General features: G+C 43.7%; 1 protein-coding gene across 1 annotated transcript; it reads left to right on the top strand.

Annotated features, from left to right (window-relative positions):
• The first annotated feature begins 163,296 nt into the window (after positions 1-163,296).
• On the top strand, positions 163,297-288,049 carry LOC128300786 (discoidin domain-containing receptor tyrosine kinase B). Its single transcript, XM_053036978.1, has 17 exons — positions 163,297-163,862; positions 190,231-190,336; positions 216,229-216,460; positions 218,621-218,768; positions 227,721-227,900; positions 241,013-241,152; positions 246,876-247,083; positions 253,940-254,080; positions 255,942-256,159; positions 257,121-257,259; positions 263,077-263,458; positions 265,900-266,145; positions 268,292-268,384; positions 279,584-279,743; positions 279,812-279,961; positions 285,466-285,596; positions 286,913-288,049. The coding sequence occupies exons 1-17, from the start codon at positions 163,748-163,750 to the stop codon at positions 286,935-286,937; spliced, it is 2,814 nt and encodes a 937-aa protein (XP_052892938.1). The 5' UTR covers positions 163,297-163,747; the 3' UTR covers positions 286,938-288,049.
• Positions 288,050-288,358: the final 309 nt, after the last annotated feature.

The raw sequence follows: 288,358 nt of genomic DNA, 5'->3' as shown, positions 1-288,358 counted from the left end.
TCGATATGGTGGAGAGATGTTGTTGTATGTTATGAAACGTGGCCCAATAAAGCTTTGGGCTGTAAAAAGTATTAAATTATGCAATTTAGTGTTATGCAATATTTAGCTTAAATTTCCAGATAGATAGATAAATAACTTACTTGAGGTACCACAATTCTTTTCGAATACTTCAAATATGAGTAACATGGCCGCAGGTTTTCTCTTGGTTTATAAGACAATATTGTTTCACTATATTTCATTTATTGTGACCATAAAACGTACCATATTTCATGAATGCGCATCGAAATCAATCGATTCAAATAAAAGACCATCATATTCAATCGTACCCAAGTATGGATACTGATTACATGGAACTTATATTACATCTTTTATAGCAACACTTCGACCGAACTCCGAAAGGTTATTATGCGGCGTAAAAACATCTGCGACTGTTGAAGGTCATGATAATAAAACAAGCGATTGCTTGCTTTGCCAATCGAGTGTGCTTTTTATGTACAGCGTTTTAAAGCTCAAATTAGGTATGTAGCGCGTTGTAATGAACGATCTTGTTTTTGCAGGTGGTTTTATACCTGACATTTCTTACCTTCGTTGACTGGAGGATTGAAAGAAATTTGATATAGATCCTTTCGCTTAAGGCAGTAACTCTGAACAATAAGTGTTGTGATCGTCAGTTATCGTTCTGCTATATAATATTCGGAGTTTATAGAAGTTTTTAGACTCGACAGTTATATTTTCCATGTAGCTATTCTGTACATTATTTTGGTATGATTCTACTGCATAAATAGAGGGAAATTGCTGGCCTGATAACATATTAGTTAGAAATCCCAACAGACAGATAAAGCACATACCAGATGTATAAAAGCATGTTAATGGTTTTCTGTAGTAAAATATGTTGCTACTGAATGTAAAGAGATATAGAAATGTACATCGACTTTCCTAGAATCAGGTGCTGCATTAATCAAGCGAAATGGAAATTGTTAGACATCAGAGATAGAGCGAGTTTTCCTACATGCGTACGTTGTGGTGAGTGCGGTTGTATGATAATCCTCACAAAGGACGTAAAAGGATGAAAAGCATCACAGCTCCATCGAGGTGTGAAGGAATATGCACACGATGTTTTGTTTTCCGAACAAACTGATAATGGGTGTGTGGAATTTGAAGAAATAAATGAATTCCTGTTGTACAATACGGTTAGCATACCAATTTACATCAAAGCTAAAACATTTTCAAAAGCTTATGTACTGTTGATAATGTGCCAACACCATATCAAACGATCTTTTCGCAAAGAGATTAAGTTTACTCTTTGTTTGTAATTAAATTTAATCAGAAATTACGCGTGGGTCTTATCGTACGGGCGAGTGATTCTATAAAATTCTACAATTTAATTCAGTATGATCTCCGAAGAGTAAAATTTATATGAACCAAAAAAGGTTGCTTTGGAGACCCCTAAATATGAATGAATGAAGTATCCTAAAAGGCTATTAAGAATGGATTTGAAAATATTTATCAACTAAACAACGAAGAGTTTTTGAGGGTCCTTATTTAAAAGTCAAGCTACTTTTATTTATTTAGAAACCTTGTGCACTAATTGTACACACGAATATTATGGAATTGTGTCTGGTTTAAACCATGCCACCTCGGTACACAACATTTGCACGTTCCTTATTGTGGACATATTATTTGCTGTGCATTCTTTTCCGCCCTTCCGGTCGGCCCTGTTTCCGATTCCACTTTCGCTTTTTCACGTCGTAAGATGTTTTGCTTTCCGGGAAATAAAATCATCATCTTCCTGTCGCTGCGAGCCCCACGCTGCAGTACCGGCGCGGGTGGTGACGTTTAAACAATAGTACGATCGTGGGCAAAAAGGACGGGACGGAGCCCGCCCGGTAAGATGGCATTTCAAAATTGTATAAATTAAACATGTGAATGGCATTGGTTTTGACAAGTGTCGGATTCTATTTGCCCGAGCTATCTGCCGCTCATCCGCCATCACACGCAAACGCTCGCTCTCAGCAGCATACAAAACCACAAGCGTCTTGCGACTTGGGGACGGTTAAGCGACACAGGCGCTATGCGTCGGCAAAACTCCTTGAGGACATCCTTCTTCTACCTTTTGCGTTCAGGGTCGGAACTCCGCCGTCGGGTGGGAAAAGGAATGGGCAGAGCGGAATTGGGTAATTTATGAAAAGTTGGCCGTATGTCCTTTGCTGTAAAACGTACTTGCCTTCAACGTTGACGATGGCATCGAGAATGACGATGGAGCGATGGTTGTGTGTTTCCTTTTTTTCCACTTTCGTTTTTTTCTCCTCTCTTTAACATTCCACCAACTAAGACAAAGGACATCATCACCGTCATCATCGTTTGGATTATTTTGGTGTATGGATGTGTATGTGGGGAGCAGGGTGGGTTTTCTTGAGCGTTTTGTTGGCCCCAGCTCTCCCCCGCACCAAGGGCGCGACGTGTCGTTTGTCGCGGGCGCGTAAAAACCATTCTTATGCAAATACGCTCGCACACAGCGACTAATAAGACGCGCCGTGTGCCGTGATTTCGGGCAGCGTTTGTTTTGAATAATTTTTCCGGTGCACATTTCATACCCGGGGCGCGCATGTTTGTGATACGCGCCCGGCAATTGGTGGTGGTTGGTCGCGTCGACAACAGGTTCCACTATGGGTTCGTTCGGTACGGTTGCATGGAATGGAGACAATTTTGGTTTGTTAAACATTTTTATTGCTTACATGTATTTTCTGTACATGAAGTATTTTTTTTATAAATTTATCAGAAATGTTAGAATGGAATATTAATCTATCTGAGAGATCTGTTCCTAAAGCTTGGTAATCATTTTCGTCTGCTACAGGTATCCTACTCACGCTCGAGCAACGTCGACACTCGATTAGTTTTTCGTACTAACTGTCGAATGCTTTGATTGCCATCGTTTTTCTGGCTACTGAGATCCTGCATCATCCCTTCAGTACAACTAAATTTATAAGCGGTTGTCAAAAGATAGCAAGAAAATGATTTGTGTTGTCCATCAAAGTTGGCCAACCTAAGTTGGCTCAAAAAGATGTGCCATCTCTGCTCGGATACACCAACACATGCAAGAGGGAAAGATTTACAGAGGGTGAAAAATCGAGCAGCAATTGTATCGTGTGAACGTACAGCGTCACATTGCAGCGATTCTATTATTTTCCCACACATTAATCAGTATAGTTTATAAAAACCCCAAAAGAAAAGGGTTTTACAGGCGTCTACGACAACTACACCATCGCAATCGTCTTCCGCTTAATAGTCTAGATAAATTTCTAAAGTAAAAAAAAAATTACGAGGTTTCTAATTCAATTATTATGTAATACTGAATATTTATTATACTATACTTCCTAGTCTTGTTTTACGATAAACTATGGACTGTCAGACGGAATCGTTTTTGGTACCTCGGTCCTTTCGTGTCGTTAAGCCGTATTTATTGCGTTTTAATTGCGTAGTACACGAAGAAGAATAGAACAGAATTTGATTAATAATAATAATATTTTAGTGTTTCTAAAAGGTTCTGTAGCACATTGGCAGTATTCATTAGAAAATTTTATTGTTGGAATACAATTTCATGTTGATTTGTGCCTAATTAGTAGATATTAGCAAATTAACATTTAACAAGATAATTTCGTTCAATAAATTGTTACATTCAGACTTTTTCAGAGTTATTAATATAGTCCATAATGTTTCTTTGAAAACCCCTTTCTAATCCTCTTAACTTTCATAAATTCTTTTTAAGAAGGGTGATTCGGTTGCACACCTGTGCAAGTTAAGCATATTTCCCACTCTATGTCCTTCCCATCCCTGATAATGTAGCTTGGTGCGCTGTAACGTAGCTATTAGTAATATTTATTTTAATAAATAAATTTTACACCATGCAGACAGGCGCAAAACGCACCACAAAAAACCTATCCGTGTCCGTGAAGTGTTGTCGAAAGACGGCACCACGCACAACGCCACCATCCCCATTGACTTGTGTTTTAGCGCGGAAGTTCGCGATGTGAATGGATTTAAAATGAATGCGTGAAGAAACGGTCGGCGGTACATTCCATCCTTTTGCTGCAAACTCAGCCCCTGTTCGCCCCGTACACGCTGCATCCCTGTTTGGGGGGGAAAGAAATTCGCTGCAAGCGAAGGGTAAGCGCCAGCTCGCTGGTTATCGGTGAAGCTGCTGGTGGCACAGACGGAGAATGTACATTCAATTAAAATGCAGAACCGACGCTCTGCTGCCGACACTCACCGGCACTGCAGCACCTGAAAGAATGCTATCGGATGGAGATTGCAGATTTATGAGCAGAATTCCCAATGTCGCGGTGTGTTCTTCTTCCCGCCCATCGTTTGGCGGGAACGTGTCGGGAGAAATCTTTCCTGCATGGGAAGGAAGTGGTGTGAATAGAATGTGCGAAAGTTTTAAAAAAACCCTTGTTCGAGGCGGAAATGATCGCCGGGGCTGCCTGCGACGGGGAGGGAACCGTGCATTCGAGCCCGAGCCCGTTAATTGGGATGATTTGTGGCACAGCAGTCAGACTGGAACGTGTGTCGGAGTAAGTTTTTGGTGTTTTAATTTAATTCGCACGCTCAAATGGATTAGCAAAAGTTCACGACATCTGCAAAAGTCTGTAATAACAAGCGGAGAACTTGCGTGCTTGCGTGCGTTACTTCCTACTCGCTCTCAACATTGTCCGGTTTCGGTACTGATGATTTGGGATGCAAAATATGTTTTGAAAGCGTGGAGTAGTAATAATCCCCAGAAGAGCAGATAAATATTTTCGATAATTAAAATTCAATCATGGAATCATGGTACTGGAAACCAACTAACAAAACACCCATTCAAAACCACCCAAATGTTGTGCGAATGATAAAATTCCATTGTGCTATAGTCAAAGGGCATAGGTGAATGCTAGGGAAAAATTCTTTCCCTGAATAGCCTGCTTTAATTAAATACAGTACTCTTCTATTCCGGAGAATTTGGTAGCACGTACATTTTATAGGTCTGACGGTTGATTAATAATCTGTGCCTACTGGACTGGGTTCGGTTTGGTTGTTTTTCCTATAAAAATTCCTGTATCGGACGGGTTTGCTCGAAAAAGGATGCGTGATGGTTAATATAACGAAGGTTGTTGATAAATATATCATTTAAACTTTGATTTGTAACAGGTAATATTTAGTTTACAATAATGCAGATAAAGAAAACAAGGAAACATAATTTAATAAGGCATTTAAAATAAGGGATGATAATGCTTTTCCTCAAATTTAAATTGTTTTAAAATTTAGTTCAATTTTTATTATTATTTTTGATCGAACATCGATCAATATTGTGATCAAAAATAAATATTAAATTTAATCACAAACATAAATTATGTTCATTCTAATTGCCATAATGGCCATGTTCTTGTTCGTAAAAATAATCGCTTGAATAATTGATTTAGATCAGTTTGTTTAGATCAGATCGTTGTACTTGTTTACTTTTAGGAAACATCCTTTTCTAATCACAAATTTAACTATCTAATTTAACTTAAGGTTTAACCTGAGGCTCTAACCTCAGTTAAAATAATGAGATAAAGTTTTCAACTGTTCTATTTATTATATCGTTCTACTCCTGTTTATTAGATAGTTATGAATAATTTCGTATAATCATTAAGTTATCCTTTATTATTTCATATTATTTCATCGTTCACTTTATTCGTTAAGTTGATTTTGATCTTTATGTTGTTTTTTCGGAACATAATTCCGATCTTCATCCATTTGTTGACTTCTGCTTATTTTCACCTTTTTAATGATTTTTTTTATAGTTTGTTGATACTTAATATTATTAGATTATGATTATGAATGATTAGCTAAACACATTCGTATGTTTACCGCGTTTAATGTGAAGGTCCTGAAATAATTCCAATCGAATGTAAATTATGTGAAATAAATTAAAATTCCGTAGCATATTGCGTCGAGACAATTATCAACACGTCTTAAACATTTTAATAAAAATGCATATTTTTGTGGTACCATCCTTTTACCCAGTGAAGATGATGAAGATTAATTTAAAATTAATTACCATTGTTGGAAGTATCAGAAACAAAAAAAAACGACCCAAACACAACACCAAACCAACCTTACGCTACGATCCACGGTGGCGCACACGTGTGCTAGCTATGCAAAGGTGGAATCGAGGAGGAAAAAACCAAAGGGGATAAAGGCGTTTACCAATTTTGGGAGTTTAAAAATAAATCCTTCCAAACTGTCACTGGAAAACGGGAAAACCCGCGTCAACACGCACGCACGAAAATCTTCCACCGCGCGTCTCACGCCCACTTTCCGCTCACGGCACACATGTTTACACAGCATAATTTAGTGGCTCATTTGAAGGGAAGCGAAGAAGCTCCATCCCGGGTTTTTCGACACGGCGTGGAGAGCTAAGAAGGAAACATAATTATTCTAATTAATTACACTTATCGTGTTCATTTGTCTCCTCGGGTTGTCTTCGAGATTTCTTAAAACCGTTCGACACGTTCGCGCGCTCGTGCGGAGCAGTTAGCTTTACCAGTTCGGTTGTGCACTGTGGTCATGATCGCCCCGGTTACAAGCACACCTTCTCCGGTACCGATCCCGGTACCGAAAGTCAGTCAGCGAGAAAATGGTTTGTTTTTCCGGTTTTCCGGAGAAAGTTCGGTAAACACACTGCGGCACAGCGAATAGAGATTAAGGATGGATAATTTTTCTTCTGGTTAACTGGTATGGATGGCAGCGGTGCGATGGGTTTGGGGGTACATGGGAATGGAAAATGATGCAGATAATTTACTGCTGCGGCCGGTGGTGGTGTGTTATTCATACTTGGTGTTTAGAGCACCAGAGCGGTTGTTTGAATGGTACGACACATTTGAAAACATAACAACACTGTGGGTATGGTTTGAGTTGAAAATGTTGCATTTGTAGTTAAGTAAAAGAATTTTTATTGTATTCGCTTTTTGATGGTGATAAAAATTCTAGTATAACAATGAAAGTACTACAATAATTTTAATATAGCTTATTTTGAGGGATTTCTATGAATTTGTCAATAAAAATAATCAAATAGTACCATATTTATATATTTGAGAAATGTTAAGGAGATAAAAACTTTGTTTTGGAAGTTTATTAAACCTTTTTTTTCTTATGTTTGTGTCCTCAAATTTATAATTAAAGTTTATTAAAAGATAAATGTATTTTATTTGGCATTAATTTGTAACATACTTGCATTAGTATCCCTTATTACTACTACTGCTTATATAATGAACTTATTTGAACCTAATAATTAAGGGCCTTAAACCAACCAACTAAACAAAGTTTTCCCATCCACTGTACCAGCACTGGGCGTGTGCTGCAATCTAATCCACTGAGATATCGAGACACAGTGTTCTAAGGCCACACAGTGTGTTGCTACACATCAGCCCGTCACCCGACAACTTACTAAACTGAAAACGATCCCCGACACGCTGCCACCAGTGTTCATTTGCTCGGGATTAGTGTAAACTGTCAATAATTTACAGCAAATGGTCGTTGACGGTGGACGGTGACGATGCAGAGCGTTAAAGGCCCTCGATGGCGCTCAGAAACCTGCCAACATCCGCTTAAGATTATGGAGCGTACAACAGTTGGAGATGTATGGTGGAACATGCGGTTGGAGGGCGATCCAATGTTTTGTCACTTTCTGAATTTTCAAAGACAAAGTTGTATGTTTTACCATTCACGCGTGGTTTGAACGTGACGTTTGGTATTCATAACAACAACGGGTCGTGAAACGGGAGTGTTGCAGGCTCACGGGAAATCAAAACAAATTTTAATTTCTTCCAACCTGTCTGCAGTCGAACGATCGGCGGATGTGGTGTGAGCAAAGGAGTAAAACGGAATATTAACTGAAAAAAGGGGAGGAACTTTGAAAATGTTTATTAAAACCGTTGCGAAGTCGCTGGCAAAAGGGCAATCTCAAAATATTGTCCATCCTTATCCATTACCGGTTTCTTAATGTTTTCTTTTGGGTAGAAATTTTCCACCACCGCTTTGTATTACATTTTCATTAGAATGCCCGAGAAATATCGCGTCACGCGTCAAGAAGGAATCTCTTCAGGGAAACTCATCAGCTGCGGCGGAAAACATGGGCCGGTGTTGCGTTTCGCCCACATTACCCGCAGCCCGTACCCACAGCGGTGTAATCTTCCACAAATTAGGAAATCATTTATTACACACCATCCAAGCAACCAACCAACCAAGCAAGCTAAGAGAAAAAAAATACAACCCCCGTCCCACCGGTTTTGGTGCTCACCTCGCAGTGATCAATTTCCCACGAAGGTCTAATGTCCTCCCGAAACTGTCTGTCGATTGCCGCTGCAGCAAGTAATGTTACGCCAGTATTCCTTCCACTTCATTTGTGGAAAACACGCGCCGAAACACACTCACAGACGAGGGGCGACAATTCGAGCATTAACCGTGCCCTTCCCCGTTCACCAGTCCCCGGTGACCACCGAATCGTGAAGGCGAACTTGTGTATTTTCCCTCCTTTTTAACAAAAAAAAAATGCTGGAAATAAAACTGGGAAAACACTCCCGCGCGCAATTACAGTCATTTTTTCTCGTTACATGAATCTTCACCTCGATCGGTGTCGGTGTCAAGGGAGACATATGCACGTGTAGCAAAGGGGAACCCCCGGAATAAGAAAACAACCTTACCGAACCAACCAACGGAAGCTTACGCGCATTCCTGTGGGAGAAAAAGAATCTCGTTTTGGGAAAAGGAAACCAACACCGCTAAAACCAGCAGCAGCAGCAAAAAAAAAAAAAAAACTACGAACCTATCATCCGTAAAATGCCATCGGTTTGCAGTATCGTGCTGACGACAGTATCGCGGAATGCACGACATTATTATGGAAATAATCCCAAAATTATTAAATACGAGGCAACTTCGGGTGTGTTTTGGGCCGGCAAAAGAGCGTACTTACTTACACTTCCTTTTCGGTGAAATTGAAAGTGCGAAATAAAAATGGGCCGGTCCAAATGTGAATGTGCAAATAAAAATTTGTCCAAACAATATTCGCGGTCGTTTCGGCCCTGCTCGGTGTGTTTCATCGTTCTTGTTTTGCACAATTTTTTGATGGCTTTTTTTCTCGCTTTTTTCGCCCTGCCCGATAGGGACAGGACGTAAGCCAAACTGTTGGCGGATGCGCAAAGATGAAAAGTATCATGTTTTGAGTGGCTAAAATGTGTACGATTTTTGTAATATTTTTGCCAAACGAAATGGGAGTGTATTGATTTATTGAAGCAAAGTTACAATTTGAACTTGATAATTACATTGTACTCCTTGTTCTTATTTATATTTAAGAAAGGGACGGAAATAAAGTTGAATTACTTATTTTGGATTTTACTTTAAAGTTGCTTGAAACCGCTTTACTTGTTGTGATGATTTTTGGATTATTCCATAATTTCTCAATATGTCACCTTTTATTATCTTTTATTTGATTAGTTTATCTTCTATTATTTTTTACATTTCTTTAAACTTTATATTATATTTTTATTTCAAGTGCTTTTGTTATATAACAATTTGTTAATAAATTATTTATATTTATGTTTTCTTTCTTTAGATTGTTAACCAGTGCTGTGAAAAACGAAAACAAAGGAGATTTTTTACAGGTATTTTTTTTTTTGGTTATTTGTGACTTTATTTTAAATAATTAACTTTACATTAAATCCACCTTACAAATCATATAATGCATTGGTTTTCGGTTTCTAATAAATATTTATAAGTCAAGTGTGATTTTTTATCATACATTTAAAGATTTGAAGTAAACCTTAGTAAAATGTACCGTTTTTTGCTCTCTTCTTTTAGGTAGTGGTAGCATCTTTCATTCTCTTTAATTTTACTCTTTTTTATTGTACATGTTTTGATTTCATTGTGGTTTTTTTAGATATAGAAATGATATGTTTCTTTACTGTTAGATGTTAGATGGTAGATGTTAGATCTATTTTCATTTTTTTTTGTTTTTTACTGTAGTTATTTTGTGAAAATTTTGCATATTCTTATTCGTTAAAATGAAGCTAGAAAACACTCTGAAAGAAACGCGCTATTTTATGCGCTATGGTGGATACGATCGTGTAAGCTATTAGCACTAGAAAGCTTTTGGGGCTGTCACCTAAAAAAAAAACACACACAATTCCACTAAAGTGAACCCAGAAAAGCAAACGTTTGAAGAATTTGCTCCAAAACCTTGCTTGCGTAAGTGCACCAACAAAAAAGTGGCACAAAATAAGAACTCACCTCAAGTCCATTTCGCGAAGACATTTCGAAATTGTTTTTGCCCTTCGTGGTACAGATATATATATATTACTATTTGCGCCGGGAATGAAGTTGCTCAATTTTCACTTTCACTTTTATGCGCATTCCCTTCGCAATGCCTTCGCTTAGAGACACATTATTGGCGGCAAATGCGTTGCGAAGGGAGTGGGGTGGAGTTTTTTTTTTTGGTGCGATAGTCGCGCCATAAGGCTGCGTTCGGGTATTTTTTGTTTGGTTTTGCGTGTCCCAGCGGACCCAGCCTCGGCAATGATTCGTATAAGAGCGAATGGTGCACAAAAAAAAAACAACGGAAAATCCTAGCCATAGTTTATTGGTGAACCGACGTAATAATCTTACGGCCGTGAATGTTTCGCACGGGCCTGGTGGGTTGGCAAAGGGAAGGACGGTTTGCCCTTGGGAGATACGCGATCGTCCGCAGTCGGCGCCCTACGCATCCCAGTGATGGTAGGAATGGGCCTCTTGCTAGCAACCACTGTGGTGGGAACCCGGTGTAAATCAGGACCGAACTAGGACCAACCGTTCGCAACCGTCCTACGTCAGCGGATGTAGTTGTTGGGCATTTTTTCTTCATTTATTTACACTTTCCCCCGCTGTCTTCCTGGGGCAATCGGTTGCAGCTGAGCACTCGGATTGTGCAGCACGCTTGTTTTTCTTCAAGAAGAACCCCGAACCGCTGATTGTTGCTGCTGGCTGGAAGAAGGATGTTACACCGTGTAAAGCAAACGGGCTGTCCGCGGTAGTACACACTTGCGCGGGCATGATAACTCTATTCCAGCGAATATTTATTGCTTAAATTGCACTATCGGGATTTGCGCCGAAAATGAACCGGTGGGCCGTGGGGGGGAAAAACGGTGGCGTTATGCTTCAAATTGAATTTTGTGCAAATTGCGGAAGGCCAAATTGAGTTCTGCTGGTTGTCGGTGGTCGGGTAGGCAAGGGAAAGCGCCTGTGGTAGGAACCTTTAGCCAGACACCTTATGCCGCTACGCTGGGAAAGAAGGAAAGAATATCATTCAACACCGAAGGGCACACGCAGTGTACGTGTGGGAACGTGTCGTTCCATTCATCCCAGCGCCGTGCTGGGAACGATGCAGCAGTTTGGTTCATAAATATATCTCTATATATGCACGTGTACAATCCTCGCGCACGGTACGTGAAGATCCAGCTTTTGGTCGGGAGGGAGTGTGCAAAAAATGGAAAAAAACAGACCACCGGAAGCTGCCGTAACGCCGCTTCTTAGCGGCACGTTGTACGAAGAAAACGAGGTTACTGGAACCTCGGAGCTGTAACTCGATTATGTGTGCGGAAAACTGCACTACACGGACACGCGAGGCGTACAAGATTGTGGCGCGTACGCACCGAACGTGCAATATCATCCGTGCTGGTGGAATGTAGTTGCAGCCGGAATGTGGCAATGATTGAAATTAAAATGCATTCAGCAACGGATCAGAGACATGAGATTTTTTCCTTTCGCCTGTACGGGAATGGTTTCGTGTGTATCGCTATCAAAGCGATAGGAAGATAATATTTAGAGATGGTTTGATTGCGCAATTTGCAAAAAATAACGTGAAAAAATAGGAAAATTATGCTTTGCAAGAGAAAACAGGGTTGGGATTTTAGAGATTTGCAGCAATTTGAGCTTATTTGTCTCTTATTGTAGAAATGACTTCAAGTTATACATTAGAAAAATAACATCGATTTAATTTAATTTTAAATATATAAAATTAATGAAAAATATGAGTAATGGTTATACACACCAAACAAGTAAACAGAGTGGACAGCTGGTCATGGAAAATATGATGAAGTATTTATTTAATGATCTGTAAACCAATGTTATCTACTACCTTTAAATTCCTTGGCTCTGGATTTGATAAATAAGTAACCTCATTCGAAAGTGGTATAATCTGAATTGGTTTGTGCAACGAAGCTCTGTAAATATCAATCCGAAAAAAATGAAATTGAGGACTTTTATTTGATTTAACTCTCCTTTGAAAGTTACTTTACAAATGATTGATTCGTGCATGATGAGCTGTGTTTTATGATTTAAACTGCTAAACGTCAGAACTTTGATTGCTGACGCTGTTCGATGGTGTATTGGTAGTGGCGCCAGTCTTTACATGACAGGATCCAGTCAAAATCCCATCCGGACCATACCCTCGTAACAAGTCCACCTGCGGGTAAATAGAGTCAAAAAATGGAAAACGATTGAAAAATATGAAACGAATGGAATGTGAAGAATAACACAAAACAGCAAAACACGAGAAACAAAACAGAAGTAGGATTAAAGAGGAATGAAAATCAACAAAAAAGAACGAAAAAGAACGAAAACATGAAAGGAACAAAAGAAAAGAAACAAACGAAATGGAAAAGGAACGAAAAGGAATGAAAATAACGAAAATAACGAAAATAACGATAATATCGAAAGTAACGAAAGGAAACAAAGGACAAAAATAATGGAAGGAACGAAAGGATCTAATGGAACGACTAACCGAAAAGTGTCCATTTGGCCCAGCTGAAAAAGCTTCTAGTATAGTTAAGGAACTACAGACCATATATTTATATATATTTGATATTCTGTTGAAATCCAAGTAAACGTAGGTCATTAAACCAAGCATTTGCAACCTCCAATTCGAAGGCTTGTATATAACATTTGTTTCGTTTCTTCATCTGGATGTGAAGTTATGTGAATTTTCAAAGCAACAATGAACCAATCCTACTTTGCCGAAATGAGGCAATTTGAAGGACGGTGTATGTTATGAAAATATTTTGAATGATTTTGCTCTGGTAATAACAGGTGGGCTGATAATTGTTTGGCCTAACACATTTATCGCGCTAGAAGATTTTTATCCATATCATATTTCGTTTGTACCAACCCTCAAACGAATTCTGTCCAAATTTGACAGCACTCGGGCCACAACCTAATGAGCTAGAGCATTTTATATGACGCAACTTTTGTGTTTTGAGTAATCATGGAAAAGAAGGAATTTCGCGTGATGATAAAATTTTAGTTTTAGAAGGAGAAACATATAGTTAAAGCCAAAAATTGGTTTGATGAAGAGTCTTTGGACACTGCTCTACCAAAATCAACCATCAGATATTGGTATGCTAAATTTAAAAGTGGTAAAATGAGCCCTAAGGACGGTGAACACAGTGGACGCCCAAAAGAGGTGGTTACAGAAGAAAACATTAAAAAAAATCACAAAATTATTAAGAACACCCATAATGTGAAGCTGATCGAGATAGCTGACACTCTAGAGATGTCTAAGGAACGTATTGGACATATCGTTCACGAGTATTTGGATATGCGATAGCTCTGTGCAAAATGGCTGCCGCGCGAGCTCACATTTGACCAAAAGCAACAACAAGTTGATGATTCGGAGCAGAGTTTGGAGCTGTTTAAGAGAAATAAATCCGAGTTTTTGCGTCAGTATGTTACTGTGGATGAGTCTTGGCTTCTCCACTTCACTCCAAAGTCCAATAGACAGTCATTCGAGTGGACTGGACGCGATGAACTTGCTCCAAAGCGGGGGAAAACGCAACAATCAGCTGGCAAGGTTATGGCGTCAATTTTTTTGGGATTTGCGAGGAATAATTTTCATCGACTATCTTGAGAAAGACAAAATCATTAACAGCGACTACCACATCAAGTTATTGTAGCGTTTGAAAGACGAAATCGCCAAAAAACGGCCGCATTTGAAGAAAAAAAAGTTTTGTTTCGTCAAGACATCGCACCGTGCCACAAATCAGTGAAAACAATGGCAAAAATTCATGAATTAGGCCACGAAATTCTTCGCCACCCACCGTACTTTGTAGATCTGGCTCCCAGTGACTAATTCCATTTCTCAGATCCCAAAACGATGTCCTCTGAGAAGAAATTTTCGTCGGATAAAGAGGTGATCGCTGAAACAAAGACGTTTTTTGAGGTAAGGTGCAAATATTACTATAAAAATGGTTTCGAAAAATTGAAAGGCCGCTATGATTGGTGAATCACCCTTGAAGGGACGTATGATGAATACAAAAAAAAAATTTGGCCAAAAAAAAGTGTTTTACTGTCATAGGCCAAACAATTATCAGCCCACCTGTTAGTTATGAATTGGTACGAATTATTACTCTACTTGCAATATTTATGAAGGTTTACCTAACGAATGCACGTTCTACTTATTCTTCAACTCATAACTCATCCAAGCGGTGAGTGTAATTGCACCGCACCATCTTAATTATTCGACCATGACAATCTTTTCGTTATTTCGCAGCATACCCCAAGAGAGACTCTCGTCCTCCTCGGTGTCGGCAACGAGATCTACACGTGCGCACGTAGCTGCAACTGCAACCCGTGCGTTGTAATTTAGCGTTGGCTGACGTTGGCTGCAGGATCTTTTGCGTTGGGCGAATGCGAACATGTACGCGGCATTGGATTACAACCGGGCACCAGGCGGCCGTCGAAACGACACGACCAAAGACGATACAGCGATGGCGATGGCGCGTTTCCGCGCACGAAGCACCGGCAGTTGGCAGGTATTGTGTACGCCGGCTAACCGAAAGTTGGTTGCGTTCGGTCCGCTGGAAAGATCATGCATGGTACGTAATATAACACATTACCCTAATCCTATTACGCGACGGACCGGGCCAAACGTAATGGGTGAGGCATGGGTGTTCGTCCTGGCATACATGCCCTGCCGGTGGATGGCACGCTGATGAGTGTGTATTGAGTGACAGGATATTCTGCACTGAAAAATGTCCATCTCCACTCCCTGTGGGTGCGTTAAGACCTTCCGTTGTTTTGTGGTTGTCTGACGGCAAAAGGTAACGGTGACGACCGTCGGGAGTGTCTTTTTGTGTGTTGTGTTTTTCCTTCATTGCCTTTTTTTGTGCGATTGCGACATGCAATCTAAATACAATCCATCATTTTAGAGGGTTACTTTCCTATGTTTCAGTGATATTACTTGAGCTGTGAAGTAGAAAGGAACTACTGCGGACTATGCAATAGCTATACGATAGAAATAGTAAATTTTAAATACAAAATTCCAAGCTCCAAGGAGAAAATTCTCAACCCAACCACATACAATCAGGTTAAGAGTACTTCAATCATGATTGATTCCACAATGTACAAGAACGGAACTGTAAATGCGTGATTGAAACTCGCTTTACCAACAGCTCTGCGTGATGCAGATACTTGATTTGTAAGCTCGTTACAGGACTTGGGAACCGAGGGAACCGTACACCGGCCCATAAATAACGATCATGAAGGTATGAAATGATTTAATTAATTTTACGTCCAGTTCGGACAAGGCCGAACTCATTTTTCACTCCCACTTGCCAGTTTTGCGTCTGGTGACAATTGGTCAGACAACGGACTGCCGCTGCTGGTCGGTGAAGTTCCAGTGCCGGTGCCAAAGTTTCGTACGGAGTGTGTGTTCCTGCAGCATGGACTTTCCTTTCCGTGGTGCTACACATTGCAAAGAACTGGTGTATTCTTTCCCTGGCACTGGATACTTTCAGCGGTTGTGTAGTGGATCATGGTGTAGTTGTACGAAGAAGGACCCTCCCAGTGGACAAGAATGTTTCCCAATTAGCCAGGGCCATTGAGGGTGGTGCGGGCAACAGATCAGTCGTACCCGTATGGGAACATCAGCACTGGGGTGCTAATTTTATTAGTACCGTTCTCCATACACAAGGCTCCATATACAGCTCCATCGTTGCGGGCGTTCATTTCATTACAATTTTTGATGTTGTGACCACCATTGTGGGATGGAGCAGCCATCCTTTTGTCTATTGTTTCTAAGAAATATTTTATGCAGTCCCTGTTTTTGAGTTGGGTCTGTCTAGAATTTACAAACCCAATTTTCTTCATATTTCTACACTGTTGTGCAATAAATCATGAAGAATGCTCGATAAAATTCGACCGGGAGCATCATCGAACCCCCGCATTGGGGAATGATCGATATCCCTATCCATCGCATCCGGGGGGGTTTTTTTGGGAGACAAAACCGGGCAGAGTTCATTTATTGCTCACCAGGTTAGCTTTAATATTCTTTCCGCCCTCCCCGCGGCACAACTTCAATAAAACATAAAATATGTCAATTTTTACACAAAACACATGTCCGGCACTACTGTTACCCACCGGCATAACATCCCACCGAACATTACAGCACGTACACGCGTGGCCTGTCCCCCATTGAGTAAGGGCTGGAAAATGCTTCGCCATTTTGCAGCGCATCCTTACAAAATAAAAGGATTTAATTTATTGCCCTGTGAAAATTGAAAGCAAACCCGGCTGGATCGTGCCGAAACGGTGATTTAAATCAAGCCATCGATCCAAATTTGTTTTCCGTTTTCCGACCCCCCAACCCAACGGCACGCACACACGCACCCGTGTGTAAGCAAACAATCACGCAACCCGGTGGGTTATTGCTGAGCTGAGTAGTACTCTCAGCCCAAAATGGATCCCCTTCCCCATTCATCCGGCAGTAGTCGTGTGGAGTGACAGGAGGGGAAGCTCGGAAGAGTACATTTGGACACATATTTGAAAGCCATTAGAAATTCTTGTCTCGTAGCATTTGTGAAGCCGCATCGTTTGTGTTTGCGACGCTTGGTGGCAGAAAAGCTGTGTTTGAAGAAAAGCTAACTGTACGAAGGAGGAGGCGAGCGCGTAAGAACGGGGTGAGAATTTCCGCTGAATGAAGCCAATAATTTTTGCTGACTTTTCGTTTTTCATGCCTTGCCTGCTGGAACGGGGGATCGAATCCACTTGTTGTGCCGACTTTAACATACGCACCCGGCGCTCTTCGGCGTTTCCCCTGATGGGATGGGATCTGAGAAATGTTTGGGTAGGCGGAAGTACACCATTTACACTGTCCAATCTCGTCTTCTTGTCGTTGTTTGCATGGTTGACCGGCATGGACGGAGGAGAGCCGTGTGGCCGGGGCCGACGGATTGGCTGGAAGCTGATTGAAAACCACACCGAGGCTATTAGAAACCGGTCCGGTTGGATGGACCAACCGGGGATGGGATAGTTCGGTACCAGGACCGTAAAACAGCTTTGGCTAACTCCGGTGCACTCGCTGTGTTCTTTCTTCGACTAGGTCAACTTCATTTGGCTAGTGGTGGGCTAGTGGTCTTCCTGGGAGTCCCGGGTGCGATCATCAATTTCAAACCGAGGCTCCCTTGCTGGCCTTGGGAAAGTGAATAGACTGAACTGAATGGATGTCTTTTCGCTGAATTTGGTGGGTTTTGCTCGTTGCTAAGGGATGTTGCTACGAGTGTACCAGATAGTAGAGAAGCTATACGAGAGCGAGCTGTAAGTGAAGGTTCACGATGATACTGGTAAAGTTTCTCCGAGCTATAAGGAAATGGTTGCTTTCCTCTACAACACCAACAGTTGAGTGCAAAACAACTGCGTGCGATGGGTTTCAGCTTTTTTATATTAAGAAGGATTTTATGTTGAGTGTTTGAAAAAGTCTAATACTTTAATGTTTGCTCTAACACTAATAAAGTCTACTCCAAGAACTGGACATATAAACTCTTCTTTACCGACCATTCGTATTACAGGGTTTTCAGCGTTATCGTAAACCCACTAATTGAAATGTCGTCGTCAACAGTCACTTTGTCGCCGTAAACCCAACAATGGCGTTGAAAACTTTGAATCAGTCCCCGTAAATACCGTATTTGAATTTAATTTCGTTTACTTTTGATAAATACATGCTGTGAATTTACGATGACTGATCGGTTGGGTAAACCCTGTAACAAAGATGGAATACCCGAGTGCAACATAGTGAGCAAATCTGGCTTTGTTCTTTATTTCAATGAAGCATAAAAAATACAATTAAGAAATAGTTCGTTTTACTCAAAACTCATGTCAGTTTTTACTCTTAAATTGAAGAATTAGGTCTATACCTGTCAGGAATTCTATCACGGGTTAGACATCCCTGTTTCGGCTTCATTGTGATTGTGTTTCGGAGCATTAAGTTCTACTCTTAATTAGTGATACAAAAAATCACTTTTTATATTCTCAAATGTCTGAAATTATATTTTGTTTTGAATCAATATTAAATGTACCAAACTTTCTTCTTTATGGGCACAACAACTTTCAGAAGTGTAGGATTACGGTACGGTCTCCGGAGGGGTTTTTGTACCAGTCCTCTCTTGTGAAGGCCGTAACGCCGTCACCAATACACCGCCGGGTCACCCGAGTGGATGCTTGACTTTATGAACATAAAAATGGTTAATCGGAAAAAATAACCAACTCGCAAAATACTGAATTACTTCAAATTTCCCACACCGAATTGTCAACAAAACGTACTCCGGGCAAAACCACTTCATATGCAAAAGGGCTTTTTAAAAAACGCATCGAAAGCATCTTTTGCGCTCCCTTCCGATTTAATGTTATCGTTTGTTCGATATTTAAATGCTGCCTCCTGCATGGACTGCCGACCCCGTACATGGCATAAATAATTCAAGCACTACTACGTATATGTTTCTCGTGTCCTTTTTTGTACACCACACTGTATCCGCCGGTGGCGACTACCACACGAAGCGGTACGAAACTTGTCCCCAGCCACGCCATCCGTCCATCCGTGGAGTATAAAGCTTTACCAGGGAATTTATAGCACCACTCAGTCTATACCCAGTTGGCATTCGGTATTGAACGGTGTGAGGTTAAGGGTGATGGAAAAAGGCGAGTAAAGAACACACTCGGCATAAAGCAAAAGAAAACGAGCTAAAGTGAAGGGAAATTCCTGGCCAAAACCGACACTTCAAGCAACGATTTCAACGCCTGGAAGGGCCACACACACACACACCCAAAGAGACCTCGTGGGTGGACGGTATCAACCTTCCAGCACGTTCACACGACACCCGCCATCTTCACCCTTCAGGCAGTGTTTTGTATCTGTTTAGTTACTTTTTAGGACTGAAGTGAAATTAAAATAGCTTTCAACGCTGTGACCAGAATGCGAAATTAGAACATTTATCACAGTTAATGCACACACGCAACGTGAATGCTACACACGATCACGGGCACACGATGTGAAGGGGTTTTCTTTTTGTATTTTCTTCCTTCGCCGGGTGGGAGTTGGTCCTTAAAGGAAGCAGTTGCATGGTGGACAAGATACAAACGCAAAAAGCGCTTACTCCATCGCACCGTGAGTTGGCAAAGCTTTTCCTTCGTGGTTCAACGAAAACGGGCGATCCGTCGAAGCGTCCCACTTTAGCGTCGTGCAACTGACGGTTTAGAGGTCCTTTGGCGATTGGCGAAATAAGCGTAATCGAGTGCCGTATTTCGCTGTGGCGGAATTCACGGGGGGGTGCGCCCCAAATGTTTGTTTGTGTTTGCGCCGGTGGCATAAGCAATTTCGGGGGAGCGCACTGTTTGCAATCGACAGGAAATGGCCACCGGGAACAGGCTGTGTCGAAGCAAGCCGGAATGAAACAAGAAAGAGGAAAAGCTGATTTTTCAAAAATACACCCACCGCCCGTGCTACAGCGCCTGCTACGATAGGGAAACTCCCGATTATCCGGCATATGTTGGATGCGAGAAGCTCGGACACGAATCGGACAGAGGGGGGGGGGGGGGGGGGGGGCGCCAATGGGCGAAAAATGCGAACGAAAGTTTTCAAATAAATATTAAATTTATGTTTTAAGTTTAATACTTTTGGCACCGTTTTCCCATAGGTAGGTTGCGGGGCGGGTTGGGGTTTAATGTGGTCATGCTTTTGGGGCGCGTGTCGAGGGAGTTTGTTTTATCCCCGGTATCGTTTCCGGGTGGATCGGTGTTCCGGGAATAGTAACTTGTTTTTCGGGCTATAGTTTTCAAGTGGAAGTTTTCGCACGGGAAGCGTCCCGTGTGTCTGTGGAGTGCATTCTGTGGAGTAAGAGTTTTGTTTGCTTATCATATTTACAGGATAGTGCGTTTATGGTTCCAAAACTGACCCATATTTGTATGAAAATGTATTTAAAAAGTAGCCTAATCTTCGTTCGTTCGTAAAATCGTTCGTTTCACCTTAAAGTGGGATTGTTTCGAGGAGGGGGGATTTAGAAATAGATTACATTTACTCTTTCAACGGTAACATCTAATCCTGCTGGGGAATGTTTCATGCTGGACGACTCCTGCACAGTGCAACAGAACTCGTACGGCGAAAGCATCCATGCCGAACGAAAGGTGTACAACAATTTATTGAGACGCTTTTTGGAACGTGTTGTTCGGAGCTTTTTTTTTTATTATCCCCGTGCGACTATTTGTCTATCGCCACAGTTTGAGCTTTTCGATGTGCTACTTTATCTCACCTGTGCTGGGAAACGGTGTGTACCTAATCTTTCACCATATGTCGTAAGTATGATTCAATGTAACCAAGCATTTTCATCATCCGTACAACAACCCAGAGTGTGGAGTACCTGCAGACACCTCGCCCTCTGTGCCGTCGATTCACACTAGGGTCAGATCGGATGTGGCAGAGGTGCGGTTGAACTTGACTACAGCGATAGTTTCGAGCATTCGATCGTCAAAATGGACGCCAAAGTTGGTGCGTCGGTACACGCATACACAGGCCCGAAACATACGACAAACGTTCCGTTCGTGCAGAATTGCAGAGCCGAACTTCTCCTGGCTGGGATGGGATCGGAAGATAAGAAGATTGAAAACTTATTTCAGGTATTTACGGATTCCGCCGTAGGAATTATTATTTCCGGATCCCGAACCACCGGCACCGGGCATCGGCCAACAGTGGCGGCGGTACGGTGAATGTCTACCGTCTACTTACGATGGTACTTTCCCCGAAAACTACGTCGGTGTGGGTGCGATCTGTCCACCGACAAGGTACCGAACTTTATTTGGCAGTTTACGCTCAAGGGATGCATTTTCCGACACCCGGGCCCCGGACCACCGTGTAGCAAAACCACACCCTTGCCGTCTGGTATTTTGTTCGGTATGCCAGACTGTTTGAACACGATGCCAAAATTGCTTGGCAGGAAGCTACCCAACCCCACGAACGAATCGAACCGTTGGAGTGCATTTCGTCAACCGACCGTGGGGTTAGATACGGGGTTTGGATACACGCTGGAGAGTTGTCGAAAAGAAGCAAAAAAAAAAATTCTTCCTCTCATTCGTCTTTTCGAGCAGAGAGTGGTCGAGGACCCGATCGAGGGTGGGGGTTGCATATTTCCGAGGCTCTGTGCTCAGGCTCGTGTAAATGGTTGCGATTGCGAAAGGGACTAAATTTAAATTAAAACAGTGCAAATTCCTGTAAGTGATTGCAATCGCCCACCCAATTTCGGGCGAAATTCATTCGGTCATGAATAATGCGCCGGAATGAGTTTTGATTTTGTACACGGTATTGTGGTATGTTGGTACACGTGGAGAGAGAGAGAGAGGACTGTTATGGAACTGAAATGTCGTTTAAAAATTCCCAACCATACAAGGGCATTCATGGGTTTCAATTTATTTGGGTCGTTTTTAACGACTAATTCTGTTGGTACTTCATAGAACTCTTAGGATTTATGGCAATATAGCATAACTTAACTTAATTCACGCCCTAAATGATTGTTTATGTAACCGCTGTTCACTTTATCCTTATTACCACCACGACCCCCTTAACGACTGATACACCAAGATTTATCTAAACCTAAAACCTTTTGCTAGCGCTGACTTCTATGTGCAATTTCCATCAATTTATGTACCGAAATGGCCAACAAGACCCCAACTGGCCATAACTTGTCAGCCAAATCGAATGATGTGTGTATTACTGTGTGTTTTCGTGCGCTATGCTATGCTGAACCGTATCCGCTCATACGTGCCCCGGGTCCCGTAAGCGATACACCCGCTGGAGTCATTTTTCAGGTTCCATGTCAATTTAAAAATTCGTAGAATTCCTTCACCCCGTTCCCGTAGTGGGGCACCGGTCGTGGTGCGCGTTCGTTTGCGCGAAAGTGAATCGAACGCCAATGTGCAGACAGCCAGAAAGCATCACAAACCGCGACGCCGATGACCTCCGGGGGTGCTCATCTGGTTGCAGTTTTTCCGGAGCGAAGCGCATTCTTCGCGTTCGTGCTATTTGCGATCGATGATGCTGTTCGGACCGGGCTGAGTGTGGTTCTCTTCGCGGGATCGTGCCGGAATAAATAATGTCCATCTTTTGTGCGACGAATGGGGCGAAGGTATCGGAAGGCGAATCGTAAAATTTGGCGCATGGGAACAGCGCCAACAGCCAACAAGAAGACACGTCAACGGCCGCAACACGATTGACCTCGTCGCCTGCATCAGAACCGCGCCACCGAGAAGCGGAACATTTATGAAGCATAAAATCAGCGCCCTGAAGCATCGATCCGTCCCGGGGTTCACGCCGGTGTCGTCCGGTTTGTTTGACGACGGCCATGGGCCCGGCGCCAGGCCAGAGATTTCGTTTAAGATCGTAGCTGTGTGATCGTGATTTCGTTAAAACATTGTTTGTATGCATGCACGTTTTGTGTGTGCATTCGCTTCGGTGTTGACCTCCCGTGGGGGCCCCCGGGATAGGTCGTTCATGTTGACGGTTTTAGCGTGCTTTTCTTTTACGCCCCACTCGGTCCCACTCAAGGAAGCACCCATTTCGGGTGACCCCGTTGATCTCGGCCGCGTCCGTGAGTTGCATCATCGTGCGGTTCGTCTGTGGCCAGGGCATCACAATCAGTACCCTGATACTGTTACGGCGTTAGCGAATCGCTGGCAATGCACGGTCTAGCAATGGCATGCTTTGTGACAATAGAGGCCAAATCTGCATGCGCAGGGTTGGGGAAGTTACCCATCGCTCGCTACCTTTCTTCACTCGCATCCACCATCCATCCGCATTGTGTTCGGTACCGAGGCAATAAGTTATGAAATTAGTCAATTGGAATTTTATTGCCTATTGTTGGTGTAGTTGTCCAATTCCGATGCGCCGCACCGCATTTCGTCGGATACAATGTCCGTTTGGTGTACGCTGTAATTTATGGTCTTCCCCAAGAATTGGTTCACTTTGCTGCGGAACTGTGGTCCAGAGAAGTGCAGTTTCTTCTGCACGGCAAGGATTTGCGCTCCAGACACGGTCGGAAAACAATTGGAGGTCAATTGAAGGTGATTTTAAGAGGACGGGAGAAGCTTTTACCAATACTTCGAATCGGTAACGAGTCGGTTTCGGAGAGGATAGCATAGGGATGGGTAGAGTTTGATTTATTGGCTCGACTCTAAGCTATGTTCCAGATGGCAATATTGAATCCGTACAACGAAAAAGAACTTAGTGATTGTTTTATACAAATATTCTTGGGGAGTTACTACTCAACTTTTACAAATGTTGCTTTATCATTTTACGATGCTGTTTCATCTCAAGAAGGTTTTTTTTATTATTCCTAGTTTATTTGACCATCCATTCAGTCGAGCCTGACATATTCGACTGAGTTCATCCCTAGATATCTGTTGATTAAATAAACTTCTGGCAAGATCTCCCAGTACATTAGATTTCATATTAACATCAGATAAGATAATTGCATAATTTGAAGAAGAAATCTGAATAAATATCTGTTGATTAAGATATAGATATCTGTTGATATCTGTTGATTAAGTAAACTTCTGGCAAGATCTCCCAGTACATTAGATTTCATATTAACATCAGATAAGATTATTGCATAATTTGAAGAAGACCACTAATCAGATAAGATTATTGCATAATTTGAAGAAGAAATCAGAAGAAAATTGAAGGATCATTAGCTAGCACTGCCACCAATTCCACTGCGTTTAAGGGCATTTGATGTATCCTTAAAAAACTCTAATTTAGATTTGCTTGATTATGAGCTAAATATTTTAATTGTTACGACTAACAATTGCTTGGAGATCGCAATATTCTGAGGATAATATTGGCTTGCTTATCCACACGAAACTACGAAGCATTTCCACCCTTTATTGTTAACGGGAAGGGAATCATTAAGAGGTACCCACCTAGAAGGCCTAATCGCGGCTAGACACCGTTCTTCGAGATGGGTTTCGGGGGGTTCATCATGACGCTTGATCCGTGAAGCAGATCAACATTTCCTTTGCAAGGTTGTCCGTCGTCAAGCGGGCGTAGCTTTGCTGCTGCATCTCGTGTTGTGCTCGGGCGAACCGTGGACAGTGGAACATCACGTGGTCGACATCTTCCACGTCCTGCTCACACACAGACCAGTTAGGCGAGCCGTCCAGCATACCTTTGTTGACGAAGTAGCTCCGAAGGAGCCCATGTCCCGTCAGGACTTGGGAAAAAATAGAAATTTATTTCCCCGTGCTTTTCAACCCATGAATTAATGTCCGGGATCAGCCTCCTTGTCTTCAAACCTCGGGACTTTAATTGCGTCGGTTGCGTTTATCTACTTGTCTGTTTTTTAAGTAAAAGATGAGCGTTTTTTATACACATTTTATTAAAGCTTAAAATATTAGATAATACAATTAGTAATTGTAATTGTTATTTGATGTTGTTGATAATGGCAATTAATAGCATTAATTCATAAAACATTTCATCCTTTCTAGATTGTTGTTGACCTTCTAGAAGCTAAGTCAATGATGGACGGATTCTTTTTCTGACTATCAAAGAAAATAGATCGATGATAAAATTATCTACATGCTGTCAATCTAAATATTATTGCAACAATGCTGCAACACTTCAATTCAAAGTATGCGTGTCATGGAACGTCCCGGCCGTCTCCCGTTCCAGCTGATCCGCGGAAATATCGAAAAACAATTGAGCACGTATGGTGCGGTTAGACGAAGTCATCGGTTGCCATGCTGGCCAATCAATACATCAATGCATGCACAAAATTCAATAACATGCTGCACGGGTTTCGGGCCCCCCACACGAATGCGATATTGCCCGGTATGATGTTTGTTTCTTCCGGTGGTACTTCGCGCCATAAAAAGTATGCCGGCGAGCGTGTGGAAAGCGTGCAGAGCGCGTATATTTATCATATTGGTCCAATTTTCAAAAACTCCAATCCAAGGAACCCCACGATCCTTGCTCGTTGCTGTGGTGAAATCCTCCCGGGATTCAACTCACTTAAAAGGGAAAATGGGTGGGGCCGGCTGTATCATACACCAAAACACCCCAGCCAACTGTGATGATGGGGATGGGTACCGAAACACACATATCGAAAATCCTGAAACTAATACTCCCTAATTCAAGTTTGATTGCATTCCATTACGGTACGGCTAATGGTTTTCCTTAAAAAATGTATTCGTTTCGCTTTGCTACGGGATTTTTTTTTTCACTCACTTCTAGCCTTCCCTCTGCTGCACGATCTGTCGGATTAGCATGACGGATGGCGCTGGAAGATGGTAGTCGCGGATCGACTTTCTACGCTGCGCTATAGGGTCGCGCACATGAACTTTTGTACCGTTTTGCTGATGGAGTTTGCCGGGACGTTTTCGCATACGTAAACAAATAAATTTAAATTCATGTCAAAATAATTGTTCCCAAGCGGCTTGGGAATGCTATCCTGGGGTGAATGGCGAAAAACGGTGGAAAACCTGTACCGAAATAGTCCTCGCTCGTCGGGGAACCGGAACGGCAGTCGTCATCCTGTCGTCGTGAACGGAGGGCGGAGGGAGGGGCAAGAAAATATTCCTTTCCAAACGCTTCGGCCAGGACTTTCTCAAGCCATCCGACGCTTTTGCAGCCCGGCGTTGTGTGTTGAATTGAGGGTGTTTTTTTTTATAAACGTTTATTTATGCTTTTTTCAATCATTTCACAATTGAAACTGTCCACTTGGTTTGCGCCGAGACAGTGTCACTTTATCTTTAGCCGAAAAAAAAAATGAACCCAACCCCACACACAGTGGTGGGTGGGAAAAACAAAAAACTTCCCGTCTCAATTTGCTGCATAAGCAACCACTACCACCGGGAAGGTTTGGCGACTGACAGGTCAGAATAAGTAGCGAATGAAAAAAACAAACAAACAAACAAACAAAAAACCGAGCAAAAAAAAATGCTGACCATCAACTGTCAATTTGCCCACTTGGCTTGGCGTATGTCTTGTTTGTCTCGTTCGCTATAAGCGTACCATTTTGTGTGTGTGTGTGCCTTCGCTCGTTGGAGAATTTTTCAACTCTCATCGTGATAGAATTCGAGCAGTGCTTGTCGCATCCTAATTAAGAAAGATCCGTAAAGCACGGCCGGCACGGAATGGGACGGAGACCCCCGTCCCATCACTGACCCATCGCTGCTGGACCCAAATGGAATTTCCATGTCCATTTTGTCGGTCCGATCCGGAGCGGCAATATCCGAGAGCATAAGTTATTCACTAGTAAAATTTTATAATCTCCAATCACAGCATGGGAAATGGAACTTTGATGCTGCACGTTGGATTTGGTTTGTGTGTTTTTTTTTAAATTCTCCTCTACTCCTCTGCTGTGCCATTGCTGTGGCGATTCCAAGAAGAGATCAGAAGCTGTTTGCGTGTGTGTGTGTGCTTCCTCCCCCCCCTCCCCCCCTCAGGCTTAGATGATCAATTATGTTGTAACGCAAAAGTCTCCGTGTGCAGTCGGTGGTCGTAAGCGGATTTAGTCAATTGCATTGCTTTTTTAACGATTGTCCTTAGCAAGCTTTGGTAGTTCAAGTCTGAAGCTGTGTATGACTGTTGTATGTTTCATGTGATTGTTTTATTGCTTTGTCGTGGCCTCGATTTGCAAGTTAATTTAATTTTGTTTCGTAGAATAAAAGATTTAGAGCATATGCCAGAGAGTTAGAAAAAAGATCGTATAGAATATAGACATGTGAGTTGTTTAGAATTTTTTTAGCAGTTATGTTTTTGTTTTATAAGAGCTCAATGCGATCTCAAATCGATCGATGTATCATGTGACATAAAAAGATCCATATTGCACCGAAGTAAGTTGCAACAATAGTGTGTGTAGATTATGCCATGTTTTATGGGCAATTTACCAAAAACAATTGTAATAAAATGAAATAAACTTCATTGAAAAGATGAGGATCATTTGAAGTAATTGTTATTAAATAAAAATAGGGAAATTTAAATAATTATACACAGATAGTACGAAAATTTACAGAGGTAATGAATAAACCAGAAACGACATAAAATCCTTTTTTTAACTAAGGGATATTAACTGTTGTTAATGTATGTTTTACTAATATGAATAGCCTCAAAAGCCGTCATGAAATAGCAGACAGAATCTTTCTACATTTAAATAATAACTTAATGCTTGAATAATATGCCAATCAAAACACGGCACTACCCCCAAACATTTAGTGTGCCCCTAATAGCTTTACACCGAAGTAAACATATTTGCCCAAATCAAATATCCTCGTATGAAGCATGGCATAAAGAAAACAAAAAAGCATAAATGATTCTCTGTATCAGAAAGAACGGCCAAGTAAATTTCGTTTTTACTTTCTCATATGTTTGTATAAATTCTCATACGATGCCAGTACCCTAACAGGACTTTATCTCCTTCTCGGTGCACGTTCCGGCAGTAGCCACACACACACACACACACCAAACCAAAAACATAAAAAAAAACACACTCATCGCTCCAATCCGTACGAGTTCTAACGATGGTAAGAAATGGCTAGATGGCGTCGCTCCGCGTGCTTCAACCCGGCCCCCCTCAAGGATGGAGCCTTACTACACCCTAACGCGGAGTCCACCGGCAACTCGGCCACATCGACCAAGAAGCCCGGTTTTGTGCAAAGTTGCTGGCAAAGTCACGTTTTATGGAAAGAAATTTCATAGGTGTGTGCGCTCCGGTTGTAATATAATTTAATAACTTCAAATCTTTGCTAAACAGATAAAATCTTAAAACAGTTACGATGCTGTTGCCGTTTGCTGCTTCAGCTGCATCTGTTACACGCTGCTCTTGGTGTTCGTGAGGGGGGGAGGCGAGAGATCCGTTTTCTTTTCGTTGCTCCACCTAGGTCCCTGTTGCCATTTGTTTCGCTGGCGGAAAGGTGAAGGTTTCCTTCCTGCACAAGTTTTGCTGGTGTTTGTGGAGGTCAGGGCAGATAAGGGTGATTAAATTGCTGCTCATTGGAAGGTAGAAATATGCTAAAGAAATGGCCATCATCGCAGGTGAGATGCAATAAGATGTTTGAGGTTCTAACTCTTTAAAGTTACAAAAATGTGAAACAATTAATTTGTGATAAGAAAATATCACAATTAGTTAAATTATTCGTTTAACTTCTTTATTATAAGATAGCAGTAATACCTTCCAACAGTTTCTCGGTCTTACCACTGGCACCATCTTAGGATTTTGCCTTCATCACAGAGCCACCTTTATTAAATTAACATAATTTGTTGGTAATTAACGACCGATAATCGGCCAACGTGTGTTGCGTACAAGTCGTCCGTTGGAACGTATCGCTCGGCACGGTCAAAGGGTTCGCTAGTTCACGCGTACCAACCGACGATAAATCCGATGCCTAATGCATCCCGAACGTTGTCGCTTAAGGTGAACGGATTCCGGATAAGCCTCTCACTTCTCACACGAGCAGCAGCGATGGCCAACATGTGTCGGGAAATCGGTCTTCACCGCGTGGCCTTAGCTGGCGATATAGTAGCAGCCAAAGGATATCTCGACCCATATCATGGATGGCGGCTTACGGGACAGCGTGTGTCGCTTAAAAGTGGGCTTTCCTTATCCTCAATCGTACCGGCGGATCGTCCCTTTTGCAGTGACTGCAGCAGCGTAGCATCCGCCGGTGCGGAACGGTGAACCACTTACGCAGAGAGTTGGAAAACATATAAATAATTTTTAATTAAAAGCGATAAACCCGGAACCCCGGATTGGTCGAGGTTTGCGAATTGCGATGTAGATAAAAAGTTAATATTAATAAATTTAATTGAATCAACTTTACGCTTGCCGCGTGGACGGAGGGCTTTGGCGTGACAGGAGTGTGGTTCGCTTTCCGTCCGGGCCGGCACCCGGTTGTGTGACCGTTCCGTGGCGCTTTATCTGAAGCTCGCGTTGCACGCGATTCTGGCCCGCTTCTTAAACAGCTTCCACCCGGTTTAGCGTCAACATGCGGAGAGGCTGTTGCGCGAATTGGGTGCAAATGATATCGCTTCGATTCGATTTGATATCGTAATTGAATGAAAGTGGATTGGATTTTTATTCGCACAATTCAATCTTGAATCAAGCAGCCGGGCCGGGTCCGGGGCCGGACCGATGATCGATGTTTTATTCGCATTTTGTACTTCATCTTTCGCACGCAGGGCGTTGGGATATTTATGGCAGAAAATGGAAATGCAAAGCGGATATGCGTTGTTTTCATTGCCATAAATCGTTGCCACAGTGTAAGATAAACAACTGTTCGGCGAAGTTTTTTGTTGCAATTTCAGGAATTAGAGTATTTAAACCGGGAAGGCTGCAAGAAAGGGCTTACTGGATAACTTTAAAATATTATATAAATGTCATTATGTTTTCTAAATTTCTTAATGAATTTTTACGACAACTTGTAGTTATCAAAATCTTACTCATACTTATTAATCAAGTGCTACAACCACAACGCGGGCTTAAGTTGTTGCAGGAGTCTTCTAACCCAGTGGTTCAAACGGTCGAGTGCCATCATCTGCCAATTCCTTATCCTGCCATTTTTGGCAGCCGGCAACGCGATTACTCCATTTCAAACTGAGGCTCCTTCTATATCCATATGGCTCTCCTATGTCCATGTGGGTCCAGACTTTATGGGCTGGGTCGTCCGGTGTCATTCTCATGGCATGAGCAACACTGTAACACCGCAGCACCGGGGGCTAGCGAACTTAACTCTCGCTGTACGACAGTAAGCTCAATAATACATCTTCTCCTGCCACACGCTACTTCTACTAGAACGCGGCTAAGAAAGCTTTCGTCAGTTTTAAACTGAGCAATAGCAAAGTTTTGCAAAATCCTTGGGGCATTGATAGGGAGTTCAATATAGAAGCAATCCAACGATATTATTTTGAAGTTAGAGAAGTTAATTTCTCAATAAGTTCTCACTTTTCCGTTAATTCCTAATTAAAGGAGTGCCTCAGATTTGCGCTTTTTTTTAAACCTCAAACTTTCAGAAATTTGTTCATCTAACTTTACAAAATAAACTTAAATATAACTCATGTCTTCAGCAAGGGAATTTGTGAAAGAATTCTGATTAGAAAACAATTTAATTGTGCTGATCATAAAGCTCGTCTCGTTTTATAAATAAAATTAAATACTTGCTTGCTTGCTTGTAATACAATTCGTTTAAAAAACAATCTTGAGGATGGAGTTAAAATGTTCGTCCTCCCAAGAAAAGGTCACAAGTGGAATAAATATCCTTAAAAAAGTGGTAAAGAAATCATACGGAAAACAACTTAAACATAAAAGGCACCCACGTCTTAAGCACAAAGCCCGCCACAGAATGACAAATTCTTCAACTCCCTTTTTTTGTTGCAGCTACCTTCCGCGGTTAGCAAACGGCCAATCAGCCACAGATGTCTACTGGGTGCACCGGTGCGCCAAACCGAAAGGAAAACCTTCCGGGAGTTATAAATGACCAGCGTAAATTTCGTCCATTACGCTTGTCGTCGTCGTTGCTGTGTTGCTGGGGCTGGAGTTCCTTTTTTTTCCTCCCCCGGTGGGACATTTCAATGGCTGGGTGGGAAAACAAAAAAGGAACGTAAGAAAAAAAAACTAAAACCGAAACTTCCTGTCCCCCGGTATCGTACAGTGGATGATCTGCAAAGGACAAACCGTCCATCCGTTCGTGCGGAAAGTGGTCATCGGGTTTCGTTTCCGAGATGCACCAGAGCGTCTCCCGAGGGTAGCGAGCGCTACATGGGATGGAAGGAATGGTCGAAGGACACCGGGGCTGGGTCGATACGGTGGTCGGAGCGTGTAACGTATCCGGGACAACCGTCTGGAAGTGCTGGGGCCGGCGAAACCGCACCGTCGGCACTGCTTCATTTACCTTGGAAGCAATAAATAAATAATTTTTCATTAATATTATTGCATCGGACAGCAGCACGGCTCCAACCACGACTGTCCGGAGGGGGGCTTTACAAAAAAAAAAAAAAAAAATGGTGGCTTTTTTGTTGCTATTGCAGGTTGGCCCCGGTTGCTTGGGCGGGCACTCGGTTTTTCGCTGTCTGTCCATCTTGCTAAAAGCTTCCGGTCCCGATGGATGGAATTAGTCAGGAGCAGGTAGGAGCTGTAATTCAATTTAGATCCTTCTACCCACCCACCGGAACCGGCGACGGTAAAACATGGTGGGCGGCCGTGTATGGGTAGTTTTGGTAGTAAATTTTGCCCCTCGGTTCGGCCACCGAGCGCCAGGACAGCCGGTGTCGATGATCATCACGCCGTGTGTTGTGCTGCGGTTAGTGGCTGCTCCGTAATGGAGCATTTGGGGAACATGAGCGTTACGCTGCCGATGGGGCGATGCCACCGATGGTGATTCTTTCATTTCACGGTGTAAATGAGGGCACGGTTCGATGGTGAGCGAACGTGAAAAACGATACATTTTCGAGGGAAATTATCACCGGCGCTTATGAGCTGTAGTTTTCCGGAAAATTGGTTGCAGTCCACTTTCATCGTAACGTTTGATGGGCTTTTCTTTCTGTCTCAAAGTAGGTACCAAACAATACAGTGAATACGCTGAATAAAATGTCTTCTCTCTTTTTACAGTGCTCTCGCTTTATAGCACCCGATGGTTTTTCTTGACGCAAGAACCGAATCAATAAAACCAAGGATTTTTGTTATTGTTGTTGTTATCCAATAACTCATACATCCGGCTGGCCAACATTTGACGGAAGGCGATTTTCCATCGAGACAGTAATATTTGCCAAAAATATATTGCCCTGCACGGAAATCATTCGGTCGTGCTTCGGGCAGGAAGGAAAATTCCTTCGTCTGTTACGCATGGTTTGGCTTTTGCACGGACCGGAAGATCGGATGTCACGTGCAATGGTATGCAAAAAAGGATCGAATGGAGAAAAAAAAATTGTAGATGATGGCAAAAATGTGTTTTGCCAATTCCTTTACGCTTGATAGTGCACTACAAAGAAGGCATGCTGCTGTTTATTGATAAAATATATTTTAAAACATATACTGACGTTTCGTTACGTGACGTCACGGTGGTTAATGCTATTGTTAGACAATCTTACAAAGGATTGACTAATTTTTTATGTTTTCTATCGATTGGTTTGACAGATATTGTAGAGTTCGGCAAAATTATTTTGTACAATTAAATCAAATATCAACTTCACGATATTGTGGCGTACATTGTGATAAACGTCGTGGTTGGTGAGATAATGAGACAACTGTCAAAAAAAGCTCTACAATTAGCGCTATTATAAAGCTGCAAACAAAGCAACCGAATGTTTTGAAATCACCATGGAGAAATTTATCGCTATTGCTATTTAATGATTTTATATTTATCATTAATTTTTATTGCATTAAATATTGTTTGTTTAATTGAAAGTTTAAGTTACTTGCTCTCCGTATGTAGAATTACCCATTAGAGAGTTCAGTGCTAGTTACAATGACACCGTCCAGCCCAAAGTAGCTTTCAGACTTGACATTGTTTGTGGGAATTATAACTATTTTTGTTAAATTTACTGTTTCATAAATTAGATTATTAAAATCCTTACCAGTGTAACGCTTTCGTTGAGGGTCATCAATCATGTCTTAAATCTGCAAAACCCCGTCATACAAGGCTCCACTAGCGGGTGTGTGTGTGTGTGTGTACTTTCCTTTAGTCATCCACTCTATGTCAGCTCGGCTAGTAAAAATATGATGATCAAACGAACGTAGCAGCAGCAGCAATCCTTCGAATATGCCGTACCGTGCGTATCGGATACGCTGGCCCGGAAGAAAAGGACCAAAAGCGCATAGAGAGTATCGGATAGTAGACAACTGACTAAAGCTCAGGCAATTGAAGCAATATTGGCTCACTTGAAACAGACGGTATGAGGATGCAGACGAGTTTTTATTCATTTCTTGTTCCCCGCCGTTTTTTTCCCTGCCCCCCGACGTCCGGGGACAGTTCCGGGTGGTAAGGAAATCAGTGTATGTGCGGTAGAATATTGATTAAAAATCAATGCCTAGACTGCTGCTGCCGGTGTATATCGGGTGCGTGGTACTACGGCTGCCATGCATGAAGGATGGGTACTGTTTACGCTTTATCCATGCCAACATCGTCCCCAGGCATGGAGCATTCTCAGCATCAAGTTTGCTTACGCTTATGCTCTTTGATATGGAATGAAACAAACAACAACAGCAGCACTAAAAAAAAGAAGGTGACGCCTTCCTTCCGCAGTGCCACCCGGTCCTACATCTCGCCGGTACGTTTAAGTGGTACAAGAGACCCGGTACAGTAGAATCGTCTGAACAGACGATGGCGATGAGTGCAGGAATTGACTGTTTGTCATGGAAATCGGATATAAGTGCCATATTATGTTGATGTTTAAATTATGCACTTTGACGTTTTGCTGTTAGCTTGCGTCGTTCGTTCGCGCACGACCGCTCAACCGGAACCGGAGCTTTTCGAATGGCGGTGTGGCAGGTTATGAACGGCAGCAGGATCGAGCAGCACATGCACAGAAGGAAGCTACCAAATCAACGTTCCTTGGCGAACGCTTCCAGCAGCGAGTGAGTGTCTCTTTTTATTCGATTCCCCGTTTTTATTGCTATGTGTTTCTTTCCAGGGGAAATTCAATCGAACGGGGAAGAACGTTCCTGGTCGTGAGCTTGGATATGTCAACAAGTTTGTGTAATATTGAGAAGCAGAAAAAAAAACGGAACTAAACGAAAGCTTTAACTATCACTTCCGCTCCAGAGTAATCCGTGTTTAAGGAAATTCTTTTACATTTCCAATCAATTGAAGACACTCACCCCGTATGGCCGTGTGGTTCGTTATGAATGCTTCGTGTCACGTCTCATGCATGACACTCGTTAATAATTTCTGAAACACATTTTATCATCCATGCATCGTGCTGCCAATGTCACTCAGTAGCATGCCAGCAATCTACCGGCAAGTGCTACAAAATGCATCAAATGCATTACTACATGCATGAGCTGGCACGGTTGACCGTTGCAACATATGGGAATAGCAGGAATGGGTAGGGTGGGACAATCAGCCTCAACTGTTGAACTAGCTGACGTTAGGAAGCGTGAAGCAGAAGGAGTGAGCTCGGAAGCGTAACGCGGGGCTTGCTCCAAGATGCTATGAATATTAAGTTGGCACACTTTGATCCGAGCGGTCAGCAGGTCCCCGGGGCGTCATATCGGTGTTATTGTGATGGGTATTATACACGTCTGAAGCTGTAGAAGGATTAAGTTAATTAAGTAATTTTCATATTGAGAGGTAACGTTGTAACAGAAAATCGTTGCATTGTTTGTAGTATATTCCCATAACGATCGTAATCATTTATCGTACAAAGTTGCAACTATTTCGATTAATCCTTAGCAAGCCGTGAAAATATCTTTCATAAATACAAACTATTTTAATGGTAAAAAAAAAAATATAGTTTGCAGTATCTTACTTAAACATTTAAAATTAACGTATGAAAATATTGAACAACAATATTTCTCTTCAGGAATAAATATAATTTAAGTATGAATAGATCAGCTATGACTTCAAAAATATGCTGGAACTCTTCATGTTACAATCTAAAGTTTTAGAGTAATAAAAGTAAAGTTAAAAATAGAGACTGATTAAGCAAACAAAACAAACATTAATGATATGCTGATAAAAATCAACATATAAATAAAACAAATAATAAAACAAGTAGAAATACAAGAATAGAGAACTCAAACATTGAGTTGATTTATGAAAGTATCAAAAACCAATAAGCCCTCAAGGGCTCAATAAGTTTAATTGGGAAAAAATGGGGCGAAATGCTCAAAGTAGCCTATGAGCTGTTGGGAAGTCTCTTTTCTACATGATGGCGAATGAAAAAGATGCATAGACTGAAACACGCAGGTGAATCATTCTATATATGATCGGACTATAGAAAAAATTAAGTAAAAGTTTTTGAAACGTCCGAAAGTTACATAGAACGGGAAGGAAATGCAACTAACTGCAATGTATTTGATATGAGTTTCGAGTATCCCAATCGGGAGCTTCTAAAAACCTCAGACAGAAACCAGGTGGTCTTCCTTAGCTTTATACGGATAGTGACGTTGATCAAGTGGAAAGGATAATATTAAAATACAAAATTACATGCACACTTTATTCATTACTAGCAATTACCACTATCGTCTCCACTTTGTTCTTTACCAACAAAATTTATCCAGGATCTCTATCACCGATGTAAACATTTGCAATGTTTAATCTGTCTCTTTTTTTTTTGTACAAAAATTCCTTCACTTTTCAAATAGTTTTACCTCTGCCCTTCTCGACGATAAGCTCACCTGGTACAAGATTTCTTTGCCTCCTCTCTTACAAAAAAAAAAAAAATAAATAAATAAACCTACGCAATCTCTTTCACCGCCATAACGCGCACGGAACCAAGTATTCCAACTATTCACCGGAGCAGTTATTTATTCCGGTGTCCGAAAATGGAGGAAATTTTTCGTGTTTTGTGGTCGCCAACGGTTTTTAGACTTTCCACCGGCCCTGGTGAAACGCGCTTTTGACCACATTCCGCGACCAGACAGACACACAGGCACAAACGCTTGGCATGAGTTTTGTTGTTGCTGTTTTTTTTTTAATACACTGCACACAAAGAAGCCAAAAGCTCTTCAAAGGGAAGTAAAGTTGGTGGGTCTTTTGGGCCTTTGTGGTGTTGTGCAGGTTCGCTCGATGCGCGTCCGAACGTGAACTCCTTTCCATCAACATCCCGTCGCATAACGTCGTTTAATGTTCTTTGTCACAATGCTGGCATTTTTTTTATTATGTTTTCTCGGGCGGCTTTTATTTTTTTTTTGGCTGTCGCTTTAGATTCAATCCATCTTTCCTTTTTTTCGGGAGATTGCCACTAGCTCATCTGTCGTGTGCTGTGAAAAGGGTTTGACGTAAAAAGATCCGCTGTAGCGAATAGTAAAGAGAAAAACCTTCAACGCACTCGGTCCTGCCGTGGTGGAATACACAACAAGTACACCCAACTACAATGAACCTTATAACAACCGCCGTATACTAGCTGGGTGGCGCATAGTGCGCAAAAAAGGAAAGAAAGTAGGCACACACAAGTCAACCCGTACGCGACAGCGCCGCTCGGTATTGGGAAAGGCGATGTAAAGCAATAGAAAGGAAAGGAGGAAAAAAAAACAACTCCCACTCCTACAGAACATTAAAAGCTAGTCCGGAAAATTCTCGTCCAGATTGGGTCGGTGGCGTAACGCGGGACGCCAGAACCTAACGAAGATGTTCCGCTGTAGTTGCGGCCCTGTTGGATCGGTTGGTTGTGTGTGTTTTTTTCCCCCTGGTTGCTTTGCCTTTTTCCCAACCACAAGAGCAGTAGTGGAAAAATGGCGCAACTTGTGATAGAGTTTTTCCTTGCGGTCAACACCGGTGTACGCTGCTTGGCTGCTTCACGGGGCATGGTGACAACTATTGGATTTGCCAACCGTTTCGTGCGGCTGCCAACAGCATAATGTTTGTTTACTTTAGATAGTTTTCCTGAGTGGGAGGAGGAGTGCAAAAAAAAAAACACGAAACAAAAGCGAAACGAAAGACAAAAACCACATGCTTACAAACTGGTACTCGTTTGAGGTTGTAAAGACCTTGGTGTGCTGTGGTGAGAGTGGATTGTAAAAAATTATGAACATTTTAATCAGTGCGTTCTTGCTTTTTTCTCTCAGCTCTGTTTGGGAAGTAGATTGTGCCGTTGATTATGAACGATCATCAGTTGTTTGTTTGTGTAGATGGAGCAAAGCGGAACATTTTCTATTGTTTATTTTTTCTAACAAATTTTCCAACTATTCGGTATTAATTTTACTACCATATTTTACCTTACAACTTTACTTTATGCTAGAGAAGTTCTCCGTGAAGTGTCCAAAAAACAGATAACATAACATTCAATTCTTGCTATTCGACAAAATATGTGACTAGTTTTAAGCTGCATTGACTCAAGCATAAAGAAAGCAATTAAAGATTATATCGCATTAGGTAGTTAATTTTATTTCTGTTCGAAAAAGTAGTAAACTCCCCCCTTTCAAGGACACGTCGATGAGACCACGGTCCCCGCTCCGCGGTTCGCATGCTTTTGCTGCGTAAAACTGTCCACCCTGTTGTTGTCGGAAGCGGTGTACACTTTTAGCGCTTTTGCAGTTTAAGTTGCTTTCTTTATTGCGACATTTTGCAGAATTTCATCTGCTGCGAGGCAAAAAGCCGATGGCGCTCACTGTGGTAAGCCACGCGAGAACCCGGGGCCTGCTCTCGCATAACCGAACTGGGTTAATGGTAGGCTCGTTAGGGTTAAAAGAAAAGTTTTATCGCATAAAGCTGACAAATGCCCCCCCCCTCGCTCCCCCCCTCCGGTAGGATAGTGTGGGCTTCGGGGGGTTTTGGGTGACCCGGGGCCAAAGATTGGACGTGAAGGGTTCACATTTCCTGCTATTCATTCCCATACAGTCAGACGAACAAAACTTTTAAGCTTATCAAGTGTATATCAGCAGTTGGGAAATGAAATTTTCCATTTTCCAAATAGTATGCCCTGCCGGGCCCCCCACATCGTTTGATTCGGGATAATGAAATCATCCAATTCCAGGCTGACTGTTAAGAAAACGCATTGTACGGTGCTGAGCGCAGAAGTGTGCAACGATGGTACTTCCACTGAGTTGTGCTGATTTGTGACCTAATTTTCCCAACTCAATCTTACACCTTTCACCTTTTACGTCATAGATTGGGTTGGGGGGTCATAGGCGAAGAAAAAATCATACACACAGACACCCATCTCGGTCAATCGAGAACCTTTCTTAATTAAATAACGAACTCCGTTTTGACACCATCAAGATGGCTTCTGCGCCTGGAACTGGACTGGCAGCAGTGCTCCACCATCCGGTTCCTTGGCCGTGGCTAACAATTCAACTAGTAAAGCTGTCAGACGTCAAAAGAAGCGTTCGAAGGCAATAATTGCCCACCTCCGAACGACTCCCCTGCCCGGACTGAAGCTGCCGAAAACCAATTTAACGTTTCAATGGTCACCACCCCGGGCACGATTTACGGGCGTTGAAAGTGATATTATGGCGGATTATTAGAACCAGTGGTGGATGAGCAGTGGAGATGGGGAGAAAAAGAAAATGCAAACTGTACTATTTGAGATCAGTAAACTTTTTGATGTGTTTACAGAACTATTATCTACGGTGGTAGCTCGTAAACTGCATCAATTTCGCTCTGAAGTCTTTGTTATTCTGGTCTGTTTTAATATCTTGCATTTTCAACTATTCGTTTTAGTGGTCATTATCATTTTTTTTGGTTTTCTCTTTAAGTTTTAGTAGTTAACTGAAGAATCACCTTATTTTCTAGTTTTTTTTTCAGCTAATATATTACTTAATATTTGGTTTGACATTATATCAGGAATGGAGCTTAATATCAAACATTTGTAATGTCTGCTTGGACATTGAGTTTAAGTAGTGGAGCGGTTGGTGGTTGAACCTAAAGGTCATGCCTGTTGTAAAGATGTTTGTTGCAGAAGTGTTCTCATCTTAAAAATGTTCTTTAAACCCTTGTTGTCTAATCAATTTGTTCCGAATGCATGAACAAAACTTGGATTTTACCCCTAAAAAATAGTTGACCAACATCCGAGAAGTTGCCGGTGGCAATGTGTCAAAGAAACAAAACGATCTATATTTCATACCCCATCAAACCGTAAAGTATCCCTCCGAAACGTCATCAGCCGCGGACGTAGATAAAGTGATTCACTGAGCACATCGTTGCGAATGGAGAGCGTTCCATACTGGCTGCCAAAACGGTACAAACCAGCATTTTTATGTACTGGCAAAGTTTACTTCCCTCAGCACGCTCATCAAACTTCGCAAAGTATGTAGTGCCGGGTTTGCTTGGGCTTAGTTGTTCCCGGACGCCCGCGAATGGCGCACTTCTCGCAACGGCGCACCGCAAGACAAGTGACAGACCAGCGCAAGTCATCCTTTACCGAACATTTCCCCAAACTCTGGGGAAATTGGTGCCGTACACAGGTACCCGTGGGCTGTAGAACGGGATGGAATTTATCCATGCCCAGTTGAAACCACCCAATGCCCGCCCCACCGACACCCGTTAACCATCCGAAGGCAGAGAACCGATGGTGGAAAGTTTTTCTCTAAATTTAAATGATAAATAACGCAGGAATGTTGCTTTTACAGGATAGCAAACGAGCTGTTTACTTATTCAACTTTGTACCCATTGTAGCGAGTTTCCTGCTACAAAAGAGCATTCCCTTTCATTGACTCCCCCTCCTTGGCACCGGGACATAAATCTTACAACCAAGAATGTGTGTCCCGACGGAATGGAGCTTCTGTTTTGGTTTTGTGGAATGCGATGCCCGTTCGACAGCCGGCAGTTTGCAGTTTGCCGTGCCAAAACACGGCCATTTTATTAGTGGGCTACCCGTTTCCGCAGTCTTTCATCTTGATAAAGGCGCCTCGGCTCATCCCGGTGTCCTAAACAAACAAATTCGCCATTCCTTAACAATGGTTTCGGCCCACGTGCCGGCCAGTTCGGCCCCCTCCCCAACTAGTAGCCGGCCCTAAACATTCGCTCAAGAAGCGGGTTTTGTTATACCAACACACTCAGCGAACGATTGTGCTGTGAGCTGAAAATTTCAAAAGAAAACCCTTCCCGGGGCCCGGGCCAGTGTTAAGGATGGGCGCATCGGGAAGAGGATTGTTGTTGCAGAGTGCGTCGGTGCGTCCAAACAGCGGTACAAGGGTTTGCTGATCGAGGCGCCTAATTATGCTGGTTAATGTGTGCCCGAAGCGAAAACCGAGACCTTGTATAAGGTGAAGTTGCAAAAATAAAAAAAAAATACACTCCTTTCATACGCACAAAGCAAAGAGAAGATTATTTGGTAATTGAAGGCACAGCAGACAGTGGCCAACAAAAACCGAGAGGGGGAGAAATTTGTTTAACTTTTAAATGAACACTGTTTTACGGTAGCTTCCCTTCTACCCGAGTTTAAATAGCGTTAGAATTTTTGGATCGGATTAGCACGTGGAAGAGGCTACTGTTCCAAAACACCACACAAGGTAAGCATTATGGCAGCGATCATATAATGCGCAATGCAACTGACGGCAACGGTTTTTGCGAAAATTGATTTTAAACCCGCTCCTGTAATTGTTTCACTTTGATGGATGAATTGCTGACGGTAAATCCATCGGACAGTGGTTAAACATTTCAATCAAACTGAGGGGTTTTTTTTTGTTCTACAATATCATTTCACCTTTTGGCAGATACCAAGCGGCAATGTGTGGAAGGGTTTGGCTATTTTTCTTTTTTTTGGGTGAAAAATGGCTAAAATTGTCGAAAACGGTGTGTGTTCACCCTCGAAACGGTACGGTAAATTTGCAGTAACGCACAGCACAAGCAGGCGGCAGACCTGATGTCTGCCAAACATTCTCATTTCCGGTGTGGGCAAAGTATTGGATGATTCCTGGGGTGTTCAATTCCATCTTTCATAAATATGATTTGCCTCGTGGCGGGTTTGCATGTGTTCTGTTTCTTTTTTTTTTTTTGATGCGTAATTCAACGATTAAAACGCGTTCCACGTGAGGGAAACAGCATATTTCATAACTCTTTTTGGCTGTGACTGTCACTGCGGAGACTTCTGTTTTGGATTTGGAGGAATAATAATTTTTAGACAGGTTGTATGCCATCATTTCGATTGTACAGTTGAGATGGAAAATACGAGGGTGATTTTTTGAAATGATTTCATTTTCGAAATAAAATTTTGAATCGAATCATGTCACTCTTGAAGAGACCTGTATTGGATACAGGTATATCCCTGCACACTATGTTCCGCACTAACGAGATCCCACAACGAAGGAATGGTTCCACCCTATTTGATTCTATATAATTGGATCGGATCTAGTGTGCAGGTGCGTACTGAGTAAGAATGAGTTAAAAAATCTCACCTTAAAGAACGATTATACCCATTCCACTGTCCATCAAGTCCATTGACTTGACCGCTTAGCAAGTCTACTACATATAAACTGCTCTCGTTAAGCAGTTATGAAATTATGATATGTTGGACAACTCTTTATGGCGACTATGAACTCCTCGTAACTGTCAGTGAGTTGTAACGCTCGTGCGTGAGTCGCTGCAAAGAGTTATAACTCATTCATGAGTGAGTAGCCTAACGATACTAACTCACCCATACCAGGATGCGTAAAGTAGAGTTAATATTTTTTTACACCCAAGAATATATCTTCAAAGAGTCGGTTTAATAGTTAGGTCTGCAATAAAACTCATTCATTTGGTACCAATTCTTGTAGTAAGTTGTATTTCTCATTATTTTCTTTCTCAACGAAGCAACAAAAGCTTCTCATTCAACTTCTCATCACTAGCATAGTACAAATCCTAGAATTCACCTATTTTCTTTCTGGATAATCTAATTGAAGCTTCTACGCAATTTATTCTCAAACGACAGTTGGTAGACAGCCTTGAGACAATTTAGAGTCCTAGTCTCCTAAAAGTAATACATGTAGCTCAGAAAAAAATATTTGAATTACCCTTATGACCCTTATTAGCATATGAGACAGACCCTGTTTAAAGTTATTCACAATAAATTCTGTTAAAGTACAACAAACACCTTCGTAAGCAACTTCCTTGTAACTTTTCCTTATCGGACAAAACCACAAATGATTCACGAAACAAGCGCAACATTTACAACAAACATGAGGTTTCAGCGTTTTTTTTTTGTTGACGCGCTTTTTCCCGACACACCATCCATCGGTGGCCGTGGTTAGACAAACGCTATCTCGTTACTAGGAAAAACTGATCATTTTTCAATCTCCATTCACCACCACCACGCCAAACTAGCCACAATCATTGCGGGGTTTTGTTCCGCTAGTGCTGCTGTCGAGCGCGAGTTTCGTTTCGCATTGTGAAGGCGCTTTTCTTTTATTCTTTCCCGTCGGCTATACGGCTCCTGTTCCCCGTTCACGTGCTTTTTGATATTCCGCCGGTCGATGATTATGGGCCTTGCTTCAGGGGTTGAAAGTCGATTCTTGCCCTGCTGCTGCGATCTCTCTTTCATCTCTTTTGTGCTAAAAACTGGTTAATGATTGTTGATATTGGAAATTGAATTTGACAGCCTAGAGGAAAGTGTACCTTCTTTTACCCGCGGTTGCTGTTTTCCTGTGGAAGGAAAATTGTCGCTATCGGTTTTCCGACCGGTATAATTTAACTTATCATTTTGTGTGGAATAATATTGATTTTTATGTAACGGTGAGTAGCTTGCGAGTTGATTGAAATTTGAATAGAACTATGGAACGCCTGTTGTATGCTGTTAAGTAGATAGAACTCCTTCCAATCATACTCTAATTATTTTAAAATACAATTTAAGTAACTTATGGTCAAGAAGTTACAAGTTATAGCAAGAATACTTGAAAAGCTATTAAGCTATTTACAAAAGTTACAGCAAATACAGAAAATACAGATCAAAACAAACAATTAAAAAAGCACACAAGGTAAAGGTAACCCGGTGCACGTTAAAAAAAAACTCTTCCATTTTCCAACCACTGTGAACGAAAAGCAGCAGCACGAGATGGAAAAGAAACACCCAGAAGAAAGAACTTATCATCCGATACCAACCAGTGTCCTTTTGTCGCAAAACGATCTGCCACCTTCGAGAGCAGCTTCGTCGCCCGGCTGTGCCGTTCGATGGACCGCAGGGATATCGCTTTGGCAACAACAACAACAACAACAAAAACAACCCCATTGGGGGTTGGGGGCCAAATTTACTTTTCCCCGTGCCCCGGACGCTTTTGTTTGTGGGCGAGAAAAAGGATACTAATTGAAAATAAAAGTAAAGCAAATAATGCGTCATGACCGTCGGTTTTTCGGTTGCGGAGCATTATCTGATGAGCCGGAATTGGGGCTCCTTGGGTGCGCATCGAGCTAAGGGATGGTGGAAGTCAGGCGGGTTTTTTTATTCTCTCGTCCCGGAGAGTTTGAGTCGTGCTGCTGCTGCTGCTCCAACAAGAAACTTCTGTCAACTTTACCAAACAGTTCATGGTTTTTGTTTTGTTTTGCTTTTGATTGTACTACTACGAACAGTGTACTACTCTCCGTTTTTTAGCTGTTGGTCTTCTTTCGCAATAAGGGCCGAGGTTTAGGGGTGTTCTTCCTTCCCAATGATGTTCCAGGGAGGGATGTGCTCTATTCACTTCGCTTTTCCACACCACTGTAAGTGCTTCACGGATTGTACCAGCGTGCCTTTGTTACGGTCACCGATAGCCGGGTTACAAAACAATAGAACCGGGGGGAAAAACGGTAGTGCTTCCATAACGTGACAAACCCAAACCCCATTGACGGGAGTTCAACACCACTAGCACAACAGAGCATCTTGCTAATGAGCGTCGTAGTCGTCGGTTTGCTTCTGTTCAGTGGAAGTGAAGTCTTTGAGCTCCGTTTTTGACGTTAGGGTCTCACACCCAGAACGGGACTGTGTGGGGACAAAAAAAAAAGAAGGTCCTTGAAAAGTGAGTAAAACCTCTTCTACGCTGCTGTAATTGAGTAATGCTCCGTACGCTGGAACCCTGTCCCGTTCACAGATTCAGCAGATGCAATGTCCCAATCTTCTAACGCCAGTTTGTGGTCGGATCGTACCGGAGATGGTGGGCTTAGTGATACGACTTTTTAATTAAACTTTGCCGCATTATCTTCGTAGCAAGAAAAGTAGCAAGCCAGCTTATTGCCCGGTCGACACGAAACGGAACTGGCAGTGTAAAGTGCTTTCGTTCAATAGGTTTTGTGATGAGGATTGTTTTGTGTGTGGCCTAAGCCTATTGATTTTTATAATCATTACTATTGCCGATTTAGAGTTTAGATTACAGTTGGAGTCATTTTTTTTCGTAAATAGTTTATGTTATTTAATCTTTTGTGATAGTTTATTTTGTGGTTTATTGTAAATTCCTCCAAATTACTTAATTATTTGACATCTACAGATCTTGCATTCCACTAATTTTATAGTTTATTTTATTTGAACCGTATTTTAAGTAAAGTTGAGAATTTATTCAATATCAAATTTATTTATTCAACTTTAACTTCATTTAACAATTTTCTTCTCCATTTAACCTTATTTATATAAATTTGTAATGTTTTTTTTTCGATAAAATAGTTTACATTACAAATCACAGCACGTTGATTCAAAAGTTTGTAAAACGATCAGATTGTTATCCTGTTTTTTTTTTTAAATTGAAACAAACATTAAGTGGTCTGCATTCTAGAACAACATTGAATCTAATTATATCGTTCACGTGTACACCCCCGTGGTAAAGGTATCATCGGTGTGCGAGTGTCCCCCGTTTTTAGAGAACTCCAGCCCGCTAGGTCGAGATGAACTTTGCCAACACGATTGTACACGATAACCACTTATCTTCGATCATAACTTGGCCAAACTAAGCAAACTCCGACTCAATCATCATTTCTGTTTGTAGTCAGCCTCCCTTTGCACCGCATCACTCCTGCTGTACCATTATGGACGGCAGAAGCGTTCTGCTTCGCATAATAATCATACAGAGCCTTAGTGATACATACTTTTTGCATTTTCCACGAACTTGGTTGGAAAAACACTCCGCTTTGTGCCTTACCTTTTTCGTGCTACGTTCCACTGCCTGTCCCCTTGGCGCCATCAGTCGGTGCGGCGAAACAACAGGAGCGCAAGGTTGTCCCGGTTCTGGAAATGAACCACTTTGTTCTCACCTCATCATGAGATAACTTTCCATCGGCAAAGTTTCATCGGTTATCACTATCGCTAACTTGTGCCCGACAGCAGGACGACGGTAGATTACGATCCCTGCGAGTGGTTTTGCTATTCCACCACCGCTCCATCCATACTCCACCCCACCCCGGGGGTTTTCCTTGAGATTATTCTGGGCCCGGGAGTGTCCCAACCATCCCTCCCGACTCTGACCAAAGTGATCTTTCAACAAGGTGTCGGAAAGGGATATCGGGGTGGTAGGGAATCAAACAAAAAAAAAGGTAAGCAGTGCTGGAAGGCAGTTCTGTGTAAAGGGAGAGCAAAATGGGGATGGCTGTGGACCCCTTCGGCCAAGGGATTGAATTAAAGTATCTCCCATGGTGACAGGAAGATCTCCTTCCCATCATCGGACCGGGCCGTTTTATCCCGGCGCTCCATCAACCCGGGAGTTCGGGAACCGGGTATGAGCGACCGCTCCTCAACTGTTACAGCCTCGGTTCCCGATAACACCTCCCGCCACCCCCACCCTTTTGTCATCCCCGTCCCCATCTTAAGAGGGATCTTTTCCACCTTCGGGCCAGTAAGTAAGTACCGTACGAACTTTCTCGTGTTTCGATAAATGCAAAGTTTGTCGATACCACCATTATCGACCTTCCGAAAGCCTTTCCGTCCATCATCAACGCTGGACGCAACGCGCAAAGCTCCTCCTCTGAGGTTGGCTGAAGTTACTTTAGCTTTTTGAAAAGTGGACCAAAAATTTAGAAGGTACGAAAGTTTCACCAAGTTTCTGGTATCGAAAAAGTTGACTTGTACCGGTGGCCGATCGGGGAAGCAGAAGTTTTTGAGGTTCATTTAGTCAACAAATAAAATGCACCCATGCTGTGTGGCGCTCTTTTGCGTGGTGGTATGAAGGAAAGGGTGAGAACGATAGAGCCCGGAGCAGTGCATACTTGATGCACCTGATCTTCTAGGTGCTTGAATAAGTATTATGAAAGACGAACCGGTGAGTGAAGGAGTTTTCTGTCAGTGCATAAAAACATAATAATGCATTTGATTTGTTACAGAACTATGTTTGAATAATATTTATTTGCTACTTGTTAAGTTGGCACTTTCGTCGCTGGGGAGTAGCTAATATTATATTGGGGTATTAGCGATAAATATAAGAAATTTTTTATTAAAAAGTGTACAAGCATATTTTGTTAGAACGAGTTATTCTCATAGATCACCTTCGCTCCCACCAATGCAAAAGTTCATCTCCCGGAATCAAATCTCTTACCGAAAAAGGGAAAGGAACGAAGAATTGATGAAAATAAATTGTTAATCAAAAGTATTACTGTCACTGTCATTTTTTTTTTGCTACACCGTGTTACATTACACCGGTGGAGCGTTCGATGACATTTGCCTCGCTACGGTTGCGTTCACAGCACACCGTGTCTGCCGTTATTTGGGGACAATGTTTATTTTCGCGACAAATACTGCAGGATCAAGAACGAAACGAAACGAATGGTAAAATGTGATACAAACAACAACAACAAAAAAAAAGAAGACAAATGAAAGAATAGATTTCTTTTCTCCCCCCACACGTGTGCGCTAAATCCCTTTAGACGGGAAAGATTATTTTTATGCACGCGCTTTTATGCACGACTCCCGGGTGCCCAGTAATGGCATTTGCGTGTACTGGCAACACCGTCGGTATGATGTGTGCAGAAGTTTCATTGACAGCACAAGTTGGTACAACGTATGGAGGAGAGGTTTTTTTTTGTGTCTATTACTTCGTAAATATAGAATAAAAAATGTGAAGTTCAAAGTTCATTCATGTCGCTGCATTCATTAAAAACTCCATACATTTCCATCAGTGGTAATTGGCAGTTCGTTAACTTTCGAGGATTGGTTTTCTTTTTAATTCACCTCACGGATCTGTAATTCTCCAATGAACTCGCGTTATGACATTTATTGTGAATAAATTGGCTGTTGGAGGAGTTATGAGTGCGTAATGGCATAATTACAGACTGTCTCTAAACATATGAATAATAATTTTAAACATCTTTACAGTTTGAAATTAATTAGTTAAATAATTAGCTGGGATGAAATAATATAGTCTGATGAATATTTTCACAATTTTCAATATTACTCTAACTTTTTGACTTTCGAGAGTACTTGAGGATTTCTTCCTCCATCATTTAGAACTCTCCGTTTATATTTATCTTACTCATCCACGCTCATTTCGGGTATATTTACAGCATTAATGAAATTACTATTTACAATGTAAAGTAAAGATCATTCTCAGAAACACGCACAGCACAAAAAACACAACAAAACCTCAACAATAATGGCGTTGTTGATGATGACACGCACGAAATCTCGCTCGTATCTCCGTTCAATCGATGTATATGCCAACTGCCTCGGTTGCCAAATGCAATCCGTGCCATTCTCCCCCAAAACAAAACAAAAAATGCTGCCGAAAACCTGACAACATTCCGTGACCTTTTTTCGCAATCAGCGAAAACTGTGAAACGATCACGGGCAGGGACTAGCAGTAGGGAAAGGCAAAGCAAGCGACCCGCTGAAGGCAGGCTCGCGCATACATTATATGTGTCCCAAAAAACCAAAAATAAAAAAAAGGTAAACAGTGCTCCACGGATGGCACGATCCGTCGCGTTCCTCATTATAAAGTGAGCCCCGTAAATTCGCACACCAATTTGGCATGACCCGCGCACACACGGTGTGGCAAAGATTCATACGATAATCACGACACTTTTCCACGCCATTCTGGAAAACCGGGCCCGGGTTGTTGAGTTTGGAGTGCGTTCGCCCGGGGACACCGCGGACACGGTGCCAGGGACAGTTAGAAATGCCAAATTAGGACCACTTGGAAGCCGGGGGCCGCATGGCAGCAAAGAGGAAAAACCGTTCGATCGTCGTCACCGTCGTCGTCGTCGTCGTCCTGGTTTTACCTTCGGTGTGATTAAGCATTCGAATGGCGTATTCCATTTACACATTACCGATTTCTGGTTTTCGGTATGTCCCAGGGAAAACGAGTCCGTGGGAATGGTACCGAAAAGGGAGTAAAATCAATAATGTCCAGCTTTTACAGGCGAACGTTACCCTAACACACATGCATTCCTTTGCCATTTTTGCTCCGTTTTTTTATTTGTGTGTGGGCGACAATATTGTCGATCGAACGTGGTACATGGTCCTGGAACGTTGTACGAATGTGCGGACGAGCGATACGATTCCTATTCCCAACTGGACGGAGGAGGAGGACCCCCTTTGTTAGACCATACCGCTATTGCCCATTTCTCTCGATCGCACTGCATGAATGTAGTATTTTTATCAACACAACGTACTTATGTTTGTTCATGTTCGTTCGTCAATGTACCTCATGTTTCCGCTTGTACCATGCCGCCAGTAGACCGTTTCGCACCACGCTGGACACTCATCCGTTGGCACCTTTCGATCATTCATCAATATGCAAGCCCCTTGGTTCGGGTGGAGAAGTCAGTTACACGTCTGTTCAGTCGATTTGCGTGCGAGTTCATGGCAAGTCCTGTTGAGATCGTTCCGTTGACAAAAGTGGTACCATGCCAAGAGCGTGTCCGTTGGTTGGGTGGTTTTGCAAAAGGGTTCGGTCAATGAGGGTGAGGTGCGGTAACAATTTAAATTTCACAATTCAACTTGCACATGCAGGTTGGAAATCATTTTCTATTGGGATTTATAAATTATTTCACGTCAAAAGTAATAAGAAATAGTTGCTACAGGACTTTTTTTATTGCTTCTTTATTTGAGATGGAAGGTTTATTTTATATGTACCATTTATAATGATAATGTTATATAACTGTAAATATTTTATTTGTTTTAGATACTTGATTTCCACGCTATAATATTATTTATCTAATAATTAATTACTCGAATAGGAGCTTCTTAAGGTTACTGCTCAGTTTAGGAGATGTACATCTCATTAAAGCCAACTTTGGTCTGCATTTTCTAAGCTTCTTCCCATGTTATTTTAAGAATGATAAGTGAAAAAGTATTGTGATAAAAAAGTTATTGTTTAAATTTAATGAAGTTGAAAATGGAACTAAAAAGTGTAGTTAATAAAATACCAAACATTTTGACCCAATTAGATGCATTTCCGTTGATAGTCATCAAAAAACTTTTAAGAGTAACTCTACGAAATAATATTGAATTTATTAAAAGTGCTTCAAAATTTATTTGAATATTGTGCATAAGATGATGTCGAAATGCGAGTGAAACAACATGAAATTAAAAATGCAATTATTACGATAAAACACGTATTAAGTTATTATTTACAATTACCAAGAACATCGTTTTTATTCATCCCTTTAGCTTTTTCCTAAAATTCCAATTCGCATTGCCGTCTGATAATTAACTTTCAAATGGGTTTTTATCACATTTATTAAATTATAGTGCTATTTTACTGAAATTACTTAAACAAAAATCCTCTTTATCGGCAAATAATCAGAAGATAAATGTTTGATAGTTTTGAACGCTATTAAACAGCCATACAGCAGCATTCTGCTTTGTTGCATGTATTTCAGCAATCCACCTACCATAAGCAAGCTCCAAGAGATCTAATTTGTATTCTCATTGTAATTTTAATGGGTAAACTACATTTTCCTTCACAACAATGCATACATGCCCTGTCGAAACGGTGGATGGTTGATGTGCAGTGTGCATCAACCGGCCGTCTATGCAACCGAACAACGGCACGATGATTCGTATTCAATCGATGTGGTTCGTGTTTTCGTGACAACATTTTGCCACTATGCCAGCCTTTTTTTGTTACCTTTGTTTGCATGTTCCGTTTTTCCCTTTGACTTCACTTCCTCCCTTTCTTTTGTGCTTGTGTGGAGGAGTACAAGTCGGGTTCGTCTAGCAGCGACAGCAGGGATCATGTTTAATTATTATGCAAACGTTATTTCATAAACATTAAGCCCGGTAGTGCACCAATCAGCGGATCAGCGGGGTAGAGGGCGACATGAAATAGAGACAATTGCCAAGCAACATCGGTAATGATATGATGCGGCCGTAATCATCGGAATCATCATCATTGGCCATCGATCGGTGAACGTTTTCATTCGTTTCAGAATTATCCTTTTCCGATTGATGGCTCCTAACGGAAGCATTCGTGACGCAAGATGTCGTGCACCCGTATGTTCTGTGCTTTTAATGTGCCTTCAATGAGTGGGAAAATGCTGGATTTGGTTTAGTTGAATTTGATTGGAAAAGTAGAATAAAGTTTTATGTTTTTATTATCTTAATGCTCAGTTTATTGGAATGTTTATCGAAAGTAGTAAAACAATTTTTATAAGGCAAGTAAATATTTAAGAAGCTTACAACACCCTTTTGACTTATTACTTATGGTAATAAGTAGAAAAAAAAGAGCGTTTTAAAGAAAATTGATAAAACAAAGCAAATGAAATCAACTAACGACTAAAAATACGATTTTCCTCATGGTACTGATGTAAAATAATTCTTTCTTTCATGATGTTTCGATTGCCAATCAATCGAACGCAGAACACAATTGGAAAACCCAACCGGAGGCCAGTGATGATTTGACAGCAGGGCTTCATCATCGTGATCATCATCAATAACATTATCGCAATCATCATCGCGCGTGTGTGCTACCGTTTGTTGACGTACAATTTGGCTGCTGATGATGCCGAATGACCCGATGTATATCGTGTATGTTAGCATGGCGTTCCATCACCGACCCCCCCCATCGGAAGCAGCCCAAACCGGATTGCGTGGTTTTCTGCTGACGCGTACAACCCAGCACCAAACCGTCAAAGGTCCATCGCGTTTGACCATTACGGTTGCAATGGCCGCTATTGCTCCACAAGCTTGCACCACTTGCGCCACACACGCTGCGTTATTGGTGGAAACGCTGGTGGAGAAAAAAGAAAGCATCACCACGAACGATTCGTAACAGCACCCAACATGACCAGCAACACGAGCTGCACCTCGTTGGATGCATTTGAAAATGCATCTTCCAGCACACGTCATGGTCCCGTGTGGCGCCACTCCTCGGTTGTAGCAAGCGTAACTTTTTAGCTGCTCCGTTTTACAACGTCGATATTTGACCTGGCCGCAGGAGTGGCAGGAGTGGAGCGAGAACAATGTCGATACAAATTAGTAACAATGGTGCGGAGGGTCAACAGCGCAGGATTATTATGCTGAGCAATGGTGGTGGGCACCAGTGGAACCGGTACGGCACCGAAATTTGAATTCCTAAGTGCACAATTGGGCACGTGGGTCGCATTTCAGATGCAGGTTGGTGCAGTTCCTAAATGCAGGCGCGTACATACCAGGTTACAAGCTGGACAAGGGAGGAGTCCGAGTGATGCCTAGAATTGTGGTCCTTTTCGCGAACATCCTGCACAAACGAGGATGGATGGATGGATGTGTAGGAATTTCCCCGGCACTGCATGGTCAGAATAATGCGGCAGCTTTGGAAGAATTTTTCACTCATTCAACAGAGGAATTATCAGGCTGCGAATCAATACGGCAGTACCGCTTTTTGGCCGATGCTACTATTTAAGTTAATTAACAACCTTAAACTAAGCAAACAAATCGTATAATCTTATTGTAAGCTTAAGCGTTATATCTCATTCCGACGCTAGCGTGAGGAACTCACTCTTGTGGTATATTGAAATGCTCGGTATGACGCCTTATTTAAACAATTCCCCGAAGAAATCTTCACTGATTCACATTTTAATGATGCAAGATGTAGTCCGCGCTTCCAATCTCGTTACGGGTAATAGGTCATTTTTTAAGGCGGCCAAAACAAACTTTACCCACCCTGAAGGCAACGACCACGCGAAGCTAACAAACTCCCCGCCGCAAACCGTGCCACTTGATTATGCTAGCCACCGCCTACCACTCGACCACGTCAGGCTGCGACTCCAGGACGAAAGCTGCGATTTTTCATCAACAAAGTAGGGGGGGGTACCGTTTTGCGCTCAAAAAAAAAACACCGTTCAGGAAACTGCAGCAACAGCACCGTGGCCAGGCGGACGCGGATCACCCAATGGACAATGTTAATTTCGTGAAAGATTAATTCCATTCCATCGCGGAAGTCGGGGGGAGGGTGGTTGGCATCAACCGGGTGGTAAGGCGGTTGTTCTAATTTCTTTTCGCTGCAAATCTTCGCAACAATCTCCATGATGCGGCCCATGGTGCTCGGCAGCATGAAGGATATTTTTACCTAATGCCATCAGCTGCACCTGTGTAGTCCGCTTCGTTAGTTGGGCGGAATCGTTCCCTTTTTTGCTGGCCGGCAAAAGTCTTAATCTTATCGTGTAATCTCACTCGTCCGACCGGTGCGACCGCTTCCGGTGCACGTGGGCGCGAGGACGATCTACGGAAATCTACGTCAAACTGACTGTCGAATCGCGAAGTTTATCAATATTTAACTAACCCCAAACGAGACTAATCTCATTTCTGCTGCGAGAGAAGTTAAGTGCGCTACTGGCCGGGAGGGAAAGTTTGTTCGTGTGCTTCGCTTTATTTTTTCCTTCGTGCTCTTCTTCCTCCTCAGGATGACCTCCTGAGCCACGGAAGCTGAGATGGGGGGGGGGTTTAGTTGTGTATTTTTGTTTCCTCTCTTACGTTCAGCATATTTCGATCTGTTTTCTTAGCATTTTTCCTAACACGAGCCTGGCCGGCCGCTTCGCTCGATACTTTCTCCCATTTGTGATGAGCCGTCTTTTCGTTTTCGTTGGCCATTTTGTGTGGTTTTGCAGGTTCATTTCGTTGCTTGATGTTGAGAACGAAGTGTTGTTTTTCTTTTCGCTTTATGGGTGAGAAATTGTGCCGGCTCGTTTAAGATTGTTAAGCAAGAGTTTATTAATTTGGTTTAGCTGTTTTCGTGCTCGCATCAACGGGGTGGTTGTGCGAAAAAAGGCTAAAAATAATATGATCTATATTTTACAAAATCTGCACCTGTTACTAAAGCAACCAAAAGAAACACAGTATATTAAACATATTAAACTCGCTATTTTGATAACTGATGAACCTTCCGTTTTTTCGTCCTGAAAATTATTTTCGTTTTGTAAAGAAAACCAAAGCTAAACGCAATTTTTGTATTCGTATTTGTATTTACACCCTTATCATCATCATTGTGAACGACTCGATTATACGTTACGTTAACTTGTTTGGTTGACAACAACCTCAGGTTGTTGGCCTCAGGCGCTTACTTTGTGCGTTTTTTTCTCTCTTCCTAGTAGCTGAACGGCTACTAGACCAGCTAATGAACTCGTTAATAAGTAATTTGGCCTGGTTTCTTGCGCGAATAATTAAACATATTCTAATGTAATTTTGGTGCTGGTTAAACTTTGCGTTGGAAGTCGAGAAGAAAGCTTTTTGAATTAAGGCGGAGATGGATTAAGGCTTTGGGAAGCTATTCAAAACTTGTTTAGAAGGGATTAATTAGTCTAATGTTGGGCATTACTATATTATCGAATGTTTTTTGTTCTGTTGGAATGTCTGGGGTTGCTAGAACACTTTGTGAATTAGTACAACTTGCATGAATTTGTATTTCTTGTTGAATGATCTTTAAATTGATTTTTAAACGGGATTACAGGGTTTTCGCCCATCTTCTGTGTATTTCAATCAGTCTGAACACTGAACAAGTCAATTATAAGCCCGAACAAAACAACATCTTACTGACTTTGTCAATACAATTCCCGAAAACACCCTGTTGGGGACTTTCAATTCCATTTCCAGGTGTTATTACTGTACGGATTTGCGGATTTTGGATTATTTTCTTTCATAATCTTTACCGGACTTGCAGTTGATGTAGCGTAGAAAAAGTGAGTGATTTATTTCGTTGCACCCGTATTTATAATAACTGTTTTTGAGTGCCCCTAGCACTCACCTTCCGACAGTTGACGAAACTTAACGAAACCGATCGTCAACTGTCAACTTCCTGCCTGCCGTGTTGTTGTGCGTGAACATACTTACGCATGACAGAATGTCATAACAAAACAAACTAAAGTTGTTAGCACGTGTTTGTTCGGGTCCGTGGCTGCTGGTTAAATGCAAATTTTAGTGATCGGACGTGTGATGGCAGTTTTTAGTTTCACTACTTGTGTGAGTTGGTCCTTGTTCGGACGAATGACGATGATGCGTGCGAGGGGCCATCGGGTTGTTGGTAAGGATTCATCCATCAGGATGACTAATCGGCCAGGTAGTATGTTGTTGGTACGGTGATGCTTCATGTTGTCTTTTTACAATTCTTGCAGATACTCCGTTGTGCAATGCTTCCAGAAACGTTGGACCATCAATTGCCACCTTTGGAGTTCATCTTCCTTGGAGTGTACGTCTTCAATCCAGTGTAATCGGGAGTAGGAACCGCACGCTTGGATGTACCGCTAAGGAAATGCGCTGAGGTAAGTGCTGCCAAATCTTTCGGGTATTCTAACGTGGGCAACAAGGGTCGGGAGTTCATTGCTGCTTCTATTTGCTGAAGGATGGTGCTGTAGCCTTCGTAGGACAGCCTGGTGCTGCCTAGATGTCTGTATAGATGTCGCTTGGCCGTCTTCACCGCTGCTTCCCACAATCCGCCGAAATGTGGATCCTTGGGAGTTGACGAAACCGATCGTCAACTGGCAACTTCCTGCCTGCGGCGTTGTTGTACGTGTACAATTACCATAAAGTATATTTTTTTAATGGCACCATCAGTTCTATTACAAGTAATAAAGCTTCAAAAGAAGTTGCTCCCCGATTGTCGCTAATTTGATTGATATGCATGACATTATAATTCTCCATAACAAAAAATAGTTGACACTCCAAAAAAAAAAAACAGTAACGTTGCAACTGTGATGTCAATGCATTATGCAACTCTGTCGCCGCATCCCATCATCGCGAGAACAGACGGCAATAGTATTGTAACAGCCCTTTTGGTATGAAATACCCATTACTGCACGTGGGGAGATATTATGGAAATTACGTTTTTGTTTTGCCACCATTAGATAATTCGAAACACATTCGTAGCATCGATTTCTCATTAGAGAATGATGAATTAATTTTGATCACACCACTCGAAAACGGTGTCAGCTGTCCATCATCATGGTCGCGTTGTCTCAAATGGACACCGAGACGAATTCTCCGAATGCACAGGGTGGCATTTGCTAATGCGGCTTATGCAAATGTTATCAACGGCCAGTGGATCATATTCAACAGTGGAGGGAAGAAAGACATGAGAGGACGTTTTTTTTCTTTAAATCAACCCAGTTCGATTCCGGAGTTGTGTTACGCTTTCGTACGGCTTTCGCTTATAAGCGGTCCCGATGGCTTTAATGTGACACAAAACCATAACGAAAGATATATGGATTTGGAAGCTTTAACGGTGATCGATGGCGAATAGCCGGCGGGTGATGATATACGACACTTTCTCATTACCCGTGTACAGCTATGGACGGGTTAGCTTACCAGCGTTCGATAAGACTTTAAGACGATCCGATCAAGCTCTGCTGAATGTTTTCCGTTACGATTTTCCAGTATTTTTAGTTCTTGAAAAGAAAGGATAAGCTCAGTTCCGATGCAGCACTTAATTTCCAACCATTATGATTTAATTACTACCGAAGTCTATAAATTATGCATGATTTGTGTTTGGCCCAGCGGTTTTTCGGGATATTGAATTATGATGATGCGAAGATTTAAGTCTGCGGGTTAAGATCCCGCAAGTTTTGGAACAGATTAGAACGGAATTATGAGCTTTCACTGGCTCTGTAAATAATTTGTCGATTTGAAGTTTTCTTGAGATATTTCATTTTTTTCTATTTAGTATCTAAACAAGTTCTACTACATCTAAATTTGTTTTCTATCCCCTAAAAACGTATGTTGCTTTAAATATAAATTTCAGACCATAAACTTTTAACAAATAATCACATGATAAGTTAAGATATATATCAAATATTCTTCATTACAATTTGAATAATTTGTCAAAAACTGTTTTCGGAATCTTGACAACCCTTATTAGAAATATCCTGAAATTAAATGTAGCATAAGGTACAAAAATTGTAAGAGCTGAAAACAATAATTGAAAATGGTGCAATCATAGAATTATGAAACAAATAAACACGCGTGCACGCTTGCGTTCGTTTGAAGCATGCATGCAAACCTTCTGTTTTCTGCACCATGCACCGGAAACGAATCATTAGGCGGAACATAAAGTGACGGGAAGGGCTCGAACACCGCCACGGGAAACGGCGGGAAGAGTGGAAAAATCAGTTGACGGAAACAATGAAAAGTTTCCGAACCGAAGCGCCAACCGCCAGCACCGGAAGCACCACCGGGTATTGGTGCCTGCAACACAACGCGTAAGGGCCAACCGTGTCTGGCCCGTTCGCTTGCTTGCCTGCTTCCCTTTCATGACCTTCACGGCCCGGAAAGGATTGTGAGTTGTGAGAATTTTTTGGCGAGCAGCACAAGTTTGCCGCTTTTCCGCCTAGCCGGTCCGGTTGGGCGCCGCGAGTGGATGTGATGTTTATGGTTGCACAAAAGTGCAACAATCCGATGGGGAATTTGGTGGATTTCGATGGACACATTTCGGGTGCCCCGGCCGTCGTCGTCGTCGTCGTCGGTGGCTATTGGTCGCGGGAACTCGCAAACAGATGTCATTAAAATTACCCTTATTTCATTTTCAATTAAACACATTATCCACTACTCACTCGTTGCCAAAAGCGTATTCACACGTGTACGAAGGTTTGCTGCGGCACCGTAGCAAAGGGGGGAGGCCATCATGCAAACGGGGTTTACCCGGTGGCCGGATTGTTTCTATTTCCGGTTCGATTCGTTCCGTTTGCACGGTTACGGTATGGTGATTCTCGGAGGATTTTCGCTCCACACTTTGCGCCCCCGGAAGCGCTGGCAAGGATACGTCCGATTTGGGCAATTTTATTGATTGTTGGAACGTAATGGCCTACAACTCGACTCGTAGTTTGGGACTGTTTTCGCAGATTTAGAGAGTTATTGAACGAATATTGTAGACGAAGAGAATATGTCAATGAGAGATAAAAAATGAAATTATTAGAATTATTTACTTATACACCTCTGGAATGACGGCTATCTTTCCCACTTGGGCTGAAGTTACTGAGGGCTGCTCACAGGCATCACATTTTATCCTTATATTTTACCTTCTTACTGGCATCATTTCATGAATGGAGATCGAATTCGGAAATTCAGAAGCAATAATTCCGAGCTAATTTTTGTAATTTTATACATCGAAATATTCGAGGGCTTTCAATAAATTTTCAATAGAATTCTATGAGTGTTCAGAATATGTCTCTGTGATCTTTAATTTCCCTGCAAGGAACGTGTTTAATTTGCAAATTATTTATCAAAGAAAGGCCTGCAAATCTTAACACTCATGGGCATTTTAAGTAAATTGAAATTCTTAAGACTTCCATAATGACTCTGAAAGCTCGTCTTCATTTGCATAAAGTTGATGAAATTGTTTATAAACAGAAAAAAAAGATTAACTAAGACAACATTGAAACTGTTTAATCTACTTGCCTTTGCATACACAAGCAAACCAGCGGAACAGTAACGAAAACGTAAGATTTCTCGTCGGGAAAAACTGCCGCGGTGCACTTCAAAGAACCTCCGCAAAGGTATCGTTCATCACCAGGAAAAATGCACTTCGCTGCAACTGGCCCCCACCCCCATCCAATGGCTTCCTACCAACTCGACCACCGGTGTTAGGTGTGAAATGCAAACTCTCCCCCGATGACGACCAGTTTTCACACCGCCTGTAACCCAAAACAACGCCCTTGGACGCCCCCTGCGTCCTTGAGGCTTGGAAAATGTTGTGCATTTATGCACACCTCCTGCATGATGCACATTGCACTCTTGTCAAATGTCTCGCGGCACGGAACCAAACTGGCAGGCGTCGTGAGTCGGTGACAGATGTTGTCGATCGGAGGGTTGGCGTTTGCCTTTGGGTCGGGTCATTTGAGTAGGTGTTGTCGCTTTGGAGAGAACCCGGAACAGCAGCTTTTTGTTTTGTTTACATGTTTATTTTTTTAATATCGGTTTGAAAACGGTGCGTTTAATTAGTTTTTCTATCATGCTTGACGCATGACACGGTTTTAATTGAATTTCAATGCAGCAATGGAAATGAAGGCAGCATTTTAAATATAAAATGTTTAGAAACCCTAAAATAGAATTAGTTCAAAAAGGAAACATTACATCTGAAAAAAGGTTTAAGTGTGTGGTAATCTTAAAAAAAAAGAAAAAAAGTTTCTTCAAAGGGTTTTTGTTTTTGTAGTGCGTGTGTGATGCGGTTTGCGTGCAACAAGTATCTGTTTCCAAAGATGAAACCCTGACATGATAAACGGAAAGGCTCAACGAGACACAAACAACTTCGATGCCCGAAACGACTTATAAACAATCAATAACTTAAACAATACAAGATGCGCAAGGGAAAAAATAACACGATACCCCGATATCTTGGCCCGCCTGGACGAAAGGAACCATTTCTTCGAATAAGGTCTTTAGGTTAGGCCGTCTGTTGGGCCTCCCTCGTACGGGTTATGTTTTACGAGCACTGCCAGCCTATGTTCGAAAATGCCATACGGTCACCGGCGGGATGGGATGAACCATTTGGATGGGGTTTTATTTTTTTTTCTACGTTGGTTATAGAAGCGAAAGCAACCAACAAAGTTATTGAACGTAACAGTGAAACAGGGATGAGGATAACAAGCGCTCTGCACAAAGAGCTTAAGCGTTGAACAGCTATACAAACATTGGAAAGATTGGGCTGAAGAGTGGCTGGCTGCTGCCTTTGTGAATAAACACAATGATGTTAAGGGTTGGAATGATCATCCCGAACAGCAGAACGCATCGATGTTCGCAAAAAAAAAAGAAACAGATAAACGAAAGAGGAAAATGATAACAAGCAAAGATAACAAAACTAAAAGCAACAAAAACTTGTCGACACTAATGTACAGCATGTTCCAGTTTCGATGCTATATCAAACCCTAAATCTAAATCGTTACGATATTTTTAGAAGAACAGTTCGTGAAACGGCGGCCAAAGCTAACATCATAAATCATGCTGTATAGAAAAGAGGGGAAATTTTTTTTTCGGGCAAAGAATTGTTTCAACTACATTCCCGTCAACCAGGTTAATTTGCTGCTGTTTTACGAACCCCAAAAAAATAATTAAAAAATAAACAAATCGAAGGCGAGCGCAATCAATCTCCATTGGTTTTTCATCGCGAATGACAGCGTGCAAAACTGCATTGCTGTTGCAGGCGTGTGCAATTTGCATGTTATGTTTAGTGAGTTTATTAACAATGAAGACAGATGGTGCGAGTTGGTGTGCTTGTCATCTGTATTTTATGATTAGTTATTTTATTTTCTGGCGCTAATGGAAAGGAGTGAATATTGCCGATTTACGTTCGGTTACATCAGGATTTTCACAATAGAGATAAGCGTTGACGACTCCCTCAAAATGTCTGTCTGTCTCAAAATGTCCCTTTCTTACCCCGGGAAGCATCACATAATAGAGTGTGTGATTTTTATAATCACCGGACCTCACACATCATGCCTCGAAATCATAGAAGAAGATAGATTATTGAAAGATTACAGTTTAACCGAAGACGTTCGACTCTTCCAAAGGTCCTCAAATCTTCCATGTGGTCAAAGTTCAAGCAGTGGACCACTTTAAAGGGCAAAAGTGTTAGTTGGTCACCAAGATTTCGAAATGCTCCATAACATGTAAGATTAAGTTTCTTGTGGTCTTTGCATAAACATCTGATAGGCTAGTGTATCGTTGCATTTAACACACTACAGCCTTTTTTACTGAAGGATTCATGAAGGAGTAAAATCCATTAGCCTTTTATTCGTCTCCTAATTATGTGAAAACAATGATCGTATTTTAGCATTTTCTTCTTAAGCAGCTTAATTGGTTAGGATTGTACATAAAATATGCTCATGATTGCTAAACCATGCTAATTCGTAGTAAACATTGATGAAGATCTCGAATAATGCAGCAAATGATTCGCGATTAACCAACCAATCACATAAAAACCAATCTCACGTTCGGTGGCATTCGACGAAAAGAAGATGCAACAGGTTCCGATTCCGCACCGGCTCCTAATCAACAACGTTCGTTATGAGTTCCATAAAATCGATCGGCACAGTATGGAGAAGGTTCGAACACATTCCACAACCACCGCACACGGACGGATGGATTGGGACGAGCTAAAAACGCATCCTCTGCACCATGAGAATCGCGGCCCGGCAAAACCGTTTCCTCCTTTGGTAAACCTGGCGTCATAAATATTAAAATTATATGCACAGCGCGGTGAATCAGCACCCGTTGCGCTAGCGCTGCTAATCTTTCAGCTCCAGAGCACTTCAAACGCTAGAGTAGACGCCGACACAAGAGCCGTGGACAAGATCACGGCATCGGATTGCTTTCCGATCTTGATCTTGATCAGAAACAAATATATTTACCTCTGTTTCAAGAGGCTTTAACGCGTATTCGTGTATACCATCCGCTCGATCGGGACCGGTAACCGGTTTTGCAGCAAATTTCAACCACCGAAGCGCACCCGCTTGATGTGAACGCTCGACGACAGCCCGCTTTACCACCGGGAGGTTCCGAACTTTGAAGAGCAATAAATTTCGTGTTGAGTTAAATTATGTCCAAATAATGGGAGAATATAATAATTCACCGGGCACAGTTGGAATCGCCTCTGGGACACCGGGCAACGCGGGACAAAAATGTCACAAAAGAAGCACAGCATGTAAACCCCCCATTTCGGTAGTCGCTGGGCTCGGTTGGTTTATGTGTTTTTATTTTCTTCCTATCGATGAAATATCGAAACACTATTACGATGGTGCTGCAAACACAAAAAGAAGGGAACAGAACTGGAATGCGTTATCCAGTGGCCACGGATCGATGCGTTCCTTTCGGTGACGATCTGTTCCGTTTACCGGTGTAGTTATTTATGGCATGAGTAGATTAAGTGAGTGAAAGGAATGAGTGGTTGAAATGCTGTTGACCACCGGCAAACGCTTCGATCTGGGAGGGCCATTCGACCAAACGTATCACATATCATCCTCTGCATGGATCTGTGCTATGTGGTGTAGCCCAGGTAGTGAGACCAAATGTAACAATTTCTTTAAAAAATGTATATGATCAATTATTTTCATCTAATTATATCTATAATATAATTACAAATCTATATTTTAACGAAAAATTTATATTTAGAAATTCAGTGAAACGTTTCAGTACCCCTGCGAAGCGTTAGTCGCCGGATTGTTAAACAATGCTTAAACTACAAAATTTTGCAGCTTTTATTAATATGTTTTTAACTTTTTACGCATATATTTTATATGCCTTCCTAAAAGAAAGAAAGCAAAAAAAGAAACAGTTTCCTTCGATTTACTGTTTACTTTGATATAGTGATGAGAAATTGAAGATGGATCGATTCGATCCTGAATGATTCGGGATCACCGTTGCATGGACCGCTAATATATTTGCGTGGCAGTTGGTTGGAAGATGGTTTTGGTGCGCAGAGCAAACCGCGCAGCGAGGACGCGCAGCCGTAGGCCACCACACCACAGATGCGTAATTCATCACCGAACGTGCTAAGGAACAATAGAGCGCCTTAGTACAGACCGGATCTTCTTCCGGCTAATCGGCTAACTTCTTCAGCAGGCCAATTAGCTGGTTGCCCTTAGTGGAAGCTCAACTTAGCATCGAGGAGCACTCCAAGGTACCTGACACAGTTTTAGCGCACAAGGGAACTGCATAACAACGCATGTAAGCTCGAACGATAAATGCTCCGTACGGAATTCCCGTGACGTCAGAGAGTGAGAGCATGCGATCAACACTCCTCCACCGGGAGAGCATATATTGTTCTGTTAACAGCACACCTGTCACAGCAGGGTCACACGCTCGGGTTCAAGCCAGGTATCGGTAAGCACCGCTTCGTCGCAGTTGGATTCCGACACTGCTAGTCGTAGTTCGTCAGTCTTCGTGCGTAGTCCTCGTACAAGTAGCAGCATTGTGCAGCAGCGGCAGGGCTTAAACGGGTCGCGACGTTCCACGTCGATCGAAAGATCGGTTAAACGCGAAAAAAGTGATCAAGTGTAGTGTCTTAGTGCAGTTTTAGAGTGACAATAGACTGTTGTTTAGTGGCGGGCCCTCGACAAGCCCTCGAATTAACAAAATCGGTAGTTTCATGCACCACGCGGTCGCATTGTGTGGAAGCGGGTTCAGGCTCAACGCGAGCAGGTGTGCGTGCCGTAAGATGGCGGCCAGTGATAACAGGTGCGAATGTCATGGAGCGGCATGCAGTGGCGGTGGTAAGTAGTGCGTGTGCCGTAAAGCGGTGGCCGGTAGTGTTTAGTGTGCGTGTGGAGATGGAGCGATGACCGGTAGTGATTGGTGATGATGATGATTGCGCAAACGGGATGGAAAGAACTCACGAACACCAACGCCGACAGGGCAGGCGGATTCAGTGATTACTTTCTCCCGAAGGATCGCAGGGATTATCACTGTTAAAGATCACCAGCGCATGGTATCTACACAGGCTCCTATAAGCAGTGACCGCATCGGTGGTTAACCGGCGCTTCACCGATCACAATTTTAGAATCATTTTGTCATCACTTCTTTGGAATCCACAAATTTTGAAACACTTCTGGCGAGCAATTTCCTATCGCCACATCACTCATTCCCCCGAAGGTCATCTGCTGCACCAGACTTCACACCGGAAAATGTCGCCATTGGGTGTGAGCGTACACGTTCCGCGCGAAGAACAGCCCGTAACGAAACGGTACGATACAACAAATGACAAGTGGCGTCTGTGTTTACCCTCTGCGTACGGAAGCTGAGAAGCGAAATGGAAAGTGATACAGGCCAAAGATTGTGTTTTCTTTCCCGTCGCGTCCCCTAACCATTCCCTTGCCACGGGCTACCACGGGTGAGCCATAGCATAGCGACGATGCATAACACAAATCCCGCAACAGCATAGAAGCATAGAACCAGCTGTAGAGACCCCAGCGAACGAGACAGAGAGAGAGAGAGAGAGAACGAGTGAGTGTTGCATGAGCCAAAGCAGACGGGATTGTTGGCCGGTGGAAGAAAATAGCTACCGTAAACAAAACAAACGAGCAGCTTAACGCAACGGCAATCGTCAAGTGAAGGTTTCCTTTTCTTTTTTACTGATAGTGACTCGACGCTCGCTCGACAGGAATCTTTTTGATGCATGTGTGCACGCAGAGCAATGTTAGTGAATTTTCACACCTAACAACATAACGATAGTGCGATAGTGCGGCTGGCCCAGCGGAAATGCATCGTTGATGATTAAACCGTTTATATTACAGGAGTAATTAGGAGGTGTGCACTAGGTTAAAACGCGTCTTCTATCATCCCAATTGGCCTCATTATCTGTGAAACAGGCGCCAACATAAATGTCTTCTTGTTGTAAACAGTAAATAATTTTGAAAATTCGTTTCATATCCTTGCCTCTTTTAACAAATTATTCAATTTGGTGCTGATCGTATTTCTAATGTCAATATTTTCTATTTGTTTATAGTGTTTTAATCAATATGATATGTAATGCAATCCACGCACATGTTTCCAATAAGTGCTGGCCGCGATTTGAACGAAACAGTCAAATGTTGCTCTCTATTCATACAAAGTTGGGGCGAATTCGCTCCAAATTCATTTCATTTCAGTAAAGTGAACATCAGTGAGCGTAGCATAAAATTTATGCTGCGAGCGAAACATTTATGCTACACCGCTCGGAGCAATGAATGGAGTGTTCATTTCGGGTTTCGTCCGTGAGCATCAGCTGCAGTGCTACAGTGCTAAGCAAAAATGATCGACACTTTATGATAAGGAAAGAGTTTTTGGTACGCCTTGATGAATGGTAAGTGTTTGATAAATGTTTAGACACTTAAGTATTATTATTTCAGCTTGATTGCAGATTGTTAAACACGAATAGGTAATGAATATATGCTACAAAACTTTTGCCTTTAAATGTATGCTTGCTGCTATTAGTGATGAGAAGTTGGAGTGGAATCGGTTGATCCTATTCCATCTCGGTCTGATCTGAATCCATCCATGAAAAAATATGATCCAATCCTTTCATATGGGATTAAATGATCTGATATCAACGTTGTTTACGTGTTGATAGCGATAGTGGCTTTTGCTGCTAACAATAAACTTGTTTTTATTAAACGTTCATGTTTTGAAAGTTGAAATTGAACCGCAATAATTTTTGTAGTAATTTTTCGTTAATTTATATTTTATTTACCCGAACTTTGCTCCTGTTTAACAGCACATCCAATGAGTCTTTTTGAATGTGTAATTTTATCCAATTTCAATCGAATCCACCTCATTGTGTTCGGTTCATCGACACCATTCACGTCCGCAGCATACAATTCCGACATTGCGTGAGCGAGCCCGTGCGTTGTTCACTGGCTCTCTCTCTCTCTCTCACTCGTTCAGTTTCTCTCTGCGATTTCGCATAGGCTGCAGTTCTCGGGCGAAATGCAACACGAAACTGCATCCGCGCCCGAGAGAACAATCGTATTTGTTTGCGTGTGTTTTTTTTGCTTTTGCATTTCGGAATGAATTATGTTGTTAATAACCGTTAAATTAATGCTTTTATTGACTGTAATTAGGCGCAAGCCAGTGCTTACAGTATGATGTAAATATTCTAACTTACAAAGTTTCATATATTTTATTGGAAAATAATTGAGTACTATTGTAATTCCAGTATCTACATGGAAAAATGTTTATTAAAAAGACCAATAGGTCTTTTTCATTCTTTTGTTTAATATTTATTATTTTTAATATTTTTTAAAATTATTTTCCCAAAGTCCGTATCCAAATAGCACAACTATAGATTACTTTAGACCGGCTATCACCTAATAATTCGCACATTTTTTGTATAACCCACAGTGTTTTGTAAACCAACTGGCAACATTCCTAACCACATTCATGCGTGCGATGTGATTCGTGGTCCCGCGCGGATGAACAGCCAGAACCAACGGTCGGGCGCGAACCAAACGCGAACCATCCCGTAGAACAGAACGCGGAGAGAGCATGCGTACGGCGTGGCGGTCCCTGTCCGGTTCATGCATCGTGTGCTAGCGGGTACGAGTGCCGCTCGATCGTGCCTCAGTTTCGGCTTATGCTTCGCGCGGTCCACATGTGGTACGCGGTGATTCGCTCTCCTGGCCCAACGGTACGCGTGTGTTTCAGTGCATTCTTACGGGGGATTCTTGGTTGGGAAGCAGCAGCAGCAGCGCGTTTTGTGACCCTTTCTTCCACCGAGGATCACTAGCCAATGAAACAAGGTGCGTGTGAGTTCCGCAGTGCAAAATTCTCTACCGTATCACCGCCGTTTGTGTCCTTTTATTTAAATGCATCGCTCAAGTGCGAACAACTGGACTAATCGTCGTTCCTTGTTGCCGGAGCCATGAATTTGGAAGGTGTCCACATCGTGAAGAAGTGCATCGGGGGGGTGATGGTGGTGGTTGTTGTTATAAATCATGTGTCGTGATGGTTCCACCGTCAAGAAAAGGACCGTACAGCCGACTAATCACAAAGTCCTCGCCTGCGCCTGCGGTAACAATTCAAAACATGTCCCAACACGTCGTCTAGCTGAAGGAAGTTCTTGACGATGCGTGTATGTGTGTTGGTGCAACCGTTGTGCAAGTTTGAACATGCAATTCCCAAACCTCAACCTGGTGCTGGGGCGAGAAGAATAGGCGGAAACAAGAAATGAAAACAACCGAAAACCAAAACAAAGTCGTTGAGAGTGCCAAAAGTCGACGGTGTGGTCCTTCCCAGTGTTTGTGTACGCCTTGTGGGCAGACCGAATCGGTCTTTGCCGTTGGTTGATTATTATTTTTTAATTTGCATAAATTAAAACACCCGCGCACAAGAAACGGAATGTGGTGAAACAATCTGCAAATGAGGCACAGAACAGTGCGAGAAAAGAAATCGTGCCCCACCGGAACCCCAAGCCAGAGGGAGGGGGAACCAAGGTTTTTCACGGTTCCTTGTACCTAGTCTTAAAGGTCCTTCCTGCTATACAAGCACATTTTCCTTTTTCATGCCATTTTCACGCTAGACCGGAAGTGTTGCCGTCGGTGGAAGGAATTTTTGTGCTACCAACACACCCCATTGGTGGAGTTGCTTGGTGGCGGGAACAGGAACAGAAGAACCAGCAGCATTGTTTTATGGGCCCATCACACGCCAAACGCCCAGGAAGCCGGTGCGGCAGACAAACCCCTTCTCCAAGCAATCAGCAGGGCAACATTCCTTTTGGACTCCTTGTGCGCTATGTAACGCAGCATGCGTTGCCTTTGTTGGGAGTTGCTGTGTGTGTGTGTGTGTGTGTGTGAGTGGTGTATGTGTACGAATTATAGTGGTGTGTTAGTGCTCCAATACTAAGCGCGGCGGAAGGTGTTTGAAATGTTTCACGTTACACCGTGGCTACTTTGATGATGATGACGACACACAGCAAAAGCTTGCGCGAAAAAAAAAGGGAAAACTTTCGGCCTAACATGTCCTTGGAGGTCACACAGCCCCACGGCTAATGCTCAGTAATCGATACGCGGTTGGTGGATGGGTGGCAGAATATGAGTTTATGGAGGAGTTGGATTTTTTCTTCTTTCTGCCATGAAACTCAAAATATCGATTGCAGCAACTTTGGACTTTTATTTTTGGTGACGAACGAGCTTGTTGGTCGTTCGGGTGGGGAATGGTGTGGTGTAATAGGGGGGGCATGCCGAACATGTCACTCAAATGATTGAACGGATTTGATTAAATTTCGCCCAAAACAGATAATGAAGTGGCCAAAGACTGCAAAAGAGACTTTTAGTGAGTGAAAGGATTGTGTTTGTGTGTGTGTGTGTGTGTTGGTCTGTTTGCTGATGTCACTAATAATCAGTTCAAATTACCATAATTACTCCCCCAGGACATCGATGGGGGACGAGGTGGTGGTGGACGAGATCGTTCCGGAAAGGTCCTTCGATTTCCGATGTGTGCTAGTGTCCTCCCGCACAAGCAACACATTCACCGAAGGACGAGCGGAATGTGAGATGGCTGGAAGGGGGCCAGGGGGGGGAGGGGAGGGGGAGGAATTTGAAAAGCGGTAAAGCGCTGGACACATTTTCGCGCGCGACCACGAAACCTTCCGCACGTTTGATGGATTGGCAGCTTGATTGGTTAGTGTCGGGTTTGTGTGTTGTGCCCGCGTGCCCGGTATCTCCCACTGGGAGGACACCCGGTTTTTGGCGCACGGTGAGATTGCGTGCGGTTTATGCAAATGATTTGCGGTTAACCGGACCAATCTCCGGGTTTGGCTGGGGGGGGGGGGGGGGGGGACAAGATGGGGAGGAAGTGAACCGGAACGACTTAAAGTGTAGCTATAAGGTAAAGCCACAGCCGCCCCGTACGTTCGCGACCACAACCTATCGGAACTAAATTGGCACTTGAATTTCCTCCTGCAGAGTTCGCTCAATCGGTAGCAATCGGTTGCATATCAAAGCAATCCGGGATAGCTGACACTTCATTTCTTGACTTGGTGTTTGCGAAGGGCGCGTGAGACCGAGAGGAGGGGGTGGTGTGTGTGTGTGTGTTTAGTGGTTACAACGAATTAATTGTGGTAATTCCAATGTTTTTTTCTTGATGCGTGTATGTTTACAGGTTGAATTCGGGAATTGTTTAATTCCAGTGCACTAGTGATGATCGTGTGAGTTAACCCACCCACCCGTGTGGTGAAGAATGTGTATCGAGTGTTGCACCCAAAGAGCCATACGTTGGGTGGAAAGGTGCGCAAGCTTTCGATGACGCACAGTGTGTGAAAATAGTTTGCAGTGTGTTTGAATCTGAAATTTAACAACACAGTGGAAGGCAAAAGAAATTGGCCGAAAGAGTGTTTCTAGTGATTAATTGGATAAATTTGCGGAGTATACGTGCTGTGGTCACATTTAAAAAGGTGTAAAAATACTTCATTAATTGTGTGCAAAAAGGAATTGCGTGTGTGTGTGTGTGTTCTAGTGATTACAAGAAAACGAAATTGATAAGGAAAGTGTCCAGCAACTTAAAACAACAAAATTTGGAAGACGTATATCAACAAGTGCATCAAAGGTGCATCGGAGCGGAATTGTTCCAGAATTGATTATTAAAAGCCGAATGCTTCAAGGAGCTGCAGCTCTACACTACAACACTTAAAGGTAAGTTGATGTTTAATTAAAAGTTCCTTAAAAACTCGATTTCCCAAAATCTGATTAGTTAGCTTCCGAGGCTGCTAATGGAGACGAATTAGGGACATAATTTATTTCCCTGTGAAAATGACGCTGCTCATAACGTGGCATAAATACAAAGGAAGATATACAAGATAAATACGTCCCCTTTCTGGAGGATGTGCAGATGGTCGGTGCCACAAGTTGTTTTTCCGCCCAGTAACTTTCTATCCGCTTTCTGCTTTCTGGGGGTCGATGATGTAAGCGGGTCACATTTATCATCGAATCCACCACCATTTGAAGCTGGTTGAACGAGTTGGAGCAAATGTTAGTGTTTTCGGGCTTGTCTCGCGACAGACTGCGGAAACATCCAACCCCGTTGTACTATCGCATCCAGTTCCCACGATAGAGATTGAAAAAAAAAAACCTGCCGTCAAACCGTAGTTGAAGTGGACAGAAATGTGCCGGCAAAGGTAAAGCGGTAGAGGTGCATAATACATAGAACATAATTTGTCAGCCCGCGCTACTTTGATGAACGGGTTTTGTACGATTATGCTCATGTTGTGCAGCAAAAGCACGAGCGAGCATAAATGTCATCTCGAGCTGGTTCTGGGTTCTAATGCGTTTTTAAAAGCCACCAAAGGGCGAAGGAAAGCAGACACACGAAACGTTCCTGCACGCGGAACCTTCGTCATCGCAATCGTCTATCTCGATCGCGGAGGATCACTTTTACAACGTTTGTCTCTTCCAGCTCTTGTGGCGACCTTGGTACCCCGTGGCCGGGGTTTGGAGTGGTCCATTCTTCACGATTGATTGATTAAGATTTCCCGCTCCTAATGATGACAATCGAGCGAATGCCAGGAACGGCAACGGCGTTTATTCTTTACCGTGGGCTTCTGCCGTTCCTTCAGAAAAAACTATCGCCCGCACTGGAGAACGCAACGAGCGGAAGATCTCAAGAGCAACTATATTTTTTTTCTTCCTCCCCGCGAGCGTCTCGGGCGTCATGATAGAGTCATGGCAGTTATTGGTTTCTGACATTCCCCGGGACGTGGTGGAATTATGATTGAATGTTTATTTGATTTCAAACGCACCCGTCCGTGCGGCTGTGGCGCGGGAATATCTTGACGAATTGAGACAGACATCATCGGCGCGGGCACAAACATTTGCAGCTGATTCGTATCGGCCGCCGTCCGTTCGAGAGGGCGGGCATCCGTCGTACCGGTTGAAGGTGAACGACGGCCACGTACTTTCCTGCATCCTCCTCGTCTGCGCGAGTTTTAAATATTTGTGCGGATGGATTTCTTTCGTTGACTAAAAAGGAACAGGAAAAACGACATACTCACAGTGTGACAGTGTGGAGCGAATGCATTAAAAGGGAAGGAAAACAACCATCGATAAGCGGGGTTCAATGGTGGAACCTTCCTCAACTTGAAATTTGAATATCGATTCGATCGAGGAAGGAACAAACTCCCTCCATCGTCTGGGGGTGCTGGGGAGTTATCAAAACATGCGCCAGCTAAGTAAACCTGCTGCAGCTGCAACGCGGTTTGTTGGAGCTCGCCGCACAGTTCTGCCTTCAGCTGAGTCATTTGGATATGTGCTGTGCGGGTTGTATGTTTAGGATGGCATTTGTAGGTCATCGGTTTTTTTTTTAGTTATTTATTTCGACGCGCTATGTCAATAAGTCTCCTGTGCGGGATCACCCAAACGAGGATTGTGAATGGTGTAGGATATGTTTGAAGCAGAATTGATAGATTGATAAGAACATGTTTGTAAGATGTATCTGTTGGGATCTCACAGCGTTGGCGGGAATTTTCATTTCATTTTATTTAATGTTGTATGTATGTATGTATGTTGTATGTATGTAAACCTTTTCATTAATGTTTTATAAATTTAGGAATTCATTAATTAATTATGCAGCCCGTATTACCTCGTCGGAAGGACACAACAAATCAATATGGAAAAGGCTTTATATTATTAACAAAAAGTCTAACTGATAGAGTTATTGAAGCAATACTTTTATGCTCTTGAGCAACTTTTTGAGCCTTTAAGAACCGACCGGATATTCTGCTTGCTTAAGTAACACCACAACTCCTATATTTGCTTTCCCTCCGATACATGCCAGTTGATCAATTTCTCATAAAAATAGGTGCAGCTGATGGTGCGATAAGAAGGCCGCGCTGCTTTTGCGATAAAGATGCATTCCTTTATCAACGTGTCGCTACAGTTGCCTGTGACTTTGCTGTTTGCCTGTTCCAAAAGCGGCCATATTTGCGGCTTGTCTACCGTTCAAATCCCTGCAGTCGTCGTCATCGCCAGCGACCAGTTCCTGTTTGTTCATATTCCATTTGAGGGCAAAACAAATTTGCTTATCAAACGCACCGAACAACTCGGGCTCGGAGTGTTGGGCTGGGAAATGACGCTGCGGTTTAACGGTGGGACACGCTAACGCGCGACTAGAAATGTTGATTTAACTTCGCGCTTGAAGTGCGCGGGAGGCTTAAGCGTTGTGTATGTGAAAACCCATTTAAAGACTCGTATGGGTGTGAAGAAGACTGCTTTACCAACATGCAAAAAAAAAAGAAAAGAACGACGACGTAATCCAAGAAGGCACGGTAAGGGTGCCAAAGATCGCGACCAGCTGTCGCCATGGGGGTGATGGTTCGCGAAGGCGCTAAGAGGGTCAAAAAAGGCACACGGCAGAGCAGCAGCGCTGCGTACAGATAAAAAAAAAGGCATAAAAAGGGCTCGCGTACGGTGTCTCGAGGTCATGAATTAGGCCCATTGTTGTCCTTTTACGGGAATCTTCCTTTCTTTCGGACGAAAGCGGCCGAGATTACTGGTCGGGTAGGTCTGGCACAGTTTGACCCGCGTCGTCGTTCCATCCCAAAGCATCATCACGATCGCCATCGACAGCACGCGGAAGAGGGGATGCCAAAACCCCCCATGTCGTCATGCAGTGTCGATGGATGTACGCGAGCTAATTAGTAAAGCAAACATCGGTCCGCGTCCGTGAGCCATTAAAGTTATGCTTTCTTTTCCACTTGCGACGGGGTTGACTTGGAAAATCGATATCTTATAGCCTTTCCACACCGTACAGCGCGCGCCATACAACACTTTCTTTCGTGGCGTACAATGGCTGTTCGGTTTTGCTGTTGGTGGTTCTGGTTCCATCGCCTCATGGTAATGAACTCATCGAAACGCATCGCTCGCGTCCCCCCCCATCTCGTGCACACCCGTGACGAAGTAAATTAGCGATCGCGATGGGTGGTGGTGTCAAGCGGGTCGTTTGTTGCCATTGATGTTGAGTGCCAGAGCCAGAGAAGGAAGGAAAAAGGCGGGATAAGAAACACAAGACGCAAGATTCGAATCGAATGCAAAACATATTTTTCTTATGAGCGCCTTTGGGCGGCGAGTCGAATGTGTCGAGAAGGAGTACGAGTTGTTTGTTCTTTCTGTAAGTATTTTGCAGCGCAAGAATGGATGCGGTGTTACACACCAACGTTCTCGATATCGAACCTCGAAGTGGTGCTCCGCCAAAGCCCTGCACACACGCACACACAGAGAGAGACTCCTCCCGCACCTAATCAGGCGGATGCGTGCGCGTTGATAATTAGAAACAGAAGTGCATATGGATGCAGCTGCATGTGCGCCGTTGCACTCGGTCTGCATGGCGAGACAGTTTTCTGCCCTTATGGGCCCCCTATGGGATTTTTGTTTGCCCTGCGGCTTCATCATCACCGGCCCGAAAGATGGTGACGACGCCCGGCACCGGTTGGTTGGCTGTATTTACATTTGCTTTAAAAATGGATATGGAAACATGATCTCATCACGACGGGGAGGGAGACCCATTCGATACGCGTGGAGGTGGCTCCCGTAACGGGCTGGAGCACTCATCGCAACCGCGTGTACGGATGTGTACCTTTGCCCTGCGCGCGAGATCTTAATTGTGCTGCCTGTACCGTGGAGTTGTTTGTTTGCCAGTTTAGTGGTAGGCATGACATTCGTGTCATGCTGTGGAATGTTTGCCGGTATGTAAGCATTTAACCCCACGGAAATTTGGGGGAAACTTGTATGAATGAGTGCGCGCCATCGGACGGTAATTGTCGTGATGTTGGGATTAAGTGATCGTATTAGCTGCGATTGAAATCTGATGTTTGGATAAAAACTGGGAGAAAATGATGTGACCCTTTTCCGCTGTAGATGTTTAGATCGACTTTAACTACTTTAGACAAAGTAAGAGTCAATAGCCTTTCTAAAAAAAAAATACTTTGATATTTCCATTTTTTTGTATATCAATTTCGATAACTAATGTTTAAGATAAGGCTGTATTACAACGATCTCTTTGGGATGATCTTAGAACGAACTTTTATGCATTAATGAATTAATAAACACATTAAAATTATTGATATAATTCTAAAATATCAAACCCTTGATTAATTATTGATAAAAGTTCTAAGTAAGTAGTATTGATCAGGTGTTTTTTTCCAGTTGCATAGGGTTGTGTTTGTTTATTTATCAAACCCAGTTGCATAATACCAGCAGTAACCAGAAAACGTTCACTAACAATTAATAATGAGCTCATAATGAAGCATCAGCCCGGTGGACTGTATCTCTCTTCCCGGAACCCATTTATTGAACATCAGGGGGGGCTTTTTTGTTTGACGTCGAAAAGCCGAAAATCACGCCCAACACCACAGCCCCCCCCCCCCCCCAATGCCATGTTGTCGTTTGAGCCATGTGTTCCGAAAACGTAGGGGATGTTGCTTGTTGCTGCTTATTTGGCGCCTGCAACCAAACAAAAATCAAACAACCCATCCGGCTTTCCGGTATTTGTGCGTGTGTGCGTGTGTGTGTGTGCTTTTATCAAAGCGCAACGCCTGCGGTGGTGATAGTGGTGATAATTTATGCTGCACTCTTCTCAGGGGTGGTTGTTTCGTTTCATCTTTTGCCGATCGAGCGCTGTTTGGTTTTCGAGCGTTGTGGGAAGAGTAGGGAGCAGTGGGCCTGCGATCTGCGATAAAGCGTGGAAAATTGTGCCCATTCCAGCACGCTTGCCGGAAAATTAATTTATTTTTAGTGTCATAAAATTACAGCAACAAAATTGCTCACTATGCAACACATCAAAGATATATCAATATTTTTATGAAATTGAATTTCATCCAAGGTAATGCATTTTCCCGGCTAAAAATCCATTATCGATCACTCATGTGGTTTGAATTTATTATTGTTCTAACCTTCTGCGTCGTTCATCGAGCGGAAGAGAATTTGTTGCATACAGTTGTTAATTATGTGGTTCCAGTCATCATCATCATTCATCGGCGAATTTTATTCTCGTCAGGCACAATCGTAACGCCACGCGTTAAAACAGCTCAATAGAAGTGTCGTAAAAGCTGCAGCGTCTTGCAGGCTTCTTCTAGACTATTCTCCAGATGTTGAACTCCAGGACTCACCCTTCTCGTGTAGCACCGAGTTCTTATCATGACGAATCACGAAAGAACCATTGCATTGTGGCTGTCGCCATAATCGGCCAAGCGTAAGCCCTCATGTAAGCCAGCCGTCTAATTGCTCGTTCGGTGCAATCTTGAACACTTTTTCACTCGGTCCTAACAGTTTATGGTGCGAGCATTAGAAGGATTTTGCGGTTTTATTGTTTTACAACGGCTGCAAAACAAGGCGCAAGCTCGATTGGTTCAAGTTCAAGCGTTTCCCCATGAAGCGATTTACTGCGCCGCACGATCGGATTCAGAACTCCCCAGCAACTGTGTGGATGGATCGTAAATTTGATCATATTTATGTGTGTTTTACTTCCTTTCGTACCAGCGTTGTGTTTTGTTTTTTTGTTTTGTTTTGGAGTCTTCGAAACATATCCCGTACACGGGTTCGTACTCGCGGGCGTTTCGCGGGGGCATGTTGGGGGGCTCCAAGACGCACGCATTCGGACGTACTCATCTCGGCCGTGCGTTCGTGACATTTTTGTGCTCCAAACTTTGGCATACGGGCATGAATCATGTGTGCCTTTGCCCATTGTGTACTTCCGCTCGCGCCGAACACATTCCCAGCCGATTGTGGCCGAAACGGGGCAGAAACGTGTGTCGCGCCAAGTGAATATTAACCAACGAGCTATTTCCGATTTTCGTTCCGGATTTTGTCTGCGTCGTTTGCGTGTGTGTGTTTGTGTGTGTGTGTGGGATGATGTTTTCTTTTCCTCCGGTTTTTTTTTTGTTTGGGTTCGTCAACTGGCTGTCTTTCTCCAGCGCTTTGTTTTACTCCACACAATTGAATTTATCATCCCTTAGCCTTGGTTCCGTATCCAAAATATGAATGATAAAGGAACGGAAGTAGGAACTGATGGTGCGAGAGTTAGTTTGTCCCGGGGTTGACAATTTTTATTATCCGAAATCAATTTTTGGAACTCGCGACAACCAGCAGTTCGCACGATAAAACATGTGTTCGACAACATGGTAGCATAAAAATGGAAATTCAATAAAATTTTAACAATACCGTTTGCTGCAGCCGACAGAATATACAAGTTACCGATCAGTTTTTGATCAGTTTTTGGTATTCATTTACAGTTTTCTGAACGGGCGTACGAGTTTGCTTTACGATCGGGAGTTGTGTGCTTTGTGTTTTGTGCTTTGTTGCTCGTACGTGATGGGGTTGCTTTATCAATCAGCGATTGGTTTTGTTTGTTTTCGGAAGTTAATGGAATTATGAGCTAGTGTTTTTTTTTGTTCCACAGTAATGCATTTTATTAGTTGGTTTTTATTGATATTTGGTGGCTTGCATGCCACCCGGTTTATTATGCGGTTTAAATGCAATGGAATTTTCATATACCTTTTCATTTTCTGCGTTGCTCTAATAATCATTTGGATAAATACTAGCTAATCGGCCCGGTTACAGGGCTTTGCAACAGATTTCCGAAGCGTACGTAAACTGTAAGATGTTTAAAAAGAGGTTTTCTTCCCAATTGGTGGAAGTTGTTAATTTTAATTTGTATAGTTTAATAAATCATCAAATTTCTCACCTCGGGCCACTTTGGCTCTCATAAAAAAACTATTTGGCAAAGCATATTCCAAGAGCTATTGTTGTTGTTTTAGGCTTTAACAGACGTTGTGCCTTAGCGGCTTCGTTCGTCTCTTAGTCTGATACAACCATTCCTCTGACGTGGACATCTAGCGGCGTGTTTTAGATATTTGATCATTGTAGTTGATAAGACCCGAACCTGGGTCAGTTATCACGGATGAAATGTATCGTAAAAATATACGACACGTCCTGTTTGCGTTCAGCTCCCGCCTAGACTGTGATGCTCATATGCGGCGTCATATCATTTTAACATGAGTACTCCAAATTACACTTAAGTAGTTCTTAACAATCTTGCGTCAGATTATACCCTATGTTGCTTACTATGCATTCGTGCTTTTTGTGGGCACGACACATAATATTGTCGAAAGTCGACGTCCTCAGATATGATTCAATTGAGCTTTTCATTCAACAGATATGTTCCTGAAGTTTATGGCGATTCACATTTCTGTTAATAAAAAAACATGAAAAATTGCAGCGAATCAAGCAGTATAACAGCTTTTTAAATACCTTTATTAGCTGCTGTAAAACATGGTATCCTTTTCTATGCTGCTATCTTCGTGGATTCAATGACCATTTCTGGTCTTCCTTGATTTATATTAATCAGGATATCGAGTCCAGTCTTCTTGGCACTTGGAAGCGTTGAGGCGGCTTGATGGACGCCGGTCGTCACAGGAACGGACCGGGACTAAAATGGACCCCGTATTTTGGACTGAATATTCAGCTGCGATAACTGCGATTCAGCAGCCAGAAATGGCAGGCCCATACCTCTTAAGGTTGTTGTTTCGATAGAAGAAGAAGGAGTGAGTGCTGCGTACGGGGGCACGGTTCGGATAGGACTTTGTACCAGTTTTGTCGTTTAAAAACCCGTTCACACTGTATCACCGACCAAAATTAAAATCTTTTTGAATATCTTGTAAAGATTCCGAATGAAAACGGCTAGAAAACGCGCGACTACCAGGGAACAACATTCAAAACCAGGGAACATTTTCAAAATGCGCGTCTGTGAACGTCGATACGTGTAAAAACCATTTGGTAAAACCATAATATACATGGAAAAATAAATAGTTGGCGAGAGGATCATAGAAGGCATAGCGAAAGAAAGGAGTTTAAAGAAGAGATGTGAATTCAAAAATGCTCCACACAAAAAAATGATCCATAATCCCATAATAATAATCCATAAACCATAATAAAAAATAATGTTACCATGGAAACGTTATGCGTTATGCCTCCAACTAAAATTTGTACAACGATGAAAGTGAGAGACACCTCTTTTATATTTAATTAAAACGGTTCAATGTTTAAAAGGTCTGGAAAATATTTCACATTTTACTATCGTCCCTCTCAAAACTTACTGCCCAACGCCCGTTACGCAATCCGAATGCTTACTTTAATTTGCTTAAGTGACAAACCGGAAGTCTCGGCACCAAGAATTTCCCGGCACCATCAACGCCACCAGTGCATTAGCGTACGGTTCTGAAGTGTTTGAACCGTGTTTGAACTCGAAAATGCCATCCAGTGCGCGGTGTGAATGATGCTTTTGGTTGGATGCCGGTATTCTGTGGACGAGTTTTTTGAATGATTAAAAAAAGCAATTCTGGTGAAAAATGATTGATTTCGGGTAGCACCTTCCTGTTCTGGGCATGATGAGGATGGCGTTTGAGTTCCAGGCCCATATTTTGTGTGTGTGTGTGTACCGTGTGCGTTGTACTGTAACAGCGAGAAGACGAGAAAGGTGAACGTATCAATTTCTACTAATGGAAACACTCGAGGTGTAAGTCACACACACACACATACTGTTTGCTGGCCAGTAAAGTAAAAACAACCCCGGGACGGCATCCGCACAAGGATACGTTACCTGCAGTAAAGTACCGATCCGATGTGAGGGTCCACACAAAAAACACACACACCCAGGGCCAACCTTAGGAAAAGGTGTGGAAAAACGACTTGCTTCCGGTTTGGGGGTGGGTGGGAAGGGGACGAACGTGTGTGTGTGTGTGTGTGTGTGTGTGTGTGTGTAACAGAAACCTTCCCGGACAGGTTGGTGGAAAGTGGCAGCTTTTGGGTGGGAAAAAAGCAGGATTTGATTGATCGAGGGCCCGTCTCTCCTGCTCCTTCTCCTTCTAGTGTGAGAGAATGCTTTTAGCATAATGACGAAAGATTTCGTCGTCGGATGGATGTGGTACGTGTACCGGGAGGGGGGGGGGGGGGGGGTAACTTTTGAGGTTGTTTAAACCCAGCCCGGACCCGGACGGAACGCTTCCCGCACCGGGGAAAGTTCCTGGACACCGGATAAGATATACGGTACGTTTTTGAAGTGTGTGCAGTGTGTATGTTAACATATGTAGATCCTGCTCGTTTCGGTGAAGAATGTAATCTTTTGCTGGTGGAGAGTGCTGCAAACAGTGCTCGTCTTGAGTGAGCAGTGGTGGAGTACATTGTCTTCCTGATGTTGGGAAAATTGAAAACTACACTCTCATAACTATTGAGACGAGGTTTTTTTTGTTCCTGGTGGTGTGTATTAAAATCACTACGTACGTGTACCGTATCGTCGGTGTGTTTGGTGAGAAAATGTTTGGCAACAACCGTAAATGCTATTACCGTCCACGGAAAGCCTTCATCTTCTGGTTGCCCTTTTTTTTTGTCTCACTTCCATCACATCATACACATGCCGTGGATAAAAGGGGGGGGGGGGGGGGGCGACTCTTGGGTCTTTATGTACTCGAGGCAGCATCATGAGTCGTGAATGCCACACTAACAAGATAACCTGTCCTAATACGATTAGGGCAATCGAATTCTGCTAGTCACTGTCAAAGATCGGCTACTGGGTGGACTGAGCTGAGCGCATTGGGTGAGGGCCGCAGTGAGAGCACAGCATAAAAGCGAATGCCGGAAAATAAGTTGCCTGGTTGCACCACCATCCCACAACAGCATTGTTTTTTTCGTTGTGTTGCTTTGCTTTCGTTTGCCCCGGCAGCGAGATGAACAAATCATAAATTAATTGAATAATTTTATTTGAACGTGCACGACTCGGCGAATTGTCTGTCGGCCCCGCGGGTCGGATACGGATCGGCGGGGGAGGACACAGTGCGTCAAATATTTGTCAGAGCCATTGCAATTGAGCATTACGACGCGCATTACGGTGAGTGGCCGACGTATCTCGTGTATGAAGTGAGCGAGTAAATAATTTGTTTTTGGATGATGATAAGTGAAGTTACACAACTTGTGTAAAATATTTTATAAAATGCGGGGATTTAAATGTTAAAACAATTTTTTGAAGTAAATATTCAATTGCTTTCTCCAATTTCAAACAAATTTCAGAAGGCCCTGTAGAAGGGATAATTCCAATGTCATGCCCACTGTATTGACTCGGGCAGTCTAATTCCCCCGTTGACGGAATGATTCGTCATCTTTCGGGGTTAAACATAATCCCCAAACCGCGAAGAGTCACCGGCTTCCAGCTTCTTGTGTAGGAGGAGGGCCATGTAGGAGGCAGGTTTGCGGGGTGCGGTTTTGCTTTATGATGCTTTATTGTTTTCGGTCGTTTCGGTTTGCCGGGCTGCCGGTAGCCCCTCCGGAATGGGCAGCACCAAACCAGAAGCATGTTTTCTGTTGGGGCTGTAGTGGCACGGGACAGCCATGTACAGCCGGGTCACAAACCAACACAAGCAGTGTCGGTCCGGAGTGTTGCCCTTGCCTTGGCAGCATTTGGGATATGCTGTGTGGCACGGCCAGAGCCACCAATCGATGCTCCCTCTTGCACATTCCGTGTGTTTGTGCGTCGTTAAAAAGTCAAGCGCGCGGCTTAAGTGTCGGTGGAAGATTATTATTTATGTGTCGGGTCGGACGGGATTGTTTCGCTCCCGGGAGGATTGATTGTTCTGTGTGGAATGTCATGTGGAAAGTGTGTGTGTGTGTGTGTGTGGCACAGGGTGGGGGGGACCCTCATCTCATCGTGTTTGTTCGATCGAGTTGTTATCTTCATTAAAGTTTAAAGCTCGTAAAAGGTGTAAGAGGATGCCAATGGAGTTTGGACATACTTCCATCGAAGCAGTGCTTTGGTTTTATGTTTACCACAACCAAGATTGATGTTTGAGGATATGTGAAGATTTACACTTGCCACAAATGTGATAATCATTTTAACAATCCAAACAAGTAAAACTATCGATCTACATGAGTAATGGTGAACGATCAGCCGGGCGTGCGAGAAATAATTACAAGTGCAACAACCATTATGCTTTGTGATGCATTTTTCCATTGTTTTTGTTGTTGTTGTTTGTTTCAACCCCCAAAACACTTGAAACGTATGAAATATTTCATTTGCGATTTTCATGAATTTCAAGTGGCACATTAACGTGGCGGGTAACGCGGAAGGAAACACCAACCATAAGAGTAATGATTGTGGAACACGAGCAACAAATAAGCATCCCGTGCAGAGCGGTGCAGCGAAACGTCTCTCGGCCAGGGACAGGGAGGAGCAGGGTTTTTTTGTGAAATAATGACATTCATTCATTTATTCATTTATGGTTATGCAGCCTTAAACACTCATCTCGCTGTGACATATGCACGCTGTTGTGGGTGAGAGGAAGGGCTCTGAATGCATTTTTTCCAGCATGGTTTTCCATTTTTCTCCGTATGTTTGGAACTTTCTTCATCGTTTTGCAGTGCCCTCTTTTTTGCGCTCCATGCAAAGCACTGCTTCACTTCTTCGCTGCAACTAACGCCACTAGTCCAAGGACCTGTGGTGGAAAAAGGGGGGCTGTATATGGGTGTTTTTTTCCACCACATTGTGTTTTGTTTTCATGAATCGTTATTCATTTTAATTTCATCATGACCACCACCATTCTGACGGGCTGTTGCGTGCCTCGATGCAATATTCTACGCGAAGGAACGGTTCTTTTGACGGTGATTTTACGGTCGCTTTACGAACGTGCAGCTACTTTTGCGTATGGTTTCATTTTCTGCTTTCTGTGGATTATTGTTTTAATTGAAAGAACATTCTTATGGTAATGGTGGTTCATAAGTGGTTCATAGCTGATGTAACGTAATGTTCAACAATGAATTGGTGTTTTTTTTAATTTATTGTTAGTAAAAATAATTAGATTTAGTGATAAAAAGAATGGAATTAGCATGTTGGCAGTTTTTTTTTCTTATGAAGAATTCTATATTTTAATAATTCTATCTATTTACTCTTAATATCACAATGTCGGCGGACTATCTCGTTGATTTATCATTATTACTGGCCTTTTCATTTGCTCTTGCTGTTATTCATTATGAAATAAATCCCGCCTGAAGGATAATCAATTTTTTTCCATTAAATTTTGACATTTGTTAAATTGTTAGTATGTTAATTGTTAGTCATGTTAAAAATCGTTTAAAGTATAAAACAACAAATGAAAATTGAGGTGCCTCAGAACTGATTAAGATTATGAACAAATTTTAATATAGCTCTTGGTGTCGCAATTATCCATTTATTACAAGTAAGCTATGTGTATCCACCTGAAGGAAAAATATTTTGTATACAACTTTTTTAAAATAATTAAAAATTCATCATTCAATTACTACTTTTTATAACATTGTTGTTGCCTATCCCGTCGACTCTTTCTATTATTAAAAAGGCGAATTATCTTACGCTTTCACTTATTGGCCTTTTGCAAAAATGCCAGGAATAACATATATAGGAATACAAAGTAGATAAACTCTGTGCAGAGTGTTGCACTAAGAATTCCCCACTGTACTAGTCTGTCCGAATAGCTGCATCAAGTTCCTCGCGTTTTGCTCACTGTCTGGAAATTCTACACACTTTCAGACACCGCCCCTGTGCGAACCTAATGTTGCCATGCGTTTCGTGCCATTATCGACACTGCTGCGTCCAATGTTGTCCAAGTGTTTGCTTTGGGCGTACATTTTTGTCCCCCCTCACCCGAAACGGGAGTGGTTTGCCCTTTCGGTTCAAACCGGGACGATGATTCGACGCCAATACGACAATTGTCGGTGCAGGGTAATTGGAGAAAATGGAAATATTTTCATCCACCGACCACCGGTCCCATGCCGCCACTACGGGATCAAATCAGGAGGAAAAACAATGCAATGAAAGGTGAAATGTAAATAGCAATGATTCTCCGGCACCGGCACCACCACCACAACCACCCAGCCCTGGTTGCGCCATGTTCATGACGACGGGAATTAACACTTCAAAGCGAAATGTGATCAAGCGAAGTGCGAGTGACAGAACGGCGATGGCGATGGCGGGATCCGGTCGGCAATTCGTGTCCCCGTGCCCCGTGCGAGATGCCCCGGTGGGATGGGTGGACAATGTTGGTTGCAACGACTGGTTTGGGGCATGTTTCCGACACGCCGTTGTTTCGACGTTGTTGCTTGCTGATTATTGCTGGTTGCCGTGTAGCTCTCGCACACGTCATCCTGCGGCGGCCGACCCAGACTGTTATGCTTTATTGGCACATTTCTTCGTTGGTTTTTTTCTGTATCCGCGCGCTCTTCATCCGCTGTCATCATAAAATTAGTTCCATTGGGGGTTATTATGCTGTATGCGCCATACTCGATCCCGACGGGAGGTCTAGTCCAGTCTCATATTGTATTCTTTATTATTTTTTGTTTTGCTTTTGCTCTTTCTCTCTCTCTCTCTCTTTCTCTCGTACCTTATCTCGTACCGGTGACCGTACTATGTTAGAAGGGGATGATGTTGTAAGGCGAGCGTGCTTTAATGGTATGCAAATTAGTTTGAAAATGTATTTTTCCTTCAAAAAGGAATTTTATTTCTGTTTGATATGCTTTGTGTTTTCACTCTCTCTCTCTCTCTCTGTGTGTGTTTGAAGTGCATGGAAGTGGAAAATTTAATAAGATTTCGTTAAAGTACAGCGAGTAGTAGGGGTAGAATCCCTGTTGCTTGTTGTGCCGAAACTTCCGCAGTAAAGTGAATTTATGTTTTATTAATACAGTTGATTTGTCATATTTTATTAAAATGGAAGCAATAAAAAAAAATGCATCCAGTAATGTTTGTGCTAAAATGGAAAAGTGCTTTATTCAATTATTCATGTTAGAGAGAGAGAGAGAGAAAAAGAAAATCATACCGAACTCAACTTTGAACCTCATCGCAAAACTTTTGAGCACATGTTCTAATGATTTTGACCACCCCACGTACACTGCCAAATGAGGGGAAATAGAATTACAACACCATCAAAAGTCGTAAAGCCAATAACTTACACTTTCGATTCAGTTTGTGTTCCGCACAATTGCCTTGGAACCCATTGCCCCCAGCCTCTGCTTCCCTTACATCGGACAACTATTCTCTCTCTGTGTGTTACCTCCGTACTCGCCAAGGTGAGCAAGTGCAATTTTTTCCCTTTTTTATTTTCAATTTCCCTGATTGCTCACTTCACCAAAGGGGGCCACATGTGTGGACACTGCAGCTCGACTCGCAGCTTCTATCGTCGCACATTATGGCATTGCGGTGTTGCGGCATATACACCGAACAAAAAGAAAAACACGGACAAAAACACAAGATATTCTTACGTTCTCAGGAGAGTTTTGGTGCAAATCGTATCGGAACGAGGGTGCCAAGGACAAATTTAAGTGTGCTTTGCTCACTTTTGCTTGACTTGTCCCCGTTATTTTGTTCGTTCATAGTTGGGATGGAATTTTCCTGCCGTGGAAGAACGCCATCGCAGTTGTTCACGCAGAAGCAAAAGAAACGTAAAAACCTTCACCGCGCGCGGTTGGTCATCGTGCCTTTTTCTCTCACCACCACCACCAACGGGCGGAAAATTGCACGGAAGAAAACGCTATAGTGTCACATTGAACAACGGTTTCCGGGTGGGTAGGAATTGGAAGTGCGAGCGGGTTTGCTTGTGTTCTCATTCATTATTCATAATGATCTACCACGGTGAACATCTGGTTCACATTTTGCTCTGGTAAGCTCTTTGGACACCCCGTTCTGTTCCAATTGGGTCCCGAGGTTTCGGCGCTGCTTCGGCGATGGTTTTTCCATCCGTTGTTCACTCGGTGTTTCCTACCGGTACCGTTGCGTGGGCAGGATTTGCGTCCGGGCCGGAGTTTTAAGAGCCCCGAAGCTCATCGGTCTATATCAAGTTTGGTTTAATGGTGACAGTAAAATATACCGACGAAAAAAAAACGTCGCCCAAACAGTGTCCTTGCGGATGGGAAAAGGCGTTTTGCCACGGTGACTCCATCAACCTTGAGTCTATTTATCTTTGTGTGTTGTAAGGTTTGCCAATGGGGGATGGTCAACTTAGTAGAGCCCTGTCACTGAGGGCATTAAACTCTCTGCTAGACTTTTACACAACCGCACCGAAAAGAGCCTCCTCCCGAAAGGCTGTTCCGTCCGACCTCTCAAACCATGCCTAGTTCTCGTCTACTTCGCTTGCGTATTGATGAGCTAAAGAATGGCACAACGGAAGTGAAAAGTTGGCGAAGCAGTCAGAGAGAGGTGTGACGACGTGGTGGGCTTTGCACTGCGGATTGATGGAAATGAGCGTGGGCTAAGGGTGAAGCAGAAAAGGTCAAGTAACGATCCATCGAATGTCGCATCCGTTACGGTCACGGTCAACGATTTGTTACAGAGTTCTTCCTCTCGGTGGCTTCCAGTTTTCGGCACCTCTACGATGTCCGGGATGTCGGACTGTGCAAGGTGGATACGGATTTTAGGGGTTGTTTTGGTACGGAGAGTTGGACATCTTTTTGGTACGGTTTTGGAAGGATTTGGATGTACCCAACGACCGGTTGATTGAACGAACCGGGATTACCGACGAAGCAGGAGCAGCAGCAGCAGCAGCAGCAGCCGTGTACTACCCGTATTTACTTCTGGGAAGTTGCTTTCGTTTACTACTTTCGTTAGATCTATCGCTTTCTTTTGTGGCGTGTTGTGCTTTTGACACGGTGGACTTCTTCATGCTCCCAATCACAACTCCCCCCTTCAGATCTGGAGTCATTTAGAGAGCGGGTTTTGTTGGGGGTCGGTATTTGTAAATAAACTCCAGCAAATCCACCTTACCACGGAGGAGATGCGGATCTATACATTCTATGCCAGATTGTTCGTAACCGGAAAAATGCTTGTAACGCTGAGCTGCTTCTTTTGAACGGCTACGGTGTGTGCTTGTAATTATTTAAATAAAGCTTGAAATTTAACTACACACCGTCGTCAGCTGCTGTTGGAGATGGGTAGCATGGAAAGCAAGCAAGCATCCTGATAAGGCAGAATATCTTGTCTTTCCCTTGGATGGAGGTTCGCGTCTAGGAAGTTTCTGCACCGGAAGACACACGATGGTTCTTCATGGGGGCGGTTTTTTTTTTTCTTTGAGGAAGTTGTTTGAGACAGCTGCTTCGTCGTTATTTATCTCTCATCCGTGATAGGCAGCTGACGTGGACCATTACGCTTGGGACACATTTGCCTGGCGCTTTAATTCGCCTAATTGGAGTCACCAAGCTTCCGGTACTTGACTTGAAGGGTAAAGACGTTACAAAATGGAAGTGACTTTTGTTTTGGGGATAAGAAGTAAGAAAAGATATCTTTATTCTGTTATAGTCTATACTCTTAGTTGTCTATTTTTTGAAGTTTCCCGGAGAATTCACCTCTTACGCGGGATGTTTTTGAAGATTTTTTTTTAAAGTTAAATAGCTTTATATAAAGTATTATCATGAAATTATCTTTCCTTTTACTTGGGCTGTTACTCAAACTCGAAGCAAATCCTTTAAATATTTATAAACAAATGAAATTGCCCCTAATTGACCAGTTGGAATGTCTGAAGTACTCTTTAATCTGGAACCACTCGAACCATCGATCAATCACCGCTTACCACCGTTACGCCGTTAACTGCTCCAGCTCTGTCCCAAAATGTCTAGGCATTCATTTACACGCAGGATTAGTGCCCTACGTGCATACGGCCCTACGAATCACGACATCCGATCGATGACCTGCTAGAATTGCTATCTTTTCTTGGACACTAATCGGTCCGGACGTCCTCTAATCGCCCAATAGTGGGGGAAAGGGAAAAAGGGAACCCGGGTCCCAGTTGACTTGGCATGTTCCGGTCGGAAAAACATGGAAAACCATTTCTCAACACACACCCCCCCATGCTGTGTGTTGTTGCTGTTATGTCCATTTTCATCCAATGCTTTTTTCCGTTGTCGCGACCCGCTTCGTAAACTGGAAATCCGAAAAGCAAACAGAACCAACGTCCGATTTTCGACCGGAGAATGGTGGCTTCATCATGGAATTGGCTGCACATTGTACGACGAGTGCTTTCGATACATTCGTGTGTTTGTTTTTTTTTGTTGTTGGTTGTATGTTTTGTTCGTTCCGTTCCGTCTTTACGTCTAATCGTGTTAAGGACCACTTTTCCGTTATTTGTATGCTTTTCGTAGTCTTTTCCATGCGCCTTTCCCTGCCTTTTGCCGGAGTGAGCTAGTTAGTTCTTTTTGACGGCCTGTTGTCAGCCTGTGGTTTGTGTCGTTTTTCCACGCCATTTCCACACCGAATGTTCCGCTCGATCAATGGTGGTCAATCTATTTGGTTATGCTTTCGTACAGCAAATATGGTTGGTTTGCGCCCGTCCTGTTGCGTCTCGGTGGTGACGACGGGCAGGTCTTCTAGGTGGACTGGTAATTTCGAATGAAAAAAACCCGAATCACCGCTTGTTTCATTCGTTGTTTGCATTTGCGCGCACAGTGATAAGATAACACACCGTTGTCAGTGATTGACATCGAGCAATAAATTATCGATATGCGGCTTACGAGGGAAGCAAATAGACGTACGCACTTTTCCCCACTCGGGCCATTGGGCTTTGCGAGAAAGCGCGAGCGATCGAGCGAGGAGTGGAGTTTGTGAGTTGAGTTATGTTCTTTTTTTTTTCTTTCTGTTTGTCTGTTGCCTACGCCTTAATCACGGAGGCACACGCAAACCGAGATATGGGGTAAGGGAACGATACAAATCAAACAAGCATCAGTTCGAGTGTGATAAGATTAAGATGAGACACACACACTGCACGCTATCTTGCTTGCGCGTCATGCAACGAGGAGAACCCGAAAGGGGGTAATGTCGGTCAGATTTGTTTTTTTTCGTTTGCTTCGTTGTCGGTGTTGTTGTCTTCCTAAATTGCTCACAACATATTCCAGACACAGCCCCGACCACTGCAAGTGTGGTAAGTTATGGGGCGGCAGATTGGGAGATTCTTTCCGCATACGATCAGTCGTCAGTCTTCGAGTTCTGTTGCTTGTACCAATGGCGGCACCTTTCAACCTGCTGTTTCCGATCAGATACAGGGTAGTATAATATGACCGTTTGTTGACTGCACCATGACTAACCTCTGTCACCAGTGTCAGTACAGTGCAGTCCGAAAAACCCCGCTATCGACGACCAAGTTGCACCCTCAACCCACAAACACATAGGGTGCAGCGAACTACACCGTCGTGCCACCACGCCGCGAGCGATAGTAATGGAAAACATCTGCCAGTTCCTGCACCGTTTATGATCCGTACCGAATGGCGATCGAACGGCGTAGTTTTCACGGGTTCAAGATTTGGCACGGACCGATAGTTAGATTGTTTGATTGTGCAATTGATTTGTTTCGCTGCTCGAATATTGATGGCGAGGCGAAAAAAATTGGTGATCATAAATGGGAATGGCAATTAAATGGCATAAAATGCTTTTATTTTATTGTGTTTCGTGTACGGCATGCTCTGTGCAGTTGGAACCAATCAATTTATAAGTGTTCTAATTATTTACATTTATTAGATTGGAATAGTAGAAATGCCATATGTGGACAGAGACGTTGAACAATATATTTTCTTCTTCGTTATCGGCACAACAACCTCAAGAGGTTAAGAGGTCTGTCATTTATGACTTTCTGTGTAGAGTTGAGAATAATCACTCTTTTCAATGATTTGAATCAGAATCAAAGAGTGGGTTTAATGATTTGAAACCTTTACTCACTCTCTTGAGATTCATTAAAAAGCATTGCAGTGCACTAATGTTTTTACCACTCTTTTAAGTGTATACTAACTCTCACTCTCTGTGCCGAGTAGAAACTTACTCAGGAGTGAGTAAAACTGTTTTATCACTCTTTGGATTATAATCACTCTGTAAGAGTGAGTAAAAGAGTATTATCACTCTTTTGAGATTGTGAGAACACTAATGATGAGTGAGCCATCGTGGTTTGTCACTCTCTTTAGATTTTACTGCCCGAGTGATTACAGAGTGATTATAATCCAAAGAGTGATAAAACAGTTTTACTCACTCCTGAGTGAGTGTCTAGTCGGCACAGAGAGTGAGAGTGAGTATAAACGCAAAATAGTGGTTAAAGGAGTGCTAAAAACTCTTCGTGCCGATTTATACTCATTCACTCTCTCGAAGGTTTCAACTCACTCACTCACTCTTACTCAGCGTGCACATCTCTATTTCTGTGGCTTTATTTACCCTCCGTGGGATGATCAGTCCTGCGTAGGGGGATTGGTCCGAATGGGATTTTGGACTGGTCCTGTCGTGTGAAAACCGCCACTTAACAATATGTAAAACAATGATATTGAGCATAATTAATTCATATTACTAAATAAATAGTAATAAACTTTATACTAAAGATAAAAGATAGCTATTTAGGATAGTAATAATTGGGACATTTTATATAAATTTTAAAAGAATGGCTTCACAAATCTCAATTACCACAACATGCAGTTTTCACGGTCCCAAATTAGTGTATTTATCATTCTGCGCACAACTATCACAAATTAGATTTAAAAGATCCCATCCTTAAAGTAAATTGCTTAACCGCTGCACTCGTGTTCGGCGTTGTAAGCTTCATGCACTGGCAAAATGTTATTTATTGTCAAGTTATTTATTCTTTACCCACACATCGGGCAAAACTTCGGTCGGTGCACAATGGTTGCACCCGTGCCGGGAGTAGTAAGCTGTCAAATAAGGACACCGGCATCATGGTTGGTACCGACAAACAGTACGGCCACCGTTCGACCGTCACAATGTAACATCTTCTGCGCGCGTCCCGTACACGTCGATGTTGTTGAGCGTCGTAACGAGACGTTTCCGTAGCCATTTCTCAACCGTCGGCTTTTGGCCGCGCCCCGTACAAGTCACACGAAATCATCATTCCTCGACGAAGGATGGTCGTGCCGTTGTGCGGCGAGGAGCACGGGCAAAGAAACTTGCCACAGCTACAACCGTATGTTTCGTATATATTCATCACCGAAAAGTTTATCCTCCGTTGAGTCCTCCGTTACACGACGCTTGTTTCGAAAGGCCACACAAAAGGACACGGTTTCACCGGGTAGGAAGGATGAGTTTTTCACAGCCACGAGCGCAGCACCCGTGGCACCAGCAGTAGTGAGTGGCGTGCTCTGCTCAGCACATCGCAACCAGGATCTGGCCTTTGCGTTTAACCTCACAATGTGTTTTCCCTTAATGAGTTTATGATTGCACCCTCCCCCCCCCCCTAGGGTTGGGGCCGCCGGGTGGTGGCAATATAGTTATTTTTCAAGCCCGCTTGCGTGTGTGTGCGCCGGAGAATGGCTGCGGGTATGAATTATGCTCGGTGATTCTGTTAGTTTGGTCTGGTGGTTCCTGTTTCCGTGCCGTGTTCATCCCGTTTGGGTTCCGTTCTGATTGATCTTCGGGAAATACGATACTTTTCATCGCAGACACAAAAGGCTGCGATTCTGCGTGCTCTGCTGCTTGAGATGTCTCGCGCCGTGCTGAAGATGATGATGATGATGGAAGGGCCCTCGTGGCAGTACGCCCCCGGTCTTGTTGTGTGACGGTGGTGACGTGGCTGCTGCCGGGTTTTTCGGTATTAATTACAGCCGGGGTTTTTTTGGCCGCTGGCTGGGTGCGCTGATTCGTATGCGTAGTAAATCATCACGCAGGAGGAATGATCGCGCATTCCAGATGGGATCTGTTTGTTTGGACGAGACGGATGACTTACTGGTGGTGTAACGGAAGTTTTTGTATTTATTTAAATGGTTTAAACTGTGTTGTGCAAGAAGCGTAAGGGTTTTAGTGTTTTTTTTAGTTAAAAATGGGAAAATTTATGCGAAAATGTGATATTTGGTTATTATGCATAAATGGTAGACATATTCGTTTGTTTCCACCAATACTTCTCCCATCGATAGTTTTGGGAACTTTAAGTGAAACTTCAGTATTAAGTGACACTTTAACATGACATAAGCCATATTTCTAAATATCTTAGGTGTATTATTTTAATTCTCTCTGTATTGTGTCATAGCATAGTACATCAACATTTGGTCTAAACATATTTTACACTTATAGCAGCAAGCTAATCTTCCACTGCCATATGGTTATAATTTATGCCCCCCTTCCCATAGTTTAAGCTCTTGCTGTGTTTGCTAATCGGATAAAACAATGTTTTTTTTGCTTGTTTTCTTCTTGCAGGTAACGTATCGGAAACAAATTAGCTCGTTCACATTCGAGGAAGTCCTTCCTAACTCCGGTTTTCGGCAGCTGATACGCAGGAAGTGTTCAGGAAAAAGCCGTCCGACCACCCATAGTCAATGCTACAAATGTGACCCAAAATTATGCAATCATATTCAGCGTGCCGGTAATTGAATTCGCGATCAAACTCCGCTTGGTAGAAATCCTTTTAACGCCACGGCTGGGTTTGTTACCGCCGGGATGGATGAAATAAGCCAACGCGCCTTTGGTGTGTTTCCTTGTCCCAGTTGGATTTTGATAAATGAATAAGGATGAATGGGAAAATATTTCGAAATTACTCAAACAGCAACCAGGAGGGTATGGGATTGGCTGAAGAAAAAAAAAAGGAGTATGGTATGATGGGCAAAAAAAAACCCAACACCCTTTTCCGAAACAACACGAACCTTCGTGGACGCGCAAAACGCAAACTTAACTAATAATCATGAATACGGTTGTCTAATCATCGCAAATAATTTATTCAATATGCACCCCTTTTGAAACGCGTTTCCTCGCGCGGTCCATTTGGCATCATCGAGAGTGTGTGTGTGTGTTTTGGGCCGGCTTTGGTAAAAAACGGGGTGGTGGCGCGTTTTTCCATCCTTCCCCGTGGTGATGGTGTTTCCAATGCGTTTCGGTCCCGTTTACCGAAAATTTTCCCTAATGTTAGGCTCATTTATGGTTTATTTTGTGTGCGTGTGTGCGTGTGTTTGTTCGCCATTCTTATAAGCCCATTTCCCCGGACTTTTGTTCCTTTTGCTGTGCCTTTTCTGCTTTCAAGTGGCAGTCCCTTTCATGGACAGACCGAAATCCTTTACCTCACGTGCGCAATAAATCGCAAAACTCTGCTTTCTATTTATCAACCTGGTCGCGCGGGGTTCGTACGCTTCCGGAAAGCCCCCATTTTTTTTATAAATAAGGTAAGATACACGTCATAAGCGCATCATCATCAGCAACAGCATCGTCACCATGGGGGTTGATCCAATTTTTCTAGATCAAACTCGACGCAGAAAGGGATGCTTTCGGGATTTTTTTTTTTTTTTTTTGGGAGAAATTACGCACACTGTCCTGTTGCGTAAACCAATTTTGTGAACCTGCTTTGGGGATGCTTTTTCTCTCATCGTTGTTGCTATTGTTAGCATCGCCCTGCAAAATTGTACAAAAATTCCTATAAAACCCATCAAAGCGTATTCACTACACTCCGAGCGCCTATGGCGGAGGATTCTTTTATTTGGTCCCTTTCAGAAGTGGCCCACCTGTCGCGTGGCCCAACTTTAGTTTGACAGCCGTGTTGGGGTGTTTCGAAATAATATTTACAACAAAAAAAAAAACACTGGGCCAAATCTCCCACTCAAAACTTTTTAAAGGATGTTGTTTTTTCTTGCTGCATTTACCTTTTTTAACAACACACCTTTCGCAGAAGGATGGTGAAGATTTGTGGATTACACGAAGGCAGACAACGAAGGAGTTGATCTTCACATATCCTTGATTGTTTGTAGCTGGACGGAAAAGAACCTCCAAGGGTAATTTATCGGAGAAGTTTAGCAGAAATAATAACGCACGAAGACGATCTTGATATTGTTCAAAGCAAATTGTGTGCTTAGTAAATCTTTTGAGTCGTTTGAATCGCCAATATGACTCTTTGAAGTCGAGAGGTAAAAATAGAATTTAGGCAAGCCTGGACTATGGATGGATGAGCATAGTGTAGCCAGCCATGTAAGGAGTCGAATGCTACTCGAATAGAATTGAAGAATAGAAGAAGAGTTGAATAAAGCTTCCATGAGAGGAGATTCAAATCGAGAGTCAACTCCTCATAAATCCTCATAGATTCATGATCTTGTCGTTGCTATATTTAGTTGAATTATTTCAATAATTACCAATATTATTAATGATTCTTAAGAGATTCTTTGAGGATTCGGAATAGATAATCAGAGTTATTCGTTCTGGATTGTTTTATTACAGAAAGAGTGATCCACCATACACCATTCAAGAAGTAATTGTTTGTTTATTTTGTTATAATAATAGAACAGCCTTTCCAATCAGCTTTCGATCGTTTAACTTCGGCTTTAAAGAGTTTAGAAAAACTCCTGTTTTTAGAAAAACCCTGTGCTAAATGTTGCATCGAGTTAACAAAATCGCTCGCGCCCCATTCACAACCTCGCGCTGCCTTAAACATTCTTAACACACCCATTTACTCGCATTACCAAACATTCAAGCAAGAAGGGAGATGGACCTAAAGGCTATCACTACCAGCTCCTCCAGCAACTCCACCGTGGCCGAGTAATTAATCACTCAATTTTGCGTGGTTTCTCTCGATTTTCACTCCACCACCCTTGGTCTGGTCTGGTTTTGGGTGATTCTTTTGCATGAAAAATGGAAGAAAATGGTCTGCCACGGTCTAGCTTCTCTCCAGGAAAGGGTTATTTATCAAACCGCTTTTTCATGCTGGTTTGCCTGTTGGAACTGACTAGAATGCGAACGTACAAATACTTTGTTTCTTTGCCAATCGCCCTCTCTCTCTCTCTCTCGCTCTCTTTCTCGTTTAGTCTGGAACCGGAAATGGGACTTTTTAGTGTTTTTTGAACCAGCTTTTCATTCACGCTCGGTATCTCCTGTTGCGCATACTGGTGGTGCCATGGTGCATAAACCATTTCCTGGCCGCTGGTTTGGGTTTGGTTCCCGAAAACGTGTGTAAGCCCTTTTCCGGTCTGCCAAGAAGGAAAGAAAAATTGCACAAATATTTTAATATTAAGTTTCAACGAACTAGATTCCTTTCGGCCAGTATTTGTGGAGTGTGTGTGTGTGTACGGTGTCCGGAGCATTCGGCAAACCCGAAGGCACAATCGTAACGCTGGCCCGCAAGGACAGAACGAAACGCAAACATTCGGTGGAAAGCGTAACAAAAAAGATCCGTCCGCCCGGAACGGAGATTTGATGGCGCTGAAGATAGGGTGTTGTTAAAACAAATACGAATACAAAAGCAGAAATAGAGCACACACACACACAGAAGAAAAAAGTTCATCAGCCAACGCAACGCGCATATTAAGCGAATATGAAAATTTAATTAAAAAATTCCTCCATTTCCGATTTTGGTTCGCCATTCCCCTGGGGGCCTCTGTGGAGGTTTGTTTTTGTGTTTTGCTTTTTTTTATGCAAAATTCTTTAGTTAGCAAAAAATCATGGGAAATGGTTTGCACTTTTCATTGGGTTTTTCGAGGGGGGAATAAACTTGCCAACTAAAAACCGGACCAAACACTGTTCTAATCTCTTCCTGTGGAGTTTTGTTTTTCACCCACTGGACACTGGGAAATGGGACTGTTGTAATGGGTAAAAAGGTGTGACTAGAGGGATACAGGGTACCAGAGGATCGGATTCCAGGGAAAGAGGACCATACTGTCCATGGGAGGTTTCAAGTGATGATGATGCTGTTTTCATCTAACAGATTCTAAAATTGTTTATTTATCTTATGAATCACACTGGACTAGAATATATTTACCAATGCGTCGTAAGCGTTGTTGTTGAACTATACTGCAGAGGGTGAATAAATGATTTCGCCATTAAAGTTTTGCGGTAATGCTGTTAGTTTGTGTAAAATCTTCAACGGCTATTGATAAGTCTTTTTCTCCCCCCTCGTATCTTTGCAATTCGATTCCATTCAGTTCATTAATAATGTCCGTCCCCGTGGTGATGGTGTAAGAAATTAAAGGCTTCCCTTCGGCAAGCGGACATTTTTGGAATGTTTGACGCAGTTTCCCTTGCAGCGTGATGCGTATCAAAAGCAACACAACATGACATCCATTTTCGCTTATAACGTCACCCTCTCGCCCCGGATCGGGTCACTTTAAATGGGAGGCGGCGAGCACGAGTAGAGCGGGTGATGATTTTCAATTTTTCCAGTTTTACATTTTAGCCTCCTGGTGCCAGTGCTGGCCTTGTCCCTAGCCGCTGGCCAACCCTGTGTTTTGTAAATTGTTATGAATAAAAACAACAATAATCATGATTTATTAAATAAATTTATCGCGCCTCGCAAACACAACAGGGTGTGAGAGTGTGTGCACACGGTGTGCCGCGCCGGCCGAATGCCGTGGGTCCGTTTATGTGTGTATTTATGCTACTCCGCACCGGAAAGGACACACCGACCGCGATGGGCGGTGAGTGAATCGGGCTCTTCATATCAAAAGTAATAATAATAAATCAAACTGGGGAAATTAAATTTTTATTCCCACCCTTGAAATGTGTGTGTTGCGGCCATTTTAGGTCCAGGGGAAAATCTTCGGTTGGTGGTTTCGGATGGGTGTGGGCCGGCAAATGGTGACGTATGTGCGCCTACCAATTGAATTGCTGCTTTCCCTATGATTCCGCAGGTTCTCTCTCAGGTTGCCCACAGAAAAGCGTTTCGGGTGTTTGTGTGAGCCCTTTATTTTCGACGCCAAGCAGCTGGACTTTCTTCCTAGCAGCCACACATGGGCTCGTTCCCATCGGGCAGAGAAGAATGGGCTCGGGCTTTCGGCTGGGTGGTGTGCTACTATGCCCTTAGTCCAATTTTTCCCTCAAAAACCCTACCCCTGATGGGGAAGCGGGAAGGCAGAAAGGATAAAATCGATCCTTGAGCACGTCGGACCTTTTTGCTGCTGCTGGAGAGGAATATTCCACATTAATCAACGCCATCCAGCCACTGCCCTGCTGCTCTGGCGTACTTATACTTCGGTTTATTTAAATGGTTTAAATCATTTGCTGGATAGCTGTGTTCCAACGAACTCCGAACGTCCGAAAGACGCCACAATGTCTGAGGTGCACTAGGTTTGGCTAAAGTGAGGAATTTTGGCATTGAGCCAGCAATTGCTGTTAGGCGTGCCCTTAACACGGTGATAACACGAGAGTATTAAGCGCAGTGTCGTGGCCCACAGCGGCCAGCTTCAATATGGTTCTGGCAATGGAAACCGAAGCGTGCCACGGGTGGGGTATTTAGTTCATGGTAACTAGCAGCAAGGTTAATCCCTGTATTTGTCGACCTGGATAGAAATGATCTTTTATTGTTTATGAGCTTATCGGAATGTTTATTGTATTAGTTTTCATAAATAGTCATTAAACCTCAACTGAAACAGGCGTTGATTTATTTTCCTAGGGTCCAAACAGTTAAATTTCACACACTTAATTCTGCTTCGTGTTTGACGCTTTTTTGCAGATTAAATTAAGTTTTTGGCATTAAATTTTATCTTCAGTTAATAAGTCTTAATGTTGGAAATTTTTCGAGTAGATTATTGTAGGTTATTCCTCTATTCCGGGTAACCAGATCTTGCCTACCATTTCAGTCCTGCGGACGGATGATTTTGCCGAGTAAGACTGGCAAATACACCTCCAGGCCGCTGGGCTTATAGTAAATTATTTTTCACAATTTTGTACACTAAAATGGGCCTTCGCCAAGAAGTTATCGTAGGTTGTTGATGCTTCACTCTAGCGCTAGCTTAGCCATCTGATATCAGTAGTTGACACTTCGGGAACTATTTTCCAGAGGCTGACATGTGCTGGTGACATAGACATAATTACGTCTCTGCTACGCAACAGATTCTTACCAGAGCATCAAGCAGGATCCTGTTGATGAATAACGATCCTGTTGATGCGATCCTGTTGATGAATAACGATTTGCTTGAGAGTTGATGAACATATAGGTACAATAGGTCTTGAAGTTGTACAAAATTTCTTGTAACTTGTGTCAAAGCATCACTAACATTGACACATGTTTAGATCCGCGTTAAGGAGATGACAGCAACAGTCCAACTATAGTCTGAGGGAGTTTCCTCAGACCTAGTCGCGAGATTTACTATAGAAGGACATTTGACCACTGCATAGAAGTTCTATGATGGATCTGTGGAGGACGAACTCTGTACGACGTATCTTAAGTATGACACCGGATGACCCAAGTTGTAAAGTGTTTATAGGGTATCCACGACTCCACAGGAAGCTTAGTAGACTCCATTTAAGGTGGCGTTGCAGAGTCCATCAAAACAGCCTGGGGTAATGGGTTGGCAGAAGACATTTGCCCAATAGTGGACTCCTGCAATAGTCCAAGATCGAGACTGTCATTCCGATCAGGATATCATAATGTTTTCTGTAATACTTTTGCTTCGGAACTGAGTCTGATGTATTAATAAGACTGTACCGAGGTTTAATTATTCATGACAATGATCGAACAAGCTCCAATAATGGATTTTTCCTTCGTTTGCAAATCGGGGCTGGGGAAAGATTGCTAATGAAACATTCATCATCACCATGCGGCACCTCCGTAGGGTGCCAAAACTATCACCATTTTATTTGATTAAAATCAAATGATGTGTTCTGATTGCTTTAGGCTGGATTGGCGTCCGCTTCACTGTTGTTTGAAAACGCATTAAATTGATTAAATCGATCGTTTTAGATCGCTTGCTTCCCCCTTTTTTTTGTTGTTCACCGGTGATTAACACACCCACCGGCCGGCTGTTTCTGAAGTGCTGTTGCCACCGAAAAACCCCCGAACCAAACGATTATGATAAATTGCTACTTCAATCTCCGGGCAGCTACGCGACATGATTACAGGATGGGTCGCAGGTGTAGCCGCTTGACGTAGCGTTTGATGGGAGCCATGTTTGTTTGCTAGAGATGAAATTAACGGTTTGCCTTAAAACCATTTCTTTGTCCTCTCGGCTGGAAACCTGTCATGTGCACAAGAAAGGACACACACACAAACCCACATGCCCACAAGGACACGCGGCGCAAAGTGGCAGGAAGTGATCCGTTTTAATTTATACCCTATCACCGGCAGACTACTAGCCTACCGAAAACCGCCCGTCTGATGAGGGAATCATCAGCGATGATTTTCGCTTATTGGCTAACCCTTGGCTTGGGCGACTGACCCAAACCCTGGGAAGACGCGCAAGGGTTAGGGCGGGGAGGGGTCGGAGCGGTGGTGGGAGAAACAACAACACAGCACATTAATTCGAGTTCGGTGTGTGTTCCGGTACGGATCGGGACAAAATCCTAAACCCCACCTGAAGGGCCTCCCTGCTGGGGGTCTACAGTTTTGGCGACCGTTACCACCTTGCCGTAGCCCGGACCGATTCGTTTGCGAAATAATTTCAAAACTTCTCCCACTTTTGGCCCCCCCGTACGCGAGACCCTTTTTGACCGTGGGGTGAAGGGTTGACCGTTTTTTGCTGGGTTGGCCCAGGGCGTTCGTGTACGACGGTGGGCGTGTGCAGACGATTGAATTATTAGCTAATTTCATCCTAACACACACGCACGTACCATGGTTGATTGCGGAAGGATACGCTTTCGAAGGCTCTTGATTTAATTCAAGTGCTTCGAGGGCTAATGGGTGGCCAGAAGGTGAGGTTTATTTGTGTGTGAGTGTGAGTATGTGTGACAGGGTTTCGACATTCAACCCGTTAGGGGGCCAAGTGACCTTAGGTGGTCCCTCCGCCCCGTTGAGACCTCTAAAGTGTTACTGTTTTTCACAGCTCTCAAGGCTCGTGTGGATAAGCGAGTGCAGTGTGACACGTCCGGGATGTTCCATGCAATACACGAGGGAATTCATTTCGATTATTCACCGTGTCCTTATACGGTCGATTATTGCCCTGACCTCAGTTCAGTGCCGGCAGAAGGGAGAAGGGATTAGCTTCACAGCTTCGCGTCACTATAGCAACGACGCAACCCGTCGTCTGTCCCTTCGCACCCATCGCAAAACCAACTCCAACCGACGAAAGCTTGACGCGGGCCTGTGTTGTGTTGTTTGTGGCCGTACCGTTGAAGTGGTTCCGCTTCGGTGTTTCTTTTTGGAAGCGAAAGGGTGCAAGGGTTCCGGTGGATTAGCTGTATAAACGGTAGCTTAAATTAAGTTTTCAATTTGAAGGAAAAACAGGATCGACACTAGCGCGTCGCCAAACTCCGTGCTGGTTTCATCCCCTTTGCAGTCGCTTCGTAGGGTTCGATCGTTCACAGGAGAGGAGATCCACGAATTCCACGTGGACCGTGACACACTCTTGCTTTCGACTCTTGCGGCATCCCTAAACGTAGCCCAGCAACGGTAAAAGGACACACAAATCTTTCGTGCACTCCGTTGAATGCTTTACGGGCAGTGATTTTTTGTTGTTGTTATTGGTGCCCTTCGTGTAGAAAAAAAGGGGTGCCGTTTTGGTCATGAGACCCCGAGCACACCTAATTATCCCCTTTCGTGAGGTCGCTTTTGTTAGGAGAGAGTTTGGTTTTTTCTTTCTTTCGTTTTTGGCCTGCTCAAAAGGGATGAATCGAATTTCATCCATGAATGAGGTACTTAAATAAACGCCTGACGCATCGCAATTAAAACGTTTGCGTTGTTTAATTAATTTCCATGCAGAGTGGGTTTTTTTTTTTTGGCGTTTTGTCGCTTGTAACAGGCAATATTTCAACGACATTTTGCTTATTTTGGATATTTTTATTTTGATCCAAAATTTATTTAGTTTTTTGTTACGTTTACATATTCCTGTCAATATCAGTTTAGTTATTTTAATTACTTCAATATTCAAAATGTTTAGTATAAAGGCTTTTTATTTTCTCAGGAACTCGCTTAAGTAAGCATCAAGCTAGACCCTTGAGTTACTATGTTATATATGTTTAGAATATGTTTAATATGTTTAAAATAAATTGTGGATTCTACTTTGGTATTAAAATTAGACTGCTCAAATTCTTAAGCTACCCAAGGTGGTCGCATCTTTTAATGGAAGTTTTAACACTTTCATAACTCAGTGACTGGTTTTAATAATTCTCGCTTTTTATATTTAATATTATATAAATTCTTAATATTATTATATTACGCTTTAAAACAAACAAACTTAGTCTTGTAATTTGAATAATAACAAAAAGACAAATTAAACAATGCAGAAACAATTTGGCGTGTGTAATCGTACGACAAACTTGATGAAAATCACCATAAAACTGTGAACTTCTCGGATGATTGCAGTTTTATGGTCGACGATAGCTTTCCGCTTCATAATCGCTGTGAAAAGCGGGGTTTAGTTTTTATTCTTGTATCACCGTTTTGTTCCACTTTTGTATAGAAATGAGCGCGAGAAGAATGTCGTGCCAAAAATAAAAAAAAAATGTTAAAACTGAAGCCCCCGGTGCCCGCCAATGTTGAGCCCTTGTAAAGGGTTTTTCTTTCATTCTTTACTGTTGCTATTTTATTTGAAGAGTGTATGAGGGCATCGAGCACTACAAAAAAAACACAGGCGAAGGAAGGCGGCATCGTGTTTTACCGGGGTCATTCTATTAACTGCTAACTGCGCCAGTCCGTTGGCTGTGTGAGGCAGTGAGTTTACCTTCGTTTTTTTTTTTTACTTCTCTGTTGAAGAGTGCCGCACACCGCAGACTATAGCACGCTTCGGTCTTATGCTGAAAACGTGCCAAATGGCGATAAGGGGTTACATTATTCATGATTTCGCAAGTTAATGAGCGCTATCCAAAGCTTAATTCCTGTCGTTAGTGTATAATCAGCGCCGAGTGGAGCGCGCCGGGCTCTCCCGCCTCCTTTGCAGGCTATGGCGCTTTTGCGGTCTTTTTGTTTCGATTTTGTTGGCAATGTGTGTGCGTTGGGAGGGGGTTTTTAGTAAAGGACCGTTGGGATTAATCGGGATGGAAATGTGTCCCGCGTCCATGTCACCTTCTCGCCGGCATGGAATGACGACCGTTTTCCAAACTTTCCCCAGCGTTCTTCGTTTCCCGGCGCACATGGTCAGTATGATAATGTGTGAGCAAGTTCCGGCGTTCGTTATCCCCCTCCCCCGTTCCCGTAAGGTTCGTGAGTGACCCGTTTGATTTGGGGCTGGACACTGGGTGTTTGTTTAGTGGCCGTAGTAAATCATGTTGTTCTTAGCAGCCCAACGACCCATCAAAGGATTGCATGACTCACGGGAGTTTCGTGAACGCGGGAACCGCTTATAGAATGTACAATGTTACCTTATCAGAATGTGAAAAAATTTGGAGAGAGAGAGAGAGAAAGAGCTTTCTTTGATTTTTAGTTGCTAAAAAAATTAAGCAGTTGAACATAATTATTACGTGAGTTTGGGTAATATTTCTTTTGCACATTCACACTCACCAAGAAGATGTTTTAAAAAGCATCACTTAACGGCGAAGTTTCGCTTTTCTTTCCATAGTCACGTCCACATGCTGCTGCCCCCTTTTCCAAAACCCGTTCATCAACCAACGGCCGGCCACCTTCATGCGGCAACTAATAAAGAACCACCGTCGTAAATAGACTCAATGTCGTCGTGAAGCACTATGAAACACTTCTTGCCCCGAATCGTCGCATACACGGCACGGGGTGCGGTTCGTGTGGCGTTACTTTCCGGCACGCCAACTAACGGACACTTTGGCGCCATCGCACACGGACGGCGATGGACTTGCCGAAGAAAGGTCGTAAAAATAGAGAAGCTCTTCCCCGGATGGCTTCCTGTCTGTCCCGTCCGGTTCGGGGGGAGGTTGTAAACCCCCTACGTATATGAGTGTGCCACGGTGTGTGGTTGATGTGCTCTCTGACCTCAAACTATCCTGTGTCCCTGTTGTGCCCTGTGAGGGTGGGGAAATTAGACGAATGGCTAGTACGGAACGGAACGGAAGGGGGGAAGGTGGTTTGTTTTCGCTTTTCCAAGAGGGAAAATTTCACGCCGTCGGTTAGCTAAAGCGAAGATAATGGAGCAAACGAGGTAATGGGCGAAGACTCCAAAAAGGACACACCTAGTGGGTGTGTTTTTGTTGGCCAAAGATGGCGCCCGGCCATCATCATGCATGGTGTTGTAAAATATTTTAATATGAATACCTATGGGTGGTATTATATTGTCCTGTCCTGTCGGTGGGGATTTTTATTTTGTTGCTCAGTAAATATTTTGTACATAAATTCTCGTTGCTTCGTTCTGCTTTGCTAATTCCGATGCAATAAATTTGTTTTAATTTAAAAAAACACACACAAGCAAACTTTATAACTTAAAATATTGTGTCTCACAGAGGCTATCTGTCCTAAATCGAACAACTTGTGTATCTAATTATTTTTGAAAGTAGATTAGTTGTTGATTAAAAATTAAACGGTTTCAGTAAAAAAATTGTTTCCTTTCTTTTCATCAATTAATATTCGTAACCTCAAAGTTTCCAAGGGATTCACATAAGAAATAATAAAATATTAAAATAAATATGTTATATTATAATAACGCGTATATGTAATCTAAAAAATTAAGCGTCTCTTCGAAGAAGTACAAACAAAAACCCCTACACCAAAAAGAAAAGCTTCCCTCCAACGGAAGGTGCAACACTCGCGCACTACTGGCCCCAACCAGTTGCAGGAAGCAGTTTGCAAACCACACTCGACAAATTTTTCGCCGGCGTCGCCCGTTTCGGACCGAATAAGTGTCCGCCATTTATGCCTTCTTCATTCATAAACTACCACTACACAGCACCAACAAAAAAGGATGTGCTGTTGTGGCCCTCCCCGATTATTTCGCGTCCTACCCACCCACCCACCCAGCACAGTCCCTGGTGCTCTGTTTTGTTGCTCTGTCTGTGTGGATTTTTCTCTCCTCAATTTCCGTGCTCAAAAGTCACATTTATCACCGGAGCATATTTTACGCTGACTGGCCGACGGGTTCCGGTGTGCCGTAGCGTTTTCGGGGAACAGCAGATAGCCGGGACGGTTGGGAAGCGTACAGCGCAATGATATGATATGTGGGCATGTGTTTTGCACTAGCGTTCCCGGTGCTAGGACACCCCGTTCGAGTCGATCGTTCCGGGTTTTGCCTGTCTGCGCTCTCGGGAGGGTTTTCCACGATGTTGTTTTTTTTTCTCCAACCCCGATAGGTAAACCGGCGCCACCGTGACTGCTTCCTATTACTCATTCGCGCACCGTTGTTCGCACGTGGTGTTCCGGGTTGGTTTTTCACTTTCACCTTTTCGTACGCTTTGTCTCGATTTTGGGGTGTCCCCGGGTCCGTGCCGGGTGTGTTGCGGTGCGTTTGTGTCTATCTGTTTGCGATAGGGAGGTTAAGGTGGTCTTCCATTCATTCCGCTTTTTCCCTTTGATGTTGTAATTTATGTTCTCCCATTTCCTCGCGTACCGGCTCATACAGAAAGAAGCGGCGTAATCTCGTCCTTATGTTCCTGGCTATGGCCACACCATACAGGTACTGCCCCTTCTCCCTACTAGAGTTTGTGCCGATTTAGCGCGTTTTGTGATAATTAGTTTAGTGTAATCTTTTTCCAAACAGAAAAATCAGGATTTCCAACGCGCCTATACCCGCTGTGCGCCCATATGCGCAGCGTGAGGTCTCTGTTTGAAGAAGGCAGCAAAAGGGAGAAAAATGGAACAAAAGCAACATCAAAGGCACAACACACCAAAAAAAACAAGCTGTCCAAAACGAAACGCCAGAGAAGAGATCTTTCCCGATGTGCTGTTCGAACCATTTGCTGGAAGTAAAGCTCGACCGGCTCGAAGGGTCACAGAGGGTGACGCAATGCATTTGAGTGTGTATTTTTTTTTTGCGTTCATTCCATTCTTCTCGAACGACGGGGAAAACTAGGCTTAAGAGAACAAATGCCACAGTGGCCGATAGGATTTGGCGTTTGTGGGGTGCTGGTTATTGTGCAGTTGCAGAAAAGCGTGAAGTGATGTGATAAAATGCAGTGCGCACCCTTCGACCGATTTGGGTTTTCCGACACCCGAAAGAAAATGCGAGAGCTGCTTTTTGCTGGTTTTTCTGTGCCAGTACTTCGTTTCGTGTTGACATTCGCTGTGAATGAGTGGATATCCATGTTGTGGCACGTCGGGTGGAGAGGAGGCTAGTCATTCATCCCTCGAGATATGATCCCTGCTTTCCACCAGTTGCGTATGGGTTGGTGCACGTCCGATTTCTCGGGAAAGAAAACACACACACACAAAGTGAAGGATTTGTACGAATGAAGGCTACATTTGTAACACTGGGTAGCGCGTGGTGTAGTAAGCATCGAGGACAACACCATTCTTCCGCCGTGCGCACGACGATGCGACTGTAGCGAAAGTGCAATATCAATATTTGTCCATTTTACTGCTCCCGTGCACACAACTGCTGCCCAGACGTGAAACTTCCCGCTTCCATTCGTTGTCATCCCCTTGTTGTTGTCACCCTTTTTGGATGGCAGGTTCGTTTACCATTGCAACGTGACGTGCCGGGTTTAAACGGTTCCGCCAGGCCAGTTCCGATCGGAAATCGATCCGGTCGGACAAATTCGAATGGCACTTTTTTTTTTCGTTGCTAGCTGCACTGCAAGGGGGTTTCCTACCCCCCCCTCTTTATTATCCCCGTGAACACAAAGAAAACATGGCTGGAAAAATAAAACTCCCCCCCTCCCGGGGCCGGGAATTGGGAGTGCGAGAGTTGCATATGGGGAAAATGCATGCTGAATTTAAAGGACCTTGCTAAAGCCCGCCGGGGTCCGCCGTAAATGGTCGTATTAAATAAATTGAACCAATAAACAGAACCGTTTAGTAGTGCAGGATGGGCATTGCAGTTTGGTGTCTGTTAGGTTGTGCTAGACGGGTGGAAGGAAGGCTTTGAACGGTGTAGGACGATGCACAAACTGTGGTGCAATGAGGCAATGAATATTTTGTGTTCTGTTCTGTTTTTTTTTTGTTTTTGTTATACCAATTCGTATGATAATGTTTGCATTACAGTTGTTTTTAACGATACTTGCCTGGTGCAATACATTGGTGTCCTGGTGTTTTCAGACCTTTCACGGTCACGAATGCGAATGGTTCGATAGCTTGAAGTGTGATTGTTTGCTTTGAGTTGAACGCGCATTGAGGTCCAAATGAGATCAATTCCAATTAATTCTAGCATTAATCATTCAATGTCTTGAATAGCTTTGAATTCTTTGCGAATATTGTTGGTAATATTGAAAACTTTCAATTGTAAACGCGTTTAAAATTATAAATCTTGTCCACCGTATCCACCCTATGCATATAGGCGTTGACAGCTGTCATAATGACAGTTGAACCGCGACGCGAGAAAGCACGTCACTGAAATTAAATTTCGTATCTTTTGAGCCTCGAAAAAGTGAGAACATCTTCAGCCTTCAGATATCATTTTGGTTATTTTGAATTGTCAGCCATCTTTACTTAATCTAAAGCCTTTTATGCTTTTCATTTTATAGTTAACGACCGTGTAAATGTACGACTTTCGACTTTCGAAATCGTTTAGCCGGTACAAATGGATATACACTAACGTCCATTACGAAGAAAAGGATTTCCACCAGAGGTCTCTCCACCTTGTATAAAATCTCCCAGCATAGACGAGTAAGGTGCTGAGTAACTTTCATTTAAATGAGTTTTCCTAGCAAACCATTTAAAAAAAAAAAGCACGTACTCTACCAAAAATGATCCAATCCTGTTGAACGCTGTGCGCTTTCCCGGGTGTTGTTTCCTTTGTGTCAATGTTGCACTTTGATGCTTAAGCACACCTCTCAACAGTCTGCACCCAGGGCGACGACACGCTGCGGTGCTAAAGCATATTTCCTGCTAATTTATGTGAACATAAGAGCAGCGACTTAGCATTTCAGCAAGCGCAAGCAAGCGCGAACCGAACGTCAGACGACACCATGTTGCCTATTTTTTTATTTTGCTGTGAGTAGGATGAAGTTGAACCGCGGGACGCGTTGAAGGAAAGGGAGACAGATGGAAAGGATACAATGTAGCGCACTGGTTGGTGTGTATTCGTGACTGTGTTGTGTCGTATGCCCGTTGAAGGATGCCGTGAACTCGGCGAAAGTAACCGTGAAGTAGCGCTTTCCATGTTTTTCCCCATCGCGGACGGGTGGTGTGACTATTTGCACGACTGTCGGGGCTTTTACTTACTACACCCGGGAATGGGTTAAATGGAGAAGGTAATTTTTGCCATTTGCCCCAAAACGGAGCGATGCCGGAGAGCCGAAAGGACTAATGAGTTTTTCCTTGATACGACACCCCGCTGTCGGTAATATATCTATCCATACGTCACGGTGAAGTATCCTTGGCCCAAGTATTGCCAGTGTGTAAGCTGATGAATTGCTGTGTTGAAGGACGAGAAAGAGCTGCAAAATAAGGTTTATTTCGGAGAAAATTACCTGAAAGGTTGTGCAGATTTATGTTTTGTTTATGATATTTGTTTTTAAAGATCGTTTCATAAAATTGTAGAGTTGTTGTAGAGAAATGTCTAACACATGATCATGATCTTAATGTTTGAGGATCGTTTGAGTTTGCCTAATGCAATTGGATATCGATATTTTATTGACGTCGATAATTTACAGCAGTTTAGGTAGCCCGTCACAGCTTTCACACATTTGAAAGGATTAGCCTAATCAAGTGCCGGTTAGGGAGAACAGCTTAAATTGATAATGCCCGGGTGGCGACTTATCCCACGAAGCGCACCCGAGACTAAGCGGTTCAACCCCAATAACCGGATGGACTGAAACTGATTTCTTCCACCTCCACGACGGAATCGATTGCACCCGACCTGAGCTGGGCATTTGTCTTGTATAACGTCACAGCTAATCTCTAACTTTACTGCTGCCCTCGCAATCCAAATACTTTTCTGCTTCGGTGTTTGCTTCAAGTTGTTCCCACCGAGCTGTTATTCCCGAAAGTGATCATTTTCCGTTTGGTTCGAGTGTCGCTCTTCGCATGGTAATTTTATGCTATGCAAACGCTTTGCCTGCCACCTTCATTTCAACCAGCGCCAGGCGACCACTGATCGACCGCCAGGTTTTGGGCATCAGTTGAGTGAGTTTGCTGTGGAAAGAATCGAACCGTTCCGAATATGATAATTATGTGCACGAGAGACACACACACACACACACAAGGTTAGGAAAGGTCGTCATTTTTTCTTTCCAATTTTCTTTTGTGCTTCATTGTGGGCCCCGGTAAGAAATCGACTCACCCCGGGGCCTGCATCGTCGAAGGCGGCATTCGATCGCACATCATTAGTGATAGAGTTTAGATAGGCAATCGTTCGAATTCCTGCTGTCCTTCGTTACGTTGCATTATTTTCTCTTCTTTCCCATCCGTCCTACCGGAGGGGCTTTAAGCGAAGCGTTTATGCTGATGTCCAACCCCGGGGTGGGATTCGATCGAAATCTATCCGGCATTTGATCGTTTCAACGTGCGGTTATCGGAGTGCGCCGGATATGTTGCATTTTCTAGTTTTCTCCCAGCCTGCTTATCGATTGATTGTTTCGGGTTTTAGGGAAGAAAATTGAATTCTCGCTGTTGGAGAAGACCGCAGGCCATTATGCTAATTTGATAATTTATACGATTTATGATCCGTCGGTCAAGCGACACGGCATAGGAAATGTTTGTTTGTGGACAGTGATATTAATGTTTAATATATTTGGTCATCAAAACAGGTGGTCATCGACGCAGTTGCAAATAATTAGAGAATGGGGAAAAGGTTTTAATTAAACTAATTTGGTGAAGTCGACATCGTTACGTGGCGTGATTAATCGAATGGTTTCTAAATGTTAAATTTATGTTGATTTAGAATCATTCATTCCGGTACTTTGATCGCTTTTCTGGTCTTTTTCGGGGTGGATTATGTTTTAGTACATTCGAAGCAGTAGTATTAGAATCAGTGTTTAGCCTTATATGGTGTATTCTAAATGTTAATTATATACTAGTAGAATTGATTAATTTAAGGACCAAATTTTTTATTTATTTTACAAAGTTCTTCAGATACTATCAATTTGCGCAATGTTTGCTGATGTGTGCTGTGCCGGATTTTTAAAAATAGTTATTTGTTTCATGTAATATGTAACAAGCTTTCCTGTGTGTTTGGATCATGTACTTCAATATTTATCACCAATCGGTATCGTTACTTATCGTTGTTGTTTATGTTGCCATAAAAAGCAATCTTTTACACGCACATCACACGCGCAAAAAAAAAACGCTTGCACACCGCAACCGTATGGGGTTGTGTAGCCTTCGATCGTGTCCTCCCTGAACCACTGCAAACGAACATTCTATCAATATTCTTAATGGGTTATTGATTTTACAGACGAACGTGCGTGGTTTGCTCAATGCCTGTATGCAGATGCAACACCGCTGCAACACCCATACGGCACATGGTCTCTCAAAGTGATTGCATTCGCTTGCATCGCTGCACGGAAGTTGGTAAAATGTTACTCTGTGCGGTGTCTACGTGTTTTTTTGTTTCGTGCCACCCCTCATCTCCACAACCTTCCCCGGGATGTTACCAGACATACTTGTCGTGTTCATTTTATCATTTTCGTTATTTGCTTTCGCAATCTGTATAGGAGTCTTTCGGTTCAGTTCTTTTCTGTTTTATTCTGCTGCTCACCATTCATTTCTTCTTCTCATCGCCACCCTTTCTGAGGCCCATATTTGCGTATGCAAACGGGTGGCATCGATGCACTTCGATCGTCGGCCGGACAATCGCAGCAAATGCGCGTTTTTCTGCGCTACCCCAGAGCACACACGCGTGTGCGTTGGCGGTGCTACCGCGATGTGCGCCCACCGGCGACAGCGATGATGGTGCATGATCGCAATAAAACATACTTTTATCTTGGCACTTGCTAAACGGCTTACTTTCCATGCACACTGCGTAGCCCTGGCGTGCATGAAGGGCAGTAGCTGGACATCCGTTTTAGGGACCGTTCTCGCCCATCCCGGAAGAGGCATTCTGCTGGACAGACCAATTTCTCACACTTCGACGATCGACGGGTGCAAGCAAAGTGGAAAGTGACGGGGAGGGGAAATTTGAAAGAAAATCATGTTTTGTTTTGTTGGCTGATTCTCATCATCGTGAGGGAATGAAACGTGATCGTAACGTTTTATTCGGTTTTTATGTGCGAGCACATGTCGTGCACGGAATTATAAAGCAGTACTATGAGTTTATTCTTAAAAAAAGGACTCAAGTGCCTGGAAAAAAAATATTCACTTTAAATGTATAATAATTATTTTTATAAAATGATTGTGATTTAGTTTTTAGTACAGTTGTACTAAAATTTAAATTTCTTCATTTTTCATAGAACTACTGTTGCTCTATAGGGGAAAAAAACTAAATTCAAATGGTAACAACGTAACATTACTGGTTTAGCAAAGGAAGAGACAGAACCATCACGAGCGTACGTGCCTAATCTCGCTCGTGTACCATCATCTGCACGGCTCGGTTGCAATGTAAAACACGAAGAACTCCAAAAGTCCTGAATCCTCTTGTGAACCCAATCTACGGTATACAACCAAACAAACAGACGAAAAAAAAGAAATACAACACCGTATTCGATTTTCCCTCGCAGTGAAGTGGAAAACAAAAGCCAGCTAGCCGATAGGGCGCTGAAAAACCTCGGTTTACTCTATGCAGGGTCGTGTAGTGGCACTCGTTCGCGTAGAACAGAGTTAAATGTGATAGAAAGATGCACAAATCAACTACCAAAAAAAAAAAAAAACAGAAAGAAAAAAGGGCAACACCACTATAGTGTTGGACCTCAGCGGTGTTATCAACATAACTCCTTTTAAAGTCCCTTCGAGAGACCGCCCGGATGACCTTTTCAAACCCGAGTCTGGTCCGGAGATAAGGTGCGCGCTGAGCTTTTGGACAAAACAGGATTTGACACCGTACTGTGAGGTGCAAGTGGCGCTGAGGGAAACAAAATAGAACACACTCCGAACGAACTACACACACACACACACATTCAGTCACACGTTTAAATAACTGAAAGGATAACGCACTGAAGTGAAACAACCGGAAACGCAACGAAACTATCTGGTGTGTGTGTGTGTTTTTTTTGTTGTTCGAGCTGGGTTTGCTGCTGTTGTTTTGCATCCACCCTGAGCACTTAGGAATTCATTGGAAGTTGATCGCAGCGGAATCCAGTTCGCGGAAGGTTCTTTTCCCAGTTTGCCAGGGTTAAGCCATCGCAAATGCACTTCAGCGACACGTTTTTGTACTTCCGTTCCGTGGCTGTGTTTCACTGTGCGTAGTGTAGCGGGCTGGATGGTTTTCTTTTTGCTTCCAGCACCAGTACGGTTCGGATGTCCTGTGCGGCACATTGTGCTGAAGTGCTGTGCAAACTGATGGCTGCTTGCGGGTAAGGATCAAGCTCAAAATGGAAATGAAATGAAATGAAAACTATTTATAAAAAAAATATGGAGGTTTCATTCTGTTACTAGCTTAACGCAGGCTTAAGAGGAAATTGTAACGTTTTTTTGTTACAGTGTACAAGCCAGATGATGAAAGGTGATGCTAATTTAAAATGCGTTCGTGGTAAACATTATAATCGTTACTGTTGAAGATTTGAGGAGGACCCATGCATATTAAATTTAGTTGTATTATGTTTTTAATTAACCTATTTTGTGTTACCTATTGTATTATTAACATTTTACTGAGCAACTCTTCAACATTGCATCGCATTGTACTTATGGCGATGTTGTGGACTTATTGCAACTGAGTTAAATTTAAGTTATGAACCTTGGTTCTGCTTTCTATAGATTTCCTTGTCGAAAGGATGCTTCTGTTGTGTATTCAATCTTGTAGTGGAAATCTTCCGTTTGAAGTACGACTACTGTGTACAACTTGCGAGTTGAGGAGAGAAGATCAACCAGATCATCTCCTCAAGTGATCTCTTGATGAGCAGGATGAATTGAATGTCCTGAATGATCATAGGTATTAAAATGATCTTCAACCAAAGAAGCATCTCCTTTGAATTGTTAAAGACTACCTCATTGGCACTTTTAATATCTAATTCCACTCGCCCAATGTTCTCGTCTAGGTTCAAGAAAATCTTCAAGAAAAAGATCTTGATCAAGAAGAAAAAACCAATTTTACGATTTTTAAGGGAGAAATATTTCAACAGATTATTCAACTGTACCTTTTGCCACGACTCACAGCCCCGGTCTAAATGTTTATCAACTGTTTTGTCATCAATCAAAAGTATCACACCTAATGGAATTCTTATCCTGTCAGTAAATCATGTCCTTTTACTGCTCACCATTTAGTACCCCCGGGAATTGTAAACCGCCGAGATTTCGTATCAAAAGAAAGTACAAACCCCTAACGTCGGTTCCCGCTCACCTTCAGCAGCAGCGCCTCCATTGGAAATGATTTTTCAAATCATGAAATCAAATCATGACTTTGGCGTATTAGGTCTCCTTTGCTCATTGGTGACCCGCTACACAATTGCCGGCAGGCAGCTGCGGAAGCCTTTCGCCAGCGAGATCCTTAAATCCTTTTTGATTATGTTAATTATCGTGCAAAGTGTGTCCATAAACCGTCGCTTTGATCCGGCTCTGTGCTGGGCAAGATTTGGTGCGCCGCCGTTCGTTGTGAGAACCTTCCAGAAGGTCATGACACGCTGTTGTGTGCCCAGCGAACAGTGAAGGATCCTTTCGCAGCTCATTTCGCTCACCCAGTTTGGTGGGAGTGCCCGGGCTGGGTGGGACCACTGACGGGTTGGCACGTTGTTCGGGAGATTTAGAATTAATTGCCATCCCGAAACGGAGCGGATTACATCCTTTTGCTGTGCATCTCTGTCGGTACACTGTCGTAAAGTTTGATGGTTCAAAGGTAGTAGTAGCCTGGTGATGATCTGGTGGCGATGTTGCTTCCTGCCTAATGGAATGAATCGCACCAGATTTGCTGTGGTGTTTTGTTCCACGGGAGGAGAAAAAAAAGAACGGTCCTCTTCATGCCCGCCGTAAACGACATCGCCTCTTTGCTACCTCAATAGAATTCTATGGCCGGGTTTTCTTACAAATGGAGCCAGATCGTGCCATCGTGAGGTTTGATGTTTTTGCGCTACGAACATTGCCTGGCAGAGGGTCATTAGGGTGTTGCCTGATGCTTCTGGGAGCTGCCAAAAGAAAAGGAGCTGCAAGAATTAACAATTTGCTGGCCCATTTGAAGCGTCCGGGGATTCCGGGTGGGATTTTTTCCCCCTCCCTCCTTCCTTCACCCGCACTGCAGCGCGTTGTTGTCCGGAAAACATCCGGCAGTAAGCGGAGAACGCGATACGGCAACCAGACAGGAACCGGTCAGGAATTTGTGCAGCCAATTTCACTTGTTCCTGTGTTGTTTCCTATTTTTTTTTTTGCTCCGTCTCGGTTGTTTCATTTCGGCTTTGTACTAAAAACCTTTCCCACTTACTTTCTTCCCCGGTTCGCTTTGCGACAGATTTACGTAACGGAATGCTTGTCACAGGAGGTTGCGGTAGTAGCTGATGGCATTTTATTCCCATTTCCGGCTTTATTTCCAACCGGCATTCCCGTGCGCTTTTCCATCCCACCAGGATGGGAGACCAGGGTGAAACGCACCGAAGGGGGGGGGGGGGGGGGGGGGGTGGCGGACATAATAAAATGTTGCTTTATGAAAGTACAATTATTTTGTATCCTCGTAAAATAAAATCAATTAACGAACGCTCGTTGCAGGAAGGGCGCAGGTGCCGCAGACGTGGGAGGGGTGACTGATGAAGAAGGTAATCAGGGGTGGGAAAATCCTGTCCGGAAGGGCAAAAAATAATGCTAAAAGCATTAAGCCTGCAGAGAGAACGGGAAATCGTTGGGGAACATTGAAGAAACGGGGCGTTTGGACCGACCGGGATGGAGCAGGAGCAGGCACTACCACCGGAGATTGTATTACCCGATTTCCCGGACTCACTTTCCATCCTAAAAGCGCTCCGAAATGAAAATCGATACAGGAAATGACCTCGATGATGGCATGTTGAGATAGGCTGGGGCAAAAACGCGGGCACCGGGAGGCACCGACACCGGCTGTGCTACTGGGTTGTTATTGTAACTGCGCTCGCTTTTTAATTCTCAAGGTGGGCAAGGACGTGGCAAACAAACTTCGCCCGGGTTTCGGTAAATTGAAACGAACTTTACCGCGCTGCGCCGCGAACACACCCGCACGCATGCAATTGGTTCGGTTTGGTCTGCTGCAGCGAAGGTTTTGATTCGCCCCCCCCGGCCTGGAACACACGGGATGGGTTGGTGAAATGCGTTTTCTGTTTCTCTCGTTTCGATTTCAATTAATCGGAAACGTGCAACACGGAATCCAGCATTTGCCGAATGAGGTGAAGGGCGATCCACTCGGACACGCGGGCGCACAAAGTTTAATTTGAGGCACAGATAAAGGACGTGAAGAACAACAAGTTCGGGCTCTAAGTTTTATAGAATACTTAAAATGAACTTCTTCGATAGCATGAGAGGGTGTTGATTGACCTATTTTTTTGAAACATCATTGGATCGTTTTAGTGTTCATTAAGTGATAGTAAAAAGTCTCACAATTGTATTTTATTCTTTTCATTTCAGGTAATCGTCTTTAGGGGTGAAATTACACATTAAACGATGTTTGACGAGCAATGGAAATTGAGCAAATAAGCGTAAGCATCGGAAAACATTTCCTTCATGCTAGCTCCAGCTAGTGGAACGGTCATCCAAATGGGCGCGACAAAAGTAAATACAAACACACACCGAAAATGGTTCCGAACTGCTACAATATTGCTGCCCACTATCTTGCAACAACCCTCGAAAATGGCTGATGTAAATTTGTGTTACCTTTTTTTTTTCTACTGGCTGCTCTTATCAAGCCTTTTCTCGGCACAATTGATTGTTGGAGAAGTTTGTTTGAATACTTTATTTCTTTTTCTCTCTCTCTCGCCCCACGAGCGCTTTTCCATGTTCGTGTGATCCTTTCTGTGATGGGATTGAAATGCGGAACACAGCTTATTTGCATTCGATTTCAGCCATTGTGGTAGGGTCCCGGGGTGACCCGTACAAAGAATGCGGAAGCGGATGAAATCAAATAAAATAGTTGCCCATTTGTGTAGGAAAATGGTTCTTGCATACGTGTGTGTGTGTGTGTGTGTGTGTGTGTGTGTGTGTGTGTGTAAACAAAACTGCTGTGATCGATTTTTGTACAAGAATTGGGAAATTGCTTCCAGTCATGAAAAGCTTTCCGACAGCCCCACAAGCAATTGCGGGTTGTTTGTACAGTTGTACTACATTTTTATGTCCCTTTATTTGCTATTACTAACAAATATTTGCCCTAGAACTTCTCTGTGATAGTATTATGTTTACCGAAGCTTTAAATTTTGTGATAAAAAATTTGGCGATCTTGTAGGGGTAGCTTTTCCATTTTAGCTCCCACACACGATTAAAATAAAATGTGCTTAGTACAAGGAAAGCTTTGCTGCTGCACCATTGAAAACCCAACAATCAACTTGCGTGAATAAGGCTATCTAGCTGTGGTTTTGTTTTTTTCTTCACTCTCTCTCTCTGTTGGATCGAATATGCAAAACAAACGTCAGATTTCGATGATAAAGTGAAGTTTCGGCAGTTTATTTATCATCCTGCTGTGGAGGGACGCGAGAGAAACAAAAAATAAAGCCTTCCAAACGATTACCGTCCCTGACCTTGATGATTTATTCGCATTTAAATAAATGCCGGTGCTGACAATATTTATGAAGCACACCGGCAGTTGTTTTGTGAAGCGTATTTTTCGTCGGTCCTGATTTTCTATGCAGATTTGTTATCGTACCTTCGGTAGGAAAATTGCCAACACGCAACAACGGATAATGGTTTTTCCCAAAAGGCAATGCGTGTCCAAATGTCTTATCACTGGATCGAGGTGGTAATTTCTAGTCCTTTTTTTATTCTAGTTAAGCTTTTGTTGTTGCCCGCTGAACTAGTTCTTTTCTAGGGCCGTTTGGTTGTTGGATTATTATTGTACCTCATTGTTATATAATAACATTTTCACCGGGCCCTGCAAGACACACTTCTCCCTTTTCGGAGCACAATTTGAAGACGCGTTGTAGTCCTTCAGCTGTCTGATTGAGTGTAGGCCGCATAAAACTTTAACTCGCTGCCCCTCCGGCAGCAGGCTCGCGATGAACATCGACTGTCGGTGGGTTTCAAGAAGCAGTCGGCGCAAACAAAAAATAGGAACATTGTAAAAGTGCCAATGTTAGCTGTCCGTGCCGGATGTTTGACCGTTTTGGGTGGCCATGGTTCACGGTGGTACCACGGTGGTGTGTGCATGCAGAAATGTGAAGCATGTGCAGTACGAACGCTTTTACACTCACTCAGTGCTTCCTTCGATGTGGGAATCGTGATCGAGTCTGACAGCTCGACCAAACTTCTGCAAGCTCAGGGTGGTGTCCGTTCTACGGTTCGGGAAGGCCTCGTTGAAGTTTCAGGGTGGGCAGCATAGCATGGCCACGCAGGAACATGGTTTGTCTGGGTGGTCAGAACATTCAACAGTGCCATCGTGGATGTGTTGTGCACTGCTGAATGATTTATTATCGTTTTGGGGGGGGGGGGGGGGGGGGGGGGGGGGAAATAAGCCTCAAATGTAGGTGGTATATCAGAAAAGCTAAGTTTTTCTTAAAATAAAATAAAGGATATTAACGTGTTGTGTTTCGAAAATCTTGTGAGACAAATCATTCATATAGATTTTCGTTGACGCTTCAAAATATAAGTTTTTGAAAGACAAAAGATTGCTGAATCTCTAAAGATTACGAGCTCGCGCAATCAGCAAAGATTAGTGATTTTTACAACTGAATTTATTTCTGATTTTTTTTTCCGTGAAGAATTTGGTTATAATACCGTAGAACTTTGGTCGGGGTTTTCACAAAGTACAGCCAAATTTTCATTTTTTAAAAAGAGAATCAGGATAAATTAATCTCTTTAAAGATTCATACAGCTTCAAGAGTCTGATTTATGTTCATAAAAAAACTCTATTAGTATTTGGTAGATTAAATTTCTGCAAGCGATAGCAGTAAAGCTTAAAGTTGCCTTTAATGTCGCCGTTATTAACAGCGTTGCCCCAGCTGATGAAAACAAACCGTGGAACGTGGAAAAAATAATATAAGTATTCAAATATTTGACTTCAACTCTCCCAAACCTTATTCACCTGCTGCGTGCAAACAGTGTGCTACTAGCGTCACAACACACACCCTGATGACCCGCAAAACCCGCCAGAAGAAAGTGTTGGAAAGTGTTTGGTCCTTGACTGTGTCTCGGTACGCATATACGCACGTTTATACAAACAAACAGCGCATCCATTCATTTTACGAACTCTGTGCGTAAAGTCCAGCGCACAGCGAACGGTGCAAAAAACGATGAGTTCACAAACAAAATAAAGGTCGCAAGAGGAGAAAAAGGGGGAAAAAATATCACCCGCACGGATAAAACGGAGCACATAAAACAGTGTGTGTATGTGGCGTAAAAACATGTGAAAAATGACATGCGAAACAAAAACATTAACAACGATAAATGGATCACGATAAAGCGGGAATGGCCAAGTGTGTGGGAGCGAAGCGAGGAAGCGAAAAGGGTGAGGTTTCGAGGGAGAGGTTTTCCGAAGGGCGTCGTCCTCGTCGCTTATCCGGCCTGTCCAACGGAGTACTCGTCGAAAATCGGTGTAATTATTCCCTGCAACAACGGTTGACCTGAACTTCCACGCATCCATCACGGCGGAGTAGATAAAGCGCGTAATGGAAATGAGAGTTGGCGAATGTTTTGTTTTTATTTTTTTGGAACGGAAAGATAATCGGATATTGTAACAGATTAAACGGTAGTTGATTGGGAAGCGTTACCGATCGCATAATTTAGTTTCATCAAACAACAACACAAACAGTGTGTTTCGTCCGGTTTAGGATGAACTACTGTTTTGGGTTGGTTTGGCATTTTTTGTTTTCGTTTTTCGTTGAAACATTTACCTAATGAGTCAATCACGCACGGTTTGGCATTGGACAACATTCGATAGTGAGTTGACATTATCTGAGCTGTACGATAAAACATATTTACTCAGCAGTACGCTTTCCCACCCCGGGCAAACCCCGGTGCCTTGTTCAGCGATCCAATCATCTCGACATTGTTCCTGTCATGTTCAATTAAGGCTGAAAAAACCTTCGCAGACGCCCTTTGCATTCAAATGCGCGTTCCCCTTTGCGCTGGCATCGTTTTTAATGACTCCTGCCCACTGGTGGTGGTGATGCAGAATGCACCGCCAAAAGCGAGGAGTGCATAAAACCTTCCATCTTACTTTACTGTTTTTGGGGGTGCATTTTGTTCCCAGACAAAATACACTCCTCCACGATCGAAAAAATCGACTGTCAAATGGCTAAACTGCTAAACAAAAGCATGCACGAAACAACTTTCCACCAGCAGCAGGGCAGACCCCCATCGCCAAACCTGCTGAGACATGCTGGTGCTTTATGTACTACGAATGCATCTTTTGCATCGGTTGCAGCACGTCGGAAGTGGCTGCGGACGGACGGATGCTTCCATTGCTTCATCTCACTCATCGACCAATTCAAGTGCGGCTCATTTATGTTTTCGGGCGTCGATTCGTTAGCGAGACCCCGGCGACTGTCAGCCAGACTGATTCTTAATTGGTCTCTATTCTTTTTTTTTGTCTTCTTCCCTTCTTCTCATCGCTCCGCGTGCCTTCTTTTGCTGTGGGGCGCCAACGCGCGAGGTCTTTATGCGGACGACGACAGCCTGTTTGTTGCATCCATTTTGTTGGGGGTTCACTATCTCGTTCACGTCGTTCCGGTGAATCGTAAATCACGCGTTAAAACAAGCAAACATAATAATTTCCAATCGAGTTAATTTCTCCTGAATTATTAACGCACCCAAAAGCGCTGCTTGTCTCCGGGGGGGTGTCACTCCGCACGATGAGGAAGGATATAGCAGACAAGCAAAAAAAAATCTTTTTCGTGTTGCCTGATGCCGGAGTGCATTTTTTTAAATGTGAAGTCATCCATTCGTGAGCGGGATATCTTGATTCGTGTGTAGTTGGGTAAAACATATGTTTACCATTGTCTTTCTTTTTATTTCTAATAGTTTTTTTTTAACTTTTTTTCTAATGAAAAAAAAAACGATTAGATAATTATTTTAGACGTTAAAACCTATGTTGTCTTTTGAGAAGAGTTCTTCCAATGAATCTTTATTGGGGAGTCGATCAAATCAGAAATCGAATGTCGAAATATTCGTCATCGCTAGTCAAGACGTTAAACAAATATTAAAATGTTGCTATACACAATTAAAATGACTAACAATCAACAATTAACATATCTTTTTGAAAGTTTTCCAAATTTTTACAAAGATACTTAACAATATTTACAATATATTATAAACAAAAGGCATAATGGATAAGAAATAATGAGCAGTTCTATTTACAATAGAATTAATAATTTTACTTAAGTGTGATAATTGATTTCTTTGCTATTTTTTATACGCTCTTTATTTAATAAATAAAGTCCGATTTGATTTAACAGAAAAGGCACCACTTGAATGATATTTTAAACGTTTTATCAAATTTTTTCATGCGTTTCTATTCCCGCCGTTCGAAGATGTCTTGTTCACTGCCCGTGAGTTCAGAATAGCGAGTGGGTTAGTGTGGGCACTTAAATCGACCTCTTCACGAAAAAGAGCCCGTGCCGTCCCGTGCGCATTTCCGAACTTGTTCTTGTTCTAGATGCACCGAAGCGACGGCGCAACCGGATGAGAGATGCTTCGCGTCGTTTAGCTACCAATAAATTGACCAGATTGATCCACATTATTATTTTTTTGTTCCCCCTCATTTGCGCCTATGCTTCGGGTGTGGGCTTTTTTCCCCACGTAGCTTTCACTGGTTCCGGAAGGAGCGGCCGGTTGGATGGCGGGGACGATGGGGGGACCCATTTAATGGTTGGATTCGTTAGCACGACGCCCGCTGGTTACTGTCGAGGGGCAGATTGAGATTGGTGATTTAGTTTGGTTTAAAAATTTAGTTAATCCAGCGAAGGGACTAACTAATGGCTGCTTACCGATGTGTGTTGGGCTGTGTTGGGGGGAAATGTACGCCCCAGCGTTTTGCTAAGTGGCAATAATTTTTCCCCGATATTTGGTGTTTCGTTTAGTGGTGGGTATATTTTTAACTAATCTCATTTGGCTTACGTTTGATTGCAAACAAGCTTACCCGAGCGGTGGAGTGTCTGTGCATGATAAATGATTAGCGGCTTTCTTGCAAACGATTTCTTTACAGCATTTCGTTTTTTTTTAAACAATTTAAATCAGCACTGGAAAATGGTGGCGGCCTTGTGGTGGCGTTTACATAATGGGTTTAAACATTGTTTATAAGCAATACCAGCAGCACATTCCGGCGGTGGAAGGAAAACCTCCCGCAGCTAATAACGTTACGCCGAGCAGCAGCAGCAAAACCTGCCCATAATTTATAATTGTTCTTTGCTAACTAGTTTAGATCATACTACGTCAACCGCAACGGTCGGCGGACGGTCTGCAGAAAAACCGTTTGTCGGAAAATTGTCCACCACCGACGCCTTCTGCTTTGGTAGCAGCTATTCTATTGCTGTAGAATATTAAATTACGTCAAAATTGTCTCTGATTAGGAACGGGTCTTTCGTTCGTGCGGTGTACGGCGTGTAATAACGTACCCAATGCCTGGCTGGGCAAAAATGATCGTCTCGTAATGTTTCCCCATCCGACCGACCCGGCCTACTGCTACTTTGTGTCGTACGCGAAGCCAAAGGCCATCTCCGCAGGAATGTTTCAGTCTGAGCCGCGGGTCCGTCCTGGTGGTGGATTGGAGAAAGAAAGAAAAAAAAGCCCCCCTCGAAACCAACCACCGTTCCACCCGCGTAGCGCCATGTTTTGCGGCTTAACACCCGTAACACAAGTGAGCGCGAAACGGCAGGTTTTCCAGCAATTGGAAAACCCCACTTCATCACTCAATCAGCAAACTGAAAGGAAAGAAAAGCCGGGAAGCCGCAGAAACGGCGTTCGTCGGTGTCACCCTATCGACAGGCTTCGGCGGGATTCTTCTACTGGCAATGGGGGGAAGTCTCCCGGTTTTTGAACGCGCATTGGTCAGAAAAAAACGGACGGAAAATGAAGATGATACGTGCAGAAGTTTGTTGCCTTGCTTCTTCATGGTGCCCTTTGTGCCCCTTTTGTAACATAGCATAGAAGAAAATCAAGTTTCGTAACGTAATGAGATTGCTGTTTGTTTTACTTCACTTACTTTCCAGCTCATACACAAACACGCACGCTCGGTGTGGTCAACGTCAAGCGAGTCCTGCTTCGGTTCCGTCGCACAAAAGGGCAAAATATGTCCGTTGTTTATTTTTGCGGAAAAATAGAGTGACTACAAACCCCCCCCAAAAAAAAAAGAAAATAATCGAAAAGTTTTCCCAGCTTATGTATCCACAGTTTTGTGTGGCTATTTTGGGTGTTTTTTTTTCTCTCCCTGCTACTATAGTTGTATCCTGCCCTCAAACGCCCAAAAGTGTGCACTTGCTTGCGTATTATCGCATTGATTTTCCCAAGTTTTTTCCGCTTTGAAATATTACATTTCCAACCCGGGTGCGCCTTTGTTAGGGTTTTTTTTCTGTTTCGACACCTCACATTGTAAAATGTGCTTCGTGGTCTTCGAGCACACTCGAAAGAAAACAAACCCTGCGAGGAGAAGAAGGAGTTGAAAATAATACTAACACAACTTCTTTTTTTCGTCAATCGAAGGAACCGGGGAGATCGAGTGACAGCAATTGATGCAAGCGAAGCGTGCGCTCGTCCGTGGAAAAGTCATTTTGCCTAACCACAACGATGGTCGGTTTAGTGTTTTCGGAGGGTGGGGAAGGGTTTTCCGTACCAGATTTTCCCGTCGATTTAATGATATATTGCGCACAGTGTAATGGGTGGACGTGTACACAAGGATATCAGGTGCAACGGTGGATAACAGTTCGGTGCACCATAACAGAAAATGCAGCGTAATTGAATGTCTGTGTGCTGTATAATGGTGCGCGAATAGTGGATTGGTGTGTTTGGTTTTCCGCATGCCAAATTTTCCGAACCGTCCCAAAGATGGGACATTTTCGTTTCCTTCCAAACGGAGCCGAAGAGAAACGGAGTAAATTTAATACTTTTAATAGAGTGTGTGCAGCTGGCGAACGTGACAGTGGCTCGTGATCAGGGATGGAAAAATCCCGACCATATGTGCCACCGAGAGCAGACTGTGACTGCTTTGTAGGTGACTTTGCATTATCGATATTGTTTTCCTCTTCGTGTGTGTGTTTTTTTGTTATCACCTTCTGTTTTAGGGGTTTTTGCGGTGCGGAGAAGAAAAGGGAGTAGTCATGCTGTGGTCATTTATTTTAGCCAGTTTATCGTGCTGCTGCTTCCATTACCGAATTAAAAGCGAGCAGCGAGCAATACATCATTACCGGCGTCTCATAGTTGATTTTTGGTGGCGCAATGTGGACCGTGTCCCTTTTGTGTGTGTGTCCCTCTTCGGCGTCGACGACATTTTGCTATGCTTTTATAAATAGTATTCCGTTTTAATTTCTCCCTTTCGCAAGGCGTTTTTCAAAACGATTGCTTTAGAAAGGAGAAAAAACAGCAACCAAAATGATAATGCAATAAAAGATCCCTTCGCATCGTCTCGCGGCGGTTGACATACAGACCAAATGGCACTCGTCGGCCGGGTTTGTTGCACCTCCGTCCCCCCGCCGACGCTGGGTCTTGAGGACTTCCCAAACGTTCGTGTACGACACGTGTCAAGCGTTCGACACTGATTGACATAACCTCTTCGTCCGTTTGCGCTCCGTCGGATGTGTCGGGTGCGTCGGGTTGTCAACGGTGTGTTCGTTTTTTTTTGTCACTTCCGTGGTTAAACCACTATTTGCTTATTTATTTGCCTTCTTTCGTCGTAAAGTGGCCAGAATATAAATGGTCCCGTAGCAAAATGACGCATTGGAAAAAGAGGCAGGAAGTGAATGGACATGTTGCGATGAAGAGGAGTTTGTCTCTTTGATGTTGGTTTGTTTGAATTCCTGCTGGATTTTTTTTATCGGGACTTCATCATATAAGTATATTTTTTAAGATTTAGAAAATTATGACGTTTTGTCTTATGTTAGTACTTTGTTGCCATAAAACTCTAAAAAATTCTTCAAATTTGTTTAAAACACTTAATTTATAGGACTATTCCTGGATATACAAAGAGACTGCCATGACTGCTCATCCCTTAAATTATCCTAATATAATCCCGTGTCAAAATTTCTGTCAAATTCAATCTACTTCTGTTACATTAACCAATCAAAGGCAACCAAACAAACGAATCCAGAAAAAGTGGTTCTGATCTCAATTGTAATTGATAGCAATTGGACACTAGCATCCCTCTAGTAAACTCCATTCGTTCTATCAGGAGTGACAGTTTCCTTTGTGGCATTGTGCAGCCAAAAACAGGCTAAATGATTCAAATTCCAACCGAGCTGGCTAGCAATACAAAAGGTATGAAGTGACGAGTGACCCCCGGAATCGTTTCTTTGGGGACCCATTTGGGGACACATCAAACACCAATTCCGCCCGTTCGATTGGGTCATCCTCGAAAAGAAAAACAAACCTCGATAATTTAGTTGCCAGTTGCTGTGAGCTCGTTGGTGTGTAATGAAGCTCCTCCTGTCAACGCTAATCCCTTCCCGGAATTGACAGATTGGAGCCGCTTATCGGTGCGTTTCGGTGCTCACGGTGTCCGCTCCGGAGTCCTGCAGTGTCGGATGGACTGTGGCTGTAAGCTGTGGGTGAGAAACATGTTGCGCCTGTCAAAATGGGACGCGCAGGAAATAGTCCTCCACCCGATTTGCTAATGGTTTTACTCACTGTGCGTTGTGGACTGGGAAGGGCTGGCTCTTTTTTTGTTGCTGGTTGCTGCCTGTCACCTCCAAACCTTTGCCAGCGTTCGAAGACATTTTTCCTTCCTTCTACTTCTGCTACACAGTGTTGTGTCGTCCCGAATTGGAAGCCTTCTGAGCATTCGGGAGCATTTCCGACACACTCTCTGCCGCTGGACGCCCGTCAGCGGTGTGGAGTACAGTGTGGAGACTAATTTGTTTCTTTTATCTCGCTAATCTGACAGCTCTCGACCACTTTCGATCACGCTTGGACACACGTTGGACTCACGATGGGCAAGTTTTTTTTGTTGGCTCCGGTGCAACTCGGAAACAGCTTTGTGCCGCGCGTGTTGTTCTTCTTGCCTGGGGGTGGGGATGAGTTTGTTCTTTAATGATGCGTTGTGTTGTTACGGTAAGCGGACCAATCGATTACTCCACTTGACCCAGCAAGGAATCAAACCCCCGCCAGCGTAAGGAAATCGATGTCAGTCAAAATCCGGTGCGACGATAAAATGCCCCAAAAAGTGCCACGCAGTAGTTGCTTCTTAGCTTCCAGCCAAGGGACACGAATGATCGATGAGATCGTATCGTGCAGGCATCGGTTTGATGAGGATTGAGTGCTGTATACACTTTGTTTTGTTGATTTTGTACGTTCGTCTGAACTTTTGCTTTTTGTATAGGAAGCTAATGCTGGTTTTTTGTTGTTGCTGTTCAATACGATTGCATCACAACACACCGAGCGAATTAGCAGCTAACTCCATTTCAATGTGGCTTTCAGCCTTATCGGCCGGTTGTGCACAATGTTTAGCGATACTGGTTTGTGATAACAAGTGTTCCAATTTCAGACACAATCGATTGGAATAATAATCGAATGGATGGATAGGGTTTTAATCGATTAGCCTCGAGTCATGAAGTAAAATGTTACCTGGAATGGTTGAGTTTTCAATAAATCAATCTATTCAACGTACCCTTGGAAGCGTTGGAAAAAATACTCAGAACTTAGCTTTATTATATTTGAATCATCTGATGTTCAATTTAATATTATGCTATGCTTGTTTTGCGTTAAATCCCATGATGAAATTAGACATTCAGACATCAGACAGAAGGTATTTCAAAACAAATAGAGAAATTAGGGAGAAATTATTAATACCATTTTGCTTCCACGACTACTCTTTAAGCATATTGCGTAAAGGTGATTGATTTGTAGATCGTTCAACTCAACTCCTCAATGACGGGACGAAGTAACGAACAGAACAGCGATTTTATACAAAAAAGGATCCTTAAAATTTTTGAAAACACGAACGACAAAGCCTAGTACACGTAAAGCTTTAAAAATTGTCAAGAAGAAGTGTTATAGAAATGTCAGTCTGCTATCGAGAAGCACTCGAAGATCACGAGCTTCGACGAACAGCTCCAGCAGATATGGATATCTCCAATCTAGTAGTCATAATTTAAAGACGATGCCGCATCGGTATATACGCAATCAATTTGTATGTTTTTTTGTCAAATCAAATCAAATTAAATCAAATCAAAGCAACAATTGTTCAAAAAGATAACTACATTGATCTCAATTGAACGATTTGGAATAAAACCATGATGATCAGTGCAGATGACGAAAACCGCACATGAAAGATGGTAAATTTGACGAAATATCAAAAATGGTTTGAAAATTTAATCGTTTGAGAGTTTTTAATGAAAGTTGCAGTAAAAGACACTTTTTTTTACGTCACATGACCTTTCAGGGTGCGTCCGGCCAAAGTGGAATGAAAAATTACCAACACAACACTTCGTTAAGTGTTTTTTTTTTTTGTCTGCGCTGCTTCCTGCCGCTGCTACACAACATCTCAGGGCACTCAAAAACAAGAAGGCGCGTTTCATCAGTGATAATTCCAGGCATTTGCAGGCAGCACCACCGGGACAGACGGGGATGGGGGACGAAATTTATCTTAATAGAAAATCAGCATACTGTGTGTTTCCAACGCCCGCTGCTGTCGCTGGCAGCGGCGGCTGTCGATAACGACGCTATCGAACGACAGCGATCAGGCGGGATGCCACGAATAATTAGCATAATTTAATCATTCTATCATTAAAATTGCTTACGAAATTCCACCGAGCGCACGGTTTGGCCCCCTCTCTCGTCGGGGGAGGTGAGTTGTTGGAATCATGGCGTGTTTTTTTTTTTTTATTTTTGGTTTTTGTTTTGTCTTTTCCCAGCTTCAGCTTCCACACCACACCGATGCTGGCTGTCGAAATGTTGGCTTTCTCCGAAATAACGATGCCTCACCATTTCGCTGTGACGCGGTTTTTGATGTTTTTTTTCTTTTGCGCTACGCGAGCGTACTAAAGCCCCGTGTAACGCAAGCTTAGTGGCGCACGGAAAAACGGTCGCTTTTGATCGGTGGCAAGAAGGATCGGTGGCGCTTTGATGTGTACGTACCGTGCCATAACGATTTTCCTGTTCTGCCGTCAACAGGTCGCGCGGATAGCTGGGAAGAAAATTGGTGGAAAGGAAAGTGAGAGGAGGAGGGGGAGGGGGAGGGGGGAGGGTGATGCTAAAATATGCTTTATCAATTTTTCACAGGATCCATTTTCCAGCTCGCTGCCTGTCACGGTGGTTGTTGATGTTGTTGTTGCTGCTGCTGAGCTCCCCAATTGTGTAAGACACACCTCACACTGGGATGGTTTTTAATGTGGTGGGCTTTCGGGCGCTGGAGAATGCTTTACATTCATTATTCTCAACGATGGTAATTTCACCTGCAGCGCGCGCGTAGGCAATTGTTGATGTTTTTCGTTCGGATACAAGCCAGCGCACCAGAATTGGCGAATGGCTCCAATGCTCCCGTTCGGCTTTATTATTTCTTCGCTTCCATTTTCGTAAACCGGAAGCGCTGTTGAACGGAGGGATTTGAATGGAGAAATTGGGAAAATGGCACAAAGCACATACTGCTCGCGCTGTGTTGCTGGTGCACGAAAAGCACACACATTGTTGCGCCGTCTGTGGATCATCATTGTCTTGCTCTGAAGCCTTCGAACCACCATGAATACTGTCGTGTATAGTCGATTTATCATTCATAACGCATAATCAACGTATATGCAACACGTGTGATGAGCCCAAGGGAAAGAGTAAGAAGGAGCTTACGCACAAAACATCCGCTTCTCACGTACGGAAATCGAAGAATTTCGAGGGCTCATACATGCTGCCGGGTTTGGTGACTGAGAGTCGTGAGTGGAAAATCCCTTTCCGTGTTTTGTCGCTTCTGAGAATTTTTTTTTTCCAGTGGGAAGAACACATCGCCCCAGTAAACAACGTAAACACTCCGCTTTAAACGTCACAAGACACGCGTGTTTGGGGACGGCTTCCGGGTATGCTCTTTTATCCTTTAGTTACCAGCACCAGCCATGGTCGTAGGTTCGCGATTCGGAATACCGTAAGTCTCGGTGCTGGTGTAATTGCACTGAAGCAAAACCACGTAATCCTCGTGCAAGCTAGCAATTGGGTGTTTCTTCTCGTACACTGGTTGGCTTCAAATGGATACGTTTTCAGACAAGTAACGTTGTCGAAAAATTCCACACAAATTCTCGGTATAGATTAAACCAAAAATCAGAGAAAAGGATTATTTTTCAATTCTAGAGCTGCTTCACGGTGTATACAAACTTCGTGTGTTTGACCATAGAGGGCGCTACTTTGAGCGGCAAAAACCGAACGAGCCTTGGATACTCGATCGAAGAGGATCCTTCATATCAATATTTCAACATTCTTGAGATCATTGTGATTAGTGTTTTTTAGCTCCTCGATATAGTCAAATCTGAGGAAAAATAGAAATGACAAATAAAAATTACTAATAGAAGTATAAAGAACGCTTTTTTTATCGATTCTAAAAAATATGTTCTAATTCTAGAAGACTTTAAAGTGATATTAAGTATGATGAATCTACTACTGTGATGCTCTACGAGATACGAGTAGATAGTCTCTTTATCGAAGAACTCAGTCTATATAAGAACAGGGCCTGATGAACAGTTGATGTTGCACAAAACGGATAAAGAATAATTAAACGTCGGAAGAGAGACTCTTATTATGTCGTCGTTGTCTGTCGTTGCCTTTTTGTTATGTCTTTAACAAGTGTGATAAAAGTAAGGTTATTAGTTTAGTAATGTTTTTTAACGTATTTCACTATATTTGCTATTCATTCTGCTTGGTCAAAGTTTCAACATTCGTTAGTTCATCTATTGCACCTTCTAATCAACAAATACAAAATTAAACCTATTTCGGTACATTCTCCAGTCCTTTCGCACCAAACAGCGCAACAGTAATCGAAATAAAGCTAAACTTTTTCCCACAATCTTCCCGTAGATCTTATTTCCGAACCGTACGAGAAAACGTGTGTGTGTTTGACGCTCTTCACTGGCTTTATGTGTTGCCCTTCTTCCGGCCATGAAAATGCTGCTCCGAAATAAATGATCTTCGAAAACGAGAAATGAAGCCAACTTTCTTTCCACATCAGTGGTGGATGCGTCCCGTGATGATCCTTCTGTGCAGGCGCTGTGTGGTTTTGCTGGATGGGAAAGAATACCTTCATGGTGATATTCCTCACTCAGGCCCAACCACGGATATGAATCCGGAAATTTGGAAACTTGTGCCGCTTGTTGCGCACTCTCTCTCTCTCTCTGTTGCAGTCCCATCCGAAACCGAGCGCCCGGTTTGATTGCTTAGCGAAATGGCAAGATTGAAGTTGTGCACTCCACTTTCCCGTGTTTTTCACCCGTTACCTTTTACCTTTAGCCGAAGTCCCGAAAAAGGACATTTGGCGCTCGGCGCTGTGGCATAGATTAGCTTTTCTTCATCCGGATTCATCCACTTCTTTGCAGTTTTGGTTGGAATTGTCTGAGGCTGAAAGCCAGAAAGTAATCCCACCAAGGATAGGTAAGGTTGTTTAACATTTCTTCCATTCCCAAATGTGGCCGGGCCGGGTTGTGGGCCCCTTCGCACGGGTCTCTTTGGTCCGCGTTGGTGGCGATTCACTTTGAAGTCGAAGCGATGCAATTTCCTTACTCGAGAGTAGTATCACAGAGGCTTAGGGAATTGCAATTTGGGTTATTGGAATGTGGCATCAAGGGTTGCGCACCCGGTTAGGTGCAATGAAGAGTTAGTTGTCCGCTGATTGCCCGTGCTTTGAGTGAACTGAGCGCATGATGGAGCATTTGGGATGTCACTTGGAGTGATCGAATATTTACCGGTCCTGTGCTGCTTTTTTCCACTCCGCTTTTATCAGCTTGAGGTTGTTGGTTGGTGCAAGTACTTGCGGCAATCGTTTGATTACTCAAAACCGTTTCCCAAGTGTAACCTTTTTGGCGCATAACTTGCGCCCAGTTACTGGCAGCAGTTCCCTTTTTGTAGGTTGGACGGTTAGTCACCGTACGTACAGAAGCAGAACACCACGAACCTCATTAAATTGCCGTCAGAATGATTGACATCCTTAATCACGCGCCAGCTAGCGGTACGGCACCCGGGAATCCAGGCGAGTTGGTTAGAGGACGTGCGCTAACGTGCGCTTCGCAAAGGTTCTTGTAACGAGGCGGAACTCCTCGTCCTAATCCCCAGTTTGGAGCTTACGGCAGAATGTGAATGTTTATCCTTTTTCGAATAGACGGTGCCAGTACAAAAGGGAAAGCCGCTCCATGACAGCATAATTTCATTGTTTCGTTTCTTAAAGCTCAGAACGGATGGATCTAGCCCCCCATCCTCCCCCGGTACAGGTAGATCTTGTCTGTTGGTCTTTGGGATCACCGATGGAAGACGTTCGATGGTACATCTTCCCTGCTGTGCACCCCACGTATTAGCCGAGTGCCGAGAGTAACGCGTACGACATCGATGACACAATCCCACCTCACGACACTGAGTCCACGTGCAAAGCAATAATCTCCAAAGACAAAGCAATGACAAACGCAAGACTCCGTATCATTGCGCTGCTGAAGCAGAATCGAAAATCATCCAACTCATCTTCCCGATAGCATGTGTTTCGCAGTTCCTCCCCACCATCGCACACACACTCACCTGTGTTGGGTGGCAATTTTGAGGTCGATTGCCTGACACATATCGAACATGCAAGGAAAGAATCGGGCTAGAGCTGCTAGTGTCTATCGGAGAAATGCCGCATCGAGCTAGGGGCCCAGGAAACCTGAACCGCATGATGAGCCCACCAATGGGAGGGAGGGTGCCATTGCAGGCTTAATAAAACACGGGTGACAATAACACGCGTAGAGAGTGGGATTTTGAGCGAAAGATAGGACCGAACCACCACCACCCCAGAAGTGGAATTATCCGCACGTCGCATCCGTTCGCCGTGACAGACATGTTAATTTAATTAGCTTTACTTTCACTTGTCACATGTATGAGATGAAGATAATACACTTCTTCAAACCTGCAACCCCCCGAGCACGGATGATGCGGTCTCGGTTCCGATAAGCGAGCCGCGTCCCTTACTGCCCTCTGCAGCATCCGCTTCGTTCGCTTGAATGTGTACACGCGCGTCGGCATGTGAAGCTGGAAAACTCGAAACACCGAGAGGGATCGGTTCTGTAAGTGATATGTAATGAATGGAGCGAATGTGAAACATCCCAACGAAGAAGAAGGGACCTTGTGTGTGTGTGTGTGTACGTGCGCAATGCGAGCAGTGTCCCACCAGTGTCCTTTGATGGTGTGCAAAAAGGCTCCGGCTCCGGAATGGAACCTCCCCGTACCACATTAATTCCCCACGATGCGAGCGATGCTGGACGGGTTTGATTGGTGGTGGGATCCGCATTATACGGTCACTGATTGTGACCGGTTAGCGGGTGCGTGTTCTCGGGGAAAAAAAAAACAGTGGAATAAAACGGATCCGTAAAAGGTTAAGAGGACTTCACAGCTCGGTTCAGCTCAGCAGTTCGCTCGTTTGTTTCGTTGGGAAGAAGCTACAAGAAGCAACAAGCGCGACATCGAACCTGCCGCTTCCACATCATGCGCCGGCTGTATGGCATGGTTCGCGCTCATCACACACATGTTTGGGATATCCATCGCGCGGGACAGGACAGCGACAGCGTAGCGAGGCTGATTACTGATCCTTTTTTGCAGATAAGCAGATGGATGATGATTTTCCGTTTTCCACGGCTTCTACGGCATCAAGCTCTACTATCTTCCCCTCCGTAAAGGTTCCGTGGCCGAAAAGTGGCCCGAGAGGAGAGAGGTTGAGGGCTGGAAATTTATTAACCCGGGATTTATGACCCTACAAATGGCCATTTGTTGCGTGTGTGTGAGGGTTTTTTTTTTTCGTTGGAAATATTACCACACGCGCTCCCGTGCCCTTTTGCTTGCGTTTATCCGTTTCGGTTAAAACTGGCGGATGGCGAAACGACCGATCCTTATCCGGTAATGATGAATGAATGAGGTCACAGGACAAAGTTTTGGTGTTTTTTGGCACATCGCATCTGGTGTGCAGTAGGCGCGCGTTATCGGCAATCGAAACAACGTTGTGAACGGGAGGAAGATGGAGAAAATGTGTTACGATTTTCTTGTTTTTTTTTGGTTCGTCCTCGTCCAGCTAGGAGAGTGTAGCTGAATGTTAATCGACACAACTCCGCGGAGCTCGATTGCAATTGAAATAACAGTGTTGGATGAGTTTCGTTCGGGTGGACAATGCAGTTGCTTTGTTTGATTGAATTGTTAAAGTTTTAAGTACAAACAATTGAACTGTCCATCGAGCATCGATTTATGGTTTTGTCACGTCAAATTGTACGCGTGTGGTTGCGTTTCAGAATGGACTTTCAAACGGTAATTCTACTAAATCGTTAACACGTTTTGCTTGTTACAGGCAATTGGCATTTCCTGGAACGTTTGAACTAGAATAGCAACAACTTAGTCCATTATGGAAGGCTTGACATTTACGAAGAATAGCTTTACATTATCTCGAAAATGTTTGCATAAATTTAGTAAAAAAAGAATTGTAAATTGACGAGTATGAATTTGATTTGTTTTTATTCGTTGAAAATCCGAATTTCCGTGTATAACACCATCATTAACTTTTGACACAAAATTAGTACTGTTATACATGTGAATAATATTAATTGGTTTTATTTAATTTTTTGGTTGAAAATAGTATGCTTAAAATAAATATATAATTTATAAATATATTTTATAAATTAGTTTGAGATACTTTGAAAAAAAAACTGCTTTTTAGCATTACTGTGTTTGTTGATCTATTAATCAATCAGAATAAAAGTATACAAAGTATTTGACCTTTGACATTTCTAAACAAGAAAATCATTAATTAAAGAGTCCTGATTTTGTTAGGGTTTTAAGGTTATACACTAATCAGATTAAAAGAATTCTGTAACTATTTCAATTAAAAGTCCCTACTCGCCTCACATCAACACCAGGTTTGCATTATATTTGTAATGAGAGAAAAAGTTCCACAAGTGATCAGTGATTTCTCTATCAATAGAATAGAATTGTGGGTGGTAATATTGGTAATTTGGGGGGGGGGGGGGGGGGTGCAGACCCCAACCGTTTTAGAATTCCAAACTACTCTAAACACCATCAGATAAAGGAATGTTCGCGTACGGTTCCGATTCTCTGCATGAATCCTAAACTTGCTTTGTGGTCTGGTGATCGGACAATGGGATAAAAACCCATGTGCCCATGATTACACCCGCAGGCACTGAGAGAGAGAGAGAGAGTCAGTGAGTGGAAGAGATCATTGAATAAATATGTTGGTTCACCCCCAATGTGACTGACTTAATTAAAATCCGAACACTCTGCACCACAAACTCGGCTTTTATGTGCATCCCAGCTAAACGACGGTTATTGGGACGGACCCGGATCGTGGAAAAGAATTTCCCCGACAAATAAACATAGCTAAAAGTTGACTTTTCGACTCGACTGCGGACTTCCGCGCCGTGTGTGTTTGGAAGCTTTGTGTTTGTGATACCCGAAGGTGTGTTTGAAGGTTGTGTGGTGGGGTGCATTAGGTTGGGGTGGATCGATGCTGCAAATTTTTCTGCAGGGTTCATTCAGGCTCACAGTGACGGCGTGGTTATGACAACCAGATGGTATACTCCAATCATTAGCCCGTGGGTGGTTGAAGATGTAATGAAATTATTCTCCTTTATGGAAGTTATTTTATACGGCACGTTAAATGGGGTATGGTCTGTCACTTAGAGGTTTGCTGCGGATAACGATGTGCGAGATGTGGACGTAACATGGTTGGTTGGGTCCATATTTAGAATTGTTATTATAGAAAGATATAGCTTCGATGTCATTAACTGATATTAATCAAATTCAATAAGATACTTTATGAAATTATGTTTCGTCGTATCAGGAGGAACGAGAAACCAGTCTGAATGTGTTAGTTTGTTGTAATATTCCTGATTGTTTTATTATTAATCGAATTGCTCACAAAATGCAAATTTATATTGAAATTAATTAACTTAAAAACCCACCTCCCTGATCTCTTAACAAGTTCATTATCTTTGTGAAGGAAATGTTATTTTTTGACACGCTTTTGCATTCCCATCCGGCACGTGATTATTCTATTTATCATATTTTTACGTCAAATTTGATTTAATGTTTGATGCAACGCAAGCAATTGCAAAGGGTTGATTCAATCCTCCCGCTGGCTTTCTGGGCACGACTTTCCCCTGATATCAAAAGAAAATACGCCCACCATTAGTTTGGGCATGGAACCGGCTTTGGCGATGACTCAATAATTGCAGTTTAGCGAACTGAACCTTTTGCCATCCTTAAGCCTTTGAATTTCCTGCGTCTGGACCAAAAACTTCGTTGATGAAAACGCGTGTCACTTTTCCCATCCCATCTTTAATAATAAAAAACCCTCCTCTTCCCCCCCGGACAGGCTTTCTTTCGCCCTTTACCACCTCCCCGTCACTCGGACGGTTCTCACGCACTCACTGGGCACGTTGCGGCATGTATTTTATGGGATGTATTTTGTTGCCACCCAAGGACGAGGAATTCAATTGTCATCGGTATATTACTTTTTACGGCCCTGTTGCTCGCGCCCTTGGGCCTCCGGCTGGGTGGGATGGTGGTACTTTCTTCCTCTGTTTGGTGGTGTTTTTTTTTCTTCTTCAAGTTGTTAAGAGGGCCAGCCAGCTGCAAAGTACAAATCCCTTCAGGGTGGAAAAAGTGGTTTGATTTTATCCAGCCTCCCACAAACCCAAACGACCAGGAGGGAGCGCTCGTCTTACTTCCCATAAACTCTCACACATTTGCTAACTTTCACTCTCGGGAGGATATGAATAGGGGGCAGAGTACACCCAAAAAAAAAATCCAACATCCCGAAAAGAAATCCCAAAAAACCACCACCGCGCTGCTGCGTACGACGACCTCAAAGAACGCGCAACGTCTCCGTGGCCGTGCGTGCGGTGTTTTCCCCTTGTTTTGGCAAAGTAGCCCTAGAAATACCCCGTCAGGCACCAGTGATTTTTGAAGGGGGCGGCATAAAATTAAATCTGCATCAGGCAGAGCATCATCGGGCACGGATTCCACGGGCCAAATCTGTGTGAGGAGTCCTGATAAACACTTTAACCACCGGGCTCGGTACGCTGCGTAAGCGCAGGGACACAAGCTGGATGGGTGTGTGTGTGGTGTCGCTCGAGCGTAACCCTGGGAAACGCAAGCAGGAGCAAAAGTTCTGATTGCTTTTCCGTTGCGGCACTCGGCCAAGGAACTCGGTCGTCTCGGCACGGTAAATGGGCCTGCCGGGGAAGTAAACATATATATTAGCATTCAATGACAGTAATTTGTTTTGGATTATAATTACGTTTTAAAGCAGTTTCAATGAAATAATGCTACCCCGGGCAACGCAAGTATCGCCCATGACGCCGTAATTGATCCTCGGGGATGTATGCGGTTCCGTTTGGTGGGATGGGGTGGGGAGTCGGAGGATTTTGAATTGAAGCAACTACTTGACGGCTTTATTAAAAGACAGTTAGTCAAGTTCAATAAATTTAAGGACATTTTTTTTCGGGGGGGTGGAAATTGTGTGAAGCTTTAACATAAATAGCCCCGAGGACATAACCATCGCTGTTGTTTGCAGTTTACGATTTAAAGGTAAAACAATACGGGGTGGGTCCCTTTATGGAGAGTATGGTTTTTTCCCTCTTTTTTTCCTTCATCCTTTTTTAGTAATCCTTCATCTTTGTGTACTCTTCACGGTCAGAGTTGGTTGGTTCTGGTTAAAATCTTTGAAATCCTTTCCCAAATTCACTGTGACAACAGTGTGCTTGGGGTTTCTTGATGCGCTGTACACTGCAATAGGCATGTAAATTTTACAACTCCCACCACTTTTCCACCCCTTTCGGGTCCAAAGGTTTGGAGGACTCCCAACCCGTCCCCGTAAAATCTTAGAACTCCACCGTGACGAAGTAAAAGGTTCCGGAATCATCCTTTTGCCGGGTCCCATTGGTACCCGCAAACCGTTCTACCACGTGGGTCCTTATAATGCTTTTCTTGTCCTTCACAATACAAAAGGGACACATTTTGCTTTGCCCTTAGAATGGAAAACCCCGGTCCAGTGGAAAGATTCTCAGCTACACGGGAAAAAGTGCGTACGGATGACGTGACTTTTCCATTAACGCCCTCTCACCCACCCCCCGCCACCGAACGGGACACTGTAAGCACATGTCCGCTGGGAGTGGTAAAGATTTTGCCTTACGCGTCCGCAAAGAAACGTGTTCCCTCTTTGCAAACGGAACACAAAAACCACACAGCGGGAAAAGTAAATTTTGTGTTGATGCTTTGATGCTTGGCTGGTGTCGTTTGTTGTTTGTCGGAGTTCTGGCGTTGGTGCGTTGATGTGACTTTAATGTCTTCCGCGGTGCGTTCTAGTTGAAGTTACCCTTCCAGAGGACACTCCTGGTTCAGTCCCATCGGAGGCCGAGCACGTGGAGATGTGCTGTTTTTTTTTTGTTGCTTCTTTTATTAATGTACTTCGGTATGCGACTTTATTGGCACACACACACTCGATCGGTGTTTTGCCATGGGGTAACGGACTCAGTACGGCGCACTTTAGAGAGCCGCGTAGCGCAATGGTCTTAACTCAACCAGCCGCGGTGGTATGGAAGGGTTTAATGGGTGACATAATGCTTCGCCTGCGGGGTGATTGTGGTTGCCAGCGAAATAATGAGCCCTTCGGGTATTGCTGATCTAGAGTGCCGAAATGTGCCCAAAAAGGTGTACCATTTCATTACTCTACTCTCCACTGACAGTTGCACACCGCCTACTTGCGCTTCAAGAACTGTGTCGGATGAACTAATTTCCGAATGCCGAATGTCTGTTCACACATCGAAAGAGCAATGTTCTGATCCTGCTTCACACTAAATGGATTTTTTGACGAATCTGTTTACATAATTCCCCAATTAAGCGAGCATTGGCAGGGAATTGATTAAACCCATCCTGCTGTGTAGCTGTGTGTAATTGTGTTACGTAAATCCTTCGGATTTTAAACTACACCTTCACCCCTCATAAACGAACTCGGTGCTCGGTGCATAACTTTCTTGCTGCAAATGGATCGCACTATCGCTCTGTGTTCGTGTTGTAAGCCGCTCCAGCATTCTACGTTATTTGCGCTGGTACCAGGAAACAGTGTGTCAACCTTGGGTCCTACCAGAGAAGCGCGAACATGGCAACTCGAACATGGAACCCCGGATGATGATGATGCCCGGTACGTGTCGGTAAAGCTTGCCAAAGAAATAACCGGCGGCAATTAAGTAGTTTGTTCTCTAATTTAAATTTCTTGCAGCGCGTGCAAGGACCGAAAATTTGGTTGTGGGTGTGCGCCAGCTGCCATCGCTGCCAGTGAGTTCCAGTTAATGAATGCTCATGTGTCGTCGCAAACGACAAAGCTTGGTCGTCGCAGGAACGACAGCCAAGTCAATCCCACCCCCGACAGCAGTGTGTGTATACATTATTCGGGGCAATTTCGAGCCAGCCAGTTTGGTTTTGAGCAACAATGTCGTTGACGTTGTTTGACGTAACAATTTCAAGTCCTGTCCGCTTCCGGTGCCTTCCTGTTTTGCGTTGGTTTACGGTGGTTACTCACTCTACCCCTTTTGCCCCTGACCATGGTTTGGAGTAAGTTCACGTAATGTTTACCCAAGCCGGAGCACCGGAGTTGTTTCGGGTGGGAAAAGTTGTCCATCTTTAGCCACTCGTCAGGTGACCATTCCGGGAGCTGGGAGCCAGCATATGGAAACGGGAGGTTATGTCCCGGGATTAAAAGTTTTCCCCAGCCACTACTCGAGACGTGTGCATCCGGGACACCGGGGGTGTCGATGAACTTGCGCCAACTAGTGGCCCTTTGCTGGAAGGTGATAAGACACGTCAAGCCTAGCAAAAAGGACAAACCTTCCGGCGCCGTTCACTCTATCTGCTGGCCCATTAAACTGGGAAGCAGCATGCAGAATGGGTTTGCAAAAAAAAAAAACCCCAAACACACACAGGGGACGAATGGGGACAGCAGGAACTTTTAATCACTTGTGCAAGCGTTCAAAGGCACACCTACACCGCGCACACTCATTACCGGGCACCGGTCGTGCCGTGATGGTTCGCCTGCACTGCCAAAGTGTTTTCTTTGGGGGTGTAATTTAATTTTGCAGCACCACCATTAAATCTGTCCGGGCTTTTCTTTCTCTCTCTCCCACCCGTTCGGTACTTCCCGGTTCCCGTTGTTATGGCGTCATAATTCGTGCCCGAAACGTGTCATATCGCACCGGTGCGGAGGTACCTGCTTTTTTGATGGTGGCGGAAAAGCGCTAAACGACTTTGCGCCAAAAATTGATTGGAATTTTTGACGAGATGTCTTTCGTCGTGCGGGAAACGACGGGGGGAAAAGATACTAACGGTAGTGATAAGGTTAATGCAGGACATTCACTCGCTAACGCGGTTGTGAGGATGCAATGATCGTGGTTGAATAATGTGAAGTAGTTGCTTATGAAAGCATCACGTTATTTCTTAAAAATGTTTATTCAAAACTTCTTGTGGATAATGTTTGATGATTAAATTATGTTCACTTGAAATACTCGAATTAAATTTATATTACTTCAGTATCCCATAGATTTAGCCTAATTAATATAGACTAATTTTCACATTACGGCGCGGCCGGTAAACTTTTGAGGCAAAAGGCCAAGTTTTGTAAATAATCGAGAGCCGCGGGAAGGGAAGGAAAATGCATTTTTTCATTTGTTCACTCAAATAATTCCGTTATAAGATCCTTGATACAAAATTATCGGTAATTAATATCAATCATTGCGATTGTAGATAGTTTTGTTTTTCAGCAATTATATCCTGCATGCGAGGTTCAATATTTGTACATCCTATCATTAAATGGTCATCAGTTAAAAATGATCTGTGATGGGATTTTTGTAAACTTCATTGATGGCAAATAATATTTCACATTTATATGTGCAGCTAAACATGGGAATATAGCATTTGGCAAGCGATTCTAAACTATTATACTATTTCTGAGGTAGCAGCTGATAGAATGTTATGAGATTAAAATCGTTTAATTTTTTCCAAACTGTAATTATTTTGGAAACCAATAACTTCTAACGGGAGTTCAGAGAGAACATCATTAAAAGTAGCAATGAAATGATTTTGAAGACAGAGATTTTTTGTATCTGAATCTAGATAAGAAAAAACGTTGCTCAAACCGTCCGTTCAGTTCTGTCAATAAGGCTGATGGCGAAAGTTTTTGGGAATGAAGTTAAGGGTACAGAAAACGGTAATTTTTGGCAACATGTAAAATGATTAAAATGTGTAAATTTGCTACTTGTATTTCAAACAGTTCTGTAAATAATTTTTGGATGTAAGATTTCACACAAATCAGCAATGTTTCACCTTATAAATTTAGATTAAATTTATTGAGATATCCTACAACTTCTGTCACACACGCGTGTTGCCATTGCCATTTTTAAATTATATCAAGGGTTGTGAGTAATTCTTTTCTTCCAAAAGCGAAGTAATTTCTCTCTTTAGTTCAACCTAACCATTTGTTTTATTACTTTTTTATTACTCAACCTTCTCACTGCTGTATGACATGGTTTTACACATATTCAATAATCCTTCAACCAAAATTTTTCTTACTCTTTGCTGATATGTAAAATACTTCAAGTTTACTAACCAATTTTTACTTCTTTATTTTCAGGTAAATCATCACGATGCGTACCACTTATAGATGAAATATTTAAAAGCCAATGAAAAGGGAATTACAGCGTTTCTCACTTGATAATGTAATATTGTTCCCGTTTCATGTAAAGTTCCTGGTTGAAACGGCACATGTCACTAGATGATATTGCAAACGCTTTAGTTGGCATTGTAGGGCAAGAAGCTTTTTTGTAAAGCTACATCATGAAATGGCATCTGTAGCAGATAACATAGCATGCGGGTTTTCGAGCCCTCGAGAAAGTGTGTAACCTTCGGGTATAAACGCAACCAGGGATTTGACGCAAGCTTTGTTTGTTTGAAAACGAGTACTGCATACTGAATTACTGTATTATTTCATCAATTTACTAAAAATTCAAGACAATTTGTGCATTGCCGTTGTTTTTGTTGAAACCTACAGCTCAAACAAGTAAGTGTTTGTATGGAAATGGTTTGAATTGACCCGATTTAATAGCTATATTTTCGCTACATTACAGCCGTTCCGTTTTCGCTCCTGCTGCTTTCTACCTCGTACCATTCTACATAGAATTTTCATAAAATTTGGTACAAGATACATGCAAGTAAGTATTACTTGGAATGGATTCAGATATACGTTGAATTTTTAGTTACACGGATGTTTCTTTTTTGCAGCAATGAGTTCGAGCGAACAAGAAACCGTGGCTGGTCCATCGCAACCGGCACACACTGCGCGGAAAACAACCAGCGATGACGACAGGCAGCGGATTGTATCGGCGTATTTGAGCGGATCGACGCCAAAAGTAATAAGTCGTATGTTTGAAATAAATTTGTCAACGGTCTACAACATCCTGCAAATTTACAAAAAAACGGCACAAGTTGATGCAAAAAAACGTGGCGGGAATAATCCGAAATTGTTGTCCCCCGAAGCCGTTGCTAGTTTGCAGCAGTGGATAGATGAAGATTGCACTACGACACTGAAAAAATTGGCGGACAAAATCTACGCAAAATACCAAATCCGGGCAAGTATTTCGACAATCGGAAGAGAGATAAAGGGTTTCAATTACACGTTGAAACGCCTGCATCTAATTCCTGAGCGTCGAAATACAGGAAACACCGTTGCTGAGAGAAAAGATTATGCAACCAACTTGTATGATCTTTCTCATCAGTACCCGGATAGTGGCATGGTGTTCGTTGACGAGGTCGGGTTCAACGTCAGCATGCGAACTTCGTCAGGGCGATCTATGAAGGGTACTCCAGCATCGGTTGTTGTTCCAAATATTCGTTCACGAAACATTTCAGTAATCTGCGCCATGAACAAGCAGGGAATTTTACACTATTCGGTGCATCACCAAGCTATCAACCGCCAATCTTTTAAAGATTATGTTGTACAGCTAAAGCGAGAACTCCGCTCAAAACATATCAACAGATCGGTTTTAATTATGGACAACGTGCGTTTCCATAAGTGCGTTGAAGTTAGAGAAGCTATCGGCGAGGAGCAGGACCGTGTGGTATATTTGCCACCATATTCTCCATTTCTCAATCCAATTGAGAATCTTTTCAGCAAATGGAAGAATATGGTGAAACGTACCAACCCGCAAAATGAAGAAGATTTGATAGCCGCTATTGCGAATGGAGCCACAACACTTACTCCAGAGGATTGTGAGGGCTACATCCGAAATATGTGGAGTTACGCGTCTCGCTGTTTGCGGGGAGAAGAAATTTATGATTAAGTTGAATTAGTTTTTGTTATATTTTGCTTAAGGAACGGCTTGGCCTCGTTGTTACATGAACTTTAATTAAAAGCACCTGCTGAAAACAACTGAAATTAAAACTATACCTGAATTTAAATGTAAAAAAACCAATACAAGTACTAAATGCTTCAGGAAACTGTTATTTATTTGGTTATTTATTCTAAATGGATTTCCGCAGCTAAGAACCTGTTTTTCACTTGCGCTTATTTTGTTACAAACAGAGTCATTTAAATAGATGAGTTCTGCTACCTCAATACGATCGTAATATCGCATAACAACCTAATGATGAAATCCTAATGCACATTTTTCGAAAAACTGCAGACACCAGCAACTTCTACGATCTATGTACTTCATCAACAGATAAAATGTAAAATTAATCACAAACTTTTCGCGACCCGCCACGGTTTCTTGTTCGCTCGAACTCATTGCTGCAAAAAGGAAACATCCGTGTAACTAAAAATTCATCGTATATCTGAATCCATTCCAAGTAATACTTACTTGCATGTATCTTGTACCAAATTTTATGAAAATTCTATGTAGAATGGTACGAGGTAGAAAACAGCAGGAGCGAAAACGGAACGGCTGTAATGTAGCGAAAATATAGCTATTAAATCGGGTCAATTCAAACCATTTCCATACAAACACTTACTTGTTTGAGCTGTAGGTTTCAACAAAAACAACGGCAATGCACAAATTGTCTTGAATTTTTAGTAAATTGATGAAATAATACAGTAATTCAGTATGCAGTACTCGTTTTCAAACAAACAAAGCTTGCGTCAAATCCCTGGTTGCGTTTATACCCGAAGGTTACACACTTTCTCGAGGGCTCGAAAACCCGCATGCTATGTTATCTGCTACAGATGCCATTTCATGATGTAGCTTTACAAAAAAGCTTCTTGCCCTACAATGCCAACTAAAGCGTTTGCAATATCATCTAGTGACATGTGCCGTTTCAACCAGGAACTTTACATGAAACGGGAACAATATTACATTATCAAGTGAGAAACGCTGTAAGAATTGTAAGTGTTGTTATGCTCAAGTTATGATTTGTTCTTTGTTTAACACTGGAACATGTGATAATTAATTTGCAAAACATCAGCTCATTTTTCTGATTCAATAAAATCCAGTCACTCAAATGAAAACAATATTAAGACACACGCTTTTTTCCACATCCAAAGCAATCCGCTGGATTAATCCATTGTCCGATATGATTGGACGCTTTAACTACGGTTTCTAACTCACCGAGTGCTGTACCTCCCGTATCTGGTCACGGCAATCGCTTGCTGTCGGCTTACGATTTCATTGCTTTGTTTTGTTTCGCGTACAGAAAGGCACTAGGCTTTCTTTTGAGCGTCATCCTCCTGGAAGACAACCGTGTGTGTGTGTTGCGTTGCCTTTATAAATATAGATTTCACTGGCACATTACACTGGCGGACCGCTACTTCCGCTTCCTTGCGCGAATTGGCGGTGCGAAAGCGTATTACGGACGGCCGTCGCAAAGGAAGGGCAAAGATGAAACAGAGCTCAACGCTGCCGGACAATGGAACTGAACTGGCGTGGAACAGTTTCCTTCGCCCGCCTTACCGAACCACCGGTCAGCCCGGGAAAGGGGGCCAGTAAAGCAGATTATAAATATCGTTTATCTAAACGAAATATTAATGGACTCTTCGCCAGTGGGCTTTGTTCGGTGGCGAGTTTTATGTTACAGTGGCGTGCTGGAACGTCTGGAAGGAGACTGTAAGCTAGCCCACTTCTGTCCCATCCCCCCGGTAACACGTTACAGTGGGAAAACACAAGGCACTAACTTGCCTGCCCTGCCAATCCCACCCGGTCTTGTGATGGGAATTTTGTCACTTGGTTCGTTTTGAAAAACCCATCGGCAAAGTAGGCGCTGGGGTTTTTTTTTGGTGGGACGCACGGAAAAGCATGAAACCGTCGCATGAAACCGTCGCATGGAAGCGTGCCCGGGCGAAGTGTTTCCACTCTTTCATCCGGGCCCCCACCCCCCCGGTTACCACCGAACGGCGAACCAACTTACCGTGTAAATGTGACACAGTGTGCGGGCACCGAAACGTTCAAGTACAGAAGTTTGATCGATTTTCCGATAAAGTGCGCACATTGAAGTGAAACGGCATAAAACATGAAAAGAAAATATAAAGAAACAAAAGTACAACAAAAAAAAACTGGTATGTACATCCTTCCCGTCGTGCCAGGGCCAAAGGAGAGGGAGGGGGATCGTGACGCGACCGTTTCCGGTCTCTCCCGGTTTCTGCCGCACGCGTACCGGAGAGGATCGTGCCTTGTCGTCTCCCTCACGTTGGATCGCAAATGGGGTTTCTTCGGGGTGTGCAAAATCGTAGTCATGTTTCCAATTAGGGGGAGTCACACGCGGCGCATTTGACGCGAGTACCACGCGCGTACACCACAAAACCGGGTGGAATCGCTGGGAGTCGTGCCAGATGTGTTGAACTCCCGAGTGTGTGAGGCGCATGCGGCAGGTCCCCGTGGGGTTCGCATTACGTATGTTGAGCTGTCACTGGCTTCTTCTGCCTTTTTTTTCGTTCCTCGACGACCCAAGTCCTCGGAACTGCGGAAAAGCTTGCCTGCCGGTAGTCGGAAAGTTTCAGTTTCACACCATCAATCTTGATGAGAATTCAAATCTGAGCGTGTATGTGTGTGTGTGTGTGTGTATATCGGTGGAATCTGGCGTAATCGTGTGAAAGGTGCTACTCTCTTCTCGAAGGTTGTCACGCGCGTGGGGGCCTTTTGGGGATGGTTTGGCTTGTGAAGTCTCGATGAAACTGAGCGATCCTCAGCGTAGTTTGGTACGATTTCCGAAAACCGGCATGGGCGAGGTGCACCAGAATTCGAATTGCCTCGAGGACATATGTCAATCGAATTAAGATAACCATCACCGAAATCAAATCACCCAACGATCATCGATTTCGGTGACTCGTGTTCGGGGAAAAAAAAGGGAAAGTGAGCCAATACCGATTGCGTTGAATTTCGGACAGCATCATCGGTTTAATTGTGAAATATACTGCACATGAAGCAGAAAAGACACCATCTGATCGCCTGGATGACAATCGATTATGATCGGCAAAAAAGGTGTGTCATCGCTCCGAAACCGGACGAGCAACCGTTGGCACACTGCTTGAAGCTTGACACACAGGGGAGAGGTGTAGTGGAAAGGAAATAAATCCCATGGCACGGCCAGCAATATGGGAGCGCGAAAGCTTGTGGGGTCAGTTAGTTATGCATGCAATGATGCTGCCAGCATAAAGCTGATCCGTCTCGAGCGATAAGCCGGGGCAAAATATGATCACAACCATCACCACCACCCCCGATCCGATGGGGGACCACACGCTACGCTCACGGTCGACCTACGGGAAGGAGTTGTATTTCAACGTGAACGCAGCATAACGAAGCAACACGCGGTGTCTGTCGTGCTGTCTTGGCTGTTTGGGGAGAAGTCGAGAGTTACTCAACTCAGCCGGTACTTCCTTCCCTACTTCCCAAGTGCATTGCGCGTGGAGTAAGAAAAAAAAATCAGCATCATGTCGTTGTGGTTGGCAGAATTTATTGTCCATTTTTATGGATTTGACAGAAGTGTTTCGATGAATTGAAAGTGCTGCATGAGCATGGGAGGATGCGAACAAGAATGGGGCTGTGTAGAACACGCACGCAGTAGGGGGCAACAATATATGACGGTTATAAATAATGCCTTTTATTTCCTTTTTTTTTTTTTTGCAAACTCGTAGCTGAGCTACTTTTGCCCTACAATGAATCACTGCATATTCGCACGAGTCGTTTGCGTTTAAAGATGGGTGACATCTAAGATATGACAGCTTTACTTACTTGTAAGAAGATGCTTTTTTTGTGGAACGGATGTTTGAAGTTGTTTTTTTTTCTTCTTTGCATGCGTAATGCAATTGGAGTGACATTTAGTTGTGGGAGACGAATTACTTCGACATCAGATATTGTTGTCCATAATGGCTATTTCGGAAGGTTAAAAGTTCCATTCCCTGCCACAGCAGTTCATCGCTGGTTAAATGATCGATAAATCCTTATCGAGCCCCGGTACAAACCAGGCTAAACACAAACCAGGCGCGTGTTTCCTCGCCCAAGGATAAACGCGACGGATTCTCTTGGACGTTCAATCCCTTACGTGATGAATGACTTTTACTTGAAGTGTTGCCTCCAATCACCATCAACAGATGGTACTGCCATGGTTGTGCCATAAAAAATGACATCTGCCCAGTGCGTGGTGTTGCTTCACCAACCCCGAAAAGACTCTCCACAAGACGAAGTTGTCCGGGAAGGATCGGCCAGAGCTTAGCTGCGGTGCTTAGTCGAACCATTAACGCGCGCACCCGCCAAGCCCCGCTTGGTTCGAGTGGAGATTTTCGCAATCTTGCACTGGCAATCGTAAATTAATCCCTTCCTAACGAGCCTACTTTCTGGGGGGACGGGTGCTAGTGTCCTCATGCTCAGGAGGAGTCTACTGGAATAAGCAGGAACTGTCAAGAAGACGTTGGATCAGGGCGGATCTTGAATCAATTCCCCTTCCTGCAAAGCGAGCACACGCAGCTAGGGGCGGAAAGGAAAATTGATGATCAGTACCGACCGAAATCCCTTGTCCATCCTGACTTTTTTCCCGGCCGAGATGAGCATTAGAGAGAAGAGAGAGAGAGAGAGGGAACCCGGTGTCGATTATCGCGTGTGCGTCTCGTTCGCTTTTGTTCATTAATTTCACACAATTTGTTATCGTATCGACGAGCATTCGACCCCGGCACAGCCATGATTAATGCCATATGCAGTAGAAAAGTAAACAAACAACGCCCTGTTACTTTTGGTTTTTTGCCACAACTAGCAGCAAAGGAAGATGTTCTAATCTTGTGGTTCTTTCGAAAACTTGAAACTTTGTTTCACCGCTCCTGCAAGGACCCGCGGCAAATGGTTGCGCTGCGGTGTAATGGAGCAGCTTGTCCATCGTTGAGTAAACCGATTAATTAATTAACTGTCTCGTTTGACTGTGGAACGATTAATTTAAAGTGATAATTTTTTGCCCCGCACTGGGCCCACCGGCTGCTTACCCGGAATCCGTCTTGATTCCGAAGGACAACAGCATCAGAGGCGCGGTGGGGGGGTTGCTTTACAAGATGGGCAAACATGTGCGGGGGAAAAAAAAGGGAAGTGAATTAATTATGTTTCAATTTCCTCCCCATTACCACCGGGGCGAACCAGAGTTTGTGGTTCTGGGTTTCTCGAAATCGCCAAGCTAATTCGAGCAGTGTGTTTTAAGTTTTTTTGTTCTTCCTCTCCTTGTGGCATGGCAAGTTTATTTCTGCTACATCCCGCAGCGATGTACATGTGGAAGCGTAATGTGGTTGGAAAAATAAATCTCTCCATGGCTCTGGCTGTTCATTTCCGCTTGTGAGATGCGCTTGCGAGGAGTGGAAAATTTGCGTCAGTCGGGATCCCCTTTTTCTACTGAAAGGGGTTGCTGGAGGGTCTAGATTAATGTGTAATTGCCAACAGCGCTCCACCTTTGGGTCGCGTATGGGAGCGCACGAATGTTTTATTTTCTTTCACAAACTACAGCCCCCGACCCCGACCGGCCTAGGACCGGCCACATATCCCCACACGTTCTGGTGCATGATTTATCGAGACAGGAAAATCGATTTCATACCACTCGCCGAGTTAGTTCGTGCACGAGCGGAATCAAAATCGAATTGCCAATCCCCGGCGGATTAATCGACCGAATGGTGTTTGAGGTCCGGACACCCGGGAGGGCCGTCCGCCGTTCCCTCCTGGGGCGGTACAATTGATTTCTTCCCGTGAATGAAATAATTGGTCGGTCCCGGCTCCCAGTGTCCGGAGCACCACGGGGTAACTTTCGGCACGATCGATGCCGCGCTGGGGCTGATAATTTTCATGCCCCCCTCGACACGTTCCTGATGGGCATCATCGCGCCCAGCGTGGCGTGGCGCATTACTACCGCCTGACAGCTGGCGCTGTCACCTTTCATTTGACAGCCGATTGGTAAGTGGAGCACCGTGGGGAAAAAAAGGATTGAGATGTTAAAAGCTGCCACATTGCCGGCGTGTACCAGACACCCCATTCACAGCCTTGATCGTTTGAAATGTGTGACAGCGCCTGATCGATCAAACATATTGAAGGGATTGTTTGGCTTAGCTAAGTTTTTAGTATATATTGACTCATTTTATTCCTGTCCCTCAACTGTCAAACATTCAAACTATTCATTTGTATACCTTTCTTTATCTCACAAAACGAAAGAGAAAGCCGACCTCTGTACTACCAGCATGGTTCCAGGGGCTATGACATCAGTAACTAAATTTCCCAAAGTAAGATGTCCGCCCATCATCGGCCGTTACGCCACCGGGAGACGAAGTTGTCACCCCGAGGGTCCGCTTTTGGGGAATACTTTAAGCACCGTAATCTGCTAAAAAGTTATTCCATCTATTTCTGCTTCGCTGCGAGGGCGTGCATGTGGGCCTCTCTCTCTCTGCTGGTGGTTCCGTTTGACACCGTTGCGAAAAGCATAAGTTTTAGTCGGTGGCAGAGCGCTTTTGTTCTTCCAACCGAAAGTATTGCGGCTTGTACGGGTGGGGCTTTTCAGCTCGTGTGGCTGCTGCGGTAGACACAGAATGAAAGCGAGAACACATTCCACGGTGAGGATGTGGTGACGCCGGACTACGGGTGTGTGTGTGTTATCACAGCTTTTTACCTGTGTTTCACAAGGAATTTTCCTTGCGATGCCTCCTCGTGTCCGCCTGGGTGGGAACAGAAGAGAAAGAATAACAAAATTTATATTTATATATTTCCTCCCCCCTTGGCAGTACTTCCTCAGTGGCGCACACCTTCAAAACCCCTTTACAATTCGTTACATAAGATCGCTCTCCCGTACTCGCCAAAGTTTGTCACGGCTTTTCCTACGGGTGGGGCTGATGTTCTTCGGTCACAACGAAGGATCCCCAGGCTGAAAGACACCGGAAATCGTTCACTTCGGAGCCCTAAAACGTGCGCCGTCCTGATAGGACAATCCCGGAACCCCTCTCCCGCCTCTGTCAGACATTATGTGCTCCGTGACCGTGTCCCCGAAGGAGCTGATAGTTTCCGGTGTGGGGTGGACTTGAGCCGTCTTCTTCCACGGTCGTGGGAGAAAATACCATCTGCTGCCGGTTTTGCCGTGTACCCGTGGCCCGGGCATGTGTCGTGTGTACCTTTTTCGCCCCACAGTCGCCGCTACCTGTCGTTCGAAGCGATGCCTCGGAAAAGGACATGAATGACGTGGAGATTTCACTTCACTGGTATCGAAGCGAGCGCCGGGCTGTGAATGGATGTCGATGGCAGAGACGGGGGCACTAGCTTGTACGGCGCGGTACGACGCTCCCAAGACATCGTCGGGGAAGATTAGTGTCAAAAAATGATGTTATATTATTTTACCCACCGTTCTACCTGTCGGGAGGACTTTACCGCTGATTAGAGTGGTTCCTTTTTTTCGTGGAAAATGTATTTTCACCACCACCACCACCACCACACTTACCATCCACCAACGGGAAAATCGATTCCAACGGGTGGCCATCTATGGTGTGGTCTTCGAGGTTACAACATTTGTGGGAGTAGTTCTTTACTCACTCTCACCCCGAAAGAGGACATTTCATCGAGAAATGAACAGCGCGAAACAACCTTTTTCCCCCCAGATCGGAAAGTGTGTTAAGCGTGTGCTGGGTAAGAAGACCCCCCCCTAAATGGCCATTGTTGGGACACTAAACTGTACTTGGAATTTCGATGCAGTTTATGCCGAACTAAGCGTGGAAAGTCCACCGGTACAGGCTACGTTGGGCCGTGATCCAGTGCGCCGAGAAATTGTTTCGTGGAAATTGTGAGCAAAGAATTCGCTGCTCCATTTTGCTCCAAACATTGCCAACCACCAAGTACCCGGCACTATGGTTCGAGAGATTCAAAACAGCTGCTAGAAACTTTTCCCCGAGATGGCGAGATAATGTTTTCTGCCGTTAAAAGCAAAGCAACAAATAAAGAAAAAAAAAACACCCCCCCGGTAGGAAAATGGTGGCCATCCACAGTGGCTCCACTGGATGGTTGTGGACACTGGCTGATCCTGGATGGCGGGAGCACAAATCGGATAGGAAATGCGGAAGGATGCTAAAAATCTCTTCATCTCCCACTTGGCCGTTTGTTGCGAGAGTACATTTCTTTGCCATCGGGAGGGGTAAAGTGTGCGCTGCTGCATAGTTGGCAGTTCCGGGTTTGAATGTTGGCGGCAACCAGAATTCCTTAACGCAACGCTGGCAAAACAGAAGAGAAGTGGGAACAAAGGGATGAAGCTTTTCGAACAAAATGAAAGCACCAACCAAAGGCACCGGTTCTTGTTTTTCGTCCTTCCCGCCCGGCCTTCCCGGTAATGAGACGTAACAAGCGCAGGAGAAAATATTCCAACCGTGTGCCGAGCTGTTTCCGGACCCAGAACCACAAAGCACCGACACACACAAACACATAGCAATGTCCTGAATGCGGGCCAACGGAGGAGCAGATAGGGAGTTGCCCCTGGACCGCTATGCCCCCCCTCGCTATGCGGGACAAGGCATTCCACACCGTGTAGCTGGCTGACCGGAACACAGCGACGATGCTGCCGGAAGGAATCGGAAAAGAAATAATAATCCTAAAATTACAACTAATTAGAAGCAAATTGAAACAGTACGAGGCGTGCGCGTGCTTTAACGTTTGTTGTTTGTCTTTGTGTTCAACTGGTGCCCGCAGCTTCCGGTTGTGGAGTCTTTAATTGACGGGAAGGGGTGTGTGGGGGGATGGGGGGTGAAAGCTGTAGCGGTTCGGCCAGCAATGGATACGTTCCGGATGGAAGTTTGTACCTTCCACAAGAGGGTAAAATTGGAATGTTGCTGCTGATCCGGACGGTGAGATACGAGCCGCCGGGGCAGGAGAGTAAGAAACTGGAAAAGCATTAGTGTCCTGATTAGTACGGCACGAGCTGAGGGCGCTTGAGTGAGTGTTGTGGGGAACGGCGCAACAAGAAAAAAAAACCGCCTCAATAAACAGGACACGGATTTAGGTCGGCTAACATTCATCTGATGGCTTACGTCAGAGGAGATGTTGTTTGTAGAAGGTATTTTTGCTTTTGTGAGAAGTATTGATTAAGAAAGTATAAGAACCAAGGTTTAGTAAATTGAAAAGAAGCCTTTTAGGCCAACAATTTTTATACATTTTTGTAATAAAAACAACACAACTGCAAGATAGCATTTCAAGACTGAATTGAAAATGTAGTTGAAGTTATAAAAAGTGAAAGATTCGGTTTAATTACTAAAAGAATTTATATTCTACTACAACTCATCAACTCAAAAAATCAATCCGTTTACCTCCAAAAAACTCTCCGTAAATAGGCAAACACGTTCAAAACAACGCTCGTCTTGCATGCATTGCCAGTGATGAGTCAATAATTTTGCCGAATTTCTACGCAATAAGTCCCGCAACTGTTGTTGTTTGAACATCTCCCACATTTGCTTTTAGCTCTTCTTTCTCTTGCCCTTCTTCCCGGCTATGGTTTAAAGTTAAGTGTGTTTATCATGCATGAAACGATCCGTTGGCCGACAGTTTTAGCCGCAAGAAGTGCGAGAGAAGCATTATTTGGTCAGTCCATGCAAGACACGCGTCTCTTTGGTTTTTTTTTTTTTTTTGTAAGTTAAAACCAAAACGTCAAAACGTTTCCAATGGCATTCAGCTTCGAGAAGAGAGGGATACATGTCGAATCGGATCGGATGTTTGGCCATATTTGTTGCAATGCTTATCTAAGCGCAAAGAAAGTAACTCAACTTCCTCCCGGGTGTGTTGTGGAAGAAACATCAAGGGCAGTGCACATGTTTTCCGCAAGATGCTTTCGCCCAGTGCACTTTGATCCGGTGTACCAGAAGGATGTGAAAGAAATAATTATTGATCTTCCGTGAGCCATCTAGCAACGGTCACTTTGATCACATTTTTAAAAATGTCTTGGTTGGTGTGACTATTCTTTTCATTATTAGTTAATTTAATTTAAAAATCATACCAAATACATTTTGTGTAGTGTGTTCTTACTAGTATTTTGTATTATTTACAATAATCTGACATGCTCTTTATTGATGTGTGATTTTAATATTAGTTTATAAAGAATATTTTTGGTTAAAAAAAAAAACAATACTGCAATTATTCTTCAATTTAACTTTTTAAAGTTAAGAACCATATTTTTTAAACTGAGTTGTTTTACATAGTTTAATAAAACTATTACTACACCCAAAAAGCGGTGTGTAAGGAAAAGCCTTACTTCCTACTAAATTACTAAACCCAAAAAAAAAACACCATAAATTGACCTCAACCGTAGTGCACGCAGCGAGGTTGCAGTTGTGCACGGAAGTTATAGATTCCTTAATTTGAAGCAATTCGCTGCACATGCCCACTCCCTTTTGTTTCATGTTTGTTTTTATTTGCTTTGCATCGCGTACATAAGTTTCCCTGCCCCCGGGATTGGAACGGCAAGTGCAGCTATCGGTTCACCTAATTCGCTCACTGAGCCGAAGCTATTAATCATCGCGGGAGTTTCCGTTTTTCCTCAGCAGCGCATCCACAGCATCCGTGCCGAAACCGTTTTCGCTGGCACGATTTAGCACGCTGTTCATTTTTATTTCATCTTGTTCTATATGGATGTATAAAAAAACACACACACTCACAGAATTTCCTATTTCGCGCCCGTGTGTGTGGCCAGCCACCGCCAAACATATGGAACGCGGCGACCGAACGTATATATTTGGTTGGAGGTTTGGGAAAACTTTACCTTTCACCGTACCGGTGGCAAGTACAATTTTCGCATGTTTCCCGCTGCACGATTCGGCTACACAGATGCACACGCCTCGGTAGGTTTGTGTTTGTGTTCGGGGCTGTGATGTGTTTTGTGCTGCTTCCGGGGGTTCCGTGAATGATTTGCTGCCGTGCCGCTGATGCTGTCTGGGTTTGAAAGGTTTTTTTTGCTGTTCTTCTGCATCATCATATTTATTTTGTTTCGTTTGTTCACGGCAATGTTTTTGCGGGCGGAATAGAGATCACAGAGAGGGAGCATGAGGCGAAAGAATGTTTCGTGTGTGGGAAATTGATTTCATCTTGCGGGAAAATCAAATCGTTCGATCGAGTTGGTGAGGGAGGAAAACTAGTTGTATGACGGCCGCTGCTAAATATATATATATATATTGCTACCAGTCACGAAATGCACCCGATGCATCTGGATCGGTTAGTGTAGAAATGAGAAAAAGTTGTGAAAAATTAATTGTATCAATTTCCAGACGCTTCCTGCAACGTCATGGAAGAAGCAGATTTCTATTCCATGTAATCACAACGATGATATGTCAGAGCAAATTTATGATCAACAAAACAAAAACATGTTCGTTTTTTGATAATGATTTTTTAAATTAATGTTTTTAGTAATATAAAGGAAAAGGGAACATATTTTTTTACTGTGCTGTTTTGCAAATGGAAACTACTCAAGATAACAGCGCACTACGGCTAAAAAGATCAAAGCCAAATTTCTCCGACCCTTGGTGCAGCATCTTCGGGCATAAAATTTATGTCTCAACGTTCGTTTCCTCTATTATTGGACGCAATTTATGAACCCTTCCGTACTTGCTAAGCCGTGTCTGGTGTGTAGTGTGCGCGTTTTCTGGACGCACGCACGCCGCTTCACGCATTGCGAAAGAACCAATGCTGCCCCTGTACCGGTTCGAAACCACCACCCTGCCATACACTACATCATCATGCAGCAGCAGCAGGGTGATGCAAATGTTTTCCCGTTTCCCCCCCCCTTGCATGATGCTACTGGGTTTGGCAGATTTCGAGGCCCGTTTTCGAAGCGGAAGAACAACAAATAGTCGTAAACATTTACACTAATGCCGGCTATAATTCAATCGAAGCAGAAAAATTCCCTCACACTTTGTGCCGGCAACGGCGTAACTCATCGGCTCGTGCGTATCGTGGCTCTCGACAAAAAACGCTCGTACACTTGCGATGTGATCTTGCAAAACGGGCCAGAAGCAGCTTCCCAGAATAGTCGATCGATCGGAACATCTTCGGGCGTGAACGTGAAATTCTATCCTTTCCTGGTTGGGGATGATGTTGGTGATGATGATGTAAGTCGTACGACTTTGATTTTCCACGAAAGTAACGACGATGGAGAAAGAGTGGTTTGCTTTCGGTGAAAAGCGATACTATCTCCGGCAAGTAAATGCATTGGTTTTTTTTAAATATAAAAGTCTCCAGGCCTGCGGAACATACTTCTTTGTGGTGTAACGAATATAAACCAGTAATCTCAAACGATCTTCAACACGATCGACGTCCAGCGCAAATCAGTGAAGTATTCGACCGGTCCAGAATGTCTTTTTTCGTTATTTCGATAAACGAAAAACTTCGAAACGTATCTAATAAACTATAGATCACACCCGGGATAAGGAGATTTTTCACTGTTTGGAGGAGGAGTTATAAGTGTCCACTAGTATTAATCAACCAGGGTCTGGTCGTCTCTTCAGAATAAAAAATAAACAATAGAGAAAAATTTTGAGCTAGTGCTTTTGATTCACTATCAAAAATGCAAAAGAAAATTGTATTCTCCATGAAATAAAAGCGTCACCCACATATGGATGACACGGGTCCCTGGAAACATTCCACGTCACCCGTGTGTGGGTTATGTCCAGAAGATGTTTATTTAACCAGTGTGTCATTAATTTGCTGACTGACTCTTCATTCAGAAAATCACTGTTGTTTATTTTGTGAATGTAGAATAATGCAATTATGCACTTTTATAACAATTTACAAGAAACTTTTAATAACTTCAACTAGATTTGATGATTTTAACATTAATATTTACCAGTTTCTGTCCAATTGCGTAGAGGTTTCTCGCTAAAAACTAGGCACGAAAAAGAAACTCTTTCCCAAACAGTGCGATGACACTACGGCTCGTCACCTACTGCTGAGGTAGTTTTCTATTTTCCATTCTAAAACTTTAAAAAAAACGGAAGAAAAGACACCTTTCTGAAAGAATCCATTCATTTTGGAAACAAAATAAAAGACTTCGAAAGATAAAAAAGAGCCTCGTACAACTGGCAACAAAAAAAGTTAGCCTCATTCCTCATACAATCATCTTCTTTTCCACGCTGAATGAATGCGAAAATCACACATTCCGAAAAGAAAAGAACTCGGGATAGATTATGTGTGCGAGAAGTTTGCCAGGAAAATTTTCACCTTCCCGCCGAAAGTTTCAACGCCCAGCTTGGCGGCCTGCAGCATCCGAAATGCATCGAGCATGGGAGGGCGGTGCATTCGGCGGATGGGGCAAAGGCAAAGCTACCGGCTAAAACATACACACCCAAGTACCCAAATCTTTACCTATGTTCAACGACGTTGTCTTTATGTTGGGTGATTTCTTTACCAGCCATTTGCCATTTCAGCCAGAAAAGAAGGGCTTCTCGAGTGTGCAGGAACTGGGAAACTCTTTCCGTGTCTTCCTTTTGGGCAAAAGCTAAATGGGATAAAACTTGAGTTTCTTCAAGCTTCCATTTGTACGTTTTTTCCCACCTTCCCACCTGCCTTACGGTGGAAACTTTTCCACAACGCCGGTCCCCCGTATCGGGTCCCCGGGTACACCGGAACGAAATTGAAAAGAATGTGAAGCCAAACCACCGTCTCGTGTGTATGTGTGTAGGAAAGCGAACTTTGTGCCAAGGTTTCTGGTCGGTTGGTCCGTTTCCACCACGACCCGGTGCCGGTGCCGGGTTTATAATTTAGAGACCAAAAGGCGATCGAATAGTTTTGTGGTTTCGGTCGTCCTGTTCGGTTCCATTCCCGCCCAAATGTGACCTGGGTGCAAACAGTCGGCGTATGCTTTTTTTTTGCATACGTGCACATACGTGAAAACATAGCATTTTCACAACCTTTTGCCGGCTTTTCGGGAATTGTGGGGTGCCCGAACGTACGAATATTTGTCGGTGAGAAAACTGCATTTCCCCATTATCGGGTTCCGGTTCCGGGAAGAGCGACACGACTGGGGTGAAAACGAATCAGTGGCGGTGCGAATGAGACAGTTGTTCACACGTGGTAGGAAAGATTTTTTCACCCTCCCTCCCCCCCAATCGGTACTTTGCATCTTACCGTCGTTTATGGAATTGTGAAAAGTTTTTTGAAACGTCCTAATGCTTTTCTTGTCAGACTTTGTGCATTGCAATTTCGCTTTCGTAAGAGTTTCGACACACTCTTCCATCTTGCGCCAAGCGATCGAAAGTCAAGCACACGACGACGCTGAGTTCGTCCCGACGGTCCATTATGCAAAATGGGATTTGGTAAAGCAAAAAAACATAAAAACAATTTATCAAAATGTGATAAACTGGACTCGGCTTTTCTTTACGTTTTACGAGCTTTAAATTTCCGATCACTTTCGATTCGATTGTATGATTTGCGTATGAACGAACACAAACATCTCAGCAACCATTGAGAAGCTCCGATCGGTGCGCTACGAATTTCGTATTGATTTTTTTTTCAGTGTTTAAATATTAAAGATCTTTTATTTTTACGGCCATTGAGAAGGAATCTAGTAACATCATAATAATGTGACAAAATTGAATAAAACCATAAGAAAATTGGGGCGAAATTCCCGGATTCCCGGAGCTGCTCAAAAACCCCCTCGCTGAAGATGTCTTTAACGATCTTGGTGTTGAAATTTGAAGTCAATGTTGGTTATGATGATGATGATGATGACGTTACTGCTAGCTCAGAACTCAGCTCCACTAAAGTGCATGAAAGGACGACAAATGCTGATTTAAACGGTTGCTCTCAGGGAAAAAAACAGGCTCTTCCTCGTATGCAATAAGACCATGGCAAGGACTTCCGTTCCGTGTGGCGCAATAGCTACGAGCGTACAACGGTCGGTGAAGGAATAAAAAAGGAAGCTTCATAAAATATCGTTGCACACTCAAAAATGTACAAGCGATTCTTCGTCCCTTCCGTTCGCTTCCGTCCGCATCGTTCCCTTGTGCCCTTGTTGGAGGGTTTTTTACTAAAAAGGCGACTGCCGAAAATTACATCAAAGTAACCTCGAGCGGTTGTTCTCCACACGTGCACAGAACGGTGGGAAGATGCGCAGGAGGGCATATTAGAATTTGCCGAAGAAGATGATGGCTGAACGGCTGATGTACCGGTATAAAAGGTTTTGCAATAAAGCTTTATTGCTTCTGGGTGAGTTTTTCAGGCCCACCCTCCTCCCCAATGCTTCCAATAGACAGCAGTATAGCGTTTGAGGTAATAGCATATTATAAAAAAGACATGCACACACTCCCCACACATAGGGGGAATAGAAAAAAAAACCCTCTTAGTTGAGCGTGAACTGAATTCGAAAACCCAACGGCACCATCCAGGGTTTGACAACCCCCCGGGTGTACGGTGATCATGTAACAACGCGCCCCACATGGGCGGGAAAATTGAACCCCAGTGCTCATGTGTTACTAATTAAATAACCTCCTTTGATTCATTTAAAATGATATGATGGATGTTTCTCGTAATTAATTAGAGTTTTTATTGACCGCATCCATCAGGCGACTGCTCTGGTTGGTGTGTCAGCCGGTGTGTCAGTCGTGTCCTGCGCTCTGTCCATCAGTCTAGTCACTCTCCATGCCAGTGTGTGTGTTTTTTCTCACTTGCCAAAGCAGTCACTTCTCAGAATGAACCCTTTGGGGAATGGTGGTTGGGTTTCACTCCCATCCAACGCTTGCTGTGTGAAAGTGTTACGAGGTTGTAACGAAGGCTACCACCCACCCACCCCTCAGGCTGGGATCATCTCATGAATGGTATGGTCTCTATTGCGTGAATGGAATGCAAAGTGTGCAGTCAATCCGTATCGCCACTGGGTGGGAAATAATGTGCAATAGGGAAACGCTGTCCCTCTGTGGTTTTTGACGAGAAAAATAGAACTCTTTGTAGTACGTTAAATTAATCTGGATGCTTCTTTTTATGCAATTAATTAAAATGGCTCACGCCATAAATGATGTACATCGTATGGAAAAACACGCCACAAGATAAGGTGTAACTACACGTAAATTTAATATCCACATTAAACCACCGTTCCACATCACTGTCTATCTTCAAAGTCATTAAATTGTATTAACCATAATCCAATCTATTTCCGCTATAAAACTGGCTTAAACTACAGTGCTCAGCAACTGGGACACACGCAAAAAAAAAATCTAAACAAACCAGTCACGCATTGATTTAGGGTCAGTTCGGCTTTTCAGCCGAAGCAAGACCCAGCAAAGACCGCTTACTCTTAATCGTGCGAAATGAGCTTCTCATTACGGAATCGGTTCAGGTACGAGTGTTCTTCCGCAACCACCACCGGGACACCCGTTGTCACCCGCGTCCCGTAGCGTACATGGCCATAAAAATTCTATTACCTTTCGGCTCGGGACAGCTTTTGGATAAACTTTTTCCTACCACACGGTCCCACTCGGTCCCACTCGGTCCAAAGCTGGACGGAGCTGTGTGTGTGCGCAATCACGAAACACCGGAATCCTCTTTCCCGGGCCCATTAATCATTCCGTACCACGCCGCGGAACATGGTTCCGCTTCCTGTGCTTCGTCTCCCTGTGTGATGAATGGTGTTCTGGCCTCACGGACAGAAAGCGGCTATATCGCTGGTCGTGCCCGGTCGCGCGTATCTGCCTCTTCCGATCGGTGTTTGCACCTTCCGATCCGATCGGGGCGAAACCCATCGCATCCAGAAATGTCATCGATCTCTGGTCACGGCACATTTCGCAGCACGTTTTTTTTTCGTGGAAGAGCGTTGGAATCGGTCCGCGGATGGGACCCAAGAATGGGCCACCGGTAGAAGATTCACCACCTCCATCACCATTGATCGCAACTGGTGGAATGCGATTGATGTCATTAAACATTCTGCTAGCATGAGCACCATTCGACAGTACACACCTTTGGGCTGTTGCTAGTGTGGTCAATCGCCCGATGCCTTTAAAAGGCGGTGGCACGTGAGTGAAAGATGCAGGACGGATACTAGTTCCGAAGTTGGAGGATGCCACTGCTGGACACGATTAAGATCTAAGTCTCCTCTCCAAAATGGGTGATTGTTCCGATTTGCATCTTTTCATGGTTTCATGGCTCAAATCAAATGTTCAAACGTTTTTGTTTATAGAGCTGTCATCCGTAGGTGCAGTCTAATGATTCGTGATGAGTAATATTCTTCCGCCTCGCGTAAAGCCAATTGCCAAAGTGCAAACTTCACAAACCACTGTTCAGGTGTTAGCAAAAGAGCTCGTGGCACATTTACATCATCAACGCAACTCAATGTTCAGACAGACCCAATCATTCGCTCCCGGTAAACCTTTCAGCAAAGCCAGCTCCATCCACCCGGTGCCGTTTGATGAACGATCGCTGCCGAAAGATGCAGAGGAACTCAATCGTACCGAGACCGGCCGAAACTTTTGCCCAAATGTCACAAATCTTTCACGAGCTCATCCTTCGCCGGCTGGAACAGTCACATCACAGACACCTCGCCGTGTTCTGGGTTCGGCGCGCGCTCCGTATTCCGGACGGATTCGTGCGGCACTGAAGTCAAATATTTTCACAGAGTTATGTTTATTTACATTCCAACGAGTACGGCGAACCAAAAATAATGCGCGAACGCACCGACCCGGGAGGGGGGAGTTTCGATTTCGCGACGACGGCTAGTGCGTGAATCCTCCGCGTTCCGTATCCATGAACTCCCGCCGGAGGAGGTATGGCCTCCGATTTTGCAGATGCCCTTCGGGACGCGCGCGCTGTACTTTCCAAAATCTCGTCAGAAGTATTCCATGCCGTCCGGGTGCGAAATATGAGCCAAAATCGATATAGAGAAGCCTGCCTGCCGGGAGTGGAAGAAAGTCCGGAGAAAGAAATCCCCGGAGATCACGATGTTCTATCACGGGAGGGAAATCTTTTATGTGCCTGCGCGCCCTAGAGCCCCGGCACAGATGTTTTCCATGGGCGATGTGCTGGCATTACAATAAGCCGCCGGAACACCGCCCGGCACGATTGAGTGACGTGGGAAAGCCGTATCTAAAGCGGAGCTCCAAAAATCCACGGCACGGCAAGATTCATCATCTTTTTTTTTTTGTACGGGGGCATTCGGGTGCACTGAAGCGTGCTCCGTTGTGTCGCTAATCGGATGAGTTAATATCGCTCTAGCCTGTCTGTCTGCTTTTTCCGACCCATTTTGGGGTGGGTGGGTGCGTCATGCATTCTTACGAGTGGCGTTCTGGATATTTGTTTGACGTAGGAAATAGACACGAGCGTTCGAGCTGCTTGTTGTACGATGGTTATTAACCGTGAATATTTGCCGGTGTGAATGATAGCACTCATTGCCGGTCGGTGTTCGGCAGATGGAAGATCGCTCCCTATCGCTCTCGGATGATGATTTTGACGTTGGCGTTCACTGAGGGTGCCGTCGGATTTTTCGTCCCTGTAATAGCGGATTAGCTTTGGTTCATGCATTACACAATTATCCATTTTGATATTATTTTAGTATTATGTTGCAATGCTTGCATTTTGGTAAAGTAAACTGGTAAGCTGACTATATAGGTAAAGACCCTGTCATCGATGCACTGCGCATATGCAGCTGCGGGCACTGGAATTTATTAGCTCTATGGTAATGTTGTGGAATAGTTTCCTTGACGCTAGTTGCTTGCAAATAGTTTGACCTACACTGCCACATCCGCTCCACTTCACAACACACTTTAGAATATAATTTGCCTGCACTCGAGGACACACCGCCACTGTTGTTGAAAAGTGGGAGTACAAGGTACTTGGAGGATTCCTTTTTTTTCTTTCTCTCACACCTGACCGCACCGCTAGCCTACGAGAAGGATAATGTGCACTGTACGCGCAATGTTGCTGGGACCCGCGGGTGCATAACAAGAAACCTCGCCAAAGAAACCGTCATTAGCACGCACGGTGACTGCACCCTTTTTGCCTCCCGTATGTCCTTCGCGTACGGAAAATGGGGAAAAGGAAGGTGCTTTATGTCGGTGTGGCATGCACAAATGTTTCCTTTCGTGTGTACTGACATCGTCCTGACGGAAGCCACTATTCAGCCATCCATCCATCGCTGCAATACTCGCTGCAATGCCCCCGTAAATGAAGCAGAACTCAGTGCCCTTTGTTGGAGAATGGTGAAGGGAGATCCCTCGAGAGAGAGAAAACTCTTCGCGGGTTGGGAACTTGTTACGGTAGGTGTCGTCCAGTGTTGAATCGCGTCCTCACCTCACAATCACACCTTCGTTCAAACTGGTGAAGTAGGTTGCATGCTTTTTTAATTAATCAATAGCCCTCTGCGAACCATTTTCCCTGGGTTCCCCTGTTGTGTTGTGCGAGATCGCAAGCCAAAGAAGCACCTCATGATAATGTGCAGTCCGCCGAAGGGGGTTCGTTAATTACGTGCATGCGGTTAACGAGAAAACAGTAATAGGCGGGAAACGTCACAAGACGCCATGTTACACATGACACAAACCCTGTGTTGTGGAGTATGTTTAGCCCAAGGATAAGGACGGCAAGTGGCGTTTGATTTTGTAACCTTCACTCTCAAAAGCGATGTGTGTATTCGCCCTCCCCTCGTCAGTACGGAAGGGAGTGGTTCCATCGCACCATCACACGAACATGCAGGACGTGGTGTACCGATCGTTGTGATGCCTGAGTGGTTTTAGCGCCCAGTACAGCAAGATGGTGGGAATTATGCTCCGTGCCGCAACTAATCCCAGCGCCAGGACACACCTGGTGTGCTTGTGAGAGTGATAAGATGGGTGAGAGGGACACTAAAAATAAAACCCGCACTGACTATCCACATGAAAGCCGCAAAGCATTATATTTTCCACCTGATCGAGCTTAATCGGCTCGGTTTGATGGTTTGAGGTTCAATATGGAATGGAACTAATCAAACGGAAGATTATCGGCGAGGCAGCGATGCGATTGTACCGAACCACCGTGGCTGTAATTTTCTTAAACGCCGTCAATAATGATAAGTAATCAGAGTGTGGTACGTGCAGGTGATGAGATTATTGCTACTCTGGTACATTGATCGGGAAGGGCAAAACTGCTTGTTAAGCGCTTAAACAGAAATGCATCTATGGCTTCTGACTGGAAAATGATTCACTGCGCTAACGAACTTCCTTTCAGTATTAATTTTACAATGTATCTCACGCATGTTGTTCCTCAAATCATTTATATATTCATATGTTCCTCCAATTGTTTATATAAACTCCTCGAACCTTGAGAAATTGTTTGCTGTTTAACAATCGCTCCAAATATCGTAACTCAATCTTCATAAGAATTGTCACATGGATCATCATGAAGTTTTGTTTCATAGTCACTTTTTGTTAACCTCCCCATTCTGCAATTCTTTTGCTCCATCCATCGACTGGATGTCTACACAAGCGTTTGCAAGTACTTCACATCGTGTAGAATAAAGTTGCATTGGAGGTTTATGATCTTTAAAAGCGGCAATACATGTTCATGTTTTTATGGCGATTTTTTAGATGATGAAGCGGTGACTGGAGTGCCAGATATTTTATCGTTACACAACGCTCGTTCGGTCATAATTTAGCAAGTTTTTTATTGGCTAACACAAGTGAAATTGTAATTTATTTTACTGTTTTCTATTGTATGTTTGATGTTTAAAGATTCAAATGCGTGAGAGTATAAATAGCGCAAATGTAAACAAATTATTCTATAACTCATCGTTCCGGGAACGCTTTAATTCTGAAGGGCATTTCAAGGAATTCGTTCTGTTTGTGTTTGGCCGGGATTCTGTTTGAAATCATTGTTTGCCATTCATTTTTGCGATTCGGAAAACCTTCAAAGCGTCGATTCGTAGAAAAGCGCCAATAATACGTCTTTACGTGTCAGTAATGCGTGAGTGGGTGCTTTGTCCCCTTTCATATCAATCAATCTTGTGAATGAAGAACTTATTTCGTTATTTATTCTCCACAATCGCTACGCCATTGTTCCACATGCTTAGCTTAATTTCGCATTCCTTTTACGCAGTTCCTCAACTCAATCTTTAATCTTTGCCGATTGAAAGATTCCTAATGAGCGATGTCCACTTCTTCGAACTCTGTCGATACGCGAACTATTCGTCCTGTATCACCGGCGTGCGATTATGTTCAACCTGTCCACGATAAAGCCCCCCCGTAACGGGTCTGTCCGTATTTAATTGAATAGCCCCGTTGAATTGTTGTAGCAACACGACGTTACACCATCGCATGCTCGTTTTGGAAAATCGTAATGTGTACGCGAACACAATCGCATTACCGAGCAGGGAGTTCCTCCCAGCAGCAGCAGCAGCAGCAGCATGCAACATGTGCCCCCACGGCATCTTCAGCAGTGCGCTGCACTTCGGGAATGTTATTTATTAATTGCATCCCACACGCTGATCAGTGTCTTCGGATGGCAAGCGCGCACATCTTGCACCACCGTGAATGGTCGTGACAGCGGACAACACTATACACACAACCAGAACCTCCACCTGTACCTGTGCCACCTCGAACAACGCCGTGGTCTATGATACCCCATACACGTTGGCTTCCACCCGGCTTCCCGGTTTCCGGTTCTGAACGTCCCCAACCGATCGGCACAATATCCGTCACGTACACGGTGTTACGGTAATTTATTAGGCTTCCACGGCGATTACGGTCGCCCATGATGTGTATTCCGGGCGGACGCAGCAGCAGAAGAAGCAGCGGGCAGTTTTTGCGTTCGCGCGATCCTGTACCGGTGGCGTGTCGTTTCGGTGCTTTTTTGGGAAAGGGAATTGGCTGGCAGGAAATTATGACCCGCGACGCGACCAAACCGACAGGATTGGCACCTTTTTTGGGGCGGGTGGGAGAAAGAAGGCACCTTTTTTGTTTTGTTCGCTTCTTGCCTGGCTCTAGCTGGCTCGTTCGGCCAATGCTAATGCGTGAGTGCACGATCGATGAGCTCATTGGATCGGTGGTGGTGGTTGGATATTGGTAACGAGCTCCACGGGTAATGGATTTTAATGGGATCAATTTATGCACGAGCGAAAGTCATGAGTTTAATTTCCTTCCAGCATTTTATTATTTGCCGTCGGTCGTTGTGCAGTGCGCCGTGCCGACGAGAATGAAATCGTGTCGTGGCCTCTTTAAAGCGTTGTTTGCCCATTTTGGTGGGGCGCAAAGAGATGATGAGCGCAAGTTTATTTAAAGGCAATATGCCATTGGTGATCATGTTTATATTCTGTAAGGAACTCTAAACTTAAAGTATTAAATTAGTGTTGCGAATAATGCTCAGAATTCAGAGAGATACCTCAGAATGCCTAGAATCTCCGAGAAGAATTTGTAACTGAGAAATAATACATAAAGTTTAGGATGTTTTTGAATAAATAGTCTTATATACTGGCCATAATACTGGCCCCATATATGATGATCATATGTTTAAACATTAAAAAATCGCCATGATCTCGTTTCGGGTACGATCCCGATACGTTTAATGCCCAATTCGTGTGCATCTCAACATTGTGTGCCCAATGTCTTTGTAACCACTTGTGCAAAACCACCACTTGTGTCAGTTTGGGCATGATGTGGCAATCATTCCGTTGCGGCGATCATTACCGTCCGTCCGTCGGCAAGAACTTTGATGAACTCTCGGCCACGCCACACAGCAAAATAAGGATCCGTGCGCGTACACACCAGACACAGATGTGTGGCCACGGCCGTGTTGCAATCGTATTGCGCTGCGTCAGAACGTGATTACTCGACGAAAGTGGCTAAACGAGCGGTAATAATCCGGTCCACTTTCATTCGAACGCGAACAAAACCATCATACGGTCTCCCGCCCGAGTTGAGCATTATTTTTTTGCGCCCGTACGTATGTTTAACACCATCAACCATCCAACATCGGATCAAACCTCGGGGAGGGCCTTGCGGCGCATCTGCATACGACGAGTAGCTTGCATGCCTGATGGAATGGGTTCGTAATTTTTTGGGACAGGACGGGTTGGTGGTTGGGAAGGAAAGAAAAGGGAAAAACCCCTTGCGAGTGTGGTGTAAGATGCGGTGGCCGTAAATTGAAGTCACGATCCAGTGCTCATCCGTCAACCCAGAAGTGACAGTTCCCGGCATCGCGCTACCGACTGTTTTCAATTAAAGTGAAGTTTGAAACAGTTTTCGTGAAGCCGGTGCTGCCTCCGCTGCAGATATTGCGTACCATTGTAACGACCATCTCCTCGAACGATATGATGATACCCTTGACCTTAGGGCGTGGATGATGTCAGGGAGAGCGAGAGAGTTCACTTGTGTAATTATAGTGGTTCAGCTGGAAACCGTGGTGATTGATTTTAACAAAGTTACGCGCTTTGGTTTGATGTTGAGAGTTGTTCAGTTCTCACTGTGTAATGATTTTTATTCCACCACCAAAAAAAAAATGCATATTTTAAACAAATAGACACCTTTGCATATAATGAAATTTAAACTGATTGAAGATTTAAAATCCGAGCGAAACGTATCCTCCCGAGGGTTTTTTTTATTAAGAAATCCAGCTACCCACGAGCAATGCGCGATCGTAAAGATGATTTTAATTAAAATTTATGATATCATTTACTCGTCGTAATTAAAACACACCCATGCGGCGTGCTGTTTGCACTGAACTCGCGGAAACTGAAAAGCGACTCGCTCATGTTTGGCTCACATTTCCGTTTGATTTTTTTTCTGCTTGTATCCTCCACCCTGGTTAGTTTCCTCTGCAAGTTTATCGTTCTAAGCGTAAAGTTTTTAATTATTGTAGTAAATGGAAAGAACGCTGTTGGGTTTTTGTTGTTGTTCTGAATAGTGTGTTTACTGGTTTTGTTATTAAAAGTGTGTTTACTTGCTATTGTTTGTCGATAAAATATTTGTTGTACTCTAAAGATGTATTGAGGGGAATACCTGTGTTTCTAATAATATATTGATTTGTTAAAAAATATTGTGATTAAAAGATATTAGGAACAACTCATTTATTTCCCAACTGCAAAATTGAAACTCGCCAAGATGTAATTGACTCACAGTGAGTGTTTGAAGAATTATTCTCATGTTTGAGAAATATTTGACACATCACGCCTTGCGGCTCACTTTCAACTCACTCGTTAGCCTCTCGCGAATATTTCACTCACTCTCTTAAACAACATGAGTTATATGCGTTGTATGTATAACAGTGCATTGCCTATCGAAACCAAATAAACTGTACTAGGTTTGCTGAGGCGAGGAGTTAAATCAAAGGACAGTAGTGAGATAAATAACTCGATTGACAATACTTATGTGAGTGACTCATATTAACTCACTCATTAGTAGGATGTAATTCACTCATCCATTCTTACTCACTACGCACTGCATTTAGCTTAAAGAAGACTAGTTTTAATTGTGTATTTGCATCTTTTTATTATTATTTTGAGTAAATAGCAAAATATATTTAAAACAATTCGATTACTGCGTCATAGCACATTTTAAATAATCTCGTTGCAACGAATTTTCATCAATTAAGCTTGATGCATTCACCTTCAAGCACATTGATTGCTGTACACATTGTTCATTGCATTGTTTTTTTCTTTCCTTTCCGTTTCTTTTCCACAGAAATGACTAGTTCCGGTGCCGTCCTGCTGGAGACAAACATGTCGAACGACACCACCATCTAGGGGCGTGGAAGGACCACGTCTGCACGTAATTGATCGCTTTGGACATCATCATATCCGGTCTCTCTAGCCCGTGCCCCGAATTTCGTGCACCATCGCGGAAGTGCGTGCGTTAAGGGAGGATAGTGCGTGATAGCGTGTTTTTCGTATGGCAGTGTAAGGGTGTGCGTATGCATGTTTGCATGGCATCGATTGGCTCACTATCGAAACCGGGCGAATCTGCTGTGCGCAATAAGTGTTGAAGAAAGCAATAGGCCGCTTTTGCTAACCCGCGTCCCACCTCCCGCATAGTAAAGAGACCGGCCAATTCACCCACACCCGGGGTACGCTCCGAATCCGACGACAACGTGTAAGAAGTGTGGGCGAACGTCGGTAGCCTTTTTTTGGTTTAATTTTCGCACCGACTTTTGAATGCGAACATGGCAGCGCTACGGTCGCCGGAAGTGCTGGTAAATGCCTGCACGTGGTGGATGCGGTTCGCGCTGGTGCTGCTGATTCTGCAAACGTTCGTCGGCGTCGAAACGCTCGATCTAGGTGAGTACGGTTGATTTGCCTTACGGCTGTGCGGGTGTTAGTTGATGAAATTTACTTCCCAGCCGCGCACAACACCGCGGGAGAGAGGCGGGTGTGCGCGCAAGATTCATTAAGCCGTCGGTAATAATCGGTTGCGTTTATCATCGGTTGACGGTGATGGTGGTGGCCACGGTGCCGAAAAGGAGTTTCACACCGGTACGAACCACCCCATCGTATCGCGCCGTTTTAACGAGTGAAAACGGGGAAAAAATAGCCAAAGTTGCGGAGATAAAAACTCTTTACGGTCCGCGCTGGTACTGATGTACAGATGGCTGAGATGGCTGAGTGTTGGCAAACGAATGGTCCCAGCCTGCAGACGAGTGAATAATAATTTAGTCAAACAACCTAATCAATCAGTTAAATAGGCACCATCAACAACCGGTGTGATGGTAACGAACTATGAAACGATGCGATGCCAACCATTCGCAGACTGTCCAAAGGGCTGACTATTCATGAGCTTGTTGGTGTCATAATTTAATTTCGTTTAAAAAAAAAACCCGTAGTTTAACTAATTTCTAATGTTACATTGGAAACGGAAGAATTGCAAACATTTCAACAAATATGTTGGCCTGCGCGTTAGTTTAAAGGCTGCACATTTAATTAAATAGCCATCAGCAGCACCCACCATCGATCAGTCGCGGTGTGAATGTACTTGACTTATTAAATGGTAAGGTATTTCGCGTACCCGTGCGGAAACCTCAAGCAACTTCAATTGATTGCGAATTTCCGTCCTTGGCCTGGCTTCGGTTACCGGTTCGGATCGCCGCCTCATTATTGCAAAAGACATGCACAATTATTTCAAAACCAACCTCATCTCAAAATTTCCACCACATCGAAAGCGCGCACACAAATTACTTCCTCACCCTCTCACCTCCTCTCACCCCCCGATAGGTGGTAATTCATTTCCTCCAATCGATTCCCACAGCTCTCCCCCCTCCCCACCACCCCCGCGGGTCCGAAACACTTGCGGAACAGGACTGCGGGCACAAAATTTGTCCGTCAGCGAAAATGAGCTTCTAACCGCACACGGCCCCGGGGAACGTTCGTATGGGTGTGTGTGTGTGTGTGTTCAACCAACACCCACCCCAAAGCGGAGGTCCACCCACCCGCAGGGGTGTGCTTTGATGGGTGTGTGTGTGTGTGTGCGCCAGTGTCCTTCCCCGGCGGTGCAGTGCGCATACCCGCTCTGCTCATTTGGTGAGAAATTTTGCCAAGCAAATTTTAAGGTCCGGAATTTGTAATTTACCTTCCACACATACTTCACGACGACCGGAAGCTGCGGTGAACTACGCTCGAATCGCCATCCGCTTTTGTCGTTTGGTGGGGCGTGGGGCGAGTGGGTTTGGGACCCAAACTTTAAGCCAACTTCAGCGAAATATGCTACTGCGCGTTGCGTCCTATGCATTTGACATTTCTCGTGCGAATGATTGGTTGCCATGGAAGCAGTGATTTCGCTTGGTGGTGCATCCGGAGACAAACTTAATTGCTTAAAATGTAGTTATTGTACTGTCGTTTGTTGGTTGCCATGACAGACATGAGATTGAATTGAAATACTGGAGTATTTGTGAATGAACCAGCATTAAGTTCATGATGGAGTGATGAATTTTGAATGAAAATTATTCATTTCTTATTAATTCTCCAGAATTCATCACCGTTGTTGAGCTCGTCTAAGAGTTCCATTTGAAGCTATCTTCTCCATGGCAAACATTTTAAACGTTTCATTAATACTCCATTTGCTTCATTTGTACGAAGATCGTTTCAAAGACACAGGAACACATTGAATGTTCCGTCAGCCATCCCAAGGACGATAAGCATCGGCTAGCACTCGCCGAACCACCTTCACCTCTCGTTCAAGGCTCGATTCGATGGGAAAAGTTAGACACATTCAAAACGCATCACATCTCTGCAGTTTGGGAAAACTGTTAGCTACGAATCTGTTGGGAAATCGATTACATCTCACCCAAATTCCGTCCCCATAAGATGAGCCCGGGACAAGGAGCGAGTGGAGATGAGGGCAAAAAAAGCGGATGAGTTCATCTCGTCCCTTTCGGGGGAAAGGGAATGCAATCGGAACGCACCCGGGCAAGCAAAATGATGTTGCCATTGGTGGCGATGGCCCCCGTACCCGAAAAACGGATTGCAAACGAGCAACTTTTCTGCAACCAATCATCATACCTTTTGTGCCTTCCCTCCGGTTGGCCCCGGGGGTCACTGGCCCCCGAACGGGTCCATAAAACCCAGCATCCAGAGGCGAGCGAGCGAGATATTGATTTTATTTATTTACCCAAAGTTTTCCGTTTAACTTTTCCCCACCAACCCCCCTACCCCGGTGTTGTAAAGAAAAGGAACGGTGGGGTTTGGAAACGATGCGCATATTTTTCCATCTGTTTGCTGTGAAAGTCATCTACCTCCCAAGCATGCTAGATACTGCTGGAACTCGTCTCATATTTCCACATTACTAATTGCAACCTGTGCGCGGGGTGGCGTAAAAGGAAGCTGTCGGATGGCCGGATGGTGTTTTTTTTTCCCCGGGCCGTTGTACCTCCGTTGAGCCCTTCTGTGAACATCTTCATTTAACGATCGCTCGCTCGCTCGCAGACATTGTCGGGTGCTGCGGGCCTTTTTTTGCCGTACAGGGTCAGCCTCACTCAACATCACGTTCTACACGTTCGCCAATATGCCGGGGTGTGTGAGCAACCCCACCTTCTCGGTGTCCTCGGTGGAATGAAAGTTATCACTTTTCATTTCATTTTAAATTTTTGCCATGAATCAGAATTCCTCACCCGGGATGCTTCAGGTTCACCGGCCGCCCAACCGGAAGGGAGTTGCAGTTGCCCGACCGAACAGATACAGTTCCCAGGTTTCACTCTACAATGCATCGGCGAAGTTAGTAGGTGCTGGATGATGACCTGTTGGACGAACCGTGCCCGTCCCTTGCCCGGCCCCGGGAATGTGAAGCCGAGGGTGGCACATAATTTCAATTTCAACACAACATTTGCACCGTCCGTCCAGCCGATTATTTGCTCGGAACACCGGATGGATGGCAGGCGTGGTGCTCAGGGTGGTGGTGTGTAAGGTTTGTAAAATGCCCTTCCAACTCCGGTCCAGGTTCCACTTTTTGTGAGAAAAGTCACGATTTCTGACTCGTGCACAGGGGTGGAAAGCTTTCGGGTTGGGTGGAGACTGGACGGGCTATTTGCGCTGGGTAAAATATGCAAATAAAGTTCCTTACCCAGTTGGCTTGACCAGTTGGTGGTGGTGTGCGATGTTGAAGCTTTGGCTATGGAGGAGATAACTTTGACTTTCGTCGTCTTCTCCGGACGATACCGTCTGTCATCCATCTAGATGCTGCTAATACTTCCTGAATGCCTGCTAGAAGACAGTATTTAGTGAGAGCTTACCACACCTACCCTCACACACGCGCGGGCCCAATACACTTGGCTGCTGTTACACCGAACCAATTTGCTCGGTCCTGCAAAGCCACAAATTGGTCGTAAAGTTGAGCGGAGACTTTTAATTCGCTCTGCCGGATTCGGCACAACCCAATCTCCCTGGATGACCCATTAACCAGTAAGGATCCAAACTTTCTTCGCCAGCTACAGCAAGCTTGAAGTTTTGGTCTCACTCTCTATCTTGTCTGTGTGCAGTTTGTTTTCAACGGGGGGAACGAAAAAAAAACCAAACAAACCATTGGGTAAATCACTGCACCAGCGAGCACCAAATTTAATATTTATTTTCTTTTAGCATGGCCACTAATTGATCATTACAAAGTCTTTTGCGGTTGTAATTATTGAAGAAGATAAAATATGTTTAATAACTCACACAGCCGCGGTCCCCAGGTCCCCAACGCCGCCATGCAATGAGTGAATAATTTGCAACAGATGCCGCTGAACTTTTCGGCCCCAAAATTGGTAACCATTTATCATGTTTGGACGGGGAACTGCTTGCGACCAACCAGCGCAACGATTCCGATTCGTGTTTTTTTCGAAGGGGGGATATTCGGCCATGCCCTATAATTTTCTTTATGGTTTCTAAGTTGCGAAATATTTGCGAGTTAATCATGCACCGCTTGTGGGAAAACGGTGAGATTTTTCCTGCATGGAATTTATTTCCTGTTTTTTTTTTCTTGTTTTGTTTTCTGCAACTTCTCAAACTCAATGCCTAACTTTTCAATGTTTTTGTAATTTCTATTTTCTTGTTACTTCTTTAAGCTTTTTGTTCATTTTTTATACATTTTTTTCCATTTATTTATAACAGCTTTTATATATTTTATGTGCTTGCCCACAAAATTATTATTTTCAAACGATGCAGGCATCTTTCTTAAGAACGCTTTCGGTAGTTTCCGAGTCACGAAAAGGGCGTTAACAAGGGCAACATTCACAGAATTCGTTAGCCTTTTTATCCCATTACACGAAGCGGAGTAAAGTTTGATGAAAAATTTGATTAAAATCTGATACTCTCCGCGTTGCGTTAATTCCCCTTGCCTTGTTCACTCCTTTTCAAACTGCTGCAACGCGGCTCGGCTGTTGCCAAACGGTTGTTGTGTTGTTGGGGTTGTTCGCGCTTTGGTACGCACTTCCACGGTCTCGCCGGTTGTGTCTTGCTATAATTTTATTTTTAATTTCCCGCTCGCTTTCCGGGGGGGGGGGGGAGACTTTCAATTCCGTCTGTTGCTTTCCTACCGTCTGAGCATTCATTCCGCACCGAACACCGAACGCAAGGCGCGCTTCAATCGGATTAGGGCGGCTTCCATCGCTGTCCGGTTTCGCCGAAGGTGCTCACTTTGCTGCGGTTGATTACATTTTGCTGAAGATCCCAACGAGCAAACATAATCGGTTCTGGTCCCAAAAAGCAAAAAAAAAAAAAACATTGGTCCTTCTTCCATCCACTGCAATCCGGTGCCACGAAAATGGGTATCGTAACCTTCGATGCCCCTAAAGCGCGCCTTCGGGTCTATCGATGTTCACCCTCCCGCCATTTGGGGGGAAGAGCGTACCGGGGTTTTCGCGATTTTTTTTGGCTCTTGTGTTTGCCAATCGGTCGGATCAGCAGAGACCCTTTCGACGGCTTGCCTGGGTGCAATATTTCTTACCACAAATCGGTTCGCGTTCCCCTCCGCGTTTCGTTCGCGTACGGCCGGACAAAGATTCCCATGGTGAGATAGCTCGGTCCCCCCCCGGGGCCCCGGGTCTACCCATCCTCCCCGCGCGCCACCGGTCAAAAGCAGCCAAAGGTCTCGGATTCGGTCTCGATCCCGAACAGTTTTTGGGGGGCAATAAATTGGCAACTTAATGAGACAGATGCAGCCCGCGTATCGGGCTCGTAAATCCGGTGCTACTCAAACTCTCCTCCGAGGCTCCTTCGATGCGGTGTGTGCCGTTTTAGGATACTGTTGTTGTTGGTACCTCTGCCGGCCGGGCAAGTTCGACTCTTTTATTATGGTTTTTGGTGGGCTCTTCGCGTTTGGCCAGCTTCCGCTCGCATCGTATTCTTTGCCTCTATCGCTAAACAGCATTAAACGGTCGGCGCTTTGGCGAAGCTTCTCACCGGGCTGGGGACGGTTTTATATCGGTAACCATCAAAATACATCATAAATGTAATGAAATTTGTGATCGAGAGTCCGAGGCTCGTTTGGCTGGCGTGATGAAATAATGCAAACACTTTATGATAGAGTGCGTTTTACTCGTGGCGACTGTGGGAAAAAGTGGCCACGTTGCTTTGCTGTACAATGAGATGAGTGGATTTTGTTCGGCGTTTTGTTTTTATTTGCAGATGGCTTAAAGTGATGTTCTTGGAGCGCTTTAATTGCTGAGAAAGGAATTTACATTTTCAAGCTCACGAGATTATTTGGACGAGTTCGAGACAATTAGTAATTCGTTTGTTATTACTTTTAAATGGCTGTTGAACGACGGTTAACAGTATATTAAATGTGTGCCTGAATGGTTTCATGCAGAGCTGTAAAACGTTGGGGGATTTTTATTGTATTGCAATCCTAAAGTAATTCTAAAATTACTCATTAAAGATCTTCAACTTAATTTTTCTGATTCAAAAACTATTAAGCCTGCCTTTTTTCTAAACTTTTTCATCAAACTTTAAACTTTAAACAATTGTAATAGATCTCTAACCAAATAAATTAAAAACAATTGTGTATAAACCTTGGTATAGCTATACGACCTGTCCGTTCTTAAGGGAATAAATCAAAATTTGGGAGCTCTATTGTTTTGCTACGTTTTATTTTAAAACACACAATTTACAACATAATAAAATATTTCGCTTCCATACTTTTACCTTTTGGTCATTGCCTTCACGCCACAGCGCACCGCACACACCACAATATCGATCGACCCGAGTTCTTTCGCCTCTTAGCTTCCAATGGCGACCGATAAATCACGTAATTGACAAATGGGAATAAAGGAATTCCAAAACCACATAAAAATAGGATCAACACATTTTCCCTTTCGATATAGGCATCGTCCCAGGCCGGGCATGGTGGGGTGGCACGTTGGTCGATGGATCTTTCCCAGCACTTCCCGTGTGCTTGGTTACTTGCTTGCATGGTAGCTGGAAATGGATTTCTTCTTCGTACCAGCGAGCGTAAAGAAACAGTACGGTTGCTGGTGCCAACCCTTGAATTATGTTTGAGACCGGTCAAGTGTCATCTAATATGAATCATTTATTTCAATTTCCCGATTCCCTTCGGAGCGCGGCGTCTTACGTGCGCTAAGGAACTGTGTTGTGGGTTGGGAGGGAAAATGGGAAAACAACCACCTTTCCGGGGGCCGGTAAAGGTTGAATCTTCCGAAGAGTGTTGCACAACCTTCAAAGGTTGTGGTTTTTCCGCTTGTTTTTTCCTTTAATTCAATTTAATGTTTTTTTTTTGCACTCTTTGCGTATCGATGTTGCACTACTATGTTGCGTCGTTATGTTACTCCGAAGAGAGAGAGAGAGAGTGAGAGTTTTGCGAACCGTTTGTAAACAACCCTTGAACCTAACGATCATCGATCCGTTCGACCCATTGGTAAGAGGAAACCATCCTCGTTGGTTCTTCTTCCGCTTTTAATCCTCGACTTTAATGTTTCCCTATCTTCTGCTGTGCTTTGTGCTGTAATGCTGTATAACGATAAGGGATTGGGTCAAGGGATGTGCAAGCGATACACCGCGATAAGGGTTATCGTATTCTTTAAACGTAACAAAACCAACCCGATTGTTTATTCAACAGTACTTAGCTGGTTCTGATGCAAGATGAAACATCTTTCCTTGAAGATGGTTTTTTGTTTTGTTTTTGCACTGCCAAGTACTCTGAGGGCAGCATTAATGCGTTAGGAAGCAAACCATAAAAAAAAACAGGTGAAAACCAAGAGTAAAATCCTTTGTCCGTCGTTCCCCCGCTTTTGGCCCTCGGGTGGTCAGGAAATGAAAGCATGATGGAAATGCTTTTTACTCATCGATGCGAGATGAATTTCAATGAGCAGCGTGCGAGAAGGTTTGCTCGATGGCTTCGGTAAAATGTTCACGTTTGTAATATTTTTATCGCAAAACTGCTACTGCTACTTGCGAATGCTCTGGTGGCCACTGGTGGGTTTCGCACTGGTACTGGCATACTGTATTTATGCTTCTCTTCCAAAATAAAATAAAAAATACCACACTTGCAATTGAAGCGGCGGTCATCATGCCACCGAGTGAGCAGCGGTATGATGGATCATTGCAAGGTTTTACCCCCGAAACAATCACCATTTTGGAAGCTTGATCGTAAAACAGTGAAAGCAATTTTCACTCACCAATTTGCAACAACACACGCGCGCACACTTTGAGCTCTGAACCGGAAAGGTATATTTTTATGTCTTCGTGCTTCAATGATGAGGCACATCGCCACAATACGCAATACGCGAGTAGTTATGTGAGTGCGAAAACTGTGCACTGTGAGTGGATTATCGCCGATCATTCAATTTGGTTCATATTTTGTGTTCCATTTTGTTGCCCTCCCCAGTGCAGTGCATGCACACGGGAATCGACACTGAAACACTGAAACGAAAGCTGAGAATGCCCGATAAAGGCAACGTAACGCTCTCGTTTGGAGCCCGGTTGGAGTTGTGCTTTTTTTTTTGCTACGGCCTGCATATGTTACGGCGCAGTTTTGTGTGAAAATCGTGACGGCTTACTGATGCTATCGATGGAGGAACGTCGCGAGTAACGGCCCTCCCGTTTCGTTTACTGCGCCAAATTCCCCAAAATGCAGCAGTTTGTACGCTGCTGCTCCAATGACATTTCAACCCTGCAGCAGCCACCACTACCATCCGTCATCACCCCTTTTCCGAGCTGGAGCCGGATGTTGTGTCCTTTTCCCGAGCCAGTCACTCATTTCAACGCTGTCAGGCGAAAATCAATATTTTATGTCACGAGCTGACCTTTTCCTGCTCGTCGCTTCGTGCGCGAGCGAGCAACGCGTGTGTGTGTGTGTGTGTATTTATGTGTGCAAATGGCCAATTCCATTTCCCGGCCCCGGTTGACACCCGGGAGGAGGGCATTCGAATTCGAAAATTCTCTAACAAATTTGACGATATTTCGGTGCACGAACACGAATACACACACGGTGGTGAGACGATGGGGCGGCATTTGCATATTGCAGCCAATGAATCATTCAGCAGCTGCAGTGTGACCCAGTTTGCGAATGGGGTGGTTCGCGGGCCACGTTCCTGTGAAGGTGCGGGAAGGTTTTTATCCTGTCCTGTCCCGTCCTGTACGGTCAGTCGTACATGTGTCCCAATTAGGACAGTTAATATGTAGCAATTGGGTGCGTTTTGAATTATTTGTATACTCCTGACTGACTTCTCCGTTCGAGCGAATGCCTTTTTGGACATTAAATTGCTTTATATAAACTTTTGCAAACAATGTGTTGCACTAGCAAGTTTCAGGTGTTATTAGAAAGATTAACCCTCATATTTATATAAACGCCTGCCTCCGTGTAACGTGAGAGAAACGGTGCACAAGAACACAAATACCCGCCTACGGGGAAATATTAAAATTCTTGCCCAAAATATTTCCTCCCCAATCCACAAGAATCGTTTCCGCTGGAAGTATAACAACAAAAAAAAGCGTAACGACAACCTCCACCAAAACCCGCGAAGTGTGCCATGACTCGGCGCAAGAAATTCTTATTAAAATTGTATGCTTACCTTTTCGTTGGTGGTGGCCGCCATGATCACGCCGTACTGGGCGAGGTATTTGACGGGAAAGCGAGAGGGTATTTGTAAAAATTCAAAAATACCAAAAAAGCTACCCCAACCCCCCCTCGTGTGTAACGTTTGCCAAGGTTTGTACAAAAATATGCTAACCTGTGTGTGTGTGTTTTTTTTTTGTTGTTGTTTGCAACACGTTTAGATGGTAGAAGGTACGAACGCAAAGCTCATCCGTCAGGCGTCTCATCCTTGGCTGAGGGGTTTTGCTACATTGCTGGTTCGGTCGGCCGGTCAACTTTTTTTTTTACAACAATGGTACAACAATTTTTTTACAATGGTGTAATTGGGCATACCTGGAATATTTTTTTTCCTCCAATTTTGAGTGGATTCGGTACAGGGGTTTGAGTGAAGATCCCAAAATTCCTTGATGTACGGGCACACGGGCAATTTATTCGTTTTGGGAAGGTTAGATGATTATGAAACATTTTTTTTCTAAAAACTATTTTATAAATCATTCTTTACTTTGGTGAAAGGAAACAATAAAACCCTTACGGATACGTTGAGCACGTTGCAATATGCATGCAAAGTTGCAATAAAGTCACATTTATAGCCCAAATCACACACACCAAAAACCATCCCTCCCGCCTGTGTTTGCTGGGTAGTCATAGTAACGCAGTAACATTCGAATGGTACCCCATACACACGCGTCACCACGTGCAAGTTATCGAACGGTTTTCCGGTAATTTATTCCTGTTTTCATCTATAAGGAGCAAAACGGGGAAACAACGAAAAACAAATCGCTCCACTATCCACGGCAGCTGACTCCCGTTTTGAAATGCTCTCCAACATTCCCGCACTGCGATGAGATTCCAGTTTTGCAGTGGGGAATTCTTACGAGCTTTGTGTAACGGAGTGTATTTTTTTTTTTGGTTTCCTCCTACACGTACACCCCTCAAGATGCCATAAACGAAACCACCGAGACTTACCGTTGTATCGAACGACCGTCTTCTTCTTAAGAATATTTTCCGAACAAACCCTCATCCCATTCGTCCTTTTGTCGAGCGCTACAGATAACAACCGGAAGGCAATGCCTTCCCCTACAGGTGAATTGTTTCATTTCCATCGAGTTTGATATTCGATTTTCAATAACACGGGAAATACACCGAGCGTGTTCGCCTTTAGGGGGTAGTTCCCGGGCGCTGATTGATGGCGCACCGAAGACACCGAGAATCACGTTGGTGGGGTTTGCTGTCGTTCGAGTGATATTTGAGTTTTGGTTAGCGTGCAACACAAACTCACCGCGGAACGGTGCCAGACAGACAGTTTTGCCGCAGGGTACTAAACGTCGTCAAATATATCCTCCCCAAGTGCGGTGGAACATGTTGGTGGATGGTTGGGGTTTGAGGGTTGAAATTTTTCGGTAAGCTGATCTCGAATGAATACAATTTGACAAATGGCAGAATGAACCCTTTTATTCACCGTTAGCCTTGCGGGGCTTATCTCGTAGCCTCCAGCTTAGCTTTAAAAAGCAACCCCCCCGTTGGTTACATTGCCTGTTGTTTCTCGTCCTAAAACAGCACAGCTCCGTCGGGCGTATTATTCTGCAGCTAGTTGGATTAATACCAACACCGTGATTCATAAAGGATGTTTGGCGAAGAGTCCCGCTCCCGCGTTCTTCGCAAGATAAATAGTTCGATTGAATTTTAAAATTCATAACTTCCAGTCATGGGGTAGGGTAAAATTCAATTTAAAAGCAGCATAAATTTCCAACCAGCGAGGTTTTCCTTCAAAAAACTCTCTGCTCCTCTGATCGAAGCAGGCGGGCGTTTATGAAAAGAAAAGTGAACACTTTTCGTCAAGTGATCTCAAATGAACGATCGATTAAAAGGTTATTTTTCTTTAAGTTTGACAATTTTTTTTAAACATATTTTTCCCCTCTAGAGTGAAGTGATATTTTTAAAGGAATGATTTACAATCGCACTTTTCAATGCACCCTTTTAGTAATATGCCCATATGCCACGATGCCCGATGCACTTGCTGCAGCTATAAACTGCAACTGCGTGCTTCAAAACCCTTCTGTCCGGTCGGGAAAATCCGTGTCCGAACCGAAGAAGAAGAAAGGGAAAATAAACAAAAGCGCGGCAAAGATGGTAGAGAATAAACTTCTCTGCCTTCGAAATGAACTTCCACCACTGGGGGCTACTGGGGGGGGGACAACTTTTCCGTCGGCCAAAGGATAAACCGTCCATCCGTCCGTCCCGTTGTCCAGCTTGAGTAGTCATCCGTAGAGTTTGAGGGCGTAAGTTTTCTTACGCTTCGCACGGAAATCGCTCATGCTTTCGCTTTAACTTTGGCAAGGAAAACTAAAAACGCAACTTCGAAACAGTGAAAAGTATGGCAGCAGTTCATGCGCTGTCGCCAGTCGATGGTGTGGTGCGCTCCCAGCCTGCTATAGTTCATGTTTGGGGAAGAATAATAAATCACACTGCGTTCAATAAAAGTTTCCACCACTTTTTGGAACAGGCAGTAGTCAGTGTCTTGTGCTTTTGTGCAGCGTGCTCGAATGAAAGTGTGTCTGTCTTGATGTTGCGACAGAATCTTCACACACACTGTTCCAAAAACGCTCTGGGAGTTTGTTGCCTTCCCTCGCGCAAAAAGAGTTTTCGACTCGCCCAAAATGGGTCGCGTCAAATCATTATGTTGCAAAATAGGTGGCGGTGCTGGAGAGAGGTTAGTTAGTCCACCAACCTGCGCTACCATAGCACCAAAACTTCATATGATGTACGGCCAATAAGAAGCATTGCAGGCCCGGTGCGCGCTATCAACCCCGTCCGATCGGCGTGCTGCGCCGTGCACGCGGCAGAGTGAAGGTATGTGGCACGAAATTGCAATAACTATACATCATCTCTCATCGCATAGAAGTGAATATGGAAACACCCCACCGCTGTGGAGATAAACGGCCGGTACCTGTACCGAAGTGGAATAAAATGTAGTAGTGGTGCAGCTTGTGGATGAACCGGCCGGCCGGGCAGCACCAGCCCCGAAAAAAAAGAGGTGCCGAATTAATGCGCCCTCTCATCGTCAGCAGCTTTTCGCACCCGACTTCTTCCCGCACCCGACCCGAGAGAATGATGATGATAAAATCGACGATAAAGGAATCGATTTGGTGTAATTTAATAAACGGCGCTGGAGCTCGTTTTTAATGGGGGCACGCATGGGCGAAGGGGCAAATTTTCGGGTGGAAATTGGTTTTATGCGCTTCGCTTATTCCGAAAGGGCGAAGGATGTGTTTGTTTAGGTTTGAGAAATTACTGTGTGTGTGCGTATTTTTCTGCTTTTGTTTTAGCAATATTAACTGGCGGTGGGGGTTCGTTTGGAAGAGTTTAATCTGCGGTTTTCGATCCGGTGCGTAGGGCTGGTTTCAATTTTGTTCGAATGTTCTAAACAATCTGTAATTACAGGGTTACTCGGTAATATTTTTGTCCGAAAAGACTTTGTTCTGAAAATTCGGTTTCTTTATTTTTTGTTCTCGAAACTTGTAGTAATGGTTAGCAAAAATGTTAATATAAAGTTACATATAATGAAAAATATTAAAAAAAAAAATCTAAAATAGTCGAAACCCAACTTACCTACATACTAGGAATTTTCTTAATGGTATTTTTATACACGAATGTTCTAGTACTTCCGGACAGCTTTTTAAATGAATATTTAATATTCATATTATATTTCCAATTCATCGTTTTTCCAGTCGTTCAGTCGTTTTTGCTTTAAATATTGACAATTTTGTATTTTTTTTTGTCTTTTCTTGTACTAACTTGTCTTTTCTTGGCTGTATTTGTCTTTTCTTGGCTAATCAATATTGCTTGGTCTCACTTAAAATATTATTTTCATTTTATTGGTAAAAATGGATTAAAACTTCAGGGACAATTTTATAAAATCAACCCATAGATAGAAACTCTGCACCCATGACGATATTGTCTATTGACGCACGCAAATACAAAACCTTCCAGCGTTTGACCAGACGCAATCGAATTAGAAATGAAATCAGCAGCCACTGGCCACCAGTTTTCCTCAAGCAAGCAACATAAAATACCGAAGCAAAAACAAAACAGCAAAAACCGCCCCAACTCGATCCAGGAATAGAACGGAAACTCTGACCTTGGCCGGCTGTTAATGGATGAAGTTATGTTAATTTCCGTTCGTGTGTGTGTGTGTGGGGTTTTGTTGTGTTTGCTCTTGCTTGCTCTCTTGACATCGAACCATACCCCCCCTATTCGGTTTTGTGGAGCAGTTTTTTTTTCTAAATCGAAAATCCAAACCCTAATACCCGGGCCCCCGAAATGTATCAATGTTTAACGGGGTTTCATGTTCAATCGGTTTGCCGATGATGCTAATGATCACCACAATGACCTGATTCAAGATTCGTTTGCGCTTTTTTTGTGTTCCCCCCGTGTGAGTGCTACCAAGATTCGGGGTTTTTTCGCTAATTGGGAAAATCAACGAATCAGAAGAAGGAAGGAAAGCATTTTAGAGGGGTGAATTTGCATTCGGCGAACGCGCACCGGAATGCGTCCGGAGGAGCATCGTCGTTGTCTCTCCCGGCAGCACCAGTGGCATAAATTTAAGCTAATTAGGGATTACATTCATAAGCGGACGTTTATGACCATGTGAACACTAATCGGGTTGAACTTTCGGGTGGGTAAGCAGTGGTGTTCGAGCGCTCATATCGCAAAGACGATCCGGAGCTCGGAATTGGGTTAGAAAACAAAAAGGCGAAAATTGTCTACTGACGTTTGAGCATTTTTTTTTGTGGTCGGTGAATCATTTGACTCATTTCTTGTGCGAGTAAATAATTATTATATTTCCAGCATGAAATAATCAATAATAGCAGAAAAAGATTACCCAGCTTGGGAGCAAGCCCAGTGCCGAAGGAAAATTGGCTAAGAACATTATTAAATTAAGACCGGCGTGAACGTTGACGATGCTCATCACCATCATCATCATAATCATAGGCACGCCTATGCTATTTTGTTATTTTTAATCTAAACCACTTGGCCGCGGTTTCGGTTATGCTTCGTCCTCCTCCCATTCACGTTATATGCTTTGATGCTTTGGGAGGGTTTTTTTTTGGTTTGAGGTTTGTTTTGTTTGCGGCATAAAAGAAAGAGACGATCGGTTCCGGCTTCTTTCACTCCCCACCCTCCCCCGTGACGCCATCCCTTCGGCAATGGTTATGCAAATTAGTGCGGGAGCAATTATGTATGCAAATTGCGGTTTCATAATACGCTTATGTTTATCCGTCCCACTTTGCCTTTTGCGGACCCCCTCACATCCAGGGGACAACCCAGACGCGGTTGGAAAGGAAGCAACAAAAAAGTCGAAAAAAGAGCGAGACATTTAAAGTCAATTGTTTCGAGGCGTAAAATAGAATTTTTCAGCTTGGAAAACGTTCCTCACTTTCTTCTCACGGTTGGGTTGAAATTTCTTCCGCCGGTGGTGCCCTTTTTCGAGGTGCCTGCCCCAGGCCTAATGGCTTTTGCTATCATAATGTTGTGATAGCGCCGCTCGGTAGGTAGACAAACAAATTCCATTTGGCTCCGGTTTTGTGGAGGTCGATAATGTGGAGTGTATCGTTCACCGCACTTCTACGTTTTGGCCGGCCGCGTGGTGTAAATCAATCAAACTTTCAAACATCTCACCGTGCGGTGCGAAAGTTCCACGACCGGAAATCTGCCGGTGTGTGGAAAGACTGATTTGCATAATTATGGTGTTCGCTTGTTCGGTCACCTGGACGCGGATGGATGGAAGCGTTGCAAATTATTTTCGTGAAGAAAAATTAGAATCACCCTGGTTTCCCGGTCCACACGGAACCCGACGACGAAGTTGGGTGCTAAACTTTCTACCAAATACACACCCAACCCCTGGGTACCGTTTGGTTTCCCCCCGGGGGGGGGGGAAGGGCGTGTTTGGCGGTAAAGTATATTTCCGTCCATCGTCCCCCGGCACCCCCGGTAGCATAATAATCTTACACGGCCACATCCCATCAAGATGTGATTTTGTGCTTTTAAAGAGCTTTTACTTGGGCCAGATCCTTTTGAGGCGTTCCGGTTCAAACAAAGTGAAATGCGCTGATGAAATGATGACGCACTGGTTTGAAACTCCCCCATCGGGAACATCCGGTTGTTGTGCTGGAGGAAGCACAGCCGGGCCAGTTACTGTAGTACCGAAAACAAAGTTTATCTTCTGTGCAGGAAAACTGCCACATTTTCCAACACTGTGCCGTGCCCGGTGAGATAATCTTTCTGGTGCTGGTCTGGTGCAAGCGTGGCATTTTCGTGGCAAATGTTGCTTTGTGTAATGGTTCGTGCCGAAAGCAGGACAGGACAAGCAACAACGGTTGGGTGAGTGGGTGTGGACTTTGATGATGCCTTTTATTGCAGTTTTTGGATGGTGCAGTTGGTGCTTTGATGTACTCGCCTAAAGATGCAACGGGGATATAAATAAAGTTAGCTTAGTCAAAGGAAATGTTATAATAAGCAGCTGTGCTGTGCTGAGATGCGGAAGAGCACTCCAGAAAGAAGCTACCTTTGATGCTGGCTGAAAAGCAGTTCGTCTCAGGTTTGACGAAAACCTCGTTGGGATTGCATTCAAAGTTTTATTAACAAAGTAAACCACAAATCTTGTGCAACTCTGCCGGAAAATCGAGCTGCTTTCGCGCACAATAAGACATTGACGGCAGCAATATTCTCATCACCATTTTATGGCTGATTTGGCACCCAATTGGGAACCAATATTGCACGACATCCGATTAATTTCCTGTTCCCTTGGCGGAGAACCATGCGGGACAAACAAAACCGGGCAAGGAAAACAAATTGACCCAGAAATTAAACCTCGATCCACCACCTCCGTCTACTTTGCTGTTTCTGGAGCAATATAATCAATTGTACGCAACTCTACCGTCCCATGATGCAACCACTCCACACAACAATCGTTTATCCGCATCCGGAGATGGGAAAAATATTAATCAATAAATTTGACCACAATTTTCTGCACCTTCTGCTCGGGGGGAGAGGGTACCCACCGAAACGGGGCTGGTACTCTGTTTTCGTATCGAATTTCCCAGTGTTCGATTCGGGTGTGTGCGGGTTTTCGGTAAGAGTGGATTTGTTTTGTCCTTGTACCTCATAGGAAATGGAATTCTCGGGCGAATTTCATCACCAATGCGGGTATTCACTTTCACTTTCGGGTGGTTTTACCAGAGTTCCCAAATCAATACGCTTGCCCGCTTGGAGGTTGAAACGGTTGGCTATACAAGAGCGAGAGAAAAAACAACCAACACGCATACTTAATTTCCGCCATTGTTTCCTTTTTGTGCTGCTCAATTGAGGACACAAATCCTGGTTTTCTTTATTTTACGGTCGATTGACTACAGTGGGGCCAGTGTTGCGGTAACAAATCCTATTAATCTTCTGTGGTAACGCTGGGCATAAATGGGCCTGTGTTCGAATGATTTGAGTGTCGGAAAAAAAATGTCGTGCCGAAGCTATTGTGGTTTAACAAGCGGTTAATAGGTTGAAAAATATCGAAGCATCCAACGAAATAAAGCATTTTCTCCAAAGATGAGAAGCATTTAAATGAGTAGTACAGAAAATAACTAATAATTGAATGTGTTGGTTTTATTTAATTAATTCTCTCTCCCTTCTTGGCATAACGACCTACTAGATCATGCCTGCAATTTCTGGCTTACTAGATTTATTTTACCCAAGTAGTCGGAAAGTCAGTTGCTAGGAGGCATCGGTCCTGTTCGTTCATGTGAAGATGGAGCGGCGCCGATCTTCACACGATTTTTTAAATTAATGATCTTATTAATTACATATTTCCAATGCTCTAAAATTCAATTAACATTTTTCTAAATCAATAAAATTTTTAAATCAGATAAAGATGAGCTATTTCTTCGTGTATTTTGAACCGCTGCTCCATTCTTTTCTAGTAACTATCGAATTAAAATTACATCCTCAATCATCAATCAACTCACTCAACGCTACATTGTTCTAAATATAGAATGTTGTACGAGCTACACATGTCCCTGGAAATGTTCTCTTCAAACAAAAGCCATCTTATTGGCCGCTGGTTACCCAAAAAACCTCTGTTTTCCATGCATTTGCTAAGTGCTGGTTTGGCACCATGAAATTAAACCTCCTGACGGTTGCGACTATGATGATGGGGGGTGAAAATTCGCACCACATCGCACCACTCACCAATACACATTCATGTTGAACCCCGTGCATCAACGTGCTGCACTTTGTTGCACCAAAAAAAAAAAAAAAAGGGTGGTTCCACCATTCCCGAACACACCAAAAACACCACACGCGTTGTTACTGGTGGCTGAGAAAAACTCTCCCGTTCCCGCAGTACGTCTAAATGGGGCTGTGTTTGGGATGCCGTTGGAAACCTTTTCTCCATCACATCTGCTCACCCATGCATCATTCTAAGTTTTGCACCTCCAAAACCGGGGGGAAAACCCGTTAGCAGTTGGTATGCATTTTTGGGAGTTTTGTTTGTTGCGCAGGTAAGCATACCAGCTTACAGCATGCATCCTGCACCGTGGACAAATGCTGGACGGAGAAATGCAGGACGGGACTGGAATGACGGTCGTTACGTGTGCACATGAGCAAGATAATGTTTTCCTAACAGACTTATAAACATGTCAAACATTTCTTCACATACCGGCTGACTGCTGAGTGAGTGCTGCGGTACGGGGTACGTTGCAGCGGGTGTGTGCGGCTTTCCATCGTTCGACCGTGATGGGAAAATGGGTGCAACGTTGCAATAATACCCAACACCGCATTTCCACCGGCGTCGGCGTCACTGCCCTCAACCGAACATCCGAACAAATCAGAAAAGTAGCGTTAGTTATGCAGCCGACAAGATGCAGCTCGAGCAGACATGCACCGGTGGGTCAGACTGTCGGACATTTGCTAAATACATTGCACAGAAAGTATGCACCGGTGGTCGAAGGGGGGGAGGGTTTGAAAATGCATCCAACATTCAACCCGGAGGCTTAAGTTGTCCGGTGCTCGCTCCCGTCGTCCTTCGACAGCGGAACAAAGACGCCATCTAGGCGTTCTATTGTCCTTCGTCTCCTTGCCGACTCGTGTCCCACCCACGCCGCTTTTCCGTAATTGCATTGTGCGCTGGTCGTTCGTCCCAGCATGGGAGCAGCTTCCCTGCTTTCCATCCCACTCCCCGGCCAGTCGGTTCAGGGAATGGATGAATGTCGCAGTGATTTGACAAAAGGGAAGATCCTCCAGTATACACCACGTGCACGGAACGCAACGAAAACCGGTGTCCGTCAGACGGGAGCAAAGTTTGTGCAAATTACTGAAACAATGGAAGTAATTGGAATGCTGTTTGCGTTTTGTACATGCTGCAATGATGATGGGGAAGGGATTATTTACGTAATTTTTAACACCGTACACCAACCACCACCGGTGGGGTTTGGAGGGGGGCGGAACGGAACCTTCCAAACCGCAATTGTTGTCCTTTGAGCTCAAATTGGTTGGAACCGGTGACGTAATGAAAGGAGCATTAGTGTGAACGGCTAGTTATGTGCACTATATTATGCCCTATGCTATGTATTTACTTATTAGCCGTGCTGTGGTTGCAGTGTTTTGAGTGGTTAATCTTAGTATTTGAACTTTTTTATCTAAATTCAACACATTTTAAGTTCTGATTTATCAAATGCGCTCAACAATGAATGATTGGCTTGAATTTATGGCTGTTTTTCAGCCACAAAAGCATCTTTTTTGGGAAGTTCTACAACAATTCTTTCACATAAAGACAAGTGCACCAGCCGGCTATCGTTTTCTCAAGGATTTTTAAGTCAAAATGTATGAAAATTATGAATATGGAAAGATTATTATTAAGATGATTAGGAGCTGTTTTCGAGTTGTCAAACTTTCAGTGGGACACTATACGGAAACTCAGATAATTTATATTGAATATGTTTTGGTCTAGAATTCATAAAATTTACAGTAAATTAAACTAAAAAAGCATCCAACGAAATGAAGTATTTTCTAAAGGATGAGGAGCATTTAGATGAGTAGTAAATAAAATAACTAATAAATCAATAGGTTGTTTTTATTTAATTAATTCTCTCTCCCCCTTCTTGGGGCGTAACGACCTACTAGATCATGCCTGCCATTTCTACTTCAATTCTTTCACATAAAGACAAGTGCGCCAGACGCCCATCGTTTTCTCAAAGACTTTTAGGCCAAAATGTATCAAAATTATGAATATGGAAAATATATTATTAAGATGATTAGGAGCTGTTTTCGAGTTGTCAAACCATCAGTGGAAAACGATTTTTATGTTGACCATGTTTTGGTCTGAAATTCGTGAAATTTACAGCAAGTTTAAATATAAAAAGTTCTACGTTCTGTTGGACAATCCTTTACAATGCTCCATCCTTTTTAACCCTAGGACAAAATGACCCAAAAATTATAAATAAAAATCTCAATATCCTAACCAAATATATAAAAAAAAAATTCATGAAAACTTTGATATACTCCTGCTACAAATTTTCAATAATAATTAATATTTTTCATCAAGTTCTACTTTAACAAATCAAAGTGTGTGTGTTTATTAGTCTCTCCAGTCTAGTCCTTTGAACTATCTTTGCTGAGTCAGTATAGACAAGCTCCTTCTTTGATAAAAAAATGGTTGACGAAAAATCACGACATCGTCCCAAAACAATCAAACACATTTCAGACGATTGTCAAATTTGCACATACATTTCAGGCAAATCGTGCGTAAAGCCCCCGTCAGTGAGCTCTGAAGGCCCCGATCTGGCCCTGCTGTGCGGGCAAGTAAAAAAAGGGTTTTCAATTTGATTGCCATCCGGCTGAAAGGACACTAAGAGCAAAAGTTGTTTATGGGAAGTTCAGCCAACCCATTTGGGCCCGGTTGACCGGTACGACCGGCAGTTGTCTTTCTGTCACCTCACACCCGCCTCCCCACTACCCTTCATAACCCTCACGCCCGCCAGTCAAAGGTCGACGGTAAAGGAATTAATCTGCTATAAAATTCATATCCGTAAACATTACTCCGGCCACTCTCCAATTCCGGTCCAGTGTTGGGGTTTACTAGCGTTTTTTTCTCTGTTTTCCCTCGTGTTTTGGCTATCGTTTGATGAGCTTCATTCCAAAACGGTCACAGAGCCACATGGAAAGATAATTTAATATTTTTATTTGCTTCCTCAAGGCATCTCCGGATGGTCAAAAAAAGGGTACGACCGACCGGCCCCCCGTCCTGTTTTATGGCGGTTCAATAAACTGTGGACATTCGCTCTGTCGTATTTCGGGGTTTGGGTTTTGGTAGAGGTGACAGATAGGGCAACCTTAGCCCTATCCCCCCCAAAAGTTGCTCAAACTACCCCACAACTTGGGTTGCCATCCCCTGCCTGAAAGTGGGGGTGTTGGGTGGAGGCTGGCCGGGAAGATGAGGCCACAAGAAGGGTCGGAAACTGATGGAATGTTTGGGAATATTTGTGTTCTACACTTATGTCCGTTTCCGTCGCGGGATGATCCTTGACTGGTGCTGAAGTTGTATCCTAACGGGTCCGCCCATTCTTTGCCTCTAATTCCCGGAAGGAAGTAAACAGCAACAACAACAACAACAGCAACAAAAAAAACCCGTTGTCATGCAATTTTATGACGTCCTGGACGTGTTTCGGTTGTGTCCGAGCTTACACAACCTTTCCATGCACTGCTCGAAGGACCAATAAAACCCATGGCTCCATGGCGCGTTGGATTTACACCGACAGCCGACAGGGGGACCATAATGGGGGGGGGTCCACACAGGTAAGATCCGCGTATCGGCACGAGATTCGACCCAAGACGTGTGAACCCGCCGTGCTCTCTAAATCCTTCCCGCCTGCGTGATGGTCATCGTTTCGACGGTGTGTGTTTTTGGCCATTGCTGGCCGGAGAAGTAACTGGTGAATAATTTATCCTTCCCGGTTTTTGTGAAGGTTGTTGTTATTTCGGGTAGAACCTGGTTCACATGCAACGGCCACAAGCACCACGTTGTAAAGCGCAACAAGAGCGCCAAACCAAATTGGTGCTTCCAAGCGAAGAATTGCTGAATTGCTGGGGCAGAAAATCAATTTATTATTGATGAAAGTCGTGTACTGCCCGGGCCCGGGGGGGAGATGATGGGTGGATGGAGCGATTTTCTTCTTGGGTAAAATGCTTGCCCGGGTCTTGCGCGCGAATGTCCCCTTCTTGTTCGTGCACAAATCTCCTGTTGGCATTCAACCGTCGACTGTTCTAGACGCCATGACGCGACCATGAAGGAGCATATAAAACCTTTTGGACATGGTTTAGGTTTGTTCCTATTTTTTTCTTCACATTTTCACCGTGGCCTTTGTTTGCATTGGGGGGTTGGGGGAGGCGTTTTTCCGTGAGCCTTCTCGATTACATGGTTCAGTGGTCGGTTTTTCCGAACTTCTCGCACCGGTTATAGGACCTTTCTTACCTTCACCGGGTACGAATGCGAAAACATTGAATGCCAGCAGTGTAGCAAATAAAAGCACAGAGCTTTCCACCTTTCCATCAACTCCAGCACACGGGAACTTGTTGGAAGCGCGCGCGAAAACGGATCCACGGATCCCCTCGGAACCAACGGCGCATGAGCGAGAATAATAAAAATACATATTTTATTTAAGGCACGCGATTACTTATTTACAAATTTATACCGTTCATCAGTGAGAAGGGATTTTGTCCCGTTCTGGGTTTTTTTGTTGTTGTTGTTTTCTTTCGCTTACGGGCCCCGTTTACGGCCAACATAACTGTCGTTGCTGGTGCGATTCGGCGAAGATGAAGCAGCGTCCGCTCCCACTCCCCGAGGAACTCCGGGGGCACACAATGATGGAGAACAATCCGGCTTCCGGTTTTGGGTCCGGTCGGGTGTTGTGCAATAGTAGTTCCGTTTTATGTGCCGGGCGGTGGCCCCACAGATAGATAAAACGGAATCAAAGATTACACATTCGCGGTGCAGACGAATCGTAATGCTGCTGCACAACTTCACTTTCCGGCCCTGGTGTAGTACACATGGAAATGGTACCATTAAGTATTCATTTAGCCGGGGCACACGGAGAACGGAGGTGCATACATCACGTGAAACCGAATGCCGCTCCACGGAAGTCACTGTTTGCTTTTTTTTTGTTTGGTGGCGAATTCGAGCGAACAGAACTAAAGGAAAACAACATCCGTTTTTACGAAGCAAATGGGAGTCATAAAGAGTGAATGATTGAAGTGGATTTGAATGTTGGCTTTTTGCCACCCCACCAGAGCGGTGCATTCATTTTGGATGAATTTGTTCATTTCCCTTTTGTCCGGTATGGTAATATATCTGATTAGTTGCAAAATGCATGGCGGCGCTTCATCATAATAATGGTTCCAAAAATTCTAAAAATGCCTCCCATCGCTGTGCAGCTTGAATAACATTTTAATCGGATAAACTTTCGATTCGAAAGGTGGCTTTTGTTTCCGTACCGATTCTTGGTGGTGTGCCAGAGCACGATGCATGATATGCACCGCAGGAGGCATCGCAACAACCGCATCGAATTCTCGGCTATATTGATGTGATTTCAGTGACGAGCGAACACGAGCCTTCGCAACCTTTGGCGCCCTACACGGGGCACGAACATTCCAGAACTCATTGTTTTCAGCTTTGTGCTGCTGCGGGGTCGCTGATACCAATAGCCCTTTTATTCCGAATTCCGAACCGGGCGGCTGTAATGATGGCAGATGCGATCATTCCGTAACCATGAAACCATGAGTGTGTGGCAATTATACAGACATCAAACTTTCTGACAAACTTCGCTTAAAATTAAGGATATGTTTGTGTGGCTGGTTGCGAACTGCCGCGGGAACGCGGGAGCATCACACCGCAGACGAATTCGAGTTTAATGATGACGAATCGAGCACTGAGTGACATTTAAATGTCATTCTGTGGGTGAAATTTGATTTCCTCTTTGTTGTGTGTGTGTTTGTGTTGTTCTCATCAACCACACCATGAGTTGTGAGAGAGGGACGAACCGCCCAAGAGCTAACGATCGCCCGTGCGAAGAGAATTCCCTCCATCAGCGAGGACCGAAAAATATGGAGGTTTGGTGGCTCAAATTTCACGGAGGTCTCAAATTGTGAGCCGAGAATAAAATGGATAATTAGAATCGGCTGTCTGTTTTGGGATGCGGGAACGTAGCAAGCGGTGCTGGCAGCTCCTAATCAAAGGCTAATCGATGTGCGTTCGTTAAGGGTTAAAGCGGCAACAGTGTCCAATTTCGTGAGGTTCCTTTGCGCAGACGGTGGTGAAATCGGAGCATCTACTGCGCGAAGATGGCAATTAGTGTGTGTGTTTGAGCGAACGGTTTTTTTTTGAAACACATTTTGTCGCAGTTCCTTTAAAGCGGACACCATAAAACCTTTAGGAAAAGTTATAAATAAATTACAGTGTTGTTACAAGGAGTTGATGAATTTTTAAACAAATCGCTCTTGTTGGAAATCTCGTATTAAAAGAGTTTGTTTTGGGTGGTAAGGAATTTTCTAAAGTTTAGTTGTCATTGATAAAAACTTGATAAATGACAGGAAGTATCCTAAATGGCTGGTAGCCTTTGTGAAGTTGATTTATTTATATTAAGTAGGGCAGTAGAATGAGAAGGAGATCCAATTTCATGTTTGTGGAATTTAATGTTCTAAGTGTGCTTCTGACTTAATGATTTAGTTAATCATTTCTTGAAGTTTCTCCTCCTTGCCGATATTCGCATTCTAGTGACTTAAGTATAAAAGTTTCAATAACAATCCTCTTCCAATTTTTATACATCGAACAGAAGCTCTGTAACTTTCATAAAGCATTCTTTAGTTACTTTCCATGCGACTTTTTCTTGTACTCTTCCATTTCCGCGAACTTATTGAACTCTTCGCGGCAATAAAACTACAATTACTCTCCACCGAAACAGTTTTCCATCTCCCAATGCCCAATTATGTTGAAGTATTCTCGAACAATTTGCACTGCATTATCGTCTGAATAATAGAAGCTTGCGTCACATTCCCGGCGGACCATCCTTTAACCATCCAATCAATTAGTGATTAGAAAAGTTTTCGGCAACGAAAGTTTTTCTTTCCCGTGTCTCCCGATTTCCGTTTCCGAAACGATTCCCTTTGGCGGCGGAGTTCGGATTCGTTACCACCAACGGCCGGGGGAGACGCCGAAAAGGGAATCAAATTCGAGATCCAAATCTATCTCCTCCGTCACCGAGGGATTAGCAGTGCTTTTGACTCAAGTTTTCCGACTGGATGATAGTGGGAAAGAGCGTTTTTTTGTTCCCCAAAGCTAAATCACGAACCAGCCAGAGGAAAAAACAGCGAAATCATAAGCAGGTCACGGTCACAAGGGATGCGTTAGCGGGGTCGGGGACACACAGATCGTTATTCAGGATTTTGCCTTTTTTTTGCCCTCCCGGTTCTTCTCCACAGCCAACGGAAGCGATGATGATGAGGCGAAACTTTTGCTCCACTTCATGGCGATTAATTGCGAATGAGTTAGAACATTCCGCGGGACGGATTGTGCGTCTCACGCGGGAGGTGTAGCTATCTTGTAAGCAGCTCTCGTGCCCCCTGTCTCTGGGGACTCCGTGTGTCGTGTGCTGCTAAAACGGTGGAATATTTCTCATTACCTAGCAAGATCGGTTTCGTTGGATCGTTGTTGGAATCAAACCTTGAGAAACGAGAATTCCCCCGGAATGGAAGATCTTTCGTCTGTAAAGACGTGTAACGCACTTGAGCGTGAAACCAAGGATCCCCGCTGAAGTCTACCGAATGGTGACGAGAGATTTCTCCTGTGCCACTTGAATGGGATGCTGGGCTCTGGAAAAGTGGCCTTAAATTTATGACGACCACGGAAGGGGCATACATTTTGCAGGCGTATCCACACAAATCTAGAGGAGTTGCTGCTTGCCCATCCGTCTGGGGCAGTGGCAGGCATTGCATTCTAGAACGATGGTGATGGTGTACGCCGGAAAAAGCAGGTCGAGCAGATGCAATTTAGCTCTTCAACTGGAACAGCACCGCTGAAGGTGCGCCGCCGAACACTGCTGCCATGCCTTTTCAAGCCGCATGCCTTAATTATACTCTTGAAATGCCGCTCGCAATGGCCGGACCGGGCAAGAGAACAGGCGAACAGGCCCTTCACAACACCGGGAGATCCAGGGCTTTTATTTCGCGCGGTGAAGCAACGCACCTTCGCATCGGTTCGCTCGCGCGCACACTGGATGATGGAATTCAGGCGCGCTGCACATTTTCATTTCATCAAGTTCCTTCTCAGCGCCCTATCCCGAGGAACGTGCAACGTGGCTTGAGAAGAAGCATCTTCGCTCCCTCCTTGGGACGCACTCTCGCGCCATTGGGAAGAAATCATATTTTAATGAATACGTTAAAGCACTGCTTAAGTAAGTTGATTACGCGAAGCTTCAATTATTCATCGGATGCCGAATGGGCGATGACGTACGCTGGTTTTTGTTGGCATTCAAGGTGACCCGTTCGTTGGGGTACCGGTACGGAAAATCTGTAGTTATAAATAAGCTCAAGAGTTCATCGGAATTGTTGTGCTGCTGGAAGCTGCCGGGGCGGGACTCTTTAAATCTTCCACTTACGTCTTGGGTGCTCTGTCTGTGTTGGAGGAAATTTCAGGTTGAGATAGCGTTTAATTGTTGCTTATAATTACTTTCTTTTTCGGGCAGTTGTTTCTCATCGCGGTTTGTATTTAAAAAAACGAATCGATTTGATTTGTTCTTCAAAGTTTGGAGCTCAAACATGGAATGTTTCTTATTGCATTTATTCATCAATATTGTAGCTATATTTATTACTATTTTACTATATTTATTTTATCCTCCAGGATCCCCAAAAATCCGTTCCGATTCAAGAAAAACTAAACCAAAACATATATCCCCATACGATATTTGTGTGCGCCCCCTATTACTAATGAATCTTTATTGCGTAAAAGTTACCGTATGCGCACACGTAAAACACACACACGCAAACGCTAATTGATGTTTCTAACCCGTTTCATCTTTGCCCCCCGTTTAATTACAGAGAAATGCAAAAACCCATTAGGCATGGAATCGTTCGCGATTAATGACTCACAAATAACGGCCAGCTCGGCGCACGACATTGGCAACGTAGGACCACAGCATGCCAGGTAAGTGTTCTCGCACCAAAAGACTCGTCACCCCACCGGATGGGGGGGGGAGGGGAGGAGGGAAAGCCTACTGGCAGAACGATACAAGATTCTTTCATTAAGTCTGCGGCCAAAAAGGTCGCTCAACGGCGCAACAAAACAAAGCTCTACAAAAAAAACAACACTCACACATACACGTCGTGGTGTGGGTGGTGGGGGTTAGGAAAAACTTTCCCCGAAAGCTTGTTTTTTTCCCCTTTCGCTGTGGGAAAAGGAAAATTTCTCCCCTTGCTTTGGTTTTTCCTTCTTCTTCTTCTGCTTGTACTCAACCATCTTCATGCGTGTGTGGTGTGCATGCTGTGTATGTGTGTGTGTGTGTGCCTTAGTTCACTCGTTGTTTAATCTTCACGGGATCACTTTTCTTCACTCCCTTCGTGTGTGTGTGTGTGTGTGGGAAGGGTGCTACAACACCCCACCCCACCTTCGATCTTTTGGCCACGGAGGAAAGATTTCCGTTTTTCTTTCCATCCCCTCCTCCCTTCCCCCCTGTGTGATTACGCCAACGGGTGGGATGGAAAATGTGTGGCCCACCATTCCTGTTTGCCTTTCACCAGCGGGAGCACTCACCAGCGAAACCCGAGCAAGGATATGCCCAGCAACAAATGGCTGTGTTGTGTTGTGTTTTGTGCTGCCACGCGTGTTTGTATGTGTGTGTGTGTGTGTGCACACCGTGCACACATACACACGCACGACGGGAGGCGGCAGGATAACAAATCTACATTATCCTCATCAGGGATAACAAATTGCTCTCATTTAAAATGAAAAATCACTATTTGTATTTTCTTTTCTTGGGATCTGCCACCAGCAGACAACACACCCTGTGCAGGCACACAGGGAAGTCGCTTAGTGCGCGCCGTGGCAGTGTGGCATGTTCATAGATGCATGTTCGTTCGTGGCACCCATCCAAAAGGTACAAAGCGCAAGGTTTGATATCACAAACAGGCAAAGGCAGTAGGGACAAGACAATGCAGAAGAATACTCCACTCCCCACCGTGTGCCATATCAATGCTTTTCCACGGGCGCAACCCGCCCGTTGCTGCCGTCTGCAACATAGGCTTCCATCCGGGTACGATCCATCTCCGTGTGACTCGGTCTCTGGTGGACGTCTCCTACCGTTCGTTCATTTCAGCACAATGGGAGAAAATTATTTTTCATTTTGAAAACCACGGCCGGCACAGGGATGGCGCACTGGAGGGCCTCTTGCCACCCACCCGGCACCCATTGTTTCAGGTGAGCAACAACGGGCGCCCACAGCTTCAGGTGCAGAAAATCTGCAAATGGATCACGAGTTTGCTCGTCCTTTTTGCCGAGCCATTCGTTTTGTGGCACGACTGGGCTGCACGGAAGGAAAATGATTATGTTGCCCAATTTCTGAGCAATGCACTAGAGTTGAGGGAGAGACTCGGAGACCGTGACTTGGAAGATGACAACAGGATTAACACGGCATCGTTGACGTTGTCGTCGTCGTCGTCGTCGTTGGCTCGGCTGTTGCACACAATGCAGGTGCAATGAATGAATCGTTTTCGTTTACCTTTTCGCCGTTCCAACGCAGTTCTGATGCTGTTCATTTAGCAGCTGTTGTGTTCGTGTATGGGATACCTCTACCACCATCACTCTGGATGGCTTTTGTGCAAAACTTTCCGTATGAAAAGAACAAAAAAGAAACAGGCAAATGAAATTCTAATGGCACCAATTTTTTATCACTCCTTCAATCACTTTTTGGCGATGTGTGATTGTTCTAGAGTTTTATTCTTTCCGTTCATTTACTGCTTTGATTTTTATGAAGTATTTGAGTTATAATTTTACTGAAGAATTGTTATAGGTTTGGTTATGAAATAGTAAAAATATTTTTAAGAGTTTTTTAGTGTTATTTTCTACACCTGTTAGTACCTTTTTTTAAACCTTTTATTTCAAACCTTTTTGCAAATTAAATAATAGAACTTCTAAAGCGTTATTTCATTTACTTATTGCGCACACATTTTTTTAGATTTATCATGCGTTACTACGTTACATGCAAGCGTTACAGTTACTTACTTACTTACTTGTTAGCTTGTATTATGCTGGCAATTTAACATTGCAACACATCATCTCCTAGCATAACACTTATTACATGGACGATTGAATATTTCACTTATCAACTTTTCGCCCGCTTTATTTATCATTTATGCGCAACGACAAGCACATCCGCAAAAAAAAGTGCTTTACCATGTTACTTTGAACCTACCGTCCCTAAACGAGCATTCAAATATTAACGACCGTGAAGGGTGAAGTCTTTAACCGCAATACATTCGAATTGAAATTACGCCAAAAACCCCCGTTTGCTAAAAACGCGCCTACTGCGTCCGATCGCACTTGGCGCAAACGTCTTATTTCACTTGTGCGAGAAGGAAGAAACAAAAAAAGCAGGCAGGGAAATAATAAAACGCCCAACCAGCAATTGGACTCCTCCCATCCATTTTTTATTCGGATCTCTCGTTCTGGCCTACATGCGACGCGAGATAAAAAATCGAACACACACGTGATACACACGCAAAATCACGGTACGCGATCCACGCCCTCCATCGCGCGTATACGGATATCGCAACGCACCAACACATTCAAAGCAACCGACCGACAACGCGTGTGTCGACAGGTACCTGTGTACTGTGCTCGCGTCTGCCGACTTAGAGTTAAATTTTGTCCTTGCAGCTTACGCGCCTATGTACGCATAGGCGAACACATTCAAAGCGACAGACCGATAACGCGTGTGTCGACAGGTACCTGTGTACTGTGCTCGCGTCTGCCGACCTAGAGTAAAATTTTGTCCTTGCAGCTTACGCGCCTATGTACGCATAGGCGAACACATTCAAAGCGACCGACCGATAACGCGTGTGTCGACAGGTACCTGTGTACTGTGCTCGCGTCTGCCGACCTAGAGTAAAATTTTGTCCTTGCAGCTTATGCGCCCAGTCATGCAAAGGCGGAGTCTCTTGGTCGAGTTTCTTTTGTTCTCATAGTCAAATTTTGAGTCAAGTTTCTTTCGAGTAGACAACCGACAGGAAGACGAACTTCAACCTTCACGCACACACTCTCACCGCATGGTATATGATTCTATGCAAAAAAAAGGGGGGTGGGGGAACTAGCACCACTCTCTGGCTCTCTCGTGAGAGCCGTTATCAGAGAATGATACTCTTTTTCCCCATATATTTGCGTGGCGATAGTGCTGTAATGAAAGAGAATATTGGATTAAGTCGGTCGAGCAGCAGCAATAGGTACATCCTTCAGGGTCGCGCGAGTAGCTTGGCTCACGTGCGTTGCTAACGGTTTATAAACAAAGCCTAACGGGAAGGATTTTTGTCATTGAAAATTTTGAAAAACATTCAAATGGCTTGGCGATTGGCTGTTTTTAAATAAAACATAAAATTTAAGGCATTTTGAAATCATTTTTGCATTGAAAAATAATGAAAAAAAATTTTTGTTATAAGTTTTAGAACTTTTCAAACACCATAAAAAGATGTATTATTTTATTCTTTACATTTTTGTAGAACATCATTTTTATCTATCTCTGCTACTTTTCTAGTTATTCTTAAAAATATGTAAAAATTATGGAAAAATCACCGCTAATATGTATAGAAAAACTACATTTCTTATTCTTAACCACTTTGTAGAACAATGTATGTATCTAACACTTAAACTTTTCCTGCTATTGTTAAATACTCCCGTGTGTTACCGATCGCCACAAAGCAATGTCTTCGAATGTATCAAATTATACCTAGTTTTGATCATTGAATTTGTGCGCTTGTCCTTCAAATATCTTAGGAAAAAGTGTTCCAATTGTTTAGTTAAAGTGTTGCCAATACTTTACAACCGATGGTTTATAAATAAATAATAATTTAACTACGATTAAATGCAGAAATCCACACACGCCAGTCAGTTGGACGCTTTAAATGAGAGGTTGAATATGTGGGCTTCGAGCCGCATATGCATATGCATATGCATATGCATATGCGCATATTTTTCCACAATTTTTACATATTTTTAAGAATAAATAGAAAAGTAGCCGAGATAGATAAAAATGATGTTCTACAAAAATGTAAAGAATGAAATAATACATCTTTCTATGGTGTTTGAAAAGTTCTAAAACTTATACCAACAATTTTTTTTCATTATTTTTCAATGCAAAAATTATTTCAAAATGCCTTAAATTTTATGTTTTATTTAAAAACAGCCAATCGCCAAGCCATTTGAATGTTTTTCGTGGTTACGCGCCGCTTTATATACCATGCGGTGAGAGTGTGTGCGTGAAGGTTGAAGTTCGTCTTCCTGTCGGTTGTCTACTCGAAAGAAACTTGACTCAAAATTTGACTATGAGAACAAAAGAAACTCGACCAAGAGACTCCGCCTTTGCATAACTGGGCGTCACCTAACCCCCCACTTCCCAACTATGCATAATCAATAAATGTTCGTCGATTTTTAGTACCAACCATATAAAACCGAAACGGAGCACCTTTGTTGCCTGTTGGTTGGTTGCTCGTTTTTTTTTTTATAACCAACCGGTTTAGTCCCGTTTCGCAAATGGCCGAAGAACGAGCATTTTCCATTTTGCCGTGATATATGAAGGATTTATGTTTCTGTTGGGGGGGTTTTTGTTTTTGTTTGCTGTGGCTGTTATGTTGACCCCCTTCCCCCGAGGGGGAGGGGGGCCGTCCCAATTCCGATCCCATTCCGATATGTTTACACACCGAGCCTCCTGCCAGCTGGACGGTGGACGATGGACGGGTTGTTGGGAAATATGTGTGTGTTGGGGGGGGGTTTATTGGTGTTTTTTTCCTCCAGGGACTGGAAGTAACCAGTGATCCGTCAATGTTGTTTTCCTTTTCATCAACCATTTATGATTGTGCCTTAGCCGTCCCCCCACCTTCCGGTAAGTCGTCACGTTATCGCTTTAGTTTTTCCAATCAACCATCGGTGTGTGTGTGTGGGTGTCCTTGGAAACGATGGCGGAAACTCAACAATCCCTTTCTGCTACACGCAAAGGACATTTCGGTTGAAGTTGTGCTTGTTTGAAGACGGAAAGGGACTGGCGCCGTACTAGCCAAGCTGTTACGGTTGGCCCATCGCTGGAATGGGTGACCAATTTCAGGTCAACTCCATACAATTGACGCTGTACAAACACGCGTCCGTGTATTGGCAGTCCAGTTCCAGCGCTTGATGGGTTTTCATTGCTTTGCTGTCAATTTTGACGTTTATGTCTTTATTCGGGTTTGGCTGTCTAATCGACGTTTGCATGATTGAACCGTACCGAGCAAGATTTGCATTGTCGAAGAAAGCACTACAATCATTCCCTTTTTCCCAAACAGTCCATCAGTTTTGAAACTTTAAAGTACGTGATTTGTAACTCTAAACGTATGGGGAATTTAGTTAAACGGAGCACCATAAAATGGCCACTCTTTGCAGGTGGGAATCATCAGGAGGAAAATCATTTAGCTCCATCCTACACCGTTTGCGACACACTCTGTGTGCGTTTTGTGTCACAAACTGGTCGGTTGGTCGTTGGTTTGGAGTGGTTCATAAAACTAGCAACAGATTGACGTTCACGATGATTGCGAACGCGAGGTACGGTGTGCTGTTTAAACGTGAAACCAGGACAGGACACGATTGATTCAGCAAAGGGAAGATGGAGAAAGAGAAAATCAACCCCCGGACCCGGACCCGGACCCGGGGCCCGGTCAATTTCTTTTCAAACGACGCGCAGCTGACTGGCGACGGTACTTCATAAATCAATATGGTACGTACGCTCGTTTCGCAGCGGACTCGGACTTGCGCTGTCGTAATTTGTTTGTACGGAATAAGCCCTTTTTTGTTGCCTGCTATTGGGCACTTCTTTGCATCCATTGCAAGATTGCAAGGCAAAAACACAAAATCAAGCCGATGATCAGTGGTAGAAGCTATCGGGAGAACCTTTTCTCTTCCCGCAAGCACGGTAGCGCTTCGAATCGCCAATCCTCCAGTCGGATCGATAGCAGGTCAACATGGTTCAATCATCCGACCGAAGGGGTTCTCTACCTCTCCACCATAGAGTCACCACCATCTCTACTGGCCATAGTCCTTTTTTTACTTTATTTTAATGCTGCTGCCTGGCACTTCTTGGAGGTGTACTGGTGGCCACCCGCTGGAGGAGCATCATCGATGGAGCAATATTTCCCTAAAGGGTCCCCTCGTTGAGGTGAAGATTCCACCGACTGGTTGCGGAATGACTTCATTATATGAGCGCCGACGTGGAAATACGTGGACGGACGTCCACTTGAGCGTCTCCCGGAGAACTGGTGGAATTGAATTCCACACAAAACCGACGCTCATCTGTCCATTTGCTGCCTTTTCGATGACTTCAAGACCCCAAGTGCTCATAATTTCTGCGCTAAAAACCCCGCTTGTAGCACATTCGTTTGCATTTCATGCATCGTTAGCGTTTTCGGAAGCATTTCGTGCGCGGTGATTAATGGAAGGTTGTTGTGCGCATTTTGTAGGGAAACACTCGAAAGAGGGAAAAAAGGGTTTTTTTTCTGTTGAAGAAAGGTGCGATTTGAATGGAAGAGCACCAGCAGCAGAATTGCATTTCTGCGCGTTTTTGATCATTGATCGATGCTCTCGCACGATCGAGTCGAGCAAGATGTACCAAGGTAAGCAGATAAAGTAATCGACAAATCAAAGCTCTGTCATGATGACGAAGGGTCTCGCTACATAAAAACAAGCCTGTCGTGTGTTAGTCTGTGCATACATCCAACTCGCTATGTGCGGAACTTTTGACATGTTAATTTAGCGATCTCAAGCATCGCATCGAGTGCTTCGGATGGATGTATGCCTGCAAGCTTCAGGCGTTGTTCCCAAGCGAGTCCCCGAACAAAACCCCCATCATGACGGTTCGGCCCATTCACCAATAAATCTTCTCCGTCCTATGAATGAGGTCTCCATAATTTCTTTGCGCTTTGTTTGGCGACGTGCATATATAGACCTCAAGAAGTCGCGTCCCTCTCCCTCTCAAGCATTTTCGCGCAACCCGACTTAGTCGCCAAAGTGGTGTTTGCTGCGGAACTCATAACTTTATGGTTCACCGTGTTCGTCGTAAAAAGCGAAAATTAATCTCCATCCCATACATAAACCCAAACCCCCTCCCGGCCTCTATGTTCCACCCCGCTGTCCACGTAGCAAAATGATGTTCCACTCGTTGCCGCCATGTTTTTGTAGGTATTATTTGAAGGGTGGCTTTGAACGGCACCCAACGGTGGTTCGTCTCGGTGCGACTCACCAAACCGACTCGTGAGCGACGCGGCCACTTGCCATTAAATATAATTAAAAACAATAAAAAGAAAAATCCGTCGTCGTAAATTAACACCCTACCCCCGCCAGCGGCCCCTCCATCATAACCTTCCAAAAGGTCCACTTCAAGCCTTCAATCTACTGGCCCCGGACGGGTGGAAGGTAGTAGTTCCGAGAATCACAAAAGAGGGACACTCCTTACTGCTTGCTGGAAACTGACGATGGCAAAGCGGTTGTGGTTTGCGAATGCGATGATGTTGATTTTTCTAATGACGTTGGTAAGCGGCGGAGAAACGGCCCCGCGCAGTCCTGTTGCTTTGGGTCCTGTCGGTACGATTCCTCTTCTGGGGGGCGTGGAGATGGTTCGTGGTGCCGTTGAACGATAGCCGTTAATAAAATCTAATATTTCAAATCCTAGTCGCCATTAAAAACATTTAGAGTCATTGTTTTGCGACTATGCACTGGGCGGCACTCGGTGGCTCGGCAGGGGAAACGGGCGGGGATGGGATGTGGTGGTGCAAATGGTGTCGGTCCCCGTTTGGGCCCATTTCCATGGGAATGGGTGAACGGTGATGATGGTGATGTGGGCCTGATGGTAAAAAGAGCCACCCAGAGCATAAAGCGGCAAAAATATGGGAAAGCGATCTTCTTATCGTTATGTTGGGGTTCGGGTTGGTAACGACTTAAGTCCTTTAAAGGTGGACCCGGTTATTTTTTTTTTATTCGTTTTGTACAAAACCAAGTAATGGACAGGGGAAATAAAAGATTGACATAAAGGTTTCGCTTCGGTGACATTGTTGTGGGTATTTAAATCAGTTGAACAAACATTTAATAAGTCTTTTTCTTGTCCTAGTTTGAATATTGAGTTTTATTATTATTTCTTTTCATACGGTTTTGTTCAGTGACACAAAAACACGATCAGTTTTAGTTTAAGGAACAATTAAAGCAGGATCTAATATTTAGATTTGCTCATCACGGTTTCGAAATTACACAATCTTTGATAAGTTGGATAAGTGCGATAAGTTTTAATTATTCCATTAATATCCGATTAATCATTAAAATCATCACGAAACAGAGAGGAATTTCCCATCCATTCATCGTCCTTTTTGTAACATAAACACAAAAGTAACACCTCGGCAGGTCGGACATCCGAATGGCATAATTTCCCCCAGAAAATGATAAACCATGGACCGTCACGGGGTCGCATTTGATTATTCGGTTTTTTCTCACTCTCTCTCTCACACGCTCTCTCTTACATCTGAACCTCAAAACTGGACTGCACTAATGGAAAAAATATGCTTTTTCCGGAATTAATGCTCCATCATTTGCCGTTTGGCTTGCTTGCTACCTTTCTCACCCGCCCGCCACCCAATCCGATCACCCAATTTCGGGACAACAACATTTCAGTCGGAGAAATCAACGGTGTACGCACCTTTCACCTGCAGAAGGAAACAACAGCCTTGGAAAAGCCCTACAGCCTGCATTTTGTTTTCCTTTCCGCTGTGTTTGTTCTTCCGTTCTCCCACACCCCCCTCCGCGATTCGATCCGCGTGCATCATTTCCGGTGGCCGCCGGGATCGCTACATTAATATAACATTTTCATTTTCCGTAATGACCGTCCCATCATCGTTATTGTTGTTGTCAGGCATCAGTCGGTGAAACACCACCGCCCGGAGACGACATTGTGGTTAGCCCTTCGTTCGCCGATTCGCCATTAGTCACTGTTGACGTGGTCACCATGGTTGTTGTCCTTTTTGGCGCGACCGCGGACCCGTTTGGTGGTTGCACTGGTTGGTCAATTCGCTGGTGTTTTTTTTTATGTTTTGAAGTCCATTTTCGTACCGGTATTGCAGTAATTTGGTTGCGAATACGAACCATGATTATTTGTTGTGGGCCTTGTTTGTTTTTGTAAAACGAACCCCTGTATTTAAACTTTCTTAATGATGTGTGTTTGTTCAGATCTACATGTTTTTGTGTATGAAGTCTGTATAATTACTGTATGTAGAATAAAAATACACGATAGTGATGGACGTTCCGAACTGCACCAATGATTTTGAAGCCGATTTCGTACTAATGACTTGACGGAGCTTGCACTAACTGACGATAATTCCTATAGGAATCCACTGCTGGAGAAGAAATCTTCTTAAGGGTGAAATTAGTTCATGTCGATTCAGATTCCTATCATAAAATTTTTAGACTCTGAAGGATTTATTATTATTATTATTATTATTATTATTATTATTTATTAATTCATCGGACATGCACGTGTCTTAATGAATACTTAATTGGTAATGTGACAAAGAGACAACGGACCTAACAAGACGAGTTGGACATTGATGGACAGAAACGGAGACGTTCGCGAAATGCCGGTTGGGAAATACCAAAGTCATACACATTGTAATTAGCGTTAAAAACTGTACACATTACATTTACGGGATCTGTTTGACCGAAAGTGGTTCTATATCGCGAAGTTTTGATTATTTCCCGTTGTCTAAGTCTCCTGGATGGGGCCAAAAAGTTAATGGAGCTAAGAAGGGCCGGTGCATCAATGTCGTTACCGATGAGGCCAGCAACAAACATACATTGAGCCATTGTCCGTCGTACCGCCAATGGCTGAAGTCCCAAGAGCAGGCATCGTGCTGTGTAGTCTGGGCGTGTGTCGTTGGCTCTCCAGGGAAGAAGCCTAATGGCAAACCGGGTTGCCTTCCGTTGGATCGCTTCGATGCGTTGGATCCAGGCATGTATTGAGGGACACCAAACTACACTCGCGTATTCTAGGATTGGTCGGACCAACGAACAAAATAGGATTTTTACGCACATGGGATCACGGAAATCTTTAGTCACACGAAACATTAAGCCTAGCGTCTGATTACCACGGTTAATTAAATTGATTTATATCTGCTGTGTTATTTCTAATCCTAATCTCGGACCCAGATCCTAAGAGCTCTGAATAATCTGATAGAATCCAATTCCGGAATTCTGTTTCACACCTAAAATTTCGATCCCGAACACCAGAGTTCATCTAAGCTTTGCCTCCAGTTCATCTAAGCTTTGAGAATGAATCCGGATTGCTTTGATTACAAATCTTGAAATCCGTTCCGAATCCCAATCAACATTTTTGTGCAATGTCAAAATATTAGTTTGACAACCAGTTACATCATTTAAGAATTTCATTTCTTTAGTGAAGCATTTTAGCCTGAAGAGAGTCATTCCAGTTCTGATTAGTTCAGAACCAGATCCAGCACAAACCTGGATTAGATTGAAATAGGTTTCGGTTATGGATTTTATTTTTTTCCATCAATCCAAACTTCCCCAAACTTCTTTAATTGTGTGACCCCTAAAATACACCGTCATATAATGAAACATATAAAAATAGGCAAACGAAAGAGTGAAAAGATTTGCACAGAAAATGACTAAGAAACCATGACCATGGTCGTTATCGTGCTTTTCATTTTGTTTGGTTAGAAAATTCCGTTTTTTCCCTCGTTTTCATTTTGGTTCACGGTCGACAGTGAGTGCTGACGTTGATGGTGATGACGGAGCCGTTTAGCAAGAGCCAGCACAGCTTTTAATATGTACCCTGTGCGCTCGGTGGGTTTACTCCCCGCGTCGGTGTGCCCTGTGTCGCCCACTTTGTCAGCTGCGGGTATGTCAGTTGACAGTCGCACCTCGTCGCAAGCGCACACGACAAACCTACCGGCCGGAAACGCATGGGTCATCAAGGCGGAAGTCACTAAAGGACCACTCATCCCATAACACACACGTGTAAATGTGTGCCTTATCATGCGCTCGATGCCGGGGACAACCTTTTTATTTTCATTACTCTCCTGCGTTGGGGTCTGCAAAGTGTCCATCGTCAAAGAAGACGAAAAAAAAACCACATTGAAACCAGCTTCCGCATCGGGGCCATTGGAAACAAAAATGGCCATTCCAGGACACACTTCACCGCAAAAAAAGCAGCAGCGAATCCAGGATGTGTAACCACTCCGCAACAGTGCGCGCTGTAAAAAGGTGCTCTAAATTGCATCATTGAATATGCGTTCGGTGTCACCGGATGGTGTGGGCAGGCGTGGAGTTCGAATAAGACGATGCCCTAAGATGCCTCACATTGATGGCAGAAAAAGAACTGCGTTTATCGTTCGCCGGCGGGGCCAACTGCTCACAGCGGAAGTGGCAAGATGTTAGCTTAGCTCTTTGGCAAACATGGCAGCCCACCGTGGCCCGGTCTGGGTGGGCCCGGTCGTTTCCGAGCAGCCCGTGTGCGTTATCTTTGCCAGCGGCTCTCGGATGATGAGCTGAGACTGTTTCGCCATCCCTCAAGGGCGGCCATTTTCCCTTTTCCCGGCACAGCAATAACCGTTACCGGTAAGCATGACGGCAGCAACATTCTGCTTTGGGAAAGAAGGTGGAAATGCTGGAAACTGTCCTATCAAATTGACTACTTGACGGGAAGAGGGTACGGGGGCAGGAGGTTTAAAGGGAGTCCAAAGTGCGGGGGGATCATCATTATGTCACCTCGTGTGTGAGTGTGTGTTTGTGATAAGTGAAAAAGCATTTGCAATTGATTTGACAGAATGTGTTTGCTGAGTGGATTGTCCCTCACCAAGAAATGGCAAATTTGTAGACAAATTAGTACATTGAATGTAAAACAAACAAGGGATAAAAGGTGGCTATTTTAATTATTTGAATTATTTAATTTTTTATTATTATACTTCAATTTATATTCATTTTCATAACGGAAAGCTATCTAAATGATTGCCAGTAATTTTTAACTCAACACAACTTTGTGAAAATTGCATAAATTCAAAATACCTTTAGGACATATATAAAATATCAACCTGCCAAACGGTAGAAAAATCATATCTTTAACTACACTTTGCTACCAACTTAACACATCCCAAGAGAGGTTTCGTTATCTGTGTTTTTTTTTGTGCCTAGGCTTCAGCAGCAACAACGCAAGCACGCACACGTGTCCCTAAATGGGGACACTTTATTTTATCGAAACTGTTCTTTTAAATATCGTCACATTCCCCCTCGGGTAACAAGGCACGGAATTTCCCTCATCCTCGCCCTAACCATAAATTGCCGACACATTGTCTGGTGTCGTTTTACACATTTTAAGCTACTCCAGACTACCGGGATGCCTTTATTAACATTCCCTTCCCTTCAAGACGGGACCAAAATTTGCGTGTTCGTGCCTCCAGCTCTCGGGCCATCTCAAGTCGGTACTTACTCTTTCTGCAAAGGGATGATTCCAGTGCCGCTGTGTGTGTGTGTGTGTGTTTGAGGGAGGTTTTTTTTTGTTCTCTCACCGTTTCCGTTTCCCATCCACCGCAGCGAGAGTGACGAAATTTCGTTCGAGCGTTTCAAAATGCTTTTTTAGTTAAAAATGTCAATAAGTTCCGATGAAAAATGTGCTCTTTCCCTGCCACTCGAGTGCAGCGCGAGTGGCCCGCCTGAGCTAATAAAAGCCATTCACGATAAGAAGGAAACAGGAGATGTCCCTTGGCCCCTTGCTGCTGCTGCTACGGGGCACCAGTGGCGCCTGCAACGTGCTCAGTCTGCAGGTCTACGAGAAAATGCTGGCCAATTTTTCCTCCCCCAAAGGTTTTCATCCTTCGCCAGCGGATGAAAGTGAATGGACTGCAGGCAGCAGGGCGAGAAAAAAAAATACGTACTGACGAACCCGGTCGTCCTTCAGACGGCGTCGGGCCGGTAGTGGCCCGGTGGAAAAAAAGGGGCCCGAACCACTTCCTGCCTTTTATTCAGTCTCAGCCTCCTGAATTTCCTGTGCATTCACCGTTTTTCTGCTGCTTTTTTCCCCCTTCGTTGTACCGCACTAAGTTCTGGGGAGGAAAACAGAAATACCTTCACCTCGGCCTGTGTTCGGCTTGCGTGCATACGAGAACATCCTTGCAGCTATTTACTGTGCAGACTCTTCTTTTTAACTCCCGACCTTTTTTGCCGTATGCTGCCGAAAGGAAACTATGTGGGAGGATACATTCCCTTGCCGTCTCATAGAAGAAACACCCGGTAACGGGGAAAATGTTCTGTCGCAGGGTAATATTTACATCCTCCGGCTACGCTTTATGGCACGGTGTGTGCGCGACGCTCAGGAGATGAGATCATTTATTTATCTGGGATGAAAGTTCTCTAGCCCCGAATGGAAAACACCAACAACACGGCCGGTGCGGCCAGCCCACGAAAGGGCGCCGATGAAGCATCGCCCTAACAGGATCGTTAAACCCCGTGACAGTGGCGCCTTGGTGCGCCTCTCGTCTGCTGATAAGTGAGAATATTCAATATTGACTATTTTGTAGCACGAAACGAACTTCCTTGGCCGACTGGCTGAGCCGGGAACTGTATTTTCCTCGCTCATCCTTGCCACGCTTTATCATTGAACACCACACCCGGTTTTTGTAGTGAGTTCGATGAAGCAAACAGTCAGGGCCCGGCTAGTGTTTGATCAACTTTCTTCGGTTCGGTTCGGTTCGATTTTTCACCGAATGTTGAATAAATTGTGACATTGAGTGGGAAATTTGTACGATAAACCATCACACTTCTCTGCACACTCTCCATGCACCTGTGCTGTGTGCCCGTGCTGATAGAGCGTTAAACTCCCGTGCTCGCAAGAGGAGTGTGTTCGATTTTTCATCCCACCGTTCGATCGCTGGCAAAAAGGGAAATCGAACGAAATGGGAAAGATAGCGAAAAGTGTACATATTTATCTTTCCATTTGCACTTTTGAATGTAGCCTGGCGTTTTCAGGGCTAATGACGACACTATCTGCCGGATGGTCACGTGTCACCGGCATCATAAACGGCTTTGCTGGATGCTGGATGGAGGTTGGATTTATAAATAAACTGATTTATGTTGCGCTTCATTAGGATGCAAATTTTTACCAAACAGATGCTTGCAAACGTGATCCATATGCGGTGTAGGTTCTTATGACGTAAATGTAGCCTCGCAGGCACGTACCGATGAGTATTTTTTAATATACTCGTCGTGCTGTAAGTGTATCAATGGGTAATTTTTTAAAGCAAATTTAATTTATAATCAATGCGTTCATTTCAATATAGTTCAACATCGATATGATCAATTTTAAAGTATTATCAACCGCCTCTTTACTTATTTAAACTGGCATGTTTAACTGATAGGTTATGATAGTTATGATTTAATTTTACTTTAATCTTTAAACTCACAGCATATATAATTATTTAAAAATGAAAAACGGCCCTGAAATACAGGGTTTACACATCCGTTCGGTCATCGTAAACCCACTTAATGTCGTAATTTGGTCTACCTGATTAAATACCTTATTAAAAATTACATTTTTAATGGTGGATTTTACACAAATAGATTTAAACTTATTTTGCAACAAACTTCAAATTCTGACTAACCCTAATACACTAGGAAATTCTATACGAATCAGAGATTAATATGCTAATTACTCGTTTAATGCTTGCGCTGAATAAAATGAAAAAATATAAAACTTTTTAAATTAGAAATTTAGTTTTGCCAAAATTAAATCACAAGTTTTTTTTAAATAAAAACATCATGTAGATTCTTCTATGCAGCCAATTTAGTAGGGCCGTATCAAAAGAAAACGAAACGGTCAATACAACCGCCTGGACAATACAATGGAACCGACTCCGGTTCTGGAACCGCTTTTCCCATCACTATATCCCATAGACTTCAAACTTGTAAGAGATTACCATATCATATCTTGTTATGTTGAACTAGCCTTCATTTGTGATAAATTTCTAATAGAGCTAAGGTTGTTAAATTAAATTAAATTGAACATGTAGCACTGTTGGAGTTTCAAAAATTTATAAACATTAGAAACAAAAATATATTTTTTTAAAATAATCCTAGAGATAAAATATCTAATATTGAACAAATTTTAATTTCTAGTATCGCAATTCTTTAAGGGATCAGAGTTCAATCCTCAGTTGCACGCAGTGCAAATGGTAAATTTAATTCCAGTTTCGTTGCCACCGTCACAGTTGCACAATTATTCTTTCCACACCTCATTACCGCCATTATGCAAACGCAAAACATCAACAAACGATTCTTCCAGTTTGGTTTGGAGTGCAAGAAAGGAATGGAAAGCATAAAAACACTGTCGAAAACCATCCATCGCCAGACCATCGCCAGCGACACAAAACAAACTGCTGTCACGACATCCATGCCCCCCCCCCCCGAGGCATTTGGTCGGCCAAAGACGCTCGCGTCCTTGTGTGCGACGACGACGACGGGCCAGAATCTTAAGAAAATGGAAAACCTTGAGCTGAGTGTACACCCCCGTGCCATGTCGGTCGGTGTCGTCGGTGTGTTGTTGCCCTTTGGCTGCACTCCAAAATCGTTCCAGCACCGTTCTCGGGAAGCTGGAATTTATTGTAATCGTGAGCGGCAATAATGCTGCGCCCCTGCTCTTGTCGTCTGTGGTGGGAAAGCTTTTCTTTCGTCCTTCGCGTTTATTTTCGGGGCAAAGACGCCAGCTAGACACCCGTCGCTCACTAGCTCAGGCACCGGCACCTTTAAGTGCCTGTCGTGAAATGAGTGCGCGACAAAAGCAATGAGTTACCCCGAGGGGACAGAATGACTTTCGACCGGAATTCAAAAGATCGTGCCCTTTGCGGAGGCTGTCTACAAATTGATGCTACTCTGAATGCCCCGGACACTCCCGGACACTCGTCCATCACATGTGTTGAGGTGTGTGGGGCGCGAGGTTTACGCCGCTAGTGTCAGAAAGACAAGTGTCGTCCGAACGGTCCGAACATTTGGCTCATTGTGGTGGGACCACTTGCATGTCTAACGGTTCAAGGAGTCGGACCATCTTCATTCGTCCTTTTAGGACCGGCGAGAAGATGGAAGATGGTGCTTATCTTCCCATTTCGTCCGGGGGGGTTGGCGCTCTGGTTGGACACATGGAAACAAATGTTCTCACAGTGGAGAGCTTTATTGGCTTGTGCGAAGAGCGTATGTCCATTGTTCCATTCCTCATTTCCTCATCCATTCCCATCGACACGCTGGGGCGGAGAGGTCATCATGGAGCACACATACGCCGGAATGCTACGGGATGATGTGTTTGTGAGGTGTTTTTCTTGCTGCAAGCGCTCGTCTAGCCGGGTGCAAAGTTCAACGATTTAATTTTATTGCACTGATTATGCTGTCATTTATTCCCAACTTCGTTACGTGAACTTTGCCCACGAGGGAGTCGTTAAGGGGGGGGGGGGGGGGGGGGGGGGAGGCGAACGTAGACGAACTTTTTCGTCCGTTACACAGCGCCAGGAAGAAGCCCCCTGGAGTCGTGCTGACAGCCTTTAACCCAAACCCACGCGTGATGCATGTGAGCCGGGACGCTCAACTCCAGGCCTGCAAACAAAACACATTCCCCCCGGCGGAGCGTGTACGCACAACTTTAGTAATTGATTTCTGGTGACAGAAACTCTCCGGCACACTCCGGCGGCCACGGGAAGCGCGTCCGTGGTGCGTTTTCTGGACTTCGCGAACAAAACACCACCGTGTGGGGCAAACGGGTGCGGCAAACCTTATGAATATTCAATTGCAGTGTGCATTAGTTTCTTTCCAATGTCCCAACAGCCACAATGGAGTTCTTGCCGGTGCGCGTCGCATCATCATCAATTCAATGTTTGTGTACTTACTCGCCGGTCGGGCTTTGTGTGCAATTTGGAGCTTCCAACCCATTAGCGACCCATTTGAAGAACGGAACACCGTCGAAGCACCGGGCTTCGGTTCGGTCGTTTGAGAAAGGTTGCGATTTTGGAACCTGGGTGTGTGTGTGTGTATGCATTGAAATTTTATTTTCAATTTGCCAAACGCCATTGGCGCTCCATTTGCTGCAACCCTTGGCGGTAATCGATTTGCATCGATTGTGTTTAGAACTGTCGGACGTTCCGTTCTTGAAGTCACATGCCCGAATGTGATGATTAGACCGACGGCAATGGAAAAGAAGTATAAATTAGCGTAATTTATTTGTACCTTGTTTTAGGCTGGGTTATGCAAAGCGCGGGTTCTTTATGCAGCAACAAATGGAAGAACAATGCAATTCCGTTTCTAAAAATAAAATTTCCTTGCATATCATTATACACCAGTTGGGAGAGGTGCATAATATGATGCGTAATGCATTGGAGGATAGTTAACAAAGGTCAATGACGCACAATTAATTCAAATATTTTTGTTTTTACTAAAACACTAACCGAATAGAACCAAAGTTCTTGAACTAAACTGATCTTGTAGTGATCAATTCTATTCCGTTCAATGTTTTTTTTAGCGCAAAAAGTAAATAACCATCATGTTAAAACTAAATATTTATTCATTAAAATTTGTTATTTAAATAAAAATACCTAAAAGTCTATTAAACATTTAAAAAAAGCATTCTAATGTTTCAAGAGTTTCCATAAAAATGCGTAATAATTTATGGTTCCTAAAATTCTGTTTAAGTTATTTCACTGCATTTAAAGGACTCCCCATCTATAAAAAAACATTGTTCCTAACATTTAGCGTTTGTTTGGGCCTTTCGTTACTGCGAACGCCGAAACTCCCAAAAATAGCAAAGCACTGATTATTCCATCGCTATCAGTTACGATTTGTTCGCTTGCAGCGCCGCGAACCACCGCAATAAGTCAACATTTTTATTAGCAACGATACTTCCGAACCCTCTTCGGATATCGTCTGGTCTGGCCTGCCGCAGGAGCGATGCAGGAAAACCGTCCGTTTTCTTGCTGGTGATGCGTGTGTGCGTGCTAGCGAATGATTTCCTTCACCGCGCTACACTCGGTGGGCCATACATCTTTTTTGTTTTCTCGGGTTGGAAAGTCCCGGGTGCACGGGACACATCGCCCACAAAGAAATGAAACAAAACAGCCCAAGGGGGAAACGGTTTTTGGCCGGAGATCAAGGAAACAAATCACTTTGTCGCAATGTTTACCCCTCAACCAGGGAAGCAGCACAGGGAAACAGAGGGACTTTGGGGGCGAGCGAATCACCGAGTTCCGAAGCAAACAACTGCCCAGGCCGTAGGCAGAAAGAACGGATATCCGGTCAGTGTTTTCCGCTTAACGTGCTCCGAACGCGCCAAACCCCGGCGCTGGTGGCCACTACCACCTTCCTCATACATATTTATACAGTTATCAACTCCAAAACAAAAAAAAAACAGGACGCTCCGACGACGCATTAGGGAATGGGAATGGGCACGGTTCCCTAAAACTATTATGGCGCAAACAGCCCGAGCACTATAATATTCATCATGTTTGACGGTGAGTGTGCGCGGAGAAGCAGGTGGAGCAGCGCACACGGTCCCATGCCCATGGAAAAGGAAATTAAACGACAACCATTTCGGTTTGGTCCTTCCTACTGGACCGTGAGCAGCACTAAGTAACTTCGGGGATGGGGATCAAAAATGGCCATCGGCTAGCATTCAGCTAGTGCCCCGATAAGGCACCTACATGAATGTGCAAGGACACACTCGCTAAGGTTGGTGGAAAGGGTCCCCAAAAAATTAGCTCCCCACAAACACGACGCCCAACAGCACCCGACCGGAGTAAAATGGCATTTAGCTGGGACGGAAATACAGCGAAAGATTAGCGTAATACTGTTTCTCTTAATCATCCGCCACGTGGGACGTAATGGTAGCAACGAAAAAAAAAGGAAAGGAAAGGGCATAAATCTGGTTCGCTACGTGTGCTGGGTGGGCGCTACGAATAACACACAGCCAGCAGCCAGGTTTGTTCGCTAAGCTGCTGCCGCTGAAAAGCAGAATCCTTCGGGGGAAGTTCCAAGAATACACTAAATCTCGCTCGCTCTCTCATCTCGCTTTAAGGTAATCCAGTTCGCAGCAAAGGGATTTTATTCGTCGATTCGAATTAGTGAACCGGTGAGCAGTGAGCGAAGTGATGATAAAAATACGAAACAGACGGGAGCACATGCTATGGCTTCTGTTGTGTTCAGCTTGCTGGCCGGATTTTGTCGCGTTCAAAAGGCCACCGGGAAAAAAAACATTACTCGATCGATTTCTTTCCAAACCCGTAAGATCGGCACCCGGGAAGCAACAGTCAGGCACAGTGCTAGGACGACGCTTTTCCCAAACCTGGTGCACACGAGGCGAACGGTCGGTTGGTTGGTGGAGGAGAAATACATTAAGAGAAAAGTTCGAACGCGATTCGAATAAATTTCCCATCGCACCCGGTCGGTCGGTCGGTCGGTTTGGTGCTGGCGTCATAATTTCGGGCTCATTTAACTTGGTACAGATTTTCGGAATGCTATCGCCATCTGCAGCCAGCAGCACTGAACGGGAGCGGGGTGGAATCTTTACCCAAAACGCTGTCTATAAAGTTCGAATTTTAATGGCCAGTCAGTTTGTGCGAAAGCGAAAGACCGACCACTCGCTCGTGAAAATCGATTCCCATCAGGCAGCGGAACCGGCTAACTGTGATCTATAAAAATTGTTTATTGACGGTTTGCTCAAACACACAAGCTTTAAAACGGGAGAAAGCGGTCAGATCCTAATGGAGCTTAGAAGTTTGAGGATTCTGTGGCATTTGCCGGTTTTTTTTTATCGTGACCGTGTTATTTTAAGTTTTTCATGCATTTTATTCTTAGCATTCGACTTAAATAGGTTGTAGGTTTACTGTAGTTGAGAATTCTTATAACTTACTAGGTGATTCAACTGGAACCGACTAGGAGAGATTACTCGAAGAAGGAAAATTTACAATTCAAGGATTTTTTGGACTTACCAAGCCGGAGGCATTACTTGATTCTCTTTTAGCTGACCTACAGAGACTGGATCTCTTTTTAAATTTGTGAAGAACACTGTGAAGATCGTTTAATTTTTGAACATGATTCTGATAGTGAGAATAAGAATTCAAGTACTACGTCTATTCTAGTTTGACTTCAACTTATTTTTAGAAATTATTCTGTAATTGCCAAATGAACTCCAAAACCCTCTCAATATGAAGTTGAATCACTTTTCAAAATATATCCCTGAATCCCTGACAAATGGAGTTCCATTGCTATTTTTAAATGCTATTGTTTTGCAGCTGAACAGAATGCTTAGAAATTAGTCATGAATTTTACTATTTTAATCAATTTATTTGGCATTTATATTAACAGTTTACAACAGCTCAATTTATTATGATGTTATAGTTTACTTTTGTTAACTTTGACATTCTTTAAATACCTCATCAATTGAGTAATCTCATTTCCGTTTTTTTCTTCTAATTTAATATAACATCCTTCATTCTCATCCAGACAGTTACCCGCCTTGAAAACACTTAACTTACTGCTTAAATCATACAACGCGTTACGCGGAAAGCATTTCGAGTTTACGATCGCACCGAACGTTAAACAAACGAAGCATGGTAATGGCAAAAATCACGGTTCACTTGCTGATTTATTGAGGAAAGTAATCAGAAAATAATCAAAAGTTCTCCCATTCACATTCCCCAGCGCAGTCTGGGAGTTGGGCCGAACGCGACATTTTCCTCCGCCGCTACCCAGGAAGAAGGACACAGTTGTTTGTCCTTCTTCGGGGCCGTGCACCGGTACCGGTGGTCGGCAGTTCTTCGCGTTTTGGGGTTTGATGTCGTCGGCAGGAAGCAGTTCTTTCTTACGGCTGCGTTGCGACAAAATTGAAAGGAACGTTTCTATTTCGAGCTGAAGCTCCTGCTCGGATGTGTGGCAGAAGGACGGACGAGGACGTCCGGAAGTTGTAAGCGACGCCGTTGTTCAGTCACAGGAAATTAATCGTCCCGATAGATTTTTCGACGGTTAATGGCGATTTATACTGCAAACGCGGGGGTACATGGTTTCATATTTTCCACCACACAAAAGGCTTGGCAAACAACTGCTGGTTTTAATGTGCTGTGGGATAATCTGAATAAAACTCGCTTTCCAGCCCCGTGAAAAGCGCTACGTAGCTATGGGGGCTTGCATCAGCAACATCGCCGCACTTAATCTGTACGACCCATCATTCGGTAGTTTCGTGTGTCAAATAGCATCGAATGCTGTCAATAGCACGAAAAACGATGATCATCGTACAATTCCATGCTCCATTCGGCAGCATATTCATTTTGATGACGGCTTTCCATACCATATCCTCCTCAGTCATTGCCTGAACCGTGCCTCATTACCGTTTCGCACACTGTGCACCACATCAGTGCAAAAGCCACATGTGAGAAAAGAAGTGAACAAAACAACCGAACAAAAAAAAAACAATAAAAGATAAACGAAATAGCTGATCGGGCACGTTTCATAGCGAAACCGCACCGGACCGAATTGCGACAAATTAAAACATAAAAGAAATCTCCGTGCAGCATAAAGATTGCAATCGCGATTCTGCAACTTCTGTGTGTATGTGTGTGGTGTCTCATAAAAAGGGAACGAATTGGGGTTGGAGCAGAGACAGAGACACTATCACTATATCGATAGCAGCATCCACATTGTGAGTGCATTGATCCAGTTTCATTCACACACGTATAGCGTATAGAGAACAGAACGAGATTGTCCTTTCTTTCTCGGGCCCAAACAATCCCTCCCGCCCTTTCCGACCCCGAACGATGGCTAAACAATGCAAACGTGTTCGGGCATTATTATGTCGTTTTTGACATTCGCTTCGATCTTTCGAATGTGTGCCAGCGCGCGGACCGGAATGTGGCTGTGAAGCAAACCCGCCCGTGCTTTTGCAGCCTGCCATCACATTCCCGTACGACATTTATCGCACGTTTCAATCAGGGACCATTGGGGAAAAACACACTGCAGTGCGAAAAACCATTACGGACGGAACGGGGTGGGTGACGCTAATGCCACGGCCTTGGGTGAGAGCGATAAAGAAACGTTTGCACCGTACTTACAAACGAAGAAAACTGTCGAACAAACAGAACGCAGCAGGCCATGCGATGTCGGAATGTCTTTGAAAACGGAAAAAAACTCCCTTTGTGCGAGTGTGTTACTTTATTGTGCGAAAGTCTTGTTGCACAAGCAATGGCGTGCGGGATGGGACCGAAAACTGCGCTTCAGGGGTTGTGGGAGTTTTTTTCCAACTTGCCTTTCAGTGCGGTTTGGTCTTTCAGAGGGTAGGGGGAAGTAGTTATGCAAAAAAATAAATAAGCTGTCCTTAATATATGTAATCTTCAAACGCTGTATTGCTGTTGAAATAAAATTTATCAAAAAAAGGATTTAAAACCTATAACAATGAAAGGAACTTCTGCAAATGATAGTATTCTTTAAAGTACATCTGCAATATTTATATTTGTCTAACACACAATTGGTACCTGTCACCTTTCTTGGTTTGCTGTAGAAGTTCTCTAAACCGCTTACGCTTGAGTGCCATTTTCTTTTAGTCTAATTGACTTGTGTCTTTGATGGATGCATGCCTTCTTTGGCAGTGGCATTACAACCTCAAAAGAACTAGATCTACCGATTCCGACTTTCTTTGACTTCAATTTACCCGAGGCAGGATAGTCAATCTTTCCTACTTGAGATTGGTGTTGATTATTCTTGCGCTTAATGAATCTTTGGAGAAAAGTCAATCATATGAATCTTTAGTGAGAAGTCACTTAAATCAGAAGACTACTCTCTCAATATTAATAACTCCTCAGTGATTTATTAGTTCGCAACGATTCATAAACACTCACAGTTTCATGATTCTTCCTAGAACGTGAGGTAAGGCTGATCTTAAACTTCCATCTAACAATTTGAATAAAATAATTCAAATATTGATATCTTTGAGGAATCTCCAAGAATTGATGAATATAGTTAAAATATAGTTTTAGATTTATTCATTATATTCAAAGATTTATTTAGATTCATAAATCTATTTAAGATTTATTTTTACGGTCCTGTTGTATGGAACCGGCGCTTCTACCAAGGACCGGACACAAGATTATCAATCTGTAATCCTTTGTATTTGCAGTATTAAACTTTACAGATAGTAATAAATTATCAAATTTCCCATATTTTAAAACATTCAAATTTTCTTTTAGAACGCTAAATATTAGATTTAATAAACTTTCCAAACAAAACCATGAAGGATTTACAAAGTTTCTTAAAAAATTATCAAATTTATTATTCCTCTGGTCCTTTCCTTACACTCCTTTGGTGAAAGTAACATTAAATTATTCATTTAATTATAACAAAACGCGTGTTGATTGTATCCCATTTCTCGCTTGACGTGTTTTCCGCCAGCTTGTTTTCTTTACCAATAAACCAACATCTAACTTTGGCCAAACCAAAGCTCCAAAGCCTCCAGAGCCAAACCGAGCCGCGTAAGAGTGCGATTTGTTTGCGATCCGATGTTGAGCAGGGGAAAATCGAAACCAAACTTTCCACTTTGCCTACCCATTGTTCGTATGAATAATTGAAAAATTATCGAACCGTAAAAGATTTCCCCATGGCCGGTAGTAACGCGCGGTAACTGAGGGCGCGCTCGTAAGCAAGTTTTACACGTTTTGTTTGTGGTACAAAATGAAACGAAACAAACAGGCCCCCGAAAATAAAGAAAACCCATCGTCAAAAGTCGCGTAAATTGTTGAACTCCCCCCCTCCCACAACAGGGTGTTCCGCGCGTGCTGACCGGTTCTTTTTACGTTTTTTATTTTGTTGTTGTGCCAGGCAGTCCTTAAATTTTGGTTTTTCAAACTTAAAATCCCCCTCAAAAGGTGTATGTGCTGGATTTTTACTTGTCACGATCGGGTGTCGCGCCGGTTGCACGTGGTGGTAGATCGCCGGAAAAACTGGCGTGCATAAATTGTGCGCAAACTTTTGCCATTTTGTGTTTCACTCCTATCATTTCCGTTCTTGTCACGCGCCAGGGCGGACTGTGCTTTTCCATTTTCCGGCCAACGCGGCCCAACCGAAGCCGGAGCTTGACAGCGTCGCCACGCGCTGGGGCGGGCTCGTGCATTATGGAAAAGCCGAAACGGAAAAATGGTTTCAATAAACATTTCCCACGAATGAGCCGCGAGGCTTTTCGGGTTGCGCTCACCGGATGAGGTTCGCTATCGCTACTACGGCTCGATGGTGATGATGAAAATACATGTATATGGCCCTTTCGTTTGGTTTGCCATTTTTTGCTGCTTCGCTGCTTTGTTTTCAGGCACACCGTGTTTCGTTCAATCAAGCAGCGATGTCGACGACTTGCAGAAGTTTTGTTTCGCATAATAATACACCTGCGAGCGGCAAACCCGGGTAAGGGAAAACTTTTGCACGCAGGTAAAAAATGGGCAACTTTTCCACGAGACAATTCACTCGCTGGCGTGCGCCTTGTTTCTTCCTTTCCCTCAGTTTTGGCTTCAGCGCGACTCACACGAGTTTGCAAACTTGTTGCCAAGTTTGTTTGCTGGCGGGAAAGTAATTATTGTCGTAAGTCCGGACATAAATTCAATGAATTAAAGCAGACACACAGATTGAATGGTTGAGTGGTTCGGTCCCGGTTCGAAGGTGGAAACACACAATTTTCTTCCCACTGAGCGCGAGCGCCCGCTTTCCGGATCAGCTGCAGCATGAAAAGGTTGCTGCTGTTTGCCATCTCCACGTGCGGTTTTGCCGCTTCGATGCTTCTTTTTCTGCCGGCTTTTACTTCCCACCCAATGCCCCGGGAAGAAGCCTACGGCACTCGATATTCAGGTGCGGTAACTTTTTCCACACTTTTACCCATCCCCAGCCCAGCTGCACGATTGTTTTTCTTTAAGCCCTACAATGCGTAAGAATTTAAGCGTACGAAAAATAAAACCACAAAAAAAAAGACTGGCTTTCCACTTTCGGAATTGCCTGCCGATTTGTGGAAATAAAGGAAAATGGCAAGCGAAATGTGAATGCGAAGAGAACAACTTTTTCCCCGAAAGGTCGATAAATTTGATCACACTGCCATTGCCATTGGGGGAATAAGCAACGCGACAAATCGAAAATAAGGCAACGCACGCGATGGAAAATCTGTTGGAAAATCATCTTTACCGACTCGTAAAACCGAATGTTGTACCCCGGGAATGCACAGCGGGAAACAGTCCACAATTGACGACATGATATCGCACTGTGCGCCATTGCTCGAGCAATGGCGACACACTTTTTCAACTGTTTTCGATTACGAATTAAGCTTGCGAACGAGCGCTCAGCCTACTACGGTACGAACTTAGTCGTGAAAATGGCAGGCTCAAATTTGTTCACCCTGTTGAATGCCGAATCGTACCTTCCATTATGAACTTGAAACATACTTTGATTGATAATGGATGTTTGAGTTCTGTTTGTTTTGTTAACCGTGACAAATGGGTTTTTGAACAATTGATGAGCGGGTTTGTTGGAAAAATCTGTCATGTAATGGTGATGCTGCTCAATTTCTGGGGTAGTTAGGGGTGTAATTTTTAACAATCATTTTCATTTGTATCAACGGGAAAAACGCTTTAATTTGAAAGTAATTTTTAAACATTTTTTAGGAAGAAATTATACAAACTTTAGGCAACATAAACCTTTTTTAAATTTTACTTTTATTCCTAATAAATTAATCAATTTCGTGTCCGTTTTGCGCTTCTTCTACTGAACAGATTAAAAGTGGACAACAATGGAGGCGCCTGGTGCCCGAAGCATATGGTGTCCCGCGGGCTGAAGGAGTACCTGCAGATAGATCTGCTGAAAATGCACGTCGTCACTGCGATCAAAACGCAGGGCCGGTTCGGCAAGGGTCAGGGCCGTGAGTACACCGAAGCGTACGCGCTAGAATACTGGCGTCCCGGCTTTACCAAGTGGAAGCGGTGGAAAAATACGCGCGAAAATGAGGTAAGTTTTTCGTTTTGTGCAAAGTTAACCTTTAATTTAATGATGCAAATACAAGGTTCGCGGGCTAGCAATAAGTAATTATAGAGCTTCAAAATGTGTTCATCTTTCTGTTTGAAATCGTGCATAAACGCTCACCTAGCTATCCTATGCTCATCCATCATTTCCCGCAACTCATCCCATTCGTACTAAACATTCCCGCCTGTATTTATTAAGGCCACAAAAGTGTGGTGAACGATGTTGCTGCTGGTGGTTTTTTTTTTGTTACACAAAATGCAAATGGAAACCTGGGCTGCATTTTGCATGCTTGCAGCGCTTCGAGCCCTTTAGATATTAAATGGAACTAACTTGAAAGCAACCACTTCAAAGCACCGTGACCCGGTTATGGTGTATTTAAAACCTACTAAAGCGAATCTTTAAGAGGCATTCACTGAGCTTTTTTCAGTGTGAGTTGTACGGATTTATATGCTAGAGTTATTACCGCTGCGCAAACAAATTATGTTTGAGGTTGACGTTTGAAAAACAGTTATTTAACATGATAAGTTGCTTTAGGAACTGCCTAAGGACTATTTTTAAATTTTGTTTTAGGATTGTTTGTGAAATATTACAATTTCTACTCCTATCCTCAAGTAATAATAGAAAAAAGTGTCCAAGCTTTTCATTTGCCCTTTTTTGTATTAATTATCGTGATGTACCGCAATGTTGCTTTTCCATTTAATTTTTGTGGGGTTTGTAAGCTTTCGCTTCAAAATGGCAGTTGTTTAGGCCTAAAAAGCTAATGTTAAGCAAACTCAGCTTCAAATTCAATGTTTTGGTAGGTTCCAGTAGGAACCGAAACCAATTTCATCAAAATTCAATTACTTGCTTTTATCAACGACCAGGAAAATTTTTGCTCATGTACTTCTAACAATTAACGTAGAATTCTATACAAGCAAGCAAAGCTGTATATTTGTTTGGATAAAAAAGAACACCATAACACGCGTACAAACAACACAAACAGGTGTCTCCAGCACACCACTCGCAGCATACAAACAAACAAACATTAAAAGAAACAATGGCAGAAAGTGAAACCACCGCCAGAAACAAAGCTCACCGGAGCGAAACCATTCGAAAGTGGTGCCGCAAAAAACGATAACCACTGTTAAAGAAAAAGCGCCAAACCCCGGCCCAGCGAATGGTAAAACAGTTAATGAATAGAAACTTGGAAAACAAAAACATACACACACACACACCTAGCACCTCGCCACCACGGGAAAATCAACAGAGGAAAATTGTCCTTTAGGCCTGCGGCATAATTTCAGTCGCGGTTTTGCAGCTCCTTTTGTCTGGGTGGGTCGCTATTCCGTCGCTTCATTTATGGTGTTTCGCACAGCAAAACACAAAGAAAGCATCCCTGTTCGGGGTTTCGGGGTTTTTTCTTCTTTTGTTTTTGTTTTGTTTTCCTGGGTGGTCTAGAGAGAGAACTGGCAAAATTTGTCATAAATTAACAAGAGGAATTCAAATTACCTGAATTTAATTAGTAGATGTTTGTGACGGCACTTGGCTGGCTTGGTGTTTTTTGTTGCGATAGCCGTGTCGCTCTTGAAGAAATGCTTTTACTGCTGGGAGTAAGAATAAGGGATGGAGTTTTTTTTTGTGTGTCTGTTTTTCAAAAAAGTTAAAACTTTTTTTAAACTTCTAACTTATTAATTGTGAGACCTTTTTAAATCTTCAATATGTACTTTAATTCCATGCTTAACTTTTAGCTCCCTTCCTTGCTTATTGAAATGTCTATCCTTCATGGTCTAATTATTTATTCCACACACACACACACTGTTTCAAGTCAGTTTAAAATGTATTACTCATATCAGAAAGATCAAATTTTTCTCCAAACAACCTCGATGCATTAAAAATTCTGATCAAAGCGAAGCGATTTGCCTTGTGCATAAGGAACAACGTGATGAATATTTCCATAGCGCGCTAAAGTAATGAATGTGAAATGTAACTTTAAAATATTGCCACCATGCTTACCAGTAAATTATATTCGTTATAGCGAAAACAAAAACGAAACATATTCACCTCCCATCTGTTTTCTTTCAACATTTTTTCCCCTCAAACCAATCAAAATGTAATTGTATTCAAACTGTGCTGTAATGCCTTCGCTTCGCGGCTTTCCAATTGCAGATCCTGTCGGGCAACATCAACACCTACAGCGAGGTCGAGCAAGCGCTGCAACCAATTATATTCGCCTCGAAAATTCGCATCTACCCGTACAGCCAGTACGATCGGACGGTTTGTCTGCGGGCCGAAATCATCGGCTGCGAGTGGGAAGGTAAGTGAATTCCGCCTAACGAGCCGTATTATCCTGCAAGCTTCAAGTATGTGTGTGTGTGTGTGTGGCCGTTGTAAAGGGCTTTCGGTTAGACAGCACACAGAACCGGGAAGGTAGCAAAGAGTTTGACAAAAGGGGAACGAGTCAAACCAGTCTATGAGTTTGGGGGTTTCTGACTCTTCCACTCGCCACAACAGTTTGCTGATGTCACGTTACGCCGTGATGACGATGATGATGATGGAGATTCGGCGAGCGGGGCCGAAACATATCCTCGCTGCAAGTCGTTCACCTTTGGCGTTTTGTGTTTCGGTCGCCACAATGGGGAAATAACCGTACACACACGGCACTGGAGTGGAATGGCTTCCATTTTGCTGTGGAGTTTGCTTCAAGGACTCGTTTGCAAAGTCGTCTACAGTGTGATACTGCTTCTGGTTCGCTAAGCATTTGCCGACATTCGTATTTCGTTTGTTTTGTACATCAATCACGACTGATGGGGCTGGGATTAAGTTCCACCGCATGAAACAAGTAAAAGCCACGCGGTTTTTACTAGAATTCCTAATAATTTTCTCGATATTTTTGTAGTTTATCGCTGCAAATGTCTGATTGTGGCCTACATTCGATAATAGAATCTCCTTATGCTTCTTAAAACGGAATGAACAATCCAGTGAATTTAATGAAAACAAAATTCTTTTACGAGTGTTTGCTGACTACCTTCAAGCAAGCATTCGAAAGCAGAAACATATATAGGTTATAGAACATCTTATCAACTTTGCCATCAAGACTTAATTTTCAATCGCCAAATTTTCCGTTTATCTCTTTAAAGTCGTAAAGATCGATGATCGCGCAAAGTAAAAGTCTCCAGCTCGTGTCTAACAATTCAAGGCCTACTTAAACGCAGTAAATCATGCTTGAAACCCACAAAGCTATCGCAGCGTACCATCTTAAGTACGGTTCATTAACCACCCGGTCGGTAAATGGAATCGAACTGTTCCAAAATCATCTCCACAATCAATTATCCCGTCGCTGATTGTTGATTGTGCCTGAGGTTTTGATAGTTAAACAATGCTGTACTGACGCCAAGATGCACTGCCCTAATTTATGCAGTGCAATTGCATTAAGCGCTGTGGAAGAGTTTCAGCACCTTGCCGGCCATAATTTAATGAATTCTTCGCTCAATCAACACTCTGTGCGTTAAATGGGAAAAGCTTCTTCCTGTCAATCTTGTGATGAACGATTTGCATTTGATTGAATTCGTTACTTCGGGCCAATTTGTTGGAGCGTACCGGTTCGAGTGACAAACACTTAACCAGAACTTCCATTTTCAAGTACATAAAGTGCTACCAGTTGATTGGCTCTATCTGTTGCCAAACGATGGTAGCGCCCATTGCGAGCAAGGGGAGGCAAACGCCTTTTTCCGTCCCAAGCCTTTGCTGATGGGTTTTGTAAATTAGTCATTAAAATATTTCCGTTCGGGGGGCAGTCCCGCACATCCCGCAATGCACTACCGCTGTGTCAAAGCTTTGGGGATTGAGTGAACAGCAGGCACGTCCTGCTGAAAATATATAAAAACTACAGTCACTTTGCGTACTGCGCAACCTTCTCGCAATAAACCGATGGTCGATGACGGACACCGGGCGTAGCGTCCCAACTCCCGGATAGGGGATAATAAATTACCCATCAACATCTCCATCCATCCATCTATCATTTTACGTCGAAAGGCTTGGCCACCCGCAGGGGGTTACGATCGCCCTAGACACAGCGCCCTCCATCTCGCGCACCCGCGATTTGCTTGTCGTGACTGTGGCTCCATTGATGGTGACCCCATTAGGACAATTTATAGAGTGATGGGAGTTAAAAGAAAATTTCAAACACGGAAAACTAAAAAAAAAGGCGGGAAAGAAATGTGTTATTGCCACCAGCAGGCAGACAAAATGTCAGAAGATGGAAAAAAGAAACAAGACTGGTAATTTATTTAAAATTGCATTAAACAAATTACGATCATCCGATTGGAGGGCGGGGATGGGGATAGTGCAACCCGCTCCTGACTGACGGATAAGGTTAGGGAAAGGATATCGCTTCCGTGGAATCGATTCACAAAAGTGTTCTTGCTAGCAGAGCGACTGTAAACGCTTTTAAGCTCCCGCAGAAGCATGCTGACAGACGGTGAAAGATGTGTTTGACCCTAAGTACAGTGCAAAATTGAATGCAAAACAGCAGTAGACTGACCTGCAAGAGAAGAAAGAGATAAAATAGCTCACGGATGGGCTATAATATGCAAATTCATTTATCGAACGTCACTGAACCTTCCTGAACTGGCAGCGCCAGTCCGGTGCATTCCATGAAACTTTTTTTTCATAATTTTTCACTTTCAATTGTTGCCATCGTGCCTAAAACTCCTCCACACCTTCATTACTCCGACCCGATCCGCCGCAAAACCGCATCGAATGCAAATTTGATTTTTCCACCCGCGGCATAGCAAATAGAGGGTAGGACAGAGAGAAGGGGAAAAAAGCGGAACATTATCCGCCGACGGAACAAGAACCTCAAACCTTGTGTTTTTGATGCCGTCTGTCTGTCTGTCTGGCTGTGGTTTTTGTTTGGCCTATTGAAGGACGGGCTACAACAATGCTAATATAGCAAATTGCGAATAAAACGGTCGAGTGTGAGTCGATTGGTTGGAAGATTATTTTACATCACAATTGCGAAAGTGAGGTTTTGGTGAGGGTATTTTAAACAAACATTGCTGTTGGTAACCCTCGTAACACCTGTCATATTTGGGATATTCAAGGACTTTTTCACTGTTGGAAAATTTATTGAATTTCTTTAAAAATTCATACGATTATGTTTAAATAATTTTTTTTTTGTTTCAATAATAGTTTTTGTTGTTTGTTTTGTGTTTTTTTGTTTTTTGTTCCAGTTGTGTTTTGTTGTTTGTTAATGTTTGTTTAATGTTTAAACAAACAATGTTTGTTGTTTGTTAAATTAACAAGAATTTTTATTTGCTATTTATCTAAATAAAATTTTATGTATCTTTTTAATTTAAATTATTTTATTTTTTTATTATTTCTTCATAATTTAAATTTATCTTAATACAATCAACAATGCACTTATTGTAAAATTACGAGAGATATCAATCATCTCACCACAACTGCCTCTAACGTTCTTCATTCGTAATTTGTTTCGCATTGATCGATGGGTTTATTATTATTAGGGCGCTGTGGTGTTACCCAACGTTGCCACGTTGAATCGATACTATTTATATCACTGTTGATTAGCGTTATTGCTTATAAAGCTCGTTGGAGTGTTTCAATTTTTCCACATCGACCACAATTGGTTGTTTCAATAGAACAATTGACAGTATAATACTTTGGTATTTTAAGCTTAATTTCATTTTCCGCAAACAGTGATCTTGAGGCTTTTTAATCTGTTAATTCGATTATTTGTTAATAAACTTTTGTGGTAAATATAATTAAAACCCATAAACATAAACATCTTTGTCGTGTAATTGCTCACCGATTAAGTATTACAGCACAATATTATTCATGGGTCGAAACATTAGGCAAGCAACAATTCCACCACACACACACACACCACCATGCTGTGCGGTTTGATTAATGGCACCCAATTACTAGAATATGCTCTCAATCGTTTTCTCTATTGGAACCCCTTTGTTTCTCCCGCCCTGTGTTGTGCTCGAACAAGATCAAACATACCACTTGCAGCGCAGTGTGTGCCATATTTTATGTTTTCATACGTGATTTATTATTCCTGGGTCGATCATTCGGCCGAGGGGTGGGAGGAAGGGGGGGGGGGGGGGCTGCATAAAAATATGTCTTTCTTCCTACTCAAACGCACCCCACAAACGCATCCATCTTCACCGTGGACCGCCAGGGACGCAACAAGCATAAAACAATGCCGTGAAAGATATGCTCGAACAAAACAAAAAAACAACTCGCACACACATGCGTCTTGTTATCATTTTCCACCAAATATCCCGAAACGAAAACGAAAAAAACCGAAGATAGATCATCTGCAACTCGAGAGCGTTATCCCAAACAAACACCCCACGACTCCAAAAAAAAAAACAAAAACCGGTAGCTCCTCGTGAAGACAACAGGGGGTTTGGAAACACACACACGACACAAGTATGTTTGAACGCGTCTGAGTAGGGAACAGATTTTCTCATGCTAGAAAACGACCCACCCCAAACGTTGGGTCTCTCTTTAACTCGCAAAGATCGGCGCTGATGGCATGTTGTTATTGTGGAGTGTTTGTTTACATGATGCCAAAGTGGGTTCCCTGTTTTTTGTTGTGACTGTTTGGTCGTCCCGGGTTTGGTGCTTGTTGCTTTTCTTTGTTATTGAAGTATTCGCTTAAACCTTAAGCCCAAAAGAACTTTATACATCCTGGGTCGCGTCCAACACACGCATGGAGCTATATTTTTTTATTCATTCACAACGTGCTCCGAAGCGAGAACCAGTTGCATCCCCACCCGGTTCTGGTTCTGGTGGCGCCTCGCGGTGCACATCATTCCAATTAATAATCTGTTTAATATCGCACGCCAGCTAATTTCGAGCGACCATCATCGAAACGTATCAACAGCACACAACCCGACCGTTTATCGCCCTGTTGAGGCCCTGTTTTTTTCTTCTGACATTCTTTTTCTCTTCTTTGCTTAGCGCCAGTTACAGCAATCTGGCACCGCATCCCGCGTGACGGTGCATTTTTATTGCGCGGGGTGCGCGAGTTCAGACTCGTGCAGTTCTTTCGGCTAACGACCATTTCATCTAATTGGCCATCGCAGACAAACGGGGCCAGCGTGTACTGCGCACAGATGGTGCAGCTGTCAAATGGAGAAAAATGCTATCGGGTCGGATCGGGAAGAGAAAGGGGACCGATGGTGCGCAGCGGGTTTTTACGATTGCGAATTGATTTTCTTATTTGATTTGCTTCCTGCTGGCCGCCACGGTTTGGTTGCATCGCGCGGTTGATAATTATTTTAATGATACCCAAGCACATGATGACGGGGGAGGATCGGGAGGGATTTGGACATTTGGGGTTTGAAAGCTTCAATAAATTGTTGTGCTGTCAATGGCCGCCCTGTTCCGGATCGATACATTGGACGGCCGGTGCTAAACAGTTTTCCACTCAGCAAATGCAAATATCTTTTTATTGCTGGTCGTAAAACGTGTTTCTAACGCGCTGACTCAAGTAACGCTCAAACGTATAAAGCGATCATAAACTTGTGCGTATGACGCAAGCATAAGATTAAAGGAAATGGCTTGAAGACTGAAAAAGAGTTTACATTTTAAAGTTTCCGAGCCTTAATTCTAATTTGCTGCGTTTTTAAAGAATGGAACAATGGAATCATTTTTAACTAGCTCATTGATTGAATGAGCGATTTTTTTTACAACAAAGTAAGAACAAGTAATAATATTTAAAGGAAAATAGGTACCCATAAAAATTAACATTTTCAAAGGCCATTTTTCCAAACCACTACAGACATATCCACAGTATAAGCTTCGGAAAAATATATTTCAAGGATCAAATCTTCTAATACTTGAAGATAATAATAGAAAAAATTAATTAATAACAGAATGGTGGACTTCAAAGTTCCAAAAGCGATAATGCTCTGAAAATTTGTTAGTTTTTTCTCAAATCTCCTCTTATTTTCTCTCATAAGTGGAAAAAAAATATCAGATTAAAATTTCAAGTCGACATATTTTCAGATTTTTCTTAAATTGTGAAAAAAAAAACACTTTTCCTGAGCTTTGCTAGGTTATAACTTTCCATTAACTAACATATCAATGGGCTGCGGCAACTATTCGGCAGCAATGCTCGTTTAGGCACCATTCACTCAAATTACATCGTATTGATTCACTTAATGCGATAACTAACCGGTCCATCGCCCACACAGCTCCTAATGGATTGGTATGCATCAACTTGGCGAGCGATCGCGGGAATCCAACTAATGGTGACCATTAATAGCCCTGCAGCCTAGCATATATAAACCTGATGTCTCTGCCGTCGGTATATTAAGTTGGGACACAACCAGTTGAAGAAAGTGAAATCAATAATTACCACCGGCCCGGGTAATGATGGCAACCACCGGGATGCATTAACGAAATAATACTAATGATTGCACGCAATTGACATTAACGTTCCCTGTGCCATACAAATCCCAACCCCCCCCCCCCCCCCCCTCACACACACACACACACACACACGCATGCTTTATTCATGCATAGCCAGTCCCCGGCTCACCGGTCGATAAGGGCACGCAACGCAATGTTTCGGAAGGCTAAAAGCCAGCGGCATAAACATACATTCGTGCGATAATCCATTTGGTGTTTTGCTTTCATTTCCAAATGCTTTTCGTTCTGCTTAATTCAACACGATTGATGATAAAACCACCCCACCTTCCCTCCCGAATTGGTGTGATGTGCCGTTTCCATTTCGATGGCAGCATGACACACACACAGCACGCAGCAGGGCCCTAAGCGCTGTAAATGCAGCAGTAATATTTGCTGCCTGATTTCGTTTCGTTGGCAATTAAATATTATCCAGACAACACGGTTGGCGCCACTTTGTTCGTTTGTTTGGCCGCCGAAACCCGTTGACAACTTTATTGAGAGCTCTATATGCCATTGGCTTGGCCGATGTGGCCGGTAGCTGGTACTACTCTTTGATATTCTTTGATGTAAGCTTAAGTTTCTTCGTCCACCGAAGTCATTTCTCCTTCACACTTCATTGCCGCTTTACTTTCATTACCCGGCGAATGAACGCCTTACTGACCAAAACTTCCATGTACGATGGTTTACCGTTTCGGATCTTGCTGTAAACAAACTCTCAAGTGCTTCATCTTCCGACAGTTATGATTACTGGCCGAATAATGTAAATTCGTTGCATCTTGGAGTTGTGTGAAGGGGCGCTACCAAACAATACAGCTACCCCGTACCCTCGGCAAAGCGAGAAGTAATTAAATTCACTTCCTTTTTGGCATAAGTCTTTGGAAGTTAGAATATTACAAATCGCAGAGCGGGGGTAGAGATTTGTTTTGACGCTTTACGTCGATATGGAAATCCGAATCCGAGGGTTATTTCTTTCGGAACATCAAAGCAACCCAACGCTACTGCAATTTCATTTGTGTGTCGAAAGTTCTTGAGGTTGAGGGTTGCTTTGATCTTCTCGAAAGTGATGCTAAGTTATAGCTGAATATACACGAATCTTTTTGAGGAAGCTCAAACAGAGTTCTTCTTATGCAACTATACCTTAAATTAAATGACACATTCTGCAGTGTAAACTTTTGGAAGAAAATAGGAGAAGCTCCTACGATCAAGACTGATTTTTCATCCCTGAAATATTCCATCTCCATGTCCAAAAGCTGCCCTTTCCACAAACGCCACCGTAAAATTCCACCTGGGATGGAGAATCAGACTTAACTGACGGTTCTGCTGGGATTATCTCCCATTACCTTTGTCACGCTTTGGCCTCACGAAGTAAGGATTATTAGCAACTGTGGAGCAATTTCAAACTCAAACGAAGTGAGACGTCCTATGGTGAGCTGTCTGGCCAGCTGAGTAGGAGCTTTCAATCATCGCAACACCCCTTCTCATAACGTGTCCTTTCACCGTTTGTCTTACGGCGTGTGTGTGTGTGTGTGTGGGACGCTTCCCCCGTATGTCATTTCAAAACTAATCTCGGGTGTCGAGTCCCTTGAGGGCTCGTCGGTCCACCACTGGAAGGCATTTGTCACCTACGAAGTGGGCTTTGTTTTTTCGCATTATGTCGCTCAATCTTTCCGTTACAGAAAGGGAACGGACGTTATCGGATCCCTCTCCTTCAACACCAATATGTGTGTTGGGAAGAATATGATGCCGGAAACGGCTGATAGCGTGCGTGTCTGGCTCTAATGGTGAAATTACAATTCTCGACGCTCTGCGAAATGGATGGAAAATGGGCAACGTACCATACGGAACTCACCCAAACCCAGACTCGCGATCACCAACGGCTCAATGCACCGCAAGTCAACGTCCGAGCTTGCCACCGACCGACACAGCTGTCCACCGAGAGGAAATTGTCGCTGGGTCGCTGGAAACACAATAAAAGTTGATAATGACTCCTGGGATCGATGGGACAACGGTTCTCGCAGCGCGAAAGGAAGACACACCGGAACCCACCGGTGCAAAGCTACACTTTCCACGAAACTCCACTGCTGGTGTGGTACGGTTGGTATAGTGGCTGGAAAATTGTCTTCCCCCCAACCCCCCTGTCGCCTTAAGGCTTATTGCAGTGGCAAATTAGATTGGCGCTTGGACCACCGTTCACTTCACACTTCCACCTCGAGATGATTGCTGTTTCCACGCGTTTCCACCCATGGAGCAAGTTCGCCATTACGGCATTTGTTTGTAATTTTCCTTCAATAAAGTCATCAGGAAAAGTTGTTAATATGGCGTAGTCGATTGGTGGCAGTTTGTCCTTCGATGAGCTGCGTTGGTTCGCTATCGAGTGGTGAAACTTTTCTTCCCAACGGAGAAAAAAAATATCTCGCGTAACTGAGATGGAGACTTTTTTTTTGGTGAGGTAAAAAGGTACAGTAAAGGAACTGTAGCGTAATTTATCTATAAAAGCACGGTTATAAAAAAATAGTGATAAAGGGTGATTGAGTATCTGTTCCGAAAACAATGGGTGGAATACTTGGAGGATTTTCATTCATTTGTCAAAACTCGTTAAATAGTTAAGATAGTTTATTATAGAACTTCAATTTTAATATTCCTAGACAAAATTTAAAAAATCCAAATGAAGAGTTTCTAATAATCAATTCTTCTGAACCTACCAGAATTAACTTAAACAAAAATATCGGTCAAATACTTTCATTTCCTGAGCTACAGCTATAGTTACAGTGTGCATTATACTAATGTTTTTATCTCAAAACATTTCATTCCATTCCAGAGGGGCTCATCTCGTACAGCATCCCGAAAGGAGTGATCCGTGGCGTTGAGGTAGACCTTTCGGATCGTACATACGATGGTGAAGGTGAAGGTGATCGGCTTGTGCACGGACTCGGCCAACTGGTGGACGGTCAGAAGGGGGCCGACAATTTTCGCATTGATATACACGGTTTCGGCAAAGGTGAGTAATCGTAAATCGAACATATATACGCTGTACAACGTTCAAGCCCTCACCTTAAAGCTCCAACATGAAGAAAATGCTTGCCTTCCCGTCAATGCGTCCAACAGTGGAATGCAAACCATTTGAGCGAACCATCGTAGGCATCTCTTTTAAGTAAAGGATCTTAATCGATTTTCCGTCAAGCTTAGTGAGAACAAAATCTTTCCTGAACATTCCGCATCTACTGCTTATTCGGGGTAAGGGAATCGATCGGAATATTTTCTTCCCATTCCTCGAACGCCAGCTTGGCAGAAAAGAACCACCCCCCGGCCCGGAATACCTGCCGACATGGCCTACGGATAGGCTCAAAGTTGCAATAATTCAAATCCTGCTCGAATGCCACCAATTTGGTGTGTGTGTGTGCTGAAGACATCGGCCTTTGATCAACAGTAGCAGAAGTAGCTCCACTTTGCTAGTGTGAAGCTGTTCAGCACTCATCGAAAAACGAGCAAATAAAGCTTCACAAAATGTTCAAACACTTCGAACGCCCGAGGAGTTCGAGTGCGCCTTCGAACACCGCCCGTCCTAGGGTGTGGAACCGGAGAAGTATTTGTGTTCGCATTAAATACTTTCGATTGTGTGCAATTTGAAAAGCTACACCTCGAATCCCTGGAATGTGGGGAAGGGCCGGGAGGGAGGTTTTGTGCTTGAGCCACCGGAGCTTTTTCTCCGAACTATGTGCAAACATATCACGTTCCGGGTTTGTTTTTGCCCTCTTCAGTGGGAGGGGGGCACCACCTTTTGTTCCTCTCATCAGCAAATAGAAGATCAAGAAGATGTGTTTGTGTGTGTGGGTGTGTGTGCTGGTGATTGTTTGCAACAAAAAAATGCAGCAAAAAGCAGCATATGTTGGGAAAATTGTTTGAATCATTGGAAAAAAAAAACACTTGAGCGCTTGAGACTGGGGGGCCTTGGGAGAAAGCGTTTAATTTTTCCTTCTCAGCTTCGTTTGCCCATTTGAGTGAAATCTTTTTGCTAATGGTTTTTCTTCTAATGGACCGATCCCCCCCCCCCTCCCCCCATTCGTTGAGGGTGTGTGTGTATACTGTTGGGTCAGGAACGATAGATTTTCCTCCACAAAGCACCAATGCCACGGTGTGAGTTTATGCAAATAATTGTGTGAAGGAAAGAAGCCTTCCCAGCGCCAAACGACTCTTGACTCGCTTCTCTCGTTTACTTCCCTTATTGGCAAAAGGACGGATGAGCGGGGGGGGGGGGGGGGGGGGGGAACGCTTGGCGGGGTGTGTTTAGCTCTATTTGTTTCGCAAAGTTAATTGTTTCATGGATGGCAACATTCCTTTCGTAACGGTTCGGTTAAAAGGGAAGCAGTCTACAAAGGCGTCTTCTGCAACTGACACGTTCAAGTATGTGAGTTTGCAGTTTTGTTTTGCCACAGTTTTGCCACCACGGAGGACGGAGGAGCCTTGTTTCAGTGCTACTGCTGCTGCTGCTGCACTAGCAATACGGAGTGGAAATGCAGAATGTTTATGAAAACCCATAAACCGTTTCGGAATGGTGCGTCTACCAAAGTTAGCAGAACTGCTTCTCGATCAAAATGCTACCGATGACTTGCAGCAAAGGAATGTGCCGTGAAGAAGAAGGGTACCGGTGGGAGGTCAAGGACCATCCGGTCACGTCAGTGTGATGCACTGTGTGTGTGTGTGTGTGTGGGAGTGCAGCACGGCAAAACCCAACTGCCGCTTCCAGTCCACTGGTGTTGAAATGTTGTTCCTATTAATTACCTTCTAGTTGATAAATTTTACAACAACTTCTGGTGCCGCTCTCTGGGGCAAGATGAAGTGTGAGGGAGAGAAGGTGGGAGGTTTGAAGTGGGAAAAACTTTTCCAAGTAATTTCCACCATTTTGCTAAATGATGCTTACAGCATTCGTACGTACGTACCTTTCTCAAGAGCGATCGCCCCCCCCCCCCCCCCCCCCCCACCCGAAGCTTAAGCATACCGAGAATGGTGGAAAAACTGACGGGAAAGTCCATCGTTTCCTTGTGAGGAAACATATTATTTCTGCGTAATATGTACAGGACCCATGTCCAGGGTTGCGCAAAGCGCAATTTCTCAAGCACAAACTCATGGCCGATGGCCGATGGCGGCTGGGTTTAATCTGCACCGCCGGATGGCAGAAATCGGTTCCGAACCGTTCCCGCTAATGGTTGGTGGAAAAGATTAAACTTATGATTGCTTTCTGCAGTCGCCAAGCCGTGAACCTGGTGTGTGTGTGTGTGTGTGTGTGTGTGTGTGTGCAAAGTCTTGCTACGGCCGAACTGGTACCGTAAAGCTTTCATAATCGCCTGACCGCCTGGGACCGGGGAAATATTGCGTTCAATTTCATTCGCAAAGCTTAGCCGGGGGAAGATGCGAATAATTCAACACGATTGGAGCGGGCATTTTACATGCGAGGGAAGATCGACAGTTCTCAGAAAACCGAAAGCTGAAAGACAGCCGTCAACTACAATCTACATAATCAATAAAGCTTAATAATCTCGCCACACCACCACACACGCCCTGTATATAATTTCTGCACATTCCCCACACGCTCGACCACACTGTGCAGCGCTCCGGTTCGATTTTGCATGTCGGTCGGACAGCACCGACCAATGTATGCAATTCGATCCACATGCAAAGCAACTGTGTGTGCATGGTGGAGCCGGTAGGGGGTTTTGGTAACGCCATCCCCGTTTTCCTGCCCATGATGATTGAGGTTTTGTGGAATCGAAATCGAGTAGCATACGGTTGCCGGGAAAACACACATCCCGTTCCTTGCAAGAAGTCCCGACATTGCCCGGACAGTGATGGGGGAAAATGGAAAAACCACTCCAGGTGAACTGACTGGTGGAAATGGTTGCCCGGGTAGTCTCAAATCCGCTCGCAGTGTGTTGAGAATGTGCCGTGTGGTTACTTTCACACAAGCTCGATGCCTTTTCCCTTCACTTACATATACACCCCAACGTACTGGGGATGGCAACCCCGAACGACACGAGCTCTGCTTTGTGGTTTTCCTTTTCTCTTAATCTGTCTCCCCCCGGGGGGAATGGGATAGAAAAGAGCGGAAACCGGTGTCTCCTGACCAGACAGGCTCAGACAGGCCACAGCAACCTTTAAAACCATTGTGACAATAATTTTCGATTAAATGAATATAGAATGACCCCGGTGTGATCTGCAATTCAAAACCATATTTTCCATTTTCCATCGTCTCTCCATTTTGTGGTTGTGTTGGCCAGCCTACGTCACATGGGGCATGACGGCTGTGTACCGGTACCGGTGCATGGTGTTCTGTGTGCAAGTGTGCAGGATAAATTGCTCAATTCCATACCCGGCACATGGGAAAGTGTTGCGGGATTAAGCTAATGCATACATTTTACTTACATTATGCTGAAAGAATGAATAAGAAAAAGTGCATTGGAGTGGTTTTTTTTTTGGCATACATTTAGTTTCAATTTAGGCAATGAATGTGTTTACATGACTTATTAACACAAACTTTAGTCAATTTGTAGTATATAAATAATATATTAAAAGTTTAAATACGAGCTCACAACGGTTTAATATCAATTGTCAAATCGATTATTATGTCTGGCAACACTGCCATTTTGACATTTCACCATCATCAAGTGCATTGACATGTACCATCATCAAGTTTTCTTTTAAAATTTCTATGTTATTTTTTTTTTAATTGGATCTTTCTTGTTATTATTATAATTTATTTACAATAATTTCATTTTTTAAATGTAACTCCAACATGCTTTCAAATATTTACTTACTTAACAAATAAGCTAACGAAAAACAACAAATCAGTGCTAATTGTTATGGATGATTGTAGAAGTCAAACGTTCTTCATCATCCTGTTCCACTCATAACTTAAAGTACTCCTATTGTTGTTCTCGAATTGTGTACCAAATCATCATCACTATCCCTATCCAAAACCAGTACCAGCCATCAGCCAAATATTTGTGAAGAAACTAAACTTCGTCCCACCGAAAACACATCGGCAAAGGGTATAATTAATTCCCCTCGTTTGCTGCAACGCGATATCGATATAAATCTGGTGATATTATTCGCTCACGGTTTCATCGCAACCAACGGGAACGAAATCAATACCATCATCTAAATCAATAAACTTCATCGCACGTTTTGGAGCCGCTTGCAGTGGTTTTGAATATTTGCACCCCAACGTCAAACAACCACCAGGCGCCTCCATTCCACTGGCGTACAGTTCCCGTCGTGGACTCGTGGCATATTTTCATCCAGCTCTAAGGTTTTCGGAGGTTGAAAGCAAAACGAAGCGCTTACCACCAATAACGAGTTGTTGAGATGAATGACGATGTGCTTCGGTTCGCTTTTCTTTGTCGTTCATCATAAGCATTCCGGATACGCATTAGAATCCTCTCTCGAGGCATAAAGTGGGGAACCGCGCAAAACGAACGTTTTGCTCAAAAGTCTCAAAAGTCGAAAACTTCCACACGACCTTCAGGTTCGTACGAGACGAGACGTTGGCGCTCAACGTCGGAGTTTGGCAGGATCGAAACGGAAGAAGTCGCAGCGAAAAATCTAATAATGGAAATCATTACTCCTGCCAAAAAGGAAGCCCCGGGACGAAACGAACGGATGTCATAGTAAGAGCGACCCTTGTGTGTCGTCCTGTCCTGAAATGCCTCCCGGTGCTAACGCAAAAGTGTGGAAAAGTGGGAAGAAATCCCCCCAGTGTGTCGCAAACGATGGTTCATCGTCTTCATCTTCGTCTTCATTTTTCCGTTCGATAACAAACTCACGCCGACTGGCCCCGTTTGCACCCGTTTTATGCACGGAACGGTTCGCTCGCGCTCTTCAGCACCAACCGAACCGTGGCGACAAAGCGACATCAGGAAGCAACTTTTTAGGACGGGCAGGGGGGAGAGCAACGTTTGTTTGGTGTCGTACCGTTTTAATCCCTCGCAATTACCGTGAAAAGATGATCGGTTTTAGGCGGGAGATGGGAGTCCCCGTGGGCGAACGAAGCAAACGCTAAGACACAAGCGACTTTCAGTCGGTTGAAATGTTTCACGCTGCGGATGAACGAAGGAGAAAGTGTGCGCCACCTCTGGGGCGCAGGGTCCACAGGGTTTGGGAAAATTTATTTTGGCAAAGCGCAAATTTATTGATTTTTCCCACACCGTTATCGTGTCGTTAAAGCGGTGTGACGGTGAAGGAGTTAAATCGATCGATGTCAGGGATAGCTGGTGGTTAAAATGAAATTAAAATGAGATCATGTCACGCTGTACGTGTACGGGGGGGGGATTTTTCAGCATGTTTGCATAAGCATGCATATGCAATGAGTTGTGCAATGAGGTTGAGGGAACGAAGGGACGAAGATCGAGTGAAGTTGGCCTTAACAAAATGCTAGTTTGGTTCTGAAGGCAATATGAAGATCAACGAATGCTACAACAAAATCGGGAATTTTAATTTTTAGTTCCTTATACATGGTGGAGGGCTCACTTTTTTTCAAACTCTAGCAAAAAAGTTTTAAAATTATTAGCTCTGGAAGAAACACATATTTTAAAAATTGATTACTAGCTAGTTTAATTTTTTCCTGAACATGTTCAGGAGATCTTTAGTAACACATAATACTTTTGAGAAGGATACTTTTGGGAGGATGGGTCGTTCGGTGTCATTCTAATGACATGACAATGGAGTACGTAGTGAGTTCATCCTTCAGAATCCTTCTTTCGTTGTGCATTGTCTCCAATGTCCTACAACATATCCTTTTAAGCCAGCATCTTCCTCACCTTAGCGGCTAAGTGGGGTTTCGTCTATAAGTACAAAAATATTACATATCTCTATCTATATGTTATGAATATATCGCTATTATATTTGAATAATTATAAAATTATTTACTGAACGTTCTAGAATTTTTATGCGTTTTGTTTTTATCTTCCAGTACGTTGCTGTATTTTTCTAGCATTTAAACATCTTCTCCAATATCCTATCTCCCATTTTTTTCAACACAATCAATACACGGGTGATGGGGACGAAAGCGTTCAATAGAGAAAGAAGAATATTTACCTCCCCTCTTCGTCAAGTTTCCCAGTTCCCCCAACCGAACCGCACAGGAACCGCTCGTTAGTTTCGGTTCGCCTTTCGACATGCGGCGTTGCGTAACGCTGCCGAAGACGAGAAAGCCATTTTAAAAACCTATTAAAGAACGATTTTCCCCGTCCAACCCCGGCAACCGGCATCGTTTGAAATTCAAAATCGTACCGAATGGGCAGACGACAATGCGGCAATGCGACGCGTCGTTTACCACCGAGGCACCCTTTTTTTTTGCTGGGAGTGCTACAACGGGAACGGGGGCTGGCATTGAAACGGGCGAAGGTAACAAATTAAAATATTATATCAAAACATCGCATCTTTAACTGCGGGGAAACGGGAAAAACTGTTTTCTTTTGCGTGCATTTGTGTAACCGCCTAGCTACTGCTGCTGTTTCTAGGGACGGTCGTTAAATCGGTCCTTCGCTAGTGCCGCATTGGACCGATCGGAAAGAAGCATTTGCACAATACCTGATTGAAAATCATGCTCCCCAAGACCCCACCTCCCCGTCAAGACTCCAAGGCGTTTTGGATGATTTCTTCAAGTGAATCGGACATCGCGATTGGAAATGGTTGGGAATTTATTCCGGCATAACAAATAAGCCAGTGTCTGGTAGGATTCTATTTCGCTTTGAGAGCCATTGTTGTAAACGAAGGACACGTGTGTGTGTGTGAACACAATGGCCAAATGAAATAGGTGGCAGTGTGTTCTTTCCCAAACCCGGCTAAAGGAAAGAAGTAAATAGTGATGCAAATTGTTGGAAGTTCTTTAAATTGGTGTCGGTCTTTTCATGGCTCTTCCATCCGTTGGTTTCACTTTCTTTGGCTTCTTGACCGTTCGAACAGAGCACACTCACATTTTGTGTATCGTTTGTTAGCATGCCAACCAGACGATTGTGGAGGGCAAGATAAAGAAAGAAAAAACCCCCAGAACTCCACAGCCAGACACGCGAGGGCAATGCTGCTCCCGGTGGTAACACAAAGGGTGCAAACCGAATTCCGTGTGACGCGCCGGAAACGGAAACCGGAAGATGGAAATGGCCATTAACGACGCCGAAGCAGGTCGTTTGCCGTTATCGTGTAACAATCTTCGGATGTGGTTTCGCTGTCCGTATCTATCGGGGGCTTTTTTTTTGTTCATCAATTCTACAATGTATCGAACGAACAGCGGTTCCCCAACAACGGGAAAGGTCCGTCCGTTGTGATGTTGTGCGACATACGCCCGAAGGACATCATTATATTGAACCAGCGGAGCGACTTCTAATCTGACCAATCCGACGGCTTTCGGTGCTGAATGTCCTGTGGGGTAAAGTGTTATCCTTTTCTTGGGTCGTTGCTTCAATAAGTTGGTTCATCCTTAAAGGAGTTAATATCTTCTTTAAAGGGATATTTTGAACGGAACAATGTGGAGTTTCCAATTTCGAAAATGGAAAGAATGTAGGCCTACAAAATGACCCCTCCACCACGCGTGGATGGACGAAAAACATAAACAACAAAATTTCCACACCGGTTCCGTGCGCGGTTCGAATTTCAATTTCCGAAAATCGTTCACTGGCACTCTTCCGCGTGCTAGTGAAACAGAAGCAGATTGAATTCGTCCGATACCAACCATTTCCGGTTGGACACGAAACCCCCCCCCCCCTCCTCCCCCTCATGCTGCTCCCAGTTTCCCATCGCCAAAACTGGCGAAATTCAACTACAGATCATGAATGAATAGTTCCGGATCGATGCACCTAATCGCGTCACAGTGCATGACGGTGCATTCTGTTGCCTGGCGGGATCAACTGCAACTCCTCTTACCGATTTTGCACGCCCCCCCCCCCCCCCCCCCCCCCAACCTTTACAACACACTGTAACGGTCGAACGTGTACCAGACTCCCGGACACCCGCAATTGTCCCACCCAGAACCCGGGGAAATAGAAGATTGGACTCGGTAAATCTGTTGAACATTTCCGCCGGAATGAATGTGCGCCGTGTCCGCCGCCGCGGTGCTAGTGTTTGGCACCGTTTGTGTGCCGTGTGGTGTGTCGCGCACCCATGCACGAACACACGGTCCCCATATGCCGCGGGATATTTTCCGGAACATATCGGTAGGGATGGGGGTGGCAACAAATAAAAGCACACGCGGAAATGCTTTTCCAAAAAACGGCGCGGCCAAACGGGTTCCAACTCGCGAATCATCGCATGGCGAATGGTAAGGAAGGACAATGTGTATGATGGCGATGGTCATTTCATCAGGATACACGGGTTGCTTCCGGGTTTTATTTGAATGTTGTTTCGATTCTTTTTGTTGGTTTGGTCTCTCTTAAAGTTGGCACTTTGTCTGCAGCGCACTATGGGATGGCTAAGGACAAATAGGACAAACATTTGGGCCAACATTGTACTTTTAACTAAAATTACTTCTAGGAATAAATTAAGTATAATTTGTGTATTAATAAAATCTAAGTCCTTTTTTTAAGGTTATGAGAGTATTTTCCTTAACTAGTTTTCCTGAGTTGTTAAACTTGATCAACACTGTTTACAGTAAAGTATAAATATCTGAATTATTGATGAAATTCTTTAATAAAAACTTGCCATGAGCTCTCTGCACCAAAAACAAGCTACAGTCATGAACCCAAATTTCCAACCATACAATTGTTTGGGGCTAAAACCACTAATCTACTTTCTGATACCTCACGCGTACATTTACGCATCGATGCAGTAGTGCATCTCACGTGCAAACGTTACATCTGCTCGAAACGCGCAGTCAACATTGGCGTGAAGCTTACTGGTGGTCGGGATGGAAATTATTATTTTTATCGTTACCGGTAGGCATTTTCGTTCCGGTTACTATTCCCGAGGACGTTGGCTACGATCATCGTCCACAGGCGATGGTTCGATGTGAAATGTACCGTCATCAGCATCAGCAGTATGCTTCATTGTGTGGTTGGTGACTGGACGCGGTGAGTAAACGCGCAATCGGCGATCGGAAATATGAGGGCTTTATGTATGGGCTTACCCTATTTTCGTACTACCCGATGCAAATGAATAAAGCATTCCTCATAGCTAGCCCCAGTAAATGTCTGTTGAAGGTTATTCCACGACTGAAAAGAGCTCATTGTATATAGCAGTTCATGATGCACATGGCATCAGAATATGTCATCAATTTAAGTTAAGTTGTAGTGCAAATATGTTTCGTTGAAGGTCTGATATGATCAACTTGTTAGACAGTTACTTAATTAACACTTTGATGTTGAGCATTACTTTGGTTTTCCTAACTTGATGAAGAATTATTAAACTACTACCATTACTATTTTGAAGACTTTATCTAAAATATTTACTCTAATAAACTAACTTAACAAGTTACCAATGCTAAGTTTTAATTATCCATGCAGCAATATTCTCTTGAAAGCTTTAGATTTTCTCTCCATTTCTTCTCCTCTTTAAGTACAACTGATAAAAGAGCACTTTAATACCCAATTTCTTAGCAACCTCCTGCTTGACACAGCGAGTGGTACAAGCTTTCCGGTATTTTAAACATTCCTGCGCAGAATATGACAAAAGAAACGGGTGCCATTCTGTTCCATCATCCCGTTTGTTTCCCTGCTGTCCTTTATTAGCCCAACAGAAGACATAGCGCCCTTGCGTTACAACGATACGACACGCTTTGCAGAGCACCGCACGCGCTCGCTCGCAAGCTTTCCACTGCTAACCCACTTATGTTTGCACTGAATTAAAAATATTTCCCGGAGATAAATTTAATGAAAAACAAACACCATGCGTTCCGCATCACTGAATGCGCTGGTGTTCGCCCGCGTGTACGGGACGGCGCTGGAGCAGGTATTTCGCTTCTTGCGTCGTCGGTGAGTGAGAAAGTACACGTGCCACGACGCTTCCTGGCGAAGGTCCTCTTATTCGAACGGAATGCCGGAAGGACCTTTTACGACATCTACTCAACGGTGTCTTATCACACCAAAATGGGTGAATTCTATGGGTTTCCCGAGTGAAACCCCGTAATGGTTTTCTGCAGGGAAATGTTGCTCGTTTCGGTTTGTTTAGCTGGTCATTAATATTACATTTTGTCACTATCTGAAGAGACATCATTTTAAACCTTTCCTTATTTTTATGTTTTTCTCGTCATTTCAAAAATTCAACGTATTGAACTAACGTGAGGGAAGTAAGATATCAATTTATTGGAACTTATGTTTACGAAGCGAAATTCGTAGCGAATCTCAAATATAAACAGAAAAAATTAAAAAAAAAAACAAAAATGACATGAAATCTCATCACCCGCAAGATAAATATTCGCAACTAATGGCGAATGGTTGTGATTTCTGGGCGCGTTTTTCCCGACAGTCGTGCAGTATAATTTACTCGCCATGGCATGCTGCGTACCATATGCTAGCATCCGCTGTCATGGTCACACATCCTAGCAAGCGGGAGAGAAACGCATGTGTGTGATCTTAAACAAACACCATGACAACCATCATCCACAGCGCCAACATCCCAGCAGCACGGCGACGTGCGCTTTCGACGCACGATTGACGGCACTCCCGTGGGAAATTTCGGCACATGAAATTGGATGATTGCGTGTGTACCGTACGACGGATGGAAAGCGCTACTGCTTCCTTAGCAGCACGGAGCATGAAGTTTTCCTTTGCCCAACTGAGCGCGGATGTGTGTGTGTTGTGATAAACGTGGGGGTGCGCCTGTGTGGCATGCGTTTGGAAAATGGAATAAAAACAAAAGCGCCGCGTACAGGGCGCGAAAGCTTGCTGTCCTTAGAATAGATGTCGGCGCGTTTTTCCAAACGTTGACTTCGCTATTACGCACAACTCGCGCAACAATGTGCGGCAGATTGGAGTTGCTGTAAAAACATACGATTATTTAAGCATTTTCATTCCGCTACGGAAAAAGTGCCATGACTTGTGGTGTGTCGCAGGAAAAGGCTAGCTTCAACGCAAGTCTACAGCCGGCAAAGGGGTGGGTTTGTTTATTATTTCATTGTAATGAGTTTGTTTTCCATTTGCGTTACTTTTTCCGAGCGCTTAGTAATAAGTGGGATAATTTGCAAAAATAAGCAACCACATGCTGAATTTTCGGTCTTATATTTTGTATAAACAAAAAACAGTTAACGTATTTTTTTTAAATTCCCATTTCTGCCAAAATGATCATGCTTTTGAATTAAACTCAACTGTGACCGCTTTGCTTTTAAACAATCAACCAACAGCAGTCTTTAAGAGTGCCTTCGTTAGAGTATTGCTTTAATTTTCACCTACCAAGCACCACCCTCCAGCAACCTCTAGCAAACTTCCATTAAGCTTCCTTGCAGTAAGCCAACAGAAAGTGTGCTCTACATGAGAAATGGGATATTTGGTAAAGTATTTCGTCCGCTTTATTCTTGGTCCCATTATTCGGGGGCAGTTTTCACCTTTCGCCCACTCGACCGAGCAGGAGAACTTTGTTCAGCTTCCCATTACACACCCAATGCCCAGAAATGGAAAATAAAACACACATATCGGAAACATGGGGCACACATTTGGGGGACAGTGAAAAGGAAAAAGCGGACACATTCCTTCGAGCACATGGTTCTCGTAAAGTATGGTCAACGTTTTAAGTCGTAGTGGTGGCACTGGGAAAAGTGCACCGAGCTTCACCGTATCCCTAGCTGCACAATCGAACCATCGCAACATCGAACCTCGTGATCGAGACGAACGGATGGGATGGTCAAAGATCCAAGATCCCGGTTGCAAGCTGAGGATGAAAAATGACAAAATAAAACCCGACCCGACTGTTATCCTTTCGGTTACCGGTTCTTCGGGGCTTCCGTATCGATGTTGATCCATTTTCTGGGAAAATGCAGTTGAGGGGAGGGATTGAGAATTACTCGGAAAATTGGAAACAACGTCTCGTTGCGCTTTAAAAACCAGGAAGCATTCTAACTAAAAGGCCACACTGCTAGGAATAGAAATTGTAATCTTACCTCCTTTGGTGGTGATACACAGTGCTAGATACAGTGTGATGCCAAAAGGAAACAGATTTCGTTCGAAAAATCGAAAAATTCGTTTATATTCTATTAAATTATTTGTATGCTTCGCCCTACACCAGTGCAGTGAGATTTAAAACCGAAAGCGCTGTAAATGTATGCCCATCACCGTCAACTCCATCATCATTATCGCCACCATCATCCTCCTTGTGCGGGATAATTGTTATCGCTAGCGTGTACCGGATGTGTACGGATATCAAAATACCTACAGCAATTCGCACCAGACCTTTGTTCTTTCTTCTCTCGAGTGCCCCTTTTTGCAACCAGGGGCGGCGGCAGCAGCACGCGCGGTCCCCACTTGACTCCGACAGCCAGCTGTTCCGCTCCGCTAGTAGTTGTGTCCCGATTGTCTGGCACAGTGCCCGGATGGGTTTGATCCTTTCCTCCCTCCCCAGAGTCATCCAAAGCGCCGAGTTCTCGGTTTAAAGCTTTCTCGGGGAAAGAAAGCAATGTGCAATGTGCACGATGGCGCACAGACTTGCATCCCGCCGACACCAACACGAACGTGAAATGTAGTGAAGGGTTTGCGCACCTCTTGAACCTCTCGGTTCATTCTTCCCTTGTTGTGCTGTCCTGGCTTTCAAAAAAAAAAAAACGGGCGATTCATTCCGTGAATGCCTCCAAGGAACATTACCGGCTACCGAATCCTTTCCTTGCCTTGCACCAGGGAACAACCCACATTTACTTCGGAAACCTGACTGTTCCGGTTGAAGATTTTATTCGTTTCCATTCGCATATCCTGCCACCACCGGCACACACTTACCATTTGCTTGGAATTCGTTTTGTTGAGGGGTTTTTTTTTTTGCTTCTCCACTTCCAGCAGGAGGAACCCGAATACCTTGAAAGTATCACATGTTGTAGGAACATAAATTTTAATATGCTCACCGAAGCCGTGCCCCGACATTCCGTGCCACCCCTGCTCACCGTTCTTATGGAAATTTTTTCTCATCCTTCTCTTTCTCACCGTCTTGCAGGTTACGACTGGGTCGGTTGGCGTAATGACTCACTCGGATGGGCCGGCAAACCGGTCGAGATGGTGTTCGAGTTTGACTCGGTCCGTAACTTCAGCTCGATGGTGCTGCACACTAACAACATGTTCAGCAAGGACGTACAGGTAAGTGTTCGCCACCGGGTTTTGCAGTCTTCACCGAGCGAACGGGTGCTATTGCAGGATAAGCATTAGGTTGTGCCGGTTTTGTCTGTGTATACGGTGGCCGCACGGGTGTGGTTAAATTCCTGCGCTGTCACCTGCAGCGATATAATGGCATCACGGTGGTTCAGTTTTACTTACCGAAGCAGATTATGCACACACTTGGGTTTGTTAAAAATGAGTAAAGATGGTATCACTTTTAAAACCCCTCCGTAACGAGTGTTTGAAAGATGGTTTACCGAGGCTGTGGACACCTTTAGAATTTCATTAAAACGCCTTCTGACTCGCCCCTTTTCCTTGCACTCAAGCAATTATAATTGCTCGCGAACTGTATACCGAATCGTTAAAATGACACAAGATGTCCATGTGTTGATCTACTTTTGCAAATTATTTTGAAGGCCAAACTAGTGTTTGATTAGTTTTGTGCATAAAATATCTTATGTCTATATAAGACTCTTTTAATTTTCTTAACTATTTTGAACTCTTTTACAATTGTGCTGATTGTGGAACTTGATCGCTCACGGACTCTCAATAATTAAATACAATATATTATAAAGATATCTTATCTTATGATGTTCTTAACTCAATATAAGAACGAAATATTTTTTTACTCCCTTTAATTTGTTTTTAGCTTTGTTTGATATTTTGTTTAATATAACTGATCCCGGTGATGTGTCACGATAACACAGAGGTTTAATCCCATCTGGAACGTTCCCCCGTGGCAAGAACTTACAATCCAAAGCTAAGCTAGCAATGGAGAGTATAATCCTAATAGAATATTACGCAGAAGATCACTTTTGACCATATATTCTTATAATGCAATATCTAGGAGAGATGAACCTAAATAAATGCACATGATCAGCTGATTGAAGATCAGCGGATATTTGTCGGAGCTATATCGCAATTATCTCGGGAAATATCAGACAGTCATTTCAGTTGACTTTTCTATTATCTTCTTCTGTTCTTTCAAGTACTTTTCCCTTGAAAAAAGAGACTCCCAAGGAAGTGATCCTGCGAAGTAGTGATCAGGAATAAATATGTAATGCTTAGATCTCTGGTTACATAAAATAGGGCCTTAGAAATTTCATGATACTGAGCACGTCGTATTCGTCTAAGAATAGAAAAAGGATAGATTAATACTTTATATGTGAGGACTATTTGGGGTACAAAGTGAGACTTACCCTCATCCTATCCACTAACAATCTGCAATTGTTTTGATTTACATTCGTTGAAAGTAAATAATAATATCACTCGAATAATGATTTTAATAACGGTCGAATAATAACCCAAATTTATGTATATTGTTTACCCCCAAAAACGACGCGGGTATAGAATTAAACTAATTGTTCCTCGATTGACTGTAAAAATTCTAACGACTTAGCAAACGGTGCAAATTTCAAAGTGTAGATTCGTCGAATGGAAACGTATTGAGCTAATGCGACTAAATGAACCGCAATTCCAACCAGCTGGTAACTTCATTTTGCCAATCGCATTGCAATGAATTCCATTTTCCTATTTTCCCATTCGCCGTTACCGCTCATCATTTTGATACCTTTTTTTTTTTTGATAAGGAAAACATTCGTCTGATTTTTCACCCGGGCCGGGTGGGGGGGTGATTTATCTCCGTACGGCCCTCAGTGTGCCGAAAAAGTAATGAGCTGCTCTGGGGAACGCGAAACACCGCACACAGCTTTTGCAGTCCGAATATCAATAAACAATTATCAAACGCATAACTGCTGGAAAAACCTCTTATCGTCAGTTGCTACACACCAACTCGTTAGATGCTGTGTCGGTGGTGGTGGTCCCTCGTTTGCCATCGTTTCGATGCTCATTACTGCTGAAGCCAGGAGCATAAAGAAGTCAGCCTAATGAAGGGTAAATCTTCTTAACTGAAACTTGCTGCTTGTTGTGAGGGTTTTTTTTTGTTTGGTTGCTTCTTGTATATTTGTTTGGGGTTTTCCCCATCCCCTTCGTAGCCACTCGCTTTTCAAATTCTTGGCTATCAGTACCGAAACAGAGAATAGTATTTGGTGAGTCCTTGCGAGATGCCATTTTTACCAACCCCCTTGTTTACCCCGGCGCTGTGTTTTAACCTTTTTGCCGTGGGTACTTGCCGTGGTACCACCGTGGCGCCAACATGCTAAGTATCAATAATTGGACTCGGCTCGTAAATTTTTGCCCACTTTTGCTTCACTTTTTGCCATTTTCGGGTTTGTTTTTTTCGAGCGCTTTGTTGTTTTCATTATATCGAGCAGCGTCGTGCATGCCAGCAAAAACCGAGCGCTCCAGTTTCCTAGTGGCCCGTTAAAAGTTTTTCCAACAACTCAGCCCATTGGTGCCCATTGCTCGCTCACTTCTCAATTCATGACTTTTGGCGCTAGATTGCCGCCGGAAAAACAAGACTCCGGGGCAAGAACCCGACTGCAACCTGGCAGTCGCGGTATAGGAGCAAAAAAAACACACTTTTCAAGAGCTTCGTTTCGGCGTGTGCTCTACAAAAGTCTGGCCAAAGTTTCCACACACCCGTGCAGCAAGAAGGGACGCCTTGCCTGCCAGGTCGAAAATTCATGATAAAACTTATTTTCTCGTTAATTGTTCGAGACGTTAAAATAAATTTTCTGCAAAATATAATTAAAGAAACTGGCACAGAGACCTCCCCACCCACCCAGGGAGGAAAAGTCAGTCCATCGACCGTGGTTTAAAAAGACACCGCGGCACGAAAGAGCATTATTTCTAATGCCGATGCGCTTTTTGCCCCTCACCGGCCGGCAGGCTTCGGCTTCAGATTGTAACAGGCAACCAAAGCGCAGGGTCTTTCTTGCTGGAGTTAAAACAAAATAATAAAGAATCCAGCGCGCACAAAAAATAATCCTTTCAAACGGGTCACACATAAAAGGTGGAAAAGCTTTAAAGTCCACCACCGGGGGTGTTTTCCACCATTCGAAACGAAGAGGATTATGCTTTGAAATGCAATGAAATTTTTCAGGACAGCATCCCAAAAATAAACGTTCCCGCTGAATGTAGCGGGAGCGAAGAAAAACGATCCCGAAATAGGGGTTTTTTAATAGAATACGAATGGATTTGCCATCCTGGCTCGTGCTCAATGGGGCAGTGAAAAGCGAAAGTCAATTTAATTAGGTGAAGACAAAACGCCCCGCCATCGAACACCGGTCAGTTGGGATCGAAACCCCCCGAAAGTCGTCCGACCGAATGATGTGGTAAATGGGGTTTTGGGTTCATCATGGAACTGTTTGATTCGGTTTGTTTTGTTTGGCGTTGTGGTTTAATGGGTTTTGTCTGTCCTGTATTTTTTCGATTTGGTTTTGTGATTTTTTCTTTTTGTGCGCAATAAAAATTTAGTGCCAACTTCCAACTGATGATTATGCACCTTGTAATTATCAAACATTTTGGGGTAAATGTTGTTCATTGAATGATAAAAATTGTAAATACGTAACGTTTATAAACACTTTAATTGTCAACTTTCAAAATGGAAAGCTTTTAAATTAAATAGTTTTAGAATTTTATTTAGAGAATTAGAGTTGAGCATGATGAGTAGTCTATGGCAAAGAGTCGTTGAGTATGAAGTCTTTGTGAGAAATCTCACTTAATGTTTGTTATCCGCCCACGGTATCTTTCGCAAAATGTTTGTGTACTTGAAACCCAAAAAAAAACGTGTCCCACGATCTCCGTGTTCTGTTTGCTACTGTTTATTCCGTTGTGTTCCTTTTCTTATTTCTAAAATTCATTATTGATCTATTCAGGATTATCTAGGGCAATTAATCTATCAAGTGCGTGAAACCTTTCATGCAAAAATAATTCCAACAGTCTTTTTATACTGTCTATTCCAGAACCTCAAGAGGTCTGCTATTTCGGGCAGTCTTTGACTATATTTATCCGTTACAAACAGGAGTCTGATTTGGAAGATTCTATTTTATGAAGACTGACTTCCCTGCAAATTACACGATCGAGCCTTCATAGTAACCACTTCCGGAATGATCAACTCTTTAAACATTCCCAATCCCAAACATTCCCAATTCTGATCAGTAAGATCTTGGTTAACTTTCGACCGATCCTTAGCTATTTAACAATGTTTATAACGGGCTTGGATAGATTGAGCTTTCAAGGGATTCATAAGATATCAATTGTAATTCCCTGAAGACTGCTCAAAACGGGCTTTCGAATAAGAGAGCCATTTTGATTTTTATTGTGTTAAAATTGTTTTAACTTTTCAAGCTTGTTTTTTACAGTTTTTTTAGATTAAATATTTTTTGAATTGAATTTGAATTTGAAATTTTTCGTTGAATTTGTAATCCAGTGCTTAAAGTATAAATGTTAAATTAGCCACATATTACAGCTAAGCACTTGGGATAAATAACCCTATATCGGACTAATGCTAACAAAACGATTGACAAGTTGGACTGTCCACCATATTTATCTTCAACTAGTTGCAAACAGTCATCAAATACCATTCTGCTTTCAATCAATCGTACTCCATTCGCCCGAGCTGGTAATCTACTGTCGCTGGTTTTTTTTATTTTTTTGCTCGGCTCCGCTTTTAATACCACCACCGTTCCATTCCATCTAATGAAGTGACAATGTAAATAAAAAGCGCACTCAAACAGATTCTTTCGATTGCGTCTCGCAAGCTAATAAAATGAAAATGTTCATGTCCATGCATCATTGACAGGGTCCGGCTACGAGAGCCAACCATTCGCAAGCGCAGTAAGACGACATTTCCATCTTTCCGCTCGGGGTTTTGTGCCAATCCAAATGCCACCATTTCCGAGTAATGGCTGTTAAATGGGTATCTACCACCCTCCGAAGCGGGCCAAGAAGAACAGTTCTGGATGCGCTAATTTTCGAAGCGGGATTTTCCAACCCCCCACGCGCGCCATCCCACTGATGTCAATTTTCCGGTCTCCATCTGCCTCATCGCCGGCATCAGTGTGTCTTATCAGTGCCCGATTCGATTGGCAGCGTTGATGGCGCCCCTAAACGAAAAACGAGGGGCATTTTTATCGTGCTGCACTTGCTGTTTGTATGGTCGGTTGGCGACGCTTATTGTGCTAATAAACGTCGCACGGAGCAGCGAAGCGATCGGAATTAAAAGGATCGTCGGGGATTTTTTTTTCTTCTGTTGCTGCTGTCGTTCCTTTCCACTTCTCTTGCGCGTGTTTTATTCCTTCGACGGCCATTTGATTGCACACCCTCCGGCTTGGGACCGCTTGTGGCGCTTGTGGAACGCTTTACCATTAAGGAAAATGACACGCTGCTGGCTCCAGCTTCATAAGCTGCTTATTGCCATCGATACGTCATCCGTCCGCCGAAGAAGCATTGCTGTATCCGCTTTTTTTGTTGCCTGTTTTTAATAATTTTTCACTCGAGATTGTGAGCGTGAGCAGCTTAACAGCACGGATGCAGGACGAACAAGTGCTCACTAATTAGTTTTTGAGCGAGAAATCCCGCGTTGCAGCACAGTGGATCTGTTGCTGCTGCGCTGTGTAACCGGTACCATCTGATGGGCTGTCGTGTCTCTCTTCTACCGGAAGAAGTCGATAAATCCACCATTAAAAGGGCACAAGAGTGTGAAATTGTTTTCCATCTTTGCAACAGGGTTAGATCATGCATTTTTTTAATGTTTTGGTTGCTTATTATTAACAAATTCTCTTGCTGTCTCATTTCCACAGGTGTTTGTCCATGCGAAAGTGTTCTTCAGCATCGGTGGCCAGCACTTTACCGGGGAGCCGGTGCAATTTTCCTACATGCCCGACACGGTGATGGAAAATGCGCGTGACGTCACGATCAAGCTGCACCATCGGGTCGGCCGGTACGTGCAGATACATCTCTACTTCGCACTGCGCTGGATCATGCTGAGCGAAATCTCCTTCACCTCAGGTAAGTTCGTGGAAGTTTTGTTTCCTCGCCTCGCTCATCGTACCGTTTGGTTGTGGTTCATTGAAAGATACTGAACAACCGCCGTCATAAAAGCTGTGGTTTATTATCGCTACGGATTGCATTTGCAACTCTGCAACTTAAGGGGTACTGATTTTATTGTTTCTATGCAGACAATTGAAGCTATGCGGTGGAACAATGTATTTTCGTTCTGTTGAATCAATCGAACCGCATTCGTAGGTCACTTCCTTATTAACTTTATTAACGCGGGTGTGTTAGCTTAGGCGCTAGGAAAAATGGCATCCAGCGTTAGATCGCTCGGGATGCAATTTGCGGTACTGCTGATCGACGGAGCATGAATGTTTGCCCAACCGTACGATGTTTCGTTTGCCGGTTCGTTTTGTGGTCCTTGGTAAGCGCTCAAGCGTTTTGGTGTTTTTATTTTATTCTGTACCTCTTGTTGACACCGATTCAGCCGAAGTGTATTGTGGGTGACCAATTTCACGGCGGAATAAAGTCACCGATCTAGAAATATTAATTTTGCAAAGTTTAATATCATACTTTCATTTTGCGTGTTAGTTCACTCATAGGAAAACATTAATTAGGTGCTGAAATGTGGGAAAAGAGGATCTAAGATGATTAAGATATACAATTCATAGTTTCACTAACATTTACTTTAGGATTGTTAATATTGTACATGATAAAGGGATCGAACTATACACCATAAAAATGCTTCTCACTTGATGTTGTAGTCTCATTAGTCTAAAAATGTATGTTTCAATTTTAAAATATGCTATAATTGTACATAAATTAAATTAACTCCAGGAGCCAATTAAGCCAAGTTCGGCAGAACCTAGAGAAGTTAAAAGAATTCGAAAAATATTGAATTACTTTATAGATTTAAATTTTACTCACAAGCAGAGTAATTTAAAGTCTTTTATTACATCGACCGAGTATGATTCTTCAAAAAAAAAAATCATGTGATATTCACAATCTAATTACATTAAATGACGCAATATTATTTGAGCGTTCGGTACTAAACAAACTAAATTAAATTGATGGCCGCACCGGTACCGCCTTATACAAATACACTAATCCCTTCCCGTTTTCAATTGGTTTCAAAAAATCGCAAACCCGTCTTGAGATCCAGCAAACACGCCGGCAGAAATGGGTTTTCCCACATCGTTAGCGATGTGCCGGTTTACTTTGGCACACAAACATCGCGCTACTGTTCCACAAACGCGCACCGTGGTCCCGCTGTAGGTGCATTGGTGCGGTCCCATTTCAACAACAACAAAAAGGCAGCAAAGGAAAGGAAAGGAAAGGAAAAAAAACAACCCCCAGAACAGAATCTCTCTCACTCACAACGCAACTATGAATGATGGGCTGTTGGTTAACAAGATTTTAATGAACGGAAGTTATGTTTCTTCCGCGGTCTGGTTGGTTGGGGTTGCACGATCCTTTCACCGGACTGTGTGGCGATAAATTTAGTCTTCCCATTTGGCGCAACGAGTGAGTGGAATGGTGCTGCCGTACCGAAAGGGATGCGTTTTATTTCAGCAACAATGCATCAGCGGGCGGTACTCTGTACAGACCCTGGCTACCCCAAAGCGGTCCTTTTACCAAATGATTGCGCACCCAGAACAGGGCATTGCAAGGAGCCTCTGTGCCCTACTCTTCCCCCTCTGGTTTTGGGACCAAGTGGAACTTGCCAACGCTCTCGTTCGCTTCATCATTCGTCGTAATAAATCGGGTGAAATTATTCAAAAGATCTCGTAAATAACCTCGCCGCGCTAGTATTTATTTGTTTGATCCCTCAGCTGTTTGTCATACTCGATGCTCAACTTCTGGTGCCGACCAATGCGGCACACATTAGCACGCCAAACCGCACCCGGATTGTCAGTGGCCCAAGTACTGGTCTGACGCCGGTGATGATTCGTTCGTTTGACGGGTTTGTTTGCCACCATTTACACCGTGGTGTTTCTCTTCAACATGGACCCACCACCTCCTCCCTTCATGAGTTCCATAAGTTGGGGAATGCATTTCGCGAATCGGTTGTGGTCATTGCGCCATTTGTACATCCAGCGTCCAGCAAGAACGGCCAAAGCGGGGAGCTGGAACTCGCGGCATGGGGGAAAATTGTTTAAGTAACTGATCTATAACAAAGCGTATATTTATGATGGTCAATCTGAGTGTGGATCCGTGCCATTTGTGAGAAGACGCTGTTTGTGCTGGGCAAACTCAAACCCCAGGACGACCCTTGCTGCCACCGTCTGCTGCGAAAACGTTTCTTTCGATCGCGCTTTGTGCCACCATCTAGTTACCGGCGATGAAGCGAACCATCTTGCTGCCAAACGAGAAGGAAACAATTCCCCCCAAACGTGGCCCAACCGTTGGTGACCCATTAGGTTCGCGACTGGTAGCGCGCTTTGCTGGCCGGTGGTTTGCTGTAAATTGTGTTCCTGCTCGAGGTGGTGTGGGAAGGTTGGTGGCCGTGTTAATGTTTTGAAACTCCACGGCCAAGCTGCGTCGACCGGAGCAACAGCATCAAGCAAAGGTTGGCAAGATTCATGCCGATACTTTACACACTTTCGAGTGAACCGTTTATCACCGACGGAGGATAAGTTATTACAAGTTGCTTCTCGAATCACCCCCACCAGCAGCAGCTGGTTCCGTGCGCTTTTGCAGCAGGAGGCGAGAAAAGTGGAAACTATTTTTCTTTTGCACATTGCACACGAAAATATGTTCCCAGCAAACTTCGTACGAAAGTGGTACCGCTGCGATTCCTACCTTTGCCTTGCCCCCCTTGTGAGAATTAAGCAACGTGCAAAACCGTACCGGAAAGAAACCCCCGTATGGATTCTCGAATTAATTAGATAATAACGTATCGCGATGAAAAATGCACATTAAACGATCAGTTATTTACGCTCGATCGTTTATAACCGCCGGCTGGTGGGTTTCAAACGGCGCGAAGGTGCGAGAAAACCGAACGAAGATCGTCGTTATTGATCGTACCATTAGCAACGGATTAAAAGGTGTGTTTGTGGATGCGTACGCTCGATACCAACCAAATATCATAAATTCAAGGTTTTTTTTTTTCATTTGTACACGATTGTGAGAAGCAACCAGTATGGGCTGGAAAATCGTCCTCTGTGTCGGTGGTGCCCTCAATAGCAATAAGTCTTCGTATTAGTTGCAATAATTCTTTTTAGCACAAATCTCTGTGGGTTTTTTTTCTCTTCGTTCCGGTACCCAACGATGTTATCCACGAGTAAAACGTGAATTTCGCAATAACATTCGTTATTATTTATTCACGTTCCTTGCTTATACTTGAATATTGAACTGATCTTAACGATCACCGATTGGTCAGTTCATCTGAAGTGAATACGTGATTACCAAACCGAGATTAAACCAATTATTCGTATGATAGGCTTGATCAACCGTGTTGATCGTTGCGTCTAAAGGAAGATCACGCTTCTTTTTTGGGTGATGCAACCTTTGAAGACTTCGATCTTACCCGTTTTATCTTTTTTCTAGAATTTAATAATCTTTTAAGGACATAGATACGTCTAGCTTGGGAAAGAACTGTCCTGTTCTGTTGTTATGTCCCTAAACTGACTATTGTTTTGATTTGTTAAGTGTCGTTCAGTCCGAAGACTGTCCGCAGGCTGTCCGAAGTCTTCTTCAGAAAGGTTTAGAGGTCGGCCATTTCTGGCTTTCTTTGATTTAATTTCCCCGTAGTAGGATAGTCAGTCCTGCATACGGGTTATTGGTCCGGATGGGATTTTAGACCGGTCTTGTGATGTGAAAACCGGCGACTCTACTAATACACCTCCAAACCGACCCCTATACATGGACTATATTAGAAATTAAACTAAAAGTAAAAAATACATATGATGTTCATTCGTACTCACATTTATTAATGTGAAGTTTAAGAATATGAAGAACTTTTTATATTATTAAAAAGCATAATATGATGCTGCTCATGCTAAGTTATTGATCTGCAGAAAGCTGTAAGCAATGGAAAGAAATACTAACATAAATAGTATTTTTTGCATTATAATAATATAATAATTATTTTATTATTATGAGTATAATATAATATATAATAATTATAAGTATAGAAATAAATACAAGAAGGATGATAAATATAGTTAGTTTTCAAAGATTTCGTAATTGAATTATCATAAATTCAATTAACAAAACTAAATCGATAATGTAAATAACACTGACTAAATCAATTTGTTCTGCATTAGAGAACGATCATTTTACATCTTCTATCTGAATAAACACTCAGCGAAGATCGCATTTCACAGGACCATCCCAACAGTGTTTTTTTGATAATTAAACACAGCATTACACATATCGTTATTGACAGAGGCCTTTAATGCCTTTGCATTTCGGTAATGTTCCTCCAGCATACCACCAGCGGAACGTAATCGCCGGCCCACAATTTACCAGCGCAAATGGTCCAATCCCACAGTCCATGCTTCCTTTTCTAAACGGGCGCAAAGAAAATGCACACCCATTAACCCGCTGGCCGTGTGTTGGCACAACAAAACAACCCCCTTAACCAGCCGGAACTTTACTTCACCCCACCACTGCCAATCGGTCCACCATCATAAATTGCTGTCAACGGCAGAAGAAGAACGGCACAGCGCACTGTTTATGGAATGCTAAATTTAGCGCTAAATCCCTATTTGGGACTCACCTAATTTCCTGACCCAACCCCCATCCTTACATGCCACGAAAGCAAAGCAAAAGGGTGAGAACTAAGTTCTTCAAAGCGAAAAGAATTCATCTGCGGCATGGCATTGCGGGGTTGACTGTGTGTAATTGGTTCGCCAAAACCCAAATACGTGATGCACTTTTACTTTCGCGCATCGTGTAAGCGGAGCATGTGTCTTCGCGCTAAAATGTCACCGCTTGCTTCTTAAACCGGTACGCCGGAGCTGCAGGGCTGCAGGGGCCGGGCAGCAGTACAGAAAAAGCAGCAAGTCATTAAATTTAATAAATCAAACAACCCGATCTCGCACTCCTAACGAGGTGGGCGCAAAGAAATGCACGACGGTTAAAGACGTACGGTCCCCCCCACCCGGGCAGTCCGGAGAGTTCCTAGTCGGAACCGTTCCGTCGAGGGGCAGTTAATCATTCTCTACATCCTCTTTACATCAATCCACCAACACACCGGCGTTTCCCGGCCACCGGCACCACACGCTCAAGCTGGGGTAATTTATCAAAATCTGAAACCCTAAACCATCGTGCCGCGTCCCGCGTCCCCAGGCCACTTTGCGGGATAGTCAATGGCTGCCACGCACATGCATTTACGGATTTGAAGCTAATTTATGTTTATTTTCCCGTGGCTTTGATATCAAATTATGTTATTAATTCCACTCGGCGTCCGTTCGGTGGTGGTTGGGGCGTTAGTGCTTCCGATGCAACTGTATTTTTGATTAATTTCCCCCGGTGCTTCCACGTGTGAAGGATTGCGTACGAGTGCCGTGCACTTTCTTGACCACGGTCTCCTGTCGTTGCAGGAGATAATAAATTCAATCCTGCTTAAAACGCTTCACAAACCGCCCATCCGCCTATCGGTACGGATAGGAACCAATGAACCCGATCGTGGAGCTACTCCCATTGCCGTACAGAGTGGCAGACACAGAGATTCCTTGCACAATGCATCATGTGCATGTGAATGATTGAGCCCACCACTCTTCATTATTAGCTTCGTTTACAAAATTCTTCAAAGAGAGCCGGCCCTGTTTCTTCATCGTTTTGCAGCAGAACTTTGCTTCACTTTGCGCACATTTCTGCTAATTTGCCTTCGACCGTGGGGGGGTGTTTTTATGACGCACCGCAGCAGCGCCCGTTACTTTGTGCGGGTTCACTGACGAGTGCGACACGTCGCAAGGGCAATTAATATCTTCTCTCTTGGGTGCGCGCGAACGATGCCGTGTGAATGGGTTTCCATCCTTCTTTCTTGCGCATGGTTGTGTCTACCCTGTCACGTTATGCGTCACACTCATTACGCACCAGAAAGTTGGCTGCCGTGTGGAGTTTAAAACGATGACAAAAAAAGGAGACACTTCACTTCCACTCAGGGATGATCTCGAATGATCTGAGAATGTCAGGCATTCCAGGGGCGGCATGCTGCGCAAGAATGATAGGGCGAATAAAGCATAATGTACAAGGTCCCAAGGTCTCTATAATAATTAATAATCTTCAGAACCTACATTCATTAGCTTTTCTCTCTTTTACTGCAGTAAAAGATCATTTTGTGTACAAAATAGACCGAAAAGATGTTAAATATTAATTGCTAAAATTAACAAACTTTTAGTGTAACTATCAAAGAAAGTTTAAGATCAGATTTTTTGGACAAAATTAAACTAAGAAAATAATTTTGAACATGTCAAAGAAAGTGATTAATTAAGAAGTAAAGAAGAAAACTCTTCAAAATTATTAAGGAAAGAAAAAAAGAAAAAGAAGCATTTTGTCAAAGAGAGCCAGGAGATATAAAAAAACAGAAAGACCAAGAAGGAGGCAATCAAGTAGTTAAAATAATCAAGTAGTCTAATAATGAGCTTATATTTCACGATTTAAACATATGCAAATAGGATTCTTTCAATTAACTTATTGTTGTTTCTTTTTTATTCCTTAACGATAAATTGTTTAATCATATCTTCAATAAATGATAACTTTCGCAAATAATGTTAGCTGCCATAATAACACACACACCCATCCTAGCACGTCCTGTGCAATGTGTGTGGAACGTGTTAGAACCATTTCCGCCCCGCACAAACAAGCATTCTGTACAACCCACGTCTAACACTTTTTGCTCTCCTGTTTTTCCCCCCCTCAGCACCAGTGACGGGTAACTTTTCCGACGAAGAAGTCAATGGAAACTCCATCTCGCAGGAAAACTCCATCGAGTATCCACTGCAGCGCGATGAGTCCGGTATCAACATCGTCAACAAAGGCGAACGGAACCATGTAACGCAAAGTAAGTACCGCAAGCTGTTCGTACGCTACACTGACACCTGCAAACTGCAGCACCTGGAAGCAGCAAAAACAGAAAAGCTTGCACACCCACCCACGTTTATGCCAGGCTGGGGGACACCACCACCAACAGCCACCGGGGCAGATTCTCAGGGTAATTTCCGTTTCGAGCAGCTCGGTTACCGCTTCCAGGTACCGTAAGTGAGCGCCACAAATTGCACGGTTCGGGTCAATTCCCCAGCCAACCGTGTCAGTGTACCGTGGCGTCAACCTGCCCCGTGTTGCGTGTTCCCAGTCCAATCAATATCGAATCAAATATTCATCTTAGAAATTACTTAATATTTAGCATAAAATAATTGCAAATTAACTACAATCAATCCAGCGGACCGTGTACAGTGCGTGTGTGTGTGTGTGTAGGTTAGGTCGAGTAATAAGACCATTAGGCGCGCCAGAACGGAAGCAAGACTTTGGACGTTGGATAAGACTTGCCGTCTACGCTGCTGACCGGTCCGTGTGTTGTTAATTCTCTCCCGGGCAGTTCCACATTTTCAGTGCGATCAAATATCTTCCACCAATTTGCATTGCTAATGCGGCTCATCAATTATTCAAATTATCACATACTTTGCTCCGGCGTGAACTAGTTGTTTGTTGAGCGTACGGCTTGCACTTGATGCCCCGACAGTCCCGGACCACCGTCCCGGCGCATTCCGATTTTGATCTCCGGCGTCCGGCGTGCTCGGTGCTATCTATCCATTTGCTTGCCGGAGACAGTAAGCAGCAAGTCGTCGGCGTGCACCGCCAGTCCGATCAATTCCCTTTGATGACAGGACTGTGGGGCATCATCATCATTATCAACATCGCTATCATGTGCAGTCGAGATTCGTACGAGAGTGTGTCCTGCAGCGGCATAATGTCCAGCTCGTGCTGCTCTGCAATTCATTGCCGCGATGATGAAAAGATGAATGATGATAAACGGCCGGCCGCTTCCTGTGCTGCCTTTGCTCCCGGGAGTTTGTGCACCGTTTGGCCAGCTGGGTCAGTCAAGAGTGAAGAATGAATTTATCTACCCACCAGCTTCCTGGCGGCACCCTTCAACGCACTATCGGGAGTCAACGTAAACCATCAGCCATCAAACGAATGAGAATCTCTGGTTTCGCACGAGATATGTGGAGCACGATATCCGGAGATAATTATAGTACACGAAGCAGGCCCTCGGGCGCCATAAAAGAACAACCTTTAGCTTCACTTGACACTGATCGGTTTTTGGTGACAGAATTCTGGATCCCCCTTTTTTTCGGTACTTGATTTATTCACCACGTGATATCTTCACCTAATGAGCATAATTACCGCACGTTTGGCAAAGAATTACAAAATAGCTGTCTCCAAGACATTCCACGCACTTCCAACTTTCAACGAGCAGCTAAGAAGCATCGTAAATACATCCACTTAAGATGTAATCCTGATGTGACAACAAGGCGCCAGTTAAAAACCGGCCTATCATCGGTGGCCGGGTCTTGTAATGCTTGCCACTTACTATCGAGAATGAATCAAGATCGCTTAGTGGCGATTATGCGGTATTTGCAATTTAAATTAATTTCAACCATAAAACAGCTCCCCCTGATACCTTTGCAAAGCAGCTGCAAGTGCTTCGCATCCCTGTCGAACGGTACTGTCAGCATGTCAGCAACCCGACGACGACGACGACGGCGACGGGTATGCGCTAAAGATGCTAATTAACGATGCGAAAAAGGATGAGATAGTACGCCGGTAACGAATTGATTCGTCCATTAGCTACTGACAGTTCCGTCGCGGTCATTTTTCTTACAATTACTTACGATTCCGTTTGCTTCCGTTTCTCCACGCAGTCATCTCGCCGAAACCGATCGACCAGGAACCGGAGCCCCACTTCATCGGTGTCGTGATAGCGATCCTGACCACCATCATACTGCTGCTGATCGTCATCATCATGTTCATCGTGGCCAAGAACAAGCGCACACGGACGGCGGCGGTGCTCGATGCGCTCCAGCATAATTTGCATACCGACAGTTTGGGCATCGATAAGCGTCTGAACAGCAATTTCAAGGTAATTATTGAGCTTTTTTTTCACCCTCCCATTTTTGCTTACCTGTGCGTGATCGTGAAACGTGAAGAAGGGGGCGAAGGGTTGTGAACGTTACGCTAAGTGTCCGCTAATGATGATGAGAAGGAGACATATTTATTCTGGTGAGGAAGAAAAAAAAAACGAAATGCAACAAGAGTCTTTTGAATAAAATTGTCTTCTTACAAGTGGTTCCATCAGTGGACAAATTAAAACGGAATTGATTTACTTGTTACGGATGGATTATATTTTGTACATCAAAGCATGCACTGACTTGGCTGCGTGTTTTGTACGTACGCAGCCTACCTTTAACATTAATAAATTGTAATTGAATTCGTTGAGTCCCGGAGCTACTGCACAACGTGCCCGGGGCCAATCAATCAATCTACCACTCATTAGCCACTAAACATTACGGACGACTTTTCAATACATGCTAAACTGATTACCGTTTGCTCGATTTCAACAAACTGCCCTCAATCACCGGTTGTTCGGCTGAGCTGTGCCGGGATAAATTAATCGTATCTACATGACTCCCATTCCCATTCCCGTATCTACATCTCCCATTAACTAGGGCAACTTTTCCAATAACACCTAAAAGTTGCGTACGGAGCATGCGAATTCTTGGTAAAGTGTCTCTCCCTCTCGCACTCCATTACTGATTGGGATGCATTTTCTCGTCGGTACTCCCTTGCGGACACTTCGAACTATTTGCATGCATTTGCTTCGAGTGTGCAGCGGAACCCGGCGTACGTCCCGGTTTTGGGTGTGAGCTAAATCATCATCCCCAGTACGGCACCGTGGTACGGCCGGTGGAGGTGTTCCGGCAGGATGTATCTATTCCCGGGACAGTTTAAAACTTATCCATGTTGCATTCCACACACACCTCGCACGTAACACTCTTCTTGAGCCCGATCTAACACCCAGACCTCCCCTTTTCTCTCCACAGGTATCGATAGACGATAATGAATCGATTGATAAGAGCAGCCTCTATCACGAACCGTTCAATGTAAATATGTACACCAGTGCCGCCAGCGGATGCTCGATGAGCGACATGCAGCGCCATCACATCACCCCGGACTACACAGGTAAGCATCCTTCGGTCGCATGCAAAACGGTTCGGGATCCGGGAACGGGAATTAGTCCCTGCGGTTAGTACGCTCACTGCATCGCCCACTGCACCTGCTGCTGCTGCTGTCCATAATTACACTTGATGCAGCAAAACACTTTCGCACAAGGTTGGCGTGAATGCAGCAAATACTCTTCTACCTTCGAATGCTTCGGACGGTTTCGCCGGTACACTCGGTGGAGGGGGTTTAGTGGGACTTAAATTAAATTAAGCTACAATGTGGAGCACGTTCGCTTCCGCACGATGGGCTTAATTGTGAACCGGCTATCCGATAGTGGTGGGATGATTGGGATTCGGAAGATTGGAAGATCGGATCCCTTGAAGGATTCGATCGGATCGGATCCCAAATGACGGTTTCGAAAAGGATTCAATCCGATTGGGATTCTAGAAGGATTTGATCTGATTGGGACCCTAAAAGGACTCGATTCGATTGGGATTCTATAGGGATTGGATTCGAATTAGCGTTGGGAAGATTGGGATTCGGAAGATTGGATGATCGGGGGATCTTCAAGGATTCGATCAGATCGGATCCCAAATGGCGGATTCTCAAAGAATTCGATCCGAGTGGGATTCTAAAAGGATTCGATCCGATTTGAAGCTTAAAAGGGTTCGATCCAAATGTGATCCTAAAAGGATTTATCTATTTATTTATTTTATATTTATTATATTTATTTTTATATTTATTCTATTATCACATCACTACTCTCCATACAGACCCACACACGCATTCGCACCCAGTTTGATCGGAAAACATTTAGGTACGTGAATAATTACGCCATCTTCAACACGCACCAGGTCAAGAGTGTGCGCGTGTGTGAGTTTTGATTGCTGAAATAGTAATGTCACTAAGATGCTGTCCGCTGGACGGAAGACGCCTGTGTAACCCTTGCATTAGTCAGCAGCCCGGAAATGCAACAGGAGCGATAAATGCTTTACACGCCGGTGATAATCCGGCTCTCGGATGCTCATAAATACTTTGCTGGTGAGGATAAAATTAATGAAAAAAGCGGCTCCTACCGTGCGATGTGCAGGAGACGGCGTTTTTCCGGACCGTTTTCTCCGGCGTCCGGATGCAAGTCGCCGGTCCGTCGTCGCTGTCAAAGAAGACGTGCAGAACTAATTTATTCATTGCCAAGTCGACGATCGTCGCTGCTTTGCTATCGGCAACCATCAGCACCATCATCCCTTATCGTATCGATCCGGCGTTACACCGGGCGGGAGTCGAAAGCTCCTGCAGGTTCGGAAGGTTCCATCTCCAAAGGCCATTACCTACAAGTAGCATAAAAAGATAAATGTTTCACCGTTCAACATAAAACGCAGACAGGCGCGAGGATGAGCGAGAGGATGGCCGTGTAACACACGCCGAATTTATGAACCTTTCGAAGCGGATCAAAAGTCATCCAACCCACCCGTCAGCATCCCGACTGCGGCGTCGATTGGGATGACACACACACCACACACCGAAACGCAAGTCGATAAATTGTTTTCACCCCTTATACATATTTATGATGGAATGGCTGTCGCACACCTTTTTTTTTGTTTTGGGTGTTACTTTTTTCCATCCCACCCATCCCCAAAAACAACTTCCTGGTGGCGCTTGTTACGAAAAAGGACATCCACATCGAACCAGCAGTCAAAGTCTTTATCGCACTGTTCGGAAGACTCGCCTGCAGATGTCTAAACCCGTGTTCGCCTGCAGCATTAAGCAGAAGAATGGAAAATTGATTCGTCAATAAAAAAAACCCTGGGTGCGGACGAATCTTGGGGGATGAAGGAAAAGAACTCGGCAGCCGAACGGACTTGCTAAAGGTAACCTAAAGTTGGGGGGGGTACTCGCTCGATGGCGCTTGAGGCATCAACATTTTTCCTGCTTGGAGGATGATGGGCTGTGCCATGTGCGGTGCGGAAAACCTTCCACAGTCTCACTCATTCCATTGGGTGTAAATGGCTGTTGGTGGGAGGTGGGAGGGAGGAAGGAATTGGGGTGACTTCCACCCACCCATAATCGACCAATGATGCGGTGTACAAGTGTGGAACACACTTCTACGGGAAAAACTGCATCATAAAGATGTTGTTATCCGGAGCGATAAAAAAAGAAAACCGAAATCGACACTTCAAGGGCCTGTGTGTGTGTGTGTGTGTCTGTGGCCCTTTTACGGGCCTTTACGGCTGAAATCATTTAGAACCACTTAGCACGTGTGGGCCACCACCGGTGTTTCAGTGTGCGTGTGTGTATATATGTGTCAATTGAGGGAACATTTATTTCCGATGTTTCTGCGGGTGAATACGACCACCCGATAAAGGTGTCGCTAGGTCAAGCTGCGTACAACCAGTGGACGAGAGTTGGTGGCCCATCGTGAAATGAAATGGGTGGGTCGTCTCTTCGCTCTGTACGATGCAATATCGTTCACGATTACTTCCTTTCCGTGAGACTTGCGTGACGTGTGTTTTTTTGTTTTTATTTCTGTAGGCAAAATGTTGCAAATTGACCATAAATGGTCGTATCTTTACTGTGCGATGTGTACATAAAATTTGTTTTATTTCTTTTACGAGCGCGCGCTTTCGGTTAGGCGGTTCGGTTGGGCAACCAACGTGATGCTGAGTGTTTAAAAGTGTGGTTAATAAGCTTCAATTAAATCAGAACGCTTTCTTTAAACTCGTCGATGTGAGCATCACAAGATCATTGCACTTAAAGTGTTTTTGCTAGAGAACTTGCGCCGTCATAATATTTCTGATTTTTGACTACGCAAGTTTTATAAAGTTCTTCCTAATTGGCACAACAACCTCAAAAAGTCTAGAGGTCTGTGTCATTTCTGGCTTTCTTTAACTTGATTTACCTGTAGCTGGATAGCCAGTCCTACGTAGGGAGGATTTACCCGTACTTGTCCACTACAAATTGACTGGAATTGACATTTAAGGTGTTACTATAAGTAAAGGCACTTCTTAATTATAATCCGGTATTTTGATCATACGGCCCTTGGCCGTCATAATGAAAATAAATAAAAAAAATCATTAAAAACAAGTCGGACTAAACTAAAGTAGTTTGATAAGTACAGCTTTTTAATGAAGAGTATTCATGCGAATGAATGTGTCAAAAATATCGTTAGCCTAAAAATTAATGCCTTCTTCGTGTAGATCAAGTAGGCTGTAGGATCATGTAGGCTTCAAGCATTCAAGGATTCGACCAAAAACTCAAAGCGTTTCGAACAAAAAAGGATTCCATAATGCTTATTTGTTCTATGTTGTTCTCTGTTATATTGTTTTGCAAAAATGTTGTTTGCCTTAAAATCCACAGAGCAAATATTGGAGGGATATAATCGTAATCCTATTTCCTATAATTACTCCTTGTCCAACTCCTTGGCGAACTCTCTATTGTAGTCTAGTCCAGTATAAATGTGTTGTCTGGAGTCCCTCAAGCATCGAGAGTTGTACCAGAATTGAGAACCTTCAAAAATATTTCACCAGAGTCCTTCATAGACGTATGTTTGGGTCTTCTCCCTTACCGTCTTATAATACTCGCTGGATTGGATTGGATTCGGTGGTCTGCTTCTGGGGTCTACAGATGCTCCAGATCTGCTCTGCTCTGTTTGTCTATATGTTCCTTCCCGTTCTCTCCATCCACGGGATCCCATTGCCGTGGAAACGCAACATTCTCTTAATTGTCATAACGATCTGTTTCCGATGGTTCAACCGATTTTACGATCATTTTGACTTCAATACTTCCCTAGCCTTCTTTTTTCTTTTTTTCTCTCTTCATGTTTCTTAGTGTTATTTTTGTTATCTGTTTTAGTGTCTATCCTCTGCTGCTTTGAGCTTTCGATAATTATTTTCTTTTTTCTTCTTATTGAATTATGATTAATAATAATAATAATATAAAATAAATAGATGAAAATAATGTAGCACCCACCATAATATAGAAGCATAGTTTAACTTTAGTTTTATGATATCAAGTACTTCTTGTGGGGAATAAAAAGGGAGTCGGATGATTCTCGCACAGCTTCTTTTACTATCTGGCCCTTTTTGGAATGCTGTGAATGAACACTACACCTGCAGAGGTCTTCTCTGCACGTTGGCATGCCAAATGCTTGCCAACTGATGCGCACAGATGCATCCGTTTGAAGTGCATAACCGGCGTAAACACTTTTCCCCGCGCGAGAAGCATATCCCAGCGGTTGCTCTGTTTGCGTGTATTCCGTTTTCCAATCGATTGCCCTTTCTCCTTGAGCTTGATCGGTGGTCGTACGCGGTTACGATTTCCGCTTTCCGGGCCAAACCGCGAAGATTGTTTGTTCTTCCCCCAGGAGCACCCCGTTTAGCCCGGGGAAGAAAGTTCCTACCCCCCGGACAAGGGGATGTAAATCCCAAACACAAAACCGCTGGAACGCTCGCAGTGGTATTGCTGATTTTGCATTAACCCATCATGACATCGCCTCGCGCCCTGTCGTGTCGTTTGCGTCAAGTGTACGGTGAAGGACGCAAGCGTTTATGTTGCCTCGCCCACCCCACATACTGGCGCCATTTCCACAAACTATAAGCGTCGCGAAAGTTGAAGGACTTTGGGTTGTCCCTTCCGTGTGGTTCGATGCTTCGAGCGAAATTGGAAATGACAACATGCACATAAAATTTTATTGCAATTGCAGCAATAATGGTACAAACTGTTGGGCAATCGGTACGCTGCTGGGCACTCGCTTTAGCCACCGGGACTATCGGTGCTGGTAGGTGCTAGTGTTGCCATCTAGTGGTGTAGAAATAAAAAAAGCGAAAACCCACTAACCGATCGCTTCCTTTTTATGCAATTCCGCCCACAGTTGGTTCGAAGAGAGAGAAGAGAAAAAATATACTGATAGTTTCCCATCGTATGTACCGTTTTTCTTCTGTCTTGAGGAAAATTGAATTCCAAAACCAAGTAATTCTGCAACCCCCTGGACTGGCCCACCATAGAAACTGGAACACGGAAAAGCGTTTTCCTTCGGTAGGAAACGATTTTTCCAACACTAATCCAGCCCAACAGAGAGAGCGAGGGGTGGGACGATAGTGTGAACCACAAATGGCCACAAAATGGCTACTGTTGCCCCAGTTGCCTCGGAACAGGGGGAAAAAGAATGATATTTATAGAAATTTATGATAATACCATTTAATATTTTAATGTTTCTATTTGCCACGTCCGCCATTTTGGCCCCCGGGCACAGGAATTAGTGATGGTGGTGGTGGTGTAATTTGCTCGGCAAGAAAGCGGTCCGCAATCGGGAAGAGGAGTTTGTTTTTTTGTTTGTTCCGTTGCATTAGATTTACCAACCAGAAGTGTCTACCTTTGTGCATAATGGTCAGCAGCACCAGTAACATCATGTGCTACTCGGCACAAAGGGGAAAAGTTTATGCTGACCGTCGTCTCGATCCTCGATCGGTTGCTGCAGCTGTACGTCCTTCGGTTCGTAATTATTATCCACACTGATAGTGAGCCGTGCTTGCGAGGTAAAGCACTGTGGATGCAGGTGAGGAATTGGTTGAGGGTGTGTCTCGGATGTCTCTTGTTTCGTGTGGTGTACAACGTGAAAGTTGCTACTGCCTATTACGAGGGATGTAAACTTGTGTCTAATAAACCTGGGCGGTGGGACACCCGGGACTTTCGGGGGGAAACGGGTGAGGTTCAGATTAATGTTTATCCTTACACCAGCCGGTACCGAGTGGCAAGGCAGGATGCACTTTCCATTCGAAACATATTTTGCACAACTCACTTACCTCCGGTGTTCTCTCTCTCTCTCTCCTCCCCTCTCAGATGTTCCCGATATCGTGTGCCAGGAGTACGCCGTGCCGCACATGCAGGACCTCATACCGAAGATTCCCGGCGGTTATGTGAGCGTGCGGTTGACGCCACCAACGTTGAACAACATCTTCCCGAAGCCACCGCCAGTGCCACCGCCGCCGGAGAAGTACTACGCTGCCACGGCCATCTGCAAATCGTCCACTACGCCAACGACACCATCGAACCAGCAGCAGCAGCAGAACCAGCAGCTGAACGCCTACAGCGATCTGGATCTTGGCGTGTCCGACGACGATCTGCAGCTGAGCGAGTACCCGCGCGACAAGCTGGTGATAGTGGAGAAGCTCGGCTGCGGTGCGTTCGGTGAGCTGCACCTGTGCGAGACGAAAGGCTACAGGTGAGAACAGTCGGGCCGTGCATGTGCACACGCGCTGCATCATGCATTATTCAAAAACCTCGGTGCGCTCCGGAGAGGTCTAACTTTTCGGCGCGACTAGAACAACGTACGAACGGAACCCGGTTCTGTAGTGAAGCGAAACGATTAATTGAAAAGTTTTCCCGCTTGCCACTGACTATATGGGGGTGTGTGTGTGTTCCGAGTAGATGAGACAAAGGATTGCCCTCCTCATATAAGGTCGGGTTCGGTGTTCACGTTGTGTTGCAAATTATTACTCGATTATCCTGCTCCACTTCCGGAGTACATATGTAATTTAAAACTCCACGCTCTATGCTCCACCGTCTCTGCGTAGAGGCGCTGAGGAGGTGGGGAGTGACATTAACTAAACCGAGCCAAGCTTTTCACAAAACTTTGACAGGGCTCATCGTACAACGTCACCGCGGACGGGGTAGAAACGGGTGGGTTTGGATGAAATAAGCTCAATCTCTCCCGTGCCAATCCACCGACGGCTACGAACACAACCCGTCCCGAAACGGTAATGCAAACATTGGGTTCGGGTTGCGTTTCGTCGTTATAACAAGTAAATTAAATAAATATTTAAAACCGTTCAACTAAAGCAGTACTCCAGGACGAGGATATCCAGGTGGGGGAAGAACCTGGGGGAGTGGAACGCGTGCGCCAAAGTGAAACTTTCTCCCAAGCGGAAGTTTTTGGTCCGTTTTCTGTCTCCACCGGGCGGGTTTTTTTTTTCTCTCTCTCCTGATACTCCCTTTTTGACAACCAACACCAACCACTATCCGGTCCGGAACCCGGTGAAGGAGTTGAAGTTGGTCGTTTGCATTTTGCAAGCACCGACAAACGATATGCTGGAACTGCACCCAGCACTCGGTCCTATAAATGCTCTTGTCATACACCGTACCCCTGTCCAGTGTAGGCACTTTGTGTGGGTGTGTTGCATTCGTTGCATCGAAGTGTACCCCGAGTACGATCCAAATCGGACGTACTTCAGCCGGCACACCCGACTAGGCAACTTGGTGCAGTTGCCCGCGAACGAACAACCCCGGGAGTATCCTGATGAATAAAAGAGGCACCAAACTTTGCAACGACGACGACGACGAGGATGACGACGTCGTTCGATGGTACTGGGACAGCAAGCTACAAGAACATCGAAATGACTGCCGGACTGCGGATTGCTAGATGTATGTCCTGCCTGGAAGGATTTGGCACCGTTTCACTTGCCAGCTAGCCACCAGCTAGCACTGCTCCCGGGTTAAAACCGGACATGAACACAACTCGAGCTTACAGAAGCGTACTTACGAATGAACGGAAAACCCACAACGTTTGCCAGCTGCCCTTCATCCCAACCCCCACCCTAGTTTTTTGGCCCTGGGGGGAAAAGGTTCGTGCATTTTAAATATCAACTCGACTTGTTTACAACGGTTACGGGCGGAGGTTCTCGTACCGCAGACGAAACTTCGTGGGTGGTGTCGTCCAAACAGCAGACCCTAGGAGATGGGTGGGTGTCCAGTGTGCAGCTGTGGTCCACACGTTGGTGGTACATGATGAGCCAGCTGCTTTTCTCCTACAGTGTGTGTCATTTAAATTTCTTTGCCCGTTGTGTGATGATTACGTGTCTTTTTTTTTTCGGTATTAAAATATTTAAATTTAGATTATGGAAGGATAAGCCCGCCGCACAACAAACTTTCACATTTTATTCCTTGCTGGGTGGAACCCGTGATTCGGAAGTTCAACATTAATGGGTTGCAATATTGTGAGCCTTGCCTCCGTGTTTAACGATGCAAACAACCCTGGAACCAACTGTCCAATGACTAAAATTTGCGGATGACGACAAGCTATCCGGAGCTTATGGATTTCAATTTCTCATCCTTTGGCCGGTCCGTATTGTTGTTCGTGTGCCCTCGTGCCCACACTGAGGGGTGGCACAGGAACTCGTCCAACAATTATGAGCTCTGTTTTACCCAAAAAAGCGGTACCGACCCCGGCCCATACAAGAGCTGGGAAGTTTTGATAACCCACCCGGTACCGGTCCAATCGGGGCTCGGTATCGTTTCGTTTCGCCGGAAGTAAGCTTAAGAATTCAAATCGAGTCCGTTTCCGAGTGTTTCTTTTTTTGTCAGGAGCACGGAACCGGACGGGATAGAGTGAAGTTTTCGTGAACCACTTTTAGCGGGGTTCGATTCCGTTTGCATATTGAAACGATGGTACGCTGTACGTGGCGTTTCACTTGGAACTCTCTCCGAGGTCGCCTGGGGATAAACACTTTTTCATTCAGGACATTGGTCGAGTATTTACGGAAGTTTTGGACAGTTTACCAAACTACAGTAACGTTTAGGGCGGTGGTTTACAGATGATGCTCAAGCGTAGAATTTTACAGACGACATCGGTTAACGCATTGCGCAACTGTCTGCTTCTCGTTTCAGCTCCAACCTTGTTGCCGTGTCGACGCTGCGGCCAGGTGCATCGGATCACATGAAGAAGGAGTTCCGCTCGAAGGCGAAGCAGCTAAGCCGACTGAATGATGCGAACATTGTGAAGCTGCTCGGAGCCTGCCTGAAGGACGAACCGATCTGCATCGTGCTCGACTACAAGTTCAGCACCGACCTGAACCAGTTCCTGCAGGAGCACACGGCGGAAACAGGTTCGCTGGTCCAGCACAATTCCTTGAGGTGAGTTGTTGGTTCGCTTGCGTGTGCATATGGATCTGCTCGTAAATCGATCTCAGCTGAACTCCATCTCTCACAAGTTGTAAGGCGCACGTTGCGTTATCGTCATATTTAATTTCACTTGAATACGTTCACCATTCAACCCGATTAGATAGGATAAGGACAATGCAGCTTCCTTTCAGTGTCCATCTTTGCCGGACGGTACCACCACAAAGCGGTATTATGTTGTCCGGAATGTTTCACCGTTAAACCACCGATTCCGCCGACGGCTTACTGTAACGGCACCGGCACCAGCACTCGGAGGCGCTCGGTTACTTAATCAAACGATAGCTTTTCGGTGCACGGTTGAGGGTTATTATCGCTGATCCGCTCAGTCCGTCATCAGTTGGGACAAAACCCCCCTGAACGGTTGATAGACGTGTCCACGTCGACGGCCCGATCTGCCTGACGCTTGTGGTTGGACAGGAAGCCTCCGGCAAACCACACACACACACACACACACACACACACACACACAGAAAGCTCCCGTCCCGGAATTGTTTGGCGGTAGAAGCGGCCGCACTGCAGGAACTGCTGGTGGAGGAGTGCACCAGCACGAAGTGTCTAGGCCCGTCCGTCCTGTCCCGTCTGTCACATCTTATCGCTGTGATGACACTCTCAGACGATCCCTATTCTCCGACGATGGCTGCGTGACTTATTTCGTTATTCGGTGCAGTTCCTCTACAATCCCTCCCATATTTCGGAGCCGTTTTGCATTCAGCCAGAGGTCGAAACAAAACCCGTCACCATCATCATCATCCTAACCATCATCATCATTGGTTGCATTGTGCATTATCTTTGTAAGATTAATAATTGATAGCTACACCGCATGGCTGTGCGAAGCAGACGAACCAGCCGGACCTGTCCGGTGCAGTATTTCCGTGTTGATCCGCATCCTAGCTGCATCCGAGTGGGACCCGGGTTGGGGGGATACGTCAGCAGATAAGGAAGTAACAGCGACAAAACCACATTCTTCCGACGATGGTGGAGAGAATTGGTGATTGCAAAACCCAGAACATACAGAAGGAAGAAGAGATGGTATTATAATACTGCCGGACAACCCGGACAAAGGGTCGACGCGGGCTTATGCCACGTGCGGGTATAGTTGCTACCATTGCAAGCGCTCCATTGCGGTGACTCGCTAGCAAACCCCATTTCAAGGTCCAACACACGATTCATACGTGTAGTGTTTATTTGTCCGTGACCGGTTCACGGCTTCGCTTTAACGCCATTGCACACACGGATCGGAAGGATTTCTTTAGGCCACGAGGTTACGTCACACAACCCGGCGCGATATCACCAACGGATGTGCCCGATGCTGTGCTGCACATTCGACTGTGCATTTCGATAAACTCGCTCGGATGAAACCGGGCCACCCCCCGGGCACGGGGAAATTAAGTTTATAAATTTAAGGATTTTTGTACAACCCTCCCCGGGGTTCGTTGTTTTTTTTTTTTTTGCCGAGCGCAAAAGCGCAAACCACCTCGGCTTAATGGCCACCTGCGAGGTGAACCAAGTTGCGGTGCTGAGGAATCGATGGGGAGGGAGGGGTCGATTTCATCCACAAAACCGAGAGCGTCGCTGTGCACGGGACTGCAAACTGCTTTAAGTAATTTACAGTTGCCACTTCGTCGGGGGTGGTATTTTTTTGGTCCTCCGGTCACACTCCCACAAGGGGAAGTGCAGCAACGATGTTATGACAATGGATAGTTCCCTAGTGCGGAACTATCGGTCGGTGTTAGCGGTGTGCAAAAGACTGTGACTCCTTTTTCAACGCCAGGGCTTTGCGCGTTTCGAGCGTGCGATAAAGTAAAGGCTTGTGCAGCGGCATTAACACAGCATAAGCCGGGTTGGAATTGCCAATGTGGAATTGCACTTTTCCTGCACCGCAAAATAAATCGTTTCATTGAGGAGTCGAAGTGGAGTTTTGCTGGTAGAAGCTAAAGAATGGATGGTTTTCACTACGATAAGAGCGTACACGGTTAACACACTGGAAGCGTTAAGCATTTGTTGATGTTCTTTATCCTTTAGCGCAAGCAACGTCCAAATCAAATACGCCGTAGATCGCGCTTTTTAATAATAACGTTTTGTTTTTTTTTTGTATTTTCAGTTACGGGTGTTTAATTTACATCGCCACTCAGATAGCATCCGGAATGAAATACCTAGAGCAGATGAATGTAGTGCATCGTGACCTAGCGACAAGGTAAGTGAATGTTGTTCACATTTTCCCCCCACACCCCTCAGTTTGTCAACGCGAAACAAGCAAGCTTGCCAAATGCGATCCATTGTTGGATGGGGGGGGGATTGAGTTCCTTCGACATTTTCACTGCAAATTCCATGCAGTTAGAGCGCTTGTTTATTTCCGGATTGAATTACGTCTAATTTGAATCGTATCGGGTTTGGCCAACCCGATCGCGCCACCAGGAGTCGACGTGCATTAGAACTTGCCAAGCTGCGGAGCGCCAAAAAAAAAAAAGCACACAAATCGCGTCACAGCTATTCAACTATAAGTGGGTATTCATTTGGCTGCTCCACGGTGGAACCATTTTGTTCTCGATTGGTTTGTTTTTCCCCTGTCTGGCGTGTCTGGATGGAAGACCGAGGCAGTCCTCCAGAATTCTCAAGAAGCACAAACAAAACCCGCTCCCCGATTGTTGAAGTTAAAAACGAATTCTCGCCCAAGGATTTGCTACATTTGTGTGTGGCTGTGTGTGTGTGTGTGTCGTTTTGCATACAATTTTCTTTTCCTTTTTCCTCGTGTCGATTTACTAAACGGTTTTTTTTTTATTTTCGGTACCGTTCCAACCATTCCAACTCACTTGCGATAAACCTGCCGCACTCGTCCCCGGTGGCTGGGAATCAACTTAAAAGGGCTCTGCCCCACCCGAAAAGGGCAGACATCCCATCTTCCGGTCCTTAGAGGGAGGGGGAAGGGGGTCCTGGGTAATCTTCTCCCCCAACCCCCTCCCCCGGGTTCGGTCGTTGTGCACCCGAGGGGCTAATGGATTCCGCTTTGCACAAACTCTATTATTTATTCAAATGATTTGCTAATGCACTTTTCACACCGTCGTGTCCTTAGAGAGAGAGAGACAGGGTAGAAGGGAAGCGAAAGAGAATGGTTCTGGGTGGCTGCGAAAACAGCTTCTGGTGGTATGGTTTCAGGGGGTCCCAGGATGGGTCGGTTATCAATCGCAGCACTAGCAAAAGACGGTCCACGGTGGGTTTTCTCCGATACGCGGAAAAGCGCCCAAAGTGTTCGCAAAGAGTCTGTGTGAGTCACGGGCAAAAGTGGCAAGATGATCACCACGGATTTACCAACGGGGACGGCGGTGGATGCGGCGGATGGGTCGGGAAAGTGTAGGGAAGTGGTGAAAATTTTCCAATTTTATTTACCACCTACCGGCACTGATAAATGTGAACCACCGAAAGGGGGGCGAGAAAACGAGAGAGAGAGAGAGGGAAAGGATGGTTGAAACTGAGTCGACGGGAATAAATCACTATCATAATCATTACCGAGGGCGGTAAAAGCTCTCGGTATGATGAAGCCCCCAGCACGATGATGGTGGTGTGTGGTGTGGTGTTAGAAATAAAGCAAATATTATCTACCTTTCCCAACTTCCCTGCGAAAGTCACTCACCCACCCACAGGACAGGTGGTGGAATCGGTGAAAAGTGCTTTCCATCTAGAGTGGTCAGCAAAGAAACGAAAAAAAAAGAACGTAACCAGGGAGACGAATTTCCACTCCAACACCTTGTGTAAGTGGGATGTAGTGGGAACAAAAAAACAAAAACCAAAGCCCAGCGACAGACGCAACATGGGCCACCATGGCAAAGGATTTTAAGGGATGGTTCGCTCGCTTTTTCTTTTTTTCTGCCTCACTGCCACCATTCTCTTTTCAAGTCAACAGATTGCATAATGATGGCCACCTTCCCCTCGAACGAATGGATGCTCACATAATGAGGTCCATTCATCTCGCGTCACCTGACAACCTAGGCATCCTCGCGCGGTGGCAAACCGGGCACGATCCACAGTCCCAAGTTGTGGGGGAGGGGGGGGGGGGGGGAGTGGGTCCCCGGTGGTGGAAATGGGCGGGAAAATAATCATAATTCTCGGACCGGAGTTTTTTGGGGTGCAAGAAATGGAAGAATGGAAAACTTCCGGCGACAGACGAGAAATGAATGTTGCTTTCAGCGGCGTGATAAATCAAAAGAATGCGCTCGAAGAGCACACACACACACACACACACACAAACACAAAAACAGATAGGGAAATGACAGAAAAGATTCCGCGACCTGTACGTTAAAGAGGGGATACCGTGCGGAATGCGGATAGGGCCAGGGGAATGTAAAAAAGTGTTTTTAAGATCATTTGAATATGTTAGGGGGCAGTGCGGCAGAATGAGTGTGGAAATGATTTTCTAATCGCTTTTACGGGTAGGTGCTGTAAAACTGTCTGTAACAGTTTCGTACAATTTAACGTAAATTGTTGCTGTTAAATTGAAGGGCCTGCAGTATTTTTAATACTAATGAAAAAAAGCAATGAAATTAATTTTTGGAAGTGCATGAATTAACTTAAAAGGAAGGAATTTTTTAATGAAAAAAAGTGCTGTTAAAAGGGCTTAAAAGAGAAGAAAACTTGGCTTTGGTTTTATTGAAATTTGAAGAACTTTCTTGGAGAGCTTAATTTATTACAAACACACGAACACATGTTTTTCAAGCAGAGGCGCCACTTCCTGTAAGCAAGCATGTCCTGCAAAATATGCAGATAGCATTAAATTTTGAATTAATTTTTTACTAGATGTTTTTTTTTCAGCACGCACCAACAGTGCATTCAAATATAAACATATTTGATAGAAATATGGAAGATTGTATTCCATATGGTTTATACTAATTTTTTTAAAGTAGTGTAAATCCAAGATTTAAAAAGCAAATAAGAAGTATGTTTGTGATACGAAGGGATATGTTTTAATTTTGTGAGGCTCTCTGAATGAAGGATATTTTATTATAAATTTATGTAAACACATAAATAATTCCTTCCGTACTCTAAAGCTTAAGCTAAATTTGCTAAAGGCGTTCCAACTAACTACATTAGGCTAAATAATGTAGTATATTTTGAAGATTCTCATTTGCATAGAAAATTAAACGATACTTAATAAAACTAAGGCGATTTATTTATTTATTTGCATGTATTACTGATATCAGATTGCATATATTATAGGAGATGGTTAGGGGACCACCGTTTAGGGCCCCGAAAAGGAAAAGGGCCCCGCTTCTGCCTTCAAGAACATGAAATGTAGAATCCTGGAGAGCTTATATTGTTTTAAGGTTTTAAATATCCTAAAGATGAATCAATTTCTTTTAAGTCTTTGTCAGGGTTAGAAATTGAACACATTAAAGCACATTAATATAAAATATTCACCCGCATTACATTGCATAATATCCCTCAAATGATCAAACACCATAAACATTAGACAAACAAACATGCAATGTACTTTCAACTCACAGCAGACAGGACGCTAATTTAGCCGATCAACACTCGAGACTAGAAATAAACCACACGGCAACAATCGTTGACATCCCAGCGACAAGTGCTGTCAACCACAGCTAGACGACATTATTCATTAAACCCAGCAGTGCCCCCGTGTGTCCTTATGCATCCCCTGCACCATTTCGCTACCGAACAAATGCCGCTTCAAATGTCGCTCATTTTATCTCCGCTCGCATAGTTTTCGAGCACCCAAAACTAGCGCAACACTCTCCGCGTGGTTTGCCGGGGTGTGTACCGATCATGTAACGATGCCGTGTCGGGCAATCATAAATCGTACGGCAAATAAAAATCATCCTAACCCCACAGCAATGGCCACATCGGGGGTTTTTTTCGTCCACCGAGGCCGGTGTGCGTTGATTTCAATGGATTGGCATCCGCAATTTTGGCGCAACGGAAGGTCAAAGCACGCGGTGTAACATCAGCATAAAAATGCTACACATTTACGCTTCCCCGTAGCCGTTGCAATAATATTCAAATTTGACGCCCTTCGAACCATTTCATTGTAATAGTGGATCGATGGAATAGGTGGGCAGGTCGATCATAATTCTGCCTCACCCACACTGAAAAGGGATTAAATTTTGGCAGGCTGTTCTCTCTCTTGCTCTCACGCACACACTTTCTTCAATTACAATCTAAATATCCTTTTACAATCAACAAATTACACGGAAAGCTTTGTTTTTATGGCGTTTTTTCTTGCTCCCTTCGAAAACAGCACCGTATGCGTATAAATTAAATCCTAAAACCCACCCACCGGCCATTAAAGGGATGTAGGACCCCGAGCCAGTGCTTCCGAGATGGATATTTCAACTACCTCCCCCTATACAGTCGGCGGTACCATACATCCTATTTGCAGTGTGGGAGCCCACAATTATTCCCTCCCCCACGCACACCCATAGTCAGAGCATAATGAACGATAACTAATAACAGTATTCTTTCGGTGCCTGTTTCCCCCCTTTGTTTTAACGGTACACGGAATAATTGAGTTGAAGTGCTCACGAGATGACCATTTCGTGGTGAAACCCACCGGACCATCCGGTTTGTTTAACGACGAGTGTAAATAACTGGCCACGTAAGGGATAAATTATGTAATCACTATTACGCATGCACGCATGTTATTGCCTTTGCTCCGGCAGTGGCGTGGGTTTTTTGTTTGTTTGAAATGTTTTACTCTTTTAATAAGCACAAGAAGAATGTTCAATTAATCGGAAGGTAATCGGACGTATCCCTCCCTCGGAATTAGCTGCCAAAACAGTTCAGCTTCTGTTAAAACTTTTTACAATAAATAATTTAAGAAAAAGGCGCCCTCAAATCACTTTAATTTGTGTTTAATGCCAAACAACCAACCAGAATGGCCACTTAAATTCACATCCAGGTGTGTGTACATGTTCACCTTTCCGTAACTATCCGGATTATCCTCGCCATCGGCATCGATAGCAAATCGTACCGTAATGCCCATAAGTGACCATAACGCTGCTCGGCGATAATGCTCGGCGATAATTCTTTTGCAACCACGGCTTAACGCGGATGCCCTTGACAAATCCCTCGCACGTACAACGAGTATCCTTTCGCGCCAACCCGACTGCCGGCGGGACAGTCTTACGCGCAGATTAGAGTGAAGACGTAAAGCCTCAAATTTATGACACTTCCTAGCGGCACACATTACGGTACATATCTTAGTGGTTGGTTTGCCAAAGCAGCAACACTACCGTCACACCATTGGGCCGTGTGTGAGTAGATAAAGAAAAGCGCCAAAGGGTATGTATGTAGCTGTTGTCGATAAATTAAGCAGGCTGCTTTGGTTCAGGTGTTGCTATTGACAGCGCAACCATCCTGCCCGCCGGCAAGCGATGGTTGCTGAGTCGGTCGTTTCCATTTTCCGATCAATTACACACCTTTCTCTCTTGACGGAGGTGCACGAATTAAAAGTGTGCGAAACATTTGCCCACAAACACAGCCGCGAGCATCATCAGGCGATCACTTCATCCATCACTGTCATGACGCGCTCGTGTGCGTTGTGATGCTTTATCCTCACTGTCCACTGTCGGGGACAGTTTGGTTGTGCACGCGGAGAAGAACTCCCTGCTGCAAATTCGACCATAACTTCAATTATTCCAGTGTCCGAAAATGGGAGACGAGAGTGTTGCTATCGAAACACTCCACCACTATCCATCACTGATCAATCAATCCGCCATCGTCAGCGTACTGGTTAAACGGTTTTCCTCACAACGCCACCGTGTCGGTGGTCGCTAACGAAGGCTTTATTATTATTTAGCTATCGGCTTTTTATTTAATTTACACACCTCAATTGTTACCGGATGGAGCTAATTTGTCGTCCACGAGCGGGGGTGTTTGTGAGAGTTCTACCGGGGCATATTTACCTTTCAAGAGCTTCCATCCTGTCCATCCCGTTTCTTTTTTCGGATGTGGTTTGGCAACTGTTGCTGTTGGGGAAAATATTGTTCCGAGAAGAATAAAAAAAAACACACACACAATACAGCACACTGGCAGCATATAATCTCATCACGAGAGGAAAACGAAACGAAAGCATTGTGCGAATTAATGTGTAAATTATTCAACAGGCTCCATTCCGTCCGAACAATGCGCTGCGTTTGAAGTTGCATCGGGGTTTGCATTGTGTTATGCGTCATCTTGACCGACTGGCTCCGCGAGTGCGTCATATTCACGCGCTGCAATAATGTGGGGGAAAAAAATGCAATTTTATTTGCGCTGCTTTCGACAACATGTATGCATAATGTTGGGTGGCAACCTGTTGACGAGTGACGAACGCGCAATGTGCTGAATTGTGTCAATTTGATGGCGATCGCGTTGATTGGTTTCGTTGGAAGTGTTTTTCCGGGTCCGATATTTCCCCTGGGACCAAAAATAATATGTTTGATATGCTTCTGACAACTCCAATTATTACTGAAGTACCTTTCATCCTTTTGAGTGGTACCATTTTTGTTTCTTACTTTTTTGAAGTATAAATTTAATTATTTTTATCAATTGTAGAATGTTTTATGTAGTTTTTATTAATAAACACAACATTTATTGACTGTTGACAGATTGTTGATTTATTGACAGCCTGAATTCAGTCTAACAACTCGTAGAGACTAATTTTAAAGTCAAAATTATTACAATACTAAATTATATATTTTTACAATTTAAATAAGTGAGCTTTCGCGCCCTGATCCATCGTGGGAGCTATCTGTAAATAATGCATTCTGGTTGGCGTTTCCATGGCTTGCTATGCAATAATGCATGTCCCTTGTAACTCAATGTTTGCTAGGATCTAGTCTGGTTGCACAACTCGCTCCATTATTCACAAACTATTGAATGACCTGGGGCGGTAGCAATAAAAAAAAACAGGATTCGTCAGAAACACGACAAAAAAGAAGTTGCCCAGTGACGGACATACGGTCACTTTTCAACGCCAACCCTTATTTCCTCGTTGAGCCAAACCACTTACCAATCGCGAACACACACCCTTTGTTCCATCCAACTTGTCGAAAGCTTTCATGTGTGTGTGGGAGCTTTTAGTTTGTTTTTGTGTTGTTTTTTTGACCACCATGTTGTTCAAACTCCCTGCGCGTCACAAACAACCGGGATAGTAAGGGTTTTGAATAATTTATTTATTTGCAACATGACAAAGGTTTACTTTTTTTTTTGTTTTCGTTGTTGCTCGTTGTTTTCACACTTTTTTCCCACCCATCGGGTACGTTGTTCGGTGGAAAGGTGACTCCATTTTGCCACTCAAACAATTTCCTCTCAGAGCATCCTGGGCGTTTGGTTTTGTTTTTTGCAGTGTAATTTTGACAACTGTCATTTCGCGCAATTTAAAAAAAATTCTTTTCTTCTTCTGCAAAGCGATATTGCGTTGCGTGACGGTGAAACAGAGCAAATGTAAGCGTCTATGTATTGCTTTTATTGCATTTTTCCTTCCCCACACTCGGTGTAGTAAAGTGTAGGTGGGCGAGTTCGATACCAGACCACAAAGGAAGCAGGAATGTCGTGAATGTCCGGGATGCGAGTGCCTCGACACGGTTGACATGTGACAATTCTACCACATACAATTAACCGCATCACCACCAGCTCCGTCACATATCCGTTTCCGTGACAGCGGAACTTGTGATTATGAATGCAATAGTGCAGCCCTTAACTTTGCTATTATTCTTTGTTGAAGCGAGAAATAAAGTGCTTTATGGTAAATATGGACAGAAATTTAATCGAAAGATTTACATTCGGTTTAATGCAGTGCAAATTTGACTGACTAATGATACTTTATGAATAAATATTGATCTTGTCTTGTATAGATTTATTATTTTTTACCTTTAATAACTCTCTAAAAATAACATTTTTGACTTAAGTATTCATATCTTTAAATAAATAACACTAGAATTGAATATTTTAAAGAACGTTATCCGTCTGCTTTCGCAATATGTCTTCCTAACACACATTGCATCACAATGCAATCCTGGAGGTTGCGCTCCACCTTTCGCATTATAAATTTACTTAAGTTACGCAATTGTCATGTAACCGTTTGGCGTATGAAAAACAACTTCGCACGCAAGTATAAAACGAGTATCAACAAACAAAACGATACATTCGATGAGCGAGACAAGCGCTCACACACTGTTTGCATCATTTGTTTTGATTACTTTCAATAATCTACAGTGTGCGCATGAACCTTGCCATAATTTATTTTAATAATTCATTCCGAGGTCAACGGCAAAAACGAAAGCGATGGCAAAGTTCGCTCGTGAGTTTAATTTGCTCGATATGTTCGGTTTTATGGGTGTGTGTGTGTGTGTGCCCATTCCTTCCACATTTACTTTGAGTTTACCATCGATCGATAATGCGGATCGCACATATGGACATTATCGCCGGCTTTCGAAAAGATGCGAGACACAACAATCAACGCGCGGCACATCGTTCGGACGATGGGCGAGCAGAAGGGAAAGAAAACGGACAGCAACGAATGGGGAGGGCAAAAAGAAACCTTCCAACGATACAACTAAGTGGCCCGGAACAGTGTGTGGCGAGAGATAGCCCGAGTTTGGGGATCAGCTCATCTCATCGTCCATGCCTGTAGATTGCGATAATAAAATATCCAATCAAGAATATTGCACCGGGTCTCCGGGTCCGGGGTCCCTTTTGCTGCATTCTGTCGGCGTTCGGATGCAGTGCGAAAAATGCATGAAGCGCGCTTGGGAGGGGATGGCGGATGAAACCCATCGCCAACCCATCGTTAGTGGCGAAATTAAATGCAAACAGAGCAGGAATTGGTCGTCGGTCGGTCCTTTTTTTCCGCCGGCCTTATGGCCGGTAACGGACGGTGCCCGAGCACGGGATCGTGAGGGTGATGATGCATTCGACCATTAAAAGGACCGAAAATGGGGCCGCCACTATGGAATCTCTTTGCGGTTGGTGAACCCAACGGCAAATGGCATTGGTTTATGTTCTACAACACTCACCCAATAAATTACGTTATCCACTTGTTTGGTATAAATAATAATTAAACTGTATTTTATTCCCAATCAGCAAAACAATATTGACGTAAGCGTTATGTACGGTACATAGTGTAATAAAAGTTCTAAATACATCACCTAACGTTTAATTTTGTTTGCTTTAATACTATTGGGTATATCAAAAAGTTGATAGAGTTTTTTCCCCTAATATTAGGGATTTTATTCTGTAAAAGTTGATCAAAAACTCGGCTTTACTCAAAACAATTTAACATAAAAAATTACAACTTGTTAACAATGTGTCGAAGGAGCTTGCCTATTGGGCTTTGAACATTTGTTTGGAGGTGTTCTCAGTTCTTAAGAATAAACCACCTTCGATGGAACAGTCTGAGGACGTAATTTTGTTCATAATAAAAAAATAACACTTTGATATATAAGAAAAATTGAACAAAATATAACTAGCTCTAGTCCCACAAAAGACGCTGTTGTAATTGAAATTAACGAAAAAATTAACAACTTCAATAACATTGATCGTATGTAATATTGTAATTTTATTACAATTTTATTACAAGATATTGGGACGATCCTGCTCAATTAGACATCATTGGACATTGGATCAGCACAGTTCTGCCCGTATTGAACAAGTTGCTAGAAGCTTACCTGTATACCCAATATACCCATCCTTTTAAAAAGTTTCACTATTTGTGGCTATTTCAACCTTTTCACAACTTATTTATAAGCTTCTTCTATGATAACAAACATAGCGAAAGCAATGAATTATGATATTCACGATAAGTCCTCGTGAATCAAACGTTTTCCGTTCTTCCATCCCGTCCCATAAGTAGTGGAATTATCTTCCCCATTACTTCATCAATTCCGATCGCCAATCGCAACAAATCCATCGCCACGGAGGAGGCAACATTAAACAATGCTTTCCACCAAAGTTGCCAAAGTTCCAAAAGTCGGAAATTATATTTTCGCGCCAATTTGTGCTCATTGCTGCTTTGGGGCCATCACTGCTATGAACCGCATCGATGGAGTCGCCCAGTTCGGCGGACGGAAACAGCGGATGGTCGAACCGATAGGTGGCCAATAATTTATAAATGTAAACTCGCCTACCACAGCAGCGAAGTCGATGTTTGCGGAACGATGTTGCATTTTTGGGGGTTTAAAATGGAGTTCCCCCTTCTCGTTCCACCGGGTTCTCGTCGGTTTCTTACTCGAAAAAGGTTGACGAACCACTGGGCTGGTCGGGACCTGGTTGCCAGCAGTTTATGCATCCATACCCATCGTTACCAATACGGGCACATTCTTCCAATGTTGTAGCTCCAATCGAGTGGTCGGTCGGTCATTTCGCTGACCAAAGCAATGTGTGCGGAACCGGCCGTGGAATGTCGATGTGCATAAGTGCGTTTATTTATTTAGGATTTAATTTATTATATAAACGGAGTGTGTGTGTGCCGTTCATTGTTGCAGAGTGGCCCCGTTTTCGGTACGAGTGGTTATTAGGCGATTTTCGGCGAGCGTAAGAACCATCTTCCCGTGTGCGAGGTGAATATTGGAACACGGGAATTCAAGAGAGCCTGGCAAAGTGGGGCCAACAGATACCCATCGATTGGAAGGTGATGAACGATACCGGTGCCGAACCGAGAGGCATAAAATTGCACATTTTCAAACTGTAATCGACCCTCCCGGAGCCGTACGGCTAAACTCCAACGAACGAGAGCCCTTAATGCCCCGACCTCGCTCAAACCTCGCCTCATTCCGGTGCGGCAAGAATCGGAGACCAGTTAGCTGCCGGTCTGCCGGTGAAACATTTAGGACCATACCATAGCTGGGTTCGAGTGCAGGGCAGGAAATTGATACGGTTACTTCCTTTGGGAATGAGTTATGGCAGTGGTCGGCAGCGTTGAATAATTAATCTGGAGTGTAGTTGATTTATACAGCTCTGCTCCGTTCTCCAGCCGTGCAGTCCAGAGTGCCTTTTCCCTACGAAATCGATTGGGGGGCTGCGGAGGATGTAAAGCGAAAAGTACCAGTACGAGTTAAAATTGGTGGCAGACAGCCACATAAAACCGGTTCCGAGTAGTTACGATTAAGCCGTAAAACTCTCGATTAGAGCATTTCGGAAACCGCGCACATCATAAGCCTTCTGTGAAGGTTTGAATAGAGTGAGTGCTATGCTGTGTGGGCCTAGGGTAAATTGAACCGCAAACCGCGAACTGCCGATTGAAAAGCAATTGAAGTATTTTACAAATCCATTCCTGATCCATTCCACCCTTCGAATGTGTGTCTCTGATTGTGGTGGTGCTTACACTAATGGCGTACTTGTATTTTTTTTATTTAACATAACATATTTCTCTATTCTGTTTCTGATAACGCTCAATCCACAGGAGTTGCTTAGTTGGACCACAGCTGGAGATTAAAATCTGTACACTAGGAACTGTGATAAATCGCATAGCATATCCTGCTGACTACTGCCACCTTGAAGGTGCCGGAAGACAATCACAACCAATGCCGATCCGGTGGATGGCCTGGGAGAGCGTGCTAATGGTGAGTAATGGGGAAGAAATGCTTCTTACTGTGTTTTTTGTCGATTCTTATACGCGTTCCTATTGCAGGGCAAGTTCACGTCCAAGTCGGACGTTTGGTCGTTTGCCGTAACGCTGTGGGAAATTTTAACCTTCGCCCGGGAGCAACCGTTCGAGAATCTGAGCGACGACAAGGTGATCGAAAACATCGGTCATATGTATCAGGACAACAAGAAACACGTGAGTAAATTGCATGGCATCGAAGCCGCTGCCGCATGATTGATTAGTGTATAATGATAAATTAGATACTGCTCAATTATGTTTCCATTTCTAACATAAAAGTACATATGATTTTGATATAAATATTAAAATTTCCTGGTCACGGTACCACAGAATATATGAAACGAAAATATCTTTTTAAGAATACATAAACAAAAGATTCTAACAAATCCAAATTTGTCAAGTTTTGCAATCAAACTAATGGTTTGATAAAAAAATCACTAGGAAACAAAAAGTCTTTCCCAGAAAAACATCCATTTCGCTAACAATTTTTATCATTGAAAAGAGTGTAACAACGCAATAGAAAATCCCACTAAAGTTGCAAACCGTAACCAACCATTTTAGCCGCGGTATGATCCCTTTCATTTCATTTCCAACACGTCCAGACGACAAAATGCGGAAAAGATTCACTTGCAAAGCGTACTTTGTGCGATCGAATCGGAAGAAGAATGGTTGCCGTGGGCGACGATTCGTCCAGTGAGCAATCACAGCAACCTGAACTTTCGATGCGTTTTGTTGAATGCTTTGTCACATTTTCCTACCACTCACATGTCGATGAACATTATCATTCTATCTGTGTGGCGCAAATGGATGAACGGATGCTGTTCTTCATGAATATGGTTTCTTTTTAGGTTTACTCCAAGTGTAGTTTTCTTTCTTGCGTTTGTTTTAGCTTTTGCTGATGATGTTTTACAAAGAGGAATTGTAAGTGTGAACCATTTTCGAGCTGTTACAATTCTGATGTCGTTGACAATTTGCCATTCCGAAAGAGTAATGAAACTGTTTATAGAAGAACATGTTGCTCATATTTGTTTTTCAGTTTGATTATTTGCACTTTCGTTTATTAAAATTACATGAAAAAAATAATAGAATACAATATCATGTTTGTTTGCAACAGATGGCTCATACAGCGCAGTACATTCTCCATATGTATACAAATATATACTTTGAGATACTTTTTTATTAAAAACGTATCAATTTTGGATAAATCTTTACAACAAAAGAAAAACATATTAACAGTACACAATCGCTGTTGCGACTCTTGAAACCAGCAATTGATTGTTTGTCATCGAATTAATCGTGTCCTTTGAGGAAGTTTGAGCAACATCCGTGCCAAAACGGTATGCGGTATGTGTTAAATATATTAGAGAGTTTGTCACATAAGAGCAGCACCCGCACACACAGAAAAAGGGTAACGTTTGTAAGAAGCGAAGGATTTTCACGGAGCTATTTATAATTTGAACATTTATAATTCATAACCGCACGTCGTTGACATCATATGTTACGTATTTAGGGGTGGTTTTAGTGTGTGTTTTTGCAAGCAAACCCAAATTTACCGGGTGGGATGATATCGACCACACAAACACACACACGAACCCATTCGACCCATCAGTCAAATGGGTGTAATTGTGTTCTATTTTGAAAAGCCGGTTTATGTGGTTCCTTAGCACTACTGAATGAATGATGAACCTTGAATAATCCATGCACGGTTCCCGGACTACCTGACAGGCAGGGACGCCCCATTCTAAATGAAAGCAGCAATACACAAAACCGGCTTAAGCACATACAACACCGGGGGACGGAAGCAACCCTTGCCGAAACAAAACCGAAACGGCCGCTTTGGGTAGTGTGGGCCAGCATGAGTGACGTACTTTAAAATCGGAAGCATCCTGTGTGTCTCGCAAGTGTAAAAATAATTAAATTCATCATTTGTTCAAACACCACCACCACCCACGGGGGTGCGGGTGAGGGTTGCGCGAGAAATAATCACGCTTATTAGGTCCTGACTCTAATGAAATTCATGTGCCTTGCGTTCCCGAGGGCGACACACGTTTAGTGGCGTCGGCAAAACGATGCTGCGATCCCTAATGGCGTCACTCGTTTATGACGCTGACGGTGGTAGGAAATTAAAGGTAGGAGAGATCCTGCTTTAGATGAAGAATGTGACCATGATTGACGCAACCCAACGCAGTTTCCGAGGCCACTCGCCTCGGAGTGAAAGCTAAGGTACCGAAAATAAAAGAAAACACCATCTGTATCATCTGGGTCTCTCGATCTCGAGATGCGTCGGTAGCGTTTAATTGTCCCACCACCCCCGCGACCCAACCAACAACCCTTCAACGTTTGCGGTGTGACGTGGTGTGAAGAAAGCACTACCAACCGCCACGGTTGAAACTTTAATCAGGTAATTAATATTAATGACTAATGTCGCGTCCCGTGTCACGTCTTCGGAAGCGCGCACAGTGAAGGCATTCTGCATCACTTCACCAAAAACCCCGTGCCGGAAGGCAGTGTGTGGTGACTTAAAATTCCATCGTTACCAACACACGCACACGACCAGCCGGAAAGGATCAATCTTCCTGCCTTCCTATTCCGCTCGCTTTTGCTTCCCCCTACTCCCACAACAGATGTCCTCGAGAGGCGTCAATCATACGTATGTGGCACACATTAATGGCACCCCCACTTGGCTTGATGGTCCCCGTTTTGATAGGGGGAGTTCCTTTCCGGCTTTCCTTCACCCATGATGGGTTTGGTTTAATTCCAATCGCACCGGCACGGATAAGCACAAGTGCAAGTTCGAAACAATTCCTAGCCGGCTGCGGAGCTAAACCCAAAGTGCGCACGCACAATCTGGCGTTGTAATAAATATTAAATCACACTATGAATAATGATTATTCGCAGCTTTTCCCGAAAGAGGCTTTCGGCAAGGCTGCCACGAGTGAGCGATTGCTTAAATGCGACCGGATCACTAACAGCGCCGGAGGTTACTGTTCCTACGCCTCCCGGTACAACAGCCCGGATGCAATCCGGCTCGATCTTAATTACATGTCCCGACTATGTATGCCAAATTCCCCGGGCTGCAATTCACCGTGTAAAGCGTCCTGGGTTGGAAATTAACTTTAAGTATCACAAACTGTGCCAAACAATTTGTCGTTTCACGTTAAAGCATTACGGGAAGAATGAATGAATGCATGATTGATGCAAAAACCATCCACCAACACTTTGCCAAGCAGTCTCAGGACGATGATCGGCGCCGTTGGCAGCGATGGTACGGTGCGGAAAAAGTGAACTTATTAACATGCTCCAGTAAACACGAAGGTTAATTATGTATGAGCATTCAGTGACGCTCTGTTGCACTTGGCTGATAAACTCTTGCTCAAACATGACGTTTATAGTTGGCCCCGGGCTTAAGTCATGAATCAATTTTACAGCCGCTTGAATTTGAATCTTCACAAGAAGAAGATGCTTTTTTATCAGCTGCAAGGATTATTTTTTTAGCGAAAATAGGATTGAATTTTAGGATTATAATAAGCAAAAGAGTGCATTAGAGTGTGCATATTTTAGTTCTAAAATATATCTGTTGCTTGCCAATAGCTCCTTATGCTTTTCTTACTGCAAGCGGCCTGAAAAGATCTCTTTCCTCTTTCGTGTAGAGTTGGATGAATTAAATCTTCAAACAACATGAATGGCTCTGAGCTGTCTACGGGCCGCAGAAGAGATTGACCAGCCTCTGTGCTAATGAGGCAAGAATCTTTTAAGAGTCCATTCATGATTCGCAATACCTCTACACCAGGGGTCGGCACACCTTACACAAATAGGGCCAGATAGATGTTTTTATAAAAGGCAAATGTTAAGTTGTTTTGTTTTGAAAATATTGGAATTTAACAAATAAAAATTTGAATTCCACATACAAAATTACACAAAACTGCCAGAATTTTTAGATTTGCCTTTGTCGTATTTGCGTAAGTCGAAAAACATCAAATCGTATGGAAAATTTGTTCGCTGAACATATTTGAGTGGACTTGATTTATCATGAAGTCCCGCTTGATGTATTTTACATTTTATCCTGGCCAAAAAGAAACTACTACTAGTCCAATTCAGACAAGCGAAATCCTGCGGAACATTCGCAGGTTCAACTCACCCAACAACCGCACCGTGTAAAAAGTGTAAAGCGATTAAATAAAACTACCATTGAATTTACTTCACCGAGCAGTTTTATTGCAATTCAGTTACATTTCCGCTGCGAGGGATGATACAAAATTCAAACCAATCCAGTATTAACCATCGCACCGGAAGTGTCTTTCTTCATCAGCGATAATTCAAATTGATAGCCTCTCGCCACTCGTTTGGTAGCGCAAAATAGAACAAAACGAAGGAAGTATTCAGCCCCGTCATGCCCAAGCCAGGACATGGTAAGGAAGCAAAACCGTTTTCCACCTCCAATCACTCACTCAACCGTCAATGGAGAGGCACCTTCAGCGTGCAGCAAAGGCGCTGTGTACTAGATCGTTCGTTCGGTTGTGTCGAATCGAATTTCGATTGATTGACGGTGAGCGAGCATGGTGGTGTTCGCTCGTCGTCTCGATTTTACAAGAGCCTCTTGAAGTTTCCGGACATGCTTCTTGCCACACACTGTGCTACTCGCTGTCCGCGTCTAACAATCAGCACAGACGGCGGTTGCTAGGTGTACGAGGCCCTGATTGTATGACACATTACAACAAACGCTTCTACAATCGGTGTGTTCTTCTCCACGCGCTTCACACTTTAGTACCCGATGGAGTACTAAAACAATGACCTAACGTCAGCTGAATGTTACACAGTATGTCATGAAGTAACTATTTTCCAAAAGCTTCCTTCAGCACCGAATCGCCATCGATAGATTAGATTGGTCTGATTTTCATACACTGTGATGGCGTAAAAAAAGTCTCTACTCGCTGAAAATCTGATTTAATTCAGTGGAAATAAAAATGAATACTAGATCGCGTTCCATAGTAACGCTGCCAAGCGTTACATACTTCTCCTTGTGCTAGTTTTTCCTCCTTTGCGATCCTTATTGCTTCTGCTACTGTTCCGTTTTACTCATTATTTTTGATGTAGTGCCCACTCCTTGCCCGAACTCCAGCAACTCCAGAAAACTCAAAAACCCACTTCATCGCCCCACCTTTTCCCAACTCTAATGAACATTACACAATTGTGAAATCTCACTTTACATCCCGACCGAGCACGTCTCCAGTACCATTCGGACACCACGTTTGCTGGTAAATTAAAACGATAAAGTGGTCGGTTACGGCCGGGTTACTTCTTACTCCAGCGTCCTTTCCATCATCTCGCGCGCTGGGATAAAGGATAAAAAAAAATCCGCCATCTCGAGTAGTAGTCACCACCGCCTCAAGCATCTGTCTCGAGTGGAAGTTTAGTACTTGAGTGTGGGGAGTTTTGGAATTTTTAACAACAATTGTTCACTCACGCTGCTCCGGCTGAGTTAACGGTCAATGTTTGAAGAGCTTTAAATGCTCTGTGTGGTTTCACCTTCTCTTCTTGCTGATGTTCCTTGGGGAAGTACTTAATGCAACACGTTAACTTTAACTTTAGCAGTTCGTCAAACTCTGTATATTTTGAGCATAAATTTTGTCACCAATTAAATGTTTTTTTTTCTCCTGCCCACTCTTTCAATTTAATTGCAGATTTTGCTTCCAATACCCGTCGGATGTCCGCGCGAAATCTACGATCTGATGTGCGAATGCTGGCAGCGTAACGAGGCGAGCCGGCCAAACTTCCGCGAAATTCATCTGTTCTTGCAGCGGAAAAATCTTGGGTATAAACCAAATGCTTCCCTTTAGCCTATAAACCAAACACACACAATACCGGCATACACAACCCACACTACTAGGGTAGCTTGACAAGGAATACAAAACAAGACCCACTCACAACAGCACCGAAACAAACAAAAGCGGAAATCATCACCTCGCACACGTATCTATCTTTTGTTTGACGCGTAGCACTTTTTTTGGCCTTCGTCAACAAACAATAGAAATGAGTTACGAAAACGAGACAAAATGAACGAACGAACCAACGATCCTACAGCATGGAGCGCAAGCATAGTTGTAATGTAGAAAGACACGAACGTCCATCATTGTACAAAGCATGCATATTGTTTTAAAAAAATTAAATTATTCCATTTTCCGATGCGTTTGTGCGTTTTCCCGTTTCGCGCTTCTTCAACGCAAGCGCGTTTACTTAATTAGTGGAACTTTTTTTTTGTTCGTTGCTTTACAGTTCCTTTCAATTACATTTTTATTTAATCGAAAATTTTGTTCTACCTGCTTTGCTTTCCAACTGTGATTTTTATTCCTTCCGGTGTGTGCTGCACATTTTTCCATCACTTTCATTTTGTGTTTTTTTTTTCGTGTTTTGCTTTGGTCATTCGATCGTGTTTGTCTTTGTTTTACCACCTGTCTGTCGAGTGTCGAGTTTTGCACCAACTTTACAGTTTTTCTTGTTTTGCTAAATTCTGTCTGCAACAAGCGAAATGGGCTTTTCGGTTTGCAATTGTGTTTTGTTACATTTTGTTGTTCTATTTCATGTTTTTCTGTGTTTTCTGTTTTTTTTAACAGTGGCACGTATTCATGGGGTAGTGTTTGTATTGTTTACCTTTTCCATGAACAAAGGCAAACATTAGGTTGTTTTTTGTTTTTGGTGAATTTTTAATTGTTTTGTGTGTGTGTGTGTTTTACAAGATTTTTTTTAAACAGTACACAAACATCACTCTAAACAATCACATAAAATAATCTTTAAAAACGCCAATAAAAAGCGAATCAGAACCAGGTTCATCTCACTAACATGTTTTCTTTTCATTTTTTCATCCATATCGTTCTCTCTCTCTTTCTTCTTTCTCTCTCTCTCTCTCTTCTCTCTATTTTTCCATTTGCAGTGAGTATTTTCACCACAATTAAAATGAAAGGAGCAACATAAACCGTGTGGTCGAACACAGTTTATTGAAACAATGCATTTTTTTGTTCTTTTCTTGATGATGAACATCAAAATCTCCCTTCCGAATCGTATCCTTGGCACAACTCATTTCCTCGCACACACTCACGCACCCATAAACATACATACACACACGATCCGCAGCCCAACCGCACACCGTTCTAGCTGATCCAGTCCGGTTGATGACGGCCAAGCGAACGAAAACGCTGACCAGAAACTAGTGAGGGCGAAACCGGAGCCCACCACTGTTGAAGTCTTGAAAGTCTTTCAAAAACTGCTTTTGAAAAAACACGGAAAAATCAACCTTGGTGCAAAAAAAAATCGATGCTCATAGAGGCGTGGTGAAATAGAGAACAGACGTAACGGCTGGACGGGTTGGATGTAATTATTAGTTGTAATTACACGAGATCAGCCCCAGAACGGGTATTGGTCAGACAGTTTGGGTGTCATACGTACGCAAGTGATCGTACATCCTTCAAGTCGCGTGTTCATCGACATTTGGCAGCAGTAAAAACAGAACCATATCGAAGACCGGATGATGCACTCGAATTCGAACTGAAAATGTAAAAGCCGCACGGAAAAGGACGACCGAGAAGTGGGGAACACTGTGTGATGTATTTAGGTTTGCATACGGCAACGAAACGAAACGAAGAAGGAAACAAAACCTATCGATCCCACCAACAAACGAAATTTGGACACAAATTTGTGCGCACGAAAAGAACGTATATGATCAGCTTAATGCTCCGTAAGTTATATGTGCTTTACTATATTCATTTTTTGATATTCTATCCCATTGGTCCCCATTGGTACTCTTCTTTTTTTTTTGTTTTGATGTTTCCTTCGAGTCGCGGAGAATTTTAAAAAATGAGATTTAATTCATAAAACATCATTGCATCATTTTAAAAGTAGAACAAGAAATCGAAAAAAAAACAAAGCGGTCACACAAGAAAAAAAAACAAACTCCCAAATAACGCGCCATGTGTAAAAACAAACTGAAAGCAGTAAACACACGCTGTCGGTACAGTAGAGCGTAAGGTAATTACCCAAATAATTGGTAAGAATAATGTAAACGAGAAACACTAACACAAAATGTAAGTAGCACTGTAAAGAACCATTACTCCTGTGTACAATTGATGAGTAGCAGCACGTCGCCGAAGAACGATCGCGATCATCAGTAAGTTTCATCTGTTCCTTTACGAAAACTGGTCTTTTATGTTCGTTGTGTGTTCGTTTTTTTGGTTTGGGTTCTTTTACTACTAGTTCCTTCTTTTTTTCCTCTAACGACACACATACAAAAACACTAAAACACACTTACGGTCTAATTTGAAGATGTATTTATGAGAGATGGGGATTAAATTGTTAGTGATCGGCATTTTAAACAAAGCAATCAATTTAATCTGCAACGCTTTCGATTGATTGGTAAATTGAGCTTAAAACTTAATGAAACATAAAAAAACAAACAGCAAACCGATCGGTATCGTAAGGGGTGGTACACACGCGGTTTTTTGTTTTTCAAGTCATGTACGCTCCATTCGGCGTGATGGCGGCAGTAACGGTAAAAGTATTCAATATCATTCAAATCATTTCATC

Source organism: Anopheles moucheti, chromosome 3, assembly GCF_943734755.1.
Source record: "Anopheles moucheti chromosome 3, idAnoMoucSN_F20_07, whole genome shotgun sequence".
NCBI classification, from domain to species: domain Eukaryota; kingdom Metazoa; phylum Arthropoda; class Insecta; order Diptera; family Culicidae; genus Anopheles; species Anopheles moucheti.
The sequence above is the reverse complement of the archived record's forward strand: the minus strand, read 5'-3'. Positions and strand labels throughout refer to the sequence as shown.

What these genes read in the sequence shown, in the direction of transcription:
- LOC128300786 (XM_053036978.1), top strand. Translation starts at nt 163,748, where the DNA reads ATGGCAGCGCTACGGTCGCCGGAAGTGCTGGTAAATGCCTGCACGTGG. An exon ending in TGTTCAGCAAGGACGTACAG is followed by an intron (nt 241,153 to 246,875) that starts GTAAGTGTTCGC and finishes TCATTTCCACAG; the next exon opens with GTGTTTGTCCATGCGAAAGT. An exon ending in CATCGTGACCTAGCGACAAG is followed by an intron (nt 268,385 to 279,583) that starts GTAAGTGAATGT and finishes CTCAATCCACAG; the next exon opens with GAGTTGCTTAGTTGGACCAC.